We start from the raw sequence: 288,358 nt of genomic DNA, 5'->3' as shown, positions 1-288,358 counted from the left end.
AATGGCAGAAAAAAATGCATTTCAAGACTGCTGACAAATATATCAAGAATGGTTAAAGATCATGTAAGGCGGCCAAGTTAACCTCCTTTGTACCTACCATTGCAACTTTGGCCTCAAAACCAGTAACTATAAAGTGCATAAACCAATTTTTGTTCATTAAGACTTCTGTTTCTTATCCCCTTCAATGTTTATTAAGCCAAAGAGATTACAGTGAACATAAGATCTTCACAGCACGTTTTCTTTTCTCTCCAGAAAAACACAGCATATGGTTTCTTAAGTCAAGCTTGACAACACGTGCCAGTGTCCTTGGCAAACATGCCGTCACATAGCAAGAGGCAGAGACACCAAAAGAGATGACGAACATGCAGGAAGTGTAAAACTCAAGTTCTTTGGTGGGATGATTGTTCACAAAGAATTGAAAACAGCTGTATTCTAAAGTACTTGTCAGGACTGAAATGGCCGAGTCTGTCAGCCATACTGTATTTAAGCACAATTGAGAACCTTTCTGGTGACAGGCACGCATCTTCATGAGAAGGCATAAATGGTGCATAGCTGGCCCCACATGATCGCAAATCTTCGCAAACCAATCGGTATTGTTTACCAGCCATACGCCAGACAACTCTTGCATCGTGGTGCAAAAAATAAACTGGATAAGGCTGTCCACTGGTGGCATTAAACAACACTGTTAAAATATAAACGTGACAGAACTCGTAGCAATACCATGGCCATGCTGAAATAGCATGCATTAGCTGAAAATGGACACCACATAATCACTGTTCATGAGCGAAGTTATACGAAACGTGGATACGGGCTCTTTACATCGAGTAGTAATACTGGCACAGCCCGATAACTAGATTGAACCTTGCCTAAGACCACATATGAAGTATGATGCTGATGAAAGCTTACCAAAAACAACAACCTGTGTGCGCCACCATTATTCATGTTATTAATTTATTTACCCTCAGGGCCTGAAGGCATTACGAGGGGAAGGGGGACAACATACAGTAAATACCATAAAGTGCAGCAAAAGAAAAAAGGCAATTTGAGGTGGCAAAAAAAGAAAACAACAAGAGCAAATGTGACAGAGAGATAATTGTGGAAAATAAGACAGTGAAAACAAATTCAAAGAAAACAGACAAACTTCTAGAGGCAAACTACATGCCGGAGTATTAAATTCAGTAATGTCAACTACATGGTGGGGAGGTGGTTCCAACTCGCAGAGGCACTGGGGACAAATGAATAAAAAAAATGCTCAGTACAACATGAAGGGACACCTATTTTGTGGAGATGATTGCTGCTGTCTGAAACGTGTAGGGGTAGTTTGCAGCCAGCTCTTAGGATGGTTTACGGTTTATAGGGGTTCAACATCCCAAAGCGAACCAGGCTATGGGGGACGCTGTGATGAAGGGCTCCGGAGATTTTGATCACCTGGGGTTCTTAACATACAGTGACATCACACATTACACGGGCCTCCAGAATTTCGCCTCTATCGAAATTCAACTGCCACGGCCAAAATCGAACTCGCGTCTTTCGGTTCAGCAGCCGAGTGCCGTAACCGCTGAGCCACCGCAGCGGCACCTCTTAAGGAGATGATTGGTATAGTAAATCTTGTGAAACAGATATAAATCAGAAATTTTTCTGTGGTATGAAAGCAGTGGCAATAACAAGGTAGTCTTCATAGTGGTAACACTGCAGCTGTGGTGAAAACTGGAAAGTTTGAATCGCAACATTTCGTTTTGTACAAATTAAAATGATAGTGATCTGCCCCAGACTGAAGGTGTATAAACCAAGTTAGATCGAACAAATGTTTCATAAAGAAGCAATTTTACTGAACTAGAGGAAAGGCAACATTCCGATGTAGATACCCTAACGCATGTTTAGCAGTAAATCCAAAATACAATTTCTCAGAGAAGTGAGAAGTTATATGCACACTGAGGTATCTGTACAAAGACAGTTTCCAGGGGTGTAATATGAAGTTTGTAAGTGGCTGTTACGATGCGACGTTGAGAAACGTGTGTTTACACTTATTCATGTTAAGTGCCATGTGTTAAGCATTTCTAAACTTGGTTAATATCAGACTGAAGAACATAAACGTAAGAGTCGCTATTAATTTCACGGTAAATAATGCAGTAAACAGCAAAAGGACAAAGAAGCAAAGCTATTAGCAAAGTCATTTACATAAACAACAAAAAGTAAGGGCCCAAGAACTGTACCCTAGGGAATGCCTGAGCCCACAGGAGAGGAACAGGAGGTAGTTTGATCTGCAGTCATAAACTGAGAACGATTAGTGAGGAAAGACTGTAGCCATGAAATAACCTTAGTGTCGAGATTAAGATCACTGAATTTAAAAAGAAGTAATTGTTGCAAAACTTTGTCAAAGGCTTTTGAGAAATTGAGGAATATGCAGTCTGCCACAGAACCCTGTCCAAGATAAAGGAAGTTGCGCCGGACATCGACAGCGGGTGAGTTCCCTACGAGGAATGCTGACCAGCCAGGTGTCTTCTCAGTGGCCTTCGTTCCTACAACGCAGACGGCTAATCTGAACACCATTAACAGACAGCGGCTAACCCAGTTTTTCGACCGGGTTGTTCCGGGACAAGTCTGTGAAGTCAGAATTAATGCATGGAAGAATGTCCTGACAGTAGATGTCACATCTCAGGCATCAGTAGACAAGCTGAAAGAAATTAGCGTCCTCGGTGGCATGGCGGTCCGCTCCTACGTTGCTTACGGGAAGCGGACAACCACTGGAGTTATCACTGATGTTGACCCGGAGATAGCTGACAAGGACCTCTGGTCGCTGATTAAATCTACGGCCCGGATTGTTGACATTTATCGTTTCGGGCGCTCCAAGTGTGTCAAACTAGTTTTTGAAACTGACGCTCTGCCATCCCACGTCAAGGTGGGCTATGTGAGGCATCCTGTCCGCCTGTATGTTCCCAAACCTGTTCAGTGCCACAAGTGCAACAAGATATGTCATGTGAGTGCTGTTTGCACGAATGAGGTATCCTGCCGTCGATGCGGCGGGATGCACCAGCATGACACCTGCACGACGGAGACTATAAAGTGCGCCAACTGCTCGGGTGCCCATGAAGCCACAGCTAAGGACTGCCCTAAGCTGCAAAACGAAAGACTCATCCTGAAAAAGATGGTGAAGGACAATTCGACCCACCAAGAAGCGGCGGCGTGTATTAGTCGCCGCAAACCTCGTTCCCGGCGGCGTCGTCCGGTTCCACACAATTCTAGTCCACCTGCACCACAGTCGCAGGAAGTATCAGCTCAGCCGGCACAGCAGCATGAGCCTAGCAACGATAACAAGACGTCTGCGGCCGTGTCCCATGTTACCGCAGTATTTCAGTCTGATGCGTTTGTGTTACCTTCTTCCTCTGATGCAGAATGGCCTGCTCTGCCATCCAAGGAGCTCGCCATGGCAAGACCAAGACCGGTTGCCACTCCAGCTGACACTGTTGGCAAGCCAGAAGGTCAGGATGTGAGCATAATGTTAAAAAACCTTGTGTGTTCTATGCGCGTGCTGCTTTCAGGCATTAACGCCCAACAGCAAAGATTGTTGTGCAGTTTTTGGATGCACTTGAGCCGCTCTTGGCGGCGTTGCAGTAATTCATTATGGCACAACCAAAACCCACCTCATCTGTGCCAATGCACGTGCGCCGTAGTGTAGTGGTGCAATGGAATGCCCGAAGCCTACGAGGTCGTCTGAGTGACTTCCGGCAACGCGTCCACAAGTACCGCTTCCCTGTGCTTGTTATATGTGAGCCCAACATGCTGTCGCCTTTCCGCCTTTCTGGATACGTGCTGCTGTGGTCTCGCACAGAAGACGAAACTAGCAAAGTGTTAGTTTGCATACGCCAAGACATTGCGCACGTCCGCCAAGTTCTACAGCCACACAACACAAACCATTACATCTGTTTGACAGTCACGCTAAAAGGACGGGTCTTTTCGATAATCGGTGCCTACATTCCACCTAGAGATGCCATTGATACTTCGTACCTATATTCAGCCATCCAGAGTTGTCCAGCTCCTCATATCATAGTGGGTTATTTTAATGCCCATCACCCTCAGTGGGGCAGTGCTGTTATGAATAACCGAGGCAGGAACCTGTTTGACTTTATGCACTCCCAGAACTTCATCAATATCAACGATGGTTCACCTACGTTTCTGCGTGGCACGCCGTACAGCAGCTGCTTTGATCTGGCGTTTGTTTCAGCAAGTCTCCAGTTTTACGTCAGCTGGTGCAGTGACGTGGAAACACATGGGAGTGACCACATTCCAACGTATGTTTGCATCAAGTGGTACGCACCTACTACTCCGTCTCGCGTCCGATATACAGACTGGCCTGCTTTTAGGTCGTCCGTGGAGATTTCCTGTGTGGACCTCTCAACACCATCTAAAATAGAAGGCCTGATTACGTCCTCTCTCAGTGAGACCACGCGGTATATATGTGCGCCTACGCCAGGGTCTACTATTGACGTGGAATTCGAAAGACTACGGGCAGTCCGTCGGCGCGCCGAAAGGAAATACAGAAGAACCAAATCCACGTATGATCTCGCCCTTTGTCGCCGAGCTCAAGGACAAATAAAGTGCCACCTAGCGAAACTAGGGAGACAACGTTGGAGGCAGTTCTGTTCATCGCTGGACCCTCGCAAACCACTGCCGCGTATTTGGCATGTAGCCAGGAGCTTGCGTTCACCCCCGCAAGAACGCTATCCTTTCCATGCCTTGTCTATTTACCAACGCCATAATAATGTAGATGTAGGAGAAGAATTCTGCAAAATGGTTGTGGGCACAACTATGGTACCATCAACCAGTTTGGAGGCTTTTGTACCACCTTCACCAGATGACCACTACGACATGCTATTCACGATGCCTGAACTAGAAGCTGCTCTTTCCTCGTGTAGGCGTCCATCTGCACCTGGTCCTGATGGGATTTCGTACGCGTCCCTCTCTCACCTTGGCATGGAATGCCGAACTGTGCTGCTCAGTTACTACAATGATACATGGGCTTCCGGAATTGTTCCAGAACACTGGAAGATCAGCCGCCTGGTTGCACTTTTGAAGCCTGGCAAACCTCCTTATGAGCTTACCTCATACCGGCCAGTTGCACTAGCAAGCTGCGTCGGCATGGAGCGAATGGTGCTGGCGCGGCTCTAATGGTTTTTTAGAGCAGAATGCTGTCTATCCGGATATGATGACCGGGTTCCGGAGGGGACGTTCTTCGATTGACAGCGTAATCGACCTCATATCGACAGTGGAACATGAAAAACGTAGTCGCCGACTCGTCGCTGCTGTCTTCTTGGACATCAAGGGGGCCTACGATAATGTACTTCATGACGCCATACTTGATGCCCTTGACGACATTGGCGTTGGCGGCCGGATGTATTCGTGGATTGGGAGCTACCTCAACGGCCGGTCTGTTTACATGTCTACGCCTGATGGGGAGACTAGCCGTCATCAGGTTTGCCGTGGAGTTCCTCAGGGAGGAGTTCTTAGCCCAACCCTATTTAACGTGGCATTGATTGAACTGGTGAATGAACTTCCCACTAAAATTCACATAAGTGCCTATGCTGATGATATCTGCATCTGGGCGTCGGGTTCGACACGTCCGCAAATGCGTGCGAGATTACAACGTGCCGTGTCATCTACTTCAAGGTACTGTTACGTTTGGAGACGCCAACATGCCAAGAATATTAAAGCCACTGGGAATCATCAATCTACCGAGGCTTCAAAGGGCCGTCGATGTGGTTGCAGGCAGGTGGTGGCGTCTACAAGGGTCCTTCCCCCCCCCCCCCCCCCTGCTGTTTGAGAAAGGCTTTGGTGAACTCGTCTTTTGTTCTCAACGCCGGACCCACCCAGGACATTTTTCTCCCGGAGGGGACGGCGGGGGAGCCGGCGAGCGGCGGAACTGCAAATCAGCCGTGACAAATGCGGCCGGGTTTAACTAAGCCAACGTCTCTGGAATCTTCGTGCTTCGAAAACAACTTCGACTTGGACTGTGCTTTCCCACGCTCTACGTGAAAGCTTCTGCGAACTGCGGTGGGATCCATTCGCCCCCACGCTACCGCTGTGAAGTGCAGGTGACTGACCTTCGACGCTCTCAGTGGGACCCCCTTCGGGCTATTCATCACTGAAGCCTGGACAGCGCGGACCCCAATCTGCCAGAAGTGGCAAGAGTGTGTGGCTGGGGGCGGACCCGGAAGACTGGACACGTGATCTACATCACAGTGATTCGACGCATTTTTAATGAACTAGATTCCCCAACTAGGGACCTGGGGACAGCGGACCCTATTTAAGCAGCGATCTGGCGTGTGTTCGCCAGCTCCCGATTCACTCTTTCAATCTTTGTATAAATGTAAATAAACCCTTCAGTCTCTCCTTCACCTCGGAGACCCTCTCATCTCTTCGTCAACCCCACTACAGCAGTCTCCCGATCCGGAACCCGGGGACACCGACCTTGGCGAGAGACGGCACAGGCGAACCAGGGGCCCGCATCTAACAACTGGTTGGCAGCGGTTGGATCGACCATGCGGCGTGGTGTTGCTTCCGTGGGTGAGTGCTTGAACTTTGCTTGAGATTCGCCAGGCTTCAATTGTTTGGGTTAATACATTGAACTGCTGGGAATCGAGGGAAGTTGATCAGTGAGTCTGATTGCGTGTAGCTCACGTCAACAGTTGTTCAGCAAAGTAAAGGCTCGGAGCAGTAAACATGGATCTAATGAAGTTGCCAAGGACAGATTTGCTGTCACTGTGCGAAGAGTTGGGTGTAGACGTAGGGGTTAAGATCAAAAACTCGGACATTTGCAAATTGCTCTTGGAAACCGAAGAGGAAAGAATAATTATCGATACGTGGGAACTCCTCAATGATGAGCGAAAGAGAAAGGAAGATGAGCGAAAGCAAGAGGAAAATGACCGAAAGAAAGAGGAAAATGAGCGCCAACGGCTAGCGGCCGAGCGAGAGGAACGGGAGCTCAGAAGGTCACAGCTCGCGTATGAGATAAAGAAACTGGAAGAGGAGATCTCGAGAGCCAAGACTCCAGAGAGAGCGAGTCAGGCCGGATCGTTCCAGTTGGACAGACGTGACGACGTAAAACAGTATTGTGAAACAGCGCATAACCTGCATGAAGATTGTGGAGCTGTAAGTGCGTCGAAACGCAGTATCGAAAGCTACGCTGAGACAGATGACGGAAGCTCAATTGCAGACGAGCAGGGCGTTTCAGGGGTAAGCGCTCAGACCGATAAGCGGTCGGTGGAGGACTGCCTTCAGGAAAGAGAAATGCCCAACTCGGGGGCAGCGGAAGGTCCGTTTGTCAGCAGTGTGGAGCTGACACTGACCTGCGAAGGCAAAGCGGCCAGTTTGCAATTAGATAATGGTCTCCGAGCAGAAAAACTAGATGAATCTGGTTGTGATCAGGGGACGCAAACGGAAGGGTCTAGGCGTAAAAACAGGAAGAGGGCACGGACCAAGAAAAAAAGGTTGAAATGCCAAGCCATAAATACAGGGGCGCAGACAGGTGCTAACGTTAGCACAGATAAAAGTGCGGCAGAAGGGGAAGAAAAGACTTCCCGCATGGGACCTTGTAATTTTGCAGCTAAAGTTACTGGTCAGGCGGCACGCGCAGGTGCTTCTAAAGGTAACCCCAGAAACAGAAAGAGAAAAACGCGTCCTCCAAGCAGAACAGGAGCGATGTTCTTGAAAGGGCATCGGCCAGCGTTAAGACCCAGACAACCCGGACCTGACAGAAAGGCGGTAAAGAAAAAGGCAAAGTGGCAGGAAAGATCAGAAGGCGCTAGACTGCGGTACACCCGGCGCATGCGAGCGCAGGAGTCGAGCAAGACAGACCGCGCTCGCAGGCATGTTCGGCGCGCGCTCTTGAGAAAGATGGGTCCTTCACTTTCCCCACTGTATCCTAGGAAGCGCGCAGGGCGAAAGGGTAGCCGGGCTTGCTTGGGGCGAGAACAGAGAGCAGCTTCTTGCGCTTGTCGCGGTCCGGCGCCCGAAATCGGTTATCGGCACTGCGTGGGCTACCGGGGCCTTTTTAGCGCGTCGAGGGGCTGTGGAGATGACAGTAGCGATCAGGGATGTCTTCTTTCAGTTACCCATTGTCACGAGTTGACAGTCGTACAATCAGTCAGAGCGCGACCCCGGCGGGCGCGGCTGAAGGACTAATCCTTTCGACGCGGGGGTGGTGAGCCATGTTTGACCCCGCGTAGCAATTCGAAGTAGCTGTTTTTTTTTATTCCTCTTTTTTTGTGTGCGTGTAAAAACGGGGAAGGAAATGCTACTTTGTTTTAAGTTAAAGATTTGGATTTGATCAGGTGTTGCTGTTTTCTTAACAGTTAGATCAAGGTTATTGTGCCATTCAGTAAGAAAGGACATGTGTTAATTTGGGATGCTACCGAGTGATAACGGCACTCACAGGAGGGCAGCGAACACAGTTCTTGAGCAGTCGTTGAACTCTGCGTGATAGAGCCAGCAGAGAGCGACTACACCTCCCCGCTGATACTCGTGGAGGCACCAGGCAAAGATCCGCGACCTTGCGTGGACTACAGGAAGCTGAATACCATAACGAAGGACCAGCTGTACCCAACACCGAACATCGAAGAAAGGATCGAGACAGTTAGCGCGGCACAGTACATCTCCACCCTTGACCTAGTGAGAGGGTACTGGCAAGTCCCCCTCTCAGAAAGCGCGAGTCGGTATGCAGCATTTATTTCTCCCATGGGGGTATTCCGACCTTTGGTGCTCAGTTTTGGGCTAAAGAATGCACCTTTTAGCTTTTCAAAGCTAATGGACATCATCCTCAAGGACATGCAGGATTTTGCGCTGCCTTACCTTGACGATGTGGCCATTTTTTCTAACTCTTGGGAAGACCATGTTTCCCATCTCAGGAGGGTACTGACGAGTTTGAGGGACGCTGGGCTAATCATTAAGGCCGAAAAATGTAGTTTTGGCTGCTCGCATGTCACCTATCTTGGTCATGTTGTCGGTAGAGGGACGAGGAGACCGTCAGACCTCAAGATAGCCCCTATCGCTGAATTCCCGCAGCCCCGAACTAAGACGGATGTACGGTCATTTCTCGGTCTGGTGGGGTACTACCAAAGGTACATACCCAACTATTCACAGCTAGCAAGTCCTTTGACCGATGCGCTTCGCAAAGAAAAGCCGAATAGCGTTATCTGGGACGCAGCAAAAGAAATTTCGTTTCAGAGCTTGAAGAGCGTGCTGGTTTCGCGGCCCGTGTTACGCGCGCCGGACTACAGCAAGGAATTCGTGGTCCAGTGTGACGCCAGCGACCGGGGTATGGGGGTCGTATTAAGCCAAGTCGGAGACGACAATGAGGAGCACCCTATCCTTTATGCCAGCAGGAAGTTAACCGTAAGGGAAGAAGCCTACAGCGCTTCGGAAAAGGAATGCGCTTGTCTGGTTTGGGCCGCACAGAAGCTAGCCTGTTATGTTTACGGGGCGAAATTTACTTTCGAGACAGATCATTGTCCGCTTACATGGCTGCGTCAAATGTCGCCCAAGAATGGCCGCTTGCTTCGATGGAGTCTAGCCCTCCAGCAATATAACTTTTCTGTGCGATACAAAAGGGGCAAATGTCATGGAAATGCCGACGGATTGAGCAGGTTATTCCCATAATTGAGGTATCCGTTCGGTGGCAATTTGGTGCCTTTTCGTATTTTTTTAGGTACTAGTTAGCTTTGTTTTGGCGTGGTGTCCTATTATCCTTTTTCTTTTGCTTCCAAATTTGCCACCTCTCTTCAAGCCGTGTTCGGCGAATCGGGCTTTGGCAGCGAATTTGGCAGACATGGAAGCTGTTCTTAGTAGCCGAGATTACAGCTGTCAGCTACAAAATTTTGTGCTTACGTTTACATTGACAATGCAGTAGTATTGCAAAACAGCCTGGCGGCTCTCGGGTGAATTTCGTGCACTGCCTGGGGAGTGGCGCCATGTTGAGTGGCCGATTTCGACTAATGCCTCCGTTGTCCGAGGTTTAGGACTCTACTCTGTGCTTGCAGACAAGATGAAGAAGGGCCTCCCACGCTACAACTCAAGTCATCTCTCCTCGACCAGTGATTGTGACCACTGGCCGATCGAGATTGTCCTGGCCGCGGAGGAGCTGTTACGTTTGGAGACGCCAACATGCCAAGAATATTAAAGCCACTGGGAATCATCAATCTACCGAGGCTTCAAAGGGCCGTCGATGTGGTTGCAGCGCTACGAGTGCAGGTGGTGGCGTCTACAAGGGTCCTTCCCCCCCCCCCCCCTGCTGTTTGAGAAAGGCTTTGGTGAACTCGTCTTTTGTTCTCAACGCCGGACCCACCCAGGACATTTTTCTCCCGGAGGGGACGGCGGGGGAGCCGGCGAGCGGCGGAACTGCAAATCAGCCGTGACAAATGCGGCCGGGTTTAACTAAGCCAACGTCTCTGGAATCTTCGTGCTTCGAAAACAACTTCGACTTGGACTGTGCTTTCCCACGCTCTACGTGAAAGCTTCTGCGAACTGCGGTGGGATCCATTCGCCCCCACGCTACCGCTGTGAAGTGCAGGTGACTGACCTTCGACGCTCTCAGTGGGACCCCCTTCGGGCTATTCATCACTGAAGCCTGGACAGCGCGGACCCCAATCTGCCAGAAGTGGCAAGAGTGTGTGGCTGGGGGCGGACCCGGAAGACTGGACACGTGATCTACATCACAGTGATTCGACGCATTTTTAATGAACTAGATTCCCCAACTAGGGACCTGGGGACAGCGGACCCTATTTAAGCAGCGATCTGGCGTGTGTTCGCCAGCTCCCGATTCACTCTTTCAATCTTTGTATAAATGTAAATAAACCCTTCAGTCTCTCCTTCACCTCGGAGACCCTCTCATCTCTTCGTCAACCCCACTACAGCAGTCTCCCGATCCGGAACCCGGGGACACCGACCTTGGCGAGAGACGGCACAGGCGAACCAGGGGCCCGCATCTAACAGTACCTACGGCGTCAGGGTTTGCACTTGGCAGCTGAAAGATGTGCTGTGGTCGCATTCACGCGCAAGTCTGTCTGCCACTACCCGGTAACTCTTCAAGGGGTTGCAATACCATACGTCTCCCACCACAGATTTTTGGGCATTATCATTGACCGCGATCTATCATGGTCGAGGCATGTAAACATGCTAAAGAAAAGACTCACTCTTTTTTGCGATGTGCTTCGCTTTGTGGCAGGCATTAAATGGAGCCCAACGGAGCGCTCCTTGCTTCGACTTTACTATACCCTCTTTATTGGCTACATTCGTTACAGCCTTCCTGTACTCTCTAACATGAGTATTTCCTGCTTGCGGACATTAGAAAGTGCCCAAGCACAGGCGCTCAAGATATGCCTCGGATTACCACGTTGTGCCTCGAACAAAGGCACGATTGAGGAATCTCGTGCGTGCCCAATATCGGTCTACCTGTCACACGAACCACTTCGTGTATATTTACGTGCGCTTACACGGCACCGCTGCCACCCGCTGACGAAGATTTTTGATGAGCGACCGGACAGCAGTTTTGCACGCGCGTTGGGCTTCCATCGCTCCGAATTGCCATCAGACTATGCCCTGCCGCATCATTCCTGGCAGCCCCCATGGGTAATGGCTAAGCCTTCAGTCTGCATGCATGTCCCTGGCATAATCAAGAAGTCTGCGAGGCCGGTTAGCGGACTTAAGCAACTCGCACTTGCCTACATCTGGTCAGAATACCACAAATGTGTGCACGTCTACACGGATGGATCTGCGTCTCCAAATGCATCAACAGCAGCTTTCGCAATCCCTGCACAACAGACTACCCGCAGATTCATTTTGGGACATAAGTCTACTTCAACCGCTGCAGAGCTTGTGGGCCTTCAAGAATCGATTCGCCACATCTGCGGAGAACCGCCTCAGGAGTGGTTCCTTTTTAACCGACTGTAAACCTGCGCTACACATTTTAGGATGCCTCCTACGCCACACAGCCTACCAAGCTCTGGCTCTTGATATCATTAGTCTCGTATCATTTGCTCAGGGAAACGGCCACCGTATAGTGTTTCAGTGGATCCCCGGACACTGCGGACTCGATGGAAATGAGACCGCCGACGCTGAAACAAGGAGCGCCTTCAGCAGTGGCCTGCGTACAGCTGTACCATACTCTATAGTGGACACAGCTTGTCTCCTTTCGGAATTTATGAGGACGGCGACGGCTAGGTACTGGGCCCTGCCAAACACCCGCCACATCCGCCTTAAACGGCTAGATCCGACGATGACATTTTCAGTTCCTCGCGGAATACCTCGCCCTATTGCATGCGTTATCCGTAGACTACGTTTAAATGTGGCATTCACGCGCAAATACTTGCACTTAATAGGACAAGCGGACTCCCCGGAATGCACCACATGTGGCCTGCTAGAGACTATAGAACATCTTTTAGTGGCGTGTCCAGCGTACGCACGTGAAAGACTCATACTCGCATCTGCTCTGAAGCCTATGGACACACCGCTCCTCTCTGAGGATTTGATCCTCGGCGCTTGGCCAGATAGTTTTAGAACTCTAAAGGCAACGCGAGCGCTCTCCCGCTTTTTGAGCGACACGGACCTTGTCTCGCGTTTGTGATGTCAGAATGTGTGCCTTGTTTTTTTTATTTATTTTTATTTTTTTTCAAAGTAGTTTTTCATCTGCCTCCTCCCATCATCATCGTCCCCCATCGTGACCTTCTTTTATCTCCTCTTCCCGTCCCCCAGAGCAGAGTAGCAGGCCAGATATTTATTTTTCAGGCCAACCTCCCTGCCTTTCTAATCAATAAACCCTCTCTCTCTCTCTCTTTATGAAACCCTTGCTGGCAATGAATGAGAAAGGAATTTGACTCTAAAAAGCTTGCAAGGAGAGAGCAGATGATCTTACAGGGGATGCATATGAAATGAGTCAGCAGTTATTAGAAGAATGTTTGTCTCCAGACTTGTGCAAGGAAACCACCTTGCCCACATTCCACTCATTACGGACACAACCAGGCTCAAGAGATTCCTCAAATAGTTTAAAATAAATTGACAGTAGTCTAAGCTTTCATCTTTTAAGAAGTTTAGAGTTGACTTTTTCAACACCGAATGGAGGTGACATCTCGAGTTTTCCAACCCAGCAGGATCTATAATAATGGGGTATATAAGAATTTACAGGGTGGATAACAAGGATATATGATATTTAAAGTGTTTGTAAAAGCAGCCTTCAACATCGTTAAGAACACCCGCATACATTTAATTGGGAATTACCTGGCCACCTGACATTACTAGACTATTTGTAGAGTTATTGGTTTCGTTAAGAATGGTCTGAAATGGTTGGTTAATTAACACCAATGGCAAAGTGTGATTGAAAAATGACTCTTTAGCTTGGTTTAGTGCGGTTTTATATTAAGAAGCAGAGGAGCGACATATTTTTAGACTATTTGTTGAGTTATTGGTTTTGTTAAGAATGGTCTGAAATTGTTGGTTATTAATTAGCACGAATGGCAAAGTGTGATTGAAAAATGACTCCTTAGCTTGGTTTAGCGGTTCAGGTGTCCGCCGATACAGTGAGACAGATACTGCGCCATTTTCTTTCCTCCAAAAAACCCATTATTAATTAATTATTATTAGCTTGGTTTAGTGCGGTTTTATATTAAAAAGCAGAGGAGCGACGTATCACACTTCTGTACCGAATTAGACATCTTGGCGGACTGAAGCACATTTTTTTCTGTTTTTTTCTGGTGATAAGTAAATATGTTCACATATTTTGCACACGGCTGCAAAGTTTAGCATGCCAGACAGTAATAACCAGGCACATAAAACAGCAAAGAGGCATTTAAAAGCCTCTTCTAAACTGCAGCCTTTCCTAGCAGTAATTAATACGTTCTGGACAATAAAAGCCAACATGCAAAAGGCAGAAATTTATTTTGTAAACTCAGAAATAACCGTACTCTTGCTGACTGCATACACACTGCAGCACGAGTTGAATGCATTGCATGAATCCTGAAGGTTCCTTACAGTTTTCAGATGTCTATAATCTGAACAGTACAAAAGTGCAAGAGTGATCTCCATAAAAGATGCCAGAACAGAATAAATACTGCCCTTTCTGAGAAGCATGAAAGAGCATTGCATCAAAGTGCACGAAGCTGGACTGCATGAATGCAACATGTGATGACTCGTACATGATGGTGGAGAGGACCCATTACAGCATATTGCCCTGGGGCCTCTCTCTATATGACCAATCAGTGTATGCATGCATTTCTCATGTATTTTAAGAAATAAACTATATTTCAAACCATGCATCACTTCAATTTCAATTTATTGTCATCTTATGGTACATCTGTATAGAACGGATCCATAGCTGAAGGCTAGTTTCGGGTCCAATTCGTCTAAAAATTAAGAGTGGCGCAGAAGAGGTGCTAGCACGTACGAACAGAAAAACACAAACAAAAAAGAAAAATATTACATATTTCATGCAATCATTTGCAAAGATAACATTTTCACAACTATAAAAAACAATAATAAACTTTTTAGAACATCAACAATAAAAATAAAATACATTGCACACGTGTTAACAAATGTGTCGGCATAACCTGTGACCACGCAGATTTATTTTACTCATTTCATTTTAACACCATGATCAAGAAACCTGTGCCAAAAATATTTCTTCGATGCTTTTGTGTTTAATTTATACAATGTAGGCAGAACACCCTGGGAAAGATTGCTCCAAGCCTTCACACCAGTGTTTCTCAGGCCCCGCTAGCTATAGTCGTTATAACAAGGCGGAATTAAGAATATCCACGGGGCAGGCAGCTATCAGCGGATTAGATGGACGAAGAGGCTTCCTCCATGCTCTCGTCCACCAACATGGCTCTTAACAGGTAGAGGGACAAGCAATGGGAAGCCAAATGGCAATTCACAATATTCTTAAGCAAGTGAATTAAGCTAAAATCAAATTGACAATCAAATGAAATTTAGTGCCTTTAGACTTGAGCAAGAACAAAGGAAGACCCCACGCCATCTCTTTCATTAAGTCTGTTTCAGTGCTTTCTCTAAAACTTAGAAAGTAGGAGACACCACAGATTTTTTTTATGTGGCTCTGCTCAGTTATTCGGTTTTAAAAGGATACACAAGGAAAGAATCAACTGATAGCTATTACACCCACTTAGTTCAGTGCATTTACAAAGATCAGGTTAACGAGTATGTAACCCCATCATCTAACTAATAATCCCGCATTCCTTTCTTGCTCTACAGTGCACCACTTGAGCAAAGCTTACCATTTGTGCAAAAGCTTCTTTCCTAGTCCAACTAGTATTCCACTCCACAAAGAAAAGAAGCAACCAGCAGATTTCAAACATACACTTTCAATTAGTCGACAAGCTATTACCATAAGTTGACCACGCATTAAATATTGCTACCGAGCAGTAAACTAACAATATGAGCATAAAAGGTTGCCTCCGAAGTCAGCTGCGGGTGTAAACCGGACGTTGGTTTCGATGATCCTAGAACTGCCACTGAAAACCGCGTGCATCATGTTCGCAATAAATTCAAGTCAAAGTATCTCTGGCGCCAATTTCGCGAAAACAAGCTCATATGCACCCACAAAATATTTTTTCACCCGCTAAGTTACGTGGAGTTCAACATTTCAAAGCAAATCGTTCCTGCTTAGTTCACATAGCGATTTGTGGACGAAACGCGTCCGGCAAGTACGGTACCTTCTAGCGCATGCACCGTACTTGCCACAATGGCACTCAAGTACGTTGAGATTCGAGAAATAAATATTAACAAACACTACCTTCCGCAAAACTGGCAAGACTGCCAGTTGTCTTGCTGTACTTACCAAAATGATGCTCATTGCAAGGGAAGGTTCGAAGGCACCGCAGGGATGCCGCTCTGAACATAAGTCATTTTATAGTTCGTTAGTATTAACAGCATCGAAAGGTGCAGCGGAGCACGAAAAGGACAGTAATCGGCAACAATAAGAAGACAAACGTCATTTACACCATATTTCATTTAACGCGCCGCAGCCCCGAGTCTGCACAAAAAAAGAGGGGGGGGGGGGGGTGGAATGGATGGATATTTCTGAACCCTTTAAATCGGGCAGCGCATCAAGCCACCCAGCCATGACTTAAGCAACTTTACTCTTGCCTTGATTCAGCCACCAATCAGATAACCTTCGCTTGGTTACTTCCACCCGCTTAAAATGTACTTTCCCTTCACTGTCCTTAAGCCCCAACGCCTTGGATAAATCAGCCCCGCTGCTTTCCACTGTAGGGTGAAGCCCTTTACAGAAAAGTATCAAGCCATTTCCTCCTCCTCTCCGCACGCAAAGCACAACGTGTCTATCTCGTGGTACCTGACTCCACATGTCTTTGTCCGCAAAACTCCCGTCCTGGCCTCAAACAACAAAGAGCTTCCCCTACAGTTATCATAGATATTTTCTTTGGCAATTTCCTGCTTAATGAACCTGTATGTTCCCCGTGCCGATTTCGTCAGCATCCCTGTTTTCCACAGAGCTCTCTGTTTATTTAACATTTTTCTTAACCGATAATTGTTGATTTGCCCCCCCCCCCCCCTACTGCTGTCCAGATATTTGCTTGTCAATTTTCTAGTTCGCTTTCTCCATTTCGTGTCAACATTCCTTATATACAGGTATCTGAAAACTTTTCTAGCCCACTGCTTTTCTCCCCTTTTTCTCAATCGCGCCTCCAAGTTGCGTGAATGCTATCGAAGTTGCGTGAATGTTTGCTTATTATGTAGTGTCGTGTTGTGCTTATGCTGTGCGGTGACATTGAAACTAATCCGGCCCCACAACAGAGGCCATGCTTCAGCTTAGTTTAGACAAACAAACCCAAGTTGATGCTCGGCTGCCTGATATTGAAAGCAAGTTAGAATCCTTTAGAGACCAGTGCTCTAAATTGCTAACACTTGAAAGTGCTGTTTGTGACCTTGAGCGCACTGTGCAACTCCAGCAACAAAAGTTAAACGACATGGAAGACAGAGCCAGACGCAATAATATCATTGTATTTGGTGTGTCAGAGGACGCGAATGAAACAAAAGGAGATATTGAAACTAAAGTTATAATAGAAAATTTTTCGGAGCAGCTGGGCGTTTCTGTGACATCACTGGAAAGAATACACAGGCTTGGGCAAAAGAAGGTTGGCCGAAACAGGCCCGTTATCATGAGGCTGTATGATTTTAATGAAAAAGTAGCCATATTTAAGAATTGCAGCAAGCTGAAAGGTACCAGTGTAAGTGTTTCCGACGACAATTCACAAACAACTTTGCGCAAAAGAAATCTTCTTTGGGAATCCGCTCAGACCGATAAGGATGCGGGGGCGAAAGTTAATCTCGTGCATGATAAACTGTTTATCACTGCCTGTGTCTGGGACCTGAAAACAAATACAACAATGCTGATAGCCACCCAAGCGAAAGCACCCACTTCCAATGACTGACAGAAGCAAAAACATCAACTAAGAATACAACACCTAAATGCGAGAAGAATCGTAAATAAATCAGGACCCTTCGAATGTTTAACGATAGTGCACAATCCTCATGTAATTGCCGTGACTGAGACGTGGCTGCACGACTATGTTCAGAGTGAAGAAGTTTTTCGTAATATGTATAATGTGATCCGCAGAGATAGATAAAACCGAGGGGCAGGAGTGGCACTGTTAATCAAGAGCACACTGCAGTATGAACCTTTGCCCTTTATTAGTGATCATGAAAGCGTATGGTGTAAACTAATTTTAAACGATTTGATATTTGTAATTGGGCCATTTATAGGCCACCAGCCGCCCTGTTGAGTATCTCCAGAAGATTGACGAACATTTAAGCGCTGTTACTAACAATCAAAGCAGAATTATACTTTTAGGAGACTTTAATTTACCAGGCGTAATTGGGAAGAACGAGTTCCCGGGCCAACAGATAGGTCTCACGCTGATATTATGTTAGAGATTATGACGAAATATGGTCTTATTCAAATGGTTAATAAGCCCACGCGAACTCAAGGAAACTCTCATTCACCGTTGAATTTAATATTTCTGTCTGCAGGGGCTTTTTATTGTACAATAGATATTGAAGATGGTATTTCCGACCATAAAAGTGTACTTACTACCATAATTATTAGCAAGAAGTGCGCCTCAAAACAGAAGACGGTGAACGTTTACAATTTCCACGCAGCTGATGACACTTCAGTTATTGACTACTTGGAATCTTCCTTTGATATGATACCACAAAATTGTAGCGTTGAAAACCGGTGGAATTACTTTATCTCAACTGTGCGGCATTGTTCGAGGCGGTTTGTACCGCTGAAAAAAAAGCGGTCACGAAAACCGAATCCTTGGATTACCTGAAATATTATCCATTTAAAACGCCGTCTACAACGTTCGCGGAGAAAGAAGCCTAAGCAATGCAATGTAATTGCCACTCTCAGTGCGCAAGTACGAAAAGAATTGAAAGAAGCCAAAATGCACTTCCTTTCTATAACACTGGCAGAATATATGCACAGCGCTCCCCAAAGATTTTGGATGTATCTCTCTGGTTCGAGCTCAACGATAAACGGAGTAGTATTAAATGGTACGTTATGCTACGAACCGAAACTAGTCGCTGAAGCCTTTAATAGATCCTTTGTTTCGGTATTTACTCCTAAACAGCATTTACATCCAAAGATATCGCCAAGCACCCAGCAGCATGATGGCAGAGTAATATCACGAGAAGGTATTCTTTCATTACTCTTAAAACTGGATTCAAAGCAGTCACCTGGTCCTGATAACATACCTAACGAATTTTTGAAGCGTTACTGCGAATGGGTTTAATATTTTATTTTATATATTATTTATAGTATCATTAAGTGAAAGCGCTGTACCGGGTGACTGGCTGTTAGCAAGAGTTGTGCCACTTTTTATATCTGGTGATAAATTTGATGTTTCAAATTACCGTCCTATATCCATCTCATGTTCTGTGTGCAAAATGTTAGAGCATATAATATCTAAATACCTTGTAGAATACATTGCAAGTAATCACCTTTTTTATAGTAAACAGCATGGCTTCCGTAGTTGTCTCTCGACAATAACACAACTCTTTGAAATTACTCATGCTTTTGCTACAGCCATAAACTCAAAAGAGCAAATTGATGTCATTGCGATAGATCTCTCCACAGCATTCGACAGAGTGTGTCATGGCAAGCTTTTAGATAAGTTGCATAAGATGGAAATAATTAATTGGATTCAGGCTTACTTAAATAACAAAGAACAATTTGTACAAATAGATGAAGAACGCTCATCGACTTTACCAATATCGTCTGGTGTTCTGCAAGGGTCCGTTCTGGGTCCGATATTGTTTTTATTATATATTATTGATATTGCGAAAGACGTACACCCTCTCGTCGAAGCGCGCTTGTTTGCTGGTGACACTGTGTTATTTTGTCGAATAAAATGCGTGCAAGACCAGGTTCTCTTGAATGACTCTTTGAAGCTCGTGTATGATTGGCGTGTAAAGTGGGACATGAAAATTAATTACAAGTCAACTTCTATGATTGTGTCGAACAAGAAGAAGTCATTAGCGTTCCCGTACATAATTATTGACAGAGCACTAATGCGTATTAATAAATTAAAATATTTAGGTATCACGATTACTCATGACTTAAACTGGAGTGATCATGTACAAAACACTTGTTTGGTTTATGGTTTATGGGGGTTTAACGTCCCAGAGCGACTCAGGCTATGATAGACGCCGTAGTGAAGGGTTCCGGAAATTTTGACCACCTGGGGTTCCTTAACGTGCACTGACATCGCACAGTACACGAGGCTCTAGAATTTCGCCCCATCGAAATTCGATTCCTAAGGCGGAAGCTAAAAGATGCACCATCGGATGTAAAACTACAAGCCTAGAAATCAATAGTAAGACGAACTCTGGAATACGCAAGTATAGTTTGGGATCCAAATCAGCAAGATCTTGTAGACAAAATTGAACGTGTTCAAAGATTGGCAGTAAGGTTTATATTTTCGTCTTACCAAAGAACGCAGTCCGCATGTGAACTTTTTTTTACGAGCGCATTTACCAACATTGGCTATTCGCAGGAAAATTGCTAGGCTAAAGTTTTTCTTATCAGCTTTATCACAATATGTTAAATCTGGATTCCAGCTTGTACTTGCGGCCACCCTGAAGATTGTCATCGCGTACTAACCATCCTTTTGCAGTTATGCCGTACATGCCGAGAGTTGATGTGTATAAGTTTTCGTTTCTGCCTTAAACATGTATAGAATGGAATAACCTTGACCGACGCGTATTCGACAAAACATATTCACTTGAAACCTTTGTAAAACAGCTGGAACTGTTTTTTATTGACTTACTATCCCTTGTAACAGCCCGCGAGGGCTAACAATATTTTGAAATAAAAATAAATAAATAAATCTTACTGCTAGCTTCTCTGCTCTCGAACGACGCCCATCCCATATCACCCTGTACCCCCTGATTTGGTGTATTGCTATGCGCTCCCAAAGCTAGCCTCCCTACGCCACGTTGTTTAATTTCTAACCTTGCTTGCACATCTGGTCTCATGCACAGGACCGCATTACCGAAACTCAGGCTAGGAACCATCACCCCATTCCAGATCCCTCTCACCACTTCATACCTATTGCAATTTCACAGTGCCGTATTTTTCATGACAGCTGCATTCCTACTAGCTTTATTCATGACATATTTTTCATGCTCTGTCAGATACTCAGCACCGTTATTTATCCACACCCCAAGATACCTCTACTCATCCACTACCTCTAGGGTGAACTCCTTTATTCTGTGCTCGCCGCCCTCATCATTAAATATCACGACTGCAGATTTTTCCTTACTATACTTGAAGCCTAATCTATCTCCCTCTGTACTTCATATGTCTATCAACTTCTGTAGATCTTCCTTCATCATTAGCCCTATATAATCCGCGTATATTAGTCCCCGTAATGACTGTTTGATCCATTCTCCTTGCGTGAAAAAAGAAAAGTTGAAGCCTAGTCCGCTCCTCTCTAGCTTGGTGCCTAACCCTTGCAGGTACAACATGAACAACAAAGGAGACAGTGGACATCCTTGTCTAAGCCCCCACTGCATCTCTACAGGCCCTGATACATTTTTCCCCATTTTATAATCACTGTGTTACCTATATATATATATATATATATATATATATATAAAATCACCAAAAATTGAAGAAACATAACAGGATTTAATTCACGAAGTTTCGGCTGGAGGACCAGCCTTTTTCGAACAAGGCTGGTCCTCCAGCCGAAACGTCGTGAAGTAAATCCTGTTATGTTTCTTCAATTTTTGGTGATTTTATATTATATTGACCAAATCAGCTGCCAGAAATCACTTTTGGTATATATATATATATATATATATATATATATATATATATATATATATATATATATATATATATATATATATATATATATATATATATATATATATATATATATATATATTAAAAATGTAGGAAAAACGCGCATGCAGCGCCACAGCTAAAATTTTGCTGCAAGCGAAACTACGCCTTTCAATTAAAGATAGATTACCAGTTCACAAGATTACAAGCATGAAATTTAATTTGTTTTTAAGTGCCTTTCTTGCTGAAAAAAAAATACCGTTGTTGAGTTTCGCTAGTGTCGCCACCTTCAGTCCTGTCACTCAACCCTTTGCAAATGCGCGTAATTTGAACTGGCTGGTTGCACGAGTCTCGTTGCGGGCCCATCGTCGATCACTCAAGGTGGCGTTGTTTCATAGAGATCGGTAATAGATCTAAAGGAAAAAAAAACAGCGGAAGGACGCAGACACAGAGAACGACACAGGACTACACGCTCTGTGTCTGCGTCCTTCCGCTGGTTTTTTTTTTTTCCTTAGAACTATGTACCAACTGGCCCCAGTTCTCGACCCTAATTAATCTTTCTTTAATAGATGTCTGAAGGATAACAGTGTTCGCAGACATCTTCAAACTTCTTGTATGCCAGCACCTACCTCGTGATTTCAATTGCATGCTTCCTTTTCTGCAAGCAATGAAGTTACAGTAAGGAAGGATGTCAGGTAGGCAGACACGATCTCTCCAATGCTATTCACCGCCAGTTTACAGGAGTCATTCAGAAACCTGGAACAGTTTGAGATAAGAGTTAATAGAGAATACCTCAGTAATCTGCAATTTGCAGGTTTAATATTTCCTTGCTGAATCACTGATCAGGTGCTGAATTGCAAAGCATGATCGATGACTTGGACAGGCAAAGCAGAATGGCGGGTCTAAAATTTAATCTGCAGGAAATTAAGTAATATTAAACAGTCTCAGAAGGGAACAGCAGTTTGATTGGTAGCAAGGCACTGGAATTGGTTTGAGAATACATCTTCTTTGGGCAGGTATACTGACTGCAGATCCAGAACACGACAGTGAAGTAACTAGAAGACTAAGAATGAGGTGGAGTGCATTTTGCAGGTCCTCTCAGACCATGAAGGGCAGTTTGTCAATATTCCTCAAGATGAAAGTATATAACAGCGGTACTTTATTGGTACTCCCTGATAGGGAAAAAAACATGAAGACTAACAAAAAGAATAACGGCCTGAGAAGCGAGTTGGTGCATGATGAAATGAACGGCGGCGCAAACAAGGCCACAACAAGAAAGAGACACCACATTCGCACTGGTGTCTCTTTCTTGTTGTGTCCTTGTTTGCGCCGCCATTCACTATAACAAAAAAGGTTCAGCTTAAAATGAAGACAACTCAGTGAGCTACGGAATGAAAAATGATAGGTGTGACGTTAAGAGACAGGAAAAGAGAACAGTGGGTCAGGGAACAAACAGAGGTTTATGACATCTCAGTCAACACCAAAGAAGAAATGGCCTTGGCAGGCCATGTAACAAAAAGGCAAAATAGCTGTTTGTCGTTGAAGGGGCACATACACAAAGTTTTTGGTTGTCCATTTTTTTTTGCTTTGAAAGAGGCTTACGGGCCTAGCAAAGATGAAAATGAGCTCAAAATACCAGTGCGAACGAATTTGCGTTGGCAATTTCGGTCTTGGTCGCCGCCAGCTCTGGAGTGCACCTTAACCTGCCAGCCTGGGCTACCACATTCTGGTGACATCGGCGTGGCCGGCAAGCTCTAGTTGTTCCTGTGAACAACCACTGGGTTCAATGACATTTAAAAAATTGGAGCAGCTGCACTCTGACACACACTATTCGAGCGGAAACACCAAGCAGCTGCTCATACAACACCAAAAATATGTTCCACTGAATGCCTGTGACTGAAACCTGCTTATCTCCTTATGCTTATGAAACAAATCTTGTTGTTTGCATGCGTTTTAAATTTTGCGTCTATACCCCTTTTAGGGTAACGGACCAGATTGCAATAGAAGGCAAGCGTAGCAGGGGGCGGAAGAAAGTTGGGTGGGCGGATGAGATTAAGAAGTTTGCAAGGATAAGGTGGCCGGAACTGGCACGGGACAGGGCTATTTAGAGAGATATGGGAGAGGCTTTTGTCCTGCAGTGGGCGCCGTCAAAGTGATGATGATGATCCACATAGAAAGGAAAAGTGAAACAAATTGTAACAGCTCAACGAAATACGCAACCGAAAATCACATTGCCTATCCAAGGCATTATGACTTACTTTCCTCTAGTCAAGCACCTGCTGATGAGCAATGCTACTCTTATATTTTTAAGTTCTAGAAAATCCATTGTCTCAACGCAGCAGAAGGGGTCCCATTCAGTTGTAATGTAACTGCTATATTCCCAAGAACCTATGAGTTTCTGCTAGCTGCTGGAAGTGAAGAACATGCTGATAAGTGGACAGTTATTAGGAATGTGGAAATAGCTCATTATGACAAAAGGTGCAAAAAGACGAAGACCAGGTGAAGGGCTGCTAGTCCGGTGTTCCTTCCATGTGTGTCTTTTCACTCAGTTCACAATGAAACCTTGGCATGGAGTCAAATGGTCAAAGCGGCTTCGCACTCTGTATATTTCAACTGCACTGCAGTGGGCAGTGCAGTTGAAATACTTTGGAAACCGATTTTTTTATTCATTGCGATTACAATAAATTATTGTGCAAAAAGAACGGGACAAGAGAGAAGAACCACACGACCTAAGCGCATTCTTTTTCCCGTCCTTTTTGCGCAGTTATTCATTGTTCCCATAATGTCGTACCAACTAGCCTCTCACCACACTCTTCTAGATTTCATCATGATTGCCTGCATTAGGTACTGTGAAGAACAAAGGGCTCTCCCAGTGATCTGCAATTATCCCTGCACCAGCCACAGCCAACAATCCTAGCTTATTTGCTAACATCTGCATATGAGTTTCGGGTGTCCCCTGTTAGTTTAGTTAACTTGAAATCTAATACGTTAGCTGAATGGACTAATAGTTCTCTATTCTCTGGATTATATGTCCCACCCTAATCCACATTTTTTTCTAATTTGCAGTTTATCATTAACTTAATATTGTACTCTAATCCACACTGCTGTCTCTCAAGACCTTGACTCTCTCGGTCTCTCACAGTCTACAGCCAAATACTAGGCCATCATTGCCCACCCGTGTCATGCTGGTCAAAACAACTTTTCCAAACTCCATCTTCACAGCGCCTCTATTCCCTGGCGTAGCAAAGTCCAGTACCAAGGCCTACTCATAGACTGCAACCTAAAATGGGAAACTACCCCCTCTTCATCTACTGCTGAATTCCCAATAATCCATAACAGCGCGACAGACTGGCAGAGAAGAGAGGACAAACTCGCCCAACAAATGGTATTGCTGAATTCCGCCAAGCAACCCGTGCGCTCCAACAGCTCCTTGCACGAGGCAGCAGATGCACAGCCACCTGGGCTCTCTGATTCCTTCCTTGACGACACTCGTATCTGCAAACATCTCTGCATCTGCAAACATCTCTCATCTGAAAACATCTCTGCATCTGCAAACATCTCTCATCTGCAAACATTCATCTGAAAACATCTCTCCCTCTCCCATCCTGATCCCCGCATAGTATTTTCCACCTCGTTACAGAACGTGGTCTGACACGACACCTCCGCTCGTTTCTTCTCCGCCTCAGCATTGGTTGTTTGGCTGCACCTACACCGCTGAATGAATGTTCAGCCAGGGCTGTGCAACCAGCCCAACCAGCAGAGACATTAGAACACATCTTTTATAATAAGGGAGTTATTACTAATTGGCATCCATCCAAGCGCAGCCATACGGCTGCAAAGGAAATCTATACAGCTTTCTCAGAAACTTCGTAGTCCTAGAAAAATTCGTCCTAGTCTGGGGTTCGAATCCGTGACCCCCGCTTTACCGGAGCAGTCGCTCTGCCAACTGAGCTAACCGGGACGGCAAGCTTACGGTAGGGTGAGAGCTAATTCATCAATAACTCGAAGTGGGAACAGTGATGGTCAAATGTTTTGGAGAATCCCCCAAGGTGGAGTAGATTTGTAATAAAGGAGTAATTACTCATTGGCATCCACCCAAGCGCAGCCATATGGCTACAAAGGAAAGCTCTACAGTCAATGTGTAATTACTCCCTTATTACAAATCTACACCACCTTGGGGGACTTCTCTAAACATTTGACCATCACTGTTCCCACTTCCGAGTTATTGATCAATTCGCTCTAGCCCTACCATAAGCTTGCCCTCCCAGTTAGCTCAGTTGGTAGAGCTCCGGTGAAGCGGTGGTCCCGAGTTCGAACCCTAGACTAGGACAAATTTTTCTTTAACTACGAAGTTTCTGAGAAAGGTGTATGCAGCTTACCTTTGTAGCCATTTGGCTGCGCTTGGTTGGATGCCAATGAGTAATTACTCCCTTATTATTATTCTTAGGTTTTCCACCAAAGAATAAGGCAACACAAAAATGGCATCCGGCTAATGAATTCAAAATCCAACCCCCTTGCCGAACACTGCGAGCGCGCCGACCACCGGATAGCCTTCGAGGAGGTGAGCGTCTTGGCCGTGGAGCCAGACCTGTTCAAGAGGCAACGTGTAGAGTCATGGCACAGCCGGCTCACAAAGGCAGCGATGAATAAGACTCATAGGAACGCACCCCTCCACGTATGTTAGTGCACTACGCCACGTGCTAACAAAGGGAGAGCGAAGGCAGCAACCCGCTGCTGATGGCACACTTTAGTCACCACTGAAGAAGGGACCGAGTTGGTCCCGAAACGTTCGGTAAAATTAAAAATATTGGTTGGCGTCAGTTTTCTCTACTATCTCAAGAACCAAACCAGACAGACTTCCGTCGAAGATGTTTTCGTTCAAACCTTGGGGGATTCCCCTAAACATTTGACCACATCTTCTTTTACTGCCTTTCTTTCTCGATACCACTAGCTTCCCTTCTCCAAGGTTGCATAAACCTACGTACACCTACATCCACCCTCGACAACATGCTCTTTCCCAAATGCAGCAGGTCCTCACACTCATACGTCATCTTCATCCTTTCCCCCTTGAGGAGCATCTGCATCATGCAGATGATAGTGAGTTGCGACACCACGGCTTCCCGAGCATTTGCAGGGATACCACAGCAGGGGGATGATGGTGAGCAGTGCGCCACCACGCACCCGAGCACCCACGTTTAGCCGTGCGTGGCAGGAAAAGGAAAAGGGGATCGTGGTGGTTGAGCCGATGCCGAGCGTTTGGACCTTTAAGGCCCCTTGGCGATGGCAATGCACCACTTTGGCCCCAGCTTCACCTCAAGCCTGACCCGACCGGAGGAAATCGGTAGTCACCTTTTCCTGTCCTCCCCTCCATTTTTCACTCTCCTATTCAATTCTCACAACTCTCCTGTCTCCTAGGCACTTCTTGGTTTTTTTCTTTTTTCCTGGCGGCGAGGGTTAACCTGTGCGACCAACTACCCTGAGTTGCGTCATATTTGGTTATAGCTGGGGTGTACACCTGGCATGGCAGGACTTGTTTGCAAGTTACTGTCCCGTCCCGTATTTGGGCTCCATGGTTGGTGGCTGGCACCATGACCGAGAAACTTCATGTTTGTATGGCTCCCTATACCGGACAGTGTATCAGCGCTCCTGTGACCGCAGGGCAGTGCGTGCACACGTGAGTGAACTCTGGTGAGCCTCTGTGTGTATTCCAAACAGACGGGCTTGACGTCCCGTCTGTTCAGCGCCAGGTAACTACCCGCAGTGACAGAACGCTACGCGTGTGCTACCTTCGGATGCTTTACAGCTGAGCGCACCCACTCGTTTTTTTTTTTTGTACAGTGAGCCGTGAGCATGTGTTTCTGCCATATTTTTCTTTTTTTCTCTTTAGCGGTAGGGCTCGGCAAGAGCGCGGCATATAAATATTTAATGTGAGAGGTCGGCGCGCGACATCCAAGGGAGAGAGTGTGGGAGAGCCGATTCCCCCACCTGCAGACAATGGTCGCCCGCGACGTTCTGCTTGGCGCAGGGCAACCCATCTGTGCCGGCGTAGAAGACATCGCGTGGGCCGCGACCGGCCGTTCCCCCCCCCCCCTCCCAAGCATTTGCACGCCCCTGCACCGAGTACTCCTATCATGTGCAGTGCAACATATCACATTTATTCCCATATTATTTATTTGTACATAGTGTATATTACCCCCCAACCTGTATTCTATCTTACTATCACTCCCCCCTTTCTTTCCCTGTCCTTCTATTACCACTAGTCGCAGCTCAGGTGCTTCAGGTTGTGATGGCAGATGCCGCAGCTAGCAACATCTTTTCCTTCCACTGTTATTTTATTAATAAATAGCCACTAACAACAACATATGGCTCCCCATTTCCAAAAACTATCGCCCTCTGAAAAGAGGGCGGAACGAAGCAGGTGACATTTTTCAGAAAGGAAAGGTAAAATTCCCCAAATTTCATGAAATTTACAGTGAAGCAGAAGAAAAACAAGCAAGAACCATATCCTCATTCCTAGTCTCAAAGTGCTTGACAGATGCTTTGAGCCTTGGCTACAAGATATCAAAAATGGCCAGCAGTGACTTACTGCTTGAAGTGCGTGACACTGTGCAGCACTAAAAATTCTCAAACACTGGGTCCATGGGGGACATCCCTGTCTCCGTGACTCTCTACCGATATCTAAACGTTCTCCGAGGTGTAATCTCGGAAATCGATTTTGTCCACCTCTCTGAGGAAGAAATGCTTGAAAGGCTTAATGACCAAGATGTAATAGATGTTTGCGGGATCAATGTTTAGAAGGATAACAAGGAAATAGACACCAAACACCTGATCCTGACATTCAATACCAGATTGCCTGAAAGCACTGAAGTGGGCTACATGAAAATAAATACAGGACTATATGTACCCAACCCGCGCAGATGTTTCAATTGCCAGAGGTATGGCCATGGCTAACAGAGTTGTCGCGGCCACAAAACTTGCACAAAATGCACTTCAAAAGATTGCCCATCTCATGAATGTGACACCGCCAGACGCTGCGCAAACTGTGACAGAGACCATGCTGCATACTTTAGGTCATCCTGGAAGAAAGAAAAATAATGACACTGAAAACTACTAAAGAGATTTCATTCAAGGAAGCAAGAAGACGGTTTGCTCTAACCACAAACACATTCTCCTTCACTGCAAAAGCAAACTTCGCCGATGTGGTGCGTGGGGGCGGCGCGCCACACAAGGCTTCGGAATCTGGCCAGGCCGCATGCAGCGAGCCTATGGCAGAGCCATCTGCACCCCCAGGTGGAGCAGCTAACACTACTGCGCCAACCCCAAAGCAGGCTGTGCAGACCTCCGGATAAGCGAGCCTCAAGGCCACTTCCCACAAGTGGAGGTTGAACTCAAATGTCTGCGTGACTTCAGCACGGTCTTCTAGCACGTCTGAAGAGGCGATGGATATGACCCAAGGCAGCTTTGTACCTTCCACGTCGGATGGTCGGATTGGTCAAAAAATGGGAGGCTCCAAGTTGCAGGGCCAACAAACACCTTTTAGGTAAGTTAAGCAACAAAAAGAAATATTTGCTTCACTTTCTCCTGTTGCCGTTTGCACACAAGAAACAAACCTAGGTCCCCACAACACAAATGTGCTAAAGAAATACAATGTTTTCCACCGCGATCGAAAGCAGGCTTTCGGGCGAAGTTGCCTATGTAGCACAAAGTAGAGCGGCAGCTCGTGACGTACAAAAACTAGATTAGAGGCTGTAGCAGCCACGCTGCTTACATATAAATCCATAACAGTGTGCTCCATATACTTCGAGCCGCACGTACGTGAAAGTATCTCACAGGGAACTAGAAAACCTCGTAGAGCACAAGAAATGTTAAAACTGCGCAAAAGACAAGTACATAAGCAACGAGGAACACGCAAAACACCACGGGCATAGACTGCCAACTGTTTATTCATGAAAATGCAATGCAATCAACATCAAGCGAAAACCCAAGCATGTGACAGCCTCGTCACTTGCACATGTTCAGATAAAATAGAGGTGAGATCGAGCACAGCTGATTAACCGTGTAATACTGCTGGATACTAAAGACCAATATGAAAAAATATAAAAACTTGAGCCTAAGGCACGCTGCACTTGTTTAAAAAAGAAAAATAAAGGGAAACAATAACTGAGCACGACAAAGATGGAAAGAAGGCCAATGACATTCAACAATTAACCCGTGTAAAAGAAAAAAGTGAGGAAATAAATACATGAAGGCAAGAAATAAAGCAACAGACAACCATAGTAAGAGCCTAGAAATCAAAAGTCAACCTAAGTAAAGGCGAAAATGACGAAGTTAATAACGTGAATTACAATATTGGAAAAACTGGCATGAAAAAGGCAGAATGGGCGCGAGTGTGGACATAAAAAACCACGGTAAAAGAAATGTTTAAACAGCCAATTACTCGTGAACAGTTTCATCCCTGGAAGTACAACAGTTCGAAAAAAGACAAGATTTTACAAAAAGCCCTCAAGAAAAGCAATTTCCTCTGGTAACAGCGAAACAGAGGAGGTACTGACACACATGTTACAGGATTTTCCTATGTGCAACGCTGTATAGATTTGTGGAGAACTCTTCGGCTACTTTAAACTATCTTACCCATATTGCTAATGACATTGCCCTCCTTGTCTCTTAACGCATACATCTGGTTTTTACTTATGCCTAGTTTCCTCTTCGCTGCTTTTAGGCTACCTCCATTCCTTATTAGAGCATGCTCGATTCTCTTCATATTAAGCTTCCTTCCGATTATAGAGGATTTTATTCTATGTAGTAATGTTTATTTGTTGAACTCTGGTAAACCGACATACTGCTCCCCAACCTCGGGGGAAAATGAGCTATTTATTAGATTTGACTTTTAGATCACCGTCGGTTTTTAGTGATTTTAAATGGGATGTTTTAGACGATTCATATGGAATAGATCATCTCCCTGTCATTTTAAGCCCGTCATTCTCGTCAACAGTCGTCTTAACAAAACCACCGCATTGGAAGCTACATTGAGCTGACTGGGCATTGTTTAAAGAAAAAGCCAGTTTGGAGAACATAATTTTAGAAAATCTTAGCATAGATGAAATAAACAAAATGTTCACAGCATGCATTCTTACTGCTGTACACCTATCAATTCCAAAACCCACAGGAATAGTATTCCAGAACCATAAAGTGTGCTCTGGAGTGTGAAACGAGAATGTAAAGAGGCATAAAAAAAAACAACAATAAAGCCTGGCAAGTCTTTCGTGGATACCCAACACACGAGAACATTGCCATCTTCAAAAAGGCGAGAGCGCAAGCACAGTGGTGTATTGGGCACATTGTCGAGAAAACATCATGGAAAGCTTATGTGCCTTCTATAAACAGCGCAACCATATAAAAAAAAATTGGTAGCAAGTTTCAAAACTAAATGGGAGCTATTCACCATTCACAACACCTCTTTTGACAACACCTTGTACACAAAAAAGTATGGGGGAACCGGCAAACATATTGGGGGAGCACTGTGCTGCGGTTTCAAGTTCTTCACATTCTACCTAGTCATTTTTAACATGCAAAAACATAGTGGAAAAATGAAAACTTCCGACAAGTGGAGGAGCGAACGAACAATACAGCAGTTCAATTACTCTCCAATAAATCGATAGAGTACTGTCTGCCAGCAAAAAGAACTGCTCCAGGACTCAACCAGACACATTATGAAACGCTTGCCCATCTTTCCCAGCCTGCTATAGAGGAACTTTTGAATTTCTGTAACAAGATATTCGTAGAATGAAAAATACCCAAGGAGTGGAAAAGAGCTAATATAGTTTCACCCATGAAACCTGGAAAGCTGCCGACCTCCCCTAGTAGCTATAGGCCAGTAGCCCTTACAAGCTGTCTCGCCAAATCTTTGAAAATGTTCTAAATATAAGACTATTTTTTGTCCTTAAAGTACGCGAACTTCTTGACATCCATCAGTGTGGTTTCAAAATGGCATGCTCAACAAATGACCATCTAGTTCGCCTTGAAAATACAGTCAGAGAACCTTTTATACGCAAACAACACTGCCTTGCTATCTTTTTTGATCTGGAGAAAGTATACGATATAACCTGGAGGTTCCGAATTGTTTGTTACCTACAAGTGCTTAACATCCGTGGCAAGGTGTTAAGCTGCCTAAATAATTTACTGTCCAACCGTTCCCTTCACACACGCCCAGGCTCAACGATCTCAAGGAACTTCGTTCGAGAAAATAGAGTACCTCAGGGGTGTATTTTAAGCACAATTCTCTTTATTAAAAAAATGAATTCCATAACTAAAATAATCCTGAAGTCTATAATGTATTTAGTCTACGTTGACGATCTTCAAATAGCCTGAACATCCGCAAATGTAGCAACATGCGAGAGGCAAATACAGGTGACAATAAACAAACTAGTGACATGGGCAGAAAGGATTGGATTCCAGTTTTCTGCACACAAAACAGTGGCTGTTCTGTTCTCGCTCATATGAGGCCTACAAACTGACCCCACCTTACACCTAAACCAAAGCGAATCGCCTATAAAAAATGAGCATAAATTTCTTGGCATTAAATTTGACTAAGCACTCACATTTATACCTCACATAAACGCTCTCAAAAAGAAGGCCTCACAGTCCCTGAACATACTCAAAGTGCTTTCACGAAAATACTGGGGCCCGATAGAACTTGCCTTTTACAAACCTACCGCTCTATAGTACGCTCTGCATTAGATTATGGATGTGTAGTGTATGGGTCAGTGAGACCACACCAACTTAGACGCCTGGATCTGGTACAAAACGTAGGTTTGCGTTTCTCAACTGGTGTATACAGAGCATTCATTCCCCGTTAATAGTATTGAGGTCGAAACCGATGAACTACCCCTCACAAAAAGAAGAACAATGCTTATGTACGCATACATACTAAAACTAAAGTCCATACCGAAACACCTCTGTTGTCCCAAAGTCACAAAGTGCCCTTCCAAGACTCTGTTCAATAATAAGCCCCAATGAATAAGGCCTCTGTTATTACGCTTTGAAGATAAATGTCGAGTTAGGACTGCTGGATACCCTACCTGAAACTACTCCAAAACGTACCCCACTGCTTCCATGGTACAGCTTCTCTTCACATTAACACATTTTCGCAGAAAACAAATTCCACATGAACACATACTAAAGGAATATCTGGCTCTTAAGGAAAAATATGCAAGGTACATAGAACTTTATACAGATGGCTCAAAATCGAGAAAATATGTTGGGAGTGCTGCAGTACAAGGAAACTGGGAAAAAACAATAAGACTGCCGAATTGTGCATCAAATTTCACAGCTGAATATTATGCTCTGTGTGTAGCTATGGGCAGAAGAATGAATTACAACACTAAAAAAGCACAATTTACACTGATTCACTCAGCCTACTCAATGCACTCCATTCTAGAAATGCAGTTGGGCCCTATAGTTTGAAGCGTAATATACACAACATAGAAAAAATCAGAACAGAAGGTCGCATGACAAGATTCTGGGTTCTGAGCCACGTCGGGATAGAAGGAAATGAGAGGCCCGTGTATTGTGCAATGTCAGTACCCTTAGAGAACATCAGGTGGTTGAAATTTCCGGATTCATATTTGAACAGCGCAATAAAACAACGGGGCACAACGAAGAATGGACACCACAAGCGCTGACTCGCAGCTAGATTTTTTTTTAACGGCAAAGGTCTCTTAAATACAAGGAGCAACCAACACAAAAGAGAGGGAACACAAAAGAAAACACAAAAGCTAATCATCATGCCCACAACGGTGACAATCGGCAAGAGCGCAAAGCTATACATTTTGGCCAGATAAGTACAACATCTCTTTATCAGTTAGTGTGACAGAAGGGTCACTAATACAACCATCTGTTTCCAAGGAGATGTGAAAAGCCTTGAATATTTCACGCATTAGGCTGTCATTACGTTTACCTAAGATGACGGTGTTAGAAAACAAAGGGGTGCATGTACCTTCTCTTCAGTGACGGGCAAGGTTACAAGATGACCTATTATCTTGGGGCCTCTGGTGCTCACTTAGACGAGCGTTAACACAACGTCCAGTCTGGCCAATATAAGTCAACCCGCAAGTGCACGGTATCCAGTACACAACACCGACATTACAGGGCACAAAAGGGGCTCTTAAGGTTGGTCTGACAGCCTCCACTCTTTTTCTTAGCGGTTGTTGCTTTTGCCTTCGCTTCCACCTGCCTGCACACACCTCTAAGTTTCCTTGGCGCTAAAGAAACCACATCCACATCACATCTAGCCGCTACACTCATTAAACCATGCCCTACAACATGTGTGTAAGGCACCACCACAAACTTCTATTTTTTCTAGTTTTGGTTTATCCCCTCTTTTGATTCATCTCAGAAGTTTATCGCATTCCCTAGAAATCACATTAGAGGGGCAACCGCTAGATTTTAATCGGCCAACTTGAGCAAAATGCTTTCGTTGATTCTTTCAAGACGCGCCTTGTTCATGGCAGATTTCAAGCTTGAAAAAACAATGCCATTTTTTACTAATTTTGTATGGCCTGATTGGAAATTTAGGAAAGACTTGGTAGAGCGAGGGGAGTATTCCCAACACACATGACGCGCTTCTAAGAACAGTCTTAAATCCAGAAATTGAAGAACCTCTTATTTAGGAAGTTCAGTCGTGAAAGTTAGGCCCAAAGCGCATTCTTTGAAAACCTTCAGTACATCAACCACCCTACATGTAATGTTCCCCTTCTTAACAATAACAATACAATCATCGACATACCGAAATATTCTCAAAACCCGTCACATCTACTGTCTATGGATCTGTCTACCCTGGCAAGGAACATACTGGCTAATACAGGTGATACTTTAGATCCTATGCACACTCCATCATTCTGCACAAACGATTTCTTTCCATTCAATGACAGTCAAACAGAAGTAAAAAGACAGAATCTCTAAGAAGTTCTCAAGGGACACATCACATCCAGCAATAAATTCCGTTTCATTGTCGTGATCAGCAAAGCACATTTTAACACTTTTCATGAGCTCACCATGGAGTAGAGAATAATAAAGGTCTAGCACATCAATACTGAAAGCATCGTACTTTCCCAGGTTATTGGATTTTAGAAAGTCAACTATAGCTTCGGAATTAGAGAAGTGAAAATGATCCTAAATTTTCAGACACGACAAATGCTCTTGAAGATAGCTGGACACGAAGAACTGCCAAGTGCCGTGCACAGACACGATAGATTTAAAGGGAACATTGTCCTTATGAGTCTTCGCAGTAAAGAAAAACTGAAAGTGCAATCGTTTTGCGCCCTTAACAGAAGCAGCGAGACGTTGCAAGTTGCTTTCCTCCAAAAGACGAAGGGCACTTGCCTTGACATTGTTAGCTCTGAATGTCACAGACTTGAAGTTCTTCGTTAAGGCTTGACGCGCTTTTTCTTCTAAGGTGCCAGCAGGGAGAACGACTAAGCACCCTTCCTAGTTGGCGACCATTATTCTGAGGCCACTAGATGCCGCAAAGTCAACGAGCTTCCTCATGAGGCAGTAATTTATTTGTTTCTCCTTTGTTCTTTCGAAAACATCAACACATTCAGAGATGCATTGAAACTGGCTTTCTTTGCCTGCCAATTGGGAAATTTTCTTTGACAACTCAAGTTTCTCGATAGCTTTCAACCGTGGCTCATACGCAAACTTCAGTTCCAATCTGAGTGTTCCAAGGTGTTCTTCCGACACGTCGAAGTCGCCCAGGACAACGACCTTTCCTTGCTCCGCAGCGTCCTTTTTCTTTCTCGGTAAGCCTGCGCGGACTGAGTTCCAGAGGAACTCTGTAATGAGTTTAATCATCGCACACCACTCCGAGAACCCTTGCTGCGACCGGTCCTGCCACAAATAACTCGAAGATGGCCTTCGAAGAACCGTGTTTGATGCCACAATTTGGACTCCGTGATCTTGCATACTCGCCAAATATGCCCTCTTGACGACTCGAAGAAACCACACACCATTTGAACGTCAGAAAGGCAGAGCCCGTACCTGACATGCCAAGAGAAAACTCTGGCCCTGCACACACACACAGCGATGATAGACACGATAACAGGATTGCCTACTGGGAGGTGGTTAGAAAGATTAAAAAGAGGGGAGCCCATGGTACTAGGAATTGCATTCGAAAATATTTGTTTTATTTTGTTAGCCCTCTCGTCTGTGTTTGTTGCTCCTTGTATTTAAGAGACCTTTGCCGTGAATAAAATTCTAGTTGAGAGTGAGTGCTTGTGGTGTCCATTCTTCGTTGTGTCTCGTTGTTTTATTGCGCTGTTCAAATATGAATCAGTACCAACTCGCCCAGTTCGCAGCCTTAATGAAATAACACATTCACTCTCTTTCATATTGAGCGCGCTATAAGTACCTGCGTTTAATAAAGACATTGGTTCACTGTTCCCTTACTGCATCCACGCTTCACTTTGGCGGGCCCAGCAATGATACATATTTTGCAAATAAAGTTTTTATTTGTGGTTTAAAAGGACTATGCAACGAATAAAAAGTCACTTGTAAATGTTTTCAATGCTTAGAAATGATGTTGAGAAGCATTCACACCAAGTATGAGTCTTCAGAACTGAGCCGGCAATTTATAATGAACTTTTAAAAACCGTGTTTTTTTTAAATTGCCGGGCCGATTGGTGTGCTCGTAGTGACCGATTTTGGAACTAAAATCGTGAAACAAAGACGTCACACTACCCATGACGTCACCAGGCCACCACACGCTCTCATTCGCTGGAGCCACGGCAGTCACGACGTCACGGGCACACTTCCCGTAGCCGTGAAAATCGTCTGCTTGTGCCGCCGCGCGACCCTCTCGGGCAAGCGCGAGCCATGGCATTGCCTTCGCGCATATGGTTTCAATTTTCCTCTACCGCCTCCTTCTGTCGGGAGTTCCGGAGCCACTCGCATGGCTCTTCGAGCGCACGCATAGGGCTCGACGCCCATCGCGGCCGTAAAAGCGAGGTCCGGGTTTATTACTGCTAATTACCACAGATGACAAGCAAAGAAACCCGACGCGCTCCGCAATCCAGGAAGGCGAAGAGACCGGAGAGATGCCGCCACTCCGCTGACGCTGCTGCTGGGGGGCTAGGAGCGACAACCGGAAGTTGCAAAATAAGCGTCAGTGGATGACGTAATCATGGACGGGGCCCAGTCCTAGACCTGTTTTCTTTGTTTTTGTCTGGTGCTCCTCGAGTTCGAGTTGAGGGGGGAGAGGAGGAGCGTAATTTTTAATCGTCTATATCTTCGCTGTTATTGACGCTGGCTCAAAAATTCTTGCACTGGGGTGACGAGTGATCGAATGCCTATCTCTCGTCTGCTTTACGTAATCTCAATTAATTTATTGCATAGTCCGTTTAAGTGATGAAGCTGCCAACATGAATGTACAATTTACTGAATGTTTGGTAGGAGCTGTGGAGCCGTAAAAGGAATATAGGGTGCATCTCATTTATTGCATGTCGCAGAATCTCAGAAATTTAATTAGGCACCATTGTGCGATGTACTAGTACAGGTCTAATTTTTTGATAACAGAAGGTTGTTGTTGTTGTGTTTTTATGGCGCATAGGCAACTAAGGCCATCATGCGCCAAGCTCGAGGTATAGGAGAAATCTCTGGATAATTTTATAGAAATGTGAAAATCGTCGGTGGTGCAGAGTGCTTAAATAGTTAGAATTACCTCATGATGCTGAAGGAAAAAGATTCTAGAAATGGGTACTATCGAAAGCTTTTAAAGGGGGTCGGGTAACATCCGCGGCCATCCTTACCAGGGCAAGAACCTCGAGGCTCCCAACCAATCAAATAAAGACCTCACCCTTTTTCTCAGGAATGAGAAATGGCTGAGGTGTATCAGCCAAAATACTGGGTAATGATTTACAAATTTTTAAGAAAACCAGCTTCTGTAAAAAATCTAAAAATGCAAGACATGTCCACAATTGCATCATCACTCAAGAGCTGTTCTGGATGAAAAGGGATGCATTGGTTAAAAAATGAGAAAAACACATTTTCCGCAGCTTTTCCAGTTTAGAGCATGAAATTAAAATGTGATTGACTAAGTTAATCCCGGCATGTACAAACCGGTTTGTCTTCTTTCTTTAGCAGAAATTTGTGTGTAATGTGTGTGTGACCTACTCGGAGACCGCAGATAATGACTTGCTTGAAACGTTTCTGGTGCACACATGACTCGTAATCACCAAGGACTGGTTTTATTAACTGTAGTTGGTTATTTAGTTCGTTGTTCCAAGTGGACTGCCATTTTTTCCTTGAATCACTATGTAGTAAGTTCATGCAATCTCTATAGGGCATATTTGTGTTTTTAATTTGCTTGTCACAAGCTTGAGCAGCGCGCAAATCTGCTCTTTCATTGCCCTTTATGCCGACATGACTTGGTACCCAGCAGAGTCTTATGTTTTGTCCTTCAGCTATGTCTGTTGTAATGTTGTGCATGAGGTTGCCAAGCAGCGGGGTTATTGCATTTCTGGAATGAAGGGTTGTGAGCACACTTAGCGAGTCTGTGTAAATAATACTGTTGGAGAGGTTCTTATTTACTTTTTTTTTCTATGGCTACACAGATGGCGTAACATTATTCAGTGAAAATGGAAGCGCACTGTGGAAGTCTTACTATTTTATTCCAATTTCCCTGTACAACTGTGCTTCCAACATATGCATCTGTTTTTGAACTGTCGGTATAAAATGCCGCGAAAGTAGTGTGCTTTTCCTCAAGTGTGAGGAATTCTTGTATTATATGCTGTTGCGGAATTTGTTTCTTACAGAACTGTGTAAGAGTGAAATCACAGATTTCAGAGAAATTGTGCCATGGCGGCAGTGGACCTCGCCTTCCGGCAATATTTGTTGTTGAAGAGTGTTCTAGAAAGGCATTTTGTGGCGATAGGGTAACATAGATGCTTATGCAGTGAACAGATTTTTAGTATGTATGAGCATGTGAGTATGGCTCTTCTATCTGTGAGCGATGGTTCATTGGTTTCTACATGGAGACTGTTTATGGGTGATATCCTATATGCACCAGTGGAGAGACGCAAACCTAAATTATGTACTGGATCTAGCCGTATGAGGTATGATGGTCTCGCTTACCCATACACTATACATCCGTAATCCAGGGTAGAGCGTAACTACAGAACGGTATATTTGTAAGACATGTCCTATCGGCTCCGCAGTATTTTCTCGACAGCACTTTGAGTATGTTCAGGGATCGAGAAGCCTTCTTTTTCAGCCCATTTATGTGAGATAGGAAGGTGAGCTTTCTGTCGAATGTTATACCTAGAAATTTATGTTCTTTTTTCACGGTTAAGTATATTTCGTTCGGGTGTAGGGTGGGATCTATCTGCATGCCTCGTCTGAGTGAGAAAAGAATGGCCACAGATTTCTGTGGAGTAAAACGGAAGCCATTTTGGTCTGCCCATGTTGCCAGTTTATTTATTGTTGGCTGTATCTGTCGTTCGCATGTTGATGTATTCGAGGATGTGTAGGTTATCTGGGGGTCATCTACATAGACAGAATACATAACGTACCTTGGGATTATTTTTCCTGATAGAATTTATTTTTACAATAAAGAGTGTTGTGCTCAAAATACATCCTTGAGGTACTCAGTTTTCTTGTATAAACTTCCTTGAAAGGGTTTACCCTAGGCGGACATGAAATGTACGGTTAGACAAAAAGTCTTTAGAGCAGTCCAACATCCTGCCGCGGATGCCCTGTTCAGCCAGGTCCTGAATAATCCCAAACCTCCACGTTGTGTAATACGCCTTCTCTAAATCGAAGAAGACAGCGAGACAGTGCTGTCTCTGTATAAAAGCCTCAAGAACAGTGTTTTCAAGACGAACCAGGTGGTCGGTGGTGGAGCAAGCCTTTTTAAAATTGCATTGATGGACATCCAGAAGCTCCCGGACTTTTAACACGAATGATAGTCTGATATTCAATACACTTTCAAAAGATTTCGCTAGACAGCTAGTCAGAGCTATGGGCCTATAGCTGCTAGGAAGGGTAGAGGGTTTTCTGGGTTTTAATAATGGAACAATAATGGCCATCTTCTAGGCTTCGGGAAGTTTCCCGATGCCCAAACTTCGTTAAAAAATTTAAAAGTGCCTCCACAGCCGGTTCAGGAAGATCATCTGGGCCAGGTGCAGTTTGCTTACCAGCGGACAGTACTTTATTAATTTCTTGGATTGTAAGCTATTATAGGGTTCATTTGAACTACCACTTGTCAGCAGTCTTTGTTTTTCAGCTGTGTTTTTGTATTTGAGCAATGATTCTGTGTAGTGAGATGAACTTGAAACTGCAGAAAAATATTCACCCAAAATATCTGCATGTTCTTCTAAATTTATCTGTATGCCAGGGGTCGATAGAAATGGAACTCTGAATGGGGAGTAGCTGCCATTTATCTTTTTACCATCTCCCACATTTGTTTCGACGTTAATGAGCTGTTTAATGAGGACACGTAACCTTGCCATGAACATTTTTCTGCATTACGGCGAATATATCGAGCTTTTACTTTGAACTTTTTGAACTTTATGAAATTCTGCTTCGTTGGGTACCTGCGGAAAATTCCACAAGCTTTGTTTTGTTTCTTTTTTGCATCTCGGCATTCTTGTGTATACCAAATTTTGTGATTCTGCTTTACTGCTCCAGATGACCGAGGAATTGCTAGGCGTGCAGCAGTTAAAATACAGTTTGTGATAGCTTCATTCAGTTCATCTATGCTGAAATCATCTGAAACTATTTTATCTAAGCTGGCCCTTTCTCTAAAAAGTGCCCAGTCGGCTAAATGTAACTTCCACCATCGGGGTTACGTTGGGGCGACTTGCGGTAGGGATATTAGGCTCATTATTACCGGGAGGTGATCGCTGCCGTACGGGTTATCGATGACATCCCATTTAAAATCACAAAAGAGAGAGGCTGAGCTATGACAAATCTATGGAACTCATATTTTCTCGTGCTCGTAGAGCAGTCTGTGTTTTGCCGGTGTTCAGGAGGCAAACATTATTACATAGAATAAAATCTTCTAAAATATGACCTCTTGCATCAGTGTGTACACTTCCCCCAAAACCGGAGTGGGCTTCTTTCACTCCCTCCTTTACCCTTCCCTTACGGCGCAGTTCAGGTGTCCAACGATATATGAGACAGATACTGCGCCATTTCCTTTCCCTCCAAAAACCAATTATTATTATTATTATTAAAATCACCAAATAGCAGATATGGCTCTGGTAGCTGTTCTAAAAGGGATTATAAATCATGAAGTGTTACTCTTAGGTGTGGCTCAAGATATATGGTACATATTGTGAGTCTTCTAAAATGAAGGATGGTGACAGCGACTGCTTCGTATTTGGTTTTAAGTTTCATTTCGCGGGTTGCTACACCATTCTGGATGACAATAGCAACACCTCCAGACAGCTTGCTTGGTTTTTCTCGGTCACACCGAAAGACATTGTACTTGTTTAAATTTTTTTTTGTTTTGGACCTAAGTTGGTCTCCTGTAAGCATAGAGCCACCAGGGAAATTGTGTTTAAAAGCTGTTTTATGTCACCATAGTTATTGATTAGTCCTTGGCAGTTCCACTGTATAAGGAACGCCATGTTTGATAAGTGTAGTTAAAACTTAGGATACCGGTTTGGTGTGCCAATACTGGGGTCTTTATCCTTTCTCGCTCCAGGGAGCTGTGCCTCTGCTGCAGCAAAGGAGAGTTCTGAGCTGTATCCATCGCGTTACTAGAGGCTCTGGACTTCCGCAGTGAACCCGCGGGTGTACGGTTTGTGGGCTATTCCCGATTGGGGGAAGCCTTGCGGGCGGCCGACTCAGGGGCCGGCGGGCCCTTGTTCAGAGGTGGCAGGGCAGCCTTCGCTGCGTCTGCCGGGGGCGGAGGTGGTTCTGCCTCAGGCTTTGCCTACGCAGTGGCCGAAGCCTGGTGTGGTGTGCCGCCCCTGCGCACCACGTTGGCGAAATTTGTTTTTGCTGTGAACTGGAAGGCTGACGGGAGTCTTTTTCATGCTTCTTGATAAGTTGTGTTTTCCTTTGTATATATGGTCATTATTTCCTTCTCTCTCTTCCAGGTCGGGCACAACCTCGAGTACGCGGGGTGATCCCCTTCGCAGTTCGCGCACAGGGGTGAAGCATTGCAGTCCACGGATTCATGATTGTTTGACGAACATTTGGCACATGTTTGGCGGCCACGACAGCTCTGTGAGCCATGGCCAAATCTTTGACATTTGAAGCAGCGTCTGGGGTTTGGGATGTATGGCTTTATATTTATTTGAAGATATCCTGCTTCTATGGTTTCGAGAAGTTGGCTGGAGGCAAAGGTCCGGACTATGTGTTTTGTTGATATTTCCTTGACGTTTTTTCGGATTTTGATACGACGGACTTTAGTGACGTTCTGGTCTTTCAGACCCTCCAACATTTCTTCTTCAGAAAGGTTCAGGAAATCATGCTCAGATATTACTCCTTTGGCTGTGTTCATCGATCGGTGGGTAGTTACGGTTACACGGACGTCTCCGAAGGACACTAAGGTTGGGAGTTTCGAGTATTGTGCTTTGTCTCGGAATTGGAGGAGGTCGTCACTGGCTAACTTCGTTACATTGTAGACAATGCCCAGTACGTCCGTAATAGATTTGAAAACAATGAATGGAGGCATTTTCCTGGCTGGTTGCTCTGCATCTTCACTATGTACAACATGATACCTAGGGAAATGTTCTTTTGTTTTTTGGAAACACTGGGAAGTTATGTGTTCGGTCCGCACTCTTTTTAGAGCGCAATCATTTTGTGAGGGAGGGGGAGTCATAAAGTGTGTTTAATGTTCGATCATGATGCCAGCCACCCACCATGGAGCCCAACTTGGGGTCGGGACAGGAACTTGCAAGCAAGCCTTGTCCACGCCAGCTGTACACCCCAACTAGAATCCAATATGACACAACTCAGGGTAGTTGGTCACACAAGGTTAACCCTCGCCGCCAGGAAGAAGGAAAAAGTAATTAAGAGAGGAGAAGACAGGAGAGTTGTGAAAAAGAAGATAGGAAAGTAAAAGATAGAGGGGAGGTCAGGAAAAGGCGACTGCCGATTTCCCCCGGTCGGGTCAGGCCGGAGGTGCCGTCTACAGGAAGCTGAGGCCAAAGTGGTGTGTTGCTTCCGTCGAGGGGCCTTAAAGGTCCAAACGCTCGGCATCGGCTCAACCACCAGGATCCCCTTTTCCCCGGTCACGGCGATGGCACGCATGGCTAGGCTCGGGTGCTCGGGTCCGTGGTGATGCACTGTTCACCATCATCCCCCTGCGGGGATGTCCCTGCGGATGCTCGGGAACCCGTGGTGTCGCCACTCACCAATTCCTGCAAGCTGCAGACGCCCCCCTGCGGGGAATAACAGAAGGTGACTGAACAATGAAGCAGCCACAATCGAGCAACACTGCTGAAAGCACGACTCTGCTAAAGTGTACTAGAAGACCCCTTCTAGTACACTTTAACTCTGCTGCCAAGTTTCACTTCGTGTGGGTATACCAGCGGCAGAGTTAGGGAATGGCTGTCATCACTATACGGCACGTCGCAAGGAACATCTCTTCATGCTGTTACCGCTCCAGGTGAGATCAAATGAGCTTTTTTCTGCCGACGTACAACATTTTCTTTTTAATTGTTTGCATCTGTTTTTGCTCAAATGGGATTTTTATTTTGCGTTTGCTTTCCTTTTGTTTTAGGTTATTAATAGAGGATCTCATGTTCCTTAGCCCAACCACATACAGTAGTACATTTCTTTGTCATTTGGGCCAGGGTTTGACTCGATACCAAAGAACATAAAAAAAATTTATTGACAAAAATTTGATATTTCTGACATTGAGTGAGCAGGGTAGCAAGAAAATAAAAAAATATTGCCACTTCTGTAGGCATAAGTAGGGTATAATTTCGAGTTCCGTGCCAGGCCTGCTGCTCCCAAGCCCACTCCAAATGCTGCCTCATATGTAATGCAGCACACACTGCCAAGTGACTACAAACAGACGTGGCTGACTTCATGATGCGTGTCTTTGAACAAAACACCCATCAGTTGTAAAAGTGTTCATACCGAACAAGCGTCATATCTGTGGAACCAGGGTTCTCAAGTTGCTGTGGAAACCTGTGTCCTGACTTCATACCTTCCTGACATGGACAAAAAAAATCATGCAGACACGGAGAACAAAAATACCCAAATGCATTTAGTAACAACTGGATGAATGGTGAAATATTCTGCTATGAGCAATCATAGCATTAATCAGTACCGAAATGAAGTCGGTAAAGGAAAGAGTGCAGAGAAAGGAGAGAGATCTCGGGAACCAAAAAAGTATTCCAAGGAGCTTATTTTCTGAACCCTTGCTGTATATGGAACCTGAATTAGCTTGTTTTATATGGCACACTGTATGCTTATGAATCAATGCAGATTTGCCCCGGCCTAAATCTTGAATTCATTCCGAACCTGGCAAGAAATCGCACAAGCACAATGGTGTTTCCCGAACTTCTCTTTCGGTAAATCACGTAGCTGAAAGTGCTCAGAATAATTTTCAGACAGCAGCATACCAGGAAATGCAGATGCCAAAATACACATTCCACAATAAAATTAAATGCGGATAAGCTTTTAAAAAATACAAACCGCTTAAACTTAACCAGGGCCACACTCTGAACCTATGGAAACAGTGAGAGTGTGCATATCATCATACCAATCCCAGCTCACTGTGGCCAAGGTAGAATCGAGCTGGGAACTTGCACATCAGCCCGAAGAGCTCACTGCCTCTGCACAGGCAAATAAAAAAAGGAGGCAAGAAAGAAGGACACTGCAGATGAGAGTAATGCTACAACTGCGGCTAGTTTACACAGATAATTTCAACAACTTCACTCCCAGAATGAGTAAAACAAGTGAGGGCTCCTGCAGCAGCCGAAAAACAAAGTAACGGCATTGGCAGCTACTGGTAAACACACACATGAACATGTAGCGCATTTACAAGACAATTAATTAGCAACAAACAAAAACAGTGCATTGGATCCATCGATACATTATGTCATATATGTTGCTTGCATGGAACTCCACTGGAAAGCGGTTATAGTAGCAGCTGCCTTGTTGCTTGACGGCCACGTGAGGCCCATGCAGCGGCCACTAGCTCTCCTCGCACTGTCTGTTATTAATGCATGCATTATTTTTTCTGAAAATCTTTCCCACAGCTTCCTCGAATGCATTGGAGCATGCAGAACAAATGTTGAGAAACTGTGGTAGGGACAGGCATCCCAAATGTTAAATCAAGATGATTAAACAAGCTCAAGGAATTATACCAATGCAGTTATTTCGGTTGTGAAATCTCAAATATTTCCACAGACCTCGAAGGCTGAAGGCTAATGAAGTCATCTCTGTATGCAAGATGACTTCCTTGCGGCGTCCATCGCCTTACAAATCAGTTACTTGACAGTGACAGGCCTGAGCGAGTAATCACAATGAATGCATTACATGTCCTGTGCACAAACTTTACTGCAATCTCATGCTGCACAGAAGGTTTGTGCCACTACGACGTACGCCAGTTTTATTTCACAATGAGCCAACTTATATTTAAACTTTGGCTCCCTGCTGGCCAGCAACACCTTCTTTCGCCCTTCGGCAGTGCCACAAAGAAGCTGATTTGCTGCACTGCACCACCACGTGAAAAATAAGAAACACGAATGGTCCGCACAGGTAAGTGCCACCTACCTGTCGCGAAGCCCGACGGTTTCATAGCGCAAGTCGCGTACCCCGCCTGCTGAAGATGCGAGGAAGGCAATAAAATCCCGCAGTCAGCGCGTTTACGTTGGCACACACATACACTACGGTTGCGGCCAAAATTTATATAGAGCCCATGCGCGAAGATGAATCTTGAAAAAGACAAAACTTTCGTTAGAGGCTACCGGCTATCGATCGTTGCACAGCAGCAAACATTTAACAGTCGCAAAGAAAGGACCTCTGTCACGGATCTCTCCGTAGAACACTCGGACCGAAAGATGGACTAGGCGACTGTGTACCCACACAAACGCGCATTTAATACACCCTACGTGGCACACACACTAGAACATAAAACTAACAAAACTAACACAAAACACAAAGACTATAAATACACACGACCCGGGCACACTGCTACTAGCGTCTACTACTAGTGTTCTACTATTAGCGGTCGGCGTTCGTGCTCACGGTTGGTTCGGTGCGGCTGCGGCGTTGTATGGATCCCATAGCCGGCGTCGAGGTTGCGTTCGGCGTGCTTGGGCTGGCGTCGCTGGCGGCGTTCGACACGCTTGGGCTGGCGTTGCTGGCTGCATCGTACAAGCTCCAGGTCCAAGCGCCCGTGGAGGTGATGCCGGTGTTGTTGGCGTTGGGGGCATTACCCGGATGGGTGGCAACAGCGCTGGAGACACCCCTGGCCGTAGCAGGTGGTATAGTCCTCCGCTGACTCCCCGGAACGGGTTCAGGCACGGCCGGAAGTCCACGATGCGATGTCGTAGAACGCGAGCTCATCGGAGCAGTAGCCGGCGTCGCTATCTTCCAGCCGATGTGTCCCTGACCTGCCGGAGGCTCCGCTTCTCTGCTGTTCCCCCCTGTGCCTCGCTCTCACTCGCCCTTTTATAGCCTCGGTGTTGTTGTTGTTGTTGTTAGCCTATCGGTGTTAGTCCACGCAAGCCTTGTCTTCTTCCCTTCTCCACCAATGATCTCTCTCCACCTCATCGAATGCTTCTCCACCAATCATCCCTCTCCACCTCAACGAATGCTTCTTCTTCCCCTTCTTTATTCTTCGGTTAATTCACGTCGTCTTCTTCACACCTTTTTCCTTTAAAATTTAATTTAGGCTCCTTAATATATGTGACAACCTCATCGACGCCACTCCGCGGTCTCTTCGCGCGCCTTCACCCAGAGGATTCCCGAAATTGTTACATCCGATGGCGCCGCATTAATAATCAAGACCATCGCGTACTTGCGCTGTCGTGCAGCAGCTCTGCCAAGAAGCTGCTGGGCGATGAGGGAGCGACGAACACTATCTAGAGTTGGCGGGCAAGTACGCAACAACATCGCGTGTGCACAACGAAGTATTCTCACAGCACTCACCTCAGTCTGGAGAAGGCTGAAGGTAGGACTGCCTAAACCATGAACTGAAAGCAAAATTCACCGAGCTCGCATCTACCAGGAGACCTCGGTCAAACAGCAGCGGGCCGATACACGAGAGAGAAACGAAAATGCAGGCAGCGCATAGACACGTTCTCTGAAAAGCGCGCCCTGGTAAGCACCGCCAGCTATCCCTCTAGGTAATAGCAAGGCTTTACTTCTTTGACTTCGATGACCAAGTGGAAATGATGAAAAGTAACGAAATAGCAATCGATTATGTTATCTAATTATTCAGTTACTTTTCTGGGGTTGTAACTCTAGTCAGGTACATTTAAAATTGAGTAATTGTAATTGTAGTCAGTTACATATTGGTGTCTTCGGCTGAGCCGCACTGTCTCCGTGCCGGTGCTTAAGAAGTGACGTCAAATACTGCACGAGTGGCACGTCCACTTGCACCTCAGCCGAACGTGCAAAACATTCTCATCGTGCTGTTGCTCTTTCTGCCCTCTGTTCACGATGGCCTCCGAAACTATCAAATATCTCAGAGGCCATTCTTACGAGCGGCCGACGCCAACGACTGCAGTCGGCAATTTGTACAGCTAGCAACAACCTCTTCAGTAACAGTGCGCAGGACCGGCGTTCATAGCGACGGTGGGCAAGGCGGGAACCACGACCATGCTCATGAAATACTGTGACTGTGCTTGTGCAGGTTTGTCAGACACACCACGGCGTTATGCTTGCCGGTTCTGATGCATACGCTTTAGAGCAGCTAGATGGACTTCCGAAAATATCTGCCGACGACTCTCCATCCAGTCTCAGCTCCCCACATTGTCACTGTATTGATATATCTTTTATCCTATGCTCACGTTGACAAAAAGTATGATGTCATAAAGTGCAGGCGTGCCACATGAACCGCATTTGCCGTCCGCCGCACTAAAAATATTGACGAACCTTTTATTTTTTCAAACGGTCAAGGCACAGCGCTCACCGGCCGGTGGCTGCATGATTGCAGCGCGAATAAATGCATTGCAGCCGCTACAATATTCAACATTTCTTTAAAGTATGCCCACTTGTGATGCTTCGTGTTTTTTCCTCTTCGTCGATGCTTCCTATCGGCCACTGTGTAGTGATACTGTCTGCGCAAACAGCGTCGTCTGCCCGCGACGTCTGCTAGCGCGAGCTGCACGACGGGATTGCACCGCGCTCCACCGTCGGTCTCCACGGTGGCGCAGTGGCGCGCACTCGTGTCGTGCTCGTCCCAGCCGAACGTACGGCACTGCACGAGTGGCATCCAGCCGAACGTGGGGCACCGCACGAGTGCGCGGAAAACTCCACGAGTGCCGTCAGCCGAAGACACCAATAGTTTCTGTAACGTGTTCAAGACTGCCCGAAGCCGAGATAGTTTGCTTCGGAGCTCACCAAGGAGCGCAGCCTGTCAAATCTGCTTCTCCGCCCGCGTTGATGAATATTATGGGTGCAACCGACTGCAGCTTCTCGCCAATTGCGGACAACTAAGGCAATTTTCAATGATAAATTATTTATCGAAAACGCAGGCCATCATATCCTGCCTTGTGCTCGGTAATTTGAACCCAAAAAGGACAATAGTTTACTCAGGAGTCTTTTTTACAAGCCGGATAGATAAATACGACAAAACCCTGTAGTTCACTCCAGCCGAAGACGTCATTCAGATGGACAGGACAGCAACATTCAGATCAGAAACTCAGCAAAGAGATCGGACATCCCCCACGAAAACTTCGCCCGGCTCTGCGATCTGCCGAAACCGAAACTGAGAGTAGGAAGCGCGCGTCATAGAGCGGCGAGCTTGCAAAGTTTAAAGGAAAGGGAGAAATTCTGGAAGGAGGTTTGCATAAAGCCATGGAGGAAGGAACAGTTTTTTTCCTCCATGCATAAAGCACAGAAAAAACGAGGTTAGGTGGAGGGCATGGCGGGAAATGGCAGCTATATAAGTTGCAGCACGTGGGCCGTGGGATTGTGTTTTGAAGTGAAATGCGCGCGATGAGGCTTGCTTGTCATCACTGTGTTGTCGGTCTGTGCCGTGCACCGAGAGGTCGGATGAATTCTGCGCTCAAGGACCATTGTAGCCTGCTGTGCCAGCGCCTCCTCTGGCTGTGCATAGCAGCGGGCGCCTCAGCAGCTCTCACTGTGGCGTCGTTTTGTCGGAAGACGTCTTCGGCCACGGTAAGTGCAACTGTAGTGCGAACTTTACGCTAATAAGTTATTTCATATCAGAATGCCACAGTCGTGTCGCGCAAATGTAACTATCTGCTGTTTTTATTGCAGCTTTATTGGGAAAGGCTCATGGTTCATTTGTTTTATGTGTGCCTGGTGTGAAGTTGCAAAGAAAATGTGCGCCGTGGAGCGATTTCGAACCTTGATTTTCAGTGCTCTTGCATTGCAATACTGAGAAAGAGATGGCCGAGGCAGAGGTTTTGAGAGTGATGGAAAGGAAACCGTGCAAAGTTTGACAGCTCGGCGTGTCCAGCGCCGCCTCTATTTTTTAGATGCCCGTCAGATCGTGCGACTAAACATGGAGAAAAAAAAAGTTGTTGCTAAAGGTTTCTTTGATTTAGCTTGCACTGGCCTTGGCACTGGCTGCACTACCATGTTTTCCCACTGAATTTAATCCTAGTGACAGAAGCGCTGACAGAAATAATCTGCATGCCACGTCATTTATTCTGAGTGCAAAGCATTTAATCTAAGCGCCAGCGTATTTGTTTTATTCCAAACGCCAACTCGAACACTGCCAGCGCCAACCATTTTAATCCGAGTGCCAACGCTATTAATACAAGCGCCAGCGGATTTAATACGGATGTCAACCGATAATGCAGCAGAGGACTCCAAAGCCCATAAGTACACGAATTCGAGGAATAAAGCAAAGCTGAGAGAAGTTTTCAGACCATGCGACGCCTAAGCGGAGCGTCCACATATTTATTTATTTTGCATACCCTCAATCGCCGAAGCATTGTAGAGGGGAGTTGGTTACAAAAAGCAATACCAGAACATAAAAGCGGCAGGTATATCCGCCTCGTGCGCTGGTATGGTGGCGCCACTGGATGGATGGATGGATGGATGGATGGATACGGCTGAACCCTTTAAATCGGGCGGTGGCTCAAGCCACCTAGCCATGACTTATGAAATTTTACTCTTCTCTTGATTTTAGCCACCAATCAGATAACCTTCACTTGGTTACTTCTACCCACTTAAATTCTACTTTCCCTTCACTGTCCTTAAACCCCAATGCCTTGGATAAATCAGCCCCGCTGCTTTCCACTGTAGCGTGAAGCCCTTTACAGAAAAGTGTCAAGTGTTCAGCCGTTTCCTCCTCCTCTCCGCACGCAACGCACAGCGTGTCTATCTCAGGGCACCTGACTCTATATGTCTTAGTCTGCAAAACTCCCGTCCTGGCCTCAGACAACGAAGAGCAATTATCATAGATATTTTCTTTGGCAATTTCGGGCTTAAAAATCCTGTATGTTCCCAGTGCGGATTTCGTCAGCATTCCTGTTTTCCAGAGAACTCTGATTTGCCCCCCTACTGCTGTCCAGATATTTGCTTGTCAATTTTCTACTTCGCTTTCTCCATTTCGTGTCAACATTCTTTATATACAGGTATCTGAAAACTTTCCTAGCCCACTGCTTTTCCCCCATTTTTCTCAATCGCTCCTCAAATGCTATCTTACTGCTAGCTTCTCTGCTCTCGAAAGACGCCCATCCCATATCACCCTGTACCCCCTGATTTGGTGTATTGCCATGTGCTCCCAAAGCTAGCCTCCCTACGCCACCTTGTTTAATTTCTAACCTTACTTGCACATCTCGTCTCATTCACAGGACCGCATTACCGAAAGTCAGGCTAGGAACCATCACCCTTTTCCAGATCCCTCTCACCACTTCATACCTATTGTAATTCCACAGTGCCCTATTTTTCATGACAGTTGCATTCCTACTAGCTTTATTCATTACATATTTTTCATGCTCTGTCAGATACTCAGCAACGTTATTTATCCACACCCCAAAATACTTGTACTCATCCACTACTTCTAGCGTGAACTTTTGTATTCTATGCTCGCTATCTATCTCCCTCTGTACCACATATGTCTACCAACTTCTGTAAATCTTCCTTGTTGTCAGCCATTAGCACTATATGATCTGCGTATATTAGTCCCGGTAATGACTGTTTAATCCATTCTCCTTGCTTGAAAAAAGAAAGGTTGAAGCCTAGTCCGCTCTTCTCTAGCTTTGGTCTCCAACCCTTGCAGGCACATGAACAACAAAGGAGACAGAGGACATCCTTGCCTAAGCCCCCGCTGTATCACTACAGGCTCTGATACATTTTCCCCATTTTATAAGCACTCTGTTACCTTTATATATATGTTTCAAAACAGTAATTACTCCAGAAGAGCGTGTTGTCGGGCAAGTTGGCTTTGCATGATATATAAGAAGTTAGCGCAAAACTTAGACGAAGACAGAGAAGAAACACACAAGACCACAGACGAGCGCTACTACCAACTGTTGGTAGTAGCGCTCGTCTGTGGTCTTGTGTGTTTCTTCTCTGTCTTCGTCTAAGTTTTGCGCTAACTTCTTATGTAATTACTCCATCTTCCACATCCAATGTGCCCAGTATGCCCTACAGATACTCTTGAACAACGTTGTCGTAGGCTCCATTAATATCGAGAAATGCTAGCCATAGGGGCCTGTGTTCCTTTTCAGCAATCTCTATACACTGCGTCAATGAAAACAGATTGTCCTCCAACCTCCTTTGTTTCTGGAACCTATTTTGTAGCTCCCCTAGCACCCCCTCGTTCTCCACCCAAGCCTGCGATCTGTCCTCTATAATCTGCATCACCACCCTGTAAACCACAGATGTCACTGTTATGAGAGGGTAGTTACTTGCGTCAGCTTTGTCCCCCTTTCCCTTATATATCATGTTTATTCTAGTTAATCGCCGTTCATCGGGGACTTTCCCATCCACAATCATTTTATTCACTACCTGTATTAATGTTTGCTTGGATTTTGGTCCTAACTTCTATATTAACATAATCGGAATACCATCTAGTCCTGTTGATGTGCCACTAGGAACCTTCTTCTCTGCCCTTTCCCACTCACTTTGCTCAAGTGAAGCTATAGCAGTAACCGGTCTGTCCTCCTTCAATATATTATGTGCAACATTTCTTTCTTTAAATTTTTCTGTCATCCTTGTTCCTATGTGTTTTATTGCTTCATCCCCTTTTAGTCGAATACCCTGATCTGTAACAATAAACCTTTGTTCTAGCCTAGTCTTATTACTCATTGCATTTAGATGCTTCCAAAATTTTTGAGCTGCTTTTCTTTCCTTTTTATTTACTTTTGACATTCATTGGGCACTCTTTCTTCTAATTTTCTCATTAATCAAATAGGATGCTTCCCTTCTACACTTTATAAAAGTATCCCATTTTCTGTCTACTTCAACTTCTGGTTCTCCCCTCTTCTTGGACTATCTGTGTTCCCTGGATGCTTCCTGACTTTTCTCTATCGCCCTCTTGACCTCCTCATCCCACCAACTCTTTGGTATGCGTCTTTTCCCTTTTATCTTTACTCGCACCTAAGCTAGCTCTAGCTCCATTACTTGAGTTAATTTGGTATAAGTTCATTCTGTTTCACTATCCTCAAAAATTACTTTCTCAATTTGTTTGGCTGCTGCTTCCAATTGCTTTTCTGAGTAAAAATTCCCCTCTGATTGTTCATCTCGCTTCACTCCTACATCGGTTTCTCTTCTGAAGCTCGACTTGATACGCTTGTGGTCCTTACCTAGACTTCTGGAACCATGTTTATCTATGCTCATTACCTCTAATCTATTATACATCCTCTGTGACATTAGTGGATAATCTATCGTTTAGTGCAGACTCCCTGCCTCCCATGTTGTGAGCCCTTCACACTTCTCGGTACTGTTGCATACAACTAAATCATGCCTGTCACACATGTCAGCATGTTTCCTGTCGAATCTGTGTACCCATCCAAATCTTCTATATGTGCGTTCATGTCGCCTAATATAATTATCTCGCCCTGTCCTCCTAGCTCATCAATGTCGCTTGCAGTACATTCTAACATTTTCCTGTTCTCCTCTTTGGCAGTAGCTCCTGACCACAGGTATACAAAGCCAAGGAGTGTTTGCTCCCCTGATACAGAACAACACGCTCGGCACGCACGGAAAGCGGCTGTCCGCTGTCGTGTGAGGCAGCGGAAGGAGTCGTGAAATGCGTGCTTCCCGACAGCGTCGGCGCGTTAGAACAGGGCTTCTTTGTGTCGCTTTTGTGTTTGTGTCGCATGCACATTCACATACACCGCGTTTGTGTTTCAAAATAAACTAAAAGCAAAGCAATGCAAGTCACAGCCCGTTCTCTGCCAGGCGCGCTTTTTGTACGCCTGTGCCTTGGGTGCGTCTCTTGTCGCGAGCGCTTCTGCTGGCGGCGCTTCGTTTTCGAAGTTTACACCCAAACAGCCATTGGAAAGGCGTAGCAAAAAAATAAATTTTTGCAGGGTGGGCAGACCACACACTTTTTTAGTAACACAGGTCGCACCTGAAGATGTTTGAGAGGCCGGGTCAGGCATACGTGCAACTACAACATCGCTCTGAAAGCGTCGTCGGTATCCACCAGCAGGTTCGGTCACCACCGCCGTTCTTTTGCTTTCTCGCTCTCTCGGTCCAAACGACAGCGGGTTCGCGCTTGAGCGCAGTCTCTAGAAAGAACAACATGCATGACCAGGTTAATTAACATCAGCGCGTGATGATGTAGCTTAGGGACGAATGGAAATGTTGATGCGTTTTTAAAAACAACGGTTTGGTGTGCGGTCTCAGATTCTGCAACCCTAAGCCTGTGTATGATGCATGAGGTGAACCTTTCTGTGCAGTAATGACCGCCGACACCTTCGAGATTAGTGCAGGCTCAGTTTTGAGGAGAGTTTAATTCTTTTACGGCTCGTTTCTTCACCGTCTGTTGGTTTTGAGCACTCGGTACAAACATCGAGCTTAAAATCCCTCTTGCTTATCGCCAGGTATTGCGCGTAGTGATGTGAATGCTCAGCACGTGAATTACATCGGACGATATCCATGCGGCCGGGTGCATCACCCAGGCTGCTTGCAGTGTGCCGCGTGCGGTATTATTAGCGACAGGGTGCTACGTACACGCTTTTTTGTATATACAGTGCTTTTTATGTTATGTAAATTAGGCCAATGGTAGACGCTTGCGCAGTTCGTTCTCAAACAGTGCCTAAGACTCGCGCGTGCGGCGCAGATTTGTGTACGTTTTGTGTACACAGCTCTCAGTTGACAATTTTTTCTATCGCTTCTCCACGCTGGTCTGTTTACCCTGCACGCCATACTGCTCTCGGCAGCGCTGTTTCGTTTTGCACTCGTATGATTTCCAGGAAAAACGATAAGACATAATCTTTAACTGCTTCCCGGCGGCATTTTTGCAGCTATTATGGCACCCATCGAGGCAACAGTAAATCGACTTGCTTGTTTCAAAGGGCGTTTTCTCTTGGTTCTTGTGGGAATCCAGATCGAACGCCTAGCAAGCAAGCAAGAAAGCACTGTTACTATGAGCTTTGCTACCAGTGGCGTGCATCTACGGCAGGATAAACTGCCCAGAAGCAAACGCTGAGAACAGCAGGAAACGGTGATAGAAACGGTCAGCAGGTCATCGAAAAGCGTTTCTGCAGGCCGGACAGACATCGCGATCGCTATTAACGCCGGTCATGTCTGAAGACTTGCCCCAACGCCTCCTCTAACTAGATGCCAGGCAGACGGCTCGCTCGTCCATTGTTGGCGTTCCGCCGCGGAGTTGCGCGCTTTCACCGAGGGGTGGCGCCACGCTCTGACACTGTCTAGTGTTCCTGTATATGCTCCCGCAGGGAGCAGAGTTGCGCGTCTGTTTTTTCTCGCCGCTCCGATCACCATTTGGTGAGAGGCGGTCACATGATTTTCGTGACAGGTGTTCAACTTTCCGCGGGGAAGCTGACTTGACAGGCGCAGTGCCGACCGACCCCTCGTCAGCTCGACGCCTCACGTGAGCCCACGCTGTCGGCTACATTTCACACATTTCCTGTGCACGCCTGTGGCGTCAGGTTTGGGGTTCGGCTGTGGCAGTGAGCCACGCAGTTGTCAGCTGTGACTGCGTGCAGTGCGCCAAACTGCAGCAACCGCGCTGGAAACGGCAAAGCGTTTTACGAACTGCCATTTGGAAATTCGGCGGCTGAAGTGCGTCGGCAATTAAAGTGGCTTTTGAGAACGGGCCGCGTTATGCACGACGAAATATAATTTAATGACACTGACGAAAAGATAATTGTTAATAAAAATTAGGTGAGCTAATAATATCAACGAGAAAGAGTACTTTCAAGGTCCTTTAAAGATTCCTCATTTCACTGCATTTAGCAACGGGGAACATTTTGTAAAATGTTTTATGCAATTTAATTGAATTTGAAATTTTTTTCGTTAGGTCAGATTCGCCTGTTCAACGCATTGGTGTTGCTTTAGCCTGCTTGCCTGTAACAAGCTGCAGAATCATTTTAATGTGGTTCTAGGGAGATGCGTTTTCATTTTTTCTGTGTATAACTCGCACAGACCATGCGGCGGTGCTAGTTGTGAAAAGAGTAATTCATCGCAATACTCTTTCTTTTTTTCTTAAAACGCGCACAGAGGAAGACAGGACGGGACAGACGCTGTCCCAACCGAATCGGGACTGCTTGTGCATCTGAAATTACTTGTTCCAAGAGAAAAAAAACTCGCAGGCCATTTCTAGTATTTTTCGTCAATTTGTCATGACTATATATACAATTTGCTGTTAATCTTTGGCAATTTTTTTTCATGCTGTATGCACACCCGCGGCAAATCACAGATTAGGTTTTGGCGTTACATTTAAAAAATTGTGATCAAGTGCAATTTGTACGCAAAATAAGCCCAAGAGCTCGACACAGCGAGCACATGAATGCAGCCCCTGTACGCACGAGCGGTGGCTTTCTCGCACAGATTGGAACATGATGGCGGACCTTCGCGCAACTCTGCTCCCTGTGGGGACATATACAGGAACACTAACACTGCCTCACGCGGCGCTTCTAGGGTTGGGAAGGGCCGTTCTAATGGGCAGGGCGTAGCAGCGATTTCTCGTTCAACATTTCGGGCATTAAAATTTAACCACTTGTGGCTGCTAACAGATTATTACATGTAGATGTTAAATATATTTCGAATCAGTGCCAAGTAAATTATAAAGAGCTTGCAGTACCGGTGCAGCACCATGCAGGAAGAAGAGCGATCAGCCTGGTCCCATAAACATGCAAAAATGAAGGACGCCGCGTAGTAGAGACTCAAGTACGCGTTTAAACTGTGTTTATTTCACCCTTACTGTGGGCAAATAAAATGATTACGCATTGTCTACTTCGTCATGAAGAACAACATCACGGCTTCACAGAGTTGCCCAGCTATAGCTTCAACACTTTGCGGGACAATGGTTTCCGGTCAAGAAGCTTTGTCGGCCTGTTTTTGTTCGTCACTCCAAATCGTGAAAATGGGCTTCATAAACTTCTTTGTGATGAGATGCAGAACCATCTTTCTTTGCTCTTCGTCGCACTTTTCACAACGGAGCACAGGAAGTTCCATGAGAGCCCGGACGGTTCTTTCGATGCAGACTTCTAATGGCTTAGCAATAGAGCTTCTGTTGTTGAGCACGGTATGAGCAAATCTCCGAAGCCCTCTCAGAACATTTACCAGCTCCTCGCTAGGGTAGTAAAGTCCTCCTCGGTCCTGGTGAGCGATGAGACCGTGTAGGGGATTGTTGCTTTTAGGCGCTTGCAGGTGCGAAATACAATTTCCGCATGGGATTCGCTCACTTGCTGCGCGAACGATGAACCCTCCTATTAAAGCTACACTGGCCACATCCTCGTTTGAAACGAGCGGCATTGTGCTCATGCATTGGTCATGCAGTCTCTCCTCTGCTACATTAAAAATCTTCTCCATCGCTTCATTGAGCAGGTGGTAGTGCTGGTTAGCTAGAACTAGTTTTTTGGCTGAGAAAGAGGATGAACTCTGCACGTTGCTATCACTCGAAGCAGCAACAATTCCAGTCTTGAGCATCTTCTCTAGCCCATATACTGCTCTGTTCACATCCAGCACATCATTGCACCCGGCACTTCTCGAACTTTCTGACAAGAAGCAGATGCCGAATGCACTCGACATTCGACTTCGTTGTTATCACGAGTACATGGTAGGTTTCCTTTGTGAGAAAGTTCTCAGGTTTGCTCTTCTTTCTGAGTTCCTCGATGTAAGCAAGAGATTCGAATTCAAGACATCTGAGCCTCTCATCGTCAACTGATGTGAATTGGTGCGCGTCAGGATCATTTCGATGAATGTGTTTTTGACAGTTGCTCACATCTATGAGAATAATTAAACCACTTCTGTATGAATTTCATGAAGTATATTGTTGGACCTGCTGTAGCGAACTCTGCATCACAAGTACAGCCAGCCTCGTCCTTCAGGTAGCCTAACGCTGCTGTTACTGGAGCGCTGAACAAGTGCACGGTTGACCGCACATTCATTTTTTTAATGTTTGAGGGATATAAGTGCTTGCGCGTAAGGAACCGTATCGGCCGTATTGTCGAGTGCTGTTGCATTCTGTACAATGTCTTCAAATACTTGGAAGATATTTCTTGCAAGCCACCAATATCTTTCGCCAGGAATTGCGATCTTATATTTTTCACAGTGTGACTTTGGTCGAAGGCATGGAATAGAGGTTTCATGGGATTAGAGGGATGAGGAGCAAGTGCTTTCGCCTCCCCTTTGCACAATATATCCATCGCAATGACATTGATCCGGTGGTTGTCGGTGACAAGACGCAAGACATCAAATCAAACATCTTCTCTTCAGATGACGTGGCGAATGCAAGTGGCGAGCTGTTCGCCGGTGCATCCCTTTGTAAAAAAGTAAGAAACTGGTATTTTGAAGTTCCCATGCAGGCCGCAAAGCAGGAAGCACAAGTGAGAGTTAGCCAGAGTGCAGTTTTCTGGTTCAGGAACAAGGTGCTGTAGCTCAGAACTGAAATCAACTTCCCCAATAAAAACATCTCTTTGCCTCTGATATTCCAGCTTTTGTTGGATTCTCATTTCATCCGCAACAAGTCCACATGTTTTTGCCTCGGGATTATGAAGCGATTCAAGTTCTGCTTGTAGCCGACAGTGCACCAATTCACTAAATCCGATGTCTCCAGATAGTGTGCCAATATATTTCTGCAGGGTATTTCGACATGGAACCTTCAGCAGCTCCTCGGACCTTAGATGTTCATAAGCCTTGTCAGGCAAGTTTCTTAGAATGATGCAATGCCTCACTGTTTGCTCTGACCACGCTGGCCGTTTCTTCTTGTAGTTTTTATCTGGTCCAGAAGAAATGTCGCCTTCATTTTCCCTCTTCCGTATCAATGCAACTTCCAAAAATGCGTTCACGTAGCTTTGCTCTTTGAGTTTTTGAACCTCTTTCTTGTAGGAATCAACAGTCCTCTGAAGCATATCATTCCTTTTTTTGAGTGCGTGCTCTTTTTCCCACCATCCTTTCCGTTCGACAAAATACGCTTGAAGAGCATGCTGTCATGGACATTTGCACACCGTAGGAGCGCATTGCATAAACTTGGGTCTGTGGCCGTTCTTTAAGACTTGAAAAATTAGCATCTGTCTCACCTGTGTCCTTGCGCCTGCCTTGAGTGTGCACAGCATCCGGAGTCGCTACGTTGATTGAGGAACACCACGCTGCACTTTCATCTCCGTTGGTCAAGGCACATTCATATCCAACTTGCCTTCCATTGTACGGAGCACGTCCACTTTCGCTGCTTAGAGAGGCAATGCTTGGTGTAGCCGTTCCGCTGGTACTCCTGCCGACCGAGCATAGCTTTGACGAACCGTCTTTTGAAAGCTCTCGCTTGCGTTTCCGAATGATGGCATCGCTTCTTTTGGTTGCGAGAGCCTTTCTCATGTACGAAGGGTAGCCAGAGAAAATGCTCGGCACAATGCCTGGTTTCAGCTGCCGGTTCTTGCATTTATCTTTGAAGTCCGATGCATTGAAACGCAGGCTGCACGCTACTGAATAATTGGAAGTAGAATTTGGCTCCCAGTCCTTCCTGGAAATCGCCTTGAGCCACCGTGCGCGTGTGTTGATGTCAGCGGGTATCTCGTGAAACGAGACACCTGGCTCCTTTTTACGCTGACTGCATGCACAATGGCACGCAGCAATACCGCATAATTGCAGTATTTAGCATTAGAGAAGCCTCGAAGAGCTTGGAACAAGCAAGCGCTCTCGATAAGCACACCGCAGCACCACGAGTGCGGCACACCGCAGCATGTCAGACCTCAGCGCCGCTAGCAGCCGCCCTGAGAGGGTGGTAGGAGAGGGTTCAGCAGTGCTCTCGTTAGAAGACTGGAGCTTCTGGATGTCCATCAATGTGGTTTTAAAAAGGCTTGCTCCACCACCGACCACCTGGTTTGTCTTGAAAACACTGTTCGTGAGGCTTTTATACACAGACAGCATTGTGTCGCTGTCTTCATCGATTTAGAGAAGGCGTATGACACAGCGTGGAGGTTTGGGATTATTCGGTACCTGGCTGAACTGGGCATCTGCGGCAGGATGTTGAACTGCCTTAAAGACTTTTTGTCTAACCATACATTTCATGTCTGCCTAGGCTCAACCCTTTCAAGGAAGTTTAACCAAGAAGCCAGAGTACCTCAAGGATGTATTTTGAGCACGACACTCTTGATTGTAAAAATGAATTCTATAAAGAAAATAATCCCAAAGTCTGCGATGTATTCTGTCTATGTAGATGATCTCCAGATAGCTTACACATCCTCGAATACATCAACATGCGAACGACAGATACAGCTAACAATAAATAAACTGGCAACATGGGCAAACCAAAATGGCTTCCGTTTTTCTCCACAGAAATTGTTGGCTATTCTTTTCTCATTCAGACGAGGCATGCAGATAAATTCCACCCTACACCTGAACGAAATAGACTTACCCATGAAAAAAAAAAAAAAAAATTCTAGGTATAACATTCGACAGTAAGCTCACCTTCCTGCCTCACATAAATGCATTGAAAAAGAAGGCTTCTCGATCCCTGAACATACTCAAAGTTCTGTCGAGAAAATACTGGGGAGACGATAGGACATGTCTTACAAATATACCGCTCTGTAGTACGCTCTACCCTGGATTACGGATGCATAGTGTATGGGTCAGCGAGACCATCATACCTCAAACGGCTAGATCCAGTACATAATTTAGGTTTGCGTCTCTCCACTGGTGCATCTAGGACATCACCCATAAACAGTCTCGGTGTAGAAACCAATCAACCATCGCTTACAGATAGAAGAGCCATACTCACATGCTCATACATTCTAAAAATCCGTTCACTGCCTAAGCATTTATGTTACCCTATCGCCACAAAGTTCCTTTCTAGAACACTCTTCGACAAGCCGCAAGCTACTCGGTCTCTCCTCTTGCGATTTGAAAAGGTGTGCGGGAACCTTGGCATACTAGACGTGTTGCCAAACATTGCCCGAAGGCGAGGTCCACTGCCGCCATTGCACAATTTCTCTGAAACCTGTGATTTCACTCTTACACAGTTTTGTAAGAAACAAATTCCGCAACATATATTGCAAGAATTCCTCACACTTGAGGAAAAGTACACAACTTTCGCAGCATTTTATACCGACGGCTCAAAAACAGATGCATACGTTGGAAGCGCAATTGTACAGGGAAATTGGAAAATAGTAAGACTTCCACAGTGCGCTTCCATCTTCACTGCAGAATGTTACGTCATCTGTGTAGCCATATAAAAAATAGGAAACGAGAACCTACCCAACAGTATTATTTACACAGACTTGCTAAGTGTGCTCACAGCCCTTCATCCTAGAAATGCAATAACCCCGCTGCTTGGTGACCTCATACACAACATTACAACAGCTATAGCTCAAGGACAAAACATAAGATCTGCTGGGTACCAAGTCATGTCGCCATAAAGGGCAATGAAAGAGCAGATTTGTGCGCTGCTCAAGCTTGTGACAAGCAAATTAAAAACATAAATATGTCCTATAGATATTGCATGAGCTTACTACATAGAAATGCAAGGTAAAAATGGCAGTCCACTTGGAACAACGAACTAAATAACAAACTACGGTTTATAAAACCAGTCCTAGGTGAATGGAAGTCATGTGTGCACCAGGAACGTTTCAAGGCAGTCATTATCTGCCGTCTCCGCATAGGTCACACACACATTACACACAACTTTCTGCTAAAGAAAGAAGACATACCAGTTTGTACATGAGGAGATGAACTTATACCCCTGCCACACGGCAAATTTAATGTCATTTCCATCGAATGGCATTCGTTCAAAACGACATTAGTTTGCTGCCACACGAGAAAATATAATGACATTCGACGAAAACGACATTAGGTATCGAATGAGTTTGGGGAACTCATTCGCCAGCAAACTCCGAGCTAATGTGTTCCCTCGACACCAGAGACTTGGTGAGAATATGCACCGAACATAAATTTCAAACGCGACACAAGCATTATAATATTTCAACGCCCGTATAATTCTGTGGTCGTTCATTTATTTATATAATAATACCGGATGGCACCAGAAAAAATAAAACTGTCACTCTCGCTACCATCCAACCGGAATGAACGAGCAGGCATGTTTTTTGGCTTTTTTGTGTAGCGTGGCGTATGGCTACCCTCAGCTGCGCTAATCTGCCTTTGTACAGGGCCAGCCTGCTGCGTCTTTGTGCTCGCAAGCATAGACTCGCAGCGATCGCATTCCGCTGCCGCGAATCCATTGCACAAAGCGACGTAGTGACGTCCGCCATTTGTCTGCCGCCGCTGGCTGAACTTTGGCTTGGCTTGGACTCCTGGTGGATAGCAGTGATCAACGCGTTATTGAAACGAGGATTAAAATTTTGAAATCGGTTTCCATTCGCAAAACAATACTTTTCGAAACATATTGAAGCATAGATCGAAATGTTTTTATGCTGCACTTTTTCTCCATCGCAATCGGCATCATTTGCAAATGGCATTACTTTTGGCCGTGTAGCAGCACGCAGAATAAATGACATTAAGTCAAACAAATGTCATTCGATGGGAATGACATTAGATTTGCCGTGTGGCAGGGGTATTAGTCTATCACATTTTAATTTCATGCTCTAAACTGGAAAAGCTACGGAAAAAGTGTTTTCCCCTGTTTTATAACCAATGCATCCCTTTTAATCCAGCATTGCTCTTGAGTGATAATGCAATTGTGGACATGTCTTAAGTTTTTAGATTTTTTACAGAAGCTGGTTTTCTTAAAAATATGTAAATCATGACCCAGTATTTTGCCTGATACACCTCAGCCATTTCTCATTCCTGAGAAAAAGGGTGAGGTCTTTATTTGATTGGTTGAGAGCCTCGAGATCCTTGCCCTGTTAACGATGGCCACTGAGGTGACCCGACACCATTTAAAAGTGTTTAATAGTACCCATTTCTAGCGTCTTTTACTTCATCATCATGAGGTAATTTTAAATATTTAAGCACTCTGCACCACGGACGATTTTCACATTTTATAAAATTGTCCAGAGATTTCTCCTATACCTCGAGCTTGGTGCATGATGGCCTTAGTTGCCTATGCGCCATAAAACACAACACAGCAGTGCTCTCGTCACCCGTTTCACTGGCATATAGTTAGAAGAGGCGTTGCTTGCCCGGAGGCGTCGAGTCATGCATGTGTGCAAAACAGTCTGACTCTAAAAGTTCCATCTGGATTTACAGCTCAGTGGTTCTTTTTGCTTCCCCTGCGCTCGATTCATGCGATAGGTCGTGCTGTGACTGCGCAGTCCCGGGAAAAACATGACAAATGCACAGCCCAAATAAAAAGCAGTGTACCCGAATTCAGGTGTGGGATGGCCATAAGCGCAACTGTAAACGAGATGGGTTTTTTTTTTAGGCATTTCCAACTTGTTCTTGTGAAGAGTCACGACGAGGTCAGCGGAGCACAGCTGCAGCGGCCAACGTTTTTAGATCCCTTTTCAGTTTGCAAGCTCCCCCCGAGCAGCGCACGAGAAGCTGGCCCCCTGCCGTTTCCCCTCACCACGCAGCGCTTCTGTCGCTGTCGGCCCGATGCGCTGCGCTCGGCGCTGTTGCGGGCATAGAGCTAATGTTGCGGGCAACGTTTTTAGATGGTTGCGGGAGTCATCTCGGCCATTAAAATTTGCTGGCTTTTTCTGGAATGTCACGTTGAAACTGCAGTCTCGTGGTTAAAGAACAATTTAGCCTGAGCAGTAAGGGTGAGATAAAGAGCAGGCCCACGCAAGGTGGCGAAAAGCCGGCCCTTAATTTCTTCATGCTTTATTTATCGTGTAGCACTTGCGACGTTTACCCTGGGCATTTTAGTGTTCGCTAGAGTAACGCTTACTTTGGAGTGTGCACAAAAATAAAAAAGATATAATTACCTTTGTTCCGTTTCTAGAAAACGGTCACGAAATTCCGCGCTCAGTTGCCGCCGCATGCAGCACTGTGCGGTGTTCCATGCGGTTTTGTACGTTAATGTTCAGAATGGTAGTTTCAATGAACACAAACAGACATCAAATGATGGCAAAGTTAGTCAAAACTACGGAAGGAAAAGCTGCAGGAGACGAGTCGTTTAATTGCAATGGCGACTTCTGTTTTCCAGCCGGCGATTCACGTTTCTCGCATAAAAATGCATGCATGTCACAATGACGAAATGCAGAACCTGGCATGTAAAAGAAGCCATATGCTCTTCATATCTAAGTCGTGCAAGGTTGAGCAATTCCAGCTCGTCTAGTACGTCCCAGAAGATGTCCCCCAATACGGGACCTTCTTTTAAGGAGATAGAAACTGTTTTGTTTACAATATTTGTAATTTGGTTGGATGCTTTAGACACCCTTTCTTGAAGCTCTTGTATACCGTAAGGTATGAGTCACTGCCAGCAACGGCCACTGGAGAGCTAATATCTTTCCTATTACGGGAACAGTGTCTTCCAGTTTCAGGTGGTACAGAATAACAAAAGCATCAAGAGCTTCCGTGCACCAACTGTCAATCCTTTGGCTTGTTTTTGCAATGGCCAGGAGTTCGCTGTGCAGTGGCAACGTGGTCTCCGCACGTGCCGGATCGGGATCCTCGTCATGAAGGTCTATCGGCGCTGTCCTTTGGTTGCCGTCACCTATTTGCCGTCGTTTCATCTTGGGGGCAGTGCACACAGCCGGTGGCTTGCATTTCCGCGTGGTTTTTGGTAGGTATTTCGGGCAATTGGGAAACAAGCGTGGTACAGCGTCATCTTTCAGTGCCCACTGGTGCACAAAATGGTGCACAATATGGCGCACAAAATGTTTCAGTACGTCCTCGTCGTGGAAGTGCACATCGCACACGGCACAGGGTCTCGGAAGCTGTCTGTCGAGCCGGGGAATCACTCGCTGCCATTCTTGAAGGCGTGCAGAATCACTGGGCGGCCGGAAAAAATGCCTTCTCTCGGGTGGAAGTGTATTCGAGTCGTTGCTGCTCTTACAGCAGGGCACAAAGCAACGCGGCATGTTCACTGCTCACTCTGATGACATAGCCAAGTGAGAATTTTCACAGAAGCACAAAAAAACGCACCACACGCATGCGAAAAAAAGCAGAACTCTCTACTGGCGGCGACACCGCACCGGTCGGGCAAACCAACATTTTGGGCAAACAACGTGGCGAGCGCCATCGTGCGGCAGGAAACTAAAAGGCGACACTCCGCGCACCGAAGCTTTCAAACTGAAAAGGGATCTAAAAACATTGGCAGCGGCTGATCGGAACAGCTGCTTTTTACCCGCTGCGCCTCCCAGATGGCACCACATGTACGGCTGAAACTGCAGCGCACGAGGCGGATAGTACAAAATACAAAATAAATCCTATAGCGTGAAATGTTAAAAAGCAAGAAAACGGCATAGCTTTACTGTTTGCATAGCTTTCTTCAGTATTATAACCAACACTAACTTGATGCAAGTGTTTTAAAATGCCGTTCAACGCGTACAATCTAAGCATTAAAAAAACTGCACAGGGGCTCAGTCCTATGGCCTACTAGCTCCTTAATATGTCAAGAGAACAGAAGAGGGCACAAATGCGTGCACTGTTTATTAAAGAACATTGAATTAAACGGCCTTCGATAAAGATAGTTATTTTTTCAGACAGTTAAAAAAATTGTTAGTAAACCGTACTTTAATTTAGTCCTACATAGTTTAGTCAGAAAAAAAGGTACACAGCCAATGATGGAAAGTTTTAAAGCAGATGGCAAGTGTTGCGCCTCTGTTTCCTTGCTGCCGGATTCCTCTCTGCTTTTGTACAATATGCAGCGTCAACGGAGGAAGGCACAGACATCTGCACTCAGTACTAGAAATCAGTGAACTTTCTTTTGCGAGATAGAATTGTTTTTTCATTGCCAAAAATGCAGAAGACGAGAGTTTCAAAGCAGATGACAAGTTTCGCGCCTCTGTTGAGTGTGCCACATTGTTGGCAGCATTTGCACAATGGAGTAGAGCCAGATGGTGGTGGTGTGTACTTGTATACTATAAGCCGCTGGTAGTGTACGCCTTTTCATTCATCTCATATGGACATTAACACGTAGTATTTTCTTCCATGGAAGGCGATGAGCTATGCTTTTACGTCCTGATCGGGCACCGAAAACAAGGACCGCCGTCAAGCCTCCAGATGCACTAAGAAGAAAGAACAGCAAAGTCTCCAAACATGACTGGGCGAGAATTTTTCATGTGCCAAGGCATGGAGGAGATGTGAAAAAAATGGCTGACACACTGAGCAACAATTTAAAGACAGCAAGGTTTATTCCAGTGATCGATAGAGAGGCGTTGAAGATAGGCGGAACTTCGAAGAAATTCGGAAGCGAGGTTTTAGGAGCTCTAAATGTGGACAACAGCCCTGCTTTCACACTAATGCGTACAAAGCAGGCAGTGGAAGAAGGATTTCCCGGAACTGCAGGCATTGAAGAAAGGCGAAATTTTGAAGAAATTTGGAAATGAGTTTATCGCGGCTCTATAAAAATATTGTGGACAACAACCCTGCTTTCATGCTAATGCAAATCAAGCAGGCAGTGGAAGAAGGATTGCCATCAGTACAAGTAGCATTGATTGCCTACTGGATGCGCATGGCTACTTTGTGAAATTGATGACTCACAGGCTGATCGACCATAATAGAGATGACTTGAAATGCACCCGCAGAGCATATGCGTAGTGGCTGCAGTGTGCAGGTTTTATGTAGATGAGACTAACTATAACATATGGCGTTCGAGTAGCTTCGGCCATGCGGTTAAGGGACAGCCTGTGGTGCAGACGACGACTGGCAGCAAAGGAGCAAACCTTAGCATTATCACCTGCATGTTAGTAGGTGGTGTCATACGTTGGACGGCTGTCAACAAGGTTCACTGGGTCGTGTTCACTGAATTTTTGAGCGACATATCAGCCTGCGTTGACAGTCAAGAACCTGGTTCAGAAGTGGTTTTTATTTATGACAATGCTCCCGCTCACAGCCATGTGGAACATGCAAACCTGGCAAGTCAGATGCACTCGATCAAGCGGCTGCCTTCTTAGAGCCCATTTTTTAACCCTGTAGAGGAAGTGTTTTCGTAGTTCAAGTCAGAAGTCAAAGCTTTCCTCAGGGAGTGAAGAGACTTGGCTCTCACCACTCCTCCCGGAATGACTAGAAGGGAGCATCAGCGCAATTTGTTGCTCGACGCTGTTCGAAACTCTGTGCAGCAAATACAGTGGGTAGAGTGTGCTGCTTTCGATCACCATAACTTTTCTTTTATACCAGCAGCTTTGCATGAAGACATGCAAAAAGTGTGAGGTCACACTTTGTGCCACCTAATGTCCTCCAGAAAATAAAATTGCATTTCAGAGACGGCTCTTCTGTGCTTGTATAAGCCTAGATTGTTAGTAACCTACACTACTATAAGATGGCCACCAGTACAGCTATTCTTGACCTAGGCTGTAAGCTCTCGTGTAGCTTCTCTCACTTTCCCTTGTAAAACTGAAAAAAATCTGTGAAGTGAAGAAATGTTACTCCGGTTCTGTGACTCGTCCCTCCTGGAAGAAGTGGTGTTGAATCGTTATCAGAATCTCCCGAAAAAATTTTGCACCAGTTGCGATCCCATGAAAACAGCTGGCAGTATGAACACAGTATGAAGGTGTAATTGGCATCAGCATGCAGGTTCAGTGCATCTGGCAACCCGTAATCAGCAGTGCTTTACCAGCTAATCAGAAATATACAGTCACATTTATTTCCTGGTCATGTGTATAAGCTGAAAGCTGCAAGAATTGTGTCAAATACTGAGGTTTTATGGCTGCTTGTCACTCCTTGATGTTGCAAGATACGCAAAGAAAACGAAATAGTGCATGAGGATGTGACTCTTAGGTGTCGCATGGTCTCGGAAATTATCTCAACTTCGGTTTATTTGTGGCATTCGCTTTCTATGCTGTGGAGTCTTCTACCGCATTCATTTTCGCGTTGTGGATTAAATTGGTTGACACCCGGATTAAATCCGCTGGCGCTTGTATGATTTGCTTTGGCACATGGATTAAATTGGTTGGTGCTGGCATTGTTCGAGCTGGCATTCGGATTAAATGTGCTGTTAAGTGCTTAACATTAAGTTTAAATTACATGCCATGCAAATTATATCTGTTGGCACTCAGCATATTTCTATTGGCTCTAGGATTGAATTCAGTAAAAAAACCTGTAGTTCTGAAAAGTGTCGAAGCAGTGCTAGGCGATGCAGTGCAGCGCCATTTCAGCTAGTGCAGCGGGAGCTGCAACACTAGCACGCGATGGCTATTGCAAAAAATAATGCAGATGTGGAGGCCTAGCAGACACATAGCTTTAGTTTATGTTTTACGTGTACGTTTTTTATCGCAAGCATCCCTTGCCATTTGAAATGGCCCTGTTTGGAATTGCCATGGAGCTACTGGACTCTGAAGGCAAGATGACTGCGGCTGCAATGGCATTCATGTTGACTCTGCGACGACGACGAGCGCGACGATGTTATAGTGTTCTAGAAGGGTGTAGTGGGGTTAGGGAGAGCCCGCGGGTGCGGCATCTCACGTCAACAGCACGAGATGGCGCCACCGGAGCACGGGCTGTAAAGAACCCGTGACCTACCCGTGATACGCGCTGCTCTCGCAGCGCCGAGAAACCTGTATGCATCTGTGTAACACCGAAAATCGGATATCTGTAGCTCTTATGCACATTTTCTTAAACCCTACCTCTCAAGGCAAAGAGCCCAGAAAAGATGAAAGGCGGACATGCCACAAGTATGTGCGAAGATAAAGCCGACCTGACGAGTTCAGAGACAGAGCTACTGTACGACGATCCGGTTGCATTTCTAAGCGCAGAGCTCACAAATAGAGCAGTAGTAAAATTGTGGATGACCAAATCGCTTAATTTTCTATCAAAATTTTCTATGCACGTCCAGACGCAGTCACATTCACTCTTAAAATTAGCTAAACAATTGCGGAACGTGTACTTACGCATCCTAAACAGAGAGATCCCGAATCGACAAGGCTTTATTTCATCAAATTCAGGTTTTATTTTCCAAAGTGCACTTTCACTGAAAGCTAGAGATAATTCCTGCTACGGTGATGCCATTAGTAGGCGGTCACGGTGGTTTCTACTATGCGCGATATTTCATAATACACCTGCAAATAAATTTTAGAGGAACTAGCGGCAGCAAACAAGTTTAATGGTACCATAAACGGGCAGCCACTTCTTTCTCAAGGCACTGCTTACGGCTGCTATGAGAGAGGCACTATGAACAATGGCTTATCTTTGTTTACAATATTTTTTTTCCGCTGTTCCTGTCGCGATTGGTTTAGCCCTTTTACAAAAAAGTGTGGCCTTGTCAGCACATAGAACTTCGTCAACTCTGTTGTGAGCGCATCTGCATGCTGGCTGCAACCTAAGACATAACCAGAGTTTTCCGTCGCAAGCAGCATTACATCTACTGTTCACTGCATCTACTATGCTGTCACTGCAGAGTTTCTCGCGAGTGAAGAAAACAGTGAATATATCCTCTAACTTCTTCACTCCCGGAAAAGTTCTTGTGAAGGATACAACAACCCTCTCTTGTCGCATATCACTGTGAACTCAGAATTTCTGCCTTCCTTTTTGGAGCTTTCTGAAAAAAAGGCTTTGCAGTGCGTGCAGTCATAACGTTTCAGAAACTTTCGGGCAACATACCCTGCCATGTAATGTATAAGCTGGTCGTCTCTCATCTGCTCTACGTACTCTCTGTGCTCAGCAGCAATACTCTGAAGCATGCGCTCGGCTGAAGCTAGGTTGCTTTTCTCAATGAGCTGGTCATTTGCAGCAACCCTGTCTTCTTGAGTAGGAGCATCACACGCACCCAGGAGAGAACTTATTTCTCCACTACCTCCATTAAGGTTAGTATTGCCTGAGTGCACCGTTTTGGCAAGATTGTAAAACGACAAGCAGTGGACGACAGAAACTGTGTCGGTGTTGGGTGGTCGTTTGACCCGCACAAATGCCTGATTATGCCAAATAAATTTTCCATTGAATCTTGGCTCAATCTGGATGTCATGATGTGCTTAAATCCCTGGCTGGAAAGGTAATCCAACAGTGATAATGTGCTGGTATTGTCACCCTAAGGCCATCTGCAGTTGAATCACTTAAGAATCCACCGACTGCTTTAGCATGCCATTGCCAAGAAGGAAGAAATTCAAGAAAGTCTTTCAGTGTCTATATTCCTGGATCAGGGACGTAAAGCTCTTCCGCTGCGAAGCGGGACGTCATCTTCTTGATGAGGCATATGATGGTCCTGAAAGACTACAGCTATGTAATTTTTTCCCGATAAAGGCTGCCACTACACAGTTATCTTTTTGTAATGTGGCCCCTTGGTACATTCAATATACACGCACATTGGCAGCAGGTATATAAGAAGTTGAATCAGATACTTGCAAGAAAATGCAAGGTACAACTGCATGCGATGTTCTTTGCTTGATCAGTCATGCATAATAAAAGCAACATTATTTTTAGTGGGCTACTTACTGAAAGAATGATAGCTTAGCATCAATGCTGCCCCATGAAGCCTCTAATCAATCTTTGTAAAACTGGAGCCCATTCAAAGCGCAATCTCCAAAGAGTTGAAAAGCGAACGCAAGGCCAGGCATCGCTTTCAAGGTGATGTAGCTGCAGTCCAGATTGAAAGCGTGCCTTAAAGGCTGGATAGAAACCTAGAACAAAATCCAAACAATATAAAATATATACATTTATCTTTTCATTTCAGCTGATGTAATCAGGAGCACAACTATGTAGATATTGAAAACAAGGTTGCATGATGTAACTCTGCACTGGAACTCCCAAAAGACGAAAGCAACGTTATGGACTGTTGTCTAAATATGAAATTTTACCACATACTATGCCATCAGGTGTATTCAGAGGATGCTTGAGAAGTGTGTTCCTGAGGCACTTAAGCAAATGCGGGAAATCGGATAGGAAGTGGAGGTGCCGAGCCGAGTCCACCGGGTGCTCTAGCTTGCAGATGATCTTGTTTGACTTGACTCCAATTCCCAATATTTTCCACATGCACCTATTGCTTGAGGCGCCATTGCATGTGACAGAATCGACAAATAATCCACTGGCTTCAGCAAGCATCGTTGCTTCAATTAATATTTTTGCGAGCATCTCTGCTTTGACGTTTGCACTCGTAGCAAACACACCAATAATCTGGCTCCATTTTCCAGTGAACAGTACAAAAAATACTACCATGCCATGTACACATGTCACGGTTTTCACTTCAGGTGTGAACTGGCCCATGTTGACAAAGCCTATGCGGCCCAAAGGAGTTGCAGCAAGGTGCTCTGATAGTTTAATTTCGTCGACCAAAAGGCCAGCATGTCTATTCATGCTGCTAATTGCTTTTTTTCTGCTTAAGTTGGTTTAGCACTTTGTGGCTGAACCCAAATCCACTCTTGAAGAGCCTCAGGTAGCGTTTCAATGTACTGTTGCTCAGGAGAGAAATGATATTTATTTATTTATTTATTTATTTATTTATCACATACTACGGACCAAACACGGTCCAAGCAGGAGAGGCACAGTACAAAACAATAGAGCACAAAACTTCGACCTTGAAAGAATAAAAAGAAACATGACGACGAAACAAGTACTAAAGAGGATGACCAACACTTATACAATGCTAAATAGGCACAGGATGAAAGAAACAATATGCAGTGTCAACAACACAGCGCGTCACAGGCAGCACCAAACGACGGTTGAAATTACTCAGGGCAGGCAAGCAAAGGAAAATCATGAGGCAGTGCGTTCCAATCAGTAATCGTATTAAGAAAAAATGAATACTTATAGGCATTCGTGCGGGCTCATATAGTTTGGCGCTCTTCATTTTCATTAGAATACATTACAAAATCCACTCCTTGCAATAGACGTTCGCTTTAGCATTTAGTCTTTTTGCTACAGAGAAACAGTGCATAACACATTGTTGAAGCTTGGGAGGTAGAGTTTCAATCTGTGCTCGAAGCACTTCGTCGGGCTTTGAGGCGTTCTCCTGCTGCATTTTCTTGAGCTGGGCTTTGAGGGCAGCAGAGCGAGATGACAGTCTTTTGATTTTATTCCTTGCTGCATGCAGCTTCTGAGCTGTATTTGGGACATTCTTCTTAAGTGATCGCTTCAGCCTTGGCTGTCGTGTTAGTAGTGCCTTCCTTAGGTATCGACAGGAGGTGCATGCTTGCCCTGAGAACTGAGAACAGTGAATGGGGCACTGGTAGCACGATCTGTTCTGACAGACAGAAGCAGTATCAGACGTTAAAAACTACGGTGCAAAAATTATTTTCACAACAGTTATAATTACAATCTGGGCAGCAGTGAAACGTACCTTCGAATGGTTCTTTCCCAGCACAGCGCATACTGAAGTACATTCCCTCGCGGGATGTCACTTGTAGTTCAAGGTCCTTAGTTAGGTCCGACCTTGACATGCTGCTAGTTGGTAAGGCCCCTTTGCAGATCCCATATGCGTCAACACTTCGGAGAACGTTCTCTGCTTCTGCACAAGAGCTGACGTGCCCTTCCTCAACAATGCGGCCACAAAGGTGCGCTGTATATGCGACGCACAGCGTCCTCTTGTCTGCATCCTGGGAGAACATCACCACCCTTTTGGACATAATTTCTTTGTTGCCATGCATTCTTAATTTGCAGTACAGGATGCCTGTGTGATCAGGAACACGGGGACAACTCCAGTAGACGGAGGGAATACTCAAAGTGAGCAGATATCCAGGCACACACACTTTCCCATGTCCCCAACTGGGCGCACATTCTGATGTCATTGCAGCCACTTTACCAGCATCTGTTTCCGCGCCAGAACAGTCATATTGCTCATCAACGCACACTTTAGATCTTTTAAGCCTTGGAAGATATGACGTCCGTGCTAATGCGCTTCTTGGGTGGCCTTGGCTGGGTCGGTTTTTTCGACAAGGTGGGGCATTTGGCAGTAGCGTCGGCATGGCATCGGGCAGCAGCTCCTGCTTTCCGTGTGCAATACGAACTTCTTTACCATTTATAATGTTCACGTAGTCACGCAAAATACATGATGGTTCGAAATGAAGTTCGCAAACCGCACAGGTTTCGTCGAGTTTCTTGTCCTGGATGTGCAAGTTGCGCTCCCAAATTCGCCGTCTTTCCCCATGTTTTGGTACAGTAAACATTGACAGCTGCTTTCCTTTAGTCCACTTGTAGCCGGTTTGACACCCGGGAGCAAAGCAGTATCGTTGCCGTTGACGGTTCGGCATTCCTACTTTTCACGAATGACGAAAGCAGCCGGCAAAACAAACTAAAATGATGCGCTGAAAAAGCGGAGAACAGCCAAAGCCATAAACCGTGCGTGAACAAACGTGCGAGAGGCAGTACATGGGCACCACCAACAGCCAGCCCACGTGACTGCAGCCCCCGCCGCTAACATCCGGGTCCCGTCTACACTCGACACCTCGCTGCAATGCATAGGGTGTGCCGGTTGCTGAACCCACTACCCCCTTCTAGAACACTATGACGATATGTTTGTTTTGGTAGCCTGTGCGTTTGTACGAGAAGATGCAAATTGTGTGCCGTGGTACGAGAAGGTGATATCCAGGTATCATGAGCATGAGTTTAAATGATTGTTCAGGCTCTCTAGAGAAACATTTCACTGGCTAAGTGGCCAACTCAGAGCTTCGACCTTCTACCCAAACGCACTGCAAGGGCAACGGCGAATATCCGCTAAAAGATTTGCCTAATTGCTCTCATGTATGTCTGCTCACAAATGTCGATGTACGCCATAAGCGACAAGTTTGGCATGAGAGAGTGGTCAGTGCATCCATGTGTGACACTCTTCCTCCACTTCTTGCACACATTTAGTGGCGATGTTATATGCTGGCCCGGCAGTGCAGGAATGAGTCATATCAAGGCAGGTTTCCTCACCAAGAATGGAGGCAAAGGCCCAAGGAATGCCATTGGCTGCATCGATGGTTCACAGATCCAGGTCTGGACACCAAGCGAATCAACGCAATCATCTTTCAGTTGCAAAAATTGGCCATCCATTATTTTGCGAGGAATCTATGATGATGATAAGAATAGGTTTTTGAATGTTTTCATCGGGTTCCCGGGATCTATTCATGATGCCCACGTTTTAAAGGAGAGCCCTTTCTTCGCACTTGCAGCTTTGGAATGCGTTGATAATAATAATTGGTTTTTGGGAAAGGAAATGGTGCAGTATCAGTTTCATATATCTGGGGACACCTGAGACACCTGAACCGCTCTGTAAGGGAAGGGATAAAGGAGGGAGTGAAAGAACGCAAGAGGTGCCGTAGTGGAGGGCTCCGTAATAATTTCGACCACCTGGGGATTCTTAACATGCACTGACATCGCACAGCACACGGGCACCTTAGCGTTTTGCACCCATAAAAATGCAGCCGCCGCGGTCGGGTTCGAACCTGGGAACTCCGTTTCAGTAGCCGAGCGCCCTAACCACTGAGCCACTGCGGTGGGTCAATGCGGGTCAGTGCAGCGGGTAAATGCGGTGAAAACTACGTTCTTGTCTGTGTTACTTAGCAAGAAACTTTTTCCTGTGAGCTGTGTTGTTGTTTTTGCACTTCAAGATCGGGAGGTCCATCAGAATGCTGACAGCGCACTCCACACTGGTATCCAGTGGCTTATCATTTGCTTTCCTGTCGTAAAGCACTATGTCCTCAAACCTCTTGAGGCTTATCAAAACTGAGACCAGTTCTTTTGTCGGGTACTGCATTCCCCACGTCATGATACGCAATGAGGCCATCCACAGGTGCGTTTCCTTTCTGTTTCTCTGGGAAGCCCTGGCAGCTCAGCTTCTGTGTCATAACACTGGCTAAGCTACCTATCTCTGAATTGGGAAGCCAGCGATTCGGCCTTATACACACCTCTCATAGCCTATTTTCTGCTGCCAGTGGAAAAATTTCCTTCTCTGGGTGGTTAGCGTTCTGGGCGCTCGGGCTTGAAATTGCTGCAGCAGCACAGAATGTTATTGACGCATTTACATTACTTTGCTGTCCTGAAAAAACAATGCCGATCTTCAATATTTTTCAAGGCCACATGGCACACTTCCGTGGCACTCACGTCCATAGCATCATTGCACCCTGCTCTTCTTCGAAGAAAGCCATATAGTGCCTCAATTAGGTCACTAGAACATTTTCATGTTAAAGCAAAGATATTTTTTTCATTCAGCAGGAACCTAATGCACATGACATTTGAGATTGTGGTAAGCAATAGTGCATTGCACATCTTGCTCAAGAAGCTGTCAGGAGGTCTTTCATCCCTTAACCTTTTGAGGTAGTCCAGGAAGTTTTTCTAGAGCCATTCCAACCTTGAGTCATTCAGGTCATTGAAATGACGAGCATCAGGATCAATCTGATGGGTATGTTGCTGCGTGTTGCTAACGTCCTTTAGAACAAACCACTTGTGCATCGCTGTCATAAATTCCACAGTTGAGACAACTTCTGCAAACTCACCATGACAAGTGTGGCAAACACCTTTCTCTACTTTGAGATACCTGGCACGTCAGGCGCGCTCCTAATGTACACCCGGAGCCACTGTTTTTTTCCGGCTTTCCGCAAGGTGGCGCTAGCTTCTGACACTACGGTTCACTGGCTCCGCCACAGAAAGGCATTGCGTGATAGGTCTCCTTGGTGAGGAACTTCTCTGGTCGGCTTGCTTCCTTCAGGATTTCTATATACCCCAGAAAGACGAGCTCCAGCCAGTGAAGTCAAGGATCTTCAGGATCTGAAAACGGTCTCATGTCAGGGTTTTTCTCATGAATGTGCTGTTGGCAGTTGCTGACATCCATTAAAACAAACCATGTTGGTCGTAAACTCCACTGTGGGTCCCACACTTGAAAACTTGGCATCACACGTGTGCCCTGCTTGATCTTTGTAGAAACTCGGCAGCTGTGACAGGAGGCGAAAAAATTTGGATTGATGTTTTTACATCCATCTTTTCAGCGTTGTTGGGTATACATGCTTTCTTGTTAGGAAATGGACTGACTTAACTAAGGAGCCTTGCTGCATCCTGTACAGATCCTTTATATAGACAGATGATATTTCTTGTTGACCTCCCATTTGTTTAGAGAAAAACTGGGAGCGAATATTCTTCATAATATGGCTCTGATCAAAGGCTAGAAACAGGTACCTTGAAGGGTCAGCTGGGTGGCATATGCGAGTTTGTAGATGTCCCAACGACATCGCCTCCATCGCTGAGACGTTTACTTTGTGGTTGTCCGTTACGAGACATACAATCTTGTACCCCACCTCTTCTGTTTTCCCAATAACGTGCAGTACTGTTTTTGGAAGCAATTTCCCATGAACATTCATTCGTAAAAACGTGCCCGACTGGAATCTTGAAGCTTGCATGCAGTCCACGCAGCAAGAAGTACAAAAGAGAATTCGCAAGCTAGCCTTTTTCAGATGCTGGCCAAAGATGACTGAGATTGGCACCTATGTCAGTGTCTCCAAGAAATGCATCTCACTGCCTATGGTACTCAAGTTTCTGCCGAATGCGCATCTCATCCACGAGACTACATAGTTTTGATTGGTGCATTGCAAGGCATTCCAGCGCAGCACTCGGTCTTCTTTTGATGAGGTCGCTGAACCCAACTTCGCCTGAGGAACTTCCGAGGTACTTCAATGTACTTTTCCATGCAGTAGCTTCTTGGTTCTGGCGCGTTTGTAAGATTTTGTGGAGAGATGGCGCAAATTCACACATTGCCAAATAGTCGTTTCTAGCCATATAGGCTTCTTGGCCTTATAATAAATTGATCCAAAATTATTCTGGCCTTCGTGCACGCAAGTTCCGTCTTTCACGATGGGAAGAAATTTGTTGACATGGCATTCTTCCTTCATCCATTCAAGCTCCTTCTTGTATGCGTCAACCGCAGAACGGAGCCTTTCATTTTGTCTTCAAGGCCTTTTCTTTCTAGCTACACTTTTTGCGTTGCAAGAAAGCCGCTGACAAGCTTCGTTCGTCGGTTTGTGTGCCAAACGACCTTCTGGCATATGCATTTTGCAGATGCTGTGGCAATGCCTTTGTGCTAGTTCAAGGAGATCTCTCAGCAAAATTTTGGCTGGCATGTGTTGTGCAGCATTGTTGCATGAAGACTTGAGAGGTGCCACTGCCAGTGTTAGACGCGGGCGGAGACATCGATACAGTCAACAGACAACGTTGAGTTTGACACATTTTGCTGCCTTGAATGAATATCAATGGCATTTTCAGATGCTTGATTCGACACTGACTTTTTTGGCGAACATTCCCGTTTTCTTTTCGCAATGCTTCTGTCACTTTGCGGCTTCGATGATGCTGGCCTCGGGTAAGAAGGGTATTGGGGAAAAACGCTGGGCACAGTACCTGGCTTCAACATGCGTCTCTTCGTGTCTTCGTGAAAGTCCACATCAAGGAAATGAAGGCTGCAGACAGCTGAGTAATTTGATGTTGAATTTGGTTCCTAGTCCTTCCTTGATATCACTTTTAGCCACTGTTCCCGAAGTGCTGTGTCTGCAGGGATCTCATGGAAACTCCAGGTTGTTTTTTGCGCTTGCTTGATAAGCAAAAAGGCACGCAGCAATACCGCATGACTGTATTTTACAAGCTTCAGCTGCGATTAGACCGAGCATTGAAGCGGCGTAAAGCACACAATCCATAGTAGCACGTGGAGCGCCGGAAAAGAGCACATGTAGCAATGTTGATCCGCACTCTGAATAGGCTGCGACACACACTGCGCAGGCATGCGTGTGCTGGCGGGGCGCTCTATAGTGTCAGAACACAGTGCCGCCGAAAGCTTGGTGGCGGTGGACTTAGCGTCGATGTGCCAGTCTCGAAGTAGAGGAGGCGTTGGTGTAGTCCGCCTGGTCTTTCATAGACTGCAGTGCAGCTGTGACAAGGGGCAAGAAGGTCTGCACCGCATGCCTCGCGCTCGTCTTCTCAATGCTTGTGGCGTACAAATGTTTGCACGTCAGAAACCTTACTGGTTTCACTGTTGATCCTTTCTGCGTCTTGTTGAGCTTCTTTAAAGGAGCAATGAGAGCTCTTTGTTTCCGCCTATACATTTCACAAGAAACTGAGATCTCATGTTTTTTAAGATGTGGCATTCATCAAATGTCATGAACAGGCATCTGGGGGGGGTTTGATGGATGCAGCGCTGATGTGCTTTGCTGTCCCTTACACAAAATTTTCATTGATGAGGCATTTGTTTTGTGATTATCAGTCACAAGGCAGACAATTTCGAAACCCAATAAAGCAGTCTCTTTTTACAACATAGGTGATGGTTGCAGCAAGGTCATGTCCTGTGTAGCACTTAGTGAAGAAATACCCTACAGGTATTTAAAACATGCAGCCAGGCCACAAATAAAGCATAGCAGCAAGTTTGCTAAGTGGTCATCTCAGATCACTAGGCACTAAATGCTATAAATTGGGGCTCATGTTGATGTCACCTATAAAAGCATCTCACTGCTTATTATACTAAAGCTGTCGCCTTATGGGCATCTCCCTGCTTATTATACTCTAGCTTTTGCCTTATGTGCATCTCATCAACAATTAAGCTCCACACTTTTGATTGATCTGCAGGTAATCTCTGAAGTCTGAAATGGACCAAAGGGCTGAAACCAACCTTGCCAGTTGATTTTCCCATGTACTTGTTCAAGGTATTTTGGCACAGCAAGAAGTACTAGCTCTCCAAAGGGAATGTACTCATAAGCCATGGTTGACAAGTTTCTTAGGTCTACTGTAAAATTCCGAACAAGCGCCCCTACACATACAAGGGTTATGATCCATAGCGCTTGTGTTTGTCCCCTGTTTTGTTGCTGCGCTATGGATCATAACGCATACCCACTAGCCCGAACCATCACCTTGTTAAGACATACAAGGGCCCCCCTCCCTAATTTCACTGTTAGTTTCACATTTCCGCGCCATTCAAGGAAAGGCCCCCCCCCCCCCCCTCCCCTCGCCTTTTCCACCCCTTATTGCGCACCCACCGCACCCAGGCAACACTGGCCTGCCCCATCCAGTCCAAGAACCTAATCCAATCCAATCCTGCTTTTCAAGCCATTTGCATGCCCATTCATCACGCGCCATTTGTCTTGTTTTGGTGTTGTCAAGTCGGCAACGCATTCGTACACAGTGGCGAAGAAACTTGGTCATACAATGGCATCGAGAAAATGGAAGGAACGTGCACCAAACATCCCGAGACTTCAAGCTCGACCGGAAACGGATACGGGAATGGGACAAGAATTTCGAGAAGTTGCTGCAGCAAAACTTCGAAGAAAGTTGAGTAACGGCGCACCCGTGTTTAGTGAATGCGTGGATGAGGGAGCGCTTCGAGTCTTCGAGCTCTTCAAGCGGGAAAGATCGGCAGGGTGTTTTACATCCATGTACACTGCGTTTTTTTTTCTGGTGGGACAATGTCGCTGCTATTTTGAATTTCGGCACCATTCCGGGATAGCGCCCCCCCCCTACTTTGCCAGTAATTTCGACTTGCGGGGGCAGGGGCACTTGCTCGGAATTTTATGGCATGCAGTACTTGACAGAAATTATGTTGAATCTGTAAAAGGAAGAATAATATTGCCCAGCCCGCACTGCTTAAAACAAAAGGAAAGAAAGGAGGAAAAAAGAGTGATCTACCATCATCGGCAAAACCAAAGACAAGGGGGGCTCGGCTCAGCAGCGTTTATTTAACAACCAGTGTAATTGTCTTTTTTTAGCAGTTTTCCTGTTCTTGTTTGCAACTTAAAATCTTGATTACAATATTTGAGTTCTTGACTGCTATTAGCTTGATTTACAATAGTTATACTTGAAGTCTTGACGTGTATATAATCTTGTTTGCAGTTGCCGCGGTAGCTGAGTGGTTATGGCGCTCGGCTGTCGGCCCGAAAGACGCGGGTTCGATCCCGGCCGCGGCAGTCGAATTTCGATGTAGGCGAAATTCTAGAGGCCCGTGTGCTGTTCGATGTCAGTACACGTAAAAGAACCCCAGGTGGTCGAAATTTCCGGAGCCCTTCACTATGGCGTCCCTCATAGCCTGAGTCACTTTGGGACGTTAAATCCCCCATAAACCAATCTTGTTTGTGGTTAGTGCTTCGTTGATGGCTTGTACTGGGATCTTCTTCTGGGTAGATTGTAGGACCGGTTGGTGATAATTGACTGCTCATCTGTCGCCCTGAGTAATTGACCGGTTCCTGAAAAACCCATAAAAACAAAAAAAAATGTTATTTTTACCCCCCCCCCAAAAGAAAAAATTATTGATACTTCAAGGCTTATGGTAAACATATTGATTTTGTGTCTGTGCTTGCTTGACTTATTATTGTAGATTTTAATTTTCCACATTTATGTGTCATTTGAAATGTCTGGGTAGATGGACTGTGTTAAGAATGAATATCATGACTGCTGTTTTAAAACCCCAAAAAGCAAAAAATTAACTAAATGTAACTAGAATGGTTTGAGGGTTCATTCTGATCATACAATGAGCATTACAGTTGGGCCCACTTATAATGAACCTGACTGTCACGCTGATTGCGTTTTGTGATTTCTTAAAAAAAGTCTGTGACCTGCGTCTGCTTTTTCAAAGCACATCCTATTGCGGCGTTTTCTAGCCTGTCCAGAGCGGCCACGTGCTCCTCTCCAAGATCCTTGCTAGCAACAAACTGTTTCAGGGACGCGATGTAACTAACCGCTGTTGAAGCGCTCACGGTAACTAGCGGCAAGTCATCCTCGACGTTTTCGACGGAGTCTTCGCCTTCGGTTGCTCACACTTCACGCGCTGTGGCTTCGTGAGTGCGTGGCTCTGCTATCTCAGCGCCATCATCCGCACCCACGAAGCCGTGCCAAGCAACATCAGATACGGACAGTAGCGCGTCAACGACGCGTTGCCACAAATCCAATTGTGTCAGATCGCAAGAGTGTTCGACAACCTCCTCCGTCGTTCCTGAGCCCATATACTCTGCCTTACGGAAACTATTCACGATGCTCTCCGCAGTTAGCTCAATCCAAGAGGCCTTACCGGTACTCACCTACGGGGCAGAAACATGGAGGCTAACGAAGATTTTAGCTTAAGTTAACGACAACGCAGCGAGCCATGGAAAGAAAAATGATAGTTGTAACGTTAAGAGACCGGAAGTGGGCAGAGTGGGTGAGGGAACAAACAAGGGTTAACGACATTCCAGTCGAAATCAAGCGAAAGAAATGGGCTTGGGCAGGGCATGTAATGAGAAGGCAAGATAGCCGCTGGTCCTTAAGGGTACGGAGTGGATTCCAAGAGAAAGTAAGCATAGCAGGGGGCCGCGGAAGGTTAGGTGGGTGGATGAGATTAAGAAGTTTGCAGGCAAAGGGTGGATGCAGCTGGCAAAGGATAGGGTTAATTGGAGTGACATGGGAGAGGCCTTTGCCCTGCAGTGGGTGTAGTAAGGCGGATGATAATGATGAAGAGGCCTTAAGTATTCCCACAGCGTCAAACAAGGAGATCCTAAATGGAACATCGGCACCTGGCATCCGCTGGACTACGCGCTGCCAATAAGAAACCTTGAGCGCGTGAATGATGCCCATGTCCAGTGGCTGAACCTTGCACGTCACGTTTGGTGGCAGAAAAAGTGTGGTCATCGCAGTTGGGGAAGACTGCATGTGGTGTGCCGAATAGTTGTCGAGCACAAGTAGGACCTTCTTGTTTTCCTTCGTCATGTCACGGTTGAATTCAGCCACCCGTTCGACAAATAATTTGTGCCGCATCCAAGGCTTTCTGTTGTGTCTGTAGCAGACTGGAACATAATTCCCAAAGCACCGTGACTTGCGAGACTTCCCGACGACAAGTGACAGCCGCCTGTCACTGCCATTCATGTTCGTGCACAACAGGACGGTCATGCGAAGCTTGCTGTGCTTTTCACTAGCACACGTGTCTCTTTTAAAGGCATGGGATTTTGATGGCAGCATCTGATAAAGAGTAGAGTTTCATCTGCATTGTACACATCCCGCTGAGTGTAGCTTGCTATCATAGGAATGTTCTCAGAGAACCACGCTTTGATGTCTTCAATGTTCGCTGAGGCTGCTTCGCCGGCGATGGTTTTGAAAACTATTCCACGGCAAGCTTTAAACTGGTGCAGCCACCCATTGCCCGGGCTGAAATTGGGAAAGTCCAAGAGGGAAGCAAAGTCTCTTGCCTTGAAAAGCATCAGCGGACCACTGACGGGAATGTTGCGGGACCGGGCGTCAGCAAACCATTTAAGCTACACATCTTCAGCATCCGCATAGGTCGCTTTTCAAAGGCGCTTTCTCGTCGCCTGGTCAGCGTTTATGCTTCCACTTAAAATCTTGTCCTTTGGCAATTGTCAAAATGGTCGACTTTGACAGACCGTATTTCTTCACGTGACAGTTCTTCGCTCCTTGACCAAGTTCAATAAGAATAGCTTTCTTTGTTGCGATGTCGACAGCTTTTCTTCTCGCAGTTGACGTTGGATCCAAAGCACAGTCTGCCATCACACTCGGTGGATTTGCAGCCTTCGCAATCTTATGACGAAAGCGTCCAATTGTCCGCAAAACTGTAAAGATGCAGCGACGAGAGCAGTGTGAACCATGTGCACAGAGAGTGTAACAACTGTACAAAGGAGCAATGCGTCAACTGCGTGCTGCCCGCTCACGATAGCAACACACAAGGCGGAGCGCTGATTGGGGAATCGACGCATGCCACGTGATCATCTGGGCAGTCTAGCCATGCCACATAACAACGCCGAAGCGCGCATCGGCATGTGGTAGGCCTGCATTCTGCAGTACCAGTGCTCCATTTTTATTGGTTTTTGCCACGCCTGTTTTAATTTTTTTTTCTCGAAATGGGGAGATGGGCGGAAGAGTGAAGGAACGGGAGGGGGGGTCGGCGCGACAGGCGCGCTGATCGTAAGGGCGAATTTTTCGACAGCAGGGTCCAGTTTATGGCACCTTTGCGTTCGCTCTAACCGAGTTGTGCGGCCGCGGTTGTTCGTTATATCTGAGACGCAGCGCCATTGCCGTAATCCATATTAAGATGGTAGCTCCACTCTCGTTCGTGATAACCGAGCGTTCGTTATAGCAGCGGCCATTATAAGTGGGGCTCGACTGTTTTAATTTTCTTGTTGCGTGTGGAAAAGAGGATAAAAATACTGGCTAGATAATGTTATGTGCTGTTTTGGAGTCTGGATTCTTTTGTATTTTAAAGATAGTTTGGCGAGATTTTTTTTTTTTGTTCATGTGGAACTTGCTCGGACCAGAAACATGCCTGCCTTTGGCGTCATGACCCAGTGGTCTCCCACCCTGTGAAACCAAGAGAACGAACATAGACATCTGTGTGGAGGCTGCTTAACTCGAGGGGACCGAGATGTCCACTACCCTAAAAGAGTTGTCTCTCTTTTCTTTTCCTCGTGCTCTACCCGGAAGAAGTTTGTATAGAAAAAAGTAAACTCAGGGGCTCAGCCTAATGGGAGCAGTTCAAGCTGTAAGAGGCTGACTTTTTTTTCCGCTCAATCCTAAGGGAGCATATATGAGAGAGTTCCTTTTCACTTATGACAGCGATTCAATGGCTCACCCTTAGGGAGCGTAATGTAAAACTTGCAGAGCTCAGCCTGATGGTAGCAATGAATTCAGGATCCACTCAATCCGCAGGGAGTGTTTGGCCGTAACTCACCATCCAGGGTGGACTTTCAGTGACTGTGCATTTGGAGGACTATTATACACCTTGGAAATGCTCCCAACTGACCAGTATCTCTCCTTCCCGCCTAGCGACGAAATTCCAGGTCAGCACTTTAGTTATTGGCAACCATTTTCTCATTTATGATCTGAGCAATTTCTTCATTTATTTTGAGTGCTTTAGCATTTTTAACAATTTCAGGTTTATGACTTGTTGCAACACGTGGTATTAATTGAGTATCTGTTCTCTCATACAATTAAATTCCTTTAGATAGTGGTCAAATGTTGCTCATTTCTTGCAAGTACATTTTTCACTTTCTAGAATGTCAAACGCTTTAAATAAAAAGGAAAACGCCCATGCCCTTTTATTCCTTAAGAAGAAAAATGATTAGTTGGGAAAAATTTTAGTATATTTGAAATATTTGGGATCCATTAGTAACTATTTTTCTGGGCCTTTCTGCTACCAAATTGGAATTCTTTTTTGCTTCTTAATATAATTCTGTCTTAATAAATTGTGTAGTTATTGGATGTTGGATGGATGGGCCTTGGAGTCTTGCTCTGTTGGCTAATTTGTCTGCGGTTTCATTTCCCATAATGTTCTGATGAGCCTTGGCATATTTAAAAGAGATCTTGAATGCGGTACCTTCAGTTATTTGTTCATCTCTAATATTTTAGACAAAGTAATTACCATTACGAAAGTTATGTGATCCTTCTAAGGTGTGTAAACTATCCGTTAATATCTGATAATGTTTAGCCTCATTATGGTTTTTTTTAACGAACTTGATTGCTTCTTGCTATAGTTTTTGCAATAAAATTATTACTATATGACTGGAGTCTAAATTGTGCTTAATGTATAAGCTCTTCACTTTTGTCAGACTACAAATGCTGCCCCTACTGTATTTCCAGACTCTGATCCGTCTGTATAACTTGTTATATAGTATACTAGTTTTTTTAGCAGGTTGGACAGTCCGTCTAATCATATTGGTGTGTATTTCGTTTGCTGCAATGTCTGTACCTTCCTATTTTAACACACCATTATTAATATCAAATAGACTATTCTCTTTTTCGATGTTTACATAAGGAGGTGGGACATTGCACAAAGCACCAAAAGTGAATTTAGAGTGAGTGAGGTTAAAATAAAAAAGATTAGACGTAATTCCATAGGCTTTATATACTCTTCGGAAAGGAATGCGTTGAATAGCTCTTAATTTCCGTATGATGTGAGAGTGCAACTAATGCCAAATGGGAGAGCTGTAAGTTCTTTCAAGACCTCTAAGATATGGCTGTCTTAAATGTTCCGGTGTCATACCCCAATTATTGCTAGCAAATTTTGCGAGCTCTAAGGTAATGTTAGTAATTTTTTCTTCTATGCACCTTAAATGAAGGATGAAAGACAACTGCTCATCAAAAACAATACCCAGTATTTTCAATTCTTTACATCGGTGAAGATTCTTACCTTTCATTTTAACTTATGGGGGTCTTTTCTGATAGGCTTTTCCAAGAAGTAAAAATTGACATTTCTCAGAATTGAAGAATAATTTTTATTTATTGGCCCACCATGATACGTGTTTAAGTGCTAATTCACAACAGTGCTCTAATTCAATTCCAGACTTACCATGTACTAATATGGGGATGTCATAAGCAAAAGCCTGAATTTCAAAGCGGCTTGATGTCCAGTATCAAAAGTTCAGTTGCCATTAAATTCCGACAGAGCGGGCTCAGAGGTGACCGTTGAGGTGATCCTTTCCTGAGTTTATATTCTAAACAGCTGTTTAATGACTCATATTTCCTCTATTGCATCAGATTTCCAGCTTTAATCTATATAAGTTGAGAGGGATTTTTGCTCTTTCAAACAATGTTGCTACAGCTTCTCTGTTAATATAGCTAAATGGTTTTTTATGTCTAATGACATAATGGCCATTTTGTGACCTTTTTCCATTTTGTCTCTAATATTTTGCTTTAAATAATTTAATGCCTTAGTGGCTGAGGTTTTGTGTTTAAAAAAAACCAAATTGGGTTTTTTGTTTAAAAAGAACCAAATTGGGTTTTTGGTTGCCGATTGTTTTTAACGAGGAAGAAATATAACCTGTTGCTGAGTAGCTTGTCTAGTATCTTACCGAAAATAGTCTATCACGATTGGCTGAGAATTGCTTGCTTGACTTTCTCCTTGTCCCTTTGGAATTAATATGATATTTGAGATCTTACAGCTTTTTGGAAAACAACTCCAGTCAAAGGCAAGGGTTGAAAATATCTATGAAGAATGTTTTTTTAACGTATACATTGATTGAATGAAGGATGTTCTTAGGGCATCTGGCCCTGGTGCTTACAAATTTTTTTGATGATGATATTATAAGATGAACTTCTTGTACTGTGAAAGGTATATCATTTCCTTCCAAACTATGGTGAATGTCATTACTTTTGAAATTTTCTTTGTCGTCTCTAGATTGTGCTGTGTTGTAGAGGTCGTTTAAAATATATTCAGTGGAGTTGTGTTCTGAACTTGAAATTTGCCCTTTATCGGTTTCAATGCTATGAATGATTTTTGCTGTTTTTACTTTATTTACTGCCAATTTGTACGGTAAAGTAAAAGGGTTTCGGTCTTTCATGCTTCCAGAAAATTCTTTCTATGACTGTTTTAGCAGTTTTGAGGTTGTCACATTTCTGAACCGCTTCTTCAATAGACATCCTTTAGGTTATCACTCTGTGGGCATTAACCTTTTTTCTTTCTGCTTCTAATTCTGGTGTCCACGATGGTTTACTTTTTGTTGTTTGTTTCTTCGTTTTTTAGAATGTTTTTATTAAACCAATAATTTTTCTAAAGGTGTTTTCTATATAATGTAGATGATTGTCTTAGTTTATTTGCTGTTTATTTAATCCATCTATCTTCTGCTAAAGATTCTAGGATTTTTAATTCACCCATTTGTGTGAGTTGAGGTTCACTGGGTCTTTCTTTGTTGAAAACCTCCAATGCGATATATTGCTGATCTTTTGCTGAACTCATCTAAAAAATCCCATTTGTTGAGATGTGAAATAAGTGGTTCAGAAAGGACAGTGAGATCAATCCAACTCTTGCCATTTTCCGTTTCAAAAGTTGGCGGAGTGTCAGTGTGATTCAACAAGTTTACTTGATTCCTGTTTAAAAATTCTGTAATTTCAGCCCCTTTTTTTTAAGTCTTGTCATGTCATCTCCCAAAATTTGATTTTTGGCATTGAAATTGCCAGTGATTATGAGAAACTCTCCACAATCTCTAATATCTTCTTTATTTCGTTAAGAGTCGGGTTCACATCTTCTGTGGGAGTAATAGGGAGTAATATGACTGCAACATTCCTTGCCAACTTATCTTGACTGCCACCTTCATTTTGCTTAGGTGTAAAGGGAAAATTCCTATTTTTTCATTATGTATGATTATTGCACATTTTGGGTTAGTTTTACATGCTAATATTTTTTATTTACTAGGGAAGCCGATAATATTATAATATACTGCATTAGGTTTCTTGTATTAGTGTCATATCTTGCTGATGAATTACCTGGCTGTTAGATGCTGAGTTGCCTTAAATGAGCGAGCTAGTTTGATCTGCAGGACCTTATACTAGAGCGAGTGCTGCTTATCTCTACAGAAGAACTGGTTTAGAGCTTGGACACATTCTGGAGCGTCTCCTTGAGGTGCGCTGCTTGGAACACTGGGCAGTTATAGTTAGTGCCGAGTGCTTCCTTTTATAGGCATGGGCTCCTGTTTGCAGTTTTTTTCCTCTGGTTGTTGCATTGCTTCATGTGATCGTTTTCGCCACAGTCTACGCATCGAAGCTCTGCTGTACAGAAGTTCTTTGCGTGGCCGATTTGGGCGCAGTTCTTGCAACGTGGAAGATATGCATTTCATAGAACGCGCATCTAGTCCACTGGATGTTTGTGGTCTTTCACTTTCAATCAGAAGCGTCTTTGCTCAATTCCATGATTGTGGTTCTGCCCTGTATTCCCTTCCATGTCTTTATGAGCTGGAAGTGTTCTAGTTAGTTCACAGCTCAAGTTGTTATGTTTAATAATCTGGTGGATTATCTCTTCCTCAAGCACCTCATCTGAGATTCCCACTACTTTAATTTGTGATTTTTTTCTTTCTCGGAAGCCTTGTTTCTACCTCTTTCTTAGTTGCCTTGTTCTCCTTCAGCTCCTGTTCCAATCGTTTGATACTCTCAGCTGAGCTCGCTCTGATAACAAGACCTTCTCTTGATGGGCACATTTTGACTTGCGCACAAATAATTGAATATAAGAGACAGGACTCGACGGACAGAAAAGGGAGGCCTTATAAATATAGTGTTTTCACCATGAAAAGTGCCGAGCATGATCACAAGAAACGAAAAGGGAAGCGCACTACACTAAGAATTTATTGGATGCCCCAGAGAATGCCGGCATTTACCCGCAAGCGCAGCCGGCCATATGCTTCTAGAAACCTGGAGCAGTACCGCTACGAAACAGAGGAAATGAGATTGGCAGCACATGTGGCACTCGTTACTAACGAGTTGGGAAAATTGCTAAGCAGAGGCTGCGCTGTACAGGATGCTGTGGTAAACGTGATGCATTCAGAGCCGAAAATTTATCACCAAAACAGCAACAGACAGGCTCACAGGTCCCAAAATATATTGGACTGATAGAAGAATGTTTCTTCATTTCGTGTGCGGACGCCGTTCTTAGGTTTCTACAATCATGCATAACGTTTCTCGCAAAGCTAAGATGGTGGAAAGCAAAAGTAGTGTGCAATAAGACTTTCAGTGCTGCAGAACCTGAGAGGCTCTCGGAGAAAGCAAATGAGTTTAAGAGAAACAGAGTGATACAGGTGTTCTTTCGCATAAATTTTTTGGGTTTTTCTGCACTTTCTTCTTTTTTTTTTGCATGCTCAACATATCACACGACATAATACCGAAGACAAGAAAATTTCCACTCCGGAAATAGTTGAAAACGCGCTGTCTTGATCAGTCGTTTGTCAACCCCCTGAGAACATAAAAAGCGGGCGTTCAGAGAAAGTATCCGTTCACTACATAGGCTCGAGCACTGCCAGGGCCTGCAGCTTAAAGTTCGGGCCCTACCCATGCTCGGCAAACATTTGTTGTACCTGACCCAAGCTTGCGGGTAGGCCCGTGCGGTGCTCTAGGAATTATACCACTTGCGCAAGTCTCAAATCCAGTGCCTGCGTCGCTGTCCTAGCTGTCGCCTTTTACGCGGCAGAACACGAGGCTAAATGAGCTCTTCGATTGCGCGCTGAAGATTTGAGAGCACTGGAATCGCGGTATGCTAACGGGCATGTCACGTGGTATTATTTTGCATTTCGCGAGCATTTGCAGTGAGCGGAAAAAAAAACTAATACGTTATAGGTGGGAAGTTAGAAACTGTTCAGTCGGACTTTTTTCATCAGACAGGAATTTTTGCCTAACTGCACTGCTTGCGAGGCCGGTTAATTAATCTCGACTAACTACGCAATTAAGCACAATGCAAAAATAGTGCGACTTTCTCCGTAGTGCGCCTTTCGCGTCGCCTTGGAGTGCCTCGGCATATTTTTAAACCGCGGCTAAAGTTAGCTGGGGTGCCCTGTATAATACGTCCCACAAATGAACTGTCAACGCACCGCTGTGGCCGAACATTTTTATTTGTTTAACGGATTTTAAAGTTCCACTGAAACGGTGTGGGCTATGAGGCGAGCTGTATTGGAGGTCTGGGGATCGATTTCGGCCACCTGGATTTTTTTAACGCTCACTAATATCCGAGTATAAGGGCGTTTTTCCATTTCATCGGCACCAATATGCGGCTGCTGCAACCGGGATAGAGCCCATGACCTGGGGATCAGCAGATGAATGTCTTAGCCAAGACACACTGCAGCGGGTTTCACAGGCTATCTATGGCCGTAAAGTAAAAACGAATTCGTACAGTAATTAGCATTTATTCATCTTCTTTATGCACTCTCTTGAAATGTAGAACTTGAACAATCTTGAAAGTGTTCATCAAGAAATGCAATTCAAAGCACAAGAAATAGCAACGCATGCAACAAATCCAAGTAACTAATGAATGCAGTATTTTGAGAAGGCAAAATGAGAAACAGAACTTCCAGTTCTATTGAAAATGAAAACACATACTGCATTAAATAAGAAACCTGACTATCACACTGATACAGAGAACTTATATTCATCAAAGCAACAGATGCCATTAAGTTCATAGTGTTTGTGTCCAGCTAACACAAAGAGCAAAGGATCGAAGGACCAACATTAATTCTGGTGGGTTACATAACGAGGTTACACATCATCACCAGCAACATGAAATTCGAAGATCAAATCGTTTGTATTTTGGTAAACATATAGTGTTTGTTGGCTGAAAGAAGGCAAGACATGATTTAATAGCAAATTAATATAACACACTCTCAAATAGCAAAACAAAAAAAGTAGTAGAATTTGTGAAGTGCTTCTGTGCTGGAGACTAAACAGCACATCATTACCCCTTCAGAATGCACATTTATGCATGGTTTGCATGAAGCCACACATCCAAATGACACAACCTTGTTACAAACATTTGTTTTGCAAATACAAACAGTGGTACTAGTCGCTATTAATGCCATGACCGATTCTACATAATGAATTTTCATTGGTTCTTAAATATGATCAGCCTTGAAAGTACAGATCTCACTTTGTCCTTTGTAATATACATATTCCTCTCCTTTGTTATGTGATTAATCCTGATTTTAATGTATAGCTCCACTACATCTTTGCACAGGTTGTAGACATGATTGTCCAATCGATCGCAGTCCATGAGATGCTGATCCAACTGAGAAAACCAATTTTTATCTGGCGACAAGCTCAACACTTCCAGTCCTAGGTGCTTTGTTTTCAAATGAATTGTCTGAATGCTTTCAGATTCTGCTTGCAACCGACGGAGCCTCTTCTCTGCCATTTCACAAAGTGAGATTACATCCTTTTAAGGTGACGCAAGCCCACCTCTGTTTTTTTTGTTTCACCAGCGCTGGTTGTTCTTCAGCATAAACAGCTGTAACACACTGATCACAGGTACATTTTGCAGCAACTTTTCGAGCGACAAACCCTGCAATGTAGGGTACCGCTGAACTCACAAATGGAGAGAGGCTTTCAGGGTAGTCAACTCGATGCGTGTAGTCATGGTCCTCAGCTTGTAGTATGGAATGCCTTCGCATCACAGTGACAGCTGTAGTTGCACTTCCTGAGATGCAATAACAGATGCGCCCAAGACAGACACAACGTCTTGTGAACAGTTTCCAGATTCGGAGGACTTAACCTCCGTCTGCACAAGAAGACACTTGTAGGAAGCCATAAACTGGGCTGCTGTCGGATTATTATTGAAGCCTCTCTGATACAGCCAGAAAAGTTTCTGCATGATCTTGGCTCATCTTGTGAGTCAGCAAGTACTTAAAAGGGCCTCTATGAATAAGCTCATCAAAAATGTTCTCGATGCTTTGCATGCATATTAGAAAGCCCAGAAATCCTGTTTTCTTAATACCTTCTAGAACAGGCCGTCCTGCTGGGTCCTTGATAGTGCCAATATACGCTCGAGCATCGGGAAAAAAAATGCCTTCTAACAGGATTCATTTTGAGTTCTCAAAGGTGCCTTGTAGGATTTTGCCAAGGGATTCCTGGAATTCAGAATGTCAAACAAATAGTCGAACAACCTCACAAACCTAGCTGTAGCAGCAACACCTCTGAACTGTGGGAGCTTCAGCACCTGCTCACAAAAGTCTAGAGCTCCTGGCCCCTCTCATAAGGTCGCCGTATGCGACTTCCAGCATCTCTGTGTCCAAACAGAGGATGAGAAAATGCTCGTCCTCACAGATGCAGCCGTCCAACCGGGCTATGCACTGCGCGAGGTCTCGGCAGCGCAGCCGCTCTGCTGCTGTTGGCATAGCGTGACACTGGCCACATGTACACCTGGATGCAGTAGCATTTTCTTTATGTTCACACTGTAGTGTTTTTCTCCACACATTTTCACTTTCTGGGTTAAAAATCTCCATCGGTACGTTTCAGAGTATGACAATGGCCACAACGCATTAATGCATCGATGCATCGATTCCTATGCATCGATTGTTGTAAATCTTTCTGAGTCAGCATCTCTGTGACATAAAGAATCCATCTGAAATGTAACTCGCATCCGTTGAATCAGTGTTTCGCAACCCCTTTAATGGCACGCAAGATCATTAAGAGTGCTGACCCGCCCGCAGTGTGTGCAGTAGTGTCTGCAGTCCCTAGCAAGGGGGCTGCCCACCCACCGTCGCTCTTGATCGACATATGCCCACCTTCACTTTTTAGATGAATTCTTGATTATTCCATAACTTTTTATTCAGTTCAGTATAGGGAAGTGCACCTTAAGTTTACTTGCACCAGCGCTGCCTCTCCCCTGGCGGTCATTTCCGAACCTTTGTCCCGGCAAGTCACCTGCGGAGTGCATTGAGTCAGCAGCATCTGAACTGGTATACATGGTGCTCGCACCGCTGGCTTTTCTCTTTCATTGTGTGCACGTGCCATTTTGCTCACAGGTACACAAAAGTGGTGTTGCCACTAGTGGAGAAACAAATTTGTTAGACAATTCTGGACAAAATGCTTTTGTCCAGGATTGTTCGGCATCAAATGGTTGAGAACGAGAGATGGCAGGCCTGGATAGCTTCTGTGCGCAGGGTCAAGTAAGCTTTTTTTCTTGTTTGTATGTGTTTGTATGTTGCACGTGTAATATTATTTCTGACCGGTTTTCATTTTAATTCACTAAACATGCAGTGTTTAGTAGTGGAGGTCATTTCTTTTTTACCTAGTAAAGCCTTTCGCCGGTCAGGTAATGCAAAAAAAAACTATTCGGGAGACTGACATCAACAGTGTTATGCAGACGATGTGGGGGTTCTTACTAGGCCGTCGAGCCTCCTTTGTGGTCTAGGCCGTGAACTACGAGCTCCCGGTATCGCACACCACGCGCGGCCGTTCTCACGGCGGCGCACCGGAAATGCGAAATAAACACAACACGGAACAAGATGCTTTGCCCGGGGCCCCCCCAAACGTTTATTGGGCTCTCCCAAAGTCGCTCGCTGCTTGAATCTTGATCTGCGACCCTTGCCGTCTGGCTCGGTCGTGCGGCTGATGGGGCAAGATGGCAACAACAAAGAGGGAAGAAGGGAGGTAATTACTTGACGTCCTCTCGCTGCCGCGGCTCGCTGAAGTCTCCCCCGGCCATGGCCAGTACCCGCCGATCTCGGCGCACTTGCCCGTTGTCACATTCAGCCAATCAGCGACCGCTCCAGCGGCGCCTGGCGGTGCACGCTTGCGACCGGTTTTTGAGGAAGGAGGCGGCACAGCGCTCTCGAGCAGACCTTCTGGCCACTCGCCCGTGGGGAAGGAGGGAAGCGTCCGCTTTCCTGCGTCTCCGCGGTGCGCCTTGCCGCCCAGGGAAGGGTACAGCACTCCGAAACTCCCACACTCCTCCTCCCTAAAGATCGAACGTCCCCTGAGTTCAGCGGACGGTAGACTGCAATGATCTCACTAAAGCCTTTACCTTTATTTTACGCTTACAATTCCCCCAGCAGATAAAAATCCATAACTATGTCCCCGATGTCGTCGTCTGCTGGGGATGGCGTCGCGGCAGGTGGCTCGGTCCCTGGCTCGGGTTTTGCGACCAGGGCTTGGGGTTCGGGGCGATCTCCACCCGAAGCACCCTGGCCACGAACACAGGGTCCCGAGCCATCCGGGCCCGCACCACCTCTGCGTCGAGGCTGCTCCCCTCCATCTGCTTCCGGTGGTAGCTGGAGGCGACGTGCGTGCGCCGGCTGACGACCGAGCCACCGCAATCCGGGCAGTACGCGGCCGTTGGCTCCGGTGCCATCACGGCTTCCGGGTGCGCCACCAGGGCGTCCGCGATGGTACTGCCCCGGAAAATGCAGGGGACCCGCTCCCGTGCCAGGCCCGCCTTCACCTGCAGCTGTCGGTCCCACGGTGCCACGCTCATGTAGTAGCGAGGTGGTGCATCGCCGGCCTGATGCGTCCAGGTGGCGACGGACCGACACCGGGGTCTGGCTGTCCCGGCCGAAGCAGTTCCTCGGCGCCCAGCTGCCTGATCTGGGGGCGAGGTGCGGGCGCTTCCCCCGAAAGCTGGTGATGGGGGCCAGGCGCTTGCTGCCCGCCAGCTTGGTGCTCCGCTGCACCGCGGCCTCCGTGCTGCCGCGGTCGCGGCGGGGGTCCTGCGTGGGGCCGCGGCGCCGGCTGGTCACGAGTTCTCCATGCCCATAGCCGGCGAGCCCGTTGCCGCTGGTAATCAGCCGGACGTTCATGCACGGATGCTCGCACCACCGACACTTGAGACGACGCCTGCATGGTTCGAAGTGAGCGCCACGGTGCCTGGGGGCTGACGACCGTCCTCCCGCAGTGTTCTCTGGGAAACGCATTCGAGCTCCCCATTGGCTCTTTCCTTCGATTCTAATATGTCGCAGCTTGTCATTTGGGCAAGTCACGGTTCGACTGAGGAGCAGGGGTTGGGTGGGAGTCATCGCATGGTCACCTTCTAGGAATTTTGAAGTCCACTGACCTCTTTGCGGCCTCGGCCGCCCCTTTGCACCGGTGGGTGCAATCTTCCGGGAATTCTAAGTCCCGATGCACTCGATCATAGTCCGCCTTCTGGCTCTCGCGCGATTGCGACTGTCCTCCTTCACTGCGTTTTCTATGCATTCTCGCACACGCCACGCGTAGTCGGCAGCTGCTGTTTCGGCTGGAGCAGCATCCCTCCTTTTGGCAAAGGCAGTGTCCGTTTTGTTTTTCTCTTAAGCCTCATATATCGCTTAAGGGCACCTAATTTTATGTTCAAATAAAGGTACAGTTGAATGCCGCTACAACGAAATCGACGGGAAGCGCGAGAAATTTCGTTGTGAAATTTCGCTGTCGAGAAATTAACCAAAAATGTAAGGCAATAACTCCAGCAAAACATAGTTTTATTGCCAGAAATCTGTGAGCTTAGCCTGCTTGCGTTTCACTGCCAGCAGCGGCATCGCATGACTCTCGGCCTTCGTACGGCACCAACAAGTGCCCTCGCTGCTTCCCTATGACGAATAAACGACTCCCAACCAAAATTTTTAATAAATAATGCATGAAAATGTAATAAACATACATTCTGTGCATTATTTAGCTGCTCCAAGCCACTGTAGGGAATAGTCTCGTACAGCACCCAACTTTTGAAGAAAGGCGGGCCACTGACTGGTGAAGTTAAGCGAGTGCGTGCTCACAAAGTAATTCGTTTTCGAGGGAATTTCAATACATTCACACCTATGGTGATTTCGCGGGGAACGAAAAATACTTCGTTGTGGCGAAAATTTCGTTGAAGTGGAATTCGTTGTACCGGGATTCAACTGTATTTTTGTTATTATTCAGCGAAAAACAATGAAATCCTAACTATTTGCTCGACAAAGTTGCGTGCACCGAACTGCTCAGCCATCCATCAAAATTAAGATTAGGTATTTTGTGAAAGTGGCCGTGCCAAAGAAAAAAGATCTCATTTACTTGCGACACGCATTTTGCCATTACGGTTACGGCATTTTCGTCAACAATCTGCTTTATGGAGCGGACGTGATCCACTAGCAGTTCTTTTTTTCAAGTTTACGCTGCTAAAGAAAAAATTTCACTTTCCACTATTTTTTTGAACCCACATTGAAAGTGTCATTCATTCCTAATCCTCTTAAACCCCTCAGCGTTCAAGCACAAGCGATAAAGCACACGACTGTGCAAACAGATTTGCAGGCAGGCCAGCACGTGCAAAGCATGTGCAGAACTGGCCTCTTTCAAGAGGAAGCATGTGCTATTCACACAGCTGCCGAATGGGAAGGTTGACAGGCCTGCCCAGTCAATTATGGGGAGTCGGCCGCAGAGGGCGCTGTTAGTTGCGCCTGCAGCGCCCCTCTGTGAAGCTGCGGTCCTCTGTAAGTGCAGCAGTCCATACATGGTAGGCAGTTGCTCGCCAGATATCAAAGAGAGAAAGGCAGGGCTAAATTCTGATTTATTCAAAGTTCACTAAGTGATTTTAACACCTGCTTAATTTAAGGTGCTTTGCACCTTCACGTCGTTTGTTGCTGGCTTGGTTTAGGCTTTTTGGAAAAAAAAATGTAGGCGTGTTGTCACATAAAATGCTGCAACCTCAGCTGCAACTTGCTCACAATGATGTTGGCGTCCAAGATCAATTTTTTGCTTTTGCTTAATGCAGCCCTGAACATCAATTACACTGTCTGAATGCAATTTCTACAAGCTAAAGCATATAGTATAGGCATCCTCCAAATTTACAACAAACGATTACAGCATGCTTGGCAGGTAGAGGAGGCCGCTGTTATCTCTGATTCAAGTGAGTGAAGCCAGGTTCAAGCATTCTACAGCCTCTTTAGTCATCAAGAGACAAGTGGGCCATGCCTCACATCCAGACTTTTGATTCACTTTCGATCAACATGCCTGGCAACATAGAGAATAAGCCTGTTGTCACTTGAAGCAACAACAGGATGAATGGCCTGGGGCACTATCTGTAAGAAAGTCTCCTGAGTCAAGCAGCTTGCCAACAAGTTGTTGATTAGAACAGTCGCCAACCGATTTTTCTTACACGAAGGTACTCGTAAAATGGTCCGAGTGATCAAACGGTTCGAAAAACCCATGAAGAACAAAAAAATCACTTTATTGAGATGAAATCGGCTTGAAAAAGTAATTGATTTTACCTTGTGGTAAATTTGTCTTGCTGGCGATGATTTGCACCTGTATTTGCGCCAAAGTTGTGCTTTCACTGTACACGCTTGACAGCAAGGTCACGGCGTTTGCAATCTGAGCAACCGATGGTTGTGGTAGGCCGCCCGTGTCGTCGTCGGAGTCTGACTTGTTTTCAGGCTGAAGAACCTGGCTCACAAGTTCGTCGTCCGTGAGGTCAGCACGCATATCGAGGCCGTCATTCACTTCAACAAACTCATGAAACGTGGAGCCTATTGAAATGTTCATTCGGTTCCTGCGAAAGTCAGCGATGAGTTCTTCGCCACTCTGCAGTCAAATCGTCAGAAGTGTGGCAGTCTTCTGCGACATCGACTTTATCAGCGGAGAATCCAGCATGCCTTAAGCAATTGGCAATAATTTCAGCTACGACTACCTTCCACGCGTCGGCCAGCATGCTAACTGCCGCGCAAAGATCCGTGACGTACATTTTTCCATTGTCGAAGCAAAGGACTGTGCGCTACAGAAGACGGGTCCGATACTGCACCTTTAGGTTTTTAATCGCCCCCTGGTTCATTGGTTAGAGCACGCTAGTTGTGTTTGGCGGCAGGTATTTGAGCCTAATGGCTTTCAGGTTGTCAGTGGTGCTGCGGATTGTGCAGTTATCAAAGGAAAATATTAACGTGGTGCCCCTGCCACTCGAAACTTCGGTCCAGTCGCCGCACATAACCTTCAAACAGTGCATGAGTTATCCATGCCTTGGAGTTGCTGCAATACCACACGGGAATGTTTTTAGCACCCATAAAACATCTAGGATTTTTGGACTTTCCTATTACAAGGAGTGGCAGCTTCTGGGTGCCAGTGGCATTTGCACCTACTATTATTGCGATTCTTTCCTTCCTATGGCAGCTCTTGAACAGGATTCGCCTGAAAAAGAGAGGGCGTGGTCAGGTAGCATCTTGATAAAGAGGCCAGTCTCATCACAATTGAGTATCCTCCTGGGCTGTACTGGCTTAACAAAGGCTTGAACTTGTTTTGATGGTAGCCTACTACCCTGGCTGGGTGTCTCTTCTTGAACCCTCGGAGCCATCTGTCCGTGAACTTAAGTGTTCATTTTCACGGCCAGGGTCTCTTCCTTTTTCTTCAACGTGTCACCCGACACTGGGAGATTCTTCGCTAAAGCAGCTTTAAGCCAGAGTAGCAAGGCTTTTTCCAATTCAGGGTGGTCGCCTTTCCTATCATTTTTCTGGCTGCTGTTGTGGCACGCCTCGAAGGTGGTTGTGAAACTTTATTTCCAGCGGATATAGAGGAGCGACACGAAGTCGCCCCCCGCTTAAATGGCGGCCGCTTTCCCTTGGGCAGCGGCGGCGTCTTCAGCCAGCTGGAGGAGCTTGATCTGTATCCCCGGGTCGGGGCTGAGCAATAGAGCCTCCCAATGAGCAGAGTCGGTAATGAAGTGACTTGCGGGTAGGGACTGCGGGCAGTTCCAGATCATATGATTTAGATCGGCTTTCGCATCACAATTTTTGCATTTGTTTGAGTAGAGTCCTTCCGAATAGAAGCTACACAATTGGGGATTTGGATAGGTGTTAGTTTGAAGTTTACGCCAGGCTTTGGCCTGTTGCTTGGAGAGCGTTTTATCTGCTGGGGGGAATCTGAGTCTTGCATGCCTGTAGTGCTGCAGGATTTCTCTGTAAGAAAACAACCTGTCCTTGCCAGAGTATAGGGCGGGTGGGCTGCACGACCCTGCTCAGCGGGACAGTTCTCGAGCTAGGTTATGAGCCGCCTCATTACCAGCAAGGGAAGCATGAGCAGGCGTCCAGATTAGGCGAATGCGCCGCGTGGGCTGATAATTTAGCAGAATCCGTGCTGCTTGTGGGGAGATTCTTCCAAATGTGTAGTTACGTATAGCCAATTTTGAGTCGCTGACAATGGTTTCTGCCGAGGATCCCGCAATGGCTGTTTCTTCTCCAACATGTGTGTGCTGAGTGCGTATAGTGCCCCCAGTTATGAGTGTACCACGTTCCGTGGTGACCACAGCTACCATCTTGTCAGCCGAAGAATCTGCCGCATCTACATATACCACAGAGGTATCATTAAGAAAGCGTTTGCCTAATGATTTGGCTCTCTCTGTACGACATTCAGCGTGGAAATCTGGTGCATGTTCTAAGGTAGTGGAGGAATGACCAGAAGCTGGCGTATATGTTTGGGAAGGTCAGTTGTGGGTACGCCTTGTCGTTCGTATGTTATGCCTAGTGTGGACAGAATGTGTCTGCCAGTTGGTGTGGCCGATAGTCGTTCGTACTGCGAGACGGTTACCGCTTCAATAATCTCGCTTAGGGTGTTATGAAGACCGAGACCTAACACTTTCTCAGTCGCTGTGTGCATGGGTAGCCCAACTGCCTGTTTGACGCATTTTCTGATTATGGCCTCCATTTTTTCTTTTTCAGCTGACTTGAGATGTAGGTAAGGGCATACGTAAGCTATGCGGCTTATCACAAAGGCTTGTACTAAACGGAGAGTATTGCTTTCCTTCAAGCACGAGTGGCGGTTACTAATGCGGCGAATGAGTCGCATAATTTGCTGCGAGGTTCCCTGAAGCTTCCGAATTACGTCACCATTGAAGCCGTGTTCTTGTAGAATTAGGCCCAAGATTTTAATTTTGGGCACTCGAGGAATGGGGACTCCGCGAATACTGAGTTCGATGGCCGGTGGGGTATGCGCAAGGGATCTGATGTTGCGGAATATGAGAAATTCAGATTTGGCTGGAGAGCACCGCAGCCCCCTAGGGTCTACATAGTTCCCCACGTTATCTATTGCATGCTGTAGTCTCCCTCGATTTCGGCATCATTGCCCTCGGCGGTCCACAAGGTGATATCGTCAGCATAGAGGCTGTGGTGGAGTTGCGGAACCTGTGCTAATTGGTGTGGAAGTTTCAACATTGCAACGTTGAAGAGAAATGGTGATAGGACCGATCCCTGCGGGGTGCCCTTGTTGCCGAGGGGGAAGTCATGCGAGTGGAGACCTCCTACTTGAAAATGCGCCTTTCTATCTGAGAGAAAGTCGCGGATATAGTTGAAGGTGCGGGCTCCCACCCCGAGTTCATGAAGGTTCTCCAAGATCGCATCATGTCTGACATTGTCAAAGGCCTTTTCCTGGTCAAGTCCAAGAATTATTCTGGTGTCCCGCGTTTTTGCCTCAATAATCTGATGTTTGAGCTGAAGCATTACATCCCGCGTAGAAAGGTTTGGTCGAAATCCAATCATGGTTGGAGGGTACAGCTCGTTCTCCTCCATAAACCGGTTGAGGCGGGTATGAACTACGTGCTCCATGAGCTTACCTACACAAGACCTGAGCGAAATCGGCCTGAGGTTCTCAAGGCTGAGTGCCTTCCTTGGCTTTGGGATGAGAATGATCTCTGCCGTTTTCCATATTTGTGGGATGGAGCCCTCCGACCAGCATTTCTGCATATACTCAGTTAGTGATTGTAGCGACACTTCATCCAGGTTGCGGAGGATCTTGTTGGATACTGCATCTGGGCCAGTGGCGGATTTGCAGTTTAGCCTGGCAATCTCTGCCCTAACCTCATCCACAGTAATGGGGGAGTCGAGCTGCGTGTTTTCCGGACCAGCATAATCTGGGTAGGCTTGGATAGGAGCATTGCCAGTATATCTATCTTTAAGTTCAAGGAAAAGGTCCTCTGGTGGGCCTGCATACTCATGCACAAGCTTCTGCAGGTTCTGCCTGTGGGTGGTTCTGCTACCTGTAGGGTCAAGTAGATAACGGAGCAAGTGCCAAGTCTTAGATACTCCCATATTGCGATCCATTTGGTTGCATATGTCATCCCAGTTTTGTTGAGTAAGTTTAGCTGCATGATCCTCGATCTCCTTGTTTAGCCTAGGTATTGTTCTGCGCAGATTGCGGTTCCACCGCTGTCGTTTGAGTCGGTTCTCGAGTCCTCTCTTTGCCTCCCATAGGTGAAGAAGCCGGCTGTCCGCAATCTCTAGGTGGTCAGCCTGGTCTAACGTATGGGTGACTGCTTTGGCATCTTGACAAAGATCCTGTGCCCATATATCTATGTCTAGTATTTCGGGGGTACCGTATTTGCTCGAATCTAAGCCGGCCGCGATTGCAAGCCGACCCCCCCAAAACTCGCGAACCCGAAAAAAAAAAAAAAACTCGAATGCAAGCCGACAGAAAGAGACCATCCTGAACAAGAAAGACATGTATTGAAATAAAAGCTGGCTGTGCTCTTCACGAGACCGACTGATCACTCGGCGTCGTCTTCCTCGCTGGAGGTTTCCTTCTCACTATCTTCATCCCACAGCGCGCTGTCCTCGGTACCATCCAGCGCGTTTGAGATGCTGCATTTCCGGAATGATCGCACGATCATCTCCGCGGGAATATCTTCCCACGCTGCTGCAACCCATTTGGCCACTTGACTCAGCGATGCGCGTTTAATTCGACCTGCCGGAGTAAGCTCGTGATCTTGCTCAGTCAGCCAATCTGTGTAATATTTGCGCACTCTAGATTTAAAGGGCTTGTTGATGGCGACATCGAGTGGCTGAAGTTGACTGGTCATGCCGCCGGGTATTATAGCCAAATCTGTCCCACCTCGTGAGAGTGCAGCCTTCACGCCGTCCGTCAGGTGTCCGCTGTACGAGTCTAAGGCCAGGAGGGAATCTCGACACAACAATGCACCTGGTCGACGTTGCCAAACCAGCCTAATCCATTCTTCGACCATTGCCGCGGTCATCCATCCGTTTTCGTGCGCACGAACGATGACGTTTTTAGGAAACTCTTCCTTCGCAGGAAGTGTCTTCCGCTTGAAGACTATATAAGGTGGCATCTTCCGTCCATCGGCAGTGCAGCAGAGCATCACAGTCGAACGTGCCTTCTCGTAGCCCGCAGTACGCAGTCTTACTTCTTTTGACCCCTTTTCGGCCACTGTGTACGCCATGGGCATGTCGAAGTAAACGGGGGTTTGGTCTGCATTGCCAATTTGCCCAAGTCCATACCCTTTCTCAAGCCTCTTCTTTATGACATACCGTTGAAAAGAAATTAATTTTTCTTCAAAATCTCCGGGCAGCTTCTGGCACACTGACGTTCGTCGCCGCAGGCTGAAGCCAAACCGCTTCATAAACCTTAGAAGCCAGCCTCTGCTTGCCTTGAACGTAGTGCGGGGAATGCCGCGTGCTTTCGCGACCTCCCTTGCCTTCGCCTGAATAATTCCGGTCGTAACAGGAAGTGCTCCGGCCCTCTGCGTCCTAATAAACTTTGCGACTTCATCTTCCACCGCATGGTGACGGCCTTTGCGGGGTCCGGAAAATGCCATTCGGGTTGCAGCGCAGTTCAATAACTGGCCCCGTTGTTTTCGCCAGCGGCGGATATTTGTTTCGTCCACGCCGTACTCTCGCTGTGCTTGAAGGTTGGACGAACTTTCCGCCGCAAGCACAACTTTTCGCCTGAAAGCAGCGGTATAATGACACCGCTTATTTGTCGGCGCCATCGCGTCGTGAACCGAAGTCGACGAAGTGCACAAAAGAACCGCACCGCACGGAGAGTCCACTAGCCACAAAGCCCCCAACGCAAATGGAGAAAAAAAAAAAAAACCGTGATGGCGATGGCGATGGTGCTTGCGCAGCCACATCCTCGAATCTAAGCCGACACCTCAGTTTCGTATTCGGAATTTCAGTAAAAACCATCGGCTTAGATTCGAATAAATACGGTATCAGCTTCTCGGGTGGCTCTTTTAGCGCGGAACGTGTCCCAATCGACAAGGGTGGGGTCTCGAGCGCTACGACGTTTGGGGCCAGTCGAGGTCACTATTTCCAATATGTAGTGATCGCTGCCGAAATTTTGTTGAGTGTTTATCCATGTTGGAGTGCCCGAATTTTTAGCAAAAGTCAGATCGGGAGACGTATCCCTGGAAACACTGTTACCGCAAGGGGTGGGGACTAGTGGATCTGTAAGAAGAGTCAACCCACACTGTTGTGCGGTGAGCCACAGTTTTCTACCTTTAATGTCCTCCTGTGCGTAACCCCAAGCCGGGTGTTGGGCATTAAAGTCTCCCGTGAAAATGACGGGGTGATTGCCTGTGAGCTTCAGGGTCGCCTGAAAAAGCAGGCCGAAGCTTGGTTTCTGTAACTTTGGGCTGCTATAGACATTCAGCACAAACAGACTGTGGTCGGGTTTCCTAGGCGGAATTAATTCGACTAGCACGTGTGTGACATTTGTGACTGGGGTATCGTGCTGTACTACCGTAATATTTCGTTTGACAAGAGTCGTGACTCCAAGCGTTCCACCCCCCGATGAAAAGGATTGATACCCAGCTAGCTTGCTATTAGTTTGTGTCTCTTGTAGTGCGATTAAGTCCGGTCCGTCCCTATTGTTGAGGAATTGTTGGAGTGCAGCTCGTTTGCGGCTAAATCCTCGGCAGTTCTACTGCCAGATGGTGTAATTGGGTTGTGGCGCCATGTTGTTGCTAGTCGGATACCGCTTCAGAAGAAGCGGGTTTGCGAATTTTGTGAGAAAGGAGCCTGCCCTCTGCTTCCTGCTGCCAGCTGCCTAAGTTAATTCCTGCCGGTGTCTGCATAATTCTTCCATGATGGAAGTCATTGTAAGCTGCACTTGAATGAGGGTGCTGTTAGTCTGCGTTTGCGCTTCTTCAATTTTGTGAATGGTGTCGGCTAGTGTTTGGCCTTCGGACAGGGAATCGCCTGCTTTTCGCTTAGGCGGGGGTGCCCGCGTTGATTCAGCATGCATGTCCGCTCCGACGGAGGTAGAGGGGGTAGGGTTATTGGCGCCATCGGTCGCCAATAACCCAATAACCCAGCCTGCATTTGTTGCTGTTTTAGAGCGGCATTTTCTTTCTTTAGGTCCTCGACGTCACGAAGTAATTTCCCTATTAGCACTTTCAGGTCTGCTAGCTGAGAGGGGTTGGAGTTAGATTTCTGGGAGGCTTTATCTGCCCAGCCTACCTTTTGCGTGCCGACGGCATCGTGGTTCAAACCGGGGTTCCGTGGCTGGTGTGAAGGAGTCCTGGATTTGGAGGCGGACCGGCCTCTCGGTTCCAATCGTGGAAAGGAGCTGGATCGATGTCTATAATTTGTTCGTCCCCTGCTTTTGGAGCGGCTGCGTCGCTCTTTAGACTGCGGCGACTCTTGGCTATGCTGGGTCAGATGTTGGCGTTCCTGTTCCCAGCGGCGTTTGCTGACAATGTATGGAGTGCGGTAGATTTCGCGGCATTTGTTGCTGCCCAGTTCATGGCCCTTACCGCACAAGGCACACTCAGCCTCGCAGCTATGTGTCTCAGGAGGATTGGCCACGCCGCATCCGCAGCAGCGAGCGTTTCTCGGGTCTGGGCAAACGTCTCTGCGATGTCCGAGTTGTTCGCACAAAGAACACACTTCGTATTTTTTTTTGTAGAGGCAGCAGCGAATCATGCCACCACCGAAGCTGATCCAACGGGGAACTCGCTCACCGTTGAAGAGAATGAGGACCGTCTGCGACTGCGCACCCATGCGCCGGACTCCACATATTGGAGGATTCCTTGGATGCTGAAGGTTCGCAAGGATGTCAGCGTCCGATAGATGTTTCAGAACGCCTTGGTTCACTCCTTTACCACTGCCATCCGGCGTGGCGACATACGAGGTGATGGCGATCTTGTTCGCGCCGTAGATGAGCTCCTTGATGTTTAAGTAGCGTTCCACTCGTACCGCGGAATGGGTGGCCACCAGTATGGTGTGTTGCTTGAAGTTGAGTAGCATGCAGTCTTTAGATGATTCTGCCAAGGTGAGGCCCGCGGCGTCCCGGATGAGTTGAAAGATGCCGAGGTGGCCACAGCTCTCGAGTATACGGAGGCCGCTCGATGGCCGGAATATCACCTTGGTTAGGCCCTTGGGTAGGCGAGGTAGGTTCGACGCCACCAATTGTCGAGCAAGTCGTCAGCCAAGCTTTTTCGCAGAGGAGTCGGCAGAGTGCCGCATGCTGCCCTGTCCATGGGCGCAATCGGTTCCATTGTGTGCCGCGGGGTTATTCCTTTGGCGTTCGTGACTGGAGCGTTTCGATTCACCGACGGTGAACCAACCATATTGGTGCGAAACTTCTTCGGGGCTAATGTCATTCCCCTCCACGGTGACTTCCATGTCCAATGTTGGAGGAAGATCCCACTCAGATAACGCGGCACAGCCCCGTCAGAGCGGGGTCGGGTCGCTAGGCCTGGCGTGGGCCTAGCGGGCCGTGCGTATCGACGAGAGCCGAAACGCAGAAAAGTCCGCAGAAACAGGCAAAAAGGGACTTGCTGATGCGTCCGACGGCGTTATCCGAGCTTCGAAGACGAAATCCAGGCAAGAGCGGTTTTGACCGTCGCTGAATTCAGTGGTGGGCATAAGTGAAGGGAGGAGCGTTCGCGCGAGCGTCCGATCCACGCCACGTCCGAGCCGGTGGAAAAAAAATCTCATTCTTCACATAGTCCGAAACCGTTTGCTTAGACACAGTGCACTCCTTGGCAACGTTAGCTTGTGTTCGCCCCTCTGCACTTGCTTAATGATCGCCGCCTTTTTTTCAAGGGTCATAGTTGAATACTTCCCACGCTTCTTTCACGTACCCAGCGACACTGGCAGGGCCACAGGTTTGCCACAGAGTTTGGAGTCAATGTCACCAGATGGCGGCCAAAAAGTCGCCAAAAGTAGCCGTATAATTTGAAATTTTGCCAGAAATGTCTCCACACTGTCAAATTTTGTACGGGTCCGTAGAATAAAGCACCCTTCGAGTCCCTGCAATTATTTTTATCGAGCTACCACGTGCTGCAGCCACCCACGCTCCCATGTACTGTGCGTGGTTAATGCACGTTCAAAGAACCGCAGGTGGTCTTAAGTATCCGGAGCCCTCCACTATGGCACCTTGCATAGCCAGAGTCGCTTTGGGATGTTTTATCCTACGAACAATCTAAACTGATTTGTTTATAAAATATCGTTAGTTGCCAATTAGTCAAGTTTCCCACAATTGAATTTGTGCGTCTCTGCTCTAAGGCGTAATTCTGGTATTGAAGGTGACACAACGGCAGTCTTGATAGGAACCGTGCAATGCGCCCCTCCGCGACTATGCATCTGTGTGATAATAGAAAGAGCTGCTTTGCATTTTATTGTCACATACTTTATCTCTGCGCGTCTACCAAATGCATCCAAGGCATATAATAAATGAACAAGTAAACAAGGTAAAGTATATCAGCAAAATATATTTATTGCACATCGCCGCAAATAATACCACACAACCGCGAAACACTTCCTAGTTTCGTGGGAGAGGGAGAAACTACTCGTAGGTAGTGGGAGCCCCAGAATAGTTTGCTGTCATTCTGCGAAGCAGTTCCTCCGGAACAACATAGGTTAATGATGTCTTCTGCTAAAGACGAAGGCCAAACTTGATTCTCAGGATTGACTCCAGAAGGTCAAGTTTTATCTTATTGCAGAGTTCCGTTTTGGTCAAGGCGACCTGGTAAAACGCTCTCTCCGCTTCGACGTTTGAAACTGAAAGTGTCAGGATCTTGATAGCTCGTGCGGTGAGTGCTGAGAAGGGGCATACACCAGCAACATCCCTGAATGCCAGCGCTTCATACCAGAAGCTCGTGGCAGAACTGGTCTCAGTTGCAGCGAATGCAAACCAAAGCAATCTTGCCTCCGCTTCCAGCCGATTGCTAGGCACAGCAATGAGGCAAGATGGCAAACTGAATATCTCCTTGCAGGCATTAGGCTCCAATACAGTTTCCGGACTGATTGCTTGAAGCCTGCGGAGCGCAGATGTTGCATTTGGAATGCACGCTTGCAGCTGCGTTGCCATTGTCTGTAAAAAAATAAAAGCATCGCTCTCTGGTGCAGGTCTGCTCTTGGGCAGGCAATCTGCTTGCCGCGAGCCGTTCTGTAAACGCTGCTCCGAGGTCCGCTTGTCCGTAGTCCAGGTAGATGCTGTCCATATTTTTTAAATCCAGGGAGAGCAGGTTGCTGTTGCTGTTGTGCCGTAACACAGCAGGTTTCAAGATCCGCCTAAGGACTTCTAAGTACAGGTTTTCCAGTTCATGAAAAAGCTTCAAGGGGTCCGCTGTCTGGCTTTGAAAGAGCATATACATGTCCCGCAGAACGTGCACGTTATAGTTGCGGTTTTCAGTGTTCCTAAAAAACTTCTGCAGGGTGCCAAATCGTCCCAAAATTTTTTCAATGCAGTCATACATTGCCAACCACCTTGTTGGAGACAGAGACAGCAGTTTCGGTGGCTCTACCTTGCCAGTGTCGTCCTCTAGCATACGACTGTACAATTCCTTACATGCAGCGAGCCTGCTGGAGCTGTGAGCAAAGTAATTGTGCGATTCTCGTACCATGAACTCCAGCGCTGAAGGCATTGTGTCCATCGGCTTGGTGGCAACAAGCTCTAGCGAGTGGCGTACGCACTTTAAGAAGTACTTTGGTTTGGGCTAGTTGGTGCATAGCTTCTAGAAGATGTCAGGACTGTGCGAAAAGAACAAGGACAAAAGAGGCACAAGAACACAACAGGACAGGCGCCTGTCCTCTTGTGTTCTTGTGCCTCTTTTGTCCTTGTTCTTTTTGCGCCGTCCTGACATCATCTAGAAGATACGCACTTTACTAGAATCAAATCGGGATTGGTATCCCTGAGCCGGCTTCAGAGAGAGTTGTGCTCTCTGCTTAGAGTTAGCACCATCCGTTGCTGTCCCAATGCAGTGCCAACATGTCCCAGCATGTTAAGCCCGTGATCAGACAAAATGTTCATGACGCATTTATGCATTGCTTCTGCTGTCCCACTTGATATTTCTGTCAAATCCAAGAACGTGTCTAAGATGCACTTTGTTTCAGAGTTCAGAAAGCGAACAGAAACGCACAGCTGTTTTGTTGTGGAGACATCTGTGGATTCATCCAGCATTAAAGAGTATCCTGGGGCTTCCTTCACCGTTTTATCCAGGTGGCGCTTGAAGTGTAGTGCCAACACATTCGTTATCACAGCTGAGCATTTAGTGTGGTGCATTCGAAACTTTCCGTCGAATTCTTCATGCAGAATTTCACCTAGCTCATCAACCGCACTTTAGACGTGTGTAGCAGTGTAAAATTTAATTCAAACTTCCCACCTTGCTTGGTCACAATTTGGCTTTATTACGTGAGTCATGAACTACTTCAGCTATAGTGCCACAGGCACAACATAATCTTTGTGCTTCTTTGAGGCAGCGTGCTTTAGTAGGTCCGCGTAATGAGGCCTTAATACACACTTGCTGTACAGTAGAACACCGCTGCTGCGTTCCCGGATGCTGCGTTTTCCTGGCTGCTGCGTTCTTGTGGTCGAGTCCCGGCACGACTCTCATAGAGTTCTATGCATTAGAAACCCTGCTGTAACGTTGTAACTTCTGGCACTTTCCCACATGATACGTCGCGAACTGGGGTGCCAGTTCGCCGGCCCAGGTACGGCCCGGGTACGGCCATGTTTACTCTTAAAGCAAATTGACTTGGCCTGTCTTGGCTTGGCGTGGTGTTGCTGGCGTGTCTACAGTGGGCGCTCGTGGCGCTCGGGCAGTCTGCGTCATCATCATCAGCATCATTTGTGCTTTTTTTTCCATCTTATTTCATTTATAGTGTACTAGAATACTCTCTAGTGGCATGAACGGCGAGGCGCAGGCAAGCCATTTTCTAACTGACGCCATCAGATGGTGCCATCGCAACTTCTCATAGGCACAGGAATTCGCAGAATTTTGAAAAGTTCGTCTCTTTCTGTCCCCTCCCCTCTTTCATTTCATTTCTCCATTCTGCCTGCTATCCTTTATTTCCGCTGTCCCAGCCCAGGTGCTTCAGTATCGATGGCAAATGCCGGGGCTAGCAAAAGTCTTTTCCTTCCATTTTATTATTTTAATAAAACCACTTACTACTACTTGTCTGTTATTTTGTTTTTCATCTCATTTACTAATTAGAATCACACATTTAATTCTTCTTGCTGTTCTCCGCATGTCAGTTACAATGACTAGCCTTGTTAAGAATTAAAACGTGTGTCCGAAAACCACATCTATAGTAACTAAGCAAGGATACAACATTCCTATTGTCGCTTTGTCAGCTCAACTCTGACTTGCAGAGTGATTTTTTTGTCGTGAAACGCCATCACAGAACGACAAGCCATCAGCATGACATGCAGAGCAAATTGTTTGCTCGACCATTACTGTGGTTTGAAAATCAAGACCCGCAAGCGTGTGTACTCACAGCCATTTATTATTCACACATTTTCAGAAGTAAACCGTTTAACCTAAATTTTATGGCGCAATTTGAGCTCATATATGATTTAGTGAAGTTAATGCACTTGTAATTATGTTCTATCTACTGCTATGATGTGTTTTGGTGTTTTTGATATGGTAATAATTATAAAAAAGTGATGTCAAAGCTATGTGCACACGAAGACCATATGAAGCTTTATTTACAACTAACTTCAGTGCAGAAATGATGACCAGAAAAAAATCTTGTTTGCAAAAATCCACAACTTCCCTGCCATTGACTTGTTCAGCACCTACTCAATTTAAGGTGCTTTGACTCCTGCCGCCTGCTGTCCCTGGCTTGATTAGTGCTCTTCGTGAAGAAATGCAAGCTAGTGTTTAGGTAAAATGCAGTTATTTCCGCAGCTATAGTTTGAGCAACTTAGACGTCATAGAAACCTAGTGTACGTCATGGCTTATGCAACTGAACATTTCCAAATGTAAGTTCATGCATGTATCGAGAAAGCGGAATAACCTCAGCTATCCGTATTTGTTATATTCTACACCGCTCTCTGAAACAGAATCATACAGGTATCTTGGAATCATTGTGAACAACAAACTAACCTGGTCTGAACATATTGCAAAAGTTTGTACAGCTGCTTCCAAGTCACTTGGGTTTATCAGATGATCGCTCGCTTTTTGGCCCGATTCTATCAGTCCACTCGCCTATGTGACGTTCATCCGTTCCAGACTCGAATATGTTTCAGTGATCTGGAATCCCCATCAGAAATATCTAATTGATCAGCTTGAAGCCATCCAAAATCGCGCGGCCCATTTTATCACATCGCAGTACGACAGACAACACAGTGTAACTCTTATCAAGGCATCCCTTGATCTTCAACCCCTGGCACTTCGGCGTAAAGCTTTGTTTATTTCACAAATTGTACTACACCTTCTTACAGCTAAGAAACTCTGTATTGCACCCGCCGCCGCTACGCACCTCACGCCGACTTTTTAACTCTAAGTTTGCACCGCATTCACGGCTGCACAAACTCATTTAATAAATCTTTTTACCTAGCTCCATTACCTTGTGGAATAACCTACCCAATTTCGTAGTTACTGAAATAGAACCTAATAAATTGAGGCAGTTATTAACAGCGTATTTCAAAGGCTCAGTTATTTTGCCGTGTTTTTGAGTGTGTGCATGTGTTTTCTTACCTTTCTCCAAGTTGTTCTTGAGCCACTATGTCTTTCTTAGTGTTGATACTTTTGATAATGTCGTTAATGTTGAACATGAACCCTGCACTTTGTACTTCTTGTTGATGTTACCAACCATTGTATTATGTAGCGACTGCTCCCCCCCCTTTGTAATTCCCTAAGCCAAGGACCTTTAAGGGTAAATAAATGATGATGATGATGATTGTTAGGGTTCGTATGGCTGGAAAATCTAAGCACGACAGCCGGTTTCGAAGGCACTTCACGAGATGAGGGAAATGCAATATGAAGAAAAGTTGACAATGCACCTCTACAGGGTGTGGTGCACCGCATTTAATGTGATTCAAAGATTCCTTGATGCCCAGTAATGTCCACATCTGTCAGTTCCATCTTGCGCCCTTTTGATGTTACGAAGTCGACCTTCAGGCCTGCTTTTTCTGCCAAAATTATGGCTTCAATTATATTCTTGGTCAAGGTACTGCTGCTAGTGGTCCCTTTTGTTGCAAATGCTGCAAGAATTTGGGTCCATTTTCCAACAAACAGCACGAAAATCGGAACCATTCCGTGGTCGCATGGTGTGTGTTTGTCCTCAGTACATGTAAACTTGCAGAGATCCACGAAATCATCTATGTGGCCGGCCGTTTTTATAGAAAGATGCTGAGAGTTTCATTTCATTGACAATGATTCCACCGTGGCGTGCATAATCATCCATTGTGGCCGTCTTTTGACTGATGACATTGAAGATCTTTGGGCAGAAAGCAAACCCTGTTCTGTAAGATTTGAAGTGTTTGCGTAGAGTTGTTTTACTTGGGAGTGACAGTATCTTTTCCTTTCTTAGGTGCTCAGAAAACCTGGCACTCTTCATTTTCATTATGAGACACTCCAGAACCCATTCGTTAGAATACTGCATGCCTTTTGTGCTTTTTCTTGACGCAGATTTAAACATGTGAAGTGTTGCTTCACGCTGTTCTGGAGGGAGACTTTCTATTCTGAATGCAAATTCTCTTTCAGTGATGGCTTTGTTTTAGCTGCGATTGCTTTCAGTTAGCCCTTTAATGCAGTGGCGCTGGTCTTCAAGTGTTTTGTCTCCTGCCTCTGAAGCTTTAGACACTGAGCAAGAGCTCCTTTCTTGGGCACATGGGCTTTTAAGCTCGACTTTTGGGTCAGCAATAACTTTCGATGCAACTTGCACTCTGGGCAGATAAGTCCTGCCGATGAAAAAAAAACAACTGTTTAAATGCTAGAATAAGGAATACATACATATGTCTTGTACGTCAGTCTCTTGAAATTACCATCGGACGGAACATTTCCGGAGGACTTTATGCTGAAGACGTGTCCGTTGCTGCATGTTGCAGCTTTCAGTTTCACTGTTAAGTTCGGCAACATTTGCCTATATTCATCATCTATCATTGCTCCCTTGCAAACACAAGCTACTTTGGCATCCTGCAGTACAGCTGCAATGTTGCCAACAGAGGCAACTGTTTTTTCTGTGCACATCACTCCTTGGTAATAAATGTCAGCACAAACTTTGCCAGCGCCGCCGTGATGGCTGAGGTTATGGCGCTCGGCTGCTGGCCCGAAAGATGCGGGTTCGATCCCGGCCGCGGCGGTCGAATTTCAATGGAGGCGAAATTCTAGAGGCCCATGTACTGTGCGATGTCAGTGCCTGTTAAAGAACCCCAGGTGGTCGAAATTTCCGGAGCCCTTCACTACGGCATCCCTCATAGCCTGAGTTGCTTTGGGTCCTTAAACCCTCATGAGCCAAACCAACCTAAACAAACTTTGCCTCTGACAGGCTTCAAAACCACAGCTCGCTCATGCATAATCACAAGCCTTGCTTGTATTTTCAAAGAAGACTTCGCAAAAACTAAGCCGAAACGTTAGTCTTGGAAGTAGCACCAGCTCTGCGAAGGCGTGAGTCCGTGGAGCGCCTGAAATGAGAAAGGCAAGGATTCTGTAGCAGCCAGCTCTCCTGGCTCTTGACGTTCTTCGTCAGCGCTGTTCACATCCTGACGCAACTTCTTGCTTCGTGGTTGAATTGTTTCACAAAAAGATTTTTTCCTTTTGGTCCTCTGTTTAGGGGTTTTATCAGAGAGGTAAGCTAGACACCCCGGCAGCATCGTCTGTATGGCCCCGGGAGCCAACGACGGCATTTCCTCTGGGTGTACGCACTTCAACGCCATCAGTTACATGTATGTAGTCGCGCAATATGAGGTAGGTTTCAAAATAGTGCGCACACACTGCTGATAGTTCCGTGAGGCTCTTGTCATCCCTTCGCATGTTCCGCTCCCACTTCCCTCGCAACTCGTCGTCTCTTGGTGTGGCAAACAACGATGCTTTTGGCACGCCCAGATAGCCAGTGCGGCAGCGTGGTGCAAAACAGTGGGAATCAGTTCTTCGTTAAATTCCCTGTCACTGATGCTTAGTTTCTACTCACTGCTATCACTACTTAACAGCAAGATACGAATGCTGAAGTGAAATTAACTGCATGCCAGCGCACGTGCAAAGCAAGTGAAATCGCACACCGCATTGCCATGTGCTGCCAACACTCACGCTGGAGGCTAGGAAAAGGCACCGCAGCGCCCGTGCCGGCCGTCAGTGTCAACTTGCTCACCCGAGCCGGCCCCAGCAGCTGCCGGTCGCGCTACTAGAAAGTATTCTAGTTTACCATAGTTTCACCTTTGTGCCATTTTCGTTCCTCCATGCTTCTTTCTTTTTGCGGTTGGTGCTTGTGCGGCTAACTTCTCGACTTTGTAATTCCACGTATCGTTGCATCGTTTCACACCTCCAGTTTAGAATCATTTCGCATGTATTTTTCTGCTGTGGGTTGCGTAAGGAATGAATTCGTTCCGTGGTCATGTGCACACGCGTCCAACGCGCTCAATCACCCACCTGGCGCCGTGCCAACTGTTCCACGCCACAACGTGAATTGCTGTGGGTTAGCGGCTGCCTCGTTCCGCTGCCTTTCCTGTCCAGTGTACGTGCAGCGCGTGTGCGGGAACTTGTTTGTTGCAGTGTAATGGCATCAAGAAAGCACAAAGTGCTCTCCTTGCAGGAGAAACTGAATATTCTCAGCACTGTGGATGCAAACCCGTTTGTGCAAATGCATTTAAATTAAATTACTAATTCCTGCTTGCATAAAGTTATAACATTATGATATGGTATGCTAAGGTATGGTGTGGTATACTAATGGCGGATTAATGTTCCTAATGGCCGATTCACACGACGGTCCGTTCGCCCGCGGCCTGCGCATCACGTGTTCATGCGCCACTAAAAACTGGCCTGCGATCCGATGACGTCAAGCGGGTGCGACGGACCAAAAGAGCAGACGATGCGCTGGGTGTACCACTGTTGCCAGATTACTTTAAAGCGTTTGGCAACGCTTGTCCAACTGGTTTTTCTTCCCTGACCCATGACTGCGATTAAATGGTGCAGGTGCGGCCCTTTGTCCATTTCCTCAATGGCCTGGGTCGTCTTGCTAGCCGATTCGATCACTTCGTCATGGTAGCAAACGCGGTGCAGCTTGTCAAAACAGCGCGCCAGCTCAACACCACTCAATGAAATGCCACAGCCGAAATACTGGCAAGAGAGGTGGTTGCCAGAGCTGGCGCATGCATCTTCGTGGGCCGCCGCTAATTCCCGCGAGGGGAGAGGCACTTGAACTTCCTTGGTTGCCCAGTCCACGGGCTGAAAGCACGCCTCTCGATTTGGTGACGCACGAACACGTGATGCGCGGGCTGCGGGCGAACAGTCCGTCATGTGAATCGGCCATTAGCGACACATTAGTACGAGTAGGGATCAGAGTTTACGATTTAAATCGAATGAAAAAACTATTACAGTATGTCGACTGGTCTAAAAAAACAGTTCACGTTGACATGCATTGCACGTCACAGCTATCTAGGTATTGAGTAGAGTGCTAAAAAATGAAACACTATAGACAAAAAACTAAATGCCCAAACCAGCAGCTCGGCAAGACAGTAGGGTCATAGGACTAAGTATTGCAATTGTGCGTTTCCAGAATTATTGAGGCATTGTTCCAGGAACTCGAGCATAGCTGGCTGTTATTACCCGCTTGGGCCGTTGCTTGACTGCTTTCCCAATGCATGTAATGACACTGACATCATTTTTAACTGGAAGTGCAGCGGCAATCGCTGTCTAATATCTGAAGCACCTGAGCTGCGGCTGGTCGAAATAAAGGGACAGGGACATGATAGCAAGCAGAAGTACAGCGGGGAGTGATAGCCAGATAGGATAAGGAAAGGTTTATACACTATTTACAAAAATATATCAAAGAAATATGAACAGGAAAGATGAGCACTGGCGCGCACGAGTGTCCAGGCACTGTCCTAATTACAAACGCTCACCAGCGACCCATGCACGTTTTCAACATGAGAATGCTGTAATACAAAGCCGCACGAACACAGTGTCATGTCGCTAATGAATGGCACGTGTAAAGCACTGCCCAAGAGGCCAAAGTGGGGCATCCGGCCCCATGTTCCATGTAGGGCCTTGTTTAAAAATTGACGCTTCTTATGTGTCAATCCAATCATTAGACTAGCACATCACTACCACTTTTTCTGCAAGTGCAGCCCTATATGCTACCAAATCTGCTTTAATACCAGAACAGCCTTTGTGAAAACTCTAGAGCCCAGGAGGGGTTTAACATCAAACCTAAAAGAACGAATGAATATTTTTGCAGTATGCTCCTAGGCATGCACCCAGGTTGCAGAATTGCAGGAAAGTTAACTTGCAGGAAAATTTTTGCAGGCAAAAAATCTTCGATCGCAGACGGCGTATTCATTTCTTCCTCTGCCAACAGAAAGAGTTGGCCAAAGATAAGTCAAATTGACTATAGTATTTCTTAGAAAAGAAGAGAGGGGGGGCGTCCCTTTGTCTGCGTGAATCTGAAGCCCTACTGGCTACCACCAGCTTTCGAGATCAAATGTATTTGTCGAAAGGGCACAATGGTGCATACTCTTGCACCATTGTACCTGCCTCGACCTGCTGGTCACGTTTGCACCCCTGTTCTCTACACAGAAGGGGAGGGAGTGAGTATTTATTCTGGAAAAGCTAGTGCCCAGTGCTGCTAAGGGGATGCGACCGTGGCGCCCTTACTGTTAGGATAATTCTGGATTCACTGGAAAACTTTCTGGGCTTCTCGACTGTGGGCTTTCAACAGCTTCCCTTTCATACAGATAAACAGCCATCTCCCCCGCTTTCTTTGCAAAGAAGACTGTGAAAATTTCGTCTATGAACGAGGGTTTTCATTTGGAGCATGCTCCCAATATTCTGCAGCTTGTCCCTGAGGCAACACAAAAAGGACGTCCGCGACTTCGCAAGTGAGCAGAATCGGATAGCCGAACATTCCGAGAACTCAGACCATAGAATCATTTTTGACGAAAGCACCATCCTCGGAACCGAAGCAAAATACCAAAAAAGGCTATTACTAGAATCTTGGGATATTCACACGACCCCAAACCAGAAAAAAAAACGCGCGATCGAATGCCCCGCACAGCCCGGCAGCGTGACTCAGTCTTAACCCCTCGTGTCCTCTCCCCTTCCTGCACCCTTCACATCCTCGCTTTCCTTCTTTCGGCCCCTTTGCGCCCTATACCATGCAAGATTAAAGATGCGAGTCAATAAGGAACATAGAGTAAGCAAGTAAATGGCTTGCAAGAAATCTTTGCCCGTGCTTGTCTTCATTTTGTCTTCCTCCATTTGGTTCAGGGTTTGGTCGATTTCATGCCGCGCTTTAAATGTAAGGCTAATTTTAGCGTTTTCGTTACTACGATATGGCGTGACATAATTGAGCAACAAAAGAAATTTTGTTTTGACCCTCGCATTTCTGAATTCCTTACTGGCAGATAGGTCTGGCCTTCTGGCTGTGGTCGAGACGGAGTATATTTAGGGACATTGTATGCATAAAAATGAAAGAATTAAATGTCAAAAATATGACGCTATGGGTAACAAAAATGGTTAACGCGTCATTAGGTCTCGCTTAAAGTTAAAATGTCTAAAAATGTTAAAAAAAACTTATGTGATGAGCTCTTAACTGCAGCTAGCCTGTAGACAGACAGGCCTGGTTGAGAGGCCAAGAGGCCTCTAGCTGCCACTCGCGGGACGCAAAAATTCTGAGGCCGCTGCATGTGTTCTGCAAGCAATTAAGAAGGAACAAAGGAAGAACTACAGCAACCATGTTACAGCCAGCCACAGGCAATATCCAACGAGACCAAGCGTGGCAGCCAATAAACTTTTCTCCTTTTTTAATAATCTCCTAGAGTGCAACAGCTGCAGAAATTACATATCAGGAACAATGAAATTGCTTTGCATCATCATCTCGATCAGAAGTGTAATAACTACCGCGAGTGCACAGGAAGCTAGACTGGACTGACCACTACTCATCATGATCTGAATGTGAGCCCGGACTCGTTACTAAGATTGTGATCTGAACAGCAGTCCGGACTCAAGAGAAAGACCATGATCTGAATGTGAACCTGGACTCACCACGACTCAGATCATGGTCTGAATGCGAGTTCGGACGCATGACTCAGATCATGATCTGAATGCGAGTTCGGACTCACGACTCAGAATGTGATCTGAATGCGAGTTCAGACTCATGACTCAGAATGTGATCTGAATGTGAGTTCGGACTCACGACTCAGAATGTGATCTGAATGTGAGTTCGGACTCACGACTCAGAATGTGATCTGAATGTGAGTTCGGACTCACGACTCAGAATGTGATCTGAACATGAGTGAACGCACTCACGACTCAGATCATGATCTGAACGTGAGTCCGGACTCACTTTCAGATCATGATCTGAGTCGAGCGTGAGTTGAGCCCGGGTGAGTCCACTCATGAGTGAGTTCGCCGACCTATGCCACCAGTTAGACATGCGTCAAGCGTCTCTGGTCTTCGCACCGTCTCAGCAGCTGGAAGTATCCGAAAGCACCGACTAAACTAGTAGACGGAAAACTAAAATGAACGCAGTACTTGTCAATAGGACATAGCTGAATGATATGCAACTAACATTTTAAGTGAGGAACGGAACAAAGCCGTTCATTTTGAACGGTTGAAGTATGCCAGGGCAGCAGCCTTTGCTCACGCCACAGCGCAGTATGGTCCAACAGTGTCCGTAGCACGCGAAATCTAGGTGGCAAGTGAAAGAGCCCGAGACTGAACCTGACAACCTGGACTGCAGAACACTAATCAGGACTGAACCTGACTGAACTTTGAAGCAAGAGTGACCGCTTCGCTGTACCTGCTGAAGCGCCAACGCCTTGACGAGCATACAGGCATCGCCATCTAGAGCGTTGCTCTTGTACTGTCACATGACCGACCGACAGTGACGTCAGAATGCGTCATGAGGTCATGAGCGCCTTCTACTGATGTACAGCAGTGTCCTGTCCTAAAGGTGTGAATTTTGTTGCCCATTTTGTTTTGAAGACATTGGGCTAAAGTTCACACCTTGCGACCTTAGCCGAAAGTAGCCAGAAATTTTCCATGTCGCCAAATGTAATTTTAGGTCGTCATGGGCCTCTCAAATTTGCCAGTTTGGCGAAAAGTAGCCACCAGTGGCAACTCTGTGGGGCCATGTTGTCCACAACCCGAGTGTGCACCACACCGCTCGTCAAACACATGCACACACAATGCACTTTTCATTCAAAGCGGTGAAACCGTCGGACACAATCACAAAACGGCAAGCGGATGTAACTTCGTGAAGACGGAGCGCCACTCGTTCGACGCGGTCGGAGAAACCCAAGTGACGAAACAGCGAATGGCGAACCTATGAGACAAGCGGTAACTGCCCGCGGCAACGTTGGCGCAAGTTGGTGACAAAAGCAAGTTGACGGCGATGACAATCCGACTGCCACCTCGAAGTGGCGGAGATCGCAGGGACCTCTACCGGCAAAAATGAGGTACCGAAAGTATAGTTCCGTTCGATTCGCCCTGCACGATGTGAACTAGTTCATGACAAGGTAGAGCACTTGCAGAGCAAGTACCGCACTCATGCAGTGCCAGTTCAGAGGTGCAGGTGCAGTGCGACACTAGCGCCAAATAGAAACGAATGTCAAAGTGCAGAAGTCTTGCAAGCCTTCTGCTTTTTGGGCGGCGCGTGCACTTCTCGCTCTCCGTATTTTGCTGGGCTCTCCGGTGGTTGGTGTGCAAAAAAAGAAAATTAACTGCGGCATGCTACCAATGATTATGCAGGCAGCTATGGAGCTTGTGGACGGACTCCGATGACAGTGACGAAGAGGAATTTGACGACTTAATTGCGGTGGAAGTTATGAAGTTGACGAGACCAGAGTAACCGCGTTTCTAGGTACTATGAATGTATCGTCAGCCAGTGCTATGGTTTTGAGGGGGTAGGTACAGTTTCTAAGGCATGCTGGGGCCAGATCCCACTGCGGTTCCGTTCGGGAACCAGTTCCTTTGGTCTCCTCTCATTGGCCGATCTTCGTCACGTCCGGCGTGACGAAAAACTTCCGGAGGCTGCTCCGCGTTTTTCGTCTACGTCACGGGGCGTGGCCACGGCGCCGAAAGGAACCGTTTCGCCGGCCGGCACAAGAACCGCGGCGAGTAGGTCCACTTCGCGGAACCGCTTGTAAACAAACATGGCGGCGCCCATGACCCCGTATCTTTTCGCGGCTCTTTGCGGCCGCACTGGGCAGAGAAGACCTAAAAACAGGGAAGATGCCTTCGATCTGCCGGAGGAGGATTTCCGCCGCCATTTCAGGATGAGTAAGGCGCTGGTGCATAGGCTGTGTGCTGATCTTGAGGGCGAAATCGGGACAAGGGGGCCGACCGGACTGCCGACAGAAGCGAAAGTTCTCTGTGCGCTTCGGTTTTTTGCAACCGGCAGCTTTCAGACTTCTGTCGGCAGTGAGGTGACCATCCAACTCTCGCAGTCCTCAATGAGCCGCTGCATCAGCGCAGTAGCGCTAGCTATAACTCGCGTAGGCAAATGAAAAGGGTGGGTGACCTTTCCATCCGCGCCAGCGGAAAAGCAGCAGGCAGTGGCAGAATTTTTGCACCGCGGCCGAATTCCTGGTGTTGTTGGCTGCATCGATGGAACCCTCGTTGCAATCAGTCAGCCCAAAGGCCTCAGCCCTGGTGAAACGCAGGTATTCATGACGAGAAAGGGCTACTACGCCCTAAACACGATGTTGGTAAGTACTACAAGTCTGTCCACTCGTTAAAACAAAACCATAATTCGCGAATTTCAGCCGCCGGCGTGGATAGCGTGCATTTGCATGCTTAAATTTGAATGCACTCAAAATCAGAGTGAGGAAACGTCATTTACATTGTCGGGTAACATGTTAACTAACGATACTTACGAGAAACAAATTCTGCCGAGGTTTCCGCATTATTTTCTTAATATATTGCATTCTGCGTTGAAATACTGTTATTGTGGCCTTACATGGAAAACAGTTAAAATTGATATATATATATCAGGATGCTCGGCAAAGCAACGTATAAAATGCATCATTTGTTATTAGAATAATGTCACCTTCACTTTCTTTGCAAAAACTTAACATGAATAGTTATTAAAATAATGCTCATATCATGTTCCAACAGTGTGCTGTTTTATGGAAATTTCAGAGTGCATTAGAGCCATGGCTTTTTTTTCTACCCATTAGTTTGTCTCCAGCATGTGTCAATCTTTATACTACCTTTGTATATTTGCAGGTCTCCGATTCAAAACTGAGAATCCTGGCTATTGATCCGCGGCTACCAGGATCCACTCATGATGCTTTTTGCTGGAAGCATTCATTCCTGCGGCGGAGAATTGCCGAACAAGGGCTACTGCGTCCTGGGGAGTTTCTGCTTGGTGAGCTGTCTTATTCGAAGCAGGCAAATGCAGAGACTGAGAACGGTTTTATTTTTATTTTTACACAGGTGACAGTGGCTACCCGCTTGAGCCCTGGCTGATGACCCCTGTGCCTGGCCATCCAAGCCTCCAGACACCAGAGGGGGCTTACAATCATGCTCACTCTTCAATGAGGACAGCTGTGGAGCGCTGCATTGGGGTGCTGAAAAGCAGATTTCGGTGCCTTCAACGGTATCGAACTCTGCATTACAGCCCCAAGCGTTCAGCTACCATTATTGCAGCATGTGCAGCGCTCCACAACCTGTGCCTTGAAGAAGGTGATCCTTTTGATGGCTCATGTAGCAGTGATGACAACAGCGACAGCGAGGATAGTGAGCAGGAGCATGACACTGCTGCACAAAATGTACCACCACCTTCCACTCGCTCCACACTAACAAAAGCTAAGGCAGTGCGGTGCCGCATTGTACATTTATTCTCTCTACCACGCCTTCAGCACACTGCTTATTTGAGAAGAGTGCGTCAGCGTGTGATAAGGCAGCTCGCCAGGCAGAGACGACACACCTCACAGTGATGCATTCACTAATCATCATCATCAGCCTGACTACATCCACTGCAGGTCAAAGGCCTTTCCCATGTCTCTCCAATTAACCCTGTCCTTTTCTAGCTGCATCCGCCCTTTGCCTGCAAAGTTCTTAATCTCATCCGCCTACCTAACCTGCTGCCACCCCCTGCTACGCTTCCCTTCTCTAGGAATTCACTCCGTTACCCTTAAGGACCAGCGGTTGCCTTGCCTTCGCATCACATGCTCTGTCCAAGCCCATTTCTTCCTCTTGATTTCGACTAGGATGTCATTAACTCGCGTTTGTTCCCTCACCCACTCTGCGCGCTTCCGGTCTCTTAACGTTACACCTATCATTTTCCTTTCCATGGCTCGTTGTGCTGTCCTTAACTCAAGCTGAACCCTTTTCGTTAGCCTCCATGTTTCTACCCCGTAGGTAAGCACCGGCAAGACACAGCTGTTGTACACTTTTCTCTTGAGGGATATTGGTAACCTGCGATTCATGATCTGAGAGAACCTGCCATATGCGCTCCACCCCATTCTTATCCTTCTAGTTATTTCCCTCATGACCCAGATCAGCTCTCACTACCTGCCCTAAGTAGACGTATTCCTTGTGTGCACTACGGTGACTCAGATCTGTACTCACACGCAAAAGTAGTGATTTTTGTAAGGCTTATGCAATGTGTTCGCAGCTGGTAAGGAAACAGTAAAAAAGGCAGGCAGATCAATTTTGATATCCTATGATATGTCATGATAAACAATGTCAGGTGGCTTTCCAATACACTATAGCATATATGGTTTGGCTCAGATTGGTGGGTTGTACTTCCCCAAACAATTCAGTTTTTGAGAGATGTCATACTGAAGGGCTCCACTAAATCTTTTTATTGTGCACTGACATCTCGTGCAGTGTGTGGGCCTGAAACATCTGCTTCCATCGAAATGCGATCTTTGTGGGCACGGTCGAACACACGCCTTCCACATTAGCTGCCGAGCACCATAACCACCGAGCCTCCGCAGTGGTGATAATTTTTATGGCATGCATATAATTGAATACCATATTTGTGAGGTGCCGTTGTCTTGCCGTTAGCTCGTTTATTTATTTTCATCCCCTCTTTTTCTTTAAGAAGCAGTCAAGGTGACATCAGCTTTTTCCAATAATGTCCTGCTTATGCATATGTTGTCGTTGTTTGAGAGCATCGGTAATGTTCTGTTCAGTAACAATTTATATCAAAATTATATTGCAATTCATATTGTTGTTGTTTTGTTCATTTTTAATTTGTTTAGCTCTTTGAGTGCTTATTACTGTTGTATTTTTCCATTTTTAATTTGTATCCTTGAGTGTAGAACACAATTTAATCTGTACAGCGCTGTTTCTCCTGTGCACAGGTTATATGGGGCCCTGAACTTAGTCAGGTGCAAGAAAGAACCTTTTGTTCGGTGTCCTTTAGTTTCTGTATGAGGAAACTGAGCATAAACTTAACAACTCCAACCTCAACATTCAGCATTATGACTGTTGTTTCTGGTCCTGTTTTCCTTTTGCATAGGAGTTATACCATTGTAGCAATAGCTGCGGTTATAAGACCTAACACAGCTGCCTGGTTTGGTATGAATAATTGACACTGAAAATAAAATCTGCTTGTGGCTATTTATGATGCACTGAGCCTCTTCATCACTGGACATCTTGGCAGAAATGAATAACACTGCTACAAAATGTGCTCGACTGAATTATTGAGACAGAGAGCATTCTTGGTAACCAAATTATATATCACATGGTGCTTCTTGATGACTTTGATACTTGTACAAAAAATCACATCAGAACTTGTCTCTATGCAATGGCTACAGCAAGAAGCTGCGCCCAAATGTATGCACTACTGCCATAACCTCACAGAGTATTTTGCTGAGATAGGATAACATTGTGAAAGAAAATGATATAGTGAGCTAAAATAACAAATTGCAGTTATTATTGGTTGCACACTGCCCAGAGACTATCACAGCTGACAGGATAAACAATGCCATGACATCACAGAGTATTTGGCTGAGATAGGATAACACTGTGAAAGAAAATGATATAGTGAGCTAAAATAAATTGCAGTTATTATTGGTTGCACACTGCCCAGAGACTATCACAGCTGACAGGATAAACAATGTCATAACATCACAGAGTATTTGGCTGAGATAGGATAACCCTGTGAAAGAAAATGATATAGTGAGCTAAAATAACAAATTGCACTTATTATTGGTTGCACACTGCCCAGAGACTATCACAGCTGACAGGATAAACAATGCCATAACATCACAAAGTATTTGGCTGAGATAGGATAACCCTGTGAAAGAAAATGATATAGTGAGCTAAAATAACAAATTGCACTTATTATTGGTTGCACACTGCCCAGAGACTATCACAGCTGACAGGATAAACAGTGCCATAACATCACAGAGTATTTGGCTGAGATAGGATAACCCTGTGAAAGAAAATGATATAGTGAGCTAAAATAACAAATTGCAGTTATTATTGGTTGCACACTGCCCAGAGACTATCACAGCTGACAGGATAAACAATGTCATAACATCACAGAGTATTTGGCTGAGATAGGATAACCCTGTGAAAGAAAATGATATAGTGAGCTAAAATAACAAATTGCAGTTATTATTGGTTGCACACTGCCCAGAGACTATCACAGCTGACAGGATAAACAATGCCATAACATCACAAAGTATTTGGCTGAGATAGGATAACCCTGTGAAAGAAAATGATATAGTGAGCTAAAATAACAAAATTGCACTTATTATTGGTTGCACACTGCCCAGAAACTATCACAGCTGACAGGATTAACAATGCCATAATATCACAAAGTATTTGGCTGAGATAGGATAACCCTGTGAAAGAAAATGATATAGTGAGCTAAAATAACAAATTGCACTTATTATTGGTTGCACACTGCCCAGAGACTATCACAGCTGACAGGATTAACAATGTAAAATAACGGTAGTAACAAGAAATGTACACAAAGTAATCGTGGCTGTTTTGGGTAATATAACATAAAGTGATGCGAACAGAAATGAATGAAAAGCAAATATTCTTGCCTACACACAAAATGAAACAATTGTCTGGAGTAGCTGGTTTGGATAATATAGCAAAATAAAAAGATGTAAACCAAAATGAATAAAATTGAAAGACACTTGTGTACACACAAAACTTCAGTTGTCTGGAATAGCATAATAAGTAGGATGGCAATAGTAACATTTAAAAAGAACCTTTAGAACTCAAATTGACAGAAGTGGAATAAAATACAAAAACCATGACGCTATTTAGCTGGAGGTTCCCCACTGATAGGGGTGACGGTGGACAGCCACTGAACTTGCTGCAGAATGAACTGCCCTGTAATTGCCAGCCGCTCCACAGCAGCAACAATACGAGCCTGGTTTGCAGATTCGTTGGCCAGTCCGTTCTCTTGAATGGCTGCCATCCGCTCCAGTGCTGTGGCCTGGCGTGCTTGCGAGTCAGCCAGTGCCTCTGTAGCAGCAGCCAGGCGATTCAGGGTAGCTGATTGGCCCAGCATCGTCTCTGCCTCTCGCTGGAAGCTTGTCGCAACAGCACCCACCTCGTCTTTAAGCTGCTGCAGTTCCTGTTTCCAGAATAGCACTGACTGTTATATTACTCTTCCTTGCTAACAACCATGCAGCAAATAGTATATGTACATACAGATTTGATTTCAGCTGCCACGTCTAATGACTTTTGGTAGCCAGCAACAATTTCTGGCAGGAAATCTTCAGCAGCTGGCCTGCGTGATGGTGTGCACCGCTCCTGCTGCTGGCTTGTCCCTGAGGATACCCACAGAAAAGACATTGTTGCAGCGCTTCACCTATACAGTATAGAACTGAACATAAGATAACAGTATATACAATGACATGCAGTAGGGAAGCTTGATATCACTGGTGACGAATCGTGTGCATTGCTGAACTTACGTGACAAGCCACTCGTTCCGGGTCGATCTCCAACAGAAACACGTGATGGAAATCGTCGCAGACGTGGAGTGGCTGGGTCAGCAGGAGCTGTGACGGGCTGCACAGCAGTTGTTGGAGTGAGCTGGAGGCTTGAAGCATGCCCATCCAGGGATTGTGCAGAAGGCGGCAGGCTGCTATCCTGAGTGTACAAGGCCACCACAATGAGCAGTGGTACTTTGACTCCACGGTCTGCTTAAATAACCTCAATAATTAATATATAATTGTAGCAAAGTGTAAAATGAATGAAAACCAAAGAGGCTACGATTAAGAACAAAATAAATTTTCGTAACACATCACTCAACACAACATTTTTAATATGATTGCAGTTCAATTTTTGCGAACTCAAACTAACTGGATCAATTAGACATTGTGTAATCACCCTGCAACGTAGGTCTGCATAAATAATCTCCCAAAAATGCTTGTGCGGTGTTGTATATATACAGTGTTCAATGATAATCCATTGGGAATTTCGCACCTGACTAATGTTTATTACTACTCCAAACAAAGGTGCATTCACAGTAAACAGAAGATTACTACTAACTAACAGATTTTTTTTTTGCAGATGCCGTAAAGGGGACCGAGAAAAGTAACGCTGAAAGCATACCATCAGTTCACCCAATAGATAAAACGTAGTCACTGGTCTAAGGATCGCGATTACTTGCAACCACCTCCATTTACTTTTGAAATAGCTTCTCTAATTACGCCCTCTGTTAGGAAATATGCAGTTCATGTCGAACATACCTCTTCGAAAAATCCTTCACACACGCCCACTGCACTTGAGCGCCCGACAAGGGCGAGGATGCGGCCCCGCAGCCCGCACAGACGGCCGCCGCCGGTACCCCTAGGAGTAAACGAGCCGCTTGTTACGCGAAAGCAAAAGTGCACTGGATCATTGCACTCACCTGTGTTCAGCGGCCACGACGGCTGCGTCGTGGCGGGAGTTATATACTTCTTTTTTCCAGTACTGCCGCCACTGGTCCGCTGTTTTCTTTGCTGGCCCCTCTGCATTTAAAATATTTGCAAGCTCCCGCCACAACAGCGCTTTGCTTGCTTTCGTGATTTCTGGCGTTAAAACGGATGACCCTTTCACGAGCCACGGGTGTTCCTCCATAAACTCTACAAGCAGAGTACGCTGTCGCGGCGAAACATGGGGGCCAAGAGGCCGGCGAGTCGCTGCTTCTGCCATTGCGAGTCTTGTCAGAAACGGACAAAAGGCAGACGAAACTTCAACGCGCGCGAAAAAACATATGGGTTTCACAGATGGCACCGCGCGCGCGCGTATGCGATACCATCTACCGACAGAAAAGGGAAACATGTACCAAAAGAAACGTCGAAATAGTTCTTTACTGCACTCTCTTGCACGCACTGCGACTTCTTATTAAATAATATGTGTTACCAATTATTTGTGATATTTGATTTCTTTTTAAAACAACCTATTTTTTAGTGTACGGCCCCCGAAAAAGCCAGGCAGTCGTGGGACGGGCTCCCGCAAGGTCGGGCGCTCGTCGATTGGCCGTTGGCTTCCCCTTCTTTCTCCTCACGTACTTCGCTGTCGTCATTTTGACGTCACTCTGAAAAGGAACGGTTCGGAGACGGAACCGAAGTGGAATCTGGCCCCTGTCTTCTGCTTAAGCAACTTGAGTCGAGGCGCAAGGGCTTCTTCAGTAGACATGCGCACAAAGGCATTTACACGTGACTTTATAGTCTGCAAAGATTTTCCAAGCATCTTGCATTCGGTACAGATCTCTCAAGAAAACAAGAAGCACACAAGTTAGCAAACATGCCAGACATCGCACAGCACATAGCCTCATTTTGCGTTTTGCCTCCATCGAAACGTTGCCGCTGCAGGTGGGTTCGAACCCTGGTATTCCAGTTTAGTACCTTAACTCTTTCCTTACCACGGGGAAATCGTCTGTTTTTTGTATGGTTAATTTAGGAATTTTTTGTGCAACAGCTACTAAGTTTACAGTGTCATGCAATACATAAAAGTGAAGGTAAATGAATGCGCTTTCAAATAGCATTTATTTTAAAAGCAAAAAAATTACTTCCATGAAAAAAACTTATTGAACAAAAAAAACAAATCCTCAAAAGATTTGAGTACAGAGTAATATCTCTGGCAAAAATTTTGTTTAGAGAAATTCTAAAATATACAAATTGCGGGTATTTTAATAGGCTACATTTCTTTAAAAAATTATACCCATAAACTAAGTACTCTTTGAGTTAGAAAAATTTACATGACGCATAGTGAAATATTCCAGTTCTTGATTGGTCCAACTTAATCTTTTTCTTGAAAAAAAAATTGTAAGTTGGACCAATCAAGCTTATAGCACAATATTATATACCAAAACGCGTGTAATAAATGCACATTACAAAAGCACATTTCGAAAGAAAAACAGTGATATCAAAATGCGCAATAAAAATTAGCAATCACAAGTAATGAAATTCACCGCAAACATTTCTTACGTGTAACATAAATTTTCAGTGCAAAAAATTCTACAAAGCTTATGACAAACAGAAAATAGTTAACACTCCATAGGAGAATATCACAGCAAAATTGAAAGTCATAGCTCGATAACTTTTGGAGCCATAAATGTTTCATTCGACCAGATTGGTGTGCCAGTCACCGAAACAGTTTCTCGTGGTGAAGCACAAATGCACATTGCATGTGCGACAGAACACATTCGTCTTGTGTTCAACTTTCTTTTCCTCGTAACACTTTCTACAGTTCCTGCGGACGTCCTTTCAGGCATGTGCTGTACACCTGTGCATGGTGCAGCTGGCGAGGGAGGGACAGAAACTGGTGCAGTGTCCTCTAATTCTAGGAGCTGTCCAATCAGCTCTGTCCTGAAGGCCAGCTGGTCAAATCGAGAAGGCCTAGAAAGCTCGGATGCTTGGGGATGCTGCGTGCGATATGCTTGAAAAATAATATAGCTGTTCACAGCTGCGATATCGATGCAATGGAAGAATAACGTTTTCCACCATCGGACGCATTTCCTCAAAACATTGTACGTGGCAATCAGCTGGTCCGATTTGTCGACTCCAAGCATTCCGGCGTTATATTCGTCAATGAGCTGTGGCTTTTTTATGGCGATTTGATGCCACTTCCCGTCCTCCTTTTCTCTTCGTTTGGCAAGCACGTACGAGTTAGCTGTGTGTGCAGTGCTAACCATATGCACAACACTCCGATCTTTCCATTGAAGATACAAGACCCCCTTGTCTCTCAGCCAGCGGATGTCTCCTCTTTTAGCTTTCTTCTCCCAAGTGACGCCTTTCAGTTCTGTGGGGAATCCCTTGCGATCTTTTCTTGTTGTGCCGCAGGCTAGTGTCTTGCGTTCCAAGAGGTGCACAAGAAGAGAGGTCGAAGTATAGAAATTGTCCATATAGATAATGTACCCACGATGAAGGTACTTGTCGCAAAGCTTCGTTACCACATCAAAGGCTAGCCCATTGGCACTAGGTTTCTCACGCTTCCCTGTATACACTATAAACTGGATGGTGTAGCCGGTTTTCGGGTCCGCAAGAACCCATAATTTGTAGCCCCATTTCACAACCTTATCTCTAATGTACTGCCGAATTCCAGAGGGCACTTTGGATTTCACCATCCTTTCGTCCACTGAAATTTCGCAATACGGCTGGAACAATGACGCAGAGCAGTCATTGATGTGCTGAAGAAGCCAGGACACCTTGTCGAGTTTTTGTGCGCCAGCGCCGTTAGTTTCCGGGTCAGAAATATGCAGCATGGCCAGGAGCACGGTGAAACGTCGCCTTGACATAATGTTTGGAGGGAGAAGCCCGGAAAACAATTTTGATGTACTCCAATACAAATGTAGCTGCAGAAGTTACAGTATTCCTATATACAATAGTAAGGCGATGAACTTCATCATTTCTGCTGGGGTTACTTCTTTCCACGAACCGTCCTTCTCGCTGTAGGTAGGTTTCTCGAGGATGTGCATCCATGCATACTTGTTGGTATTTCTACAAATAGCAAGAATGACATCCGCCGTAAAGAAAAGGCGAAAAAAATCGAGCGCTCGCGATAGCTGCTTCGGACCGCTACGGAGCGCCATCCCGAGGTCAATGCCCGGATCTGTCTGTTGTCAAAACTCCACGCTTTTTTGACCTGGTGGAAGCACGTCTTGCCCAAATGAAGTGGACACTCTATAAACAAAGAAAATAATAGTTTGGACACCAAGAGGGCAATTGAACCGACTCTAGGTACCCATAAACAAAGGGGACGGCAAATCCGAAACCATTACCTGCGGGTAACAGCTGATGTTCCCGGCTGATCAGCTGCGTTTTCCTCATCTGAGCTGAACTCTGACGATGCAACATCGATGTCCGAGTCATCTGTGCTCGAAGAGTCCTAAAGATCACTTGCCGGATCGTCGGGATCGAGCGAAATTGCGATCTTTCGAGCACGCGCCGCGAGTCCGGATGTCGACGCCATGGCTCCGCTCAAGTGCGCGTCAACCTCGGAGCCCGCGCGTCCTTTAAAAATCGCCGTCATGTGGTAAAAACGTGAATCGTGCAGAAACGGAAACTCTACTTTGTATACAACCACCTAGATGGCGCTACAAATCCAGGGGAGCAGTGGTTTTTTCAAATTGCGCGCTCAAAAATTTCGATCACCGGTGATCGACGCCTAGTGCCGTGGTAAGGAAAGAGTTAAAGACTGAGCCACTGCAGCGGGGCGGCGTTGAACAGCATTTTCTTAACCAGCCAAAAAAAGTTGCTTGAAGTGCAGCCGTTAAAAACTCCCAATCAAACTAACAATTCCAGCCTCTTCTGCTTACTTAGCAAAAGGCTTGCGTCGTGTTGACCAAATTTTTATTTTTCCATTATAGCAAATCACTTATGTGGAAATTGCTAAAATAATACTCAAAAAGTATTGTCTAGTGATAAAAAGCTTTGCGATACCAAGCTTTGCAAGCCCCGGTCCAAGAACATCCGATGCGGAGCCGGAGGAGGAGGGACCTCTGCCGTCTGGTGGTCCTTTTATCTGGCAGGCGTTGAGGGGGCGTCCCTTGGGCAACCCTTGGGTCGGGGTGCTCCATTAGGAGCTGCTGCTCCGTGATGGTTCTGGCAACATCCAGGGGCACCACAGTAGAGCAGGGGGTACGGCTTCCATGGAAAGCCTTGGCCAGGGCATCTGCTGCCTCATTGCCTGGGACTCCGACGTGGCTGGGGATCCAGGCCAGGGAGATAGAGCAGCCACGGGAACAGATGCTGTTGAGTCTGGCGGCCAGCTTGCGTACAACGGGCAGCCGGCCCCGTGGCTCTTGCAGAAGCTGGAGGGCCACCCTGGAGTCGCTCAGAATGGCCGCAGACTGCAGTGTGGGATGGGACTCCAGGATCTCAGCAGCCAGGTGGAGGGCCGCCAGCTCTGTCTAGCTGGCCACGAACGGAAGCCTGGCCTGCCAGCTTTCTCCCAACGAAGGTGTAGTGCAGGCAGCTGCGGCAGATAGGCAGGCACCCATGAGGACCGACCCGTCCGGGTATAGCAGCGTGCAGCCGGCCAAGTCCTCCTACAGGGTCGCTGCTGCCTCCTGCCGGAGGCCAACTGCAGGGGTGAGGCGCTTCGGCTTGGCACCACGTGGTGGCATGAGCACCCGGAACAGATGGCCCAGGTCTGGTCGTGGAGGGGGAGGAAGGTGCTCTGGCTGCCCTCCCACCAGCTGCTCGAGGTCCTGGGCAACCTTCCTAATTCGCGAATGAGGATGGCCGAGGAGGCGCTCCAGGAGGGGACGTCCGTCCGGGGCGAGGTGCAGACGCTCAACATGGCGGAGTGCCGTCCGCTGGGCCTGCAGCACCTTGGGCCACACGCCGGCCTCTGCAAGTGTGGCCGGGACCTGGGAGCCACGGGGAAGTCCCAGGCACAGACGGACTGCAGCCCTCTGGGAGCGCTTGATAGCCAGCTGCTGGTGTATGGTAATCTGGACCAGCGGGAGGGCATACAGGAACTGAGCCCCTGCCATGGCCTGGAAGAACCGGAGCCCCATTTGTGGGGTCATGCCGGTGCCTCCAGCCAGGAGACTCCGGATGGCGCCACGGACCCTGGTTGCCTGTCTGCAGAATGCCTTGACAGCTGGCCGGCAGGTGAGGTGGCGGTCAATCAGGAGGCCCAGGTAGTGGCAGGAATGCTGCCATGGGAGCTCCCGTCCTGCGACGCTGAGGCAGGTCTTCCCCGGGCGTGCTCCTGGCCGGATGTTGAGCAGCATGGCCTCGGACTTGATGGGGGAGAGCTGCAGGAGAACCCGTTCCAGGTAGGAGCTGACCCTGGTGATGGCCCGCTGTACGTTCCTGATGACCTGAACCCTCTGGCGCCGTGGCCCGCTGCACCAAAGAGCAATGTCGTCAGCATAGATGGCAATGCGGACGGGAAGTTTCAGGCCATCTGGAAGGCAGCTGGGCCATCGCCAAGTTGAAGAGCATGGGGCTCAGCACGCTGCCCTGGAGAACCTCTCTGGTGAGGGCCTGGGGGGCACTGGTAGCGGCTCCAGCCGGAACACAGCTCGTGCGGTCCTGCAGGAAACTCCGGATGTACCCCCGGAGGTTGCCGGTGACACCAAGGCAGTCCACGGCCTCGACGATCGCCTCATGGGAGACATTGTCATATGCCCCCTTCACTTCCAGGAGTGTGAGGCAGATGACTTGGCGGGAGTGACGTACATCCTCGAGGCTGGACACGATATCTGCTATGGGATCAGCAGTACAACGGTGCCTCCGGAACCCTGACTGCTGCTCGGGCAGGAAGCCTGTGGCCCCAGCGATCCACTCCAGCCTCCCCAAGACCATGGACTCCATGAGCTTCCCTGGGGCCGAGGTCAGAGACACTGGCCTGTACGACAGCAGGTCAGCAGGTGGCTTGCCCGCCTTGAGGACTGGGCCACCAGGGCTGTGCGCCAGGCCTCAGGCAGGCAGCCTGTGGACCAGACCTCGTTGTACGTGTGGAGCAGGCTCGTCTACATGGCGTCGTCCAGGTACCACAGCATCTGATAAGTGACGCCGTCTGGTCCAGGGGCACTGCGGCGCTTGGAGTGCAGCAGGGCAGAAGAGAGTTCCCCCCTCGTGAGGACCGTGGAGCAGATGGCCGTGATGTCTGCAGCATGTCTGCAGGCTGGCTGGATGCAGTTGCGCCTTGGGTAGAGCCGTGCAGGAGGAGGCTCCCAGGGAGGAGGGCCTCTGCCAGCTTATCAGCCAGCTGCTGGTAGGTGAGTCCCCCTGCCACTGTGATGGCCAGGTAGGGGGCCCGCTGGATGGGAGGCTCCAGCAGCAAACGGAACAGGCACCACGCCCTGCACTCCCCCTGGCGGCCACCAGGGAAGCACAGATGCCCTCCGACGGCTCTCTGCGGCGTCGATTGTGAGACCGGCGGCACTTCGCGTCGAGCTGGTTGTGCAAGGTCTAGTGCTCGGGTCGATCTGTGCGGAGAGCCCTCCGCTCTGCCTGGTGCCGTTGTGCCCGCAGCTGGAGGAGGTGGAGGTCCGGGACGGGCTGACCGGGGGGACCTCACAGCAGATCGTGGCAGCCTCAGCACACCTAGCAACATGGGCCAGGATGTCGTCCTGCAGGGAGAAGCTGCGAAGGAGGTCCCGGAACTTGTCCCAGTGGACAAGTCTGCACCTTCGACAATCTACTCTCTTGCCCGGTTTAGGAGCCAGAGTGATAGGGTAGTGGTCCGAACCCCAGGTGTCCACCGAGCGGCGCCATCCATAAATACATCGGGGCGTCCCAATGGATAGATCTATGCATGTGCGGACGCCCCCTCGACGGACAAACGTGGGGACCCCAGTGTTCAAAACATGCAGCCCAGTACCGCAAAGGGCCTCAACTAGGTGCCAGCCGCGACGGTCCGCCCTGCGGGATTCCCACCGCGGGTGAGCCGCGAAGTCCCCGCAGAGCAAACAGTCGCCGCCAATGAGATTGACTAGCTGCAGCAAGGATTCGGCATCCCAAGGGGTCTGGGGGCGCACATATACACTTGCCACAGCTGTGTCAACTCGACCCAGCCTGACCCTCACACAGACGAACTCCATGGGGGCCACAACCGCATCACTCACCAAAATCTCTGCCTGGGCCAGAGTCCTGCGGATGAAGATGGCTGCTTGGGAAGATCCGGGTGGATGGCTGTCCTCCAAGCATGGGTCAGCCCGACAGGAGGACTGCTGGCAGGAGGACCTGCTGCCATAACCGATGTACCTAGGCAGGTGTAGTTTGTCCCGCTGCAGGTACACCTCCTGGAGGGCCAGTACATCGTACTCCTCCAGCTGGAGGCGGTCATGGAGCTCGGAGGGACGGGGTCGGAACCCGGCAATTCCACTGGAGGACCCGCGGTCTGGAAACAATCTGCGGTGTGCTAGCCATGATGGGTAGACTGATGCTACTGGGCCTGCGCCATGCCCAGTGGTGGTTGGTGGGCTGCTGTCAGGAGCTGCGTGAGGGCCTGGAGGGTGGCCGCCAAGGTCCACGTCAGCTGGTCCAACTGGCCACTCAGGAGGAGAGGAACAGTACCAGCCTGGGGATGGGTAGGTCCTGGGCCATGTTGGAGGTCCTGCAGATGTGGTCTGGGTGGGTCAGCCGCTGTGGCCTTGACGGCCTGGCCGTACGATTTCTGCCCCGTCCGGAGGTCCCACCGGACGGCCTTCCTTGACACTGGTTCCGCAGCGGCTGCACCCGCAGCAGCCACACGTCGTTCTTCCTGCCAAAGGGGGCAGGCTGGATTGTCCGACGGGTGGCCTCTGCCGCAGTTAGTGCATCGTGGTGCTGAGGCGTCACAGGCACCAGTCCCGTGGTGTCGTCCGCAGCGGCGACAGCGCCTGGGGTGAGTGCGGCTGGCTGTCACGTAACGTGGCGGCCACAGCGGCTGCACTGGATGGGGCAGGGCAGGGCTAGCCGCACTGGCAGTCGTAGTTTGTAGATGGCCACATGGGACGGTGGCTTTGGCGCCCCAAAGTTGATCTGCAGGGTGGTGCCCTGGCTGCGCCGGACTCCAAAGATGGGCACTGGTGCTTCTAGTGCTGAAGGCAGCTCGGCGTCCCTAAGGTCAGCAGGCACTCCGTGAATGAAGCCCGTGGAGGCGCCCTTGTCTGATGCTGGTCGGGCTCGCACCTCCATCCCAACAAGGGAGTGGATGGCAAGGAGAGCTGCCAGGGCCTCCTGGGTGACTGCATCCGCAGCCACCACGTTCCGTGAGGGGTTAACCCGCACGGAGGCAACACTTGGTGTGGTGGACAGCTCCGCTGCAACCTAGAACCTGCAGCGGTGCTGAAAGGTGTCGCTCTTTCCCCGAGGCCGGAACAGGACAGTCCCTACCAGGTTGTTCACTGCCTCAGGGGGAAAGGGGACGGCGTGGCTTACGTCGGCGCCCTCGTGGTTCCTTCAAAATCCAAGCCTCCTCAATGTCCCCCTCTGCTGGGGGAGGGGGTGCTTCAGATGTGAGACTGCTTGGGGGTGGGTCCAGGGTGGGGTCAGCTAGGTGGTCTCCTGCTTGGTGTGCAAAGACCTCACAGCTCTCCTCCGTGGCGTTCTGCGGACCAGAGTCCTGGGACTCGATGATCACAGGGGAAGATGGTAGCTCCGAGGAGGTGGAAGACTCCTCCAGGGAGGCGGGAGTCTCCTGAAGAGGCCGAGGAGTAAGGAGCTGGCTGCCGGACTGGGGCTCTTTTGAGGAAGGGGGGCTCGTGTCCCTCTTGCCTTTCGCCTTCTTCTCGCGCTGCGGAACAGGGGCTGGCTTCGCGGTCTTCAGGAAGGCAGCTGCCACCCTCGAGCGCAGTCTGGTGAGCGCTGGGGACCATTGGGCGGATCCAGGAGGTGAGGGGCTGTGGGGCCTGGGTGCCTTGGAGACCGCATCCAGCAGCCGGCATCCTTGCTGGTGTTCCTGCAGGAAGAGCTGGACACTGGCCTCCAGGTGCCGCAGGAACATGTGGGTCACAACCCACACTGGAGCTGTGACGGGAGGTACTGATGGTCGCAGGAGCAGCTTGGTCCTGGCTTGTAGGAGCCTCCATGGCTGCAGGGGATGCGTGGCCACGCTGCTGGCAGCGGGTGCCCCGCGAAGGCACAGGGAGTGCCCGGGCACTGGCGCTCTGTTCGATGGCTGATGGTCAACTGACATAGCTGGTTTTTCTGGGGATTTGGGGCCACGCTTGATACGCAGGGAGAAGCTGGTGTGGCAGCCAGTAGGATGGTGCCTAGGCAGAGGGGAGTGCTCACCCTCTCTTCCGGGGCGGAGAGGGCCGCCAAGCAAGGAGGTCGATCGGCTGAGTGGCGCGCGCGGACTTAGGCGAGGAAACGCACTGGCAAGCGAGCAGCAACAACTGACTGCACCAAGAGCATGGAGAGAAGTGAACCCCAACCAGCATGGACAGGAACGGGGTTCTTTTTTTTTTTTTTTCAAGGCCTACGAGGCAAGTGTTTATATTGCTACCACCTGCTTTGTGGGAGACACAGCAGTCGGTTGCTGGGGGTTTCGAACCCGTCCACTGAGCCCATAACCCAAGCCGCTTGGGCAGCTGCGCTGCGGGCGCTTTTATGGCTTTGTGGAGCATACTGCGTTGTTGATGTGAGCACTTGTTCCCAAAATCGGTATGCGGGAAAGAGCAAAGCCGCTATCTGAATTCCCGGCCTAGCTGTGGACAACATGAGATGGCTGTACCAGTGCAAGTCACTACCTGTTATAAGGGGCATCTGTGTCAGCCTTCTGCCATATCAAATCTTTCGGTCACTAATGGCAATCAGCTAACGCTGACATCAGTTCAGATCAATGACACTTTGAGCACGCAGGAAGTTGCCGCACAGCTCATTAGAATAAGTTTGGTTTTAACGAGGACGTTTAATGCACACATGACACGGCAACGGCGTGCTGTGGGTACGTGGTTATCCATTATGAGGTCACTCTGTGTCCAGCCGGCCTTCCGTGGCAGGTACACGTAGGCGTTATTCGTACGCGACACGTTTCCCCAACCTGTGGCGCAGACTCGCAGCCACGACAGGTCCGGACAAAATAGGCAACGGCAGGGCACGCTAGGAAATAGTTTATTATCCTAACGCATTTAATATCCTAAAGCATAGTGCGTAAGAATGTTCTATCCGAAAAAAAATAGATGTTCAGTAGCTCACCAAGTCGTTGATGTCGACCGGCGTTGGGTTCAGGGGCCAGCGGGTAGCAAAGGGGTTCCTCGGGCCAGTCAAGTCAGGGCCGGCAGTGAGAGAGTGGTTCCCTGCTGCGAGTTCCTCCTTTTATCCTCTCGGTCATTGCCTCCCTAGGAGCACATCGTAGCCGACATGCTCAGGCATGCAATCCTCACCGCAGAAGGCAGCGCGCTGCCGTTACGTCGCGTCAGTGCTGGGGTGAAAATGAGCAGAGTCGCAGGGGTGCCTTCTCCCCACATTCCTGGCAGCGCGCGCGCGTGGAAGTCACGATCGCCGCTGGCGCGGGGCACGAGTTGGGATACCGGTTCATCCCATATCCTCCCCTCCTTAAGAAGCCTGCCGAACACAGAAACAGGCACAAAACGACTTTACTAGCTTTCCATGGACCTAAAGGTCCAGGTACATGTCTAGCTCTTCCGGGGGATGGGCTCTGCTGCTTTGTCGGGCACCGGCGGTTCCGCGGCCACCAGCGTGGGGGCCGTCAGCTTGGGGTCCGGGACCTCGTCATTCGGGGCAGGAGGTGCCACTGCCGAAAACGGAGGAGCTGCCGCGGCCGAGGATTGCAGGCCAGGGCTCAAAGCAGGGGGGCTGCCGGCGTGGCAGTCACTAACCTGTAGCAGCCACTCCGCGAACTCTGCCTCGCGGCCTGCCCGCTCCAGGATCTGACGGGGCACAGTGCTGTGGACAGCCGCCGCCCGATGTTCGTTCTGGGTCGTGGCCTCCCACGTCCTTCGGTCGTGCAGGGCCCCCACCTTGTGGGTTTGTGGGTCTTTTCGTGGAGCAGCACGGCCCCACACAGGCACAGCAGGGCTCCCGAGGGCAGGGGCAGGGATGCGCCCTCGGCCTGCTGGTCCGCGTCGGCGACGGTACGCCCTCAGGAGATGTTGAACAGCCTGGCGGGGGCGTGCACCTCTTTGCCCTTTCCTGCCGCTTCCATGGCCGCCACGAAACAGCCCACCGGCGCGTCCATACCTGCTTGGTAAGTCCACGTTGCTACATCCTGGGGAGGCTAACGAGGGGCTTGCTCTACTGGTGACTCCAGGCCTTGGGCCGGCGGAGTCGACGACGGGCAGTGGCCGAGTGGCGAGCGAGTAGGCGGGGTGCCCAGGGTTGTGGTGGTAACCTGGCAGCGGTGCGGCGACTGCCTGAAGGGGAGGCCCAAGTGTCGCTGGCCAACACACTTAGGGCCCGGTGGGGTGTTTGCCTGGTGGCGGCGATGCAGCGAGTGTTGATGGGGGCTTTGGCCGCCAGCTGAGGGTGAACGCCGGTGTTTGAGCTGTGCCTGCTTCTCCAGCTGCGTCGGGGAAAAGGTAGACACAGATGTAACCAATTACCGCAGCTTATGCTACATAGCTGTTCGACCCTCACGAGAGTCATGAGGGTTGACGCAAGTCAGTCTTACGTGACACTGATTGCCCTGAGCCCATGCATCCAACAAGACTGCCTGCCAGCTAGCACCCTCGCTGTAGGCTGCACAGCTTTCTACCCAGATTGAGGGCAGACGGCGCATACCCAGTGAAGTAGGACGCGTTGTTTGTTATCAGCTTCTCTGGGAAACCGAACCTGGTGAATACGTTCATCAGCTTGCCCATGATCACTGTGCCGTCAGCTTTCTAAAGGGGGAAAAGTTCAACCCACTTGCTGAAGTGATTCGTGACCACCAGCAAGAACTTGTTCTTGCTCGGTGTCGTAGGATACGGTCCCATGATGTCACACACTGCGATCTGCTGGGGAGTCTGGCTGGTAATCAGGTGCATGAGGCCGGGCAGTCGTCCGCCTCGGGGCTTCACGCTTTGGCACACATGGCACAGGCATGCATAGCGTATTACGTCCCTTTTCATGCCAGGCCAGGTAGCGAAGCGACACAGCTTAGTGTAAGTCTTGGGGCCGCTTGCATTCCCAACGATGCACGAGTCGTTAAAGTAGCGTAACAGTGCTGCTCTGAATGCTTGCGGTGTCACCACCTTGAACGCCTTGTTTTTGTCGACGTTCTAGCAGGGGATATACCTCAGCAGGACGCCGTTGGAATACAGCAGATACGAATCCATTGCGCTCGGAGCACTACTAGCTGCTTACAAGCGCTCCGCACTGACAGCAAAACCAGCTGTTGCCATGTGCACGGCGGCCTTGCTGCCCTGCTCCCGGAGCCCGTCAAACACCTTTCGACAAAACGGATCCTTCTACTGAGCTTCCAGCAGCTCCTTTCTGCTCAACGCGATCCCCACATAACTCGCGTAGTCCACGTGGTTCACGCTCATGCCCTGTGTCAACGGTTGTTCCACGTCCCTTATATGGGCTACGGCTCAGGTCTGTCCCTCACTCTCTCCGGTTGTCGGGCGGTCAGTCGTGAGAATGCGTCAGCCATAGCGTTGTTTTTCCCTTTGCGGTAGCGCACGGTGAAGTCGTAACGCTGCAACAACAGGGACCAACGCGCTGGGCGGCTGCTAGCCTTGCTGAGTCATCTTAGCCAGGTGAGACCCATGTGATCCGTCTCGATCACAAATGCCACCTCATCGACGCACTAGGTCAACTTTCGCAGAGCAGAAACTATCGCGAGACATTCCTTCCCTGTCACCGAGTAGTTTCTCTCTGCCGGCGTCAACGAACGGCTCGTGATTGCTACCGGGCAGAGAACGCCTTCATGCTTCTGAAGCAACACTGCTCCTAAGCCCAGGTCGCTTGCGTCGGTTTGAATCACAAACTCCCTGTTTAGGTCGGGTAGCTGCAACTCAGCCATGTCAGGGAGCACTTTGGTGAGGTTGCGCAGTGCATCCTCTTGCTCGTGACCCCAACTCCAATGCTCGCCTTTCTTCAACACCTTTGTCAAATGCGCCTGCAGCGGTGCGCAATCTGGGATGAACTGGGAATAAAAGTTCGCCATTCCCAGGAAGCGTCTGAGACCGGCTAGATCTGTGAGCGACAGAAACTTAAGCAAAGCATCAAGCTTATCCTCTCACAGCAGAATGTGGCAGAATCGTGAACCCCAACAGTGTTATTCGGGTCGCGGTGACCTGTGCCTTTTTTGGGTTCAAAGTGATTCCTGCGGACCTCAGTGTCTCTAGGGCGTTCTTCAAGTTGCGCAGGTGTTCCTCGAACGTTTTCGAGTGCACGACGATGTCGTCCAGGTGCGCGAGTGCATGTTGCCACTTCACATCTCCCAGAACACTGTCCATTAGGCGCTGATAAGTAGCGGGTGCTTCTACCAGGCCAAAAGACATTCTCTTGAATTGGAAAAGGCTTCTGTGACAAGTGAAAGCAGTTTTCTCCGTATCACGCTCATTCATTTCAACCTGAAAGTATCCGCGGTTAGCATCGAGCGTTGTAAAGTACTTCGCCCCACCTAGGTTGGACACTAGGGAAGAAATGGTTGGTAGAGGGTAAGCATCATTTCTGGTAACCTCATTTAGTCTGCGGTAGTCCACGTGTGAAGTCGATACGTATCGACTTTCTTTGGAACTAAGACTACCGGGAAGCCCCAAAGGCTATTAGACCTCTCAACAACGGCAGTGTCGATAAGTTCATCTAAGGCGCTGTCCTGTTCTTTTCTTTTAGTCAATCTAATTGGTCTAGGATTGCACTTCCAAGTCAGTGCATCACCCGTGTCTATTCTGTGCCTGACTAGGGTAGTGAGGCCAGGGCAGTCAGTGAATGTCGTGTTGTATTCGTAGAGGAGCGATGACAACCTTTCCTTCTCCCTCTCCTACACGTTCACTTCCGACAACAATGGGTGTGCTGACCTTCCCTGCACGGCAGAGCAGTTTTTTACCGCGGCAACCTTCTCTCTGCGCTCTCTCTCAGCAGCGATTGTCCGCTCGCCTCCTGGTTGTGGGGCTGGCAGTGTGGATTTGCCACGGTCTCCACCCGCTCACACTGTGTTCGGAGTCTGAATTGTCTGCGATGCCGCAGGCGCTTTGCGAAAAGCTTGATTGTCGTCTGTGGAACTGCAGTGGAACAAACTAGGTAGCGTTGCCTGTTTCATTCCTTCAAACTTCCGACGTTGGCTCTGATGGCAATGCCACAGTAATTTTGAAGGCGATTAGTGAGCCCATCGGTCAATTTTCTTTGCCACCTAATCCACGCACTGTCTTCTTCAGCTTTCTTAGCCGGCGGTCAACCTGTTTTTGGGCATGGCCAATGCATTCAAATTTTTTCACGCTGTTTGGTTCAGAAATATCCTTCACTCTCGAGTAGCTCTTCGAGTCTCCATCTCCATAGTAGTGCGCATAATTCAAAACCTCGCGTCGTTTCTGACCTCTCAAACATGCGGTAAAGTCCAACTGACTGCATACCACCGGCAGTGCCTGTGTGCTTGGCATGACAAGTTGTGTGGTTCGCCTTCCATTTGAGGAATTCGCTGCTTGTGGGACTCAGTTTGCTCTTTGTCTTGCATGACTTAAATGTGCTGGACAAAGCTTCCACATCAATTATTTTTCCTGTATCCACAGATATCAAAGAAACGCAGCTGTTCAATGAAGCATGGCCACGTTGTTGCCATGCGCCATCCCCTGACACTCCTCACTGATTACTGTTGACAGCCCTCTTCTGCACTTCAGCTGCTGCATCAATCATTGACTTCGATGCAACCTCTTTTGCAGCGTCAGACACCTTCAAAGGTATTTTACCATAATTGGAATGCCACGGGGGTGGAGGCATATTCATTACTTTGCAAAATGTTTTCGCACCACCCGCATGCCCATTTCTTAGCTGTCGCATTGCATATATAAGTCGAACGTTGTTCTCCACTGAATGCCCTGACTTTTTTGATGAGGAGAAATGGTTCTCATAGCCACATGCAACGCACAGAGTAGCCAACACACAAGACGCACCTGCATAGGAGCGCTCCTCAAGTTTCAGAGATGTTGCCAAGCACTCCGGACATGCCAGCAATGACAACTTTTCACAGAATGTCACGGTCAATTACCCTCGAGTGGAATTAGAGCCAGGCCAGTTATTTCATAACACATAAATAACAGCACGGCAAACGGGACAACAAGGAAGAGACACAAACACGAGCGCTGACTATCAACTGAAAAGTTGATAGTTTTCAGTTGATAGTCTGCGCTCGTTTTTGTGTCTCTTCCTTATTGTCCCGTCTGTCGCTCTGTTATTTATGTGTCAATTGCCCTGTTTCCCTCTGGCGTAGAATCCGATTTACAGTCATTGTAGTCCTCCACATCGCTGAGTTTCAAGGCACTTGCTGAAGCACACATGTTGGTGGGGTTGGGTTCGTCGCCCACTTCACCTGTCGTGTGTCTATTTCCGGAAAACTTTCACTTTCGTCTCCTCTGCACTCTAATCTTCCCTATCTGGGTAAAGCCCGTAAACAACGAAGTTAAATCGTTCAAGCACACGAGGCACCGAGCAAGCTGTCTTTAGGTTCTTCAATTTGCGCGGGAACGCTCCTGGGTACACAGCTCACGTGATGAAAAAACCATGCGTCCCTCTTGCAAGCACTTTTGGTATTATATGAAAGCAGAAATGGACACACATGCATAGAAAATGTTACTATGATTGTGAACTGAAAAATTATGGTGCAAAAAATGGTGTGACCCCCAAAAGAGGAAAATATTTTTCGGTATGTGGAAGCCGGAACTGTGTTAGTTTTTGTTGAGCAAAATGCACAGGGGGTTATTTGGCTGTATCTTTGGAACGGTTTTAGTTAGCACAGTTTTTTGCCAATCATACAGAAATAAATGTGTAATTTGATAAAATAAAATTCAGAAAATTGATTAAAGAAGGAAAAGTTTTCAAAGTGGCCTCATACCTTAAACTTAACAGTGCTCGAAACTGCGTCTTTTTCAAGCATTGCCCACGTACACAAGGCAGACATCAATGTTACTCACCTGATGTCTCATACCATACGCATAGCTGCTGCTGTCGCAGAGGAGCGATCCATCAGGATTGCTAACAATCTTCACATCTGCTTCTTCGTCGTCCGTGATGCGGATACGCATGGTCGTCTGCTCAGCATTCACGATGTCTGTGGCCATTGCTCTACTCCTGCTGCACTCGCTGAACTAGGGCAGCACCTTTGCAAAACAAATAGCAAGGTCCGGGGGGGGGGGGGGGGGGGGGTGCTGCACTGAAAAAATGAATACGAAGGTGCTGCAGATAGTTCAGCAGTGTTTAGTAAATTCATGAAACTCTCAATGGGCGCACTCCTCCATCCAGCCACATGTGTAGTGTGGCAAAGCCTACCACTTGCGATCGGCATGGGTACCATTTGTTGTGGGGGTTTCGATATACCTGCTTTTCTTTTTGGCTCATTTGCTTTAGCCCAGAAAAGTCCACAGTGCTCGAGTGGATCTTTTTTCACTTAATATGTTCCTGGGTAGTCCCTTTGAACTGAATCGTCCTCGCCGGGGACCCGCCAGTAGGTGCATGGTGGTTCGCGTACAGTTAAACCTGGATATAACGAAGTTGAAAAAAGCTCCCGATTTTTCGTTACATGCAGGTTTTCGTTACATGCAGGTTTCGCGTGAAGGCTCGTCAATTGTTTTTATGACGTGACACGACTGTTCTTACGTCGCCGCGCATGTGGAAGTGCGTGGCGCGAAACGACTGCACCATGTGTCTGCGCATAGGCGACTTGGTGTAGAGAGAGGAACTCGAGCGAGAGACAGCGGGAATCATCGTGCCTGCGTGCTCTGCCGAAGCGCGATTGGTGGCCCCGAGAGGGACCGTTGAAAAAAAAAGCTTCCAAAGGAGCTTTGAGAGAAGAGGAGAGGCGGCGTTATTTTACACTGAAAAATTGCGTAATTGCTGCCTGCTTCTTCGGCACAAGTGCAGGCAGGACACGCCGCTCCAAAGAAGCTAAATCATGTAGAGCTCCTTCATCGTCGCGCGAGCCGACGAAACGGCGCATAACGTCCATTGCGTTCATCACCTCCTTTGCAGTAGGCACGTCACACGGATCTGCATCGCAAGCACCATCATCACGATCATCTTGCACGCTTTCAGCCAGTGCTGCATCAGTCATTTCCTCTGTAGCCACGGCGGCGTTGTCGGCAAACAAAAAGTCATCCAGTTCAACGTCGTCGGGTACACCACCGTTAGTGCGTAGCTCGTTCCACGCTTCGGCCACATCGGACGGAGTAGAAACGTCTTCCTCGTCATCGGCACCAGCCTGTGCGTTTCTTGCTACTATTCCGGCCTTTAAAAAGCAATTCCTAATAACTTCTGCCCTGACCTCTTGCCAGGAGGCAGCAAGCATCTCGACTGCTTGATAAATATCAATCTTCATCTCCTGTTCCAGCCGGATGTCGAGAAGAATCTTCTGGATTAGTCGGCGTCGGTAACAGCATTTAAAACTGTTAATGACCCCTTTGTCAAGGGGTTGTATTAGGGACGTGCAGTTGGCCGGGAAGTAGTGCAGTTCGATGTTCGAGAGCTGCAGGCCTTCGACGTGGTGCGCCGAGCAATTATCCAGCAGTAGGCAAACTTGACGGCCTTGCCGCTTGACGTCCTGGTTAAATTCCGTTAACCATTCTGAAAATATTGGCCGAGTCATCCACGCCTTGGAGTTCGCCACATACTTGACGGGCATACGCTTCGTTCCCTTAAAACACCTGGGACGGGCACTTTTGCCGACAACCAGCGGGACTCGCTTGTCTGTGCCGTCGAGGTTGGCGCACAGCAGAATCGTTATGCGGAGCTTGCTCTGCTTTCCGCCGCGGCAGTCATCGCCTTTTAGTGCTAGCGTGCGGCCCGGAAGCATTTGATAAAATAGAGCTGTCTCGTCGGCATTGTAGACATCGGCCGCCTCGAAGCGACTCAGTATTCCAGGCAGCTTGTCAGCCACCCATGAAGCAGCAGCATCGCTGTCTGCGGAGGCAGATTCGCCGCTGATTACTCTCCCGACGACACCGTGTCGGCTCTTGAATCCCTGCAGCCCCCCGTTGCTTGCCTTGAAATCGTCATGGCCCAAGATACACGCAAAGTCCTTTGCCTTCTGTTGCAAAATCGCGCCACTAATGGGCACATTTCTGGCTCGCGTGTCCAAAAACCACGTGAACACTGCCTTGTCCACATCAGCATATGTCGACGTCTTCAGGCTTTTTTTCTTCGAGCTTGTTCCCGACTCCACTGCAATTCTGATGTTGTGTTCCGCACTCAAAATCGTTGATAGGGTGCTCGCTGGAATGCTGAAACGGGCGGCAATGTCCTTCTTCTTCTCGCCCGCGGCGACTGCATTTAAAATTGCAAGTTTGTCTTCGAAAGACAAAACTTTTCGTTTTCTGGCAGTAGAACTAGCAGAACTCATCATGACCAACCGACGACGCAGTTACAAGCGGAGACGCACGACTACACGCCGACGGCAGGCCTAGCACCTCCAAAACAAGTCAAACGAACCAGCACGAGAGCACAGCTGACACGCACAGACGCAGGACAAACGCAAAATGGCGAATGCAACCAAAGCCACCTAGACTAGGGAGAAGGCCTCCCCACTCGCCCCGTGACGTCACCACACCAGGCCCTGCTCTGCCTGTACACGCCCAACTCCGCCGCTGACCCGCGAGCATACGCGGGTCGCTTGCACTTGAAGCAAGTTGTGTGACAATTAGAGGTGCTGATTACAGCTTTCCAATGATGGGCAATTAATAAACCACTGATACTAAGGGGTGAAAATGCATGGAAGTGGAAGTTTTTCTGGCTGCTTACAAATCAGTAGAAATACAGCACAGAAATACACAATTATGACATGAAAAGACAGTTGGTGGTGTTAAATGACACGTTTATTTCCATGGTCACTCGCAATGAGTCACATCTAATGAGCAAACAACTTGACATTTTATTACAAACATGCGCAACATATAACGATGTGCAAGCCATATGCTTTACTTTTGTATTCTGCCCCATGCAAACATAACCCAACATACAACCAATGTGAAAGCCAGTTGCCTAGCATTACAGTGGTTGTTTTGAAATTCATTTGAGGGTCATCAGTTTTCTCTGTTTAGCATGCACCTGCTTTCTGGTGAGGACATCATTTCTAGCAGCTGCATAGTTTTTTAGCAATGTGTTGATGGCAGGCTTCACTATATTGTGACGAACTAGATCTGGACAGTGACCATTTGCACAAACATCAACATCTTCCCTATCAGCCAGCAGAAACTTCATGATGCTTAGTAGAACCAGCCTCTGGTTACTTTCAGCATGAAATAAATGCTCGCACTCCTTGGCTGTCACTTGCTCCAAAACAATCTTTGTACATAATACCGTATGCACAACAAATGGCTGAGGAAATTTCAGACCCCCTCTGCTCATATCATCGATTAGAACATGGTCACTTGGCTGAAGTTCTCTCTCTCTGATTGTGAGCTGCAGTAAACAGTCATCACAAGGCTGACGCCGTAGCGCAGCATGTGCACAGAAACCTGCTATATATACTATAGCTGGCATGTCCTTTCGCGGTTTCTTTATTTCAGCGTCAGATAAACAAACCTTGTATTTTTTAATTAGAGCTTCAGGGCATGGCTCTGGCTCGTTCTCTTCCTTAGATGAATCAGTGAAATCTTTCAACAGTAGTGTGTTTTGGATGCGTATCTTTGTTTCCGCTTCAAACACTTCAGTTATTGAGACATTGTAATGCGAACCACACAATCGTCTGTACTTTCCAAACCTTGCCTCAAGTGCATCAGTTTGAAACTTCCCCAAAAGAACATATTTAAAACCAAGTTCATCCAGGCAGTATCGTGCTACTTCTATTAATGCGTACGTTGACTGTCTCAGAGTGGAATGGGTCTCATTGGTAAGCGTGCCTGTCTGCATGCCTCTCGATTTCCAGTTGTCAAGCCAAGTAGCAAATTTATCTAAGAATTCGATCTGCTTGCAACTCATTGCACTTATTGGTTCTTGCCAAGGATCGCGCAGTCTCCATCCCTTTTGGGGAGTTTTTACGTTTACTATGTTCCACCACCTTAAAACAAGGTCGATAAATTCAGCCGTTTCTTCAGGGAGAATTAGCTTCAGCTCAGTTCCTCTAAGCCGTAAAGCTGACGAGACGAAGCTGCTAAAGATTTTCATAGCGAGCTTCACGTTCTGTCGCTCAAGGTTCGTGGGGTTCAGTGATTTATAAGTGAGGCCATACGCAACCTTAACAACACTGTCTTGTTCAGCTTCGTAGAGCTTCTTTAGCGAAGTGAATGAAGCCCCTTGCATTTTTACACCCTGTTCTTGTTCACTTTCAAAAGGTGGAAAATACAGGCACTTGTCACAGGTCTTTTGGTTTAACCAGTTATTGCGAATGCACTTGAGCAAATGAACTGTGTCAATTATATGAAATAAAGGCAGCTGCTGTTGTGCTGGATGGGGGTATACAATTAGTGGCTTATGATTTCGACCAAACAATGACATTACCTTCCTGTTAATAGAGTTGTTGTCGGTAATGACGGCAACTACATGAAGACCAGCATCTTCCAAGTTCATAATTACTCCTCGCAGAACACGATGAAGTTCCTCTGCAGTTATCCTAGACACAGGAAGTATGTGTGCAACATCTTTGTATGATGACAGTAATGACTGTACCATAAAGACGTGAGCTGTTTTTGCTGGCTCGGCACAGTTAGCAGCAGCTCCTGTAAAACGACCCCCTTTATATTCGAAAAACTGCTGAAGGTGTATTTCGTCCATCATCAGTACAATGTTCCTTTCATGAGGATTAAGCAAACCAGCTCGTCTTTTCATGTACCTCAAGAAGCCTTCTTCAGTTTGCTCTTTTGATGGACTCACATCTTGAGCTGCACAAACTCTCTTAATAGTTGTAGCGTGAGGCAACACCACTTTACCACTGCTTCGAAGAAAGTTATACGCATGGGGTGAAATTGTGTGGAACACAGCAGACAAAACTAATAGTTCAGCTGAATACCTGCAACCATTGTTTTTCTTCCCCATGAGTTCAAACTGCTCTTTCAGGAAAAATAATGCGTCTGCCCTTTCATGCTCTGTTATCTCGTCATCAGAAATATCATCAAGGAGAGCAACAATCAGTTTGAGCGCAGCACTCACTCTGTCCTGTTTTTGATGGCTTCGATCAGTGCAGTATCCCTGCACATTGTCTAGAAGTCTCTCCAAGACACGAGAATCGAGAACTTGACCAGGGATTTCAAGCTCTTCATTTGATGCCAGCTGCACATGTTTCCAAAACACGCGAACACACATATCGGCTGACACTGTCACTGATGCCAGGAGCTCTGGCGCTTGTGTTGTTGGCTCAAGGTGAGCAAATATTATGCACTTATCACAACACACATTCGTCCAATAATCTTTTTGATGCAGACGTTGGAGACGTGCAGAAATGTCTTCCAAGCTCTGTATCTTATTCATTACTTCTTCCATCTCGAAAGCTGCTGCTGATTGTTGAATGGCTTCTTGGAGTTGTGCATTTTCGTTCCGTCTGCGCTTCACCTCAGGTTCTTCTCGTGACTGTCTTGTAGCGGACAGGTAACTTGGGCAGTCAGGAAAGAGAGTCGGAACTGCGTCAGACGTTATCCGAGTTATCTTCATAGGCACTTCTATAGTTCGTCCGTCGACATCCGTGTAAGTTGAAGTTGTGCGCAGGTGCTCAGGCTTGAAATGCCGTTCACAAACCTGTACATATGACAGCAAAAAAAGCGCTGTTAGCAAATAATGCATAATAATATGCATGCATGCCAATATCGGCCTGGCATGACCGCTAGTTTTGTAGATTTTGTCTGTAAAACATGACCCTAGCGCTCATTGAGGTGTCCGTACGTACGCAAACTCTACTCGCTCTTAGTGCCGATTCCAAAGTGTGATCACCCCAAACAAAGCAAAGACGGGCATGAGAAAAGTTACCGCAGCAAACATTTAACTCATCGTGCAGTGTAACGCTTGAGTGGCTTCTCGCATATGTCCACACCACTCTTCTGTAAAGAACAGCTCAGCATGAATGAGAATAGAAGAAAAGTCGCTGCTTGCCTTAGGATCCTTCAGGGTCGACACGTCGACATCATCTCTCCGCACGGCACGCTGCCAAAGCGATTTTCGTGTGGGATCACTCGGAAAAGAAAGCAGCCGCACCTTGGGCCCATTATCGTATCCGCCTCTGCAATTTGGCACGCAACAGCGACCCATATTTGCACATGCACGCCAAACGCACGTGGCGCGGAAGACGGACGACTGATGCCTCGCTTGCTCACACAACAACAACAAAAAAAAAACTCTTTCAGCGCCACCTATCGATAAACGAAAAAACTTCCGGCAAAGCGATGAAACGCGCTGCGCAGAGAATGTGGCGAGGTCGGCTAGGTGGCGCTCGCTTCGCCCGAGTGGCCCTCACTGAGCCGTCCGAGGGAGCAGCGCCTCCGCTGGCTCGAGGGATTTTTGCGCCGGCCAGGTCAGGGCAAGGTGGGGTGACGTCAGAGGGTTTGCCGGAGAGAGTGAACAGGCCTGCTAGTAGTCTAGGTGGCTTTGATGCAACGCGTCGTCCCGTCGGTCTCGTCCTCCTTTCCCCCCTCTCCTTCCTTCGCCCTGGTAATGAAAGAACCGGCCATCAGCGTTGCTTTTAAAGTGAATTCTTGCACATAACTGTGTCTAAGCCATTGAAACTTATGGAAATCACAAAATAAAAATGCTTTTTTTCAAATCCATACATAAAAAATGCAACAAAAGAAATCAACCGCCGCTACAAATGCCACCTGGTGCCACGCTACACAAGCAAAGCCTGAACAGGCTGCTACGTTGGGCACGGGGCGGCGCTAGCCACGCGCTAACCGTCGCTATCATCATCATCGCTAAGTTCGCTTGGTCGCGGTGATCCCAGGCGTTCGTGTAGCTGTTGGCTCCGTACAATACTAATATTCACTAATATAGTGCATTTATTTGGTCGAATTTTCCTTAAAAGTGCAAAAAGTAATGACTGATCAGCTTTGCGAGTTCGTTACATCAAGGTTAACTGCCGCAACGTTTTCGTTACATCGAGGTCAAAAATACATGGGCTTCAATGGGGGCGGCGTTAGGGAATTCAAAAATTTCGTTAAATCCAGGAATTCGTTACATAGAGGTTCGTTACATCCAGGTTTAACTATTTGCATCATCCCGAATCGTAATGTATTGTATATATAACACACTCTGGCCAGGACATGTTTAAAATTCGTATTAGCCATAATCGCATTATCGAGATTCTAAGGTATTTATTAGGTGTCATATACCAAGAATGTTGTAAGAATCTGTAACTCTATTTGTACTGCTGAAAAAGTAGGAACCTCGACTAAACGAAGTTCCTGATATAACGAATTTCGGCTGCATGTATGATTGGTTCTAGGGCGATGTTGAGGACTGTTGGATTCAAGCTCTGGGATCCAGACTTGCTAACCTAGCTTGAGTCACTGGAGTCGCCATACTGCGTGACGCTTGTCATAGTGGTGTTTCCGTCTTTCTCTGGTCCATGCATCTCTTGAGTGCCATTCCTGCAGGTTCAGTTTTGCTGGCTGAAGCTGGTTTGTACATCAAGGTATAGAGTCCAGTGCCTACTACTCATTAGTTGTGTAGGGCTATAATTGGCCGAGGTGTGTGTCTGCAGTTCAGCAGGGCCAAAAATGCATCTTTTGCCTTGTTGAGCATGACCTTGACCGTTTTGACAGCCCTTTCCACTTCTGCATTCTATTCTGGGTGATGCGTTTTGTTGAGTTTTATGGCACATAACCAAATGAAGGCTATTGTTCATGCACAGGTGATCCAACTGAACTCGTAGGAAACTGCAAAAATGACAATACTTGGAGCACTTAAATTGTGGATCACTATCGCTGACCACTGAGGATGGCTGTGGTGGTGGCGTAGGTGCGCACATAGGCAGGTGGTGGCATTGCGAGAGACGGCCACATATGGCTTCTGCCTACCGGACAGTGTTCTGGCTTGTGGCCTAAGGCATACGCGATCATAAATGTCCCGAGCCACTCACAAATCGAAGTGGGCCCCAAGGACACGTCAAGCCGCTGGTCCGGAGCATTGGCTTGTCAGATGACAGGTCGGCAGTCATCCATGCGGAGGAGCGCCCACGACGGCAGTGAACTGAAGCCGTCGCATTGCCGCGGCACAGCACAGCACCACGGGTCTCACGCAGTCAGCCAGCCAACCGAGTAACACCCGCTGCATTCGAACACTGTACACGTCACCCCCGCACTACCACGCACATTCCACGTCGTCATCTTCGCCACGCCGGCCACTGCAGCAGCGCCACCACCAAAATGGCACACCATTCGTGGTAAAAACACTTCAGGTGCTCAGTTACTGGTGCTGCACTTGTACCTTTGTCCAAGAGAGAGAGCTCAGTGTATACCTTGAAAAGTAATCGATGATCGACAGCTGCGTGCTTTTTTTGCCACTAAAAAACGTTGTTGCAGCCTTCTGCCACAAGAGTTCCGGAGTGTCTCAAAGTATCATTGGTTCTGAAAACTGTGTTTGGAACTTTGCACACACTGCACGGCTCTTTATCAGTTCTGCTAGTGCACTGCTCGCACCTGGCCACTAAGTAGATTCTCTGGTGTTTGTGCGACGTCTTGCTATGCCTTGTTGTCCTTCATGGATGTGTTAAAGCGTCTCCCTTTGACGGTTTTTTTTGCGAGGACAATTCGGTTTGCCATCAGCAGCAGTCCATTACACACAGTCAATGAATCCTATAATGTCCAACATGGCCTCATATCAGCTGGCAGCCTTTCCTTGGGTGGCCAACTCTGCTCCACCGTCTTGATCAATGCCTGGCACTCGGGTCCTTCGGCTTTCTTCGCCACGATCATGTATTTGTTTGCTGTCCTAGCTAGATTATCGCTGAGAATGGCGCCCAAGAACTTATCGGCATGGACGATAGCCAGCTCGTTAGCCTCGCTGCCTGTTTCTATGCAACAGACAATGTCAAAGTGTCCCTTTTGTGACAAAAAACTTACTTCTCATTTCTTGCTAGGCCTTTTGACAGTTTGTGAGCATCATGGCTGCAGTAGCATGTTCGGTGCTTGGACATGGACTGCACGAACTTTTGACTCGATCTCTGACTTTAATGTTCCTTGCTTGCTTCGGCTTGGTGTGGCTTTCTTCCTTTAACTGCATCAACTCCCGCTGTTGCTGTTTCGGTTTGGGATTTGAGTTCGGCTTGCTGCTTTTTTACTTTCTCAGTTGTCCTGGCACTTGAAATTTGCAAGCTCGTCAATGGCTTCTCCCATTTCCTGGTTGTGGCGATTGAAATGTTTGAAATGAGCACTTTCGTATACCACATTTTTCATGTTCATGAAGTGCCCTTGGAGCTTAGCTTTGACGGCTTCAAATTTCTCAAGCTCTGCGTCCGTGGCATTAAGTGACTGCAGAATTTCTCGCAGTTTTTCGGCCGATTGCGTAGTGTTTTTACTTGAACTTTGCCGTCCCTTTCCTAAAGTTCTGTAGCATAGCTGAAGTCCTCGAACTCTTCTGTCCAAGCCGGCCAGTTGGTGAAGTTGGTGAAATCGAAAGGCTGTGGAGGGTTATGACTCGGCATCATGCTGCATCGACACTTCCGATGTTTCCTGTCGTCCCTCTACTGTGTGTGCTTTCGGTCCCCTTGTGACCGTTTGTCCGGTTAGGTGTTTAGGCCTCCCATTACGGGAGCCCAACTTCTGACACCATGTCAGGTCGAGAGTCAGGACAAAGAATGCTTTATTAGCGCCGAATGCTTCCCGCGCTCCAAATTCATGACACTGTTACCATCGTTTCCGCTTGTGGAAGCCTGCTTTTATTATGGTAGTCAGGAACCCATTTCTATTATGCTTTTACTGTGAGAGGCAGCACCTGTTGCCAATATGCCAATATGGTTTTGATGCTTTTAAATTGAATAATGGATGTGCTGTAGCCATGAGTCTGGAAATGAGGCCATATACTTCCAGTCTAGGTTGGGACACCCCATGGCCTCATTTTCAGTTCATGTGCGAGCTAACTTTCAGGAGGTTAATTAGCAGAACATTTGCAGCTTGGTACTGAGCAGATCTGCCACGCTGCTTTGAATCCTATCATCCATGTATTTTGCAAAACATTTGAGCCATTAGACTTTTTTATTTTGCAGCAAGAAGAAATCAGATTACATTTTGAGAGTGGCCTGGAAAGCCTTGCTGCATTGGGCGATTAGCAGGCGCACCTTGTATGTTCTGTCATAGTCCAGATCACCTCTCTCTTGCTGGCACTGGTTGTTCATGAAGTGCAGAGCACTTCGAATTTCTTCAAATCGATACAGTGGCTTAACATTGGCTATATGTGCCACGCCAAGATCTGGTTGACTCTACCAGTAACTAACTCCTGATAGTTGGGAGTGACAAAGGCACTAAGGGAAATGAATGAGAGAGAGGGAGAAAACTCAGCGGAAACGCGTTGTTGGTGCTAGTTATGCCAGTCGTGGGACGTTGCGGGCACAACCACCACCTGGGTCTTTCCAGTTCTCTTGTCTCCCTCTCTAGTGAGGAGTCATTGCCCTCACTTACGACCGGTTTTCTCTTTTTCCCGAGGAGGCATGGCTCGCCTCCGTGCTACACGTTATACGACCGGAGATGTGAGTGTCTTTGGGAAAGACGCACCTCCCAGCGCCCGGCGCGGCGTTCAGACTATCGACTGGCCGGCGAAACTGGAGTTCGATATGCTATGCACCTGACCTATGCTTTTACATAGCATTTTCAGGGAAATAATCTTTGTGTTCGATATAGCCAAGAATTCAAAATATGCGGGTTCGATATATCCAAGTTCGACTGTGTTTATTTGTTTATTTTGTTTATTTGAAAGTACAGCAGGCGTATGGTTTGCGTCATGCAGAAAGACAGTTTGCAGGGACATCACTGTCATCTTCCAACTCTCTGGTGTCTACTTCGCCATCTTCACCACTCGCGAACGGAATCAACCTTGCCTTTTTGAACCCAGCTACAACAGTTCTTGCTGAAATTGGGTCCCAGGTGTCAGAGACCCATTTGGCAACTTCTCCAAATGTCGTGCATCTCATGCGACTTGTTTTTATGAAGCTGTGGTCTCCGTCTGACATCCACGACACCACAAACGTCGCAGAACCACCTTAAAACTGCGGTTGACAGAAATGTCAAGTGGCTGGAGCATCTTCGTCATGCCGCTGGGAATGACCACTGGGCATGGTAAAAAACAGCGCAGTGACGACGGACATGTACGAAAAAAGAAGACAGACAAGCGCTGACCACTGGGACGCAGTTCTTTGCACTAATCTTTCTTTTAATGAAATTCTTTATGTGCGCCCGCATGCTGTCCCTCATGAGCATACCCTTCTTCGCGTGTAAAAATCCGTGAGGTCGACACGAAAAACAATGATCGAGCCACACACTCATCATGTCTTGATCCATCCATCCTTTGGCGTTGGCCTCCACCAACACAGCCAGAGGAAATGCACACTTGGGGTAGCGTCTTCCGCTTAAAAATTAACATCAAAGGCAACTTTGTACCGTCCGCGCAATTGGCAAGAACGGTAAAGTGCGACTTTTCGTGACCGGTTGTCTTCACTGTTATAGTCTTCTCTCCTTTCTCGGCAACGCTCCTCCTGAGGGGAATATCAAATGTAAGCAGGACTTTGTCCATGTTCACAGTGTGGCTAGCGTCGATTTCGTTGCTCAAAATTTCTTTTCTCACAAACGCACTGAAGTTCTCCAGTTATTCTTGAAAGTCTTTGGAGAGCTGCTGGCAGATGGTCATCCGAGCTCGTATCACCAACTTATTACGCCGCATGAAGCGGAAGCACCATGACGGACCGCCCTTGAATCCAACAGCGTTTATCTCTGTTGCAAGGGTCTTCGCTTTCAGACGGAGCTGCACTGTTGACAGCCCCCTGCCTTCAGCTCGTTGCTCGAGGACCTACGCACATAGACGATCCTCGAGCTCCGGCCAGCGTGCCTTGTTGCAGCTCTTGGCCTTCTTAGTTGACTTCATTGTTTGGAGCACATTGGTGGCTTTACGCCAGTTCCTAATCATTTTTTCACTGACATCAGACTATCTTCCCTGCAGCCCGATTGCCGTGCTCCTGAGCAAATTCAACTGCACACAGCTTCAATTTTGCGTCATAACTTTTTCGCCTCGCAGGAGGCGTCATGGCAAGCGAAACGACAGATGCGAAGCACGCCTCAGTCAAGATCTCGTTGACCTTGCCGCAACTGTCAGCGAAAAGGCGATATCATGGCAGCGATGGCAGAAAGACGTCCGGAAGTGACGCACACAAAAGCGGCTTGAAAATGGTTGAAAGTTGAAACGGTAGAAAGGCTGCAACTTGTTACTGACAAGCTTCGATTTTAAAAATATGAACACATTTAACTCTTTAGCTAAAATCATAAGAATGTGTCAGCGGCATTTCGTTTTTGGTAGCCAATCTGATGTTACTTTGAGAGTTTCTTCCGAAATGCAGTTACTGTGCGCGGCAGAAAGTGGCGCGCGGTTGTGGCGGGTAATTCTCCTGGTCAGGGATCATGCCGTGCGCCCGCCGTTATCTTGCAATTTAATAATTGCAAGTTGCTGGATTTAATGTCCCAAAGTGACATATAGGCTATAAGGGACGCGGTAGTGGTAGGCTACGCATTTAGACTGCCTGGGGCGCTGACATCGCGAAGCACATCCTTAGCAGCAAGCAAGCACCTTTTCGGGCGCGGCCGCAACGGCTCACATTTATTCCATATATAAGTCGCACCAGTGTATAAGAAGCACCGACGAAAATTACAGACAAAAACACGACTTATACACCGGAAAAGACGGTAAACTGTTTTTTACACGAGATTCGCAAGAGAACAGTCTTATCTAGGTTCAGCTCCTTGTCCCATTTAACACACCATTGATGAACAGCTAGCAACAAGTTTTGTAAGATGCAGTGAACATTTTGATCATTTATGCTCTTAAAAAGAATGCAGTCACCTGCAAAAAGCATGACAGTCATTTTCAGAAATAGCAGTGGCCCTAAGATGGCCCTAAGTGGTTTCGCTAGTTTCAGGCACACCTGACGCACTTCAGATTTGCAGGCATTAACCTCTACCTACTGTGCCCTGTGTTTGAGGTTAACTTTAATCTAACAAGGTTGCTGGAGACACCAATACTTTCTAGTTTATAAATAAGTTTGCTGTTCAGAACGATTTCAGGTGCTTTGTGGAAGTCTAAAATAAGTACATCAATTTGCCCTGATTTATCAAGCACTACTGTGAGATCATTAACTGGTGTAATTAACTGCATCACAATGGACATTCCTTTTCAAAGCGAACGGGGAGCTGCTTACAGTTTTTGAAACAGCGCGGTGCCCTTGCTTTGCCGATCACAAAGGGCTGGAGCTTTTGAGAGCCGTCCATGTTAGCAGCGAGCAGAACGCTCACGCGGACTTTGCTCATCTTGGCCCCGTGACACGTGCTGCCCTGGACGTCGAGCGTCTTGCTGGGCAGGATCTGCCAAAACAACCCGGTCTCTGGTGTTGAAGATTTTCGCAGGTGAAAACTTCGCGCAAATTTCCGGCCATTCCTGTGAAATCCACTGCTGGTTATCCTGGCTGATGACGGCTCCGCTTTCCCCAGAAATGGTTTTGCCAACTATCTTATGGCGGTTCTTAAACCTCTGCAGCCACCCTATGTTGTCGGCGAAGTTGTCATCACCGAGTGCAGCGGCAAACCATTTGGCTCTAGCCATTAGCATTAGCCCATCCACCGGAATGTTCTTAGCCCGCACCTCTAAAAACCACGCATAGAGAGCCTTTTCAACTTTCTCGTGGGCAGGAGGGCGCACACGACAAGCTCCCGACGTTCGTTGCTCCGCCGCTTTCGACTTTGTCTGCCTTGTTTTTTAACAAAGTGCTTAGAGTGCTCCGAGGAATCCCGAAGTCGTCTGCCACCGTCGCACTTTTCTCGCCCGCCTCAACACGCTGAATGGCTTTCAGCTTTGTCGCAAAGTCCAGGTTCTTGCGCTTCTTGACGCTGCTTGTGCTTGCTGCGGCCATTGCTTCCGCGTCAGCTCACCACGATCCAGTCGCACGTGTCGTGAGACGCACGCAAAACAATAATGAACACGAAACTCAAGAACGCGCACAAAACACATGAATTCACGTGCGCAGCCTCCGCCAACAAAGCGCTCGCGATGGCCACCTCCGAGGGCGACAGCGACGTACGAAAGGCACGAGCTGTGGTTGGCTGAGCAAAACTCGTGAAAAAGCAACAAGAAAAAAAAGGCAAAAAGAGGAGTCTGCCGGCGCCTTTGTTCCTGGCTACCTTTTCCGAGCCGATCACTATGGTTACGCGGGGGAAGGATGAGAGACATTGGGAGAAAAAAAAAAAAGCTGTTCCGCGAGTCGGAGAGCGTGCGCAGCGGGAGTACAGTCCGAGCATCCCTCCCCCTCGCTCTCACATTTTCCGAGCCTTTCGGAGGAGGCGCGGAGCTCGCGGGTGCAGCGAGTGCCGAGATCGCGCGGCGTTCTATATATCCAATGGCGGGTAAAAATATCGTTCGATATAAACATACGAATTTCTATACTTTTACACAGAATTTTCAAGGGGATAATTTACGAGCTCGATACAGACAATAATTCGATATATGTAGGTTCGATATATCCGTGTTCCACTGTATGTGAAAAAGCCCGCCAGGCGACATTTAAAACATTTGAGCTCACGACTGTGTAAAATTCAGGTTCCGTCTTCTATTCTCCCAGATTGGGCACACCCACCAACGCCTTGGTGTCGGCAGGCTCTCCAACAACTTCTTCTTGAGGAGTATTCCTTGAGTAGCAGCAGCCAGTGATTTTCATGCTCGAAGGAAGAGGAAAGTGCCGGCATGTTGATGTCTTCTGCTTCACAGGCGCTCTCTGGGCCCATCAGAAGGAGTATATATTTTTTTTTGAAGAGGTAGTACTCCTCGAGGATCACAATGTGGAAACCTTGAGGATCAAGAGTACGAACTGACGCCATTGCCAAATTGCCAAAAAAATTAAGGAACGAGCCTGGGCTAGCTCAAGCGTTATATGAACATCTTGCCCTTGGTGGCTCATGCTATTTTCATGTCACGTAGTGGTGATGGCAGTCGAAGCAGCGAGGAAGACGGACGAAAGGGTCTTCTAAATGAAAACTGTTTATTGGGCTGACTTGCACCCAAAATGGACTGAATCACTCAGCGGCGGCGAAGCGACAAGCGTGCTCGGCGGTCGTCGGAACAGAATGCCCGCCGCTGTCGGCCGTGCTCAATTTAAAGCTGATAGTGAACTTTTGAGATAAAGCATGCAAAGTTACTAGAACATTCTGGAACAACGTAGAATCAGCTCTGCCTGGCTGCGATCAATCGAGATAAATCTAGTCGCGTCTTGCGTCACAAAGAAAGTGATAAGGTGGTGTGGCGGCAGATTTGAAAAACGAACAAACACTTCAAATATTCGCGGCATTACTCCCCTCTCAAAGAAGCATCGACTCGATGCATTAGAACAAATAACGCGACTAGTAAGAAAAAAAAACGGATTTTGCGAAAATAGAGCATGGAAATGCATCGGCCTTTAGCGTGCATAATACGGCTTCAGACGGACTACATGGACAACTTCTGGTCGTACACGGCGTCGCTGGGATGCAGTCATTGCGTCAGGGATGTCTTCATAATCCAGTTCACCTAGCCGACGAAGTACCTTGTACGGGCCGAAGTAGCGGCGCAAAAGCTTTTCACTCAATCCACGGCGGTGAATGGGCGTCTACACCCAGACTTGGTCTCTTGGCTTGTATTCCGCATTGCGTCTTCATAGGTTGTAGCATCTGGCGTTGGACTGCTGCTGATCTTTGATCCGTAATCGGGCAAGCCTTCGAGCTTCTGCGCGTTGAAGGTAGGCGGCAACATCGACGTTCCCTTCTGTAACGTTGGGCAGCATGGCGTCTAGCGTGGTCGGGGCCTCCCTGCCATGGACGAGTCTAAAAGGCATCATCTGGGTGGTCTCCTGCACTGCGGTGTTGTAGGCGAAGACGACGTAAGGCAGGATGACATCCCAGGTTATGTGTTCGGCATCGACATACATGGCGAGCATATCGGCGATGGTTTCGTTCAGGCACTCGGTCAGTCCGTTGGTCTGCGGATGGTATGCAGTTGTCCTCCGGTGGCTGGTTTGGCTGTAGTGCAGGATGGCTTGCGTTAGTTCCGCCATGAATGCTGTTCTTCTGTCCGTGATGAGCACATCAGGGGCGCCGTGTCGAAGAAGAATGCACTCCACGAAGAATTTGGCGACTTCTGCTGCTGTTCCATTCGGTAGGGCTTTCGCCTCGGCGTAGCGGGTCAGGTAGTCGGTCGCTATGATGATCCACTTATTTTCAGATGTTGACGTTGGAAAAGGGCCAAGCAAGTCCATGCCGATCTGCTGAAAGGGCCTTGAGGGAGGTTCAATGGGGTTCAGAAATCTTGCTGGTCGTGTGGAAGGAGTCTTTCGTTGCTGACAATTTCGGCAGGTTTTCACATAATGTGCGACATCGGCAGACAGTCAGGGCCAGTAATACTTGTCTTGAATGTGGCGGAGTGTGCGAGTAAACCCGAGATGTCCAGCTGTCAGCTCGTCGTGTGAAGCCTGTGGAACTTCTTCGCGAAGACAAGTAGGTACAACAAGGAGGTAGGCTGTTTTTCTTGCTGTAAAGTTCTTCACAAGGACCTCATTCTGCACACAGAAGGAAGACAGTCCTCGCTTGAATGAAGCGGGGGGGTGAAGAAAACTTGCCTTCCAGGTACTCGATGAGGCCTTTTACGTCGGGGTCCGAGCGTTGCTGCTGAGCAAAAGAGCTAGGGCTGATGGGTCCCAGGAAGCCGTCCTCATCGTCGTCCGGTGGCGGTGCATCTACAGGGGCTCGTGAGAGGCAATCGGCGTCAGAGTGCTTGCGTCCGTACTTGTAAACGACGGTGACGTCAAACTCCTGGAGACGCAGACTCCATCGAGCGAGTTGGCCAGAGGGGTCCTTCAAATTGGCAAGCCAGCAGAGTGCGTGGTGGTCGCTGACCACCTTGAACGGTCGTCCATAAAGGTAGGGGCGGAATTTCGACGTAGCCCAGATGATGGCAAGGCACTCCTCAGACATGACATGAAAGTTACTAGAACATTCCGGAACAACGTAGAATCAGCTCTGCCTGGCTGCGATCAATCGAGATAAATCTAGTCGCTTCTTGCGTCGCAAAGAAAGTGATAAGGTGGTGTGGCGGCAGATTTGAAAAACGAACAAACACTACAAATATTAGCGGCAATATCAACGTCTTGGCCTTGGTGGCTCATGCTATTTTCATGTCCCAATTATTTCTTTCAGCGCACCAACCTACTTTTTGAATAATTCAGAATTGTTTACTTTAATAAAAGCATACGAAATGTTACCTTGTATCTAAAAGTACTCATGAGTGCAACAACATAAACACATTTCATGTTCCATTACTGCCGCGTTTATTCACGGTTTGCATAAGCAGACATCTAGCAACCCTGCTGTTGCACCAAACGAATTCACAGGTTCTGCTTTGTATGGGGAAGGACTAAGCAGCATCAGAGGCGGCACCGAATTCGCAGTGTCAGAGCAGCGAAATTCGGAGCATGTGAAACGGGCCTAAGAAACTTGCATAAACTGCAGGAATTATTCATGTGGACGTAAACAATAGTGAAAAATCACATTTGTAAAGTTACCACTGCATGTTCGGCCCGAGGTGGTGTTGCACGTGGCAAACAATCCACAGAAATATCGGAAGCACTCCTTGTTTTGGTTTGCCGGGCACTAGCAGCACGATCGATCTTAAGTCCACAGTTTGAAGATGCCACTCGCAAAGAAAATACCTTTCTCTAATCCTGAAATGTGCATCTGCGACCAGGGTAATAAAATGAGGCGTACAAGCGTGTAGGACGGCTACAGCACGAAGTAGCAAAGTCCATCGGCTGGCACCATGCAATAAGTGCAGATTTCCAGATCCAGGCACTAAGGCACCCACTGCGAGCTCACCTGGAAGATGGCGTCGTCCAGAAGGCCACTGGAAAAGTATATTGGACCCTGCCGAGAACCTTTCCGAGTAGCTAATGTCATTGAAGAGCTGAAACTGTTGCAGCCTTAGTCTGCGTACTAAAGGTAGCAATGGAACCAACAATAGAATGCAATCAGTATGATGGTAAAGTAGAACAAGGATTCAAGTTTGGATTTGCTGGCTGTAAGCTAAGAGAATACGGTGAAAACTACTAACAAGCATTTGAGTACCGGCATCTGTTGGAAAACCTCTGTGAAGCTTGCAACAAAGTTACAAACTACTAACAAGCATTTGAGTACCAGCATCTGTTGTAAAGCCGCTGTGAAGCTTGCAACAAAGCAGCCACACTATAGGTCACTGTCTTGGTCAGAGTACTTAAAAGGCATCATCGCGCTTCGATTTACAGCGTTGTCTGGCACAACGCACATGACTTTGTATCCAATTTTTTCCAATCCGCGAATGACGTCTCCCAAAACCTTGTGCAGAAATTTCCCATTAGCCTTATGCATGGGTACAGTGTGTGCTACCTCCTTAAACTTGCACATGAGGTTGTGTACCATAAATACAAATGCACTGTTTGCTGCTTCTGCGTTGTTCAACGCGACTCCAGCGATGTTGCCTCCCTTGTAGTCAAAAGTGGGCTTTAGGTGAATTCCATCCACCATCAAAGTCATGTAGCTGTGCTGCTCATTCAACTCTGGTATCTTCTTGGCCATGTAGCGAAGGAATGTGCTGTCTTGCTGCTCTTATTCGGGGTTCATCCCGAGTGATGAACATATTGACCTTAATAGTCCTTGGGTGTGACATGATGATGCTGCCGTGACTGCGCATGTACTTGCATGCATAAGGCGATATTGTAAAAAGTATGCAGCAGTAAACCATGAAGTCAGCAGAGTAGCGCCATTGTTCTTTTTTTTTTGTAGACATTAGCTGCACTTGCTCGGTCAGTAGTTCAATGGTCGGATATTTTGCTCAGAAGAGAAATGACAGTCTCGCAGATGCTGATGTCTGAGCTTTGAGAACTTGATCTCACGGACTGTCAAACTCCTCGACTCCCTCAAGCAAATCCAACAGCCGTCGTTTGCTGTTGACCGCCGACAGAACTAGCACTTTGGAACCAAGCCGCTTCACTGGTGCTTTTGCGACGTTTATTGTCAGAGTTAGGTCGGTTTTTGTAACGGAGTATTTAATCCAAGGAGCCTGATCGTTACAAATGTGAGCCAAAATGATCTGTTCATTGCATTCGATGACATGCCAAAATGTCAGCTGCTTGCCTCAAACGAAGTTTGCCAAAGCTTTTATATCGCAAAGCTTGTATGCTTCGTCCTCATTCTGGGCAGTGATAACCGACTCCACGAGCACTTTCTCAAGGGCAGCGGCGTCTGAGCGCATTCGCTTGCTCTCTGGGTCCTTTCGTCTAGTCCCTTCTCTGGACAGGTAGCTTGGGCAATCGGGGAATACCGTCGGTGCAGCCTCAGGTCGAAGCCTGAAACGTGAGAGTGACACAGTCACTGTGCGTCAATATAGCTTGCTTCTCGAACGATGTCTTCAGCTTTAAAGTGATGCTCGTGCACCTGAACAATAGAAATATATCCTAATATAAGTAAACCTACTTGACATCGCGGGCTATTAGTGATGCGTTTATCCTTTACATGCCACAAATGAGTTTTAAGCAAGGCTTGCAACCCTAAGGGTAGAAGCAACCTGCTTGAAAATTAATAAGCATCAAAATTTTCTTACTCGAGTACGCTGACACGACCAAGTTTTCGCATGGAATTGCACTTATCCATGCTTTTCTTGCTTCGTCAGCTTTAGGGAACGAGAAGACGTGCACCTTGGGGCCTGTCTTGTAATCTCCATTGCACCGCGGAACACAACACTTCCCAGGCATTTCGCAGTTGGTTCTAATTCTGCACAGCCCTTTTCGGCACTCGTAACACGCGATGAACACCGATGTCAGTCACCGTTCATGCACAGAAATATTTGAGCAAACGATCACGTTTTTCAGCGACTACGTGGGTTGTAAATTTCATTGCAACGCGGCACACAACACCTCCCAGAAATTTTGCAGTTGGTTCTTATTCTGTACATCCCTATTCGGCACACATAACACTCAATAAACACCAATGTCAGTCGGCGCTGCGGTTTGCGCGTAGAAATAAAGATTCGAGCAAACAACCACGTTTTTCAGCGACGGCAAGAGGGATGCGCGTCCAAGCATGCCTCAGGCCCACTGCAGCCGCTGCCGTGCCCACACGATGGCCCCACAACGATGACGTTTGGTCACATGGCCACGAGAGCACCCCGGCCTGGAAGAATTCCTCTAGGTGTCGTTGCCGTAAGCCGAGGAGGGGGAAGTGGGTGAGGAGGAGCCGACCCCTGCTTAGCTGCTCACCTGAGTGTGTTGTTGCTGCGCCGGGGCCTGGCCTCTGGCAGCGCCACTTGGTTTGAGGGCGGGGAAGTGCTTGGCGTTGTCTCCGCTAAAGGGCGGTGGCGGTGCCTGCTTATTTTTCTTGTTTTTATTCTTTCGCTTCTCTCCCGTTGACTTTAGTCCGGGAGAGGAGGAGGCCGCGTTGGACCTCTCCTTCGCGCAAGCCGGTGGCGTGATTGCCGCATAGCGTGCCGCCATTGGCTCCGTTGGCGGGGGGACCTTGCCTCTTTCCAAGCGCTGGCTTCTCGGATACCCCATGTTGGGAGGGCTTGGCTCCGGCAAGATGAAGTCGGCGGAATTTAGCCGTGCAATCTTTCGAGCCCGTGGGGTGGGCTAGTCCTTAGATTGCACAAGTTGGGTTGGGTTGCACTCATGTGGCGCACGGCCGTCCTGCGTCCCAGTCACAGTTTGGCCGCAAAGGCGACACTTAGGTGAGTTCGCCGTGGGGCAAGTGTCCGCGCGGTGCCCCAAAGTACCACACTTCACTCGGGCCGGCACGGTTCACTTGTATTCTCGGGCAGGGGTTACTTCCTTCTTGTAGTGGACGTGCCGCGGGACCACCTTTCCCACAAAGGTGATCGCCGTGAGGGATGATTTTCCGAGGCGGCGAATGCTGGCAATCTGGCCACCTCGCCAGGCAAGTTGGGCGGTGAGCATTGCACTGGTTTCTTCGTCGGCGATGCCTTTGATGACTGCAGCACACGTCCCCGGTTTGTTTCAAATGCCCGTGTATGGGCAGGGTGCCTTTGCTTGTGGACAATTTGAATAGAAATGCCAAGGTGTGAGTTCAGGGCCTTGCCCAACTCACCCCATCGGAAGGTATTTCTTAGGTCGGCGGTGACCCTCGGTTCGATGATGACCACGTAGTCTTAAGGGTGCATCTGTGGCATAGGACGGGGCTTCCACTGACGGGACTTTTCTATGCGATGAGGCAGGCCCGTGCACAAGGGCTTGCTGCTTGGCTCTGGAGGCCGCCGATATGGCAGCTGCCATGTTAGAGCCAGCTCTGCCACGCCGGTTAACAAGTTGAAAAAGCTCCTCGTGCTTGAAACGTGCAGGTTCTGCACGAGTTACAGGTTGGGTAGCCGAAAGAGTCGTCCAGGCCATTTCGGAAGGGTCATAGTCCCTTAGAGGGGCTTGAGAAGCCATCTTGAGAGGTGGCGAGGGTTTCTGCGCCGCGGGAGCGACGCAGCAGCTACGCCTAGCGCCCGCTCCTTGCGGCAAAGTGAAAATTTTCTCTCACAAAGCGAAAATTGGGCTCACCTAATTAAATTTGGTGGCTGCAGAGTCCTGGTGATGTTAGGGTGGCCGCCAGGCGCGAGAACGCAAGCGGACGCATGCCGTATCGGCTCCATCAAGTGTCGCTATTTCTTGTGGCTATCAATGCAGCCTCTCTTGAAATTTGATCGAGTGGGTCCCTAACATCACAAGGAAATTAGGTTGCAACCAGGGAATAGCAGAAATCCGTTTCTTGATAATGTGCGGGTCAATTCTTTATTCTTTTAGTCTAGACGTTTTCCAATGGGAATCTCTGTAAGAAGTATGAAATTCGTTGGGTCTCTTTACCGTAGACGCTCCAACGGTACATCCCGCAAACAGTGCGGCTTTATGTACGCTTCTACAATGCTGGAAGCATACGTAACCGCTGATATGGAGCGGTGGAGCTTGCGAAGTCACATCACTTCGGCTTGCATCTCCCTGTTTAGATTGGTGAAGAGTGGAAGAGCATAGTCACGAAATTGGTAATAGTCTTGTTGACAGGTCTTTCAGCTTGTCCACGATGGAGTCGGCAGCTAGAAGTCGATCCTTGTGGTTTCGGTTCTCAAAAAATGCAATGAGAGCAGGGTACTGTTGAAAGAGCCATTCCACAACAGCGTGGAGGGAGAGCAAACGTGTTTGACGGGTGTAGAAGCTTGTGAGACTGCATTGCTAGGAGCTCCTGCACATGTCGATAAGCCACCGCTTGCTTGTATGATAGAAAGTATTTGTACAAGTCTAGGGCCAAGTGTGCGATTTGCCTGGGGAACGTCTGACTTGGGTATGATTCACGCAAGTGAAACGAGTTGCATAGGCACTCGATTACAGTCCGGGAATGTCACTCTTTAAGAGTAAAGACAGTGAGTTCATAGCTCCCCACATCACGTTAGTGCCATCAGAGGAAATTGCACATTAGCTTGTGCAGACCGCCAGTTTTCCATCCTGGACGCGAAGCAATGCCAAAAAAGCATCCATCATGACCCCATCTTCCTTAGAAACTCTTGCCACAAGAGTAAGGTGGTTCACTCCTGCTCTGTCTGTCGGCTCATCTGCGATGAGCAAACAAACCAATGTTCTCAATGAAGCGATCAAATTTTCACTGCCATCTTTTCCAGGCACTCCCTTGATTGCAGCAAACTTCGTTCTGCCATACATTTTTTTTCCGTGATGTTGGAATACGGCCACACCGATTTTAATAACAGAACGAGGTGGTCTATCTATCATAGCATGCGGAAGGTTGTGCTGAACAGCGAAAGCAGTCAACCTTATTTCCCTGTCCTTGACATGCTTTTCCATTTTCGAGTTTATGCTCATACAGTTCATGTCAAAAATAGTCTGTGCTTTCGCCATTCTTTCAACACATACTTGGGTTTTCTTGCTTGATGCGTGCTTTTCCAGTTCAGGTTTTCTCCAACGAAAAAACTAATTTTTAAACCCAACGTTTCAAAGCTGGCTCGGCTCCTTCATCAGGGGTGACTGGGGGCATTAGCTAGCGCCTTTAAGTGTGGAGGGGAGGCGGGGGTCAAAAGAATGAAAGCTGTGACGCGAAAGGCTTGGGGGAGGGGGAGGATGGGGGTTTAAGGCAGTTAGTCATGTTGTGGCACTGTGGGGAAGCGGTCAATGGCGACTTTTTTCCTTTGAGTTGCAGAGTGAAGTCCCTGGGCATATACTGGGGGCAGGTTTCCTTTTGTTTCGTCAAACTTTATTCTGTGGTCTGAGTCTTCGAAATGTTTGGCCACAGGATTGCGCTCTCTTGCGAAGTTGCGGACGTCGTTTTTATGTTGCCGAATTCTTTCTTTGAGATTTTTGGTTTCACCAATGTAGCTTGCATTACAGTCAGCACAAGGAATTTTGTAGACAATGCCTTGAATTGGTCATCACGTAAGCCTACCTTGCATCCAGCGGTGGTGTAGCAAAATAGGAAAACATATTTAGGAGCACCTTCTCAGGTAAAAGCAGCCCAGGAACAGCAACAAAGAAAGGAAAAGAGACGTTGGAGTTGCACTGAGCTGACATTTTAAGACGCATGGCAAAAAAAAAAACAGATCTCGGGTGAAAATATCCTTATGGGAATCTTAATGGTCCCAGCTCAAATGGTTTATTGGCCATTGCCAGTAGCTGCTGAGAGCAGCACCAATTGGTACCAGTAACTTGTGGGTCTAGTAGCTACTGCTCCCATTTGGATATGGGACTGAAAGGGCAAGAAAACATGTTTCCTTTATACCTTCTCACATTCCTTTCATTCAGTCAGTCGTTTGCTACGTTGTGTCTTAAGGGTATCGTGAACCTTCTCGCTGAGAATTCTATTGAAGCTCTTCAGCGTGGGGGCCACATCTTCAGATTTCATTTTCCCCCTGTGTTTCAGGGTCTCTATAATAGAAGATAAAAAGGTACTGGTATGTAGACCGAGTTAAAATGGCGAGCTGCTTGTGAAAATTAGTTTCTTGACAAACAGTAACATATGTCCCAACATTAAACTTGGCAAGGAGCAAGTTTCAGCTCGGATTCCACGTCACGCTGAACAAGAGTCTTGATATATACAAGGTTTACAGCGCTTGTTGGCAGGCAATTTTTTTAACTACATCTGGAAGGTAAATTTATTGCCCTTTAGTCATGTGCTTCCTCAAATTTTTTAGTATGTGGGGCACATCAGCAAAAAACCATAGCTCCGAACATGAAAACTAAGCCTTGAGTAGCTAAAATATCTTCCGGCAGGGAACCATTGATTGAAGGCAATGTAGGAGCGCTGAGAACACAGCAGCATGAGTGATCGTAAACGAGCTCAAGTGTAACTTGTATTTTATCAGTCATTAAGATGGCGTGACGTTCTTCGCGCTTCATGAGGTTAATATAGGAGAAAAGATTTAATGAACACCCTGTAACTATGACCTATCTTCAAAGCTATACCATATATGGAAATATTGCAGCAATTTTTACAGTTTAAAGAGAAGCAAAATAAGTGAACACAGCTTAGTTTCAATGTATATTCGCAGTAAATGACAGTGTTATTAATAGGACTCTTAATGACATTACTAATTCATCGCACTCAGTTACCTTTCACGCCTGACTGGCAGATTCAGAGCCGCAGCGCTTCTATATATGAGGCTTTAAATATAGTTATTTCGTATACCTTCATTCTAAGACACTCGATCATGTCTTGAAGAAACCCAGGCTGAAAACATAAAATTCTTCAGATGGCGTTGGAGTGTGCGTTCTGACGGAAACGGGAAACCATAAATGCTCAGTAGACTGTAGCCGTGGGACCCGCAGGACAGATGCAGCTTGAGTGACTTGACAAGTGTGTTGGTCTCCCAGCGCGCATCCCTTGGGCTGATCCAGTGACATCTTGTCGTCACTAAATAGATGTTTAATCTTCCGACTCCAGCCGTTCTCCTTCACTTTTAAGATATCTTCTCTTAGCAGCTCCTAGTTTCCTCTTTGAGTCTTCATGAAGGCGCTCCAGCTTGTGGGTTTCTCAGTAGGCACAGGCCACTACCCACTGCGGGTTCAAGCTTCGCGCGAGCCAAGGGCCCCGATCAGCCGTCACTACACGCAATAGTTAGGCACAGGCCACTACCCACCGCGGGTTCGACAAGAAACAGGCCTCCAAGTTCACAAAGGAGACGTTTATTGACGCCGTCCTCCAGCGGTACACACACACACTCAACAGTCACCCCATCCCGGGGCGCGCTCAGAGCAAGGCTCCGGTGCGCGCTCGGGGCAACAAGAGAAATGCGCGCCGCTAGCACGCCGCTGCAGGAGATTGTCCCCGCGACAGTGCTGTGATCTCTCTCGTGTCTGCCGTTGGGCCGTTTGCGAGAGAGAGTGGGCAGTCAACGCAAGGTGCGCCTGTCAGAGGTCATTGGACCCCTGGACAGGCTCGAGCCGCGGCGGATCGAGGACCCACGCTGGCGAGCTCGAGTATGAACTGGTCCGAACGGCAGAGGCCGGCCCGGACGAACAGCAACGTACGCACCTTACGCTGTCTCGGAGGGGGTCTCCCTCTGGGCCCCGCTCGGACGGTCGCGCGCTGCGCGACCACCCAAAACGGGTCCCAAATTCCGCCAAAAGTCACCAATGGCAAAGGCCCTTGGGAAGCTGGGGGCGGAGCTGCGGCCGAATGACAGCGATTAGACACCAGCCGTCTCTCCGCCGCCTGAGGCGGGAGAAAGGGTAAAAGAGCGACGCGGGATGCCGCGCAGACGCCACGGCGGGAATCTAGCAGGCTTCCCACATCCTCCTCTCCTTAAATGCCCTCCTACCCATCAGTGAAAGCTTGTGGCAAAATAAAAAAATAAAAAAAATTAATCCATATAAAACTAACACACTTCAGTTCCAGCCATAAACTCAAAAGACAAACAAACAAGAATAGAAAACAAACAACACTTGCATACGTTTCAAGGAGACAAAACTAAGTACACTGTACACTACACTGTACACTGTACACAAGGCCAGCTGACAGGTGGCCTGCTGCCTCATAATGTTCGGTGGCGCGGCCCATTGGGCCTATCGGCGGCCAACTCACGCTTTTGCTGTCTTCAGGGTCCCGGTGGACGATTTATTGACGGCGGTCCCATGTCCTCCACAAGGTCATCAAAGTTGAGCATGAGGACGTCGACGACGCTCGACAATCCCGATGAGGACCTGCAGCCCGACACCTCCTCGCCTGGAGTTTCCGATCCCGGTGTACCACTTGCCTAGCCGCCGCTAGGCGCCGGCACTCCAGGGGCCAACAGCGCGGCAAACGCTGGGCTGGCTTCCGCCCGCTGGCGGCACAGCGCCGCAAGCTCGACGGAAAGATCGCTCGCCGCCGTCAGTGCCGCCACACTCCGGCTCCCAGCGGCAGTCCGCCTCTTCACTCGTTGCTCCTCCTCCCGCCGCCTCAATTCCTACCTGTGCACTTGCCCCGTGAAATGTGCTTGAAAATAAATGGCCACCCGGCACATATGGCAGTAGCCAACGCCATCTGGCACAGGGAGCTCTGCTCCCGCCGACACGCGGTCGTGGTCCGCCACGGTGTGACCACAGAAGAACCATGGCACGCAGTCCAGCGGCACCCCGGTCTTCACCCGGCGCTGCTCCTTCCATGGTGTAACTGAAAAAAGGCCAGCGGCGGCTCCTGGCCGTCCAGGCACTTCCACACAGCGACGCTGCGTTTCTTGGGTGCCGGCCTGATCTGGGACGGTGACGCCGCCCCAACGACCGGTGATCCCGCACGCCCCTGTCGACGCCGACGAGTTTTTGGTTGACCCAGCTTCGCCGCCGCTCCACCGTTTAGCCCACCGCTGACCTTCTGCACTGGTGCCATGGCGGAGTCGTCGAGACAATTGGTGTTCGCTTACTGGTTTACTCGACGCAGCAGCAAGATTTGTAGGCACCGTCAGACTGCAGCGACCTTCGGCGGGAACCCCAACGGGAAAGGGTGCTATCCTTCCTGCCCCCCTCTCGGCATTGCCTTTGATCTTGGGAACACGCACATAACCCCAGGCACGCACCGGCACAGAAGCGGACATTGATCAGTGACAACGACCCGCTTGTCGGAATCGTCCCGAGGCGCCGTGGCAGGAATCAAGGGACACAGACGCACTCTTCACGCTCCCCATAGCCACACAAAAACCATGCCACGAGACACTCGCTCCTTAACGAGCAAACCACTCCCCAGCCGGAAGGGGAGACTTTCGCCAACCCCTCCGCTAACCAGCCGGTCCCGTGTTCGCGAGGAAGGCCGCACCTGTGGGGTCAGAACGTAAATGAAAAAAAGGCGCGCTGTACAAAAGAAGGCCATCTCTGCGCTACAAGAAAAGTGCAATTGCGAGTAGGCTGAAGTTTACATATGTACAAGTCTGGTTTAAAAAAACAACGCAAACGTATATTACATATGTACAGATCTCGGAACGTTAGAAGAAACAACGAATAAACTGGAAACAAAAACATGCTACAGGCTGACTAAAACAAACGACTAAATAACTGCACAAGCCTGGAACTGAGCATGCGGCAAACACACAAAAAAAAAGAAACCGCCGTGCTTCACCTGGGGTAGGGCCTGACGAGAAAGCTCGCCAGCTAGCTGAGGCTGCATGCCTTCGGTTGCGGAAAAGTCCGCCATCCGGCATCAATCACATAGGTGACCGTCGCCTCAGATTGTACCGGTGCTCGGTGCAGTTGCGTTCCACAGCACCAGTTGTGCCTTTGCGCTTGCTTGTGATACCAATGGGTACCGACGCAAACTCGTCAGACTGTGACGCCTAGGCCTTTAGGTCTGCGATGTGGGCACGGCTGGTTTGCCCCGTAAGGGGATCCTCCAACAGGTACGTGAGCGGCGAGCAGACTCTGACCACTCGGTACGGACCAAGCCACTTAGGAGCGAGCGAGGCTGAGAACCCCTTGCTCGCATCACTAAGAACGTGGTTGCGCTTCAGGACAAGATCACCCGCCTGAAAAGTCAGGCTGCGGTGCTTGCGGTCATACTGAGCCTTCTGTTGGGCTCTGGCTGCCGCCAAACTCTGCCTTGCTCTGTTGAGAGCCCGACCAAGCCGGTCCCGAAGCGTCGACGCATAAGCAGAGCAGTCTGCCCGCGTCTGCTCATCCCCGAGCTGGCTCTGCACGACGTTTGACATCGGATTCGCCAGCTCCCTCCCGAAATTGAGGAAGGCAGGAGAGAAACCAGTTGAGCGATTCTCAGCTGTTCGAATGGCGAACGCAAATTCGCTCAAATGGTCTGCCCAGTCCTTTTGACACTCGGCAAAGGCCGCCAGCATTGGCTTGAGCGTTCGGTTGATTCGCTCGGTCAAGTTGGACTGGGGATGGTAGGGTAAAGTGGTGTAGTGCTCAATTCCGAGGGAACGGCACGTGTTACCGAACACCCGAGCGGTGAAATAGGACGCATTATCCGTGATCAGTCTTTCCGGAAAGCCGAACCGACAGAACACTTCCTGGAGTTTATCCACCACCGCTCGTGCTGACACTTTCCAAAGCGGGTACAACTCGACCCATTTGGAAAAATGGTCAGCTACTACCATCAGGTGAATGAACCCCTGCTTACTCCTGGGGAAAGGCCCCATCAGATCGCAGGTGGCCATCGACCACGGACGCACACTGTCAATTGGTTTCATCATTCCGGGCGGCTTGCCGCCTCTTGACTTCACCGCTTGACAGACATGGCAGGAACGGCAGTAGCGGAAAATGTCACACTTCATGCCAGGCCACGTCACCGATTGACTCTGTTTTGCAAAAACTTTGGAGCCACTCAGGTGACCGGCCAGTGGTTCGTCACGAGAAAATCGCAACAGTGCGCCTCTCAGACTTTTGGGGATAACCACCTTGAACGGGTCAATGGACTTATCATCGGTGGCTATGTATTTCAGCACGAGCCCGTCATGGTCCAGCAAATATGAATCCCCCGGGGCTCGCCGCGACACACGCTGGCTTTTACCCCCTGCGCCCGCTACAATACAAGTAGCGTCCCGGCGCTCCGTCTCCCTGAGACCGGCGCTCATCTCGCGACACATGGAGTCATTTTGCTGGGCTTTCAGCAGCTCTTTCCGGCTGAAAATGATTCCAGTTACCCCAGAGGGGGGCCTGGTCTCGTCCCCCTTCAGGTTTGCAGCCAAAACTTCCGCTCGCGACGGCGTCTCCGAGGCGCTCACGCGGAGCCCTGCATTTCGCCCGCTTTGTGAAGCGCTGCTTGCCTGGTTAACGGAACGGGTTATACCCCTGTCACACGGGCACTCTAAAGGCACTTTGAACTAATGCTCCTTTACGCTCCCAAAGGAGCACTGTTTGAAGGGAGTTCGTCCGTGCTACACGGTCGCGGAACGACCTTCGCAAGAAGTTTTTAGCGCCCTCATCGGCGAAAAGCGTTAAAATTGCAAACCTCACTGCACATGTAAATACAGAAATGTCACATTTTTTTTTGTAAATTAGTTTTATAACCGTATTATGTTAAAGCAACAAACAACATGACCGACATGGCGGCATATTTACCGTGGCTACCGTGACGCTCGTATATCTGGAACGAGAGTGTGGCGTGGTGAGACCGCCACAAAATAAATGATCTTATATTTTAAAACACCACTAATCTTATGAAGTGAATTTATAAAATGAAAATTGAACGTTTCTTTTCTCAATTTATTTATGCTGTTAACTTGCTGGGAGAGAGAGTACTCCCTTGAAGCCTCAAAGGACGAACTCGAGCTGCCTTGTTTCGAAGCTCCTTTGAGCTAGGTGTTTTTTGGCGCGCCCGTGTGGCAGCGCGCGTTCGTCCTTAGAGTAATGGAGCATTAGTTCAAAGTACCTTTACAGTGTCCGTGTGACAGGGGTATTAGCCCGTTTGCGGGCTCCCCCTCCTTGCCGCCCGGCGGCTCGTCCGCTTTTTTCGCCCGCTCCGCCTGCTGGCGTCAAGGCGCCGCTGGCGAGTGGGGCACGGGATAGCGTGTCAGCTACCACGTTCGTGCTCCCCTTTCGATACTGCACCGAAAAGTCGTAATGCTGTATCAGGAGAGCCCAGTGCGCCAGCCGACCCGCAGGCTCGCGGAGCCGCATCAGCCAACTGAGCGCACTGTGGTCTGTCTGCACCACGAATTGCGTTCCGTCAAGGTAGACGGAATTTCCGCAGTGCAAACACGATGGCGAGGCACTCCTTCTCGGTCACGGAATAATTCCTCTCCGAGGGCAGCAAGAAGCGGCTGGCAAAGGCCAGCGGCTGCAGCACGCCATCGAAATCCTGTAGGAGAACTGCTCCTAAACCTAGATCGCTCGCGTCAGCCTGGACTACGAACTGTCTGGTCGGGTCGGGTAGCCTGAGCTGCGCTGTCTCGGCAATGCCACTATACAGGAGGCGAAAGGATCGCTCTTGCTCGGGCCCCCATCGCCACGCGGCAGTCTTTCGCAAGAGCTTGGTCAGGGGTGCCTGCACGTGGGCACAGGACGGGATGAACGACCGATAGAAATTGACCATTCCCAGAAAACGGCGGAGGCCGCGTACGTCCTTGGGCACGGGAAGCTCGAGTATGGCTCGGAGTTTGTCCGCATCAGGCTCAATGGAGCCCTCGCCCAGCGTGAACCCTAGCAACTGAACTCGGGTAAGCGCTATTTGGGCTTTCGCAGGATTCAAAGTCATCCCAGCAGCCCGTACCCTCGCGAGCACGTCAGCAATGTGGCCTAAGTGCTCATCGAAGGTTCGTGAATAAATCACGATATCGTCCAGGTAGCACATGGCGTGAGACCATTTAGCTTCCCCTAGGACGCGGTCCATGAGCCTCTGAAAAGTCGCAGGACCATTGCAGAGACCGAAGGGCATGCGAGTGAACTCAAACAGCCCTCTGTGGTACGTGAACGCGGTCTTAGACCGGTCAGCGTCCGCCATCTGGACCTGTAGGTAACCTTTGGAGGCATCTAGCGTAGAAAAGTACCGCGCACTGCCCAGGTTTTCTACGATTGAGCTGATCGTCGGGAGCGGATAGGCATCCTTTAGAGTCAGCGCATTCAGACGGCGATAATCCACACACAACCGGTGGCTGCCATCTTTCTTAGGCACCAACACAACCGGAGACGCCCAAGCGCTGGACGAGCGACGGATAATGTCCGCCGACAGCATCTCATCTAGCAACCCATCGATCACCTGCCTTTTCGCAAGGCTGACGGGTCTGGGGTTGCACTTCAAAGGAAGCGCATCTCCGGTGTGGATCTTGTGGCTCACTAAATTAGTACAGCCAGGTTAATCCGTGAAGAGCTCATCGTACTGACGCAACAGTGCTGTCAAACGAGCCTTCTGAGTGTCATCCAACGTTACCGCAAAGGCGGCCAGCGGATGTGGTGCCTGGTCATGCCGCGCCGCTCAGTCCCAAAGGGGAGCGTGAACGACGGAATGCTCGACACAAGGGCTTGGCCCTGGTCGCTGAGCGTGGCACTCTCCGAACGCCTTCACTGCGCAGGCAGTTATTGACGCCGGTGGGCAGATGAACGGCTTCAGCTGGGAAAATGGTCCGTCGCGATAGCCGCCATTCGCAATGTCCACCACGATCTCTGTTTTCAGGAGAAAGTCCCTTCCGAGAATCATGGGCACACTGAGGCCGGGGAGGTGGATGAAACGCGTGCGTCTCGTCCGCTCTCCCCACCTGACAGTCAGCCTCGCAGCGCCAGCCGAATGGGCTATGCCTTTCGCAAGGTTGAATGTCGTACGGCAGTCCCGCAAGCGCACCGAGTGCTTTTGCAAGTGGGACAACACCTCTTCACCGAAAAGGAGGCAGTGGCTCCCGTATCCAGTAATGCCAAAAATTCGCGGCCAGCAATGGTGACCGGAATAAACGGCGCGTGCGCTCTGTACGCTGAGGGGATTAGCAAGGATTGTGCCGGTCATTCCTTTACGACCGACCCGTGCCGCCATTTCTCTGCCTCAAAGGAGGCCTGGCTACGGGGCATTCTCTCGCTAAGTGCCCCGTCTGTTGACAGCGGAAACAGCGTACACTGCCGCGAGCTCGGTCGCAGAACAATAGTGCCTCTCCCTGCCTGGTTCCGCCCGTTGCACGGCCAAAGGGCCGGCTGATTCGGGTTTCCCCCTCCGCTGTGCGTTGGGGCGCTTGGCGTCCCTCGGCAGGCGGTCCAGAAAACGGTGCAGCGCAGGCTGTCCGTCTCCTGTAGGAGTAGGGATCGAGAGCTCGTTCGCTCAACTCCCATACTTCGTTTTGCCCGCTAACGGCTGCACAGGCAGCGTGTGCGGGTGGTCGCCAATTGGGTCGGGGCATGGCCCCCCTCCATGCACAGCGTGGCTCGAGGGCCTCGCTTGCTGGCAGTGGCGGACGATAGGCGCGCGCGGCGAAAATGTCGCCTTGATTGCGCTTTGCCTCGGCGGCCAGCTTCTCAAAATCTCGGAACCGGCCTCCGCGCAGGTATGCCGAAAAAGTCGGATGTGCCTGCCTGATCGTCCTTTCCACACGTTCCTCGTTCGAGGCTCTGGGCTCGGCGATTGAGAAAAGGTCCTCCATCGCACGTACGTACTCCAGGAGTGACTCATCAGGAGCCTGTGTACGGAGCTCCAACTCTTGCCGCGTCGTACGCTCATAGTAAGCGGGCAGGAATTCGCGCAAGAATGCTGCACGGAACTCCTCGAGAGTCGCTGCCCGGTGGGCGGAAAGCCGATGCCACCTAGCTGCCGTGTCAGTCAGTGCTGCGGGGATGATGTGTGCAAGCACAACCTGATCAGTGAGACCCATAGCTATACCATATATGGAAATATTGCAGCAATTTTTACAGTTTAAAGAGAAGCAAAATAAGTGAACACAGCTTAGCTTCAATGTATATTTGCAGTAAATGACAGTGCTATTAATAGGACTCTTAATGCCATTACTAATTCATCGCACTCAGTTACCTTTCACGTCTGACTGGCAGATTCAGAGCCACAGCGCTTCTATATATGAGGCTTTAAATATAGTTATTTGGTATACCTTCATTCTAAGACGCTCGATCATGTCCTGAAGAAACCCAGGCTGAAAACGTAACATTCTTCAGATGGCGTTGGAGTGTGCGTTCTGACGGAAACTGGAAACCATAAATGCTCAGTAGACTGTAGCCGTGGGACCCGCAGGACAGATGCAGCTTGAGTGACTTGACAAGTGTGTTGGTCTCCCAGCGCATCCCTTGGGCTGATCCAGTGACATCTTGTCGTCACTAAACAGATGTATAATCTTCCGACTCGAGCCGTTCTCCTTCACGTTTAAGATATCTTCTCTTAGCAGCTCCTAGTCTCCTCTTTGAGTCTTCATGAAGGCGCTCCAGCTTGTGGGTTTCTCAGTAGGCACAGGCCACTACCCACCGCGGGTTCGAGCTTCGCGCGAGCCAAGGGCCCCGATCAGCCGTCACCACACGCAACAGTTAGGCACAGGCCACTACCCACCGCGGGTTCGACAAGAAACAGGCCTCCAAGTTCACAAAGGAGACATTTATTGATGCCGTCCTCCAGCGGTACACACACACACTCAACAGTCACCCCGTCCCGGGGCGCGCTCAGAGCAAGGCTCCGGTGCGCGCTCGGGGCAACAAGAGAAATGCGCGCCGGTAGCACGCCGCTGCAGGAGATTGTCCCCGCGACAGTGCTGTGATCTCTCTCGTGTTTGCCGTTGGGCCGTTTGCGAGAGAGAGTGGGCAGTCAACGCAAGGTGCGCCTGTCAGAGGTCGTTGGACCCCTGGACAGGCTCAAGCCGCGGCGGATCGATGACCCACGCTGGCGAGCTCGAGTATGAACTGGTCCGAACGGCAGAAGCCGGCCCGGACGAACAGCAACGTACGCACCTTACGCTGTCTCGGAGGGGGTCTCCCTCTGGGCCCCGCTAGGACGGTTGCGCGCCGCGCGACCACCCAAAACGGGTCTCGAATTCCGCCAAAAGTCACCAATGGCAAAGGATCTTGGGAAGCCAGGGGCGGAGCTGCGGCCGAATGACAGCGATTAGCCACCAGCCGTCTCTCCGCCACCCGGGGCGGGAGATAGGTAAAGAGAGCAACGCGGGATGCCGCGCAGACGCTACGGCGGGAATCTAGCAGACTTCCCACAAGCTCTGATATGCGGTCTAATGGTGCTTGATCTTTTGCTAAAGAAAAAAATTAAGTATTTCTTCAGGCACCGTGGAAAACTTTCTAAATATTATAAAATAGGCAGTCTGGAAAGTCTTATGAAGTAAGTTTGGAAAGTCTTACGAAAATCTACAAGCATGCTGAAAGTCGGGTCCTGGAGGCTCTAATGTCGCTGTGCTGTCCGCAGAGTTATGCATGACTGTTTCCTGAGCTGCTGAAAAAAAGGCCTCAGACAATGGTAACAAATAATTCTAGTCAAACCTAATACTTGCTGTCTGGAAGCAGCTGCTTTGTGGACTCGTGAACCTTGGTATCCTCTTCGGCTTGGACTGAAATGAGGAAGCCAAGCAATGTTCAAATACCCAGCCCCTGATCTGCCGTATTTATATCTCTGCAAGCACTTACGACCGTATAAGGGAAGACGAAGCAGGACTTGAAGGCATGATGCTACTCTCACTCAGTTCTCTGGCTGCCGAGAAATCTGCATGGAAGGACAATGTCAGGCACTCCAAATGCATGTGGTGTGACCAAGCTCGTACTCACTGTCAAGAATGCACTGCTCGCCACTTTCATTGTGAATCGAGACATTTTCGGCTGGTACTGAAATGGAAAACCAGAAGCCTCCTCAAAGTCTCAAGCACTGGCTTAGGTTTGCATGGAATAGCAGTGTTTCAAAAGAGCATGGTCACTAGATGGCTTGGCAGGCACTACTGCTGTGACGCTGCGGGAGGTAGGCATGCCGGAGCAAAACGAAGATTTCATGCACATCTACAGAAAATTTAATTCTGAAAAATGTTCGCGGGTTATCGGCACATAGTTAGGTTTTTACTGGGTATCTGTGCAGAAAGTTAAAGGGAAGCTGAAGTGGTTTTCAAATCGCATGAAACGCTGTTGTTGGGAAGAAAGGACCTTGAAAGTTGTGTGTAAATTTTTCCCCAATTCTGTCCTCAAACAGAGCTGGAATCGCTTCTTAAAAACCCGCCGCCGGCACGCCCTCGTCGCTTCCAGGAGCGCCGGGTGGGGGGACGGCAGAGAGGGAGAACTGGCGGAAGTGACGCCATTCACGGAGTCGGCCGGCCGTCCAGCTATGCTTGCTTCGCGGCAGCCCGCGCTTTGGCGAGCCACAGATCAACGTAATCTGCCAGTGTCGTTTACTTTCTCTTGTTCGGGCGTACCATGTAATGCTTGAAGCCTGTATATAAACCAGTTTTTGCATGTTACTTCTTTTGAACAGCGCTCAGCGCACAGCTTGGTAGAATCCGTCAGTTGTTCTCCCCCAGCCTCTTCCACGTCAACCAGACAATCTGATGGTACGCAGCACGGCCAGAACTGCCTGCAGAAAATATGTGCATCAATATTTCTCTTTTCGTTATATTACTTTCTTACCTGTTGGTAAACTCTTTGCCTTTTTCCAGCTGCTTCACATCTATGCTCAGCTAAGGGAACTTCCAACACTGTCTTTAAGGCACACAGTTTTGAACTCTTTAGAGCTCGTTACGCACTGTGTGCCTTTTTGCTTTTTCCTGATTGCTTGCACCTAACTGAACAAAAAAAGCGACTATATAAGCCTATTATTCTTGAGCAAAGCAAACATTTGCATTCATGAGCGCTTGGTCATGGCTGACGATCGACGATGGCGCCAGAATTCATGCCAATTTGTCCTTGAGTCAGAACGGCAAAGTTGTCGAGCCGCGGTACGCATACATGTCTATCATCCACAAGTAATTCTGATGGTTATCTCGATACGCAACAGCAGCAACTAAATCTCGCAGCACACTAGTTTTGATGAGCAGCACTGCGAGCTCCGAAACGCATCCATAATTGCTGTTCAAAAGCGTGTTCAGCATGCAAAAAACAACGCACGGGGGTTAGTGCGGTGAGAAACTGTGCTGATGTCGGGTGATCATTGCATCCCGAGAATTGCCGAATTACTCCAAATAGCTTCTCAATTGGGTCCTGACTTAACCGAGAAGTTAGCAGATACTTATAGCCAACTAGCATTGTGAGGTAGGACAAAAGCTGCAGTGTTGCATGTAGAGTCACTCGAAGGCCTTCTGCTGTGCCAGGTGACAAAAAACCTCCTTTGGAGAGCCCTGTGCTTGCTTCCCACTTTTTGATGTATTCCAGGGCATTGTTCAATGCCAGTTCTTCTCTCGAGTTTGGCCTTAGTCCATCTGTGGGCATTCTTTATGTCATAATGACAATCAGTTCATGCATGAATTTGACGAACTTTTCTGTGTGGTCACCATCGGTGCACGATTTCCCAATTTGATTTTTATAGAAGAAAATACCTCGCAGAACTTCTGGGCTGAAAAAATGGAAAGCAAAATTAACTTTATTTTTTCGAAATTGTTCGGATTGACGTGCACCTCTGTGATTTTAGGCATCACTTTCAATGTGGTTGCACACTTGTCAAGTTCATGTGCAATTCGAATTGGCTTCACATCCACATGGCCTTTTGGTGTTTTATACCCATTTTTCACAAAACCATTTCGGACACATTTCACCAAATGCGGAAAATCAGAGATGAAAAAGAGGCTTCGGTCATTTCCAGCTGGGTGAGGCACAGATGACTTTATAGCAGATGTCGTTCCAGAAATTCCGAACTGTCGCCACATAGCCCTATTCCATGATGCTCCATCACAAGTTATGTAATCAACTCGGAGGACAGCATTCTCCTCAAGAAGTACAGCTTCCAGGATTATCTTTGAAAGCAAAGGCGCCTTCACGTTTCCTCTGGATGCAAACGTTCCAAGAATTTAGTGCCATGATCCCGAGAGAGGCTGGAACATGATTACCATACCATGGTCACATAGTGCCATACCATGGTCACACTGTAGAGTGAATTTGCCCAGGTCTACAAGTCCATCTATCTTTCCAGTGCCTCTTGCCACTGCAAAATTCTCTGACAACTTCATCTCATCTATTATCAGACTGCCATGACGCTGGAATTCAGTCATCTTTTCTGTTTTTTGCGCAATGCCTGAGAGAACACTGGCACTAAATCCGCATGTGCTTTCATATTGCTTCATATATGTCTTCAGACAAGTACGGCTAGGGAGCACCAAGATCTTTTCCCTCCTCACATGCTCGTAGAGCCGTGGGCTCTTCATATGCATAATTATGCATTCAAGTAGCCATTCTGGGCTGTACCGCATGCCTTTTGGGGACTTGCGGCTTGCAGCCTTTAAACACTGCATGGTAGCAGCCCTCTGTTTTGGAGGAAGCTGATCAGTCTTCTTCTGCAGGAAAGCCTCTTCAATTTTCTCGTTATATTCCCTCATTTGTGGGATCACCTGATCTAGTGTCTTCACTTTCGTTCTCAGGCGGCGAACTGTCTGCAAGCTTGCTTTAATCTTTGTTGCTGCATTCCTTTTTTTCCCCTTCAGCTGCTTCGTTCGGCACCTCTGAGGTACTTGCATGAAATGCAACATTTCTCGTTTTGATCTGTCACACCTTTGCATTTCTTGTGGTAGAGGCCCCCATTCCAAATTTTCAAGTTCACATTGGAGCAGGCAAGGGGAAATTCCTCCAAGAGCCCAGCTCCCGAGCAAACCTCTATGCTGTCAACAGTCTGCAGAAGCGACACTGGATCACACGGCAGTGCTAGCGTGAGCTCTAAGCCATGAACGTAAACCTCGTATTTCACAGCACTGTCCACGTCACGAAACACCACCATCTTCTGTGCATGTAGGAGGCTCATGTCGGTACCAGGTAGGCACAGGCTGTAGACCACATGGAGCGGTTTCTCACCGAACACGTGTCTTCCCCATCTGTTTGACGGAAGTGGTAAATTTATGCAGTCGACAGCAAGCACTGGCCGGTCGTCAAGCAGAAAAGCATCTTCCGCGCTGTCGGGAGACGGCTCATCCATTTGATGCCTTTTGTGAATATTTGAAGGTTGTGGGTCTGGCCTTTCCCGGGACTTCCTTTTCTTGGGGACTGGCTTCGACAGGTACTTCGGTACGTTAGGAAACACTGTTGGAATTGCGTCTGGAGAAAGAACTGGTCTGCTCTGATCAATGCGCACTAACTGTCCCTGGATAACATGTTCAAAGTGCCGCGACACAAACTGGGCGTCGAAATGTAGCTCGCAGACAGCAGCGTTTCGCTCAAGCGTTTTATCTGCTTGTGAAATGTTCCTTTGCCACTTCAGGAACAGCTCTTCATCTTTTGGCACGCCGGATAGCGAGAGCTTCATTTTGCACGATTTGTACCCGGTTGTGCAGCCGGGAACAAAACAATGGCTTTGCCGTAGGCTCATGTTCCACACAGCATAAAAAAATCCGACAAATCGCTTGAAAAACCACCAAAAAAAGAGCAAAAATACACACGATGCCTGGCTGACTACACTGTTGTGTGATCGCTCAAGCAACGTGTAAGCGACGGCGAGCGCCACCTCGCGGATGCATCGCCGAGTGGCATCAGCGCTTCCCATAGATGCCGCTATGTGGTCGCCACACTTCCAAGTTCCAGCCAGTGTAACCTGACTACAGTGTTCTAGAAGGGGGTAGTGCGCTCACATGGTGGCAGCGCTTGATGCACTTCGTGTTGCCGCCGACAAGTAGCGTGGTTCGCAGTGTCACCTGAAACTCACTGCCATGTCAGAGTAGAATGGGTACCGCGCATTGCTGCAGTTCCCGAAAGAAATGCAACACTCACGATATGCAATGCGCGATACTTGTTCTGGTGCATCTTATCAGTGTACAGAGAAAAAAATTACCGCCGCTGTGGCTGATCTACAGAGCGTAGGCGATGTCTTGTACCGTAAGCGCGGATGAACGCGCCTGGCTATTAACGCATATACAGGGCGCGAAGCAACGGACGATCCTCTTTTATTTCCTGCTATTAAAATGTGCAATGTGGTTTCGCTAATGCAGCAGTCATATTGGACAGAATTTTAGCATTGCCTTTTTTTTTCGTAATCGCTGGCCTGCAGTGGGAATGCACGCTACAAAGCAAAATTTTTTCCACGACACTTAACATTAGATAATGCTGCTTCGAGAGTTAAGCTCATGATTTATATGCATGACATAGTTCTCACTGTTAACACGACACAGCTTATAGAAAGGAAAGATAAAATCCAGGTACATTTATGTAATCTTTATTTACAAAGAAACGAGGAAGGAATGTGGGCCAGAAAAATCAGGCTCAAGAAGGCTGAACGTTTATAAGTGGAGATGTTTACAAATTGGTATAAACATCCACCTGCAGACTCGCCTCAGGAAGTTTTCGCGATCTTCCTGTGCATGACTGTTTTCCTTCTCTCGTGTTTTTCCGAGTTAATGCCCTTTGTAAAAAATGAAGCCGCATTGTAATATAAAAGCTTATTACATTCTTGGTGAGTTCAGCTGAATGCTCACTGCAACCAATTTTGTGCGAGCACTTTGCTTTCACCAGACTAAGCACATCCAAGATGCTATCAGCATGTAGTTTTTTGCTGAAGCATTCAGTAAACGTCTTCAAGCATTTTTACAAGTGAAAAAAGTGTTCCATGTGGGTAGAGAAGCCCGCCTCTATCCCTGTGCAGTGTCAACGCAGCAAGCCCAGGATTCTCATCTTCGGACGACACGGTTAGTGCATGCATGCAATCCTGGCAGTTGGTTTTCATTACGCACTTTCGTGCGACATATCCAGACACATAGTAAGTTATCTGAGAGTCGCTCCTCTCTATGTGCTGGTCGTGATCGACTGAAGACAACACTACTTCGGCGCGTGGTAAATTCCCCGAAACAATGAGAGCATCTACCTGGTCCCACAAGTTGTTGCTGGGAGAGCAACTTGCGCTGCTCTGCTGTGTGTCTAGCAAGGCAGCTACCGCCATGGATCTGCATTATATCTCACGGTTTTCACTAAACTGTAAAAAGACATGCAGTTCATCGTAATGAAAAATTGGGTGGGCGTCGGATGATCATTACAGCTCGAGGCTTGTCTGACAATCCCAAACAAATTCTCAATAGGGTCCTGACTAAGCCGGGATGTCATAAGATACAAATAACCTAAATTTGTAAGGTACGAAAGAAGCTCAAGAGTGCTTGAGATTGTGACACGCGGACAAGTCGCTGTTGGCTCGCTCAAGAATCCTCCAGCTCCTCTTGCATGCTGCTGAAGCATGCAGGAAAAGCTTTCTTGCTGAAGCCAAATGCTGACCTTTACAGAGCCATGTAATGTTTAAGTGTCGATTTACTTGGAAGGGCAAGTATCTCGTTGTCCCTGATATGGTCATAAAGACGGGAACTTTTCATTTTCATAATAATACATACGAGGATCCACATTTTGCTGTAGCGGAAACCTTTCTTTTTTGCTGCTGCTGCTGCAAAGCATTGTTTTACACATTCTAGTTGCTTCTGGGGAAGCTTTGAAATCTGTTCAGTTAGAGCCTCCTCTGTTACTGCTGCATTGTATGCTCGCATCTTTTCAACGTCTTCTCTCAGTGTGTCAATCCGTTAAGCGAAACGCCTGTTTTGACGAGCAATGAATTTCAGCTTTTGAGCGATGGTTTTACAAGCCCTGGAAGGTGCTCGTCAGACCTTGGATCTTCTTGTGAAGAGGGCCTTCCTGAAGTATTTGCAGCTCATGCGCTGTCCACCTGAAAATATAAATGTGCGAAACTTATACAAAAAAAATTTAAAGACGCCAAAATGCATAGAAAGCTTCTAAATTATGTAAAAAAGAAATTAAATTACATGGCTTCAGGCGGGTGACAAACCCAAGACCGGGTGACTAAATGTTACCCACCTTTGATTGTTGCTTTGCCGCTGCAGTGGACGTTGATGTAAGTCGCATGCCTGATTTTGAGCTGCTTCTGGAGGCCTGCTGTTAAAAAGCAGGTATCATAATCTTTGGCATTCAGTGCACCAACACAAAATTCGGTTGCTTCCACGCTCTCCAACACGTTCTCTGCTTCTTCCTGAGATTTTAGGATGCGTTCCTCAATCAGGCGCCCCCTCATGTACACCTTGCAGTAAGCATCGGGTTGTTTATCACAGACGAACATGACAAGTTTTTCGGAGTTGACAACGCCTTGTTCAAGTTAAGTCGACGTGCGATAAAGCACTCCGTTAAGGTCAGGAAGCTGATGTGTACTCCAGTACTTGGAAGGAGTCTTTAAACGAAAACAAAACGACAGTGTTGAAGCTCTGATGGAACGTCTTCCTCTTGGGCCGAGCTGCAGTCCACCCCTGAAGCGCCAAGAGCAGCTGGTGGAAATTCGGAACGGTCACTGTCGTGTGCGCTTCGGCACTTTTTCTTCGTGGCTGCATTGTCATTTTCGCACCTCTTCCTTTTGTTCCTGAGCTTCGGTGTCTTCTTCGTAAGGTACTGTGGCAAATTCGGAAGAATCATGGGGATGGCATCCTCCGACAGTAGCGGCTTGTCACGAGGAATGCGCACCTCTTTGCCGTCTATTATGTGCACGAAGTCCCTGATTACAAAACGCGGTTCAAAATGGAGCTCGCAGACTGCATAAGACTCATCTAGCTTCTTATCTGCACGGTGGAGATTCCTCTCCCACTCCTTTCGCCGTTCTTCATCATGTGGGATGCTGAACAAACACGCCTTTGGTGCATCCTTCGCACGACTGTATCCAGTCCTGCACCTGGGTGCGAAACAGTAATTTTGACGGCGGCCAGGCATTCTTACGCACACATACTGCACATTGAGCCAAGCACAGCACAGGCACAGAGAGATATTGCCACGCATACAACGCCGGCGGTATTTTCAGTCGAGCGCCGACAAGGCCGAACCAACCGAGCTGTACCGAGCTCACCACCGCAACTGCAACACGAGGCAAGAGAAGTTTTTCACGTGAAACATGCGCCAGCGCTCCTGGCGGGCATGCGGGAAGTCGACGCTGAGTGCGCCGCGGCGGAGCGGCGCAGGGATACGACAGTGAGCCCACTGCCCCCTTCTAGAACACTGTAGACCTGACATTCGCTGACGCGCGATCTTGTGTTCTGCGCATTCGCGAGGAGAAAATTCGTTTTTTTTGTTAGCGGAAGTCACGCGGTTGTTTTGTGCCCAATGCAATGCTTCATCTCCTACTGTGCACCATAGAAATCAACTTGTCCTTCTAAATTTACTCCCACCTGGCAGATAAGAACAAACTTGCCTGGCTCATCCCCATTTCCATGAGTTTTGTACAGCTTAAAGCTATAGTATGTATGTCATGTTAATTTAGCTGCGTCATATCACAATTCACCTCCAGACAGGCTAGTGCACTTTCTAGGTGCTGAAGCCAGTGTGTACCTTGGATAAAATGGGCATGCATTAGTAATTTTTTCGTGCTCAGCTGGTTTCAACTATTTTGGATGAAGCAACCATTTTACTGCATCACACTCTCAACTCGCAAATCTTTCAAGAAGTGATATTTCAGATATCTGCTTAGCTTAGAGACGAGTGGTTCTGTCAGCTGTAGATGTTGAGCATATTCTGCACGTTGTTATTGACCAACTACAAATATAGTTTGATATTCATTTTTAACAGAAGGCAGGAAATAATAGTTGAACTCATTTCAGTTTATTATATTAGTTCCCGTGCAAGGAGTGCTGCCAGGCTGTTTTTTAAATACGCCACATTGACTCCAGGAAAATGGTCACACGTGTACCCTGCAAAGATATAAAACAAATCACAATTACAGTGTGCTACATATCAACTGAAACACAAAGTCAATATTATTTGTGTGCACTGCCCTTGATCACCTCATCATACTGGTATGATATATAGGGTTTACTATCCCAGAACAACACAAGGCTATAAGGGGCGCCGCAGTGGAAGGCTCCAGATTTGGACCACATGGTATTCTGTGCACTGAAATATGGCCGCCGAGTGCATAACCACTGAGCCACTGCACTGAGGCATGCATGAAATTACATGTGCTGTCAAGAATGAGTCAATATGCCTGTCACTGCTTGCATGATATCAACTGAAACTATTGCCACAACTAGCTGCCTCAACTCGGTGAATATTACCATACTATGCTTACTTTCTCCTTGTACATGAAACAGAAGAGAGTACACTAAAGCATCGGGTAATACACAGAATGTACACTTCAATACTGTCCATCTTGAACAGTTTCAGCAATATTAATTGTTCAGGAAAAGTAATAGAAAATTCGACATCCACAACCACTGAGAAACAGTAACTGCAAAAAAATAAACTACAATGTTGGGCAGGCTATACTAAGATAAAAGCTAAGTACACAAAAGCAGCAAAAGCAATTAAACTGCACAAGAAGATAAATCTACCTTCCTAAAGAACCACTGCCATGCTACTTGTGCATTAATTACAGTTGTGTATAGAACATTCAATTTTATAGCTCTGATTTCCATGGCACTCCATAAAGAAAGCATGTCAGCACAGATGTTTTACTCTGCTTCAAACAAAACAGTCTGCTAAAGAGTCCTATTATTCATACAGTAGCCTGTTTTGGCCTATGGTAACCTTCATAGTGGTAAGGCAGATCTCTCATACCTCACCCAACTGAATGTGCGCATGCTTGCTTCAGCTATTCGCACCAGAAATGAGTCATGAGGACCGACCTTACACAACAGTAAATTTCATGAACGCACAATTTATCTTGTGCCTCCTTAGCAAGTAATAAAGTGCAGTAGCCGACGAGTAATTCGGAGTTCGATGAGGCACTGTCAGTTACCCCATAGAAGCGCATACATATTCGCGACGGATATTTTGGACTTTAAAAGCCCGAAAGTTTGATTTTTCAGACTAATTTCAGTCGCCTGCGGGCCAAAATCGGCCGTCTTATCGGCTTTTGCTGGCGCAATAGGCGCCATCTTGGATTGAGGTGGATTTACTCTGCAGTTGGATTGGCTTGACATACTTTTGGTACCTTATTTTTGCCAGTAGAGGTCCCTGCGGTCTCTGACACTTCGAGGTGGCAGTCGGATAAGTCATTGCCGTCAGCTTGCTTTTGTTGCCAAAATTGTCGGGGGCAGTTATGGCTTGTCTCATACGTTAAAAATTAAAAACTGGTTGTTGGGGGAAGTGGCACAATATCTGTCTCACATCTCGGTGGACACCCGAACCGTGCATTAAGAGAAGGGACTAAGAGAACAATGAGGTGCCATAGTGGAGGGCTCCGGAGTAATTTCGACTACCTGGGGATCTTTAACTTGCACTGACATCGCACAGCACAGGGGCGCCTGTGCATTTCGCCTCCATTTAAATGCGGCCGCTGCGGTCGGGTACGAACCCGGGGAATCCGGATTAATAGCCGAGCTCCCTAACCACTGAGCCACCACAGCGGGTCTCATACGTTAGTCATTCGCCGATTCGTCACTTAGATTTCTCCGACTGTGTCGACCGAGTGACGCTCCGTCTTCACGAAGTTACATCCATTCGCCGTTTTGTGATTGCTTTGAACGAAAAGTTCCTTGTCTTTGAGTGTGTTTGACGAGCGGTGTGGTGCACACTCGGGTTGTGGATAACATGGCCCCGCCGGGTCCGTGAAGGAAGCGCGGGAAGTATTCAGCTAAATGCCGTGACCTTGCTGTCTAGCGTAGACAGTGAAAGCACAACTTTGGCACAAATCGTCGGCAGCAAGAGAAATTTTCCGCTTAGCTTCTCTTTCGCTGCGAAACACTGCCACCCAGTCGCGCTCATGACGCCAAAACAAAGCAGGGAAACAGTGCAAACTGGGGTGAAGAACATGAAAAGTGCCCGTCCCAACACTAGGCTCAACACTGGCTGAAGAAAATGTGGCCAATGGCGGGGGGAAGAATAAACAGACTATGAATGTGGATTCCACTACACGTTTCGGTGGCCCCTCATCGACTTGACAAGCGTTGACGACAATGAGAATGGCAGACTACATGTGGAAGGCTGCCATCGTGCACTGCTGTGAAGCTGACCCCCCAAAAGAAAAAATTAACAGGTAACTCGCACCCTCACTTATTAAAGGTGTTTTTTCAAATTTCGGTGCAGGTTATACGCGAGCAAATGCGGTATGTGCCAGCGCTTTCTCATGGTGCAGCGTCTGTTTTTAAGGTATGCATTGGGTGACTGATAAAATATGTCAGCCTATTTTCCCACACATTTCTGCCAGCCACGCAAACATCACCACTCATGTGGTCTCTCCACTTTCACACATGACTGCACATGCCAGGTTTGGTGTTTTCATACCATGTGGGCTAAGATATCTGCCAGCGCACATTTCTGTTAGAAATAATATAATAAACAACCATGAGAAATGTGAGCACAAGGCAGTTTGTGGTCTGTGGACCTTGTAGTCCTCACCTGTGGAAAAGTTTATGTAGGCATAGAAAAGGGGGGTGCCATAATATGGCACAAAAGCACAGTGCTGTTGCCAAGGGCCCAACCAATGCACACACACTTGCAAGTGCTGTCGTGCTGTGGAATGTTATGTTAATCTGGTGCTAGAAAAATTAGCCTTCTAGGCTGAAGCCATGACAGTACAGCCCATGAAAGAAGTGCACCAAATTTCTGAGCAGCGAGGCAGTGGAGTGTTGGAAGGGACTGCTCTGAAGTCTTGCAAGCAGCCGGGTCTCTCTCATAACTTAAAACTCAAACTTAACTACATGGCCTATACTTTTCCTTCTTCAATGCTTTGCTATATTTTGGCCTTTAATTTTTAAGCAAGCAAGCAGAGAAGAGATGGAACACTCACCTATCACAGCAGACAGCCGAACAGGGTCTAGAGCCTCCTTCACAGGAAGGCCCTTTTGCACAATATTTTTCATCCCACAGAGGGACTTTCCCCTCAGCTCCTCCTCCGTAAACACATTCTGAAGGAGCACCCTGGCGAATTTCCCAGGGCTGCTCTGACACTGCCGCTCCAACATTTGAAGAATGGTGCGGTCAGCAAGTACACCACTGCCAATGTCAACCTGCAAACAGCACAGCAATCAAAGATAAAGGCAAGCAAGCGAATTCAGCTGTCTCAATGAAAATGCTAGATTACCCATTATCCTCTGTGCAGCTGGGATGTCAGCAGTTGTTTAATGCGAGGAAATTACATAACTTTACTGCAACTGCAAAAATTTTTCGAAAGATATCCTGCATTAATGGGTTCAATGCGAATTGTAGTGCTGTAATAGCCTAGCGACTAGATGAAGTGCCTGCAAAAAAAGCATGGGCTCTTTCACGTTACCTGAGCATATTTCACTATATGACCATCTACTTCAGGGGTCCTCAAATTGGATCTATGGTACACCGAGGTATGATGGAGGGCTTTTTGGGGTTTCCTGAGCATCTATTTACATGCATGCCTCTACAATAGCCTTTTCAGTTGCCAATTTTTTTAGGACTGATCACACTGCAACTGTTCAGTGCACAGCCAGTCATAACTGAATTTGGTCATTTCTTCGATACTTGTTTCATAACCTGTTCGTGCTCAGCACTTCGCGGCAAAGATTTGAGGAATTTATGTTTGTAGACGGCTCAGTTGGTATACTAAGGCACCAATGCGTGTCTGATTTAGCATTTCGTCTCCATGCCTTGAGGAAGCAACAAGGATGATTGCACGTGGCTGGCTAAGCGAAAAACATGCATGTGCTGCCGATCACCCGCAGTGCCCTCTTTCTGGCGTTTCTCCCTTTCACTGTCCAGTGGGGCGATGGTCTGCAGACATGCAGATATACATTTTAGGACATGCCTCTAATGTGCTCTGCATGAATTCAAGAAGCCGTGATAACTTCTCTATCGAATGCCAGAGAAAATTTCAAATGCAGAAGAAGAGTACCTCACTTGTATATTCAAAGTATGTGCAACGATCATATTTTAGCTCACAAGCCTTTGCACATGGAACAACAGGCTGATCTGGGTCCTTTTTGGATTCCAGCATTCTCTCCAGCTGTTTCACCATTTTGGCTGGCACTGCAATGGACAGGGAAAGAAAATTGTTAGCATTCTATTAAAACAGGAAGAATGTGAGCACACCACTCAAAGCCCAGGCAGCAACCCGCAAAAGTATTCTATTTTCCAGTTGTAAACAAAACACACCTATAAACATCTACCATTATAAAAAAAGTATGGAATCAGTTAAAAGGGCCCTGAAATGAATTCGATGAGCTTATTCTAGTGCAACATATCTGCAGAGGTGGTCTTTGTAAGTATTCAATTCATATTTGAAAGCTGTGCATGAACCCTATAATTTGAAATAATTTTTAAATCTCTGCTCGCAGTAGCTCGCAATCGATTAAGGAGACACATCTCATCGTGCGTCCCCCACCCCAATGACATCAGTGGGCAGAGGCGGTGAGGCGTGTCTCCGTAATTGGTTGCAAGCTACTGCGAGCAGATTTTTTAAAAATTGTTTCCAAATGATAGGCGCCCATGCAGAGCTTCCAAATATGACTCGAATGCCTACAAAGACCACCTCTACAAATCTGGTCCACTAGAATAAGCCCATCAAAATGATATCAGGGGCCCTTTAAAACAAAAACACCGGTTTCTGGGCATGTTGAGGGTAGCCAATGCCTGTTTCGCAGAGCAGGCTTCGTAGATTTTCCTTTCCAAAATACACAAATATTCAAGAGGCGTTCCTATTGCTGGCCTATATTTTAAATTTACATGAATAAAAATGCTGCCACAAGGTTTCGTTTTCTTCAAAAAGTGCAATGGGCCTAGCATCTAAGCTGTAGCAGCCGCATGGATTCTAGGAAAGTTTATTATCATTAGTAGTGAATATTGCTTGGCAATGTGTTTACAGCTACTTAGAATAAAGCTGGAATTCAACCTAGTTCATGTACAAAATGATGAGCCATCTCAGTGGAGTGTACTGTATCAAGGCTCTCTCAAAGATTTTCCAGAAACTGGGTGTTGCGTTAAACACTATCTGTCATCTATAAAACTGGCCGACAAACACATTTTTAAAAATGAAGAAGGGTCATTCCACGCCAAACGTCCCAGACGTTGCGCTCGACCATCTCCAATTCGTTCAAGAAAATTCACGGACACTTATCCCAATGTACGTAATGAAAGCCTGGCACATTTTTGCCGAAAAAAATTTATTCACATGGTGAGCGCAATTTGAACATTTAGAAAGCGCGAGAAACTAGGCACTGCTCAATAATTAATAAAAAATCGAATATTTGAGAAAACACTCCACAATTTTTTCAATGATATCTACACAGATTCTGGCTTTCGATAAAAATCTGAGTATTCAGCTTTATTTTGCACAAATATTTTAAAAAAACTGAAAGAGTTTGTGAAAATGTTTCATTTTTGTCGTTCTTTTTCTTAAATATAAACTTCCTCTCAGAAATTCTGAAATAGCCTTTTTGCTTCTCTAGATGTGTAGGAGCTATAAAAAAATGTTACAGGCGACGAAACTTTGAACATAGAAGTTAACAAAATACTAAAGTTGCAAAAAAGTGCATTTTGAGCCAAAAACGCTCACCAATTTCACCCTGAGGTGGTCCTAGTAAAAATACAAACAATAGCGGGTTACATAGAAGGGTTTATTGCCTTCCTTTTCTGAAAATTTAATCGAAGTAATTTTTGTTTTAAGTAAGAAAGTAATTTTTTTAATTTCAGCTCTTGCGCCGCAAGCTTCGTCGTGTCTTAGCGCCTCTCTCCACAGAGCACGACACTGTGGCCAGACGAAACGCAGAGTTCTTGTTCTCAAGTGAGGTTTTCACTGCAGGCAAGCATGGGAACGTTAAGTAGTCTTAACAGGTATGCGAGAGATAATATTTTTTTAACGCTGCCGGGGCGGGAGATACTCCAATCAGCTAGTTGTTAGGTGTGGTCCTCTCGCAGTCAGTCATTTTTGTCAGCGCCATGACAGACGTAAGCACCCGCATAAGACCTTCTGAGACGCCGATCTGGATATGACCAGAACCATCCGCTGTTGAAGCAATCCGCGATGTAGCAGCACCACGTGGTACCTTACCCTTCGGGCCGTCAGGGGCTCATGCCGGAATGTTTTCGATGTGATGTCTGGGTTTTATTTGGTTTAATTGTTGCGATTTCTGCCTTACTCCAGCGCAGAAATGGACTTTATAACTACAAATTCTCTTGTACATGAGTAGGATGTAAGGCCAGCTTGCAGCCTGAAAGGTGATGTTGGCTTGAAGTAATGAAAACTCCGTGTTCCTTTGACAGGGACTGCTGAACAGAATCTTGGAGCGAGCTGAATTTGTTTTTCTTCAACCATTTCTTTTGGCATCCAAAGGATCACAATACCTTTGATGTTATTTTTGGCCCAGCTAAATAACTCATAGGGTGTCATGATTTGATTGTTGTAGGGGCTTTGAAGGCTCTCCCTTGCTGCCAAACGCTTCACGGTGCCCCCAACTCCATCACAAACACTCTTCCCGTGGGAAGTTGCAAAAAAATTCCACTGAGCGCAAATTCCGAAGTCATTTTCGTGCTGACAGAGGTTTGCGAAATTCTTCTTGTTCTTGTACTGCGATGATGCTCCGTCAGAGAAGTAATGGATATTTGAAATTTGTGGAAAGTCTTCCTTCAGTATCCTAATTACTTCATTCTGAAATACAGAAACGGCCACCGTGTCGTGGTCTAGACAATCAGAAATAAAGCTGAAAGATTTTACAGAAATTTCTGCAGTGTCTTCGTGCTCACGAAGGTAGATTACAACAGGGTGTACAGAGGCTTGAGTATTCACCCAGTGATAGGATTGTGGAGCATCCTGTACAACGAAGCTATAATTTTCGGCGAAGTCCATGAGGACAATTGCCTCATGTGTCCCGATCTTCCGTTTCAGCTCCCGCAAATAGCGCGCCTGCTGTTTGTTGTTGTTGTTGCTAAGGGATATTCTGGGGAGGGGGATACTGGCCCCGACGTATGTTGGCCTCGTGGGCATCACTCTTGGGGGCCAGGGGAAGGGGATTGGGATGTGGGGGAGGGGAGGGGGATTGGGGTGGTGGCACGGGACAGGGACAGCACATCACAGGACACCGAAGACAACACCCGAGGCACCAGGCACGCAGCAAGCAGCCGACTCGCTGGGGAGGGGAAGATGAACGGCGCGCGCTGGGAGTGGCGCGCGCACGTCGGGGGCTTGCCGGAGGCAAGGAGCCGTCACCCCGGAGCAGCCGGAGAGCCGACCAGGGCAGGCGAAGGCTGCAAGGTAGCCGAGGCTGCCTGCAGAGAGCCACCGATGGGTAGCCGGTAGAGACCGCTGGTAGGCTGCTGGGAGGCAGCGCGGCGGGGTGCGCTGGGAACCGCCGTTGCCGGCGGCACGCAGGGGCTGTAATAACAGCAGGGCGTCAGTGGGCTGGCGACCAGGGACCGGCGGTGGTGTTCAAAATCACGCCGGGAGCTGCGTCAGGACAGCAGCAGGGGGAGGAAACGCTGGAAACCGCCATGAAGACGGCGCGTCGGGGCCCCTCACACACCAGTGCGCGAGGGGAGGGCGGAGGGCAGCAGGGAAACCGCGCTCACGTCCAAGGCGACACAACAGGCGTCAAGGTGGCGAACAAGCCGCCGCCAACGACATCAGGTGCGCCGGCTGCTGGGGGGTTTACGGGAAACATGGGCCGCCGCTGCTGCAGCTGACGACGACGGCCCGAAGAGGCTCTCCCGGCGGGCGAGGGTTACCCGGCCGCCGAAGCGGCCGCCGGGCGAGTAGGCCTACTAGGAGTAGGGCGACGGGGCCCTACGCGGGCGACAGGTCGGCGGGGCGGCCTAGTAGCTCCCTGGGAGGTGCGCCGTACGGCGCTGGCCGCGCTCGGTGCTCCTTGCGATCGTCCAAAGGGCGGGCAGGAGGGTGTGCCGGGCGTGGCGGAGGCGAGACGTAGTCGTCGAAGGGAACGAGCACGTCTCTAGAGGAGAGGCAGGAGACATCCACACTCCTCGAAGGTCCAGACGGGAAGGGGGGGCTGTTTGCTTACAAAGTGGTGGGCCTTAAGCTCCTTAAGCATATCTAAGAATTTATCACAGAACTGGTCTGGTGTGAGTAGAATTGTCTCCAGTTGGCAACGCACCCCGCCAATTCACTGTTGCACTTGGATGCAGTCTGTTTGTTCCGAGTCGAGAACTGGAGCGCTACGGAGCAAAATATCTGCATAGTTGGTTCCCGGACATTTGGCACACGCTCCAAGCATGCACTCCTCTTTGCCCAGTTCACATACAGAAGTGGCTAGAAATTCTTCGGCACTTTCCTTTAAACCCGTAGCCTGTATCATTAGCTTGAAGTTTTGGTGCTGCATGCACACGCAAACTGTGTGAGTGCCGCTCCCTCCAGCTAAGACGCAATGTGAAGGTCGGAGACTCGCAAATGTCGAGAAGCCGCACCTTAAGTGAGAACTTTTTTTCCACTCCTCATGCATTTCCTTGAGGTTTAGCAGCAAGAGGCGCTTCTGATGACCCTTTAGCATGTCCTTCTTTCCTGGAAGACAGTACGAAACAGCGTCATCTTCATAAAAATTGATGATGGATGCCTTGACTCCTTCACTCAACGGGCGCCTCTACGCTTTGGTGGGGTGCCTAATACGCCGCCTTCTGTTCTCATGTTCAGAGCTTGACGCACTTGCCGTTCAGAGGCCCCGAAAAAGTCCATTATTTTTTGCCGAGACCATGACGAGGGAGCCAACGTAAGAAGTTGTATTCGTGTTTCTCGACTTTCTTCTCGGCCAAACTTCTCTTTGACATCTTGCATAAGCTTCACGTAATCGCTCAGAACAAAACCTTCTCTCCGGTCACGCTGGAGGATTGATTTGTGGTGCAGTCCTAATGATTTAAAAATCCTTTTTTCCGCATTCGCTTTGAGCTTTCGAACTTTCTTTTGCGCGTAGGTTTCCCGGTCTTTTCTCCCGCGTTTTCGTTGAAAGGGGCTTTCTCCAATGGCTACAAGGGCCTCGTTGCAAGCCTCGAATGCCACCACGACGTCATCTTGCTCGCACTGGGCATTGCGAGCCTGATGAGGTGCGCCGCCGATGCCACTCTTCTTCAAGTTGAAGCAATGCCGCCAGCATGCCTGGCACAGTCGGCTACCAGGAATAAGATTAAAATCGGGGTGTGCGTCTGCCAGAGCTAATGTTATGTTGTTTGTTCCACGGTAGTTCTTTCTGTGTTTAAAGATAGGGTTAGAACAACACTTAGATGCAATCAGCGATGAATACTTCTTAAGGAAAACTTGATAGTGATGAGCACACACGGTACTGATGCCTTCTTGTGGGCGCCCTGAGCGCAAAGAAAGAAGTCGCTTGTGTGTGTCTGTCAGTTTTTCATAAATGATCATGGAACGCTTCTTGGTCTGTGTTAGCTTCTGGCACCCACTTGGACCAAGCGAGCACGGAGGAAGTTCGGTTCCTACAAACGAAACAGAAATTCATGCGCATCTATAAAAACGTCTTGACTCATTGACATCTGAATCATGCAAGTTTTACACATACACAATTCAAATAGGACTCCACAACTCAGGTGTATAATGTAACTGCACTTGTCTTTAAATAGTTGTTTACGTTGGTTAATTTATGCCCATCTGTGTCTCATATACCACAAACTAACCTTCATTCTACAGCGAGCATCATTCTTTTTTTATGGTCTCACTGAAAAGGCAAAAAAAAAAAGATTATGCAGGAGCTAATACTGACAGAATACGTAGACCTAAATTTAAGCAACGGATACTATCACCTCAATTTAGCAAAACCAAACATTAAGACTTCTTTACTTACCCGCATCGACATCCGCAGGACCCGCAAAACTGCTAGATAGGCCTGGTTCCTCCATGAGACGGAAACAACTTCCGTCCTTAGCAGACAACCGACTGCAACTGTAGACGAGCCTCCTGGCTAGGGTGTCTAGAAGGGGAGGTGTGTAAACCGGCCAGGAAAAGCTGGCCCCTTCTGCGTGACTGCCGCGCTGACAACAGCCGCGCCGCTGTTCACACAAACATGGAGAAATACAACAGTATCTTTGGGAATCTGTATTGGAACAGTATCTTTGGGAATCGCACCGAAATACACAATGACGACTGACCAAACGACGCTGTAACAACCGCCACCCTGTCGTCTGCTCCGGAATTCTGACCGCGCCCCAGACCGCAGCGCTCGATTTGGCCTTGGCGGCCGTCACACGCAGGGGACCACACCTCTCTATGGGTAGAGCGCCGCGTTTTTCACACCTCCCCTTCTAGACACCCTATCCTGGCTGAAGCTCCTTCATGCGTGCGACGAGCCTACACACTAGCGGGCTGCGCTCACCGCCAGCGAGTCTCGGGTCACTCGCTGCAGTGGTGCGCACTTCGCACCGTCATGTGCGCTCCGCGATCTTATTTGGATAAAAAAATGTGGATGAGGTTTAGCTCTGGTTAAATAAACATGGAGTGACGCGATAGTTACAGCTGGCCGAGTGGAACTCGCTCAGTCGAATTGCATAGTCATTTTCGCCGCGCCATTTCGCTGGGCGTTCCTTCATCTATGTCCCATTTCACACGGCACATGTGCACAGCTTTTCATTTAGCTCTATCCCTAAAAATGCACGACAGCAAGCGACGGCAAACTGAAGCAGTTATCTCGCCAAAAGGATCGCGCCATGCCAGGTGTCGTGTTCTGCGGTGAAGTGGCGTTAAGACACGACGAAGTTTGCGGCGCGAGAGCTCCAATTCAAAAATTTTTTTCTCGCTTAAAACAAAAATTACTTCGTTTAAAATTTCAGAAATTTAAGGCAATGAACAGTTCTACGTAACCCGCTATTGTTTGTATTTTTACTAGGACCACCTCAGGGTAAACTTAATGACCGTTTTTAGCTCAAAACGCACTTTCTTGCAACTTTAGTATTTTTTTTAACTTCTATGTTCAAAGTTTCGTCGCCTTTGACATTTTTTATAGCTACTAGACATCTAGAGAAGCAAAAAGGCTATTTCTGAATTTGCGAGGAAGTTTATATTTAAGAAAAAAGAACGACAAAAATGAAACATTTTCACAATTTCTTTCAATTTTTTAAAATTATTTGTGCGATATAAAACTGCACACTCAGATTTATATCGAAAGCCAGAATCTGAGTAGATACCACTGGAAAAATTGTGGTGTTTTCTCAAATATTCGATTTTTTATTAATTATTGAGCAGTGCCTGGTCTCTCGACTTTTGTAAATGTTCAAATTGCGCTCACCATGCGAATAAATTTTTTCCGGAAAAAATATGCCAGGCTTTGATTAGGCACATTGGGATAATTGTCCGTGAATTTTCTTGAACAAATTGGAGATGGTCGAGCGCAACGTCTGGGACGTTTGGCGTGGAATGACCCAGAAACATCTCCAAGTGCAAAGCCTATCCACAAGCTATCAACTGAAGAACATTTTGCAAACATTTTCACACAGTTCATATGATGGGCCTTGCTTGAGTCCATGAGATGCCCTAGAGTATATTGCGCATAAATAAAATCTCAAATTGCAAGATATGTCCGAGATGTCGCTCTGCTTAAAAACAAACACAGACGTCTTACATTAAAAATGAATATTGCATTGTTAACCAGCCTGATTAAAACGCTGATATCTGAAATGAACACCAAGAAAAAGATTGTTACGACTTGTGCTTACCAGCAAGGAGAAGAAGGAAAGACATGGAAGGTTAATCAGAACAAACCATTTTGCTGTGCTGCACTGTTAGAAAGGAGTGTCGGGGCAATGGTCAAGCAGAAAATGAAGCAAGAGGAAAATGAAATCGGTAAACAATGTCAGCACAGACATAAGTTTGAAACTCAAGCAGGCAAATATTTTCGTTAAGCAATAGATATGGCAATGCTAACAATGCCCAACGGTGCGTGCTTATAAAAAGACCATCTTGATCTGAAAGTGTTGACAGTTAAAGGCAAAGAATAAACAGTGCTGTAGAAGAGGAAATATTACACCCGCTGAGCACGAACACAGAACAAATGTATGCTTCGGGCATAGAACAGTTGTATCCGTGAAGTGGTGATCAAGAACCAGCAGACTGCACACAGTTATACTAAGTATTCAGACATGTATGACGTAATGACTCCAAGCAGAAAACGCACGCATCTTAATGATTTATTGCAAGAACAGGTTTCATGCCAAAACTAAAATTTCAAGTGCAAGAAATGTGAAGCCATCCCAGAATTCTCACCAGCTGTTTTCTCGGCCGCTTCCAGCTGCCTCTTCAAACTTTGGTTTTCACTTTTCAGGCAGGAAATTTCATCCTGCTGCTCCTTAAGCTGCTGTGCAGCTGATCTACAGCATGGGTGTTCCTGAAGAAGTGGCATGCCAATTATTGAAATGTAAAACATTTTAAATATTGAAGCATATCCTTGTGCAGTTTCAACCACTTCTGGCTGTAGTATACATGCCAGATGTCTTCAGTATTAAAAAAAAAAGGTTTGGTTTTTGTAATGATTGCAGTAGTTTACTGCATGACCACTTAAAACTGAATAGCACTCACTTCAGCTTTTCTAATGTCCACATGATATGCGCTACTAGCAAGGGCTACACATTTCTCACAATGAAACATCCAGCACTGAAAAGTATGAGTATTTCAGATTGTATTTCATTATTGAGGTAGAAAAACAATCCACAAGAAAAAAGCAACCACTATCAAGGACACAGGCGAATATGAACAATCTGCTTACGTGTCCACTTGTCACAAATAAACAAGCACCATGTGCAAAAAAACTACCTTTATAGTTTAGAACCCACTTCACTGCTGTTGCATATTCTCATCAAGTACCACATGCATTAAATGAAAAACACTATCTTCAACCAAGACACCAATGCGTTAACATAATGCACCATCCCTTAGTTCGTAATATGAACAGCCACAAGTAATTAGCATTTCAGGTTTGCCCCTGATTTGGTTTGAGAAGAAAAGAGGAGCACACACTGTGCAATTTGTAGGCAAAGGCATGCTTTGGCAGTAGGAAACCTAAACTTCAGCCATGTTTGTGCACACATATGCAACCACCCCTTGACTCCACCAAAACAAAGGGCAAATATACCAACCAAAATGTAAGGACTATTTCAGCCATTTGACTCACTCTTAGAGGCTGTGACCACTGGCAGCACCCTTACCAGTTAATAGAATGGATGCAAATAACTTGCGAGTCCATGCTTAGTGAGAGTTTTCTTGTTGATTATTAAGCAATTCAGTCATATGTAATGTGAAACTAAAAAAGAACAAATTGATTTGGTTTACTTCGGAGGTACTGCGTACCACTGCATACCCAGCCCTTATTTTTCCATCAAATTGGAGTTTAAGGATGAAGCGAAAACCTGCTAGTGGTTTTATGCCATTATACAATACAACTGCCATCTACTCTGCCAGGGTGGCTCGGTAGTTATGGTGCTCGGCTCCTAACCCTAAAGACTAGATATACCGTATTGTGATAAAGATGAAGTGTGGCAAGTGCGCTGCACGCACTCGCGCGCATGGGGGGAGAGAAGACGACGAAGTAGGAGAATACAGATCGGCTCGACCGTATGCTATGTGTACTGTTTCATTGCTAATTATCATTACTACGATACAACATATTTTGGCGACGAGGATGCTGTTTTGATTCGGGACATTCACGTGGCCTGCTCACCATCCGTCATGAGCTTTTCTGGGCTTCAGCCACCACCACCCTTCCTGCCGACTCCTGGTCGTCCTGCCCTTCCATGGGAGCAATGGGAGCTGGCGTTCCGGAATTACATGCTGGCCTCTGGTGCCTCTACTCTGGGCGCAGACAGGCGGAAGGCCATCCTGCTGAATTGCCTCGGACATTGGCGCCGCCGTCGTCCACTCCAGCGCCTACAGCTGCGGTTTCGCACTCCGGTGACGAGGCGCCCCGCCTTGACGAATTTGATGCGGCGATATCCATCCTGTCGGAGCATTACAAATCGTCCGTGAATGTAATCGCCGCACGTCATCGCTTTCGCCGTCGAGTTCACGCTCCAGGAGAGACAACCGATGAGTACGTCGCTGTCCTTCGCAGCCTTGTCGGCGACTGCGGGTTTGGGACCATGGCGGACGATATGATCAGGGACCAGCTGGTGGAGAAGACCTCGAGTTGCCATCTGCGTGAGCGCCTACTCATGGAAGGCTCCTCCTTGACTCTGTCGCGCGCCATGCTCCTTGCTCGACAGTGTGAGCAAGCTTCCCGGGAAGCCAGGGAATTGGCTGAGGAGGACGCTCCAGTACATCGTATGAGATGCGAGCGCGGATCGAGACAAACACCACCTCAGGCCCATTGCTGCAAGTGCCAAAGTCAACCATCACAACCTGCTGCTGCAATACCAGAGCGCATGTGCTACCGCTGCGGTTCTACAACTCACCTAGCGAACAACCCTGCATGCCGAGCCCGCAACCGCAAGTGTCGTCGGTGCGGCAAGGTGGGCCATTTCGACTCTCTCTGCAAGTCGTCCGACCGTCCTGTTCAAGTTCAGCAAGTTGCAGATACTGCTGACACATTGTCGATGCCGGATGGCTCCAGCAGTGCGTCTATTCTCAATGTTGAAAGTCAAAAAAACGGAATTTTCGCCTCAGTCCTGATTGAAGGCAAGTTCATCCGCTTCCTGATTGACACCGGCTCATCTGTGTCAATTATTTCTGAAGATCTATACCACCGATTCTTCGCTAAATGTTTCCCGCTTAAATCAACTGCAGTTCAACTATTGGACTATTCTAAGTCTCGGATTATAGTCCAAGGGTGTTTTGTTGCCACAGCAAAGTTCCACGACCGTACCGCCTGCATCCTGTTGTACGTTGTCTCGGGAGGCACAACGCTGCTGGGCCTGGATTCCATTGCCGCTCTACAAATGAAGATCAAAGGTGCATCGTTGGAATGTCTTTCCATGACACCTGATACGCCTCTGTTACCTCCTGAGCTACGTCCACACTTCGAACATCTCTTCTCCAAGGAACTCGGGGTTGCTCGTGGCTACGTGCACAAAGCCAGAGTGCAGGATTCCGTTTCTCCTGTTGCTTGCAAGCTCCGACGGCTGCCGTTTGCCATTCGTCAGCAGGTGTCCGAGGAACTCCAGAAGCTTGAAGCTCAAGACATCATTGAACGGGTCGACGCTTCCAAGTGGATTTCACCCATAGTCGTGGCTCGGAAAAAAGATGGCTCCATCCGAATGTGCGTCGATTTGCGTGAGCCGAACAAGGCTATTGTGGTCGACAGTTTTCCTTTGCCTCAAACGGAAGAACTTCTACATAGCTTGGCCGGGTCACAGCGTTTTTCGAAGTTGGACCTTGCCTCGGCTTACCATCAAGTACCACTTAGCCCTGAGAGTCGGGAATTGACCACATTCATTACCCATGATGGCCTCTTTCGCTTCAAACGAGTGTGTTTTGGCCTTGCTTCGGCTTTTCAGAAGATGATGCACTTAATTTTAAAAGGGTGCAAAGGTGTCCTCTTCTACATCGACGACATCATAGTCCATGGCACCTCCCGACAGGAGCACCTGACCAACCTTCGGGCTGTTCTCGAGCGCCTGTCCCAAGCCGGACTCAAGCTCAACCACAAATGTGTCTTCGATGTTCCGAAGCTCACTTTCTTGGGGCATGTTGTCAGCGGTGAAGGACTGTTTCCGCTTTCTTCTGCCATCGAGGTGATTACGAAGGCTCCGACTCCATCTAACATCAGCGAGCTTCGCTCCCTCCTTGGACTTGCGGGTTTCTACTCCAAGTTTATTCCGCATTACTCCGACGTCGTTGAGCCTATGCGTGCCCTACTTCGAGGCAGCGACTCCTCCTTCACTTGGACTGCTGCTGCGGATTCAAGCTTCAAACTCCTGAAGTCCATGTTGACGTCATGTGACGTGTTGCATTTTTTTGATCCTGCCCTTCCCGTGGTCGTAACGACTGACGCTTCCGGATATGGCCTTGGGGCAGTGCTTCAGCAAGACAACGGCCATTCCCTGCAGACTGTTGCATTTGCCTCCCGTACCTTGACACCCCAAGAAAGAAAGTACTCTGTTGGTGAACGTGACGCCCTAGCTTGCGTTTGGGCGTGCGAACGATGGCACGTGTATTTGTGGGGCCGGCCTTTTGTTCTACGCACCGACCACAGTGCACTTGTCATTTTGCTGTCGACGAAAGGAACGGGCCGTCGGCCGTTGCGAATTTCACGTTGGTCGGCTCGCCTGTTGTGCTACAACTACACTGTAGAGTACCGCAAAGGCAATGACAACTCTGTTGCGGATGCTCTGTCTCGCCTTCCCTTACCGACCACATCGTGCAGTGAGCCCAGTGAGTTCGACGCCAGTGACGACGACTTCGTCTGCCTGCTATCGCCAGCCGTGACTCTACAAGAGCTTCAAGAGGCAACCATCAGCGACGCGGCAGTTGCTCAAGCCATTCAGTTTACATCGGCGACATGGCCGGACAAGAAATCCCTACCGGAGAACCTTAGGCCATACTATCTCCTGCGCTCGGAGCTGTCCGTCGTGCAAGGCGTCCTGTACCGAGGTGACAGGCTCGTCATTCCCGAAAGTTTGCGACGACGCCTCATGGACATTGCGCATGAGTCACACCCCGTGATCAGCCGCACGAAAAGTCGACTGCGAGAGCTCTACTGGTGGCCGCGAATGGACGAGCAGGTCGACGAAATGGTACGGACATGCGTCGTGTGCCAGTCCTGTGACAAATCGGCTCGTCCGGTGGCAGCTCCTCTGCAACCTGTCGCCTTCCCAGAGAAACCTTGGGATAAGGTTGCCATTGATATCGTGGGGCCTTTCGACCAAGCTCCCAGTGGCTGCCGCTTCGCGATTACTCTCATGGATTATTACAGTAAGTGGCCAGAAGTTGTCTTCGCTGATGCCATCACAACTCAAACCGTTCAAGAATTCCTGCTTGGCCTCTTCGCTCGTGAGGGTTACCCTCAAGAGATTGTCTCTGACCACGGACCTCAATTTTCATCGATGGCCATGCAAACTTTCCTCCGCGAACGGGGGATACGCCATTGCTACTCTTCAGTGTACCATCCCCAAGCTAATGGACTCGTTGAAGGATTCAATCGAGTGCTTAAGTCCTACATTCAGCTAGCTCTGTGCGAGCGACGCGACCTACGTACAGCGATTGTGGACTACCTCGGTGTCTACCGCTGTACGCCCCATGCCACGACAGGAATTGCACCAGCTGTCCTACTTCATGGCCGGTTGCCCCGCACAAGACTTAACGTCGTAGGACTGCCGGATCAGTCCTTCGCAATGGATCCGACAAAAGCACTTAAGCTTTTGCGGCAGAGGCTTGACGAGAAACTAGCGCAATACAAGCTTTATGCGGACCAGCGGAGTGGCGCCCAGTGTCGTGACTTTCAGATTGGCCAGTACGTGCGTGTCCGCAAACCAAATGTGCGAGGCAAACTGTCAGCTCGGTTTTCGGAGCCTCGGAAGGTTGTGGAGCAGCGTGGACCTGCATCTTATTTGCTGGATGATGGGCGAGTGTGGCACTCGTCCAAGTTTTCTGCGGTTCGCCCAGAAGTAGTTCAGCAGCAACTGTCCTCAGCTCCAGCGGCTCTTTTCGCTGATATTTCGCCACCTATCGACGGCAACCGAATGCCGCCGCCCAGTCCATAGTCCAGAACCGTAGTCCAGGGTCCTTCTTCGGCCGCGCCTTCAATCCATATGATGCCAGCCGTTCCGCCCGCTCCGGAATCTGCAGCCGCTCCTCAACCCTCGTGTAGTAAATCCACAGCGGCAACTGCGGCTTCACCTCCTGCGCCGCCTCGCCGAAGTACTCGCAAAAAGAAGCGGCCCGCATGGTTCAAAGACTATGACATCCGCTAGACATTTTGTTTTTTTTTTAAGTGCGGCGGAAATGTGATAAAGATGAAGTGTGGCAACTGCGCGGCACGCAGTCGCGCGCATGGGGGGAGAGAAGACGACGAAGTAGGAGAATACCGATCGGCTCGACTGTATGCTACTTGTACTGTTTCATTGCTAATTATCATTACTACGATACAACACATATGACCTCTCCCACTACGATTCTACGTTGTTTGTCACCAGTGGCTCAGATTAGCATTTACAAATGCCTATTCGCACCTCATCACAATGGCAGACTCTCCTGGACATGAGAACTACGGGTTTGATGAGCGGATCGGGCACCTACTTAGCGACTGCCTACGGTTTGAGTGCGAGTGCACCCTCCCGACCACTTGGACCCTTGTCCCCACCCCCATAAGCAAGGTTTGTAGTGCACTGTACCTAACATTAATATAACAGGAAAGCAGTGAAGGCGGTTTTGAAATTTTTAAAGCTCTCACAGTTGAGTTTCTGGCTATAAACTATGCATCTACTACAGTCAGATACAGCTCAAGAAAGAAGTGGCAAAATGCCCCAAAGGAGGACCTTTATCCATTGGCATCAACCAATCTTTATGCCATTGTGGTTAATCCATGGCTAATTGCAGTCAATCAAACTCTAGCTCTCAATCCCCAGCAGCCGCAGAGCAACTACACAAGGCGGCACTCTGAACAACAATGCAGTGGAGAGTCCTAACAATCGCTCGATCCAGACAGGCTGCCATTTGAAACTAAACCTGGCAACATGTAATGCAAAAACCTTAAGAGTGAGGCTAGGCCGGCAGTGTTAGGAGAATTTCCAGGTATTGGATATCTAGGGTTTAGTGATGTTAGGAGGGCAGATGAAGCATATAAAATGTTCATGGGTGACACCGTACTATGTTGCTGATTAATGGCAAGGTGAGAGCTAGATGTGACATTCCTGGAAACAAAAAGGAATTCTGCAGCCTTAATGAGAGGTTGGCAACTATTGTAATTAAGCTTAACGAGAAGGTTGTACCGCCATCAGCATGCTTAACATGAACGCTCGGCAGCACGGCTTGGGCTGGCTTGGACTGATGTCAGCGCTGCGACGCGCCACAAGGTCGCGTCACAATTTTGGTATGACTGTCAGGTCATGAATGACGCCACATGGAGGTCGGCCAGTGGCAGGTTTGTATAGTGGAACGACATGTATACGATTGTCTGAAGTGGCTGTGCTCGGCTTGCTGTACTATAAGGACGCTTGATGACATCACCCTTTTCACTTGCTATCTGTGATTTTCGATACCACCTGCGAGTACACATACAACCCATAAGCTTTTAGTGCAAAAGCATTGTTATGCTCACTAACATCAACCAGGAATTTTGTGATCATTGGATCTTGTGCAGTTTCCTAGCAATAGCGATGACACATTGGATAAGTTAAAAAGAAATCAAGATAACATCCACCACTGCGAGTCGAACCCGCGGCGAGGTGAACTGATCAGATTTGCAAGCCGCTGCGCGAGAGCACTAGGCTATCACCGCAGCCAAACATGCCTCGTGTTAAACTGCAGAACACAGTTATGCCGTGAATTGCACATCTGCAGTGCAAATAGGTCTATAGGGTTTTAACACCCCGAAGCAACTCAGGCTATGAGAGACGCCATAGTGAAGGGCTCCGGAAATTTCGACCACCTGGGGTTCTTTAACGTGCACTGACATCGCACAGTACACGGGCCTCCAGAATTTCGCCTCCATCGGAATTTGACTGCCGCGGCCGGAATCGAACCCGCGTCTTTCAGGCCGGCAGCTGAGCGCCATAACCACTCAGCCACCGCTGCGGCTGTTGCAGTGCAAACAGATCAGACAAGCTTAACAGGAGTGTAATATTGTCCCCAGATGTGTCGACGGCCCAGCAAAGCAAAATCATAACCTCTACTCAGTTTTACTGCGTTAAAGGGACTATGGGACTATGCAATGAATAATGTCACTTGTAAATATTTTCAATGTGATGCTAAGAAGCATTCACACCAAGTATGAGTCTTCAAAACTGAACCGGCAATTTATTATGAATTTTTAAAAACCTTGTTTTTTTAAATTTGCGGGCTGATTGGTGTCCTCGTAGTGACCGATTTTTAAACTTATATCGTGAAAAAAGACGTCACTGTACCCATTCCGTCGCCTGGCCACCACACGCTCTCATTCACTGGAGCGACGGCAGCCACGACGTCACAGGCACACTTCCGGTAGCCGTGAAAATCGTCTGCTCGTGCCATCGCACGACTCTCTCGGGCAAGCGCGAGCCAGGGCATTGCCTTCGCGCATATGGTTTCAATTTTCCTCTGTCGCCTCCTTCTGTAGGGAGTTCCGGAGCCACTCGCAGTGGCTCGCAGAGTCGCTACTGTTGTCGCTGGCGTTCAGTTGGTACGGCGTGAACGCATAGGGCTCGATGCACATCGCGGCCGTAAGAGCAAGCAGTCGCGCCTTGAGGTCCCGGTCTATTACTGCTAACTACAACAGACGACAAGCAAAGAAACCCGACGCGCGCCGCAATCACGCCGCCGACGCTGCTGCTGGGGTGCTAGGAGCGACAACCGGAAGTTGCAAAAGGAACGTCAGCGGATGACGTATTCATAGGCGGGGCCCAGTCCCAGAGCTGTTTTCTTTATTTTTGTCTGGTGCCCCGCGTGTATGAGTTAAGGGGGGAGAGGAGCGTAATTTTAAATTGTCTATATCTTCGGTGTTATTGATGCTAGCTTAAAAATTCTTGCGTTGGGGTGACGAGTGATGAAATGCCTATCTCTCATCTGCTTTATGTAATCTCATTTATTTTATTGCATAGTCCCTTGAAAACCCTACCAATTTTATTGCCATATGCCCTGAAATTATTTATTTTTCTGCTGTCTTGCAGGCTAGAAATGGCAGGCTTTGCACAATGCTTGCTAGGCTGGGGGAATCACACCCTTTACAGAAAATTGAAAATTGATTTCTTGGGGAAAGGAAATGGCCCAGTGTCTGTCTCACATATCGGCAGACACCTGAACAGGACACCTAAACCCGGCCATAAGGGAAGGATAAAGGAGGGACTAAAAGAAGAAAGGAAGAAACAGGTACCGTAGTGGAGCGTTTAGAGCATTGCAGGTTTTTGTTCAATAATATAATACTTATACAAGTGGTAATGCTAGGGTTGAGGTCCATCATATTTTGCACTTTCTACATGCTGAATGGAAAGAATGGTGCCCAAATATTAAGGAACTGCGCTGAGTGCGAAAAGGAGACTGCGGATAACCTAGAACATCGCGGAAATGACACTGCAGATTTGGAGACTCCAGACGAGACGTCATTGATGAGTGTTGCCCTGTACAGCAGTCTGTGTTGAAAGGGACAGGACGAGCGCTCGTCTTGTGTCCCTCTCTTGTCCTCGTTTGTCTCATGCTAAGGCAATCTGGAAGTCATGAATCACCAACTGGCCCAAAACTCCACTTTATTAAAAGCTTAGTTTGAATCGCATCGACGAGTCTTTCTATAGAAAGCTCAAGACACATGTAGTTCCTAAGCCCTTACACTAGATCTCCAGAGCAGCATGGACTATGCAGGCAGCCGGCCTGCAAAGAACCCTTCGATGCGCACTTTGAGGCCAAACTCGAAAGGCATGCAAGCCATCGCACACCATGTTGCTTTGCTGAGATAAGCAAGCCGCAACATTTTTCGGGTGCACATGAGACTGCAGGCACGACCGAAAAGTCCCAAAAGAGGCCTGTCAAGTGGGTGCTCTTCCCCCGCCGGTCAGACACAGGAGAAAGACAAGTCGACCTGTCAAATCGAGCTGAACTCCGGCTGTGGTTAGCTGCCGTAAACATACTGAGATATTATCTCGGCAACAGTGGCCAACGCTCAATCGAACTGGCGTCAGTCCAAGCCATGCTGTCAAGCATTCATGTTAAGTGTGCCGACAGCAGTGCAATCAATGAACTTATTGTCGTGAACACAGAAACCTATGGCAGGTAGCTACAAACCCTAGTTGTGGCAATGCGCAGTGGCTACTTTTCACAATGTGGCAAAAAGGGTTCTGCTGCCTTGCCTGCTTCTGGCAAACAGAGCAACGCACCTCCCTTTCTACTGTTTTTTAAAGCAATCGCCTTGCATCACCACAAGCAGAATTAAAGGCTGCTCGGCATGCACTTCAGTGCTCATGCTTATAAATTTCATGACTGCACAGGTTTACACAGCTATACCCAGACGTTATGAGATGTTTGAAAGATTCTAAGGAGACATTGTTAACTATGCCTGGAACCCGACAGGGTCAGTTTAAGCGAAGCAGGAGAGGCCTTTGTTTTGCAGTGGACGTAGCATAGTTAGTCTGATGATAATTTGATCAGTGCATACCCCCACACACAAAAAGCCCTACCATCAGCAGCAAAATGCAGCATTGTAGATCATGCTATTACAAATGATTAGCAACTCATCGTCGTAGCAGCAAGCGCAGGGGCACCTATGCATCAGCTAGGTTTGGGCTGCTAAGCACATGCAACAAACTACCATCTGCGCCAATGCAATAATTGGCAACAGACCTTGACAAAGCCCTGAGCAGTTCGTTACTTTATAGCCCTTGCATGCAGTTCTGTGACCGTTCTTGTGGTCTCTACTTTTTCTCAGGTGTGTACAAACAGCCCAGGCCTGGATGTCCTCTAAAGTATTTGGTTTCCTGCCTTTCCGTCCTCTTTTGCGGCAAAATTTATATGTTGCACTATTTAAACCCACACAGAAAAAAGAAGCGACGGCCTAGGCAGTAAAGGGTTTACATATGCAACTTCTGCCTGCAGGTTGCGAATGCACGCGGAACACATTTTTGATTCCTTGCTCATCAAGAGGCACAGGAACAAAGTTATTAATAAACCTGATACAGTAAATTGCCCCGCATTAAAAGCATGTTACAATAGCAGCATCTGTGGTGAAATGCCCACAGTTATCCTTGATATTGCGTTCGCCACCGCGCACGCACCAATATTCAAACGGCCCCCCTTGAACTGAAATCGCTTTGAAATGAACGACAGTGCAAAGAACACACGTAACAGCATCATTGATACGCACATTGCACGTGGCCATCCCGGCTGATGGTTGGCTGTCCTCTCTCCGCCTGTCCACGCATTCTGGCGCTTCCGCGGCAAGCTTCCCACTTTTTTTTTTCCAGTGAGGCTTGTTTACCTGACAGAAACAATGCAAATGAACTCCACTACCTGAAAAGGCGTAAAATTGACTAAACACACAAAAGAAATACAAGTAAGCACTCACCTAGGTACAGCAATTCAGATTTCGCCGGCTGCTTGCCCTCCTTCCAGTAAACGCTTACAATTGATCCTTTCAATTTTTTTATGGCGCCTTCTTCAGTTAGAAGCCGGATGCCGATGGCAGGGTCCGCGAGGAATTTAATAGGGTAAACATCCCACTTCGACTCCTCCACCCATTTTATCAAGATGTGGCTCATTGTCACGGACTGAGAAGAAACACGAGGCCTTCCTGTAGCACCTGCTGAACCGACTGGACCGCACAGAGGGCCTGTTGGCTCGGCTTGGGTGGTTGGGATTACAGGTGCGGTATTTGGCTGCACTCATGCCTTTTGCCGCAAGGAAAGGGCACCTACGGTTGGCGTGGCACTACAGTCAACCTGTTGGGCAAGATTGCATTTGTCATTACTTTACTTCAAGCACGTTTCATTACTAGATTTCAAAATAATAAGACAGGAAAAATGCACCGGTAGGCAGTGAGAGGAGAGTAATCATTTATCCTAGCACATGCACTTCAAACCGCGTTCAAAAATTGCATACGCGAATGCCAGTAGCGCCGTCATAAATAGCAGACGATGACAACATCCGAGCGCTCATGCGAGCGCCCTTCCTTTGTTACTGGTAGAAGCGACCGACGATCCTTTGAAAGCTTCTTGGAAAGCAGGGGTGACCATAACACGGAAGATATATAAAGCTTCCTGCCCAATATAATCTCCAGTTAACCTGATACTGTGCTTGCTGCCACCATGCCTCCGAAAAGGCAGTACAGTAAATACTTATGGGACTCGTCGGCCGAGGTTCCGCATCGTTCAAAGTGCAGGTTCAAGCAGCGGGAGTTACTTGGCGCGCCATCAGCTTCTCGAGCTGATAGTGACTCGGATGAATCAGGTGATGAAAGCAGCTCCTATGCAAGTAATGAAGAACAGAACTCAGCCGGCGTTACAGATTCCAGCTCTGGTGCCTGTGCTGGGGAGACTGCGCACAGCCGCTCACGTTCTTGTGAATCTTTTGAAGGCGCTTTTCCCGACGATATCTCATCAGACGAAGCCGACTCATCGGACGAAGTCGACGTCTCGTCCGAAGAAAGCGAACCTGAACCGCATGAACCCGAATGTCACAAGGCCTCACCGGATGAGCGGACTGGTGAATTGATAACAGCCCTTGCCATTTGTTTCTGCATGTGCGGTGAACTGCTGAATTAAGGGAACACGCGATCGCGTGGCCTCCGAGTTTCGCGAAGCGCTGCCGCGAAAGCTGGCGAGAAAAGACTTCAGGAGAAGAAGCATGCGCCGTTAGTACGCTTGGTTGCTTTTTCCAGGCATGCGCCTGGTGCTGCTTTCGCCGTCAGTCGGTTGTAGAGTTTCACGAAGCGTGGAGGCCACGCAGTCGTGTGTATTCTTTAGCCACGGTGGTGGCTCAGTGGTTGTGACGCTCGGCTCCTGACCCGAAATACGCGAGTTAGATCCCTGCCGCGGCGGTAGAATTTCGATGGAGGTGAAGTTCTAGAGGCGCAGTGCAAGTGCACGTTAAAGAACCCCTGGTGGTCGAAATTTCCGGAGCCCTTCACTATGGCGTCCCTCATAGCCAGAGTCATTTTGGGATGTTATACCCCATTGATGATAGACCAGATCATTTATCAGTACACCGTACTGTACTGCAGTATGAAAAGGGATAATGGATTATATGTTTTAACAAGGTGACGGTTCGGGCTAGTGGGTATGCGTTATGATCCATAGCGCAGCAACAAAACGGGACAAACGCAAGCGCTAATTAGCGCTTGTGTTTGTCCCCTGTTTTGTTGCTGCGCTATGGATCATAACGGATTATATGTTGTTTGACAGGAGCTTATAGCAGAACCTTATAGTTAGGTTATTTTCACTTTAAGTGCTGTTTCTTTTTAAGAGCCCCCATGCAATGTTGACAGGAAAATATAGTATTTTTCAATTTAAATGCTGTTCCTTGTTTAAGAGATGAAGAAGCCACAGAGTTCTTATCCCTTTGTAAGAGAGCTTAACATGTGTTGCACTTGCCTCAAGTGTCAGCAAATGGACAACTGTGCACCTATGTACTGTCGGGAAGAAAAGTCTGTAGCACCAGCGAGTAACAACAAAAATGGAAAAATTATTATTGTCCGGTTGCTTGAGGCCGCACTTCTAGATGTTGAAGTCTGGCTTACATGCTCTTATATGCAGTATTTAAATGATGTGGCAGTCGTAACCGCCGAATGCAGAAATGTAACTTGGTTCGAACTCAACTTCCCTCAGACTCAAGTGAGCTCCATCTTGTTTCATAAACCAAACTCAGCTTGAAATGCTACTTGCAATCGGCTTGGCTCGATTTATTTTCGGTCCAACTTCAAGTCGGCTGAGAACCTAGCTTGATGCTGACTTCGTCGTCTTTTCCAATATGGCCACCTACCGATCGGACGTCGCACGGAGGGTAGCTGCGTTCGAGTTCGCTTGCCACGCCATGGACGTAGCATTTTCTGAGGCCCATTCGTTGCCGAAGATTCCACGGCCAGCGCTACGTGATCGGGGGAACCTCATGGAACTCTACGATGACGAGCAGTTCCTCGCCCGCTATCGGTTCTCCAAGAACGCCGTGCGGGAGCTGCTGACCATGCTGCCCCTGCGTGAAAGTCCCGACAACAGGGGACAGCCTGTGCCTCCGATGCTGCAGCTGCTCCTGGCTTTGAGGTTTTACGGGGCCGGCACTTTCCAAACCGTCACCGGGGATCTGGTGCGGATTTCGCAACCCACGGTGTGCCGCGCAGTTGGCAAGGTCACTTTGCTGATTGCCAAGCACCTGCGCCCGATGCTGGTGCAGTTTCCAGCTGCCTCGCAGTTTGGAAAGCTGATGTGGGACTTTTACAACATCGCTGAATTCCCTGGTGTGACCGGCTGCATAGATTGCACGCATGTCCGCATCAACAGCCCGGGTGGCGCAGATGCGGAAGTCTACCGAAACCGCAAAGGCTATTTCTCCATCAATGTGCAGGTGAGCAATGAAAATTGAAGTTCTCTGAACAGTTACGACTGTTCAGCTCATGCGTATTCGTTCGCGTAGTGGACGTATTGTCATTTTATTTATTTCACCGCGGTGCTACGAACGTACAATCATAAGATTACTTGCCCGAAAGACGGGCTCGATCCCGGCCGCGGTGGTCACATTTCGATGGAGGCGAAACGCTAGGGGCCCGTGTACTGTGCGACGTCGGTGCACGCTGAAAAACCCCAGTTGGTCGAAATTTCCGGAGCCCTTCACTACGGCCTCCTTCGTAGCTTGACTTTGGGAAGTCCTAAAACCTAAAACCAAACAAGCATGCTTGCGTCGAGCGCTGACAAATAGCGAAATGTGTCTCTTTGGAATATGCGATCGAGGCCCACAAATTTCTTTTAAAGCCAGTACTGCTTTATAATGTAGCTTCGTTCTCCATGCTCCGTGAAGAGTATGCCACTGCATTCTAGGCGCTATAGCAGCACGCAATCACTGTCTGTCGTGTCTCTCTTTTTTTTTTTGCTCCCTTGCGCTCGAGAGCGGGTTTCACGCTTGTTCAAGAACTGCGCGTTCTCAAAGATAGGCTATTGTGTCAACAGTTGCATTACGAGTTGAAGAAGTAGAAGGTGCCGTATGTTGCCCTGCCTTTGCTGATTGGTCTTTTTGTTTGTTTGGTGCAGGCTGTTAGCGGACCCGAATTGCAATTTTTTAACATTGTTGCCGACTGGCCAGGCTCTGTGCATGACAGTCGGATATTCGACAATTCCCGCCTGCGGGTGCTCCACGAGGAGGGTCGGGTGCCTGGAGTGCTGCTGGGAGACGCTGGCTATGCATGCCAGCCTTTCCTGATGACACCGCTGTCAGACCCTGGCCCGGCAAATTCACCGCAAGGAAGGTTAGTTAATATGTTTCCAATGACAGTGCATGACAAAGTGGACAAAGCTTGACCACACTTTCGAGCTGTGGCATTAAATCAATGCAATATTCTTTTACGCATGCAGGTACCAGAAAGCCCACATAAAGACACGGAATGTGGTCGAAAGGACATTCGGTGTCTGGAAGTGCCGCTTCCCTTGTCTGGATATGGGGCTCCAGCACAAGCCGAAACAAGCTGCAGTTATCATAACAGCTTGTGCAGCCCTGCAGAACTTTGCATGCTTAATGAAGGAGCCGCAGCCTCCTATTCAAAGCGCTCCCAATCAGGGCACTCCACCGACTCGCACCAGCACGACAGCAGCAAGGTGGCCACAGTACCTTCCACCTGTTGATGCTGTCAGCGACAGCCTGTCAGGAATGCAGGCACGACGGGTGCTCATCCAGAAGAGCTTCACATAAGTAAGAAATGCACAGTCCTCAACACTGTCCCATGCATTTTGAATCAAGTATGTTTATAATCCGCAGTTGCTCATGCTACCCGTATCCCAACTTCTCTGCAGGAGCTAAAGAAATTTTAGAGTAATGGGAATGACTGGCAGCAGTTCGAGCGGCAGGATGAAGAGGTTGGCGAAGTGCAGCGGTGGATCCTGAGTGGCTCCTGAGAGTGTGCTCATCATGACGCGCTTTGATCTACGACCACAGACCTGCACTGCGGATACACCCCTTTACACCAGAATTTTTTCTCAGCTTTGGAACCTTTTATGTTGTGAGCTTGTTGCACTAACAAGCTGCTACTCTTGTACTTCTAGGTCCTGCATTTGTTGCTATAGTGTTCTATTCCAAATGCTATTTTTCAAAAATGCTGTATTGATCTTGCAGGAGGCGAATACCAGAAAAGATCTTGTTGAACCTGCTGCTGAGGGCCTTAATGGCGCTCAGTTCATTTGTCTTAAGAGCTGCTGCCTTGGCGGCTTTGCTTACACACATGTGAAAAATTCCCAGATTTGGTGAAATACAACAGTCAGGCTTCTGCACCTTTCCACAGAGCGAACATTTGTGTGGCTGCTTTGGTAGCGGCATGGAATTATGGTTCCTAACAGCAGGTAGTTCTGCTACTTCGTCTTTTCTTCTTTCCCCCGGCTTGCAGTTTAAGCTTCGGCTCTTGCATGTTTTCTATGTATTGAGTATATTTTTGTTTTTATGTCACAATTGTAATGACGAAGAAGTGCCCACATGGCAGCGGGACTGCTCTCGGCGAGCGCGTGCTTCCGGTTGGTGCTGCTGGAACCGTTGACTGTGAACGCCGTTCAGTGCTTTGTGCCGTGCTTTGTGCCCGAAAAACCCATTGCAAGTGGTGGAGGTGTGCTCTGACCCCGTCCTGGAGCTGAGAAATGGCACTGTTGCAACCGAAATGTGACCAGAACGCTCCAACCGAGATTCACACGGATGCTAGTGGCATCGGCATTGGTGCTGTGCTTGCACAACGGAAGCCTGGATTTCATGAATATGCTGTCGCCTGTGCCAATCGCACGCTGTCTAAGGCCAAGATCAATTACTCCGTGTCCGGAAAAGAATGTTTGTGGCCATCTTGTGGGCAATAACTAAATTTAGACCATACCTTTGTATACCTTTGTACACCTTTCTATGAAAGTACATTCGCTTGTGCCTTGACTGCCAACGCCGCAAGTGACCACCGCAGCACTTTTCCGGACCATTGCAGCCCTTACTTTGCCCTGCCCGTCCGTTTGATCGTGTGGGCATCGACCTTTATGGGCCTCTGCCGCCTGGTCATGGTAGTACATAGAGCTCCTGTAACAGTTGCTAAAGGCTGTACAATCTGTCTGCGAGCAGTTGCACTCAATATTCATTGTACTCTAGCCACATGCACCTGGTGTTTTTTAGGCGCCTTGCTTTGCATGGCTGAACACTACGTCATAAGTGAGCCATCATGAGCCAACACTTTAGTCAAGATCATTGTGTGCAGGCACTGCTGACGTTTGGAAAGTTGCTGCTGCAGTCATGGTGGACTACTGAAAGATAACTTTTATGACCCCAGTAGTCTTTGCAACATTTTGTTTTGTGGTTCAATTAATGGTTTGCGATATGACTTGGTAGTTACTTCTAGCTTGCAAGTGCTGTAGTGAAATCTTTCACATGCAAACACGTAGACTAGCAGTTCTTTTGATTTGTACCTGCAGGTACTGGTTGGCTGTCGCAGCTTAAACTTTGCATTTAGCCGGCCTTCTTGGAGCAGTACCGGTTCCATTTATCGAGAACTGGCATGTTTTAAAATTGTTACATGGTTTGGCGGGGTTCGAAATAGCAGAACGTGGGTGCCATCAGCAAGTGTTTTTGGACGCATGTTTCTTTAGTCTTTTTTTTCCATGCCTAGTGCGGGTTGTCACAGGCATGTGCTGGCCATATTTTTGAAGCAATAGATTACTTCAGCAAAGTGGCAGGCTGTGGCATTTCATTGACTCAAGCTATGGGCCCATTTGTAGACGGCATCGGAGGAACTGCATTCAAAGGTTTAAGGTTCTTGAGTAGGAGGCACTAGCTGCAAGTGTTTAGGTTAGGTGAGACAGCAAAGATAATGGAACGCGTAGAGAGCAGTGCTGGCCTTTGTGCATTTATGTAGTGTTGACTGCTGCGTGAGCCAAGATTGTTGAGACTTTTCATACATGGAAACTTTAACAATGTGGCCTACAATTTTTCCTACTGGTTGGTTTTGCCAGCCATGCCAGGGGAGGTTTTTCCTTCCAAGAGCAGCCAGATTTGTAGCATACAGCAATGCGTATTTCCATGAATAAATTGCTGCTTGCATACAAAGATCCACAAGCGCCATATAGGCATAACAGCAGGAGAAGTACCACGCAACCATCCTACCTGCCTCCTGCTATGCGATAGCTTGTCAGACTTGCATGCAAAGCGGTGATGGGGCTGTATGTTTGTTCCCAAGTCATGTGCTTAAAACCATACATGTGCAAATGAAGTGCAGTTATGTGGATTTGCCACATATTTGTGCAAGCATTCAGACAGCATTCCAGTTTCTTTAGTTGTAGGCACCGTTTACTCTGGTGCCTCTCGCAGCCTACGAAGCTGCTCGAGTTTTATTTGTTTCTCAATTTCCAATATTTCCAGTTCTAATTTTTTTTTCTGGATGTCGAGAATTTTTTTTTCGTGCCGTTCGTCCAGAGTGCTTTTGTGTTCTTCCCTCATCAGCTTAAGATGCAGTTCGTGCTCTTCTCGCAGTAGAGCCGCTCTAAAGTCGTTTTCATCAGCGACCGACTTTTCTAAAAGGGCCATCCGCCCTCTTGGAGCCCTGGCAGGTTCACCAGTGGCCACTGCTTCAGCAGTAGTGGAACCAGCGGCAGCTCCAGAAGCAACTGTAGCACTAATGCAGCCTGCTGCAGCTGTGTTGGAAGCATCAGCAGGTTGTGCAACAGGTTGCACAGCAGGAAAAAAGAGATTGCTTCTTGCTCAATTGCTTCTGGAGTTGCCCCGCTCCTACCAAGAGCAGCCACTGATGACTGCGGCTGATCCATGAATGGAGTTTCCCACTCGTCTTCTGTAACAAAGAAAAGGTAAAAATTAGTTGGACAAACCTAAGCTGTCTGACTCAACAGCACAGATTGTTAGGTCAAATGGTGAAGAGACATAACGAAAGCTTTATAATGTTCTTATCTAAGGCATCAGTTGCCCTTCTCAGCGCCAAATAGCTGCCTTTGTTTCTTGGGGCCCCAGTTTAGTTGTTCTGTTTTAATCTGCCATATTCCTCAGCTTTCACTCTGAAGTATGCCTGGTGACCTCACTTTATTATTTCTGCTGATACTGTAGTGATAGTCACGCAGGCCACGAGTTTTTACACATGTGGTTATCCTCAAACTCTGCAGCTTTTTTGTTCTTTCAATGGGTTTCTTTTCAGTTTTAGTACATTTGCTAGTTTGCACTGGCGTATGTCCCCTGACCCAGGGAGCCAGTTATACACCCTTCCTTTCTTCAAAATCATCGGCGTCTAGAATTTTGTCAATGCCAATGAACGCCGAAGCATTCACTTTGTACATCCTGGAGTAGCTGAGGTAATCCACTTTCAATTTTTTGCAAAGGTTTTCTTTTAATGCCTGCCTGCTTGCTTCGCCGCATATATGCGATACCAATGCTAAGGTGGGGCATACAAGAAAAGTGACAAATACTGCAGCCTGAGCCACAGCCGATAATGGACGCATGTTCATTATCGGCTACAGTACAAAATAATAGCTACAGTACAAAGCTGCTATTTCTCGTGTCTTAATAAAGGAGTCCTGAATCAGAAAATCTCTGAATACTGTTTCAGTGTTGTTGTGTTGTATCGGCAGTGCAATTCATATAGCTGGTATTGCAACCTCGTTTATGTTTATGTAATACAGTGCACTGTAAAAATAAAGTGTGCACAAGTGACAATTGAGTCTTTTGTTATGCAAGAAGTTTTTACTGTTGACGCTACCTGCAAAAATATTACTGCACAGTTTTACTGTGTGCACACTGCAGCCACTAGTGCTACTTTTCAGTCTGCACTAATAAGCATGCTTGTAGGCAACCTAATTCAGGGCTACAGAAAACACGCTTCGAGTGAAACCTCTGTATTGCAAAACTAACAATTTCCTTAAAACTAGCAGCCCAATTCCAAAAGGCTTTGAGCATTACACATAGGCAAGCTGCACCATTATTCACAAGAATGTTGTTACCTTATCCCTGGAGCACCATCATGTACAAGTACACAAAAATATGGAAATGTATGTGAAGGAGTGCATGTATAATGAAACTGCATTAAAGTTGGCATTTGTTTAAAGTGAGGCAGGAATGCCAGACAAGACTCAAAAACATCAGGTGAGAATGTCATAATGAATGCAGTTCAGGTTGCAGCACTGAATGCCCGCTCCCTCAGTGTCCGACGGTTAACCCTCCTTCCACTACAGAAACACACCATACCACTCACATGAATGTAGGCTGTCAAGACAAAATGCCTTCGGAGTGCTGTCCAACAACATGCAGCTTGGAGCAGGTCATCCTTTCGCATTGTCAACCAATGCAGCCTTTATCTGCACAAACATTCAGCCAACCACATGTACAGCAGCTTTCCGCTGTGTTGTATTAATGAGATTTGTATAATTTGTTGTAGATGAACCCTACATTCCTCACAGCAGGTTCAAGGCAATATAAAAAATTGAAACACTGTCAATCGTGACAGTACACACTGCCACTGTCATCAAAGGAATATAAAGAGAGGAGTGCTGTTTTCCAACAACATGCGAAGTGCTTTACCTGAGTAATGGCATTCTGCATCGCCTGGCCCATCCACCATTGGCTGCAGCAGCCTTATCACAGGCAAACTTGCCACTGGTGGCAGGTCGATGCCCCCATCCGAGTCTGTGGCGTTGCCTGCCCTGGTCGAGATGTGGCTGGCAACAACCATCACCTGCTCGCTCTGAGCGCTCACGTGGCATTTCGCTGGCCCTCCTCCTGAAAAGAAAAAAACAATCGCACACAGCGACGCTAGCCTTAATTTATAGACAATGTGCCATTGAAATATTTTGTTCATGAAGTGCCACACAAAAGCAACTAAAGGCATACCAATGCATGCAACTGCGTGTTGTTTTCGCTCCGTTTTTATGCCGAGGTAGGTAGCTGTATGTACAGCCTTCCGGATTTTTGATAGTACCAAGCGAAATTGCGCGGCAAGTTTCCTCATGAACGTGAAGATCGCTAGTGTGGACACCGTCTGAACTACGGTGCACCCAATTTGCGCTTCGCGGTGCGACAGTATGCGAAGGGTACCAACCCCGAGCAAAATCGTGCGTTGTCTGTTCGCTGCTGGCCTGGCGCGAGCCCTCCGTCCCACTGCGCTGTCCGCTCATCGTCGTCTTCTATGTAGCAGAAATCGCATGCCTTCGTACTGACTTGAATGTAGTAAACATTCTATGTAGTTTTTAACAATTAAGGAGGCTGTACAGGATACTGCTCTTGCATTATTTACACGATTAACGCAGGTTGCACTTATCTGCGTTTGTAAATAAAGCAGTGTACACTACACCGAAAGGTTATTACGTGCCCATTTCCATGTTATCACATTGTTACCAAAAAAACTATGCATTCCAGTACATGCTGCTTACGCAGACCCAAGTAGAATAATCATGCCCTTAACCATGGCATACAAAGCATGCAGGAACAAACATTTGTAAACGGCCTGCAAGCCGCGCTCACCTGTCTTGTGGCGATCTCTCTTTTTCATCGCGTCCTCCTCCTTCGACTTCTGCTTCATATTAGCCCAGCATTGCTTGAGCTGATTGGGGTCCCGTCGGGTTACCCCGTGATGGCTGTTGAAGAGCCCGGCAATTTCCTTCCAGGTGGCCTTCTTTTTTGCCAGCGACGACACGTCGGTTTTTTTGCACTCTAGCACATGCTGGTATGTCTTCACCAAACCCAGTAAGAGTTCTTTTTCCTCGAAAGTAAAGCGAGGCGCTAGTCTCCGCTGGGAGCAGGAGTCGTCTTGCGATGATTGGAGCGACATTTTGCTGCCCGTGAGGTGAACACAGCGTACAGGAGAGACTTGCCAGTATAACACGTGAGCAACAAAGAAAAAGCATGGAAAAAACTGGCTATGGCTCAACTAGAATTGGCTCAATGTGGGGCATGTTGCCAGACTGAAGCTTCAATCAAGCGGAAGCAGCGAGTATCGTTGAAATGTAGTTTTTATAGTCAGCAATTTTCCGCAGAAGTCACACCTAGTACCTGTTGATGACTGCTGAACGAAATGAATTGTTTTATAGGAGAGAAATGGGTGTTATTATAACAGATTGTTCAATACTCTCACTCCCAGACGAGCAACGCGCCCTCGCATTCCAAGCACGCGCTTAACTTGACGAAGCAAGTCAGGCTGAGCATCTATGAAACACGAAACCCAACTTGGGCGTTCTGAAGCCGCCTTGGTGCTTCAACTCGACTTACCGTAGTTGAGTCGAAGCGCGATACAAGTTAGATTTCTGCATTCGGGGGTAAGAGGCTCCTGTGTGACTAGATTGCTTGTTGCACATAAAGTTGCATCTCGATAGTACCACATTTTTTCATGCTGAAAGCTACCAAACAACAAAACATCACTTAGCATGTTTCTATCTGTCACTAATAGGCACCCTTTGTTATCTGCATTTACAAGTGCAGGTGCACCGTTCATCATATCCCATTAAGACGGAGAAAAAATTCAAAAGCCTTTGAGCCTCTTCCATCAGTACGCTGCCTTACAATACTTTCTGACAATTTGCAGTCCTAATGCAGATGTTTTTTATGTCAAGAGGACTGCGGTATGGCCGCACAGCACACTTGACGAGAACACTTGAGGTCTCTTCACATAGTCATTGCCACAAATGTGTACCACTTTTTTTCTACAAACTAGTGGTTGAAATGCTTGAAAGTGTTGTCATTTAATTTCTAGTCATTCTGAATGCAATTTTATCTTTTGTTCCCTAAGACGCATACAGTCTAGCAACGAGATGCATTGTAATGTCATGAAGACGATTGGTAATGCAGTAATGTACAGTTACAAGAGCGTCTTCCACGCACAGCGTTTTTCATGAAACCTTGCTCGTTTGCTCAGAACACCCTCGCATTGCACTTCAAATGTTGTGTACTGTTTTTTTTTTCTTTTTTTAGGATGACTTGCTGTTTCCAGGAGCAAATATAACGCAAGCAGAAAGCTTGCTCATGGTGATGGCTCACAGTTTGCGACATGGCTGCTCCAAGGAGGCGACAGAGAGCCTAGTACGACTTATTGGTGCCCACTTTCCCTTGGGGGTGACATACCCAGGATCGAAATATGCCTTATTTAGGCATTTTATTGCCTGCGAAAAGCAATACAAGAAACACTTTTACTGTACTGCTTGCACTGAGTACATAGGTGAGGCAATGGAAGGAGAAGATATTTCATGTCCTAAATGTAATTTAGTGCACACACATGAGAATTTTATCAAATCTTCCTTTTTCCTTGTCATGGACCTCAAAAGCCAGCTCTGAGAGTTGCTAGAGTCTACAGTGGCTAAAAGAGAGGGAACCTCGGTTCAATACGAAGTGGCAGACATTACACAAAGCATTCATTATCATAAATTGCCTTTGTCTGCCGATGATGTCACACTCACCTTCAACACTGATGGTGTGCCTCTCTTTGAGAGTTCAAATCTGAGTATGTGGCCACTGCTGGTAATGGTGAATGAACTGCCTTACAAGCACCTGAGAGAGAAGCTTCTTTTGGCAGGCTTGTGGGTAGGGTCTGGGAAGCCAGTAATGAATACATTTTTTATTCCATTTGTGAAGGCAATAAATGAGTTGTCTGCTGAGGGAGTCACATGGCAGGACAGGATGGAAATACTTGTCGAAGGCATTTCCTGGACCCTGTTCAGTGGACAGCGTCGCAAGGTGCGATGTAATGAATATGACTCAATTTAATGGGGCAAATGGTTGTGCTTGGTGTGAGCACCCTGGCCAAGTTGTAGCTAAAGGTAATGGCTTTTGCCGTGTGTATCCACCGGCCACACCATTGCCCAAGCCGAGGACACAAGATTCTTTTGCTGAGCATGCCAGTAAGGCAAGGGTCAGTCAGCAGGCAAGCTTTGGAATTAAGAGCGCAAGTGTTTTGACAATGCTTGCATTTTTTACATTTGCAGTTGACCATTTGCACGCGGTGTGCTTAGGCTTCGTTCGAAGCACCTTGTTCATGTGGCCTATATGGGAGATATCGAGTCTCCCAAGGTCACTATCACAGATCAAAGAATGGAAGGCATCAGAGTGGAAGAACTGGGTGTTGTTCTATTTGCCTGTTGTGCTCAAGGACTTCGTTCCAGAAAAGCACTACAAGCACTGGTTAAGGTTTGTTGCCATGATGCACTATCTGCTTGGTCCGTCAGTACACATAGAAGAACTCCGAATTCAGAAAGAAATGGTAAATTTTCTTAACATATAACTCCCATCTCCTCCTTCACCTCGTGGAAAGTGTGAAAAACTGGGGGCCATTGTGGGGTTATTCCCTTTTTCCTTTTGAGGCAACGAACAGGACACTATGTAGATTTGTGAAAGGAACCCGATACCCTCATTTCCAAATTGTTCAGAAGTTTTGTATTCTGCAGGCACTTTCAGCACTATGGTCAGCACACTCACTAAACCCAAAAGGGCGCCACATTCTAGAATCCGACTTTAGATGTCTGATGAAAGGGTATACTCTGAGAAAGAAATTCACTAAAGTGGGGAGCGTTCTGCTTTTAGGCAAAGATGAACGTGTGGAGGGTGGTACAGTGTTCTGAAAAATGGTGCTTGGGCCTTTCAAATTCTGCACTGCAGGTCTCCACAAATCTCGCAGAAGAACTTCCTATGTATTCTCGAACGGGCTTTTTGGTCGCATTGTCAAAATCCTTTTACCTTGCAGTCATTCTTCAAGCAGAAGTGATCATGTTGAAGTGTATGTTGATATCATGAGTGTAAAGCAAGCAGTGTTCAGTAATGTCCCCCTGGATGAGAATTTGCAGTTTGTGAAGACAGAGTGTACATCACAAAGTTGCATCGTTGACGCAGTCTTTAAAAAAGTGCATATATCTGAATGACACAGAATCTCTCTACTTGTGTGTAGTGAATGAAAATGAAATGCTAGAGTCTGTATGAGTCCATATGTACCTTTTGTTCTGTCATAGGTAGCAGCTGTTGTAGAGGTGCCACACCACTGACACCTCTCCTTGATAGACATAAGACCTTGTCCATTATCTTGATGCCGAAATTTTCGTATGTTTGAGAGCCTTGGTGAAGGGGCCCACAGTATTAGTTGGCTACCAGGCATGTGACGTCAAGTCACAGTTTGCAATGTATGTAATAAGCACTGCCCATTTTATGTAATAGCATAAGGATCCCATTGATGCATCTTATTGGCGGTGTTGTGTTGCTGTCACACTCAGTGAGACAGCAGTTTCTGGAGAAAAGACTGTAGGCTCCCAAATGTTGCACCAGTGCAGGACTAACCGTGTTAAAATTTGTGTCACATCTAGCACAGAACTGCTAATCATAGCTTGCACCAGCCATCGGTTGGCCGTCGAACTGTCAACCAACACATGCAAGGACATATGTAGTACGGGTGTCCATGGGGACCTGCTATGCTATCATTTTGTCACATGTAATTAGCAATTATGTATCCCCTGAGGGGTAATTTTCATATGAAAACCTGTGAGACCGTTGGTTGTGGCACAAGCTGCTCTGTTTTTGAAACATTTAGGGCGTTAAATTCATTCTTCAAGGCTGCCGCTTTCTCTTCACGTGATGCAGATAGTGGTTCATGCACTTCTTCAGGATCTTTCCAATTTTGCTTCGCTATGCGGTAGCCATCATATTCCTTTGACTTTGAATGTGCATACTTGTTTACCAGCCTCACTGGGTGCCCAGTACCAAAGTGCTGTTTGTCTGAGGCAATGCCTGTTGTTGGAGCCTATCATCTCCATTTGTAGATGAGTCAACTTCTTCAAAGTTGCGATCATCATCACTACAGTCTGGTCAGTCCATATTCATCAAGTCGCCTGAGCGGTCCTTCGCTTCAGCACTTTGCACGTTGACACTTGGGTCATGTGCAGTAAACAGTAAAAGAACACGTGCGTTTTGCTCCAGCTGCCATGATGTGCACGTGCAATGAGGCTGGTTTATGGCAAAATTCATATGGTTCAAGATATTGCCAGCCGTTTAAGTGGGTGTCATACACCTGGCTGCTGTTTGTTGTTGACCTGGCCTGCACTTAACCATTCTTTTTTGAACAGCCGGTGCCAAGTTGCATTTCAACTACCAGAAGTTGCACTGCACGCTTATAGCTCTGCTGAAGAAATTTAAGGAACTGGTGCAGCGAGTGTACTTGAATCAAACAGACCTAGTGTTAGCAGAATGTGAAATATACATGTGGAAATTGCCATTTAAATGCTGCCCTGTGCGTGTAAATATGTTTGGAGCACTTGGCAGAAAAGTGTCATGGGAGCATTTCTTACAAATGTGAGGTATAAATATAAGGGAAAGGGGGAGGGGTTACACACTGTGCATGCACATTATTTTGGAAGTTTTCTGCTGTGCTTGTAAATAGCTCATGAATATTGCCTGTACAGTTGTGTAAATAGTGACTAAAGGCGTAGTGTTGTGCAGACGTTATGTGTTGAAGTAAGTCTGGCCATGAATGTTGAGAAATGTGTCCAGATCTTAATATGGTATTTGAAAAATTACCTTGTGTGCAATAAACTGCTCGCTTTTCAACCTTGTACTTTGGTACCATTTTTTGTCGGAATTCCATCTTCACTCTGCTGAACTGAATTCCTGCCTCTAAATATCAATACAAATGCACAACACTGCTGCACATTACAATCATTCTTGTGTTCTGCCTACTCTGCAGCAATATTGTTATTAAAGAATATTGTGTAAAGCATGTATAAATTACTGCAGTGCGATTAAACAAAAGAATGATGTAACAAGTACTCTTTAAAGTAGGCCCTAAAGTCAATAGTATCAACCAATTGTTATGACATCACGATATTATTCCCCTTGCATGTTTTAGCATGACATATCACAGGCAATTGGCAGGTGCACAGGCATTAATCCTGGATAAACCAGGACATCATAACAATCGGTAGGGCCCATGCCTCGTATGAAGGGCATTTGCTGCTTTGATCTTTAGTTTTATCCGTCTATAGCTACTGATAACACCGCAGTATTTATACTCACAGCTATTCAAAAAACCAGCTTCTGCTTTTCATAATCCTTACCTTGACATCTTGAGAAAGCAGAAGTATAGGAACGTTGCAGGCAATAAATAAGCATTTCATACATTTCAGTTCTTATGTCATTTTCTATCATATCTCTTAGAGCATTTGATGAATGCCATCTTGTCGAACCATTGCAATTGCTCGTAAGGCAAGTGTGGTTGGGTATAACTTTACGACAACAAGAAAGAACGGCATTACCTGCCAGCATGCCAGACACTGTGCATGCTTTCAAGTGGTTCTTGTGAAGTTCATTAGTGCTAATGATGTGCGAGATTTTTCCTTTACTCAATGCATCTGGGAGGTGCCAGGCTGGACCCCGGTTACCCACCGGTTTTTAATGGGTACAAGATTTCACCTGCCTTGGTCCTCGGCTCTTCTAAGGTGTGATGCTTGAGAAAAGGGTCTTGGACTGAATAGTCGCCTTGATGAATCGGAGATAAGTTCCGCCGTCAATAAGAAACCCTAAGTCCATGGTAGAAGTCCATTTGTAGCCAACGGATCAAGGTTTAGCGAGAGGTGTGTGCGTTCTTTCGAAAGAACTGCAGGCGACGGTGTGTGCATCGCGCGAGAGGTGAGGCGTCGTCGCGGAGACACCGTGGCTCGGGTCTGTCGTGTATGTTTTGCATTTGTCCCTGCATTTCGTGCCTTTTTGTTTTTGCATGAATCAAGAGTAGCAGCCGATTTCTAACATGGCAGTAGATTCTCCTGTCAGAACAGCTCATGACGTCGCACACAGTGCTACGAATGCTTGCAAAGCATTTACTGTTGAACATTTTTCTGGTGGGTGCTGAAAAAAAACAACAGAAATTCAACAGAAATTATGCACCATATTTGTGTTGAGTTTTTGGGCACAGAAATTTTGTTGGGTGAGTGTTGTGTAAACTCAACACGAGTTGAATTTCCATTGAATTTCTGCTGGCTCAACACATGCTCAACATTGCGTCAACATAAATTCAAGGCTCATTTTTATAAGGGTTATGCGATGCTTGGTGACTGATGTTTGTCGAATCCTCGATGACGTCGAAAAGCAGCCTTTGTATCGTCGGAGCAGACTTCTGAGCAGCTGTTGCTTAATAGTAGTGATACTCTGAATCACTACTATTAAGACTTGGATTAATGTCGTAGTCTGGTTCGGGAACCATGGTCGTCGAGGTAGATGCGGCGGAATCAGAGAGGACAAATGCATTACTGGTGTCCAGAATTTCCTCAATGTACGCGATCGTCATTCCCTTGTTGATGTGCTTGAACTCCTGGATGAAGTTTGTCAGCAACACTTCAGTTTTCCCTTCATGCAGTTGAGCGATCCCTCTTGCGATGCAAATTTCACGGTCTAGCAGTAGACGTTGGTCGCCTTCGATGACACCTTCTACGTCAGCGGGTATTTCGGTGCCGACCGAAATAACAATGCTGGAGCGAGGCGGGACGCTCACTTGATCTTCGAGCACACTCAAGGTGTGGTGACTATGAGGGCTCTCCGGCGGTATCGCTTTATCTTCCGACAGCGTTATTGACTTCGACTTCAGGTCGATGATTGCGCCGTGTTGGTTCAGGAAGTCCATACCGAGAACGATGTCTCGTGAACACTGTTGGAGGATAACGAAGGTGGCAGGGTAAGTGCGGTCATGAATGGTTATTCTTGCCGTGCAGATTCCAGTCGGCGTGACGAGGTGTCCTCCAGCAGTCCGAATTTGAGGGCCTTCCCATGCGGTCTTAACTTTCTTCAACTGGGCTGCAATGTGTCCACTCATTATGGAGTAATCAGCCCCTGTGTCCACTAAGGCGGTAACTGCGTGGCCGTCGAGAAGCACGCCGAGGTCGGTGGTTCTTTGTCTGGCGTTGCAGTTAGGTCTTGGCGCCGGATCACGGCTGCATCGTTTTGAACTGAAGTTGGAACGTCAAGTCGTCTTTCGTCAGTGTAGTCTTGGCTTCCTGACTTCGTCGGGACGGCGGCGTGTCATTATTATGTCGTCGAGATGGTCTGTGCGTCGTCTTTGTCGGCGGTGGAGGATCTTCGTCAGTTCGACGAGCAGCAACCGCGCCTCCATCGGTTGCTGCTTTTAGTTTTCCGAATATGGGCTTGCAGAGCGGCCCCGTTCTGGGCCAGTGTATGGACGGCGCTGCGGCGACAGGTAGCGGCCTGGTGACGGCGACCGGGACGGCCGTCGAGGGCTCCACCGAGTAGCGGCGAGGTATTCGGCGATGTCACGAGGGCGAGGTGGTGGCGTAGGTTTGGTTTTCTGCTTTGTTCTGTTCGACGGTCTCGCCCGCTGGCTGCGGCGGTTCTCCACCACTCCCTTCGTCGTCTTCCTCATTTAAAACCTCGGTTTCTTGGCGTTCGGTCTGCCGCCCCTCCTTGACCGTAGCCGCTGGCTGTTGTTTTCGTCTCCACGGGTGTCGGTCGCTGCCTCTCTGTTTCCATTAGTGTCTTAATGACAGAGGCAGTTAGGCGCTGCACGAAAAGAATCGTGGTGAGCAAATTCAAGCGTTCTGCAGGGACACATCGACAGGATGGCGTGATTAGTAGCCGACAAATGTTGTCCTAGGACCTGTCCCGGAATACGCACACGAACCGTCCCACTTGCGGGCTCATTTCCTGCCTGCAGCATTTCGTCATTGTATCTAGTAATAATATTAAACGATCATAGCAGCAGTAATATTTAAAATTAATATTTGTTATCAATATTTCGCCTTTGAAGGGTTTAGTTGTGCTACTACTAGGGAGCCTAAGTAAACGAGCTAAAATAGAGTTCACCCCCTTACATGTTTTCTGAAGCAGTGTTTCAGATATATGTGTGTATTTCACATAAAATAAAATAAAAATTATTCGCCAATAGCACCCAGAGGTGTAATTTCAGTCCATTTGTGGGAGAACTGCATGCTTCGAATGGATATGCTACTTGATATTGAATGTTGTATGCTTAACTTTAACAGTATTTTTGTTTGTTCCTGGTGCAGCCCTGATGGAACTCCATGGATGCCTACAGACGTGGCACGAGTTTGCAGCACTCATTTTGTGGGCAACTGCATAAGTAATATGAGTGGCCATCCCTCGTACATTCCAACTATTTTTCCACCTGTGTACAAAAAGAAAGCACCCGACCGAGAAAGGACGCAAAGGTAATATTGCCAATCAAACCGAGAATAGAATTTGCAGTCACTTTTGGTAAATGTGTGTGTAAATGTGTAAGGCTATGGTGTACGCGCATTGACAGAAGTGGTAATGCATTGCACTAGACACCAGTGTATGGCAGATATGTGCCTGCTACTTCCCAAATAGAGCTGTTATATTTTATTTTTGTCTTTATTTTTCAATACAGGTGTCAGCGGCGCTTGATTCAGGCAGCTTCATCTAGGCTACACAGTATAAAAAAGAGACGTTTACCACAAACCACCAAAGTGTCAGTGCCAACAGCACCTACACTCGACGATTCAGTCAGTGCAGACGAGACCGAAGAGGAACATGGACACCAAATGGACTGCAGTGACAAATTTGAAGACGATGGGATGCTAACAAGTGACACGGATGATCTGCAGTCTCCTACTACAGGAGGCCTTTCACTAGTAACAAAGGCTGATGTTGTAAGCACCCAGTATTTTTGTAGATGTTGTGATGTAAATGTTTTTATACTCCAGAAAGTTGTCATTATGTTTACACTCTATCTGGTCTTTTTCTCACAACACTTTGGAGCATACCAAAACCATATGCCTTGCAAACAATTTTTTTTTTTTGCTATTTCAGGCATGCCAAACAGAGTCTTCAGCCACTGGAAAGCTTACTATCTTTCTCTCAATGACGAATTGTGATGAAGCATCTGCTCAAGTTACTCACACCGAGCAGACCAACCAGGTTGAACCTTCATTGAACTTTTCATTCTCTGTTTTGTTTGTACATCTTTGGTTGTTATTTATATAGGAACAGGCATTTTTGTCAGCTTAATGGTTGAACTTCCAGGAAAAAATTATTGTCTTCTTAAAGTTGCTGCTGTTTTATCAGCATGTAATGTTGATGTTCACTCTACTTCTCTATAGGTCACTCGGACGGATGGAAGTTGGCGAAGAAGGTGTGGTTTTCAAGGCTTTAACTCACTGCAAGGAAATGAAGAAACACTACAAGACGTGTGTGGTGTGACACTCCCAGTATACAGCCTGTTGTTGAACCTGCTACCTACCTCTTGGTACAAGAGCACAGATGTCACACGTGAGGATAAGTTGTTTGTTCCTAGCTAAACTTCGCCTTGGGATAACATACAGCGCCTTGGCAGTTATATTCGGAGTGAGTGCGACAACTCCATCAAATATCTTCAAGAAAATGCTCGAGATCTTGAGTGTGGTGCTGCAGGAATGGGTCTACGTGCCACCAAGAGAAGTCATCAAGCTGTCCATGCCACCTGCATTTAAAGTAAACTACCCTAACCGTACTTTCATCATAGACTGCAGTGAATTCCATACACAGATGCCGTCAAAACTAGATTGCCAGCATGTTTTATACTCCAACTACAAAGCAGGCTACACCGTAAAGTTTCTTGTAGGCATCATCCCCAATGGGATGATAGCCTTTGTGTCTAAGGTGTATGGTGGGCGGCATACTGACTCATTCATCACTCAAGACTCTGGATTCCTAGAGCTCATCAAACCTGGCAATCTCGTCCTAAGTGACAAAGGGTTTCCTAGCATTAGGAAAAACGTAGAAGGAAGAGGGGGAATTCTACTCATGCACCCATTTAATTCTGCTGGGGGTCAGATGTCTGAAGAGGCCATGGACAATACTTACAAAATTGCGGCTGTACGCATTCATGTTGAGCACGTCATTCAGAGGTTAAAAATTTACAAGATCTTATCCCAGGGTTCGTGCGGGTCCTTGAAAACCCTTGAATTTGAAAAGTTTGTTTTCAAGGCCTTGAAAGTCCTGGAATTTTCGCAGATCCTTGAAAATCCTTGAATTTCCTAAATTTTTAGTCTTAATAAACTTCCAGTGATTGTATTTAATAAAATATCAACCCACCTGCAATCCCGCTGTGATATTGTTAAAAATAGAGTGTTAGTTTCGTACAAAGTCAAGTAAGTACGTGCCTAGCAGACGCTCGTGAACGTCTGGCCACAATGACGCTGGCTTGTCCACTGTTTCCGCTCAACCATTTCCTGTGTACTTTCCAGTTGAGTAGATAAATGGCCACCGCTGTGTGTGTGTGATTGCGCGCTCGAAGCGTGATATTTTGTGCGCGTTTAGCGCTTGCGTGTGCAGTTGTACCGACACGTTTTGTGCATGTGTAACGCTTATGCGTGCGTGTGCGGTTATATCGTCACATTTTGTGCATGTGTAACGCTTATGCGTGCGTGTGCGGTTCCGTCGTGACATTTCGTGTCTTTAGCGCTTGCGTGTGCGGTTGTATCGTCACGTTTTGTGCACGTGTAACGCTTATGCGTGCGTGTCTGGTTCCATCGTGACATTTTGTGCGATGTGTATGTGCGGTTGTATCGCGAGATTTATTGCACGTGTACGGCGGTATCGTGACATTTTGTGCATCTGCAGCGTAGTGTGTGCCAGTCAACGTGCGTGCAAACAATGCCCGGAAAATGCAAATTTCAGAGGTCGTGGCTGAACAACAACTACCGAGAGTGGCTTGCGCCGGACATGTCAAATCTGCACAAGGCAAAATGCAAATTTTGCTGTAAGTGTTTCGACATCACTGCCATGGGGGAGTCGGCACTAAAAAGCCATCTAAAAAGTGCAAAGCATAGAGAGCACATGCAAGCCGCCGGGAGCAGCTGCATAATAAGGAGCTTCCTGACCATATCTGAATGTCAAGCGAATGAACCACAGCCAGTGCCATCGCAGTCGTCAAACTTGATGGATGCATGCAAGAAGCATGAACTTGTGATAGACGCAGAAATTCTGTGGACATTGAAGGTTATAACATCGCACTATTCATATAATTCGTCATCACAGGTGAATGAATTGTTTAAGAGGATGTTTCCAGACAGTGAGGTGGCACAATCTTTCACATGCGGTGAGCAGAAGTGCTCGTATATCGCGTGCCATGGTTTGAGGCCATTCTTTCTTACCTCTTTGCGGCGGGAGATAGAGAACAGCGACTACTATGTTGTCTTGTTCGACGAGTCTCTGAATGAGAATTGCCAGCAAAAGCAACTGGACGTTCATCTAAGGTACTAGGATGCATCACAGTCGGTCACCGTACGCTACTTCACATCTGTGTTTATGGGCCATGCCAGGGCTGAAGACCTGCAAGAAAAACTGCTTGGCACCTTAGAACCACTTCCGTTACATAAAATAGGGCAAATATCAATCAATGGACAGACCCAATGTGAATCTCAAGGCATTCAGAGGCCTGCAGGAGCACCTACAAAACTATCAGGTGAGGTGCTTAGACTTGGGCAGCTGTAGCTTGCACACTGTGCATAATGCCTACAAGGCAGGTCTTACAGCAAGCGAATGGAGCTTCGACATTTTACTCTCAAGTGTGTGTAGGCTGTTTCTTGATGCACCTGCCCGGAGAGGACTTTGTAGCTGTCACTGGGCAAACTCTGTTTCCTCTGAAGTTCTGTGCACATCGGTGGATTGAGAACGTCGCAGTGATAGAGCGGGTTCTGCTTCTCTGGCCTGACGTCAAGAAGTATGTGGAAGTGGCAAGAAGCAAGGAAGTGAACCTTCCCAGGTGTGCTTCTTTTCAGAATGTTTGTGACTTTCGCTGTGACCCACTAGTGGTAGCAAAGCTCAAGTTTGCACTTGCTATTGCAATGACCCTCCAGCCATTTCTGACACACTTTCAGACAGATAAGCCAGTTATGTTCTTTTTGGCAAAGGACCTTGAGAATATTGTCAGAAAACTGCTAACAAAGTTTCTCAAGTCTTCTGTTCTCTGTTCATCAGTGGGAATCACTGGCCTCCTGAAGATTGACTTTGAAGATTTAAACAACCATGTGCCACTCGAGAAGATAGATGTTGGTCACACAACCGAGCAGCTTCTTAAAAACCACAAAGTAAGTGTGAAAGCTGCATTTGCATTTCGCATGCAGTGCAAGCAGTTTCTTCTAAGTGTCACAAAAAAGATCCTGGAGAAGAGCCCCCTGCGATATCCCATTGTGAGAGGCCTCTCTTCACTAGACCCCAGGCAGATGTCATCGAAGCCGGATGAGTGTGCGGAAGGCTTAAAGAAAGTTCTGGATGCACTCATTTCAGCAGAGCGAATCCATGAGCATTCAAAGGATACGGTGCTTGCACAGTTCATTGAGCTGCTACAGGAGCGCAAACATGAGTTGCAGCTATTTCAAAGGAGCTCGCATACACTTGACAAGTTTTTCTATGAACTTTTAAAGGTTGGCTCAGCATATGCAGAGCTTTGGAGGGTTGTAAAACTGCTGCTTACACTTAGTCATGGCCAAGCAAGTGTAGAGAGAGGATTCAGTGTGAATCGCCAGGTTTCAGTAGAGAACATGAAAGAAGTATCTCACATTTCACAGCGGATTATCTGTGATGCTGTACACATAGCAGGTGGAATTTTCAATGTGCCCATCACAAAGGAATTGAGAGCATCTGTGGCTTCTGCGAGGAGCCAATACCGTGCCTTTTTGGAAACACAGAAAAAGCAGGAGCGTGAAGATGCGAAACAGCGGAAGAAACACTGCATTGATGAAGAGATTGAAACTCTCAGAAGGAAGAAAAAGAAACTAGAAGCCGCAGTTGCAGAATTGACAGCATCAGCAGACTCATATGCAGAAAAAGCAGAGGTAACCAGTGACCTGACTTGCATCATGAAGTCAAACAGCCTAAGAAAGACTGCCAAGAGCAAGCAGCAGGAGATCTTGGACATCGATGTAAAAATTCAGGAGAAGCAAAGTGAGGCCACCTAAGGGCTGAGTGAGTGTTTGCTAGGCTGATCTTCTTTAGCAAATAAATGTTTGCATCATCTAACGCACTGAAAGTGGTCATCCGTGTAACACACAATAATGAGAAGTGGTCGAAAAAGGAAATATCGCTGGAGCCATCGTTTTATCTGAAGACAAGTTTCTTTGTTAAAACGTTGGCTCCAGCGACAATCCCCTTTTTCAGTGAATTCTCATCATTTCACGCCTCTGTCTACCCCTGTACATCTGTCCTATTTGGATTTCTAACAGGCAATGTGGTCCTTGAAAATCCATGCACAGGGCCTTGAAAGTCCTTGAAAACCCTTGAATTTTTGTCATATACACCAGCATGAACCCTGTTATCCAACAGACTACCTTTAAGCTTGGTCCCCCACATGAGCTGAGACTGACGAGCAGTTCATCCAGTGCCATTTAGAATGCTGCAGTGCATGTAGTTCTGCTAGAACTTTCTCTTCTGATTAGGAAACCAAGGTCGAATCTTTCTTTTCCTCTCAATGTTTTCTGTCCATGAAAAATATAACGACAGACCAACACACCTTCACACAAAATATCTTTATTATTTCAGTCGGTTAACTACTACCATAGGTTCGCCGTGCTTAAAACAGTAAATGATGCTGAAGAGTATAAACAGTAAATGATGCTAAAGAGTATACTTACAGGAGGAGATGATATGGTTCCGGCTGCTGCCAGCTGCATATGGCAGCCACACTGTCAACGGTGTGCCTTTGGAATGGCAAAAGTAAGATTTTCCAGGCTAAAGTGGCATATTTTATATTTTCCACAGTAAGTCTGATGTTAATGTATTTCTGACACAAAAAAATCAGCATCAGGCTTGTGTACTCAGTTTCATACACGGCAGTCAACACTGCCAAAGCCTGTTCATACAAACGACTTCCACGCCCCAAAAGTATTTTGCCATTCAACCAAAGCGAACTGTGAACAGAGGCATATTTCATTACGATAAATATCAAGTGCCCGTCCTGCACTTCGTTTCACTTCTTGCCACACTTTCATTCTGTGAATCGAGATTTCGAAAAGTACGAATGACATGTGTCGTTATGACACTTGACTCGTTAAGTGTTCCACAGCAGCGGTATGTGTATTCCCATGACACGTGGAAAGCTTTATGGCGGCCAAACTGGCTGTTGCATCAATGAATGTTTGAGGGAACATGCCCAAGATTTAAGTGATTTAAAGGACAAATACGCAAATTTGGATGCGTAAGTTAGTAAATACAAAGGATGCGTGGCTTGGTTTGGAGAGACAAAGATTCTCGGCAAGGAGTGCTGACAAGACGGCAGCTGTCAGCTTGGAAATGTACCATATAAAGAAATATGGCACTAGATGTGTTAGCACCTCGTCATTATCGGTCTTTGCTGTAGAAGTCGACTTTTTAGAAGTGGCCAACAATTGAGTTGTTTTTCATTTGTTTATTTGGTATGTTGTTTTGATTTTATTTGATGCTGCCATCATTCCAAACTGCGTGCTCCCATCCTTTTCCCACCTGTTCCTCGCCTTTATAAGGTGTTCCCCTTCCATCAATAAACATTACTCGACAGTCAGCGTTTGTGTCTAGTATTCCTTCCTTTGTTCTGTGGATGCATGTGGTAGCACTTTTTATTTCTAGAATCATCAGCCAATGCATCTATAAGAGAAGTGTTGTCAGCATCATTGAAATCGCTAAATGTGGTAAGAACGAAGGGTGGTTTGAGAGCAATGCATGAAAGAGAAACGAACCGTTGTGACCAGAAATGCCTGTACCAATTCATAACTGTTACCATTCATGGCAAGGTTCAAGCTAAGAAACACCAGGTGCATATCAGGCTGAAATTTATCACTTCTCTGACAAAAGGGGCATCATGACCACACGTCGATAGAGAGGGCCAATGAATGTCCCGCATGTTGGAATCCCAAGACAGATAAAATTAGAAGGACCTAAGTTGTATTTGTGCATGAACATTTAGAGCACTTGTAAAAAGTTGACTGATAATCCCGGTATATGAGGGTACACCAACTGTACATGTCCTTTATAAGGTTTAACGTCCCAAAGAGACTGTGGCCATGAGGGACGTCGTAGTGAAGTGCTCTGGAAATTTCAACCACCTGGGGTTCTGTAACGTGCACAGTACACAGGTGTAGAATTTTGCCTGAATCGAAATTCGACTGATGACTTGCATTAGCATAAATGTAATTGCCTCTATCCAATGACAAAACACTGCAGTTTCATAGCACGCACTTTCGTTAACATGCTACTGAGAAAGCACTTCGAGCCGCACTCCTCGGGTTTCAGCGGCATGTCTGTGTATGAAGCCTCTGAGTAGCAAATGTAATTGTCAGTGGGCACCCCATTCCTGCTGTGAGTAGGCGGTGGCGCCCACCAACAAATTGAGTTATGCACCTCTCCTTTTCTCAAAACCAGCGCAAGGGCAGGCTCCCGTTGAGATTTTGAGGTAAGGGAAAGCGCATAACTGGCACCTTAGGTGGGCGGACACTACAATCGCGCTTTAACATAGCACGTGGCAGTGGTGGCCACCTGCAAGAAAACCGTGCTTGCGCACAATATATCTTGCTTAGCAATGCTAAACCGCCAGCCTTTTCCTTTTTTTTTTGTTTCGCGAGCGTTTCACGGGGCCGAAGTACTGGGGAGAAGAGTGGGATTGAAAATGAAACTACGTTCGGTATTGTAGCACTTTGTGAAACACATCCGACGGCTTCAGCAGCAGGACGGTGTTCACGGTTACATTCGCGCTTGGAGCGAACCCCAGATTTGGAGAACAGCAGGTTTGATTTATGGGGAGCCATAAAAATACATCGATAATGTGGTAACCTAGCTGGCGGTTCCCTTCAACTCGTCCTTACCAGCGGTGGCTACAACAAACGGCTCTCTTCACAAAGCGATTCGCTGGCTGAACACGCTCTTAGCGCACTAGGTGCAGGTTCTGTCCTTGCCACATTTAACGTTATCCAACCGTAATTAGTACAGAAAGGTCGTTTCCTGCGCCCGTCCAACAATATTTTCCGATGTCATGAAATTTGGCAGCGGACTTACCAAAATAAGGCATCGTCTTCGTCTCGGTTTGCCAACGGTGATCGGCATCGAACATTGCCTTTTTTTCTTGTTTTGCAGTCTGGTTGCATGCATAATTAGTAGGGAAAGCATGTTGCAAGCGCTGCGACGTTTGTGTAGTATTCAACATCACACTCTTGAATGCAAGTTTTAGTCTTACGTACTTGAGCACAGCGCGGCGGCACCACCTAAACTTGTTTCTTTATGAGAGTAATATGTTACTTCTCTGAACATATAATGGTAACACTGATACTTTTACAACACTATTGTTTCAATAAGCGAAGCAGACAGTTATCATTTTGGTTAGTGTCGCCACCTGCTGCTGGAAAATGTGGAGTGCAACGGCGCCCTGTTTGAATAGAAATTTCGGGATTCGACATTTGAAGTTTCAAAGCATAGTTTTGATGTGTGCATCGGTCACTGATCATGCAAGGTTGCGTTGCGACATAGATTTTAAATATATGGCAGGCAGCTTCGATCATGAATATATAAGATGCTCATACGACCATAGGTCGCGTGGTTTCCAAGAGCTAAGTACTTGCTTTGTACAGGTTGTTACTAGTCATCCGCGTTACGTAAAATATTCGTATTAGTGCCACGAAATAAAGGAAACCTTAGTACAGCACAAAGTAGCTGGAGGTGGGAAGCTCGGCGTTGACTCGCGACGAGTTGGGCTCCCCCTTTGTCTTGCAGAAGCGCAACTGAAAGTTGGGAATTTAAATTGTCATTTGTGCCCGACTGATACTAATTAGAACACCTACTGGACTCGGATTTTTTTTTATTGTATGCACTTGGTTTTGTTTTATTTTACATTTCATGCAGTGAACAAAAGTGCACAAAGAACTGAGATGAAGCGAGACAGTTTGTTTCAGTACATTCCCTTTATTTTTCTCTTATAGGTACAAGCATCGAAACTTGGACTGGGATGCAAGACCCGTGGTGGAACTGCATGGACATGACCAATAACTAAGCACTGACACTCATTTTTCCAATTAAAATTCCCAAAGAGAAATGTTGCAGTCAGGTGGCCATCGGTTGAAAGGAATAAAAGGTTCAAGCACAGCCTTCATACCTGGAGTCTTTAGTTGGAACCGGTTGTGCAGGGAAAAAGTAATTCAGACTAATTCAAGTAATTTTCACTTATGGCAAGGAACAAGTGTGCCTTCTGGATGGGCCAAAAGATCTCTGCCTGCATTGTTCTGGAATAAATGTGCCCTTTGATGGGCACAGCAAGTGCTCTTTTTAAAGAGTTTACACTGACTCCCAAATAGAAACACTGATATAATGCAGTAGGATACAACTTTATGGCCCACTGGGTTCTTTAATACTCCAGTGATGAACTGCAACAGTGAATGAATTGAGCTTTATAACAGTTTATATCAAGGAAACTAGATGCGTCCAAATTGAGCTCATAATTTTGCCTGGTGGTTAGAGTCTTCAAGTCACAAAAAAAAAATAGAATCCTTTAACAGACAATTCTGTATGGCGGTCATGAATGCGGGCAGAGCTTTACTGCAGGCATGCTGAATCTGACTCTACCGTCACTTTCCTTCTCGGTGACCACAAAGCCAACAGAGGCCATTGCTGCGAGGTGCATTGGTTTTAGTCCAGCAGTACCGCCTTTTTGTTTATATCGAGGTGAGAGTTCAGTACAGTAAGCACCTTTGCAAGTCTTTCAAGGTGGTTACTGACCTTTTGGTTGAGATGTTAAGTGCAATGCTAGACTTCGCAATATGTGGGCATGGTGGGCTGGGAAAACGAGGGGCATCCTGTTGGCCGAGCAGACTTCTGCGTGCTAGGGCCTTCAAGGCACCTTGGCAGAGGCAACAGACCACTTCGAACCCTGCTTTCCAATGAGCTGTAGCCTTTTCCTGCCCTTTGCTTTGTCTCACTTCCCTACTTTTTTTCACAATTTTCCGGTGCTCTCTTACCTGCTAATTTTTTTCCTGGCAGCTAGGGCACACCTGTGGTGGAAGTAAAGTTGGTGATGTCATATTTGGTTATGGCGGTGCTGTGCAGTAGGCGCAATTTGGACTTGCTTTCAAGTTCCTGTCCAGCTGTTTTGCTGGGGTTAATGGTGGGTGCCTGACAACAGAGCTGAAATAAGTTAACATCCATGGATTATCTTTGCACATTCTAAGAAAAGCCTGATGGTCCTCTAAAAAAATGGGCATTTCACATCAAGGAGAGATGAGTTTTTCCCTATACGCGAATGAAATTTTTTTATGCTGCCTTGTTATGTACAATGCTTCCTTGTAGCTAAGTGCTTCGCAGGCATGACTGAACTGAGATACAAAGGAGGATGGCCGGTGGGGATCATTTCTTTAGGTGTCTAGCACAGGCTACAGTGGGAAAAGAAATTTGAAAACTATAACGGAGGGTACTAAGCGCTAGTTCTTCAGATGAACGATGGGTGAAAAAGCGGAAAGTCCGTGTGTATACTGCGACCGACATCAATGACGACTGCGGGAAGCCATGTCGACGGATCCCGACTGAAGCTATCGCGCACACTCTAGCTTTAATCGGAGCTAAACCATCTGCAATTTTTTTTCTTTGTGTCTTTTCCTGGGACCAAAACGAACGCTTGTAGAAAGCATTGGCTCGATCAGATCAATTCCGCCAAGCCATTCTTAATACATAGACAGTGGCTATAAATGCTGTATGCTAGGTCATAGATGTGTACAGAGAAGTGCAAAGTCCTTTGATTGAGGTGGCAGGTGGTTCCATTCATTGCTTGTTTTGGGAATAAATGAGTGCAAATATGTGTTCATGCGACAAAAGGGGATACCTACCTTAGGGTGGTCTTTATGGGATGAAATGTATTCAGGTTCAGAGAGAAGCACTTTTTGAGATGGCGATTGTGATGATAAATTTTGTGAAAGAGAGATAAGTGAGACACTTTTCTTCGTAAGGAAAGAAGTGGAAGGTTCAAATTAGCTTTCATATTTGATACACCAGATAAACGAGAGTAGTTGTGAAGTATGAATCTTGCACAGCAATTTTGCAGAGACTCCAAGGTTTGAGTGTGACATTTGAAACCAAGTTCCCACACCGAGCATACATATTCCAGTTTTGGGCGTAGGAGTGATTTGTAGAGTAAAATTTTTATAGAGGATGGTGCCATAGTGAAATTTTGCCTTAAATACCCAAGCATGCGATTGGCATTGCTGCAAATGAAGTTTATATGTGTTTGCGAGGACAGATTGTTGGTATGTAAACACCTCGGTATTTGTAAGACGTCACGTGTTCTAGGGAAATGTCATCGATCTGGTAGTCAAAAACATTAGTGAAAACAGGAGGTGGGTTCAGAGAAATTTGCGTTGCTTTGAACTTAGGGATAAGGAACATGTTCCAGGTGTTACGCCAGTCGGATATAATATTAATGTCAGACTGAAGTTGGGCAGAGTCTGAGATAGAACTAATCGTTCTGTAAATTAAGCAGTCATAGGCAAACAATCTAATAGAAGTGTTAATGTGGTCAGGCAAGCCATTAATGTAAATAGGGAAATGTAATGGTCCCAGCACAGAACCCTGGGGTACAGTGAAGTAAACTGGAGGAGAAGAATCAGAGTTATTGGCATATACAAACTGTGCACTGTTAAGAAGAAAATTTTCGATCCATACTAAAGGGTTGGGATCAATGTTAAGCCTGCTAAGCTTCAAACAAAGTAATTGATGGTTAAAAAGATCAAACGCTGTGGAGAAATCTAGAAGTATGCAGTCGATCTAGGATCCAGAGAGTATGGCAGCAAGAGGGCCATCAGTGAAAGATATGAGCTGTCTCTCCCATGAAAAAGATTTGCGAAACCCATGCTGATGTGGCGTAAAGATTGAGTTATTTTCAAGAAAATTAACCAGGTTTGAATACCTTTTAGGTTCGAAGATTTTGCATGGAATGCTAGTTAAGGAAATTGGTCTATAGTTAGTGGGTGACGGTACCACCTTGCCCACCTTCCAATCGTTTGGTAACACTGAAGAATTCATAAATTGAGTAAACAGGTTAGAGAGGATTATGGATGAGTACACATCGGTACTCTTCAAAGACTTCCAATTAACACCATCTTCACCTAAGGACGAAGACAGTTTTAAGTTCTTAATTAAGTTCTGCACACTAAGAAGTCAATACGTACAGTGTCCAATGGTAGAAAATTCTTGTCATCGATAACAGGCAGGGAAACAGAGTGCGGTAAATTTGAAAATACTTCATTAAATGCATCGCAACACTAGAAATAACAACGCCATTTTCACTGGATAAAGTTATCATGTTGGATTTTTTCAGCCACTAATAATGTTCCAGAATTTTTTAGAATCTAATGAGGAAAGAAGGCAGGGTGTTCTGAAAAAAATCTTTAGTTCTCTTCACTGCACTTTTGTATCGAGAGTTAGATATCTGGTGGTCAACCGAGTCATCGTGCCCACTGCAAAATTTTGCCTTGCGAAACAATCTCCTATTTTTATTTAGTTGCCATTTAAGGAAATGTTGAACCACGGAGATCGCTGCCTGCCCGATATGACATGTTGGGGTATGTATTTATCTGTTAGCGAATTGACTTCTTTTAAAACACCACTTTTGGTAGGTATTCAACCAAAACGTTCCGAGTTCTCTATTTATCGAAGCAAAGTCTGCTTGTAATTTCTTATGAACTTTGGTGCTGGCGTGGAGCGACTCACAGTTCCTGCAAATGAGAATAGAATAATACTGTAATCACTGAGGCCCGGTAGAAAAGTTAGTGAATCAACAATATCGGGTGAAGTAGTCAGAATCAAGTGTAGGATATTGCAACTAGTTGGCGTAGTGCGTGTTGGTTGGATTATGATTATAATAATAATAATAATAATTGGTTTTTTGGGGAAAGGAAATGGCGCAGTATCTGTCTCATATATCTTTGGACACCTGAACCGCGCCGTAAGGGAAGGGATAAAGGAGGGAGTGAAAGAAGAAAAGAATAGGTGCCGTAGTGGAGGGCTCCGGCATAATTTCGACCACCTGGGGATCTTTAACGTGCACTGACATCACACAGCACACGGGCGCCTTAGCGTTTTTCCTCCATAAAAACGCAGCCAGAAGTTGAAATCAGCACACACATTTAGAAATGCTGCGGTTTCAGATGACTGCATGGTCTGATATATGAGGCAAACAGAACGGGGACGGATCAGCTTATTTTAGGGCAATTAAAATCACCCAGTAGGAATATAGGTTAATTTAGAAATCTGATGACGATATGAATTAATACGTCATGAAGATTGGTACAAAATGAGGAAGGGGCAGTAGGGGGTGGTAGCATGCACAGAAAACCGCGTCACGGTGGTAAATGCGTATACATGCTCACAACATTCCTAAGGAGGAAACGCAATTAGGTCACCTCCGCCAGATCTAAGAGCATGATCACAGCAATATATGTTAAACAACTTTCTGCAGTTGAAAAGTTTGTTAGAAATCGTTGCACTGAGCCAAGTCTCAGTGAGTATGCAAACATCGGCATTACATGTGTCAATGAGGAAGCACAGGACATCACGTTTGTTCATTAGACTGAATGTTTGAAAAAAGGAAAATTTCGCTTGCAGAATCACGAGCACTGTTTGACTGCTAAGATAAAGGTGAGCCGTTTTCAGCAGATGCAGTTTCGGCAGCGCTGACATGCGTAGGCGTATCATTACGATTATCACATTCGCATTCATAGACAATAGACATTCACATTCATAGAGGTAGATAAAGCATTTTTTGTTGTGAAGAGGTGGTTGTATCGAACTGAGAACTGCTGGCCGCTGACTTTACCATAATCATAGTTTTCTTTTTGTGATGTGCAAATAGCTAGACACTTCGCGATCACTGACGCATGATGATTGTAGATTTGACCTATCGGAAAAAAATGGCTTCTTTGATTTTGTAGCTTGAGAACTTGGCTATCACCGGACGGCACTAGCTTGGAACAAACTTGCCCAACCTATGCGCCCGGGCAATGGCTTCATCACCTAGCTGCATGTTTAATGATGATAAAATAGCGTCGCGAACTTTTTGTTTCTGATTCCACCCATGATTCTGACTGCTGATCAGGAAAACCGTAGGACAGCAAGTTCTCACGCCTTGATCTGTCTTCCAGTTCGTCTAAACGTCTACCAAGGGCGGTGGTTTCAGTTTGAATAGCATCCGATACTGTACGGGCAATATCATTTCCAGAGTAGGAACGTGAAGCAGCAATGTTAGCTTCCACAGCTGTTAGTCTGTCATGAAAATTGCTCATTTGCTGTTGAAGATTTATTTGCATTTACTTTATTTCGCTATCGGGGACAGCACTTCCGAGTTATTTTTGTCCATTTTACCATTCAGTGCTTTTAGTAAAGCGACAACGTCGTTATGATTCTTACTCGAGTTCCAGCGCAGCGACGAATCGTTACCGATTTGCGCTTGTGTCGTGTGTGTATTGTCTTCTTGTGTCGCTCTTAGCGCATACGTTCGCATAAGAATCGTTACGCCCATGCCGGCACCATGTTTGTGACTAGAGTGCATGAGACTCAATATTTCCTCATCGAGGGAATCTTATTTCATAAGCACAAGATGCCGTGACGGAAAGAACTCGAACAGCTCGTTGTTCCGCGACAGCTGGGAGAAACCGTGCTTAAGCATGCACACGAAGGCATTTTGGCCGGTCATCAAGATGTGATGAAAACGACGGACCACATACTGGCTGAGTTTTATTAGTCCGGGGTCCAATCGGAGGATGGGCGGTTTGTCAAGTCATGCAGCATTTGTCAAAGAAAGGCGCCTCAACATCTCGTGGTCCGAGCTCCCTAGGTAACACCTCTATCGTTGAAACACCATTGACACGGGTTGCTGTTGCCGTTGGGCCACTGTTGCCCACATCCGAGAAGGGGAACTTGGTCATGGTGTACTTCGCTACAAGACACCCGGATGCTATCAGCATGAGCTCTATTGAAGCGAAACAGGTGGCCGAAGGACTGGTAGACATGTTTTCTAGAGTCGGGATACCTCGCGAAATTGTCATCGATCGTGGCTCCTACTTCATGCTTGCTGTCATGAAGGAATTCAGTCGCCTCCTCACTAAAACAGCTGCCGATCAAGCCCTACTGCCCAATGGCGAATAGATTAGTTGAACGTGTCAATGGCACGCTGAAACGCATGATAAGCTGCATGTGCCAAGAGCGACCTAAGTGCTGGGACCGGTACTTGAGACCCTTGCTGTTTGCTTACAGGGAACTACCACAGAGCAGCACTGGCTTCGCACCCTTTGAAATGTTATACGGAAGACATGTGCGAGGGCCCATGAGTGTGCTGAGAGATTTGTGTACTAACAGCCACTTGCATGAGGAAACCAAATCCATCTACCAGTACAAGATGGAGCTTAGCGAACGCTTAGATAACACCTGTGTTCTCGCCAAACAGGAGTTGAAGAGGGTCAAACAGCTGCAGAAAGCCTACTATGACAAGCGTGCTAGGAAGAGACAGCTTTCCAAAGGTGACAAAGTTCTGGTTCTTTTGCCAACTGACTCCAACAAACTGATCCTGTTCTGGAAAGGACCATTTGAGGTATTGGAGAGACGCAGTGACGTAGACTGTGTTGTTGATCTGGGTCAAAGAGTCACCCTCTTCCACATTAACATGTTGCAAAATTTTAGGAACGAACGACTTCTGTGCTGAAGATAGCGGTAGCTGCCAGCGCTACTGAGGAGGATGGAAAAGGCGTCACGGAAAATGTTCCACATTCCGAAACGACTGCCGTGCCGCAGTTATCAGCAGCTGCCATGGCTCATGAGGATGAAATGAAAGATGAAAAACATTCAGCGAGAATGTCCCCATACCCAATGCTGCATCAGACTTTCCACAAATTATACTTCTATAACACCCACCTGCGCAACGAACTAATATCTAATCTGGCCTATTGTTCTGCCTGCGTTGACCACTCTCACAAAGTTGGTATTATTTCTTGCCGTGCTAATGCCTGTTCCCACAGTTTTATTCTCCTGCTGTTGGGAATGAGGGGTCCTTGAGTGAGCTGACTCTTTCAGCGCCGCAGGTCCCTTCTCCGAATTACGTTGTCGGACTTGGTTATGAAGACGACTTGGTTATGAAGGAAACTGTAAAGGGTTTATTTTACATTATTTACAAGATTTAGGAACCCATTGGAGGGTGATGGGGGAAGGTCGGAAAATCTGAGGATGATTGAGGATTCCTTTCCATGGCACTCTTCGTCCGGTTTTAAAAGGGTCCAGTCCTTAGGATTCCCCAGGTTTGAGGAGGTCTTCGCCAGGTTGGGCGTGGCCTAACTTGCGCTGTCGTACACGCACACACAAACCACTTCACATAGGGACACGCCCCCGTCACATGTGTCGCCGGAGAGAGGGTGCCACTGGACAATCGCCCCCACCAGAGAGAGCGTTGTCTTCGCGTCCGAACGACAGTTCTCACTCTGTCAAGCCGGACACGTCTTCCGGGAAGTCCGAATGGGCGAGGCGCGGTCGAGCTGGCACAGTTGAAGGGGTGAGCCACCCCGGCTCGGTTTTGGTGGTCCCTAACTGCTTCCGTACCGCACGGTCGATCTTCTTGGAACAATGTTGTTTACAAACGGCAGCAGCGTCCGCCGTCTCGAATCCAATAAACCAAGCGGGAACCGGCCGTGGGAACCAAGATGCCTATCGCCATGCAGTGACCCTGGCTGCAGGCGTCCCGGGCCGACTACGCAGCTGAACCAGACGGGCTGTCGCCGGAAACCTTACACCGCACACCACAGAATTGGAACCGCCTTCCCGGACTTATTGCCGCCATTGAAGACCATTATCGTTTTAAAAATTCAGTACCTAACTTTGTATAATTAAGAGCCTAACTACTTGTATTTTTTTTGTTGCGTTGCTTGCATTTGTTTAATGTGTCATGTTTTTAATCACTCGCCTCTGTAATGCCAAACGGCCCTGAGAGTATTAATAAATGAAATGAAAGTCAAGATTGGAGAGACGTCACCATTTCCGCTGAACTCACGGACAATCAGCGACATGAAGGCAAAGAATTTTTATACAGATTCAAACATAATTTTTCGAACCTACCCAGCCAAACTGACGCCATTCAGTTTAAAATCAGACTTACGACCGATTCTCCGATCCAAGTCTGACAGTTTCCCATACCAATCGCCCTGAAAGAGGCCGTTGAGAAAGAGATACAGGATATGTTGTGTCTGGGGATTATTGAACAGTCTGCCTTTCCGTATTACTCGCCAATTGTCATAGTCAAAAAGAAGGATGGCACGATTTGGTTATGCATAGACTTCTGCCAGCTAAACAAGATCGTCGTCCCCGACCCTGAACCAGTTCCTCGTGCCGACATGATATTTGGCAAGGTTACCCGGTGCAAGTACTTCTCCAAATTTGATTTCGCAAAGGGGCACTGGCAGGTGCCAATATTGCCGGAGTCCAAAAAAGCCACAGCGTTCTCTTGTGACTCTGGCCTGCGTCACTTCAACTTCATGCCGCTCGGAATTAAAACCGCTCCGGTGGTTTTAAAAAGAATAATGAGGACGGTCATTCGAGTCATCCCCCGCGTCCATCACTACTTCGACAATGTTTTGGCGGCAACCGAAACCCGGGAGGAACATGTCGGGACTTTTGATCAGTTGTTCCGCAGGGTGCAAGATGCCACTCTAACAAACAAACCCAAGAGAAGTGAAATTAGGTCCCCGACGACGTGCTTCCTGGGCTATATTGTAGGCCGCGTAATACTACTACCCTTTAAAAACACCGGGGAGACTATCTAGGTTGCCAACAGACAAACGAAAAGGAGGTCCGAGCGTTTCTAGGCCTCACCGTCTATTACAGAGCATTTACTCCGGGTTACGCAAAAGTGTCACATCCTCTGGGGTACCGACTGAGTGGGCCTGACAAGGGTACTGAACACCAAGCTTCCGAGAGCCTCAAGGCACTGCTTTTAAAACAACCAATACTGATATGTCCGCTTATTTAAGTAAAATATTTGTAATTCGCACACAGTGTTGTCAAAAAGATTCGGTGCTGTACTGCTACAGGAACATAACAGACTACTACACTCAGTCTCATACACGAGTAGGAAGCTGTTGCGGCGGGAAGCCGCATATTCCACCAGTGAACGGGAATGCCTTGCGAATGTCTGGGCTGTTCAGAAGTAGCATGTACATCTCTATGGCAAGCCATTCACCCTACATTGTGACCATTGTGGAGGGTGAACCATATTTATTGGATGTCCCGGTAGCCGCGGCTGGTGAGCCGGCGGAGCGGGCTGTTGACGTGGCTGGTTGGCCGGGCTGGTTGATGAGAGCGTTCTCTGATGTGCGAGGCAGATCTTCATCAGCGCCGCCGCAGATGCTCCCCACATAGCGCGAAGCGCGATAAAAGAGTTGGTTGACAAGACCTTGCTCACTTATAACTGAGTTAGATTGCTCTGAAGTGGCTTCTGGTTTTGTTTCTATGGTGATAACTGTGTATGGCCTTCGGAATTGGAAGTTTATGTAAGCTTTTTTTTTGAAATTTCATTTCTTAATAAGTGTTGTTTAGTAAAGCTGACTGTTATGTCTTAGTGCTACTTGTGGAGCAAGCGCTGGGCAAGAAGCAATTGCGTGAGATTCGGGCAGTGAGCGTCCCGCCGTCGACCGGTGTCCATTTCGACAATGGTAAGTTGGTTAATCGATTTCATTGTGAAATGAATATTAAACTAGTGGTACACATTTTATTAAAGCCTTGTTACTAGCGTGGCCACCAAAAACGAACATTTAACATAGCGGCTCTCCTTAAATAATGACTTGCTCTTGCTACACCAGCAACTTGTTAAAGAACCCCAGCTCCGCCTTCACTACGGCCTTCCTCATAGCCCGAGTCACTTTGGGACGTTAAAACCCCCATAAACCATAAAGCTCTTCGCTTGATTCAACTTAAATGAAGTTCGCAAACTTCTGCTTGCAGCCATGAGAAATGGGCTGGTAGCCTTTTATATTAACAAATTACAAACGTAAATTGCTGATAATGTTACCGAATCCTAAAGGCTAAAGTAAAAAGCCAAATAATTGTGCTAGGAGGAATGACGATGAGGCATTTTCATCAGGAAGCTCACCAGTGTTAAAGAAATATGGTGAGATTATGAAGTTGGCAGCTTAGGTATAGGTAGCCAGTCCCAATACATTTAGTTCTTCCTTATCACATTGATGGAGTTACTTGAAAAGCAAAACATACAAAGGCTTAGTAAATTTGCCCATGGTGTAAGACCGAGCAGCAGTAGTCAGCTAAAAGATACTGGTTCTGGTTTGGAGCTAACACTACGTGCATTACATTTCAGATGTCATAGCTGATTACCATGATGAGTGCGATTCGCCAGGAGGCTTGGATGTTGCCCAGGATGTTGAACCGCTGCCCAGTGAGAAAAAGCTCTTTCAAGAATGATTGTGCAGATTAAGTTTACTTTCAGTTTTTCCATGTGATATTCAATATATATGTTGACATATGCAGGCATTTCAAACGAAGTGCCAAGGGTTGCCCAGTGGCCAGAGATTGCAACACGCAGTTGCAACAGCAGCAGCCACGTGCTCTTGGTAAGCATAATACTTTGTTGGGGATAAAGGTTGAAGTGCTTCATGACACTTGTTACTCTAGGTCTTAAATAGCCTTTTATTAGGTTCACACACTTTGAGAGAAACTTGTACCAGTTTGATTTAGTCCCCTGTTCTTCATCTAAGAAGAAAGGAAACCTTGTACTAGAAATTACTTTCCCATGATCCGGAGTTCCCGGGTTCGAATCCGACCGCGGCGGCTGCGTTTTTATGGAGGAAAAACGCTAAGGCGCCCGTGTGCTGTGCGATGTCAGTGCACGTTAAAGATCCCCAGGTGGTCGAAATTATTCCGGAGCCCTCCACTACGGCACCTCTCTCTTCCTTTCTTCTTTCACTCCCTCCTTTATTCCTTCCCTTACGGCGCGGTTCAGGTGTCCAAAGATATATGAGACAGATACTGCGCCATTTCCTTTCCCCAAAAACCAATTATTATTATTATTATGTTTGCAGCGTGCAGTCCTGAAAGGCCAGTTTTTCCTGAATGTGGCAACGGAAGGGTAAGCGGACATTTTACTCTGCTTTACATTTTTTCGGACAGTGGTGAAGTTTCGCTATTTTTGCAGTTTCACCTGAAGAGGGGAATCACTATAAGTGAGGCCCAAGGGAAGATCTTGCAGAAAAAAAAATTTGAAGCCAAAGCTTGCCGTTAAAGTCACAGCTCATTCACTATGGGGCTCTGAAGGGTTTGCCTGTCGCACATATAGTGGCAGGCTAGCCCCCAAGGACCGGAATAACCTTGGTGTTCAGACAAGAAAACAACTGACTCCAGAAAAAGTCAGCCTTGTGGTCGGTAAGTGAAGTCAGCCACAGTGCTGCTGGAGTTCCAATTCCACAATTGCTGCTTTTCAAATACACTCACCCATTGGGGAAGAATAAAACAGATCGATGTGTCAACACAATTGCAAACCTGTCATCAGTGCTTTCGGAGAAAATCCAAGATACGCGACGAAGCTTGAAGGAAAGGGCCTTGAAAATTTAAGCCTGAGGCAATAAATTATGAATGTGGGCAGCATTCTTATTGTTTACATTTCAAAGATCTGAAGTCTTATTTTTCCATTCAACTGTCAAAATAGATCAATCCATTTGCAAGTGGTTTATATAGCAAGTGGAACCGGTTGCAACTGGGACCACTTAAAAGTTGTTTATGGAACAGATACTTGTAAGTGGTTCCAGTTGCAAGTGGTTCTGCTTGCAAGTGGTTCCGCTTGCAAGTGGTTCCACTTGCAAGTGATACCTGTTCCATAAACCACTTTGAAGTGGGACCACTATAACATTCTACCTCGGTAGCTTATTTTGACAGAATTCACGAACAAGAGGCTCGGTGTCTTCCCACGTTTCTGAACAGTCGGTATCTTTAACGCCAAACAACGATGCATTCGGCCTTCTTGAACGGTTTTCCAGGTCATCAATTTTTTCTTGGAGTTTGCAAACATTGCTGTTGCATGTTTCTGGGAGCTGCTTACAAGGCATAGGCACAAGCTTGGTTTCCAGTTCATTGACACGTTTAGTTAGCGTGTCTAAGTCACTTTTAAGGGTGATATGCATTTATAAATCTTTATTAACAGATTTGAGAAGGCTTGTGTTATTAGTGTCTAGACGCTGGATTGCATTGCACACTGAGTCAAGCTTATCCTCCTGTGCCTTCGTCATCGGTCCAGGGTTCGCCCCAATATCACCAGCTACCAGCAAAAGGCGACACAAGTACAACGCCGCTGAATGAAAACGCTTGCAACAATCGGGTGGCCATGACACCGCAACAAGACAGACATTGTTGTCGCAAAAAGCATAGCCATCGAGATAACTAACCTGTACAAATGCGAAAGGTGAGAGCAACATCCCAACTGCGGTGGTGTGGCCCGACGTGTCGATGATGTTGGCGCCCTTTTCACTGCACGGATCAGCTGACAGCGTTCCAGGTTGCCCAGCGAAAGGTGATTCCGTGTTCAGAAGTGGCGGTGAAGGTTGCGGCCGGCTCGAAGATAGGAAGCATTGATCCATTCCAGACGCGGCTGTCACCGTCGTTGCGTCAGCACCCCATCCTTCCGGTGTCAGGGAAAGCCCAGTCGATGAAGCTGGTGTCAGCAAACCAAGCGCTATGGAAGCGCAGTCACGAGCACCTGTACAAATGCGAATGGTGAGAGCAACATCCCAACTGTGGTGGCGTGGCCCCAAGTTTTACACAGCAGTTTTGTAAAAGTGGGAAAACTAATTATCCTAAATTAAGCATAAAAAGTAGCACCTGATCTAACAAGTTAGATGACAAATTATTGAAACAAGATTTTCTTAAATCTCGCAAAGCTTTGTCGCCTCGTATCCAAACACAAATGCTCAAAATCGAACGAACCCAAACCATCATGAACGCTTGATCTGGGTACAGAAGCACTGGAAGGTGATTTTCTTCTACTTTTTTTGCCGAGGCATTCAAGAGGCATTTTATTCTGTGCAACAACGTCTGCTTGCTCAATACAAGCAAACCCACATATTCTCTTCATCCTCAGTTAAGATGAGTTGCATAGACTTGTCTTTTAGATCTCCATCCGATTTTAGATTTTAAGTGGAATGTACTTTATAATCCGTACGGAAGTGATCACTTTCCAGTGACCTACCCCTTTCTCACAACTCTCCTGTCTCCTTCTCACTTCTAGTTTCTACCTTTTTTCCCTGGCGGCGAGGGTTAACCTTGTGTGGCCAACCACCCTGAGTTGCGTCATATTGGGTTATTGTTTAGGTGTACAGCTGGCGTCGGCAGGACTTCTTGCAAGTTCCTGTCCCGTCCCCTTGTTGGACTCCATGGTGGGTGGCTGGCACCACGGCCGAACAACATACTTAATCTATGGCAAACCTTCTCTCAGCATCTGATCGCCCCGATAAAAGGAGGCGGACCGAAGCCACAGCAGAGTTCCTGCAGAGAACCAAAAAGAATTTTGCTATTTATCATGTGATCCATTCTCAAATCCAAGAAAAACCAGCTCGAATTTTTTCCTTATTCCTCGTGTCAAAATGCTTGACAGAATCCTTAGGCATAAAATACAAAGTCAGCAAAATAGCCAGTGGAGACCTTCTACTCCAGCTTGACAACGAAGCACAGCATGCAAAGCTCCCAACCATTCAATCTATTGGGGATGTTCCCGTGACCGTCACTGCACATCGAACCCTGAATACCGTCCGTGGCGTAATCTCTGACCCGGACTTCCTCCACATCACCGAGAAGGAAATGCTAGATGGTCTTTCTGAACAAAACGTCGTCAATGCCCAGAGAATCACCATACATAAAGACGATAAAGAAATTCCTACAAAGCATTTGATCCTAACATTCTATGCAAGCACACTACCTGAGACAATAGAAGTGGGCTACTTGAAAATAAAAGTCCGACCATAGATACCTAACCCTCGCAGATGCTTTTACTGTCAAAGATACGGCCATGGGTCAACCAGCTGCCGCGGTCATAAAACCTGCGCGAAATGTGCCTCGAAAGAACATGCAACTGAGAACTGCGGTGCAGTGGCCTCCCTCTGTGCCAACTGCGAAGGCGATCACCCTGATTACTCCAGGTCTTGTCCAAGATGGAAAACTGAAAAAGAGATCAGAACTGAAAACAAAGGAAAACATATCATTCAAAGAAGCTAGAAAAAGGTTGGCACTTACAAACCCGTTTCTATATATTGCAAAGAGAAACTTCGCGGATGTGGTGCGCACGAGCGGTGCACCACACCAGGATGCTCGACAACTGACCATCTCGTGCGCCTTGAAAACTCTACGAGAAGCGTTCATACACAGGCAACACTGTCTAGCAGTATTTTTTGACATGGAAAAGGCTTACGACACTACCTGGAGGTTTGGCATTCTCCGCGACCTAGCAGACCTAGGTATCCGCGGAAGGATGCTCAACTGCCTGAAAGATTTCCTGTCGGAACGTTCATTTCATGTACGCCTGGGTTCAACACTTTCCAAAGAATTTGATCAAGAAAACGGAGTACCACAGGGGTGCATTCAGAGTACCACGCTCTTTCTTGTAAAAATGAATTTCATATCGAAAATAATTCCAAAGTCCATCATGTATTCTGTATATCTTGATGACCTTCAGATTGCATGCACATCATCCAACTTTTCAACCTGTGAGAGACAGATACAACTCACCCTAAACAGACTAGCGGTTTGGGCAGACAAAAACCCGGAAGTTGCAGTTCTTTTCTCACTCAAAAGAGGCTTGCACAACGACCCCAGCCTACATCTAAATTAACTATGCTACCAATAAAACAAGAACATAAATTTTTAGGCATAACATTCGACAAAAAACTAACATTTCTACCCCACATAAACACACTAAAAAAGAAAGCCTCCCAATCTTTAAACATACTGAAAGTGCTTTCAAGGAAACATTGGGGTTCCGATAGAACATTTCTTCTGCGCATATACCGCTCCTTGGTACGTTCCTTGCTAGATTATGGATGCATTGTGTACGGTTCAGCAAGACCGTCATATCTAAAAAAGTTGGATCCAGTACACAACTCAGGCCAGCGCCTCTCTTGTGGCGCGTACAGTTAGCCTTTATGTAGAAACTGATGAAGCTCCTCTTGAAGATAGAAGAACCACTCTGACTTGTTCATATATCCTTAAAAAAAGGTCCCTACCAAAACACATCTGCTATCCATTTGTAACGAGTTGCCCTTCCAGAATAATATTCAGCAACAAACCACAAGCCACCAAGCCTCTACTCTTGCGATTTGAAGATATGTGCCAGAATCTCGACTTACTGGACATATTACCCGGTGTTGCACAAAGGCGATATCCGCTACCTCCGTGGTACAATTTTCCTACAGTCTGCGATTTTACTCTTGCACAGTTCCACAAAAAACAGACTCCACAATAACATATCATACAAGAATTTCTTGCACTTGAAGAAAAATACGGCGACTTCAGAGATTTTTATACTGATAGTTCGAAAACTAATGTTCACGTAGGAAGCGCAGTGGTACGAGGGAATTCGGAAGACACAGTACGACTTCCACAATGTGCATCCATCTTCACAGCAGAATGTTACGCAGTCTGCGTAGCCACAAAAAAAATAGTAAACGAAAACCTCACAAACAGTATAATTTACACAGACTCCTTAAGTGTACTTAGAGCTCTTCACCATAGAAATGCAATCACTCCGCTACTTGGTGAAATCATACACAACATAGCAGCAGCCACAGCTCAAGGACAAAAGATAAAACTCTGCTGTGTCCCGAGTCATGTCGGAATAAAGGGCAATGAGCGAGCATATTTGTGCGCTGCACAAGCTCGTGGCAAGGAAATAAAAAATGTTGATACACCTTTTAGGGATTGCATGAACTCAGTATAGCGTAAATAAAGACAAAAATGGCAGTCGTCTTCGAACAATCAAGTCAATAACAAATTACATTTGATTGAGCCGGTTTTAGGCGAATGGAAGTCATGTCTTCACCAGAAACGTGTCAAGGAAGTGATTCTCTGCCGTCTTAGAATAGGCCACATGCACCTTGCACACAACTTCCTGCTAACAAAACAGGACAGACGTCTTTGCGAAAAAAGCGGAGATGGGCTTATGGTTAACCATATCTTATTTTCTTGCATGAAACTCGGAAAACGAAGAAAAAAGTACTTTAATAAATTTTATAACGAACACATTCCTTTCCATCCTACACTACTTTTAGGAGATAATGGAATCGTAGACACGTCTTGCGTTTTTAGCTCTTTAAGAGAAACGGGATTTCTCGGAAAACTCTAAATCTTTTTCCCACTGGTCTGTTCAAAATTTTAATACACCTCAGCCACATTCTCAGCCCTGAGAAAAAGACTGAGGTTTTTATGTTTTATGGGGAGCCTCAAGATCCTTGCCCAGCCAAGTATAGCTGCTGAGGTTACTTAACCCTCCTGAAAGCTTTTAGTAGTAGCTATTTCTAAAAAAACTTCCCTATCTGTTCACTAGACAGCACTAACATTTGAGGCCCTCTACACCAAGGATGTTTTTCATATTTCTATAAAATTCAGCAAAAGACTTCTCCGGTAGTTTGTGCTTGGCGCATGATGGCCTTAGTTGCCTATATTCCATAAAACACAGCACAACACACAACTTTCCAGTGATAATTAACGTTTCATCACCACCACCAATCATTCCAAGTAAACCACGCCGTTGGAAACTGCACTTAGCAGACTGCCCACTATTTCAAGGAAGGGCCTGTCTGGAGAAAATATATTCTGATAATCTTAGCGTTGATAAACTAAATGAAATTTTTACATGTATCAATGCGGCCGCACGTCTAGCCATTCCTTAGTCGTCAAGAATAATACGACAAAATAACAAGCTCTGGTACACACAAGAGTGCAGAGAAGCAAAAAAGAAACAAAATAAAGCCTGGGGAACTTTTCGAATGTACCCCACACACGACAACCTCATAGATTTTAAAAAGGCGAGAGCAAAAGCACGGTACATACGTCTCAATGCTGAAAAAACTTCATGGAAAAACTATGTGTCGTCCATAAATAGTTCAGTTACATCGAAGCAAATGTGGGAGGAAGTCCGCAAACTTAATGGCAGCTTTACTCCTTTCACAATAACATTCCTAACAGCTCTGGACACACAAACAAGAGCATTAGCAAACAGGCCGACAAACTGGGGGAACAATTCGCAACAGTTTGTAGCTCCTCACACTACACCCAATCGTTTATAAAGTACAAGAACATAACAGAAAAATAACGTCTGCCGACAAGTGGCAGTGCAAATTAACATTACAATGAATTAATCATACTACAAGAAATCCCCACAGTACATTCGGCTGGCAAACAGACAGCACCAGGCCCAGACGAAACGCATTATGAATTGCTTGCTCACCTCTCCAAAGATGCTTTAGAAGCTCTTCTAAAATTCTTCAATAAAATATGGCACTCCGGAAAAACGCCAGAGGTGTGGAAAAACGCCGTGGTTATGCCATTTTTGAAATCTGAAAAACCGCCAACTTCGGCTGGTAGTTACAGGCCAATAGCACTTACGAGTTGTCTTGCTAAATGTTTTGAAACTGTGTAAATATTAGGTTAATGTTCATCCTTTAACCGCGAAAACTTCTTGATATCCACCAATGTGGTTTTAAAAAGGATGCTGTACAAACGACCATCTCGTCTCTCTTGGAAACACAGTCCGTGAAGCATTCATACGCAAACAGCACTGTCTGGCAGTATTTTTTGACTTGGAAAAAGCTTATGATACCACCTGGAGGTATGGGATTCTTCGTGACGTCGCGATCTAGGCATCCGTGGCAGCATGCTGAACTCTTTAAAAGACTTTCTGACCATTCCTTTCGTGTACGTCTAGGTTGCACGCTTTCGACAATATTCATCAAAGAAAACGGCGTATCGCAGGGGTGTATTCTAAGTACCGCACTCTTTATTGTAAAAATGTAGTCAATATCTCGAATAATTCTAAAGTCCATCATGCATTCCGTATATGTTGACGACCTTCAAATTTAATGCACATCTTCTAGCTTATCAACATGCGAAAGACAGGTACAACTTACGCTGAACAAACTAGAGACTTCGGCAGACCAAAACGGATTTAAGTTCTTTCCATAGAAAAACAGTTGCTGTCCTTTTCTCATTGAAAAGAGGCATGCAGATTGATCCCACCCTGCACATGAATGAAAGTGTTCTACAAGTAAAACAAGAGCATAAATTCCTAGGCATAACTTTTGACAGAAAGCGCTCATTTTTACCCTACATAAACAGCCTCAAAAATAAAGCTTCTAGATCTCTAAACATACTGAAGGTACTCTCACGGAAACACTGGGGGTCCGACAGGTTATGGCTTTTACAGATCTACCGCTCTGTAGTACGGTCAACTTTGGACTATGGATGCATTGTGTATGGGTCAGCAAGACCATCATACCTCAAAAAACTGGATCCCGTACATAACATGGGTCTTCGTATATCAACTGGCGCATACTGAACATCCCCCATAAATAGTCTATATGTAGAAACAAATGAACCATCTCTTGCAAACAGAAGAGCAATACTTACCTGTTCATATGTACTGAAAATAAGATCCTTACCAGAACACCTTTGTTACCCCATAGTTACCAAGTGCACATCTAGAAGACTGTTCAATAATAAGCCACAATCGATCAAACATTTGTTACTACGGTTTGAAAATGCATGTCATGAACTCGGAATACTAGATACTCTACCAAAAATTGCCTCGAGGCACGATCCATTGCCACCATGGTACTGTCTTTCCGCTGCTTGCGACTTCACGCTAACACAGTTTCGTAAAAAAGGAACACCACGTGAACATCTACTGCAAGAATACTTGGCTTTGAAAGAGAAATACTCAAGCTACATGGAGTTTTCCACAGATGGCTCTAAAACAGCGATGCACGTTGGAAGTGCCGTAGTACAGGAAAGTGGGAAAAAATAGTAAGATTGCCAAGTTATGTATCAATCTTTACTGCCGAATGTTATGCCGTGTGTATGGCTATAGACAAAATAGTACATGAGAACATTGAAAACAGTGTAATATACACAGGTTCCCTCAGCCTACTCACAGCGCTGCAGTCGAGAAATGCAATTGAACCCTTAGCAGGCCACATCATACACAGCATAGAAAAAGTCACAACACAAGGACATATTATAAGGTTCTGCTGGGTCCCGAGCCACGTCGGCATAGAGGGTAATGAGAGAGCAGACTCAGCAGCACTGCGAGCTCAAAATGGTGAAATCAAACATGTGGACATAACTTTTAAAGACTGCATGAAGTTGGTACATAACAAATTAAACAACAAATGGCAGAAAGAGCGGGATAATGAATTCAACAACAAACTACACTTCATAACACCTACCTTGGGGGAATGGAAGTCATGCAGACACCAGGAACGTTTCACTGAAGTGATCTTATGTCACCTTCGCATAGGACACACACATTTGACACACAACTACTTACTTACAAAACAAGCTAAACCTGTTTGTGAAAGATGCGGAGAAGAGCTCTCACTAAACCATGTCTTAATTGCATGTTCAAGCCTACAAAAGCTAAGAAGTATTCTAGTCAATTTTACATGCCCAGCTTTCTGGGACATCTACTACTTGCGCCATCTACCGGCAGTGGCGGCGACAGGGAGCATAACTGAATGGGAATTAGTACACAAAAAAATAGTAAAACGTGAACAAAAGCATCTACAAAAAATGCTTCGGGGATTTGTGTAATATACACTTAGCTGAGGAATGTGCCGAAGTTTCAGTCCTGTGCTATTAATACACGAGCTTCCCAGCGCGTTTGGATATTATATGATGCTGCCTACGGGAAGGGGCCAAAGTTTTGGCATTTTTCCAGACTTTGAAACTGTATAGCACCGTAACACGGATAGATATCGAAAATGCTTCCCGGTTTTAGGTACCCAAATATATGGTGTTTAAAATAGTGTTCAACGATCTGGCATAGCTTTGATCAAGAAGCTTCCTGAGGCCTTTTATCTGAAACCTGATATTGCCTAAAATATGAAAGATGGCCCCCGGTAGCGAGCTACGCTGCAGAAATGGTTCGGACTGCTGAAGTTGCGTCCATTTCGACGCTTACCTTTTTATCGGGTGACTTTTGCCTTGCAGACAAGAACATATGTCAGAGCTCGAACCCAGTGTGCCATTCCGTGTGTGCTACGAGGATCCACGTTCGACGGCGCGGCGTAGACGGAGACCCGTGACAGCGGCATCATCAATTACCCAGCCATGCTCTTTGAGTGACGACCAGAACAACCGGACCCGCCGCCGCCCCGGGGAAACAGGCTTTATCCTCCCCAATTTCCGGGCACATTCCAGGACAAGGGAGCTGTCAGCGGGCCAGAGCGCGCCGTACCACAGCCGACGCTATGCGCTACCGCGAAGACAACATTCTTTCCCTCCCCCCCCCTTTGTCGTGGGCTATCGCCGGGAAGGCACCCACAGCTTCCCAGCAGGGCCGTGACGGACACCTGTCAGACAGACAGGCAGTACTCGCCAAGAATGTGGAAAGACAGGCGCTAGTGAATTAGCTCCGAAGAGAGAGCCTGTGTATACTCTCACTTGAGAGAGAGTGGTGGCGTTTTTGTTGTTTATTTAGTTTGTATTGTTAACAGACTCTGGGGTCGAAGCTAAGCCCAACCCAAGGGGTGGTCCCCATCTCGCATGTTATTTTGGATTGGAGAATTGATGCTTTGGGCGGGCCACTGGAAATGACCGCCCTTAGTCCTTTGTTAATCAAGTGCTTAAAAGCACATGTAAACGGATGCAGTCCAGTCTGAGCTGGGGCTCCATGCTTAGCATGTAATGTGATGCTACTTAGGCACTAACCTGCCCGGTCGATGAGTAAAGTAGTGCAAAGTTTGTTCTGTTGTAAAATTATGCTCTGCTGTCATCATCTACAAGCTCGCCTCCTGTTCATCTTCCAAGCCGAACGACACTAGAGGAAGGGTTTGTGAACCATCCTCGAAGAAACGGACGACTATTGAAATTCTACTGCATCCACGCTCAGGACGACATCGTTAGCGAAGAGGGCCTTCAGCGCCGAAGCCCGACGGCGTGCAGCTTCTGGCAGCAACCGCTCGAGCCCAACTCCGGAGCCACTCCATCGCCCCCATGAAGTCGTCGGCACGTAAGCTCGGACGCCCCAGCCTCTGATGTATAACCTTAACCATGTGTAATTATTGAATATACCTGTTTGTTTAAACAGAGCCATACGGTGTCTCTTTGCCTCTCCGTCCCGTGTGGACCTGCGCATTATGGGGGTCATCACACTGGTGTCAGAAGTGGGGTCTCAAAAGCAAATGTCCTCTGAATGCGGTGACATTCATGACTTCAAAATTGTAATCAAAAGGGAATCACGGGACTGATTGTGGGACTTTTACCCCCATTTGAGAGGCTTGAGGCACTGGAGGGCTTGAAAAAAAAAATGACTGTATCTGAGGGAGCTCCCACTCCACAGCCGTCGCTCGGAGCAAGCATGCTGGCATTAGGAAGCGTCATTCCGACGTTTACGGGAGATAAGACAGGGGTTCCAATCTGCGATTTCTTTTCCATGCTAGAAGAGATTGGGAAAATGGGGGGATGGTCCGATGCTCAAATGCTGGGAATGGCGAGGTGTAAGATGGCAGGAGCTGCTCATGATTTTGCCTGGCGAGACGAAAAAGTAAAATCCACAAAATCATTTGCGGAATTTAAGAAGCTCGCGTTTGAGCATTTCGACACTGAACCACGTCACGTGCGGGTACAGAGGTTCCGTGACGCCGGACAGATGGTAGGGGAGGAAGTGCGAACATTTGCGTCGCGGCTTCAGCGCCTAGCACGCGATACGTTAAGCAGGGAGGAGGAAGGAGACCAGCTAAGGAAGAAATACGCGGAGGATATACTTAAAGAGGAAATGACCGCTTTGTTCGTGGCTGGTCTGCAAGACCCCGTGCGCCGGTTCGTGCTCTCGCGCAAGCCGAGCAATTTCGACCAAGCCGTGGAGGCCGCATTCGATGAGGAACGAAATGAGGCGTTAACGACAGCCGCAGCGAGAGTACGCGTCATAGAGAGAGCGGTGCTCAACCCTGAGGTTGCTCTCTTGACAGAGCGGTTAGATCGCTTGGAACAGCTGCTAACTCAGCAGGTAGAACGCCAGGTTGAAGCGCGCGCTCAACAGCGCCCATTCGCTGGAAACCGGAGACCGCCACAAAGCTACAGGCGCGGTATGCGAGATTTTGAAGAAATCGTATGCTTCGCTTGCCAGGGTCGCGGACACATCGCCAGGTTCTGCCAAAACGTGCGCCGTGGGGAGCCACAAAGAGAAGCAGGCGAGACACGCCCTAAGCAAGCCTACAGCGGGGCTCCAGATACCGAGTAAAAAAACTAGTTAGTCCTCCCCAGCCTGAGGAGCGTGGGGAGGGAGCAGTAGATGATGAGGTGGTGGTAGTTTGTGTGGCCGACGAGGCATGCCCTGTTGTGCGTTGCAGGTTAAATGGTTGTTGTATGGAATTGTTGATAGATACGGGGTCAAAGGTGACATTGCTTAAGGAGAGCAGTTTTAACACGCTTCGAAGGAAGGGGGACCGCGAGGTGTTGGAAGCGTCTGGTGGTATGGCAACCAAATTTGTAGGCATAACGGGGGATCCTCTTGGCATAAGTGGACTCTACCGGTTACACTTCTCTCTCGGCGGAATTGCATTGGAGCAGCCCTGCTACGTATGCCCGGACACGGTGTCTCTGCCAAACGGAGTGTCAGGTATATTAGGGCAGGATTTTTTGAGAAAAGGGAAGGTAGTAGTCTCATTCTCTGAGGAAGAGGTTAATGCGGGCGGCTCAAATGTTCCGTTTTTGAACAGGAGAGGGGCTGAGATTCGCATTACCGATATTGACACCCGTCAAACAGTGGGATCATTGGAGAAGGTATATTCGCGGGTTGCCGTCCGGCTGGTCGAGGAGGCGGTCGTCCTTCCTTGGTCGGAGCACATTTTGTACGCGTTTGTGCCTTCAGATGTAGAGAGCGGCGCCGTGGGAGTGCTTGAGCCGGTCGACTCTCTCAGCAATGGCCTGAAGGCAGCCGCGTGCCTCGTGACAGTTAATGACGCCCACAGAGTGCCCCTACGGGTGGTTAACTGTAGCCAGCAGCCGCTGAGCCTTCCCAAGAACAAAACATTGGCTTTCTTCACCTCTGCGATAGAGCAACGTGAGCCCACCGATACGGTACTCGCAACTGTAGAGCATGCTAGTCCTTCGGCTGCTCCAAAGGTGTCGTTCGATCTTTCTCACGTAAAATCCAGGGAGAGGGAGGCTCTGGCTGGTTTGCTGAACGACTACTCGGAGGTATTCGCCGCGTCCAACCTGGATTTGGGCTGCTGTGGCGTTATAAAGCACAGGATAGAAACCGGCACTTCATCGCCCGTTTACCAGCGTGCGTACAGGATTCCTTACTCCCAACGTGAGGAGATGGAGCGGCAGGTGCAGGACCTGATTGATCGCGGCATTGTCGAACACTCAATGTCACCCTGGGGAGCACCAGCACTATTGGTGGAAAAGCCAGATGGCTCGTATCGATTGGTAGTGGACTACCGCAAACTAAATGCCGTAACTCGCATCGATCCATACCCCATCCCCAATATACAGGAGACGCTTTCTCAGCTGGGCTCTGCCAGGTACTTCACGGTAGTGGACATGGCGGCGGGATTCTGGCAGATAGCAATGGATCCGGCAGATGCCGAGAAAACGGCATTCAACACGCCCTCAGGGCACTATGAATGGAAAAGAATGCCGATGGGTCTGGCCAACAGCCCTGCTGTCTGGCAGAGAACCGCTGATGTTATCCTGGCAGGTCTTCTGGGGAGGCTGTGCTTCGTGTATATGGAGGACATTATCATATACAGTGACAGTTTTGAGAACCATTTGCGCGATATTGAGCAGGTTTTGGTGCGACTAAGAGGAGCGGGTCTCAAGCTGAAGCCCTCTAAGTGCCAATTCCTCAAAAACGAGGTGAAATACCTCGGGCACGTTGTTTCAGCTGACGGTGTGCGACCGGACCCTGAGAAACTAAGGTGTGTCTCGGATTTTCCATCCCCGACTAGCGTCCGCCAGGTCCGGCAGTTTCTCGGCCTGATCGGTTACTACCGAAGGCACATAGAGGAGTTCGCCAAGCTCGCTAAGCCGCTCACCGCCTTAACAGCCAAAAATGTCGCCTTTCGCTGGGACGAAAACGCGGAGAATGCCTTTGGGGCCCTGAAAAGGAAGCTAATGAGTGCACCGCTGTTGCGCCACCCGGATTTTAATTTGCCCTTCGTTATGGCCACAGATGCGTCAAAGTTCGCAGTTGGTGCCGTGCTCTCTCAGGTTATCGAGGGCAAAGAACATCCCGTTGCTTTTGCTAGCCGACAGCTGAGCCCCACAGAGCAAAAGTACGGAGCTACGGAAAGGGAGTGCCTCGCCGTTGTCTGGGCAGTAAAGCACTTCAGATGCTACCTTTACGGCCGCAAATTCAAGCTAGTCACAGACTGCCATCCTCTGAAATGGGTGATGAGTGTCAGGGACCCTAGCTCGCGACTCGCTAGATGGAATCTACACCTGCAGGAATACTGCTTTGAAGTTGAGCACAAGTCAGGAAAGACGCATCTGAATGCTGATGCACTCAGCCGCACAGCTGCCGTGGCAGCTATAGATGAGTTTGTCCCCGTAGTCGACCCCGCCGAATTACGCACAGAGCAGTGCAAAGATCCGGACCTGAAGCGAATAATCGAAAGCTTAGAGGACGCACCGTCTCACCCCGAACAGCTAGGTTATTTCATTGGCAAAGACGGCACCCTGTGTCGGCGCACGAGGCCAACCAGGAAAGGGAGACCAGAGAAAACCGCTTGGGAGAGAGTCGTCATACCTCGGTCGTGGACAGAAAGGGTTCTTCGCGCGTTTCACGATGCGCCATGCGCCGGTCATTTTGGCGTAGCGAAGACACGCAGGCGTGTGGAGCGTTTGTACTTTTGGAGTGGCATGCGACAGGATGTTAGAGACTACTGTGCGAAGTGTCATTCCTGTCTCGAAAGAAAAACACCCAAGGGACGAAGACCAGCTCCAATTCAGCCGTTCCCTGAGGTTTCGGCTCCCTTCGAGCGGACAGGTATGGACATAATGGGCCCATTGCCCACGACCACTTCCGGAAACAAGTACATTTTAGTATTTGTCGATCACCTTTCAAAATACGCGGAAGCGGTAGCACTCCCAGATCAGAAGGCAGACACGGTTGCAAGAGCATTTGTCGAACAGATCGTGCTCCGACATGGACCCCCGAGGCAACTCTTGACAGATCGGGGAACGAACTTCGTGTCGCAGCTAATGAGGAGAGTTTGCGAGCTGCTTAAGATCGCTAAGAAGCAGACAACACCGTACCATCCGGCTTGCAACGGCGCGGTGGAGCGACTGAACCAAACCGTGGCCGGGTTCCTGTCGCATTTTGTTTCGCGCGACCAGCGGGACTGGGACTTGTGGCTCCCGTATGCAATGTTTGCCTACAATTCCGCAGCACACGAGAGCACGGGCGAATCGCCATTCTTTCTTCTCTACGGCCGAGACCCGGACCAGCCTAGTGAAGTGCCAGAGGGCCCCCGTCGTGTCCCATACGCTTCACTGGACGACTATAAGGTTGAGCTAGAATCGCGCTTGCAAGTGGCGAGGGACATCGCAAAGGAGTCCTTAAAGAAAGCGGCGAAGCGCAGGAAGGAGGTGCACGATGGCAGTGCTAGAGACGCGCCGTTTGATGTGGGGGACAGCGTGTACATTGAAAACTGCCAAAGGCAGATTGGGCTAGCTCGTAAGTTCCAGACGAAGTGGAGAGGACCGTGCGAGGTTGTCGAGAAGCTTTCTCCGGTAAACTTCAGAGTCCGAGACGTGAACCGGCGTTTGATAAGGATACACGCAAATCGCCTCAAGTCGGCACCGGTTCAGTATTGACGAAATGAGGAAAGGGAAAGCGCGGATTTTTATGGGGACAGAAGTGAAGCGGAGCGCGCAGATAGTTCGCAAGAAACGCCCTCTCCTGCATTTGTTCGGCAGGCGCCCGAGGTGACGGCCGGAATGCCACCGGATTTACTTCATGCATTGCTAGAAGAAGAAGCGCGCGAGGTTGCCGCGCAGATAACGCCAGGAGAGGCTCCTGCCACGAGCCCTCGCAAGTCCCAAAGCAGACAAAGGGGCACAGACTTATTTAGTATGACTCATGAAGGCCGATATCCGCTGCGAAATCGGAAAGCTAAGTCGGACTAATGGCGTAAACAGAGCGGAGTTGTGAACTGGTTAGAATTGTGTAATGCCGCAGCTCATAACATTGCTATGTGCTTATGTGTTAAGTTATCGGAGTTGGTAGTTAAACCTTTCTGTCATTAAGTAACACCTTCACAGGAGAGCATGCGGAGCGCATGCAGAACCTGCCCTACTTCCTTTCGTTATCTATATTTTTGTCTGTGCCGTGATCGTGCTAGAAGTGGGAGCTCCTTTGTAACTGTGGTAAATTTATTTCGTCCAGTTTGGACTAGAAAGGAGAGGCTTGGGTGCTGAGTTTCATGTTTATCTGTAAAAGAAGATCAGTGCTGCCCCTGGAGACGCCAGTATTGACAGCGGAGGCATATGGTGTTGTGCAGTGGTGTTGAGTGCAGCGAAAAGTGTTTTGTCGGACGCACTGTGTGAGGCGATTCAGAAAGACAAGGGGAGCTGCGTGGACTCAAATGTTCGGAGAACATTCTTCTGGAGGGTGAGCGAGTGTGACATTCCGTGTGTGCTACGAGGATCCACGTTCGACGGCGCGGCGTAGACGGAGACCCGTGACAGCGGCATCATCAATTACCCAGCCATGCTCTTTGAGTGACGACCAGAACAACCGGACCCGCCGCCGCCCCGGGGAAACAGGCTTTATCCTCCCCAATTTCCGGGCACATTCCAGGACAAGGGAGCTGTCAGCGGGCCAGAGCGCGCCGTACCACAGCCGACGCTATGCGCTACCGCGAAGACAACATTCTTTCCCTCCCCCCCCCCCCCTTTGTCGTGGGCTATCGCCGGGAAGGCACCCACAGCTTCCCAGAAGGGCCGTGACGGACACCTGTCAGACAGACAGGCAGTACTCGCCAAGAATGTGGAAAGACAGGCGCTAGTGAATTAGCTCCGAAGAGAGAGCCTGTGTATACTCTCACTTGAGAGAGAGTGGTGGCGTTTTTGTTGTTTATTTACTTTGTATTGTTAACAGACTCTGGGGTCGAGGCTAAGCCCAACCCAAGGGGTGGTCCCCATCTCGCATGTTATTTTGGATTGGAGAATTGATGCTTTGGGCGGGCCACTGGAAATGACCGCCCTTAGTCCTTTGTTAATCAAGTGCTTAAAAGCACATGTAAACGGATGCAGTCCAGTCTGAGCTGGGGCTCCATGCTTAGCATGTAATGTGATGCTACTTAGGCACTAACCTGCCCGGTCGATGAGTAAAGTAGTGCAAAGTTTGTTCTGTTGTAAAATTATGCTCTGCTGTCATCATCTACAAGCTCGCCTCCTGTTCATCTTCCAAGCCGAACGACACTAGAGGAAGGGTTTGTGAACCATCCTCGAAGAAACGGACGACTATTGAAATTCTACTGCATCCACGCTCAGGACGACATCGTAAGCGAAGAGGGCCTTCAGCGCCGAAGCCCGACGGCGTGCAGCTTCTGCCAGCAACCGCTCGAGCCCAACTCCGGAGCCACTCCATCGCCCCCATGAAGTCGTCGGCACGTAAGCTCGGACGCCCCAGCCTCTGATGTATAACCTTACCCATGTGTAATTATTGAATATACCTGTTTGTTTAAACAGAGCCATACGGTGTCTCTTTGCCTCTCCGTCCCGTGTGGACCTGCGCATTATGGGGGTCATCACACCAGTGTCTCGACCGGAGCTTTAAATAAAGAAGGTTGTTACGATGACCATGCATTAACGCAGCTACATAAAGTATTCGCGGCTGTTCATATATGCTTGTCGTGGAGCAACTTTGCAAATTGTCAGCCCTTTGCTATTATCTAAAAAGTTTATTGGGGCGTGTGATCATGATATATTAGGGTATGAGAGCTAGCTCGCCTGAATTTTAGCTATTCTTGTTACTTTTAAAGAGCGTAGCGGCATTCAAACGGCCGACATCAAAAAGTATTCGCGGATATAGATGTTTAAATTTATTCTTTTAATACTTATTTAAGAAAATTTGATATAGCTTTACTCAGAAACATTCTGAAGCTGTTCAGCTGTTGTCAAGCAGAACACAGAATCTGGAGTCTAGAAGCAAATAGCGTCTAGATAGACGTTCAGGTTGTTACTGTCACGTTCACCTGTAATGCTTTCAAATTAGTGACTCTAGCGTTGTCCGAATATGGTGACCCGAGTTTGCACTTAGAGTTCTAACCTGGGTTCAGAACCTTTTGTTTTGGTCAACCAATTTTAATAAATGTCATGGCCAGGATTCTGGTTCATCCGCTCCTAGTTTACAACGCCGCCACCACGGGCCGCATGAAGTTGAGCTCCTCCTCCTTCTCTTACATTCTTCCTCCCGGTTTGAGAGAGAGACACTAGTAAGCTTCGCCCATTGTCCGCTTTGTGTGTCCTCCCCTCAAGCCAAGCTCCTCGGGAGGGGGGCACCCTTCGCGTTTCTGTTTTTTTTTCCACCCAGCGTGTTCGAAACGGGCTGACTGTGCGGCTCCCCTAGTCTGTTCCTTTACTGCGGTGCAATAAAAGAAAGAAGTCGGGTTGGGGTTGAAGCGGTGTACACGCCCCGTCTTTGTCCGACTTTGAGGAGCCATTTGTCAAAAACTACTGGCGGTATATATGCACATCACACAAGATATGGCTAAACGTTCCAGAATTGTGCCAAGGACCAGCTATCACTCAGTGAGTCCAGAGCATAATGCGTGGAATAGAATTTTTTTAGCGCTGCACCCAACTTCTCCCCGTGGGACGGTCTGTGTCTTCATGGTAAATGGTGTTTTGCTGTACAGAAAATCTGATGACTGGTGACAGAACAGAACTAGCGGCCGTATAAGCATCAGTAAGAACCTTGTGTTGCGCATTTGTTTACACGTCAGTGTTTTTATTTTTTCGAAAGAGGTTGCAGTTATAACCTGACTCACCATCCATGTGGACCCCATCCCGAAGAACGTGCACCCCGAATACAACCAAGAACGGCGGCAGGCACGGGCCCAGGCCCTCATCGGGAAACACGCCCAAGACCCGCACGCCCGGTACGTGGACGCAGCGGAATACAAACGAGAAGGCTTCGCGGCAGTGGTCGTTGCGGCGGCTACCGGCACCACGACAACGGCAGCGAGCGTGCGGTGCACGGACGCCACAGACGCCGAGGAGGTTGCCATCGCTCTGGCGATCTCCGAGGCCGAGTGTCACACCGTGCTCAGTGACTCGAGGAACGCCGTGCGCAACTTTGCTAAGGGGCGAGTGAGCGCGCCGGCGGCCGCCATCATCGGCAAGCTCCAGCCCCAAGACCGCCGCAGCACCATCCGTATCAAGTGGTTCCCGGAGCACGCGGGCGAGTGTGCATCCTCGCCGAACCACAACGAGACGGCCCATTCGGCGGCGCGAGCGCTTACCCTCCGCGCCCCCGAGAGTGACCGTTCCGTGTGGTGGTTCGAAACCAAGGACCGCGTAACCAGTTATGGCGAAGTTACCATGTGTTACCGCCTAGCTCGACGGACAATGCCGCCTCCCCACCCGGCACTCAGTCGGGAGGAGGCCGTCATCCTAAGACAGATACAGACCGGGTCACTCCTCGCCCCGGCAGTGCTACACGTACTTCACCCAGAACTCTATCCGAGCGATGTGTGCAATGTTTGTGCAGCTGGTCCGGCGGACCAATGGCACATCATGTGGGACTGTGCCAGGTTCCCGACCGAGGCTACCTCCAGGATATACCCGCCCGAACTTCAAAGTGCAGTGCAGTCTGCAGACAAGGACATTCAACTATGGGCAGTCCAGCAGGCCCGGGGTGCGCTCGAAAAGCACAAGCCTCACGACCCACCACAAACGGGCCGAACGGGGGTAGTGCAGAGGAGGGCATAACCCCGGGTCGACGCTTGGCCAACGTCACGACGCGTCAAACCGTCGGTTGCCGGCATTTTCAATAAAGTTTTTCCTACCTACCTACCTACCTGACTCACCATAATTGTCAAGTTTTTTCGCAACGGGGAAAAAAATTATGGACAACAATTAAGTCTACTGACGAGCTGTGAAGGAGAAAGCTTGCAGCGTGGTGTTCGGCTGCGGCGATGGCGTGCTGCTCTAATGCAATGGCCAGCCAAGCTGATCAGTTCACGCCGCCCGAATGGAAGTTGATGAAGGCGACGATACCCAAACCCAGCTCGAGCCCCTGTGCTCCCTTTTTTCGAGTTGAGTTGAGTTGTCGACAGAAGGACGAAAGGAAAAGCACGGGCTTGCTTACTGGCTCAATGCGGAGCCACGCCCAGCTGCCTGCGTGCTGATAGTAGGAGGTGAAAGATGGGAGTAAAGAGACAGAAGAAAAGCGCGCGCAATAGCCCGTAGGCCACGGGTCAATCCCGGAGGCAGTGCAATACCGGGCTGACCTGTGCCAGAGTGCGTTACGCCAAGCACTCCGCCATACTTTCAAAAATATGCGTAACACCCAAGCCTCAAGGGCCCATATGAGATATTAAGCCAGGTATGTGAATGGCATCCCCCTTCGAAAGCGGACCGGGGATTGAGCCACACCCGAATACTCGATCCTGTGCTTCCTTGCTATCGCTCCCCTTTATATTTCTGCTCGATATCATTTCCCTTTCTCCTCCGCCGGCTGCAGCTCGGGTGGTTAAGATATTAGATAGCAATTGCCACGGCCGGCAACGTTATTTTCCTTCACTTTTGATGCGAAAGCTTCACTATGCTACCTCGTAACGATTTCGCGGTGCTTACGGTTTTGACCTTCAAGTGGGCCAGAGGTCAGTCCTCTCACGGCGTGGTTCGAGCGTCCACCGATATATGTGAGACAGTTACTGCGCCATTTCCTTTCCTCAAAACCAATTTTAGAAACTAACCTTGAAAGTAAAAATTGAAAATTGGTTTTTTGAGAAAGGAAATGGCGCAGTATCTGTCTTTCATATCGGCTGACACCTGAACCGCGCCGTAAATGGAAAATGGAGGGAGTGAAAAAAAAAGAAGAAAAAGGTGCCGTAGTGGAGGGTTCTGGAATAATTTAGACCACCTGGGGATGTTTAGCGTGCACTGACATCGCGCCCTATCCACTGAGCCAATGCGGCGGGTTCCCTTCGTGGGTGCGGAACCCACTTCGGAAAGTATTTTATTTACGAAACTTAATTTTTCTTTTTCTGATTAGGTCACGTGGTTTTTCCAAACCTCTGGGGAGGACAACGCCTGATTTTCCTCCTTATGAGCTGCTATGCTTTCGCAAAGATGAAAATATGCTGCCTTCTACTTACGAACGGCGCTGATCATTTTACCTAGGCTGCTTGCACACAACATGTGTTTCCTGCATTTATACACAAGTATGGTGACAGGTTGCTCAGCGTACAAATTATTGAATAATACCATTTAAACGTGTAACCATTTTCGGGATGCGCTTGTGTAGGAATTGTACCTGCATGCACGTGACTTTCTGGCGCCCTAGTTCGCTGCCTTTTTCTGCATGTGTGTGTGTGTGTGTTGGGCTGAGTGTGTGGGTGTGCGCGCGCGCGCCACGGTAGAGTCCATTGCAAGCAGTGGCGCAAAAACGCGGAGCTCCCACTTGGCTTGTCGCAAGTTTGGCTTGGTTAGGAGGGCGAGGGCCGGCTCAGGATGTGAAGCTTTTAAGTTCCATGGCTGATCACCGGCCTGTCTTATGACGTAGAGATAATGTAAACAGGAAATTCGAGAATGTAACATGCAACCAGATCCCTCGGATTTTTTTTTTCATCACATTACTCCGCATGAACATGTCCAGATATCGAGAACCACACGCTCGAGACAACACAGGCTTTTTGCGCGCGTGGTTTTCTTCCACCGGCCTTGAGGAAACGCGCGCGCCCATTTTCATACGACAGTAATTCATGTCCCCATAAAAAAAAGACATGCTATGCTTGATGAATCGTTTATCTTCAAGACAGTCACGTTTCCATGCCCGCCCCCCAAGTCGCCACGTGCTCGTCGACCATGGCGGCCTCGTCGACGGCGACGTGCGCAAGCAGTCATATCGGAAAAGAGCGGGCTTTCTGCGCACCTATTCGCTCGCGTCAGCCGCCGCCTCATCAACCGTCGTCGGACGACGTGCGAAAATTATCTGGTAGGTCCACATTGGTGGCGGCGCTCACCATCGGGTGAAAATCGCCGGCCTCACGCCGTAAAAACGCCTCATGCATCCCGGCATTAAACGCTGTGGCTGAGCGGGGTTAAGATACTAGATTACGATACCTGGTGACATGACCAAGCGCCGTCACATGTCCGAGATGGGAGGTGCACTAGCGGGTGGCTGTTGGCTGGTTATACGGTCGAGTGCTCATTGCTCACCGGGCTAAATGTTACGTCATGAGACCATGCGAAATAGCCTGAAATTTCGAATACAAAATATGCAGAGGACACCAAGCCGCAGAAAAGACCTGTTAATATACTATAGCATCATACCAACAAGGCGGAGCTAAGTGTTCCCCAAATTTCTTAATTTCAGCGCGATTTCTTTTCTTTGTTCAAAAGTACTGCTCATAGTGCTGCCGCAATGAGGAGTTGTGTAGTCAAGTCATCAATGTTGTACTTTGCGATCGTTATGGAGCGCTTGGATTTTGATGTAGGCGAAATGCTAGTGGTCCGTGTACTATTCGATTTCAGTGCATGTTAAAGAACCTCAGCTGGTCGAAATTTCCGGAGTCTTTCACTACGGCGTTCCTCATAGCCTGAGTCGCTTTGGGACGATAAACCATAAACCAAAACGCATGGAAATATTATACGGCTTATGGAAAAGCGGGATGAAGGAGATTCCACAATTATTTTTGGGTGTGACATAACTATGAGGGATCGGAAAGCAAGCATTGCTTTTTCATGTTGTAAGAACTCGCTCAGCGGCAGCTGGAGCTGTGATGCACGAAACATACCTTTTCACGTATTTGAAAGCACTGCCTGACAAATGTTTCAAAGACGATTAGAGATCATATAACGGCAGCAATGCGTCCCACCGGGTCCTCTTCGTTCCTTCTGTTGTTTTTCGTAACTGATCTAAATTGGGATCCAAGTGGAGACACATCACTTATGTTAAAGCTGAAATTTACTAACGTACGCTGACGCCCGGATCTACATGACGTTACTCACCAGCATGGTGACGTGACTCGATTACGACCGACGCTGAATACCCCCGGGAATTCGGTCCCCTCGCCGTCAACTGTGAATGCTGAGGCGGCCGCAGATAGAACATGCCATCGCAAATGAGAATCTCCAAAAGGAGGCCATATTAGGTTCAGGAGTGAAGTTGAAAATAGCGAAAATTAAATGTAGCAATGCGTACATTCAGTTTAACTTCTTCAGCCTACCGAATTTCCTAACCTGTTGAGTGTTTTGCTCAATTCTTTGTTCCTGTCCTTTTGTGCAAGTTGCAAAAAAAAAATAACGGTGGTTTAGCTTTGGTTAAACCTGGAGTGACGCGATAGCTACAGCTGCCCGAGTGGAACTTGGTCATGTGACCAAACACGTGACCAACAACGTGATCAGCCGCACCACGTGACCAACCACGTGACAGGGTGGCGGCGCATCTACAGGGTGTCAACGCAGCCACAGGGTGGCGGTGCCGCCACGTTGAAGGCTCGAAATGCTGCCGTAATAATCGCTACAAAAACTCGTACAAAAAATCAAAGCGGCAGTTTACTTGACATGACAGAGAAATTTATTATCGCATCACATCATGGCGCAGAAAAAGTCTAAACGATACATTTCGACAGTTTGCTAGAAATACACAATGCACTTATGCACAGAACCAGCTTGAGAAAGTGTCGATAGTAAATATTAAGTATGGCAAAACTTTACACTTTCTACATAGACGTGTACCACTTGCAACCGCCACACATCACTAGGCTGGTTGTGAGGAAAGGAGAGGTGCAACATTCGCGCTACAATGAGGTCAGCCACATGAACCGCGCCGTTTCGCAGGGAACATAGGCAGCCAGAGGTGCACTGCGAAGGCATTTCAAGCGTGCACTGCAGTAATTATAAAACACAATTGGCCTAATCTTGATGAAACCCAAAAAACACAAAACAACACAGCGTGGCGCAATACAAAAAATATAAACATATCATACATGAATACAGATACAGCGTGTAAATACTGCACATCAAGGAAGATTATCACAAATATGGCGAAGAACGAAGAACATTTACTGCACATATAAGTCGCCACAAGCACAAACAAAGCATTTCACTCTCGTTTAGTCGTACCAGCGAGAATGCGAGTTTTAGCATTGAGTGAAGAGACATAGTAAACCGTTCAAGCTGCAAGTGTGCACATACTGCACTACAAAAATTTTTGATGAATATTTCATTAAAAATGTAAGAAATGATAAAAACTAAGGCATACAGACTTGTGGAACATCGCGAGCAGGCAATTGCTAATTGCAGGCAATTTTTGCTAATAGAAGTTAAGTCGACTGCTGAAAACATCTTTTTTCTCTTTCTTTGCGAAGCATTTCACGCAGTTTGGGAACTGATTTTACTTTCGTTGAAATGCCAGCAGCTTTCAATTCGGTCCGCAGTTCAACCGCGTCCATATCCTCGATGCAAGCGGGAGGTGTATCCTCGCGCTCCATTTCAGGAGCGCTTCGAGCCCTATTTGTGCAACTCTCTTCAATCATACCCTCAACCCAGTATGAACGATCGTGTTTTTTGTACGCTCGACTTGTTGTTACGTGCGCGCAATTCTCAAGGCGTTTTGCCAGCTTCAGCGCATCGGCGGCCGCAATCCATTTATTGGATCTTGCATGATGCAAATGCTTCAGAATATCATTCTTTTTCTCAATGCCTTCGCTCGAAAACCACCCCAAACACTTGAATTCTTTATGCTTATTTGAGGCATGACAGACAAGAATATGCATATATGGCGTCATTCTTTCAGCCCCGTAACCCTTATGCCCTCGTTCTCCAAGTTCTAAGTACGTTTTATGGAATTTGGCTATTTCTTGCTCGATGCTTTCGCCGGTCGTGTTATGTTCAAAATGATCAAAAATGCGACTAAGCATTTTCCAAAGTGAGATGATTTTTTTTTCTGTTTCCGGGCTGAGTTTTCCAGTGAGCCTCTCTGGCAGCATTTCGAGCAGGCGCTCGCAGGAGTCTCCTTGAATACAGGTGAAATTTTTTCCTTTTCTTTCGTCCTGCCACAGTTCAAATTTTACACCACAGCTATTAATTGCCTGCACAATTGCTTCCACGTGAGTGCTCTTGGTGCTTAAGTTCGTAACTTTATCGCGGTTGTCTTTGTCCATTGCTTCGACAATCAATCCATCAACCAGGCGATTAACGACTCTAATGCGCATGTGTAAAATGTCTGGAACCACAAATGCAGGTTCAATGATGAATAGGGGAACGACTTTCAATCCGAATTCTTCAACAATGCCGTCCTCCCTCATGTTTTTTAGAGTGCGCAGAAGAGGCGGCTTATTACACTCCTCTGTGTTTGCCCCAGCTCTGCTTCGTTCTTTTAAATTAATACGACAGAAAGGACATGGGTGCCTAGAAGACGCTGACTGCAATCCTTGAACCATGAGCAATAATTTTAGATCTGAGCCCAGACAGACTATGACCGGAACTTCCTTTCCTTCCAAGCTGACACTGCCCTTTTCACAGCACTGTTAACTTTGTCTATCAAATCCTTCAAACATTCTCTAATCTGAAAATAGTTTTCAGAGACTTCGACGACTGCGAGCAGGCGATGTAAGGTATGGCTCTGCAGCCTCCGGCTGCTGTCAATCAGGAGAAAAGATAGAGTTGTCCAGCTTGTTCGTGTGCTGACTACACAGCCATCTCCTTCTATTTTGACCAAAATCGGCTGCGACCTGAGCTGTTCTCCAGTCATTCACTGCGTACTCCGCAACGGCAGTTTCAAGTTCGTGCACAAAAGACACCTGAGCGCCAGCTGCTTCTCCTAGGGTTTTAAACACAGCAGTGCTTTCGTCTAGTTTTTGCCTGTATGAATTGATGACACGGAGCGAGGGGAAATTAGGGACAGCTGAAGACATTTTTTCCCCAAAAACATTGCTTAAAAGTGGTTGTCTAAGAGCGCGGTGATTGCACGGACCCTTTTCTTCTCGGGTGAAGAAAGATCCTGATAGTCAGTTTTACCATTACTGCGGTATTCTTTTTTGATTCCTCGCTCCACGGAGATTCCGTCAATGTCAAAAAGTAATTTTGTGTAGTAGCCCTCGAAGGTCTTCTACAACCAACTGGCATAAGTCCAAGCCATAGCTTTCCAAAATTTCTTCGAGCCCTTGAATTATCACGCTGCCTACAGAATGCAGCTTTCTTCTATCGGTGCTTTTCGAACCTTCCCCGACCCTTTTTCCGCAGTTGTTGAGCAAGCGGCAGTTTTTTGCCTGTGATGACAGGCTTTTGTTTTCTTTTTGCAGCTGAAGGCATTTTGCCTCAAAATCCTGAATGGACTTACGCAGTTCAGAAAGAGACCGTTCTGATACACCCTCCATTCGCTTCACTTCTTCTTGTAAAGCTTGAATAATGATGTCCTTGATACTGTTATTTGAATTTTGAACAGAACTTTCCTTATCGAACGGAATTTTTACATGGCGCTCTTTTTTATGGAACCCCTCTTTTGCTCGGCCATTAATTTTTCTGTACTGAGTATCTACCGAGGAGCAGAGGCTTCTAAATCTTGTCTCTACTGCAACCTTTAAACTCTCTGGGATGGACATGCCAAGTGGAATAAAAGATGTTATTGCCTCAAAATAAGATTTCTCCAAAACCGTTTTGTTGCTAAAGATTTCCAGAACTGTCTTATTTGTCAATGTAAATGAAATTGCACATTCAGAAATCTCTAAGCGCAAAGCTTCCGAACTCAATTTTAAGAAATTCTAAACAACACAAATTGAAATGCAAGAATCAATACTATATCGAAAAAAAAAACAAAGTTCCAAAACGTTTGCTGTCAACATATATGTGAAAGGCGGAAGGCTCACTATTTCTGTGGGTTAGGTTCTGCATGCAACAACCTTCGACACAAGGAACATTTGCAGACTTTCCACAGGATAGCCGTTTGGAAAGAGCTTGCAAGCTTTCTGTCGTGTCACAGCAGCCTTCACACGCACTGGGAACTCAATTGCCACTACACTGCCAAGTTTCGTTTCTCGAGTATGCCACCCAAAGGGAAGATTCAGCTTTGAAAAGTCTGACTCATTGCAAACAATCCAACCCCTTTCGAGCGGCTTTCCTTTCCTGCTGAAAACCCATCTAAAGATGTCCAGGTCTATGTTCACCTTGACAAGCCCGCTGGATCGACGGCTGTTGGAAAGTTTCTTTTGCACAGCGTAAATTAATTCCTCAGCAGCAGCTTCCAGTCGTTGTGGCGATGGCTTGCTTGGGTGCTTAAATTCCCGGAGACAGGCGCCGTTCAGATTTTTTCTTGGTTCAACGGAGCAATGCCACTTGGAATATCCTTTCCATTTTATAAGGTATCCCTTGCTCTGTAAAAAAAAGATGGCATGGTGAAACATTTAGCGCAAGAAAACTCACACACGCCGAGGAACGACAAAACGAAGCACAAGTGAACCAAAGAAAAGACAAAGGAAAGATATGTCACTACGAAATGAAGAGCCAATGAACTTGAATGGTAATTTATGCAAATGTTAACATATCCATTTGTGACGAAGTGAGTGCCTTAGAGGACTTAAGTTACTGGGGATTGAAGGGTTTGCTCAAAATCTTGACCGCGTTATCTACCTTACTGGACTCAGGCTGCCCGCTTAGCGCGAAAAAATATATTTATGAAAAATGCTTTGTCTCTGGCATCATCACTAAGTTTGGAAGTCGAGTGTTCAAAACTGGCGGTAGTAGTAGTAGTAGTAGAAAACATTTATTCATAGAAAGGTAGGATAAAGAGGCGGGAAAAAAACAGATTTTGGGTGGAGTCCTTATTTCAGGACCCCAATGTCCACCGCAGTTGCTCTTGCTTGGGATATCAGGCTACGCTGGGTCACCAAATCGGAGCTGAGCAGGGCAGACTCCCACTGTTCCTCGGATTGATGTTTGTCTAGTTCGGGGGGCTTGCTACCGGAGCAGCCCCATGTTACATGGTATGTTGTTGGAATTCCGCCACACCAGGGGCAGATTCCGTCGTATCTATCGGGAAACATGATATGTGTTCTCTTTTTTTGAGTTTAAATAATTCTCATAGTGTTGATGCAGATGGTATACAAATAAGACCTGTCAAGTATGTGATACGTATAATCAGCCCCATGCTAGCGCATATTTTTAATCTCTGCATTTCTACAGCTGTTTTTCCAACAAAAATGCAAGTCGCCCGTGTGATAGCCTTATATAAGAAAGGTGATAAAAATGATGTATCTAGCTACAGACCGGTGTCAATTCTTCCTGCCTTTTCGAAAGGTCTCGAGAAAATCATCCCAGATCGAATATCGCGCTTCTGCAACAAGCATAATATAATAACTACTTCGCAATATGGCTTTAGAAGGGACAGGTCTACAGAGCTGGCGCTGTTGGACCATAAGGAATATATTCTAAAACATTTTGAAGAGAAATGTATTGTTATCGGTATTTTTGTTGATTTTAGCCAAGCTTTCGGTTATATTAGTCATAATATCCTTTTTGAAAAACTGCATCATTATGGTATCCGGGGACATGTTTTCGCCCTGCTCCAAAGTTATCTATCAAATAGATTTCAATATGTCGACATAAATGGTTTCATTTCTCACAGAAAAAAAATAATTTCAGGAGTCCCACAGGGTAGCATTTTAGGCCCTGTCCTATTTAATTTGTACATTAACGATATTGTACACATCTGCTCAGATACCAAGTTCGTTATATATGCCGACGACACGAGTGCTTTGGTGCCATCACGTTCTGAAGCTGAAGGAATTACTAAAGCAAATATTTTTCTGCGCAAATTGGACTCGTGGATTTCCAGCAATCAATTAAAACTTAACGCAAACAAAACAAAGGTGGTAATTTTTCGACCAAAAAGTAAACAAATTTCGTTACAAGGAACCGTAATGTTTAGATCCGCAGCCATTGATGTGGTAGATACTGTCAAGGTGTAAGGGGTATATTTTACTTCAACTTTACAATGGAATGATCATGTAAACAGTCTAATCAGCAAACTGAGCTGCATAACTTGAATTTTAAATCGCAACCGCTATACTCTTCCAAAAAAAGTTAAACTAATGGTCTATAACGCTCTCTTTGTTTCCGACCTAAACTACTCTCATTTAGTCTGGGGAACATCAACAAAAACTAATCTGTTGAAGCTTGAAAGGCTACAGAAAAAAATAGTACGAATAATTGAAAACGTTGAATACACAGCGCCTTCTTCAGATATCTTTGTTTCGCTTAATTTATTGAAAGTAAGAAATATTTACGAATACAAATTATGCAGGCAGTACCGTTTAAGTGTCCAACGAGAGAGTACAGTTTTTACTGAAATGGCAGAACTAAAACCCAATTATCCCTTCTACAGCACTAGAACTCCAGAGCGATGGAAAGTTCCAAAATGTCGTACTGCCTATGGACAACAAACACTCCGGTATAACCTTCCGCGATTATTGAATGCTGCAGAAAAAGAAGGCGCTGATGTATCCAATATGTCTCTTCCCAATATGTACAAATATTTTGCTACTCATACTCTTTTTTGTGAATGAACGCACAGGTCTATCTTTATGGTCAATTACATTGCATTGTTTACTTTTCAAAAACAAAAAATGTTCTTCCAGGAGTCCAAACCCAGTGTTCTATTGAAACTCTTATTTAGGCTTATTTTATTTTGTGATGCGATATAGTGCTGTTTATTTTTTTTTCATTTTTTTGCCTCTTTGCAACAAAAAAAAATGTGACTGTGTATTGTCCCGCTCTGCTGCTGTATGCACTGTAAGGGGGCGGAGGATTTTTCAAGCCACAAATGTACGGCTTTTCCCTCCGCCTCCTTCCACTTCTTTGTGGAGAATAAAACTTGTATGTATGTATGTATGTATGTATGTATGTATGTATGTATGTATGTATGTATGTATGTATGTATGTATGTATGTATGTATGTATGTATGTATGTATGTATGTATGTATGTATGTGTAGGTTTGGGAAGGTGTTCGTCTGTAGTTGTCGCCAGCCCCTCGCCTCTGCCGCCGTTAGCTTCGAGTGTGGTGTGGGATAGACTTGCCTTTGCGTTCGGAGAAGGAGGAGGCGTTAGCCGTACATAGAGGGAAGAGGGGTGACGTCGGGGAGGTTAGTCGCTCGGTTGGTGTATCTCGAGCTAGACTGTCCGCGGCCTCGTTTCCCTCGAGCCCCTCGTGCCCAGGAGCCCAAGTGATTTGGTGCTTGCATGTGGAATTTTTAACATGTGGGGTAGTCAGAATGGGAGCGATGAAGTGTGGAAGTCTGCCAGTGAGGAAGAGCCGACACGCCGACTGGGAGTCTGTAACAATGTTTAGTCCGTTTCGCGTGGTATCGCCGTGCTGGATGGCGAGACCGATTGCGGCCGTTTCTGCTACTGTGGGAGAGCAGTTGCGTAGAGAGGCGCTGGCGATTTCCTTGAAGTTGGTGTCCAAAACTACCGCCACCGCGTTCGTGGAATTGGGGTACATGGCTGCGTCGACGTATACAGCATTTCGTGCCTGTCGGTGTGTGCGGCGCAGGTAGTCCACTCGCGCCTTTCGTCGTCCCTTTTGTGAGTCCGAGTGAAAACTGGTGGTATACCAATTGCGGAGACATTTTGTTATAGGAAGTCTCCCTGACTGCCGCGCTTTGGGGCCTCCTACTGTGCAATTTTACCAATTTCTCTAACACATTTTAGTCAATGAAAACCTAAAAACCTAAAGAAAACGTGATCAAGACACCTCTTAAGTTTATATTCCTCGCAGCTTATTTATATGCAAGCTAACAACATTTTTTCAAACATCAATAAACAAATGCAAAAGAAAAAGGTTTGAATTTTTCTGGGCTCTCTTATACAGATAACAGCAGTAACACATACCAGGTGTTACAGAGAAGACTAAGTCATCATCAAAATTAAGCTTTCTCGGATTAGCTCAGCTAACAAAGCGAAAGTCGTCGGCGTTCATTGTGTTCATTGGTGTTGGCGTTGACAACTTTCTTGGTGATTTTGTGGAAAGGAAGGGCGCATATAACTGGCCACCTGTGTAAGTGGGCGCCTCAATAGCGCTTTGAGGTACGTGATGGTGGTGAGAGAAAGATGTGGGCTGCATGCATTAGCGCTTACAACGTTGTGGCAGACACGCGGCACTGCAGCAATAGGCCGCAGCCTGACCAACCTCTCGCGATCAGCCATTAATTCAAATGCCACCTGCCAGGGTGGCAGGTTGGGCGCACTGCTCATCCAGTGTGCGGAACGCACTCAACGCTACAGACGCTAAGCCGCGTCTGCTTGCACGATACATCACAGCTCTCGCTCTCTAACAAGGTTCAGCAGTAGTTGAGCAACAGCTAATATTTTTTTATCCAGCTGATACTCGGCTAGATAACGTGGTCAGGCAGCAGCCGCTGCACGGCTGTGGAGCCCCTGCGCAGAGACGGCGAAGACTAGGCTTGGCGGCGCGGCGAAGTCACTTGCTGGGTTGCTATGGCAGCGGCGCAGCAAGGACGTTCAAGATCAAACGTGAGGTGACGGCGAAATCGCTCCGACGAAAGCAGGAAAAGCTTTCGCTTTTAAAATTGGATTTTGCGGCATAGTATACCAGTGCCCGCAAACTGTAGCTAACGGGTAGTTACCCAGTAGTTAAAAGGCAGTAAACCGGGAGGAAGCTGGTTTACTAATTCTGATATTAACTTTTAACTATTAGTTAGGCACCTAGTTGCAGTTAGAGGTAGGTTACTAATATCCGGATCAGTTTTTAGAATTTCGAAAACGCGATTACCCTCATCGCAGTGGCTCGACAAAATTTGGCTACATCATGCGATGGCTCAGTGGTTAAGGTGCTCATCTGCTGAGCCGGAGTACCCGGGTTGGCACTCAACCGCAGCGGCTGCGCTTCTATGGAGGCGAAACGCAAAAGGCACCCATGCGCTGTGCAATATCACTGCACTTTGAAGATCCCTAGTTGGTCGAAATTATTCTGGAGCCCTCCACAACGGCACCTATTTGTTCCTTTCTTCTTTAACTCCCTCCTTCATCTCTTCCCTTACGGTGCAATTCGGGTGCCCGCCGAGATAGGCGGGACAGTTACTGTGTCATTTCCTCTCCTCAAAAACCAATTTTCAAGAATCAGTTAGCGCCCAAATACATGCGCTTTCGAAAGCATGCAAGCAAAGAAACCTTTCCAGTGCGCGTAACTAGTCGAAACAGCCAATATTAAGCTTATAAATTTCATTATGTGCACACCTTTCGTTCTAAACGGTTGTTTTTGCGTATATTTGTTTAAAGGGACTACGCAATGAATAAAAAGTCGCTTGTAAATGTTTTCAATGCTTAGAAATGATGCTAAGAAGCATTCCCACCAAGTATGAGTCTTCGGAACTGAGCCGGTAATTTATTATGAATTTTTAAAAACACTGTTTTTTAAAATTCGCGGGCCGATTGGTATGCTCGTAGCGACCGATTTTATAACTAAAATCGTGAAAAAACACGTCACTGTACCCATGACGTCGCCAGGCCACCACACGCTCTCATTCGCGGGAGCCATGACAGCCACTACGTCAAGTGCACACTTCCGGTAGCCGTGAAAATCGTCTGCTCGTGCCGCCACGCGACCCTCGGGCCAGGGCGAGCCAGGGCATTGCCTTCGCGCATATGGTTTCAATTTTCCTCTGCCGCCTCCTTCTGTCGGGAGTTCCGGAGCCACTCGCAGTGGATCGCCGAGTCGCTACTGTCGCCGCTGGCGTTCAGCCGGTACGCCGGTACGGCGTGAACGCATAGGGCTCTATGCCCATCGCGGCAGTCGCGCCTCGAGGTCCAGGTCCATTACTGCCAACTACAACAGACGACAAGCAAAGAAACCCGACGCGCGCCGCAATCACACCGCCGAGGCTGCTGCTGGGGTGCTAGGAGCGACAACCGGAAGTTGCAAAAGGAACGTCAGCGGGTGACGTATTCATGGGCGGGACCCAGTTCCAGAGCTGTTTTCTTTATTTTGGTCTGGTGACCCACGTGTACGAGTTGAGGGGGGAGAGGAGGAGCGTAATTTTTAATCGTCTATATCTTCGGTGTTATTGATGCTAGCTTAAAAATTCTTGCGTTGGGGTGACGAGTGATGAAATGCTTATCTCTCGTCTGCTTTACGTAATCTCAATTAATTTATTGCATAGTCCCTTTAAAGGAGTAATCGGGAATGAGTGTGTTGTGCATGTATTTTATCTTCATAATTCCTTGTGTAATTCATTGTTTAATTCAGCTTGTTTAGAATAACGTCCTTTATGTACATACCACTCAAAACTGCCTCTGTGATGTCAAATCATCGGAACAAATTAGGAGTAGCAGTCTAATTCAGTGTTCTAATGCAGCCCATTTCTTCGAAACGTCATCATTAACCCAAGGTTTATAAATTGTGAGTAAAATGGACACTACAAAAGGCTCCACATAAGAAGGCCATATCACAAGGCCATTATGAGTGACCTTTTTATTTCTCAGAAAATTTCCTCATTGTATTAAAACGTTAACGAAATATGGTTCATATTCTCAGTTGTCATTTCAAACATCAGTACATTCCCAGCATGAGTTTGGTTCAAGTCTATTCTTTTGTTACACTATTGCCTAAAAGATGAAGTATGAAGAACTGGTTTTTGCTTGTTATTGTTTGCAGCAATATGCTTTTAGTCTACTTTGAGAGATTTGTTAATAACTGAATGGCTTATTATCTCGGGTGTCAATGAGAAGCTATTATACTGCTATTTATACCATGGTTTGTCGCATTTCTCGCAATATCTACCACAGAGCAGGACCACACGCCAGTTTTCAGACTACAGGAAATAAACTAGCCTCTAGACATGAAAAGGGGCGGACTTTTTTTTTCCTAGTAAGAGAAGTCGCCCCACCTTGAGTAGTCTAAAATACCTTGCACCATGGCGCTTTCTGGCCATAGATGCCCTTGCACCATAAAAATCCATAATGATTATCATCAGAAGTCAGAAAGGGGTTCCTTACAGAATTCAAACTTGCAATAACTAGATTTAATTGGTTGACTGAGGTGTACTTGAATAGATCCACATAGACACTAGATGGGGCAGTTTAATACTAACCTCTGAATTACTTCTTTAGAATGCATAAACAACGCACTATTTATCTGCAGGAATAGACTGATACTGGCTCTATGCTGTAGTTGTGCAGAGCCACCACTAACTTCTAGTGTGACATGCATTATAGGTTGTGACGACAAAGCACAGCTCTGTCAACGCTGATCCAGATTGAAATAGAAGTATGCAGGAGTGGGGATTTTACTTCTAAAGTCTCAATCTCCAGAGTGATGATTTTGCTTCAGGTGCTTCTAGCACTTACCGCTTCAACCACCGATCCCCCATGCCTTTGTTTTTTTGTTAAGTGACAGTGGATCTGCCTCAGTCAAGTTGACCCGTGAGCTCAGCATGAGCCTGGATGTTCAATATTACCCAAGAAAGCTTGACTACTTGGCCCAAAGTGGCTTTCAGACTAGGACCACTTAAGGGGCTAGTGGAATCACTTGGGCCCAAGTGGTTTCCTACTGACCACTTGAGGGGCAAGTATAACCACTTGGTGCACCAATTGGTACCACTGACACCAAAATGGTTTTCAAGTGAAACCACTTTGAAGACCAGATGGGACCGCTTGTGTTCAAGTGGTTCCTAAGTGGAACCACTTGATAGGTCAACTGGTACCGCTTGCATTAAAGTGGTTCCCATCTGGAACCACTTTCTTGCAAATGGTACCACTTGCAATATCACTTTCAATTTTGAGCTGGGTAGGTGTTTCAGTCCAGTCTATTCCAAGGGCCCGCCGTCACGGTTGCTATTCAACTCATAAAAATCGACCAATAATAGCGAAATTCTACATTGAAAAAGAAATCGACACTTTTCAAAGCAACGGCAACAAGCTTAAGGAAACAGACTTCAGGATAGCACGTGACTACTCGGTTGATGTGCACGATAAGCGTCGAACACTTTGGCACTTCTCGAAGTCGTTAAAGGAGAGTGACCATCCCCGCCTTGTCTTCAACAAGCTGTTTATAAACGATAATATTTATATCTGGGACATGGATGCCAACTGCGCAGCTCGTTTGGAAACGTCAGAAAATGATGCGCCACAAGTAGAAGCTCAGACCCCGGGAAGTCCCGATGACTCACCCAATCACCTACCTGCCTTACCACATTCAAGTAACTCTTCCTTGCCCCCACTTGATAGGCATAGCCGTGATAACGGGTTGTTTTTTATACAAATTTCAGAAGTATCCTCTCGAAAGCCGTTCTTATTTCGTCGTTCATCGACTCTTGTTCTGCATCATTAATCGTGCTCACGGAAACGTGGCTTACGGGCAACGTTCCTGACAACAAATTTTTTTTTTACTCAAGGAACATTCAATATATTTCGTTGCGATGGCGAATCCGAGAGGCGGCGGTGTTCTGTTGGCAATAAAAAAAGACATCTTGTGTACCCATTATAGTTTCTACGTTTCTTGAATGTGTATGGGCTTTACTAAAATGCAGTACTAGAAACATACTTATTGGTGTTTTCTATCAGCCCCCAGGTTGGGGCAGTGTTTTCGCTGAAGAATTTTATCGCATTCTGAGTGAAGTGAGAACCAGTTTCCAAATTGTGCTTCATTGATATTTGGTGACTTTAATTACACCCATATTAATTGGGCCACACTATCTGTCGCGGCGAGTGAAAGAGAATCGAACGCATTTCTTCAGTCATGTTTAGATTTTTCATTATCTCAACTCATCATGGAACCGACACGACGCACTCCCACATGATCCAGAATACTTGATCTAATACTAATATTCCTGACATTTGCACCAACATCAGTTATATTGATGGGCTCTCCGATCATGACATCATTACTGGAAACATTATTTGTTCAGAGAGGGGTAGGAAGGTGACGAATAAGAAAATTGAATCCTATAGCAAAGCTAACTTCGATGGAATGAATGGTCAACTATCTCGCTTTACTGACGTTTTTCTTATTAGCTTCTCGTCCCGTACAGTTGAAGAAAACTTGATTGCGTTCAGAAATGTGTTCTCCGCCATGTTCACAAGTATGTACCCACCATAACAACTAGGAGTAACTGTTCTGCACCATGATTTAACAAGCAACTTCGACGCTTAAACAAAAAAAAAGCGATTATACAGACAAGCCATCAAGAGCAATCATACATCATCGTGGCTTAAATACAAGCAGTGCGACAAAGAATACCAGGCCTTACTTAAATCCTTTCGTCGACACTTTTTTAACCATGACCTATCATCTATGCTGACTGACAACCCTCGAAAATTTCGGCAATAAACCTCAGCAGTCATCCTGTTCCAGAGTCAGAGTGCGCACAGATATAGAGTGCACACAGAAACATAGGTACACTTTCCGATATGATTATGCAACAGATTACTAATAATATTTACTTAATAATCACCACGTTGGCTTCAACAACAAGTTGTTAAAAAGCACATCACAAAGCATTTCGGTAATCTTATGCGCTTCTTTCACAGTCATTGTCATCCGGCCAGGTTCCTAATGATTGTTGCACAGCCAAGGTCATGTGAATTTTTAAATCTGGCGATCGCACATCCCCTCTTAACTACCGACCCGTTTCATTAACTAGTACAATCTGTAAACTACTGGAGCACATCATACATTCGCAAATCATAACATAACTAGAAGAGCATAACATAATTTTCAAATACCAGCACGGCTTTCGCAAAGGCTATTCATGCTATGGGCAGTTAGCGAGATTTACTAATGACTTGTTATCCTGTATTGAAGTCGGCAACCAGGTGAATGCCATATTTCTGGATTTTTCCAAAGCTTTCGATCGCTTTCCTCACCACAGGCTACCAGCGAAACTAAAACATCTGAACATTGACACACAAGTGATTTTATGAATAAAATATTTTTTGCCATTCCGAACACAATTCACAAATATAAACCACTGCAATTCCTCTTTTATTCCAGCCACGTCTGGCGTTCAACAACGAAGCATGCTTGGTCCATTGCTTTTTCTAATATATATTAAAGATTTGCCTAACTGCATCTCGTCCCGTGTAATAATGTTCGCCGATAACTGTGTTATTTACCGTAAAACTGACCAACAAGCGTAGCAGTCAGGCGTAAACGCGAATAATATGTGGTGTTCTGACTGGAAAATGACCCCAAATTATACCAAAACTAAGTGCATGTCATATACACATTCCTCTTCTCGCATTCTAACCTCATATCTTATAGATAACAATATTGTCGAGCTTACTACCACATACAAATACCTAGGAGTAAATTTTCAAACGGATCTAACATGGCATCATCACATCAACGTTACTCTTGCAACTGTTAATCACTCACTCGGAATCATGAAACACAGACTAAGTCAAGCAACCTCACACTTAAAAAAGCTCGCATGCACCACCTTAATCAGACCTAAAATTGAATATGCATGTGCAATCTGGGACCCGAGCCAGTATTACATCGTACGTAACATTGAATCCCTGCAAAGCCATGCTGTTCGCTTAAGTTTTTTGGACTATTCCCCATACACCAGTGTTACATCCTTAAAAAATTGTGCCGAATTAGACCCACTATCACTACGACAAAACCTCGACTATCTCTGATTCACAAGCTTTACCACCACGACGTTTTGCATGACTACTTCTTTCAGCCACCTTGCCTCATATTCCCCCGCCGTGATCATCCTTACAAAGTCAATCGCCCAGCCTGTCAGTTATCATTTTACGCGCAATCATTCATACCTAGAACCATAAGTGACTGGAATAACCTACCATCTGATATTTCACACAATGCTGCATATTCATATCAGAATGTGACGCCTCTGTGCACCACTTCTATAGAGTTAGTAATCCTTGTTTTGTGCTCCCTCGAATAACACTACCTTCTTCCAGATGCTTCTTTTCCATTCTTTTTTTCTTTCTGCGTTGTTTTTGTATTCTTAATCCCAGCTGTTTGAATTTTTACACTGTCTACTTGCACTATAGTGTTATTGTTATTGTTTATTACTGTACTTAAAAATAATGTCTGTATTTTTCCCTCTTTTCTGTTCCGAGCACAGTGTTGTCAAAGTATCTCTTGTGTTTCCCCTCTGTAATACCCTCCCCGGAGGGCCTTTAGGGTATTTGAATAAATAATTAAATAAAATTTGGCAGATTTTTTTGTCGCCGCAGTTTTTTGTTTTCTATAATGGCTGCGTCCATGGGTCGGACAATTCGGAGGTTTTGTTTCGTCCCAGGTGAGAGAATTTTTCTTTAATATTTGTGTGGAAATATCTGTGCTGTATGTTCACAATTTTCGCGCAATGCTTTCTCTTAGTGGTGGTGTTTTTCTCACGCTTGCTTTTTGAAGACTGCTGTTCCCAGGACAGGTTTAGTTTATCTTTCAGTCACCGCAAATACTTTTGTTCAGTAGGGAATGCACCGTACAGATAATTGTGTACTTCTAAAGGCATTCAAATTTCGCCGACGTGGCCCGCTGCTGCCGCTAGCCGAACGTTTATTTCTTCAGGTGTGTTGTTTGGCTGCACTAGTTTTACCAAGTTGTGCACCACAGGGCCAAGCAGTTCAAATTCCGCTTACCACTAGCGCTTTCACCATCTAGCATTTCAAATGATTCGAAATTCTAATCTGACCATGTTTTTTGTTCTTTTCTATGCCCATAGTTCCGGCCAGACGGTACAATAGCAGCTGCTGGTGTTTCGTTCAGGCGTAATATAAATTGCTCTCAGTTACATCCACACGTAACAATGACTTACAAAATTAAGTCTCCTATGACAACAAAAAACCTGAAAAGCTAAAAACAATCAGCAGCAGATATTCATGCATTTTGTGATGCTGTTCATTGGGACATAACTCTACAGGTGTTCAGTCTGGGTCGAATCTTTAGGCATCTGAAAAAAAAGTATAACTGCTCTCGGAATTGTGTCCAGAAAGAACAGTAACTGCCATTTGTGTGACCGCGAACTAAGCCAAACCTATGTTCTGGTGCTGGATTGATCAAGACCTGAAAGGACATTCAGCACTGAGGATCAGTCCTAAGGGGAAAGGAGGGTCTGGTTTGGCCACAACCGCAGTGCCGGTAAGTGCAGCCTTTGGACAGAACTTTAGGAGGCTGTTTTGAATATATGGACGCTAGCTGCCCTTCTTTTTTTATAAGTAATGGCCTACATCAATGAAAAATAGTTATGTGAAGGTTGGCTATGCCATTTTTTTCTGTCCCAGAAGAAAACCAGTTCTCTGGTTCAGCAAAACAGAAAACTGGACTAGATAGAGGTTGCTGAAGTAGGCGCAAACTCGATGACACGGGAAGACAGGACATGCTTCATTCTCGCAACCGGTTTATTAGGAAAGTGAATGAAAACTTATGACAACAAGAAACACACTGCTCCTGTATCAGTACAAGCTCACAAAACATGAGTGTTAAGATCTCTGGAGATAGTCTATCTGCGGGAGCGTGAATGACAGCTTGGTTACACATTTCATACCTCAGCAGGCATAAAATGTCTCCATTGTGTCACTTGTGTGGTATTATGAATGGCAAAGCAAGATAACTGTTTTGACAAAGTTGGCCTGGCAACCTTTGCATGTGCGAAGATTATTTTTGTGCTCTCTGATACGTTTGGCCTATGTACGAATGTCTACACTTGAGAGGAATCTTATAAACATTACCGGACTAAGCCCAAGCTTTAGTGAGTCCAAACTCACTAGAAATGACATTCTGTTGTGGTGTCGTGATGAAACGTGAAGCGCGCAACACGGTGCTGGTCAAATGCAGACCACTGGGGATTGCATGTGCTGAAATCCTCTCGCAAATAGCTTCTCCGCAGCTCGATCATTGTCCTTTTAATGTGGTGGAATTCCGTGCTACACCAGTCTTTGCCACTGAGTTCTAGTTGTAAAAGTTATACTGCTCTGCACAAAAAAAATTCGGCAGATTAGTATTCATCTTTTACAGAAACAAATAAGTGGATTACTGTCACTTTACAAAGAGCAATCAATGCGTTATAGAATTTGAAGAAATTGTCCTTAATTTCAAATAATCAATTAATTGTAATGCATTATGTACAAGTCTGGAGGTCAGAACACCAATATAAAGTTTAGAGTTTTCCTTGCTACTTTTGCTGTTCTATGCTTGCCTTTACTGGCGTATATTCATTTGCTATGTTTGCTTCTTTGATGTCACCTAGTGGAATCTTCCCATTCTAATTATTAAAGTTTTTCCTCCTCCATGATTACAAATAAACTGAAAAGATTGTATTCTTTGCAGCGTGAAAAGCTCGCAACGTGGTCATGGGTGATAGCACAAAGAATCAACAAATGTGAACGAGTTCCTATGGTGATGCAGCAGGAAAGTTGTCGTACCTCACAAACCAGGTTAAGGGCTTGATTTTTTTGTCATAAGAGATGCATTTCTGACGCAGACTAAGCACAGAAACTCCAGTCAGCACATCATTTTAAAACATCAGACAACCTCGGTAGATTGAAATGTATCCAAGGAACTGCAATACACGCCTTATTGCCTGGAATTCATTGGCATTATATTTCGATATGTCCTTCTTATGAAACCCTGCACACATTTCATTGAACTACTTTTATTGCAACTTTCATTTTAAAGACGCATCAGTTCTGTAGTTGAAGTGATATTGGAAGTGGGAGAGTGCTCCCTGTGTTCCCACACCGTCACCTTTTCAGGAATGTGTGCGGCTATAAGGCTCCTCTGGGCAGCCTTCTAAGTGTGTTGCTTTGTCTAAAGCAGCTTCCCACTCCAAGCCCCCAAATAACACCAAATTAATTCTGAACAAGGGGAGCTTTGCTCAGGTCTAACAATGCGAGGATATGTGGCTTAAGCCAGAGCTACCTGCCGTGAGTGGGGACCAGGTTGAAACCAGCGGCTGATTTTCAAACTGCAAACTGAGTATATCACAAGCTTCTCTTGCAGCTTTTTCAGCAGGCTGACAACAGTGCCGACGTGTTTTTGTGAGCTGCAGTTCACAGATGTAGTCCATGGTACTCTTCATCGGCTTTAAAAAGTCACTAGGAAGTCACCCCGAGCTTGTAGTGTCCTCTTCAGCATGCAGTCTGCTTTCATGCAGGTACACAGGTTTCAGGCCACAGAAAGCCCTGAGTTAAGTACTTGCTGAAGCGTGCCTTCACTGCTACAGTGCTAAAAGCGCCGCGCATCAGCGCTTTCAACTGGGTAATCATGGTCATGCTAGATAGCTCAGCTTGTGATGCACACCGGAAAGACGCTCAGCAAAGGGATCTGTCATTCTTTTCGGTATTTTTGTTGATCTTCTTAGCCTTAACAACTACCATGGCCTTGCACTTCGCGTTGCGGCAGCTCGTCACATTGTTCCTGCTTGCATGGCGAACAAAGAACAAATCTGAGATCCCAAATACATTTTGTACGGTCTACCGTACAAAACTATACCCTTCACGTATATGCGTTTAACAGAAACCATTTGTGCTGAATTGTTCCACCGCTTCAATCACAAACACCGAGCAACGTGGGTCCAACCAGGCGCTGGTCCATCAACACTCATCTTCTGGCAGGTTGCATCTATATGCGGGAATGTTACATTTATTCGTTTTTGTTCGTGTGGAAACATATCACGGGCACAAATGCTCGCTTCATAGAAAAAGCATTTCGCATGTGATGGCAGTGTGCTTTCTCCTGCATCTCTAGAAGCACTGAACAGAATGGCGAAAATTTTAAAAATGTTTTGGGAGATTGACCGTATAATTCCGTTGCAGTGATGTGCAATGCTGTCTTTTCCGCTCAATAATGCATTGGCCGGTCTGGCCGATATAGGCATTGCCGCATGCCAAGACTTCATGCCGGTGACCGCTAATCATCAGAGGTAAAAAGCTAAGCTCTTCAGCTCTTGAAGAACCTGAATCTCGAAGGTACGCTAAAAGAAGTGAGCAGAAAAGAGAAGACTGGTGTCCTGAAAGTGTTATTTTCCACAAAAATGCACAAGACCCGTTATCCCCTCAGGGCCATTGTTACCGAGGGCGGTACATGACAAAAAACTGTCGGCCAGTTCTTGAAAGACTAACTGGATCCCTTGGCACCTGACGACCTCTTTTCAGTCTAGTCCTCAATGAGCGTACTGGAGTGTATCTCCAATAACCCCTCAGTGGATGCCACTTATACCAGATCCATTGACGTCGAGGATTTGTTCTATTCGGTAACGCACAAGTTACTTGAGACTGTGCGTGACCTTATCAAAAGCAGGGGCGCGATTGCTTTTCAGAACAGTATCTGCCTATCTGTCAACTCGTTTCTGGAACATTTATCATGTTATTTGTCATCTACTATTGTAGAGCATGAGGATCGCAGATACATACAGAAGCAGGGTATTCCTATTGGCTCGAGCGTAGCTCCTGTGTTGTGCGGAATATTTTTATCTAGTTTTGACAATGTGTTACTTCACAAGCTTAATACTTACACTCAGGTTGTTATGGTTTCTAGATATGTTGATTTTTATTCCTTTAAAAACTAACTCGCCTTGACAGCGTTCATTCGGCAGCCAATGATGTTTTATCTATCTTTCATCACACTTTCACTGACCTGAGCTTCACTCATGCGGTGCCACATCATGACAACATCCGGATTTTAGACTTGCTTCTCACCTTTTTTGACGATGACCACGTTTGTTGGAAATACGCTCTTGGAACTAAGAAAGGCCTTTTACCCTAAAATTCGTCACACTCAAAACTAGTGAAGAGAGGTATAGACAATCTGTGTCTAGGAAATGCCCTGCAAAAAAACTGTCCCCACATTATACAGAAACGTATCTTTGAACAAGCTGGATGTCTCTGGTCGGTCAGCCGGTTACCCCGAACAGATCCTTGTCTCATTTGCTGAATCACTGTCACGTAAGCTTAGGTTACAGCACGTACCTCACAATGAAGAAGCGTCGCATCAGGATATGAGGCTTGCTGTTATTCCCTACATGCACAAAGTGTCGCATGGTATCAAAAAAGTGGCAATGAAGTATGGTGTGAACGTTGTGTTTTCAGCACCCACCAAACTTTCGTCATTATGTGCCGGTATCATTATCAGTGCCATATCTTTATCATTATGCGCCTGTATATCGTAACAAATGTCAAAACTACTCCCCTGTTCAGCAGCGTAAAAATGATCGGCCGGGGCAAAACGCAGATAGAACGTAGAATCTTGGAAGCTTTAAAAATTTAAATGTCAGGCACTGATTGCGTCAGCAATATGTCAAATTTTCTTCCAAAGAATACCGGTTCATGAATGGGACATAGTCTCCACGTGCAAGATAGCAGTATTTTTAATGACTGACCTTTATTTTGCTTGTTTTCTTCCTTTTGTCGGCGTGTCCTGCTCATGCTTATGTGCGCCCTGCTCTGCTCGATTCCTTGATCAAGTAAAAACTCAGTTGTATTGCCAACGTCGTCCGTGTGAATTCCTTCTATTGTGTAAGCGTCCTCTTCTGCTGGTTGTTCTACCTGGTGCCTACTGAATGCGAATCCCTTGGTGCTTGGACTGAATGAGAGAACTGGAGGGGACACAAGGAGTGCTAACGTCGCAAGGTGACCTCCAGATACGGCTTTCTCTGAATTGTGAACCGCAGGCAAGAGAGAAGAAAATGTTCTATTGTTTCAACTTCCCCACATCAGTCACGAACGTTTGCCGCAGCAAACCCGCGTCTGCATATGTACAAATTTAGGTGTGCGATTGTGCA

At 47.0% G+C, this 288,358-nt stretch overlaps 6 protein-coding genes and 2 pseudogenes across 8 annotated transcripts; 2 read left to right on the top strand and 6 right to left on the bottom strand.

Moving 5' to 3' along the window:
* Positions 1-48,361: 48,361 nt before the first annotated feature.
* LOC144128023 (uncharacterized) lies at positions 48,362-234,270 on the top strand. Of its 3 annotated transcripts, none has more exons than XM_077661077.1 (6): positions 48,362-48,682; positions 225,207-225,368; positions 225,569-225,830; positions 225,991-226,098; positions 226,281-226,449; positions 234,102-234,270. In XM_077661077.1, exons 2-6 carry the CDS (start codon positions 225,226-225,228, stop codon positions 234,170-234,172), a joined length of 753 nt encoding a protein of 250 aa, XP_077517203.1. In that variant the 5' UTR covers positions 48,362-48,682; positions 225,207-225,225; the 3' UTR covers positions 234,173-234,270. The 3 variants fall into 3 exon arrangements, with proteins under 3 accessions (XP_077517203.1, XP_077517202.1, XP_077517201.1); XM_077661076.1 differs by lacking the exon at positions 234,102-234,270 and adding an exon at positions 230,795-232,189; XM_077661075.1 differs by lacking the exons at positions 225,207-225,368; positions 225,569-225,830; positions 225,991-226,098; positions 226,281-226,449; positions 234,102-234,270 and adding exons at positions 118,593-118,734; positions 118,803-121,093.
* Positions 122,491-124,901, bottom strand: LOC144128022 (uncharacterized). The gene is made up of 4 exons (XM_077661074.1): positions 124,040-124,901; positions 123,260-123,437; positions 122,997-123,115; positions 122,491-122,919 (listed from the first exon to the last, which is right to left on the bottom strand). Exons 1-4 carry the CDS (start codon positions 124,304-124,306, stop codon positions 122,599-122,601), a joined length of 885 nt encoding a protein of 294 aa, XP_077517200.1. The 5' UTR covers positions 124,307-124,901; the 3' UTR covers positions 122,491-122,598.
* Positions 134,857-140,439, bottom strand: LOC144127663 (uncharacterized; annotated as a pseudogene).
* Positions 158,743-160,286, bottom strand: LOC144127662 (uncharacterized; annotated as a pseudogene).
* Positions 172,445-173,293, bottom strand: LOC144130156 (uncharacterized). Its single transcript, XM_077664163.1, has one exon. The coding sequence runs from the start codon at positions 173,291-173,293 to the stop codon at positions 172,445-172,447; it is 849 nt and encodes a 282-aa protein (XP_077520289.1).
* On the bottom strand, positions 178,033-178,911 carry LOC144130155 (uncharacterized). The gene has a single exon (XM_077664162.1). The coding sequence runs from the start codon at positions 178,909-178,911 to the stop codon at positions 178,033-178,035; it is 879 nt and encodes a 292-aa protein (XP_077520288.1).
* Positions 212,976-223,810, bottom strand: LOC144127661 (uncharacterized). Its single transcript, XM_077660607.1, has 5 exons — positions 223,682-223,810; positions 223,441-223,501; positions 215,755-215,952; positions 215,429-215,439; positions 212,976-213,909 (listed from the first exon to the last, which is right to left on the bottom strand). The coding sequence occupies exons 1-5, from the start codon at positions 223,808-223,810 to the stop codon at positions 213,523-213,525; spliced, it is 786 nt and encodes a 261-aa protein (XP_077516733.1). The 3' UTR covers positions 212,976-213,522.
* Positions 228,752-230,801, top strand: LOC144128020 (uncharacterized). Its single transcript, XM_077661073.1, has one exon. The coding sequence runs from the start codon at positions 229,008-229,010 to the stop codon at positions 230,118-230,120; it is 1,113 nt and encodes a 370-aa protein (XP_077517199.1). The 5' UTR covers positions 228,752-229,007; the 3' UTR covers positions 230,121-230,801.
* Positions 234,271-288,358: the final 54,088 nt, after the last annotated feature.

Source organism: Amblyomma americanum, chromosome 4 (genome assembly GCF_052857255.1).
Source record: "Amblyomma americanum isolate KBUSLIRL-KWMA chromosome 4, ASM5285725v1, whole genome shotgun sequence".
NCBI lineage: Eukaryota > Metazoa > Arthropoda > Arachnida > Ixodida > Ixodidae > Amblyomma > Amblyomma americanum.
This window is presented reverse-complemented; position numbering and strand designations above follow the sequence as displayed.

Bases quoted from the DNA above. Each gene is read 5' to 3' on its own strand.
- LOC144127661 (XM_077660607.1), bottom strand. From the start codon at position 223,810: ATGGACTTCCTGAACCAACACGGCGCAATCATCGACCTGAAGTCGAAG. The intron at 223,502-223,681 runs GTGAGCGTCCCG...AACTTCATCCAG, and splicing joins TGAGTGTGCTCGAAGATCAA to GAGTTCAAGCACATCAACAA. The intron at 215,953-223,440 runs GTAATGCATTTG...TTTTCTTTTCAG, and splicing joins TGAGGAAATTCTGGACACCA to GAGGAGGGCCAGCGAAATGC.
- LOC144130155 (XM_077664162.1), bottom strand. From the start codon at position 178,911: ATGAGCCTACGGCAAAGCCATTGTTTTGTTCCCGGCTGCACAACCGGG.
- LOC144130156 (XM_077664163.1), bottom strand. From the start codon at position 173,293: ATGGGTCTCACTGATCAGGTTGTGCTTGCACACATCATCCCCGCAGCA.
- LOC144128023 (XM_077661075.1), top strand. From the start codon at position 48,491: ATGCGCGCGATGAGGCTTGCTTGTCATCACTGTGTTGTCGGTCTGTGC. The intron at 48,683-118,592 runs GTAAGTGCAACT...GTATATTTGCAG, and splicing joins GGAAGACGTCTTCGGCCACG to GTCTCCGATTCAAAACTGAG. The intron at 118,735-118,802 runs GTGAGCTGTCTT...ATTTTTACACAG, and splicing joins TCCTGGGGAGTTTCTGCTTG to GTGACAGTGGCTACCCGCTT.
- LOC144128022 (XM_077661074.1), bottom strand. From the start codon at position 124,306: ATGCAGAGGGGCCAGCAAAGAAAACAGCGGACCAGTGGCGGCAGTACT. The intron at 123,116-123,259 runs GTAAGTTCAGCA...GGGTATCCTCAG, and splicing joins CGGAACGAGTGGCTTGTCAC to GGACAAGCCAGCAGCAGGAG. The intron at 122,920-122,996 runs GTATGTACATAT...TTCTGGAAACAG, and splicing joins TGGCAGCTGAAATCAAATCT to GAACTGCAGCAGCTTAAAGA.
- LOC144128020 (XM_077661073.1), top strand. From the start codon at position 229,008: ATGACCCTCCAGCCATTTCTGACACACTTTCAGACAGATAAGCCAGTT.